At 41.7% G+C, this 288,358-nt stretch overlaps 2 protein-coding genes and 1 pseudogene across 2 annotated transcripts; 1 reads left to right on the top strand and 2 right to left on the bottom strand.

Moving 5' to 3' along the window:
• The first annotated feature begins 4,481 nt into the window (after nucleotides 1–4,481).
• On the top strand, nucleotides 4,482–5,799 carry LOC101146334 (keratin, type I cytoskeletal 18-like; annotated as a pseudogene).
• Nucleotides 5,800–54,870: 49,071 nt separating this feature from the next.
• Nucleotides 54,871–200,278, bottom strand: TRIM44 (tripartite motif containing 44). Its single transcript, XM_019037274.3, has 5 exons — nucleotides 199,278–200,278; nucleotides 177,672–177,749; nucleotides 136,413–136,652; nucleotides 127,159–127,178; nucleotides 54,871–59,587 (listed from the first exon to the last, which is right to left on the bottom strand). The coding sequence occupies exons 1-5, from the start codon at nucleotides 199,944–199,946 to the stop codon at nucleotides 59,560–59,562; spliced, it is 1,035 nt and encodes a 344-aa protein (XP_018892819.1). The 5' UTR covers nucleotides 199,947–200,278; the 3' UTR covers nucleotides 54,871–59,559.
• A 41,937-nt stretch (nucleotides 200,279–242,215) lies between these two features.
• FJX1 (four-jointed box kinase 1) lies at nucleotides 242,216–244,754 on the bottom strand. Its single transcript, XM_004050948.5, has one exon. It carries the CDS (start codon nucleotides 244,445–244,447, stop codon nucleotides 243,134–243,136), a length of 1,314 nt encoding a protein of 437 aa, XP_004050996.1. The 5' UTR covers nucleotides 244,448–244,754; the 3' UTR covers nucleotides 242,216–243,133.
• Nucleotides 244,755–288,358: the final 43,604 nt, after the last annotated feature.

The following is a 288,358-nucleotide window of genomic DNA, read 5'->3' as shown; positions in this document are numbered from 1 at the left end:
TACAGTGCACAACCTGAGCAGAAATACATGGTGACTCTGATTTAAATCCTTCCAATAATTCTAAGGAGTTCAGATCACTCAACAGATGATGAAACCATGGTTCAGAGAGAATAAGAAACTGGCTGAACTTCTCACAGCTATCACGTATTGGAGCTGAGATTCTAATCCCCAAACCACCTGATTTTAAAGTTGGTGCTGTTACCAGGACTCTACTTTCACTATGGCAGGGAGGGCAGATGGGGTAGGATGGAGGGGCTAGGGGCTACATAATGACACCAGCTGTGTTCAGCAGGTGCTGGTTCTACCCTGAAAGCTGCCCTCTGGTCTAGACCTCAGCATGCCTTGCCACATAGGAAAGTCCTCCAGAAAGCCATTGCCATTTTAAACTCTGGCTCAGTGTTGGGGCTTCTCTCAGTGACACCTGGGGCCAGGACTGGTATTTGTTTATCCCGTGTCCTCACTCTCCTTTGCAGTCAGACCACTAGAGGTTTCTGGGTCTTGAAGGGAGGTGTCCTTTCAAGAAGGGACTTAGAAGGTGCAGTCTGGGCTAGCAAGAGGGTTGTGGAAGAGGAACAGAGAGCCATGCTTAGAGCAGGTTCAGTGTCTAGCAAGGAACTTCAGTGCAAATGGCTGTAAGGGCATAAATCCTACAAGCCGGGAATAGTGAAGTAGCTGCCCTACCAGAGAGCCTCACCCCTTGGGTTAGGGGTTGGGGTGGAGGAACATGTGTGCACGTGTGTGTGCATGTGTATTCATGCATGTGCATGCTTGTGGAAGTGTGTGGTGTTCACAACACTTGTGTACGTGCAGAAATACAAATATGAAACTTGGAAAAACTGCCATGGGAATGAAAACCCATGAAAGTCTGACTTCTATATGAATGGGAGGTACCTGCGCATGTGCACGTGCAAACACACACACACACAGATGTTTACATATCAAGTTCTTCTTGTGCACAAGATTCATTTGCCCCGTTCCCAATCCAGGCAGATTTGGATGCTTTTTTTTTTTAATACTTTAAGTTTTAGGGTACATGTGCACAATGTGCAGGTTAGTTACATATGTATACATGTGCCATGTTGGTGTGCTGCACCCACCAACTCATCATCTACATTAGGTATATCTCCCAATGCCATTCCTCCCCCCTCCCCCCACCGCACGACAGGCCCCGGTGTGTGATGTTCCTCATCCTGTGTCCAAGGGTTCTCATTGTTCAATTCCCACCTCTGAGTGAGAACATGCGGTGTTTGGTTTTCTGTCCTTGTGATAGTTTGCTGAGAATGATGGTTTCCAGCTTCATCCATGTCCCTACAAAGGACATGAACTCATCCTTTTTTATGGCTGCATAGTATTCCATGGTGTATATGTGCCACATTTTCTTAATCCAGTCTATCATTGATGGACATTTGGGTTGGTTCCAAGTCTCTGCTATTGTGAATAGTGCCACAATAAACATACATGTGCATGTATCTTTATAGCAGCATGATTTATAATCCTTTGGGATGCTTTTTATTTTTCTTTGTGTTTCTGTTGAAATGTTTTCAGGCACCTCAGAAGTAGCAACCACTTACTCTTCTTGCAATAGTAATATAACTTGTCAGTAACTTATTTCCTAGCCAGACAATGTGTTCAACCCTTTATATGCAGTACGTTGTTGACATTTTCCAAGACCTTATGAAATAGATGTCATATCCAACTTTCAGATAAGAGAACTGAGACCCTGAGAGGTGAAGTCATGTACCCAGGTCTCACTGTTCATAATTGGCTGTGGACACATCCTAACCCATATCTAACCCCAAATATGGGCTCATTCTGACACATTCACTAATGCAACCAATGTTTATTGAGCATCTATTATAGGTCGGGCACTGTTCTAATCTCTGGAGATGAGGCAGTGAATGAAATAGATGAAAATCCCTGACCTCATACATGTGGCCAACAAGCATATGAAAAAAAACTCAGCATCAATGATCATTAGAGAAATGCAAATCATAACCACAACGATATACTACCTCACACCAGTAAGAATAGCTATTATTAAAAAGTCAAAAAATAACATGCTGGCGAGGTCGTGGGGAAAAGGAACGCTTATACACGTTGGTGGGAGTGTAAATTAGTTCAGCTACTGTGGAAGACAGTGTGGCGATTCCTCAAAGACCTAAAAGCAGAACTACCATTCAACCCAGCAATCCCATTGGTGGGTATATACCCAAAGGAATATAAATTATTCTATTATAGAGATGCATGCATATGTTCATTGCAGCATAATTTACAATATTGAAGACGTGGAATCAACCTAAATACCCATCAGTGATAGACTGAATAAAGAAAAATAAAGAAAATGTGGGTACATATGCACACCATGGAATACTATGCAGCCATAAAAAAGAATGAGATCATGTCCTTTGCAAAGACATGGATGGAGCTGGAAGCCATTATCCTCAGCAAACTAACACAGGAACAGAAAACCAAATACCTCATGTTCTCACTTATAAGTAGGAGCTAAATGATAGGAACACATGGACACACGGGGATAACAACACACACTGGGGCGTTTTAGAGGGTGGAGGGTTGGAGGAGGGAGAGGATCAAGAAAAACAACTAATGGGTACTAGGCATAATACCTGGGTGATGAAATAATCTGTACAACAAACCCCCATGACACAGGTTTACCTATGTAACAAGCCTGCACTTGTACCCCTCAACTTAAAAAGGAAAAAAAAAATCCCTGACTTCATGAAGCTTACATTATGCAAGGGGAAACAGATCAAACAAGTTAAACGATAAAACATATCAAACGTAAATAATAAGGCTAAGTAGGGAAAAGCAGCGCAAGGAAGAAAAGCAGCAATTTGAAGTGGCTGAGGCTTTGGATGGAGTGACCAGAGAGAGCTTCACGGAAAAGGTGACATTAAGGGAGCATGCCACAGAGTTATCTAGGAGAAAAGTATTCCAAGCAGAGGAAACAGCCAGTTCAGCGGTCCTGAGTGGGAGTGGTGTCAGCTGTGTTCAAAGAATATTGAGGAAACCAGCATAGCTAGATCAGAGGCTATATGGGGGAAAGTAGTGAATATCATATACTTCCTTTAGTGATGAAATTAAAACGTGTATAACCAATGCCATACATACACTGATGTCTTACCTCTGACAAAGCGTGTTCACCATACTTTACATTCCTGGCATCTTTCACTAAAGTCTATAGAGATTGGAGGCTGGGTTTTGTCCCTAGGGAAGGAGGGAGAGAACCTTTAGATTTCTGCTGATATCCACCTGCACTGAAGGAACGTGCATGGTTAATAGGGGGAGGGATGGACCAGCGGAAGATGAGAAAACCTTAACCCTATCATTGCAATGATGTTGCCCTCAAGCAACTTAGCAGCCAGCCCATGAGCAGCCCTGAAGGCCCCTGCAAAATTATACCCCTGCGGCCCTGCCTTTCCCCTCTTTGTTGGAGCTAAAAGGGAAACTGTTTAATTCTTAGGACCACGTATTTAGCTAACCTGCTCTGGCCTAAGTGATATTTTATGAGGAATTAAGCTCATGGCTGATCATCTTTCACACTGAGGCGGTGGTTAATGTATCCTGGGGAGACCTCACTGTTGAGCCAGCCTCTCTGTTATTGGCAGGGCTTGGGCCTGGGCCTGGGCCTGGGCTTGGGCTGGAGAAATGGCCCCTGTCTTGCCTTTGTTCCAGATGCAAGCCGAGTGTGGGGTTTTGGAGATCTTAAGGAAAGCAGGGCCAACCCAAAGGAAATCAGACACAGAGAACAAAACAAATTGAATTTTTTGAGGAAATTGCTTTTTGCCTCCCATGTCTCATTCCCTTTTATTTAATTTTTGGGATTCTGTGTGAGTTAGTTACAAACAGTCGACTCAGTATTTTCTACCTATTAATAAATATTAAATATTAAAGAATCAAATTCTGGGTGGCTGGTAGACCTGGGTGGGCACAGTGCCAGTTGCTGCTGTGCCTCAGCCTCCTTTCTGGGGTTTCTTCTCCTACATTGACCGATGGTGCCTTTTTACTTCCATCTCCCTAGTCATAGGGAATTGGTCTGTCACCTAAGGACAGCCAATCCATACATTGATCACCAACACATGAGGTGGTGTTGGGCACAAGTTAGGTCTAACTGGGACAAGGGTGACTATCTGAGCCCTTCAGGTTCCCTCACAGACCCCAAAATCTGGAGACTTATGTGCTTGGTGGTATGAGTTAAAGCTAAAGGCACAAAGAGAGGCAGAGACAGAGAGCAGCTGAAGGCTGATGAGAGGTAAACAGGTAACTGGTCACAAGAATGTGCTAGAGATGGGTTTGGCAACCCACACCTGCAATCTCAGCACTTTGGGAAGCTGAGGCAGGAGGATCGCTCAAGCCCAGAAGTTCAAGATCAGCCTGGGCAACGTAGGGAGAACCTATCGCTACAAAAAATAAAATAAGGGCAAAGTCTGAGTCCTGTCCTCTCACTCTCCTCCCTGGACGGCATGAGCTTCACCACTCGCTCCACCTTCTCCACCAGCTGCCGGTCCCTGGGTTCTGTCCAGGTGCCCAGCTACGGTGCCCGGCTGGTCAGCAGCGCGGCCAGCGTCTATGCAGGCGCTCTATGCAGGCGCTCTATGCAGGCGCTGGGGGCTCTGGTTCCCGGATCTCTGTGTCCCACTCCACCAGCTTCCAGGGTGGCATGGGGCCTGGGGGCCTGGCTGCGGGGATGGCTGGGGGTCTGGCAGGAATGGGAGGCATCCAGAACGAGAAGGAGACCATGCAAAGCCTGAACGACCACCTGGCCTCCTACCTGGACAGAGTGAGGAGGCTGGAGACTGAGAACTGGAAACTGGAGAGCAAAATCTGGAAGCACTTGGAGAAGAAGGGACCCCAGGTCAGAGACTGGAGCCATTACTTCAAGACCATCGAGGACCTAAGGGCTGAGATCTTCACAAATACTGTGGACAATGCCCACATCATTCTGCAGATCGACAATGCCCGTCTTGCTGCTGATGACTTTAGAGTCAAGTATGAGACAGAGCTGGCCATGCACCAGTCTGTGGAGAGTGACATCCATAAACTCCGCAGGGTCATTGATGACACCAATGTCACTTGGCTGCAGCTGGAGACAGAGATTGAGGCTCTCAAGGAGGAGCTTCTTTTCATGAAGAAGAACCATGAAGAGGAAGTAAAAGGTCTGTAAGCCCAGACTGCCAGCTCTGGGTTGGCTGTGGAGCCAGAAGCCCCCAAATCTCAGGACCTTGCCAAGATCATGGCAGACATTCTGGCCCAATATGACAAGTTGGCTCAGAAGAACCTAGAGGAGCTAGACAAGTACTGGTCTCAGCAGATTGAGGAGAGCACCACAGTGGTCACCACACAGTCCACCGAGGTTGGAGCTGCTGAGATGACACTCATGGAGCTGAGATGTACGGTCCAGTCCTTGGAGATCGACCTGGACTCAATGAGAAATCTGAAGGCCAGCTTGGAGAACAGCCTGAGGGAGGTGGAGGCCCACTATGCCCTGCAGATGGAGAAGCTCAACAGGATCCTGCTGTACCTGGAGTCAGAGCTGGCACAGACCCGGGCAGAGGGACAGCGCCAGGCCCAGGAGTACGAGGCCCTGTTGAATATCAAGGTCAAGCTGGAGGTTGAGATCGCCACTACCACCACCTGCTGGAAGATGGCAAGGACTTCAATCTTGGTGATGCCCTGGACATCAGCAACTCCATGCAAACCATCCAAAAGACCACCACCTGCCAGATAGTGGATGGCAAAGTGGTGTCTGAGACCAGTGACACCAAAGTTCTGAGACATTAAGCCAGGAGAAGCAGGGTACTCTCTGGGGAGCAGGAGGCCAATAAAAAGTTCAGAGGTCAGGCTGGGCGTGATGGCTCACACCTGTAATCCCAGCACTTTGCGAGGCTGAGGCGGGCAGATCACCTGAGGTCAGCAGCCTGGCCAACATGGTGAAACCCCGTCTCTACGAAAATGCAAAAATTAACTGGGCATGATGGCAGTTGCCTGTAATCCCAGCTACTTGGGAGACTGGGGCGGAAGAATCGCTTGAACCCGGGAGGCAGAGGTTGCAGTGAGCCGAGATCATGCCATTGCACTCCAGCCTGGGTGACAGAACGAGACTGTCTCAAAAAGAAAAAAAAAATTCAGAGGTCAAAATAAATAAATAAGTAAGATAAAATAGCCAGGCACAGAGGCACAAACCTTTAGTCCCAGCTACTCAGGAGGCTGAGGTAGAAGGATTGCTTGAGCCTTGGAGGTTGAGGCTGCAGTGAGCTGAGACTGCCCCACGGCACTTCGGCCTGGGTGACAGAGACCCTATCTCAAAAAAATTAAAAAATGTGCTGGATCCTGGTGGGCCTCTCTCTTCCCTCCACTGTTCTTTCTCTCCTTTTCTCCCCAATTCTTTTTTGCCATCTTTTTCTCTTCCTACCTCCAAGTCTGCTTCTCTCAATGTATGACTTCATACATTCCAGAGGCAAAAGAGAGGAAGAGTGGGAGGGAGGCCTGGTCCCAAACTATGTAAGCTGTAGGCTTACATCACTCTAGTTGGAAACTCCAGTGGAAGAAAAGAGTTTCTCTTTCCTGGAGCCCATATGTAAAATCCCAGGGAAAACCCCTAACTGGTCTGTGTGGGTCACATGCCGCCCTTGTCTTGGCAAGTTACTATGGCCATGGAGATGGGTTATTTGATTTTCTGGCTTAGGTCACACGCCGAGACCAGTGGCCAGGCAGGCAGCCCCCATGAATCAAATGAAATGAAGGAGTAACTCATTGCAGTAGTTACCGCTACCAGAGGGAGAGATTAAGAGCAGTGATGGCCATATTAGACCTACACATCAGCCATCGACATTTAGTAATCCACCCTGTTCTAGGCACGATGGGAAAGGAAGTGCAGACACAGATCCTCCCCACGTTGGAAACAATGGTAAACTCCACAGAGAGTTGCAAACTTATTTTGTTAAGTATCAGCACTTACGAAACAGCCTTTTTCCACTGGAAAACCGAACTTCCTCATATTGTCTAATCCTTTTCTAAGCTCCAAGCCCCCTGCCCCTCTGACTCACAAGGCTTTCACTCAGGGCAGCACGGGGAACCTGTGGAAGGTAGGTTAGGCCCACTTCCCTGGCACCCTTGGGCATACTCTTAGGCTGTAGATCATACGACAATTCAAGAAACAGAGGTGGGGTGGGGTGGAGATGAACGAGTGCAGACAATCACTGTCCTCACCTGAAGACAGCCAGGAAAGGTCAGGTGACCCAGAGGACTCTAGGTCAATAACAGATTGGCTGCCAGGATAGTCTTACCTAGCTTGGGGGTAGAGTATGAGGAAATACTTCAAAGAATACAGGCTACAGGGAAAACAAAACAAAACAAAAAAACACAGGATCTTTTGCAAAGAGTAGTGAAGAGGAGGTTCTTTAACCTGGACAACCTGATTAGTGCAGATCACCAATTGTTGGCCCAACTCCTAGAAAGAAGGAATGAGCTAAGGATGGGAGGGCATGGCTTTCAGCTTCAGGAGCGGGTAAGAAGGAAGGCAGGAGGGACACGTGGCATGGAAAATAGTTTGGTAAGCTCCATCCCTGGAATCAGAGCTGAAAAGAACTTATAGATACCTTCATAGGGGCTGTCAGGAACTAAGGCCTAGAACCAAAAGACAGAGGGAGAGAAAGATTATGAGGAAGAAGATGAGCCTCTGTACTGAATAGATTAATTGTAGAATAATAGATATCCCTTTCACTCAGTGAGGGCCTCTGGACTGGGTGACACTCAGTAGAAGTCAACTGTAACTGGATATGATTATGAGGAAGGACCACGTCATCCAAGGCCAGGATGGGCTGTGGGCAGGTCCTCCACCTATCCTGCTGTGTACTGTACAATCTGGGGGGCTCCATTCCTATTTTGATCTATGTCTACAGCGCTTCCTTCAGTGGTGTGGTGCACAACCTGACCACAGCAGTAAAGCACTTCCTTGATATTTCAATGGGTAGATGGGTACATCTTATCTAATGACTCATGCAACAACAAATGTGCCTGAAAACCAACCAGGAACGGTACTGAGCCCCGGGGATCAGGTAAGGTGCTGTGGTTCCTGGGAGAGACAGTCACAGGGGTCTGTGTTCATATAATTGTCCAAGTTGTAGGGACAGAGAGAAGGGAGTATTTCATTCTGTCTGGAGAGAGTGGTCAGAGAAGACTTCAACAAGAAGGTGATACTTGAGCTAAGGCTGAAAGATGAAGGGTTAACCAGACAGATCAAAAACGGTGAGAGGGCCCATTTCTGGAAGAAGAAATAATACAAACAAAGGCAAAGAACCGCTGGTTCATGTCCTACCTAATAGGAAAGCCAGTTTAGATATTTGAGTTTGCAGTGGCATAGAATATAGAGTTGAGTAGGCATGTAGGAACTTGGATGTGGAAGGGCTTTAAGTGTTTTGCTAAGAGGTTAGATCTCCATACTGGAGGTATATGGAGGGGCAAGAACCAAGGTCTTGTGTAACCCATGGAACCTCTATGTCCATCCCGTAAGGCTTGGATTGTGACAGTGGAAGTAGTAAAAAGCAACATGGAGAATAATACACTTGCTATGTGTCTGCTTACTGAAAGGTCTGCTATGGTCTGAATATGTTCCCCCAGAATTTATATGTTGAAGCTTAATCACCAATGTGACAGTATTAAGAGATGGAGGCTTTAAGAGGTGATGAAGTCATGAAGACAGAGCCTCCATGAATAAGATTAGTGACCCTGCTAAAGAGGTTGAAGGGAGTTCCCAGGTCCCTTCTACCAGGTGAGGATGCAGCAAGAGGCATCATCTATGAAGTATCTGTCAGCCTTCACCAGACACCAGATCTGCTAGTGCCTGGTTCATGGACTTCCCAGCCTCCAGAACTGTGAGCAATACATTTCTGTTATTCACAAACTACCTAGTGTAAGGTATTTTGTTATAGCAACCTGAATGGACTAGGATGGGGCCTGTGTTTACTAGGTCCTTTATTGCATTTATGAATGCCTCCTGGGCAGGCAGACACTTTGGCAGAGTGAAGTTGACAGGTGTTAGAGCCAATGTGCATCAGCAGGGACTCTGGGGGACTGAAGCATGTGTGCCCTGTTTAAAGGGACAGTCATTACTCAGCTCTAGTTAATTGTTGCCATGAAGAAATGTGGTCTCACTTTTGCCAGCTCCCTTGATTTTTCAAGAGAAGCCAGAAATCAAAGGTTTTAGGTAAAATTTTCTCTGCTTTAAATGAAAGCAACTGATTCAAATGTTTCCAAAACATCATGCAGGCCAAACAAAATTCAAGCATAAGCAGGATTTAGCTAGCCACCTAGTTCTCCTACCTTCCCATTCATCACCTACCCACCCATCCAGCCATCCATTCACCCACCTGTATACACATCCATCCATTTGTCCATTCATCCATGCACACTCCTTCCATCCACCCATCCACACACATAAACATACATCCACCCACTAATCTATCCACTCACCTATCTATCCATTCATCCATCCATCCTATCTATCTACCCATACACACATATAGCCATACATCTATCCCACTAATCTTTCCACCCACATATCAGTTCACCCACTCACCCACCCACCCATCCACCCACCCATCCATCTATCCATCCATCCATCCTATCTACCCATACACACAGCCATACATCCACCCCACTAATCTTTCCACCCACATATCCATTCATCCACCTACCCACCCACCCACCCACCCACCCACCCACCCACCCATCCATCCATCCCTACCTCCATCCCTCCATCCATCCATTCCTCTTCCACTGTTAAAGTACACTCCCTTTCAAACCTTTACAAGATGGAAACATTCATTTTGTTCCATCTTCTCCACCTGCCCTTGGTCTTGGAAGTCCTGTTTCCCTCCAAATTCAGGCAAATTATGTTTGTAAAGTGGTGCAAATATGAGTGAGGTTGTGCCTACCTCTTTTTACAGGGAATTTTTTGCTTTCTCTTTCTGTCCTTGCTGTGCAGCCTGAAGTAGGAGTGTATTTTTTCTCCCCTTGGATTTGAGCCTTCATAAGTGTTCCAGAACAAAATTAAACCAAATAGAGAATCAGATTCCCCTCCCTTTTCTTGGAAATATCTTGCCACTGGGCCAGGCTCCCTGGGAATTAAATAACTCTTCAAAAGGAGACCAGAAATAGATTTCTCAGTGGGGTTTCTAGATGTCAGTAAATGGATTTATGGAAAATGGGTTAGGTTTGGCAAATTTTAAATTGTGATTGGATGAATGTGCAATATATCTCTGTAAATAACCCCTTTTCACTTTCTCCTTCTCTATATCCAATTGGAACTCTTCCTCCTTAATATCTGGCTTCCATTGTCCTTCCTTACTTTACCTAAATGCTTTACCTAAATATCTCCTCCAGCCTAGGGTTAGAGGATTGGAAAGGGAGAAGCTCAGATAACTAATATTTACTGTGCTAAATTCTTGATCTATGTGATAGCATTTATATTTCTGATTTCCATGGCAGATATCCCAGCATGATCTAAGTAGGAGGGCATTACTAGATATATACATGCTTTGAGCTTCAATTTTTTTCATCTGTCAGATGGAACAAAGCTTCCATATCTCCTTTCCCAACCAAATGAAAATATCTTCAAAGGGTCTACCATGGTACCTGACAATACCACTATGACTAGTCCACCCTCAAAGGAATTAAAGCTTTGCTAAAATGTATATGCTCTCTGGGAGCTCATCCCACTGTCAAATCAGCTTTTATTATTATTCAAATGTATTTGTGAGATTAGGAGGCCCAGAGAGCCTGGAACACAGGAGGGTAGGTCTTGATGGATTCTGATGGAGCAGGGGGAGGTCTGCATAGACCCTGCTGGGAAGGAACATGGGAGAGAAGCATGATCCTGTGGCACCTTAGGGACAGTTTGAGGCTGTCTGGGGAAGGAATGAAAAAGGAGAAGCAGACACCTTTTCTCTCACCTGTAGACCATTCATTTGGTCTGCTACTTTTTCAGCTGAACACCTCCCCATCTATGAGGAAATGGTGCATCAGAACAGGATGGTGTCATAAACTGAGCAATTCTTATCATCCATACCCTCAGTCTTCCTTTCTATCAAATGGACAGAATTGCTGTGAGAAATTCAGCAAGATAAGGTAATGTTTGTGCAAGGGCCTGACTTCACCTCCAAGGGGCTACTTCTTTCTGAGCTCAGTCAATCTGCAGTTGGGCCTCTCCTGATAGAGAGGCCAGAGAGAGAGGTCTTTACATCTGGGATCAGGAGTGAGGGTAGGACAGGTGACCCGCCAGTGCTTAATCTCCTGCTGACTTGCAAGGGCAGAGGTAAATAGAGTCGTCCCTCAGTATTCACAGGGGATTGGTCCCAGGACTCCCCTTAGATATCAAAATCCAAGAATTCTTAAGTCCCTTATATAAAATGGTGTAGTATTTGCATACGACCTATGCACATCCTTTTGTATACATTCAATCATCTCTAGATTATTAATGATACCTCATACAATGTAAACGCTACATAAATAGTTGTTATACTATATTGTTTTTTATTTGGACTATTTTTATTGTTGTATTGTTGTTACTTAGTGCTTTGTATATCTTCCTTCTGTGATTGGTGGATGTGGAACCCGATGAAGCGGAAGGCCTGCTGTACAACAGCAGTGGCAGCTCTTAATGCTTATTTTGTGCCAAGCATTTTACAGATGTTATTTCATGTAATACTTTCCACAACCCCCGAAGTAGGAATTCTTTCGATTCCCGTTTTATAACTGAGGAAGTCGAGGCACGGTGGGAGGGTGAAATCATTTCCCCAAAGCCCCAGCGAGTGGGATAGTCAGGATGGAGTAGTGGCAACAGAGACCATATGGTCTGCAAAGCCTAAAATATTTACCATCTGGCCCTTGACAGAAAAAGTGTCCTGACTGCTGCTACAGCAGAACGAGCTACTACCAAGGCAGGAGACAGAGGGGACAAGGGGATGAATACCCTGGCTGCACCACCCTCACACTCCGGCCTCTGTTTCTGTTACTGCCTCCCACTGGCTCACCCAGGAACCCAGGGAATCTGCTCTCCCGGCTGTGCCCTCAACCCCCTCATTTCATTGCTTCCTTGTTTAGGGCCTTTCTGATGAGACGGGAGTTTCTGGAAGACTTGGGACTTCATAGTTGTTTTGTTTGTTTGTTTGTTTGAGATGAAGTCTTGCTCTGTCGCCCAGGCTAGAGTGCAAGTGGCGTGATCTTGGCTCACTGCAACCTCTGCCTCCTGGGTTCAAGAGATTCTCCCGCCTCAGCCTCCTGAGTAGCTGGGATTATAGGTGCCCACCACCATGCCCAGATAATTTTTGTATTTTTAGGAGTGATGGGGTTTTACCATGTTGGCCAGGCTGATCTTGAACTCCTGACCTCAGATGATCCACCTACCTTGGCCTCCCAGTGTTGGGATTACAGGCGTGAGCCACAGTGCCCAGCCTTCATAGTATTTAGGAGTCAGGGCAGCCAGGCATGGTGGCTCACACCTGTAATCCCAGCACTTTGGGAGCCCGAGGTGGGCGAATCACGAGGTTAGGAGTTCCACACCAGCCTGGCCAATATGGTGAAACCCCGTTTCTACTAAAAATGCAAAAAAAAAAAAAAAAAACTAGCCAGGCGTGGTGGCACGCGCCTGTAGTCCCAGCTACTCGGGAGGCCGAGGCAGGAGAATCACTTGAACCAAGGAGGCAGAGGTTGCAGTGAGCCGAGATTGTGCCACTGCACTCCATCCTGGGCAATAGAGGGAGACTCTGTTTCAGAAGGGAAAAAAAAAAAAAAAAAAAAGTCAGGGCAGCTCAGAGATAAAGATTCAAATCCTGACTAATCTTTCTAGTCCTGAGTTTCCCTGACTTGATAATAGGACTGATGTGAGGCCTGAGGGAGAGGATCTGGTAAGGCCTAAGGAGAGCCCTTGGAGAATAGAAAGGCCTTTTCCAAACTTGCTGGCCCTTCTCCCTTGGAGGGGCCTGCTCAGGGGGCCTCCCTGACCCTCTCTCTCCCCTAACCTGGCTTTGCTTTTCTTCATATCACTCATCCCTACTTCATGCTACATATGTGTTATATGTACACATATCTGTGTATAGCAGACATGTATTTTGTAGTAGAAATGCACATAGGTGTATAGTACATGCATGTGTATGTGTATACATACATGCTGTGTGTATTAGTTTCTTGCCTTCCTCCCACACTATTGTCTTATTCATCGCCCTATCTCCAATGCCTAAAACACCCACCTGCTCAAATCAGGCACTTGATAACTGCTGGTTGAATGAATGATTAAAACAATGTCTGTCACTTTTAACAATTTCTTCTGCATCCTTCTTACAATCCAGCTGGCAGGGTACTTTCCCCTCCAGATTGTTCTGGATGAATGAAGGCATTTTTGATACTGATTTATAAGCATTTCCAGGATTGGGCCCCTAAATAAGGCAGGGGCCCACAGTCTCATCTAAATAAATGGGTTCTCCCCATCCTCGTGCCCTGTAGCTCTGCCGTCACCCTGAGTTTGCTTTCCCTTCCCATGAGCTCGCCCTCCTCATTTCCTACCCCGTGGCCTCAGGTGGCAGGTGAATGGGGCAGACATCTGCGCTGCTGGCCAGCACCAAGCCAGGGAAAATGTGTGCAATTTCCTGAGCAGCACAGGAGGAGAGCGGAGGAAGAGGAAGGAGGATTGCTGAGGCCAGCTGGCAGCCTGCTGGCTTTATTTCCTGGGGACTCCAGCAGCCAGCAGAGAAGGAGTGAAATGGGATTGAGCAAGGTTCCTAGGCCCTCTGGCCGTGAGTATTGTGGGTGAGAACTGAGGACTGGCTCCGAGGTTGGGTGGGTGGCAGAAACATCTCTTTATCTTTTGATGAAGCTTGCCTTAGCTTTTGTGGTTCTCTGGGCTTTACCCAAGAACACGTTTGCATCTAAAATCCCTGAGAGACTGTTTTCAGCCCTTGAAGCTCGGCCTCCTTTTTCTAGCTAGTGTGGGGCTGCCAGGCTAACACAGGTGTAGGCACTCAAAATTCCCCACACTTCTCTTGGGGGTGCAGAGAAAATGTCATTCCTTTATTTGTTTATAATTACTCTGATTTTCCGCACAGGACCTGGCTGCTGGATAAAACACATTTAGTCCAATCCTGTAACCTAATTTGATGCAGGTTTTTAGAAGTCATGGTTAGCCTCTTTAAGTAAAACAAAACAAAAAAATCCCAGTCCCTCATATTTTCCCTCCTGCCCCTCCATGAGATGGTGCCTGGGTGTGTGGAGAAGTGCTGAGGCCTGCGTGTGTGGTGGCAGAGGGAGGTGGTGGCCTTCAGATCCTTGCTGGCTAGCTGCAGAGTCGCTGGTCTGGGCTGCTTCTTGCCCTGGGCCTGCTGAGGTGGCGTGGTCCAAGCTGGCCCCCAGGTGGGGGCCACTGAAGCCTGTGGCTGGCGTCCCATGTGGTCTGGTCCCTCTCTTGGCTTGATCAGGTCCTAGACATGTTCCCTGCCCAAGCTCCCTCTTGATTCTCACCTATGAGCACCTGTTGTCTTCTCCATCTTAGCCCCTCCATGGTTGGGGCACTCTTCAGAGACAAGAGGGAACTCATATCAAGTTTACCTTCTAAATCGGTCCTTTCCTTTTATTATTATTATTATTATTATTATTATTATTATTATTTGAGACAGACAAAGTCTCACTCTGTTGCCCAGGTTGGAGTAGAGTGGCACAATCTTGGCTCACTGCAACCTCTGTCTCCTGGGTTCAAGTGATTCTCATGCCTCAGCCTCCTGAGTAGCTGGGATTACAGGCGTGGCCACCATGCCCAGCTAATTTTTTGTATTTTTAGTAGAGATGGGGTTTTCCCATGTTGGCCAGGCTGGTCTCGAACTCCTGGCCTCAAGTGATCTGCCCTCCTCGGCCTCCCAAAGTACTGAGATTACAGGTATGAGCCACCGCGCCTGGCCTCATTATGATTCTTTTTTTTTTTTTTTTTTTTTGAGACGGAGTCTCGCTCTGTCACCCAAGCTGGAGTGCAGTGGTGTGATCTTGGCTCACTGCAAGCTCTGCCTCCCAGGTTCACGCCATTCTCCTGCCTCAGCCTCCCAAGTAGCTGGGACTACAGGTGCCCGCCACCACGCCCGGCTAATTTTTTTTGTATCTTTTTAGTAGAGACGGGGTTTCACCGTGTTAGCCAGGATGGCTTTGATTTCCTGACCTCGTGATACGTCCACCTTGGCCTCCTAAAGTGCTGGGATTACAGGCGTGAGCCACTGCGCCCGGCCATTATGGTTCTTTTATGGGCAATTTCAAGCTTAGAATTTCGAATATAAAATATCAGACAGTGTCCAAACTAGAAAGAGAGGATACACTCAAAAAGCATTTACCCAAGGAGAACTGAATGAAGGGGCCAAAGAAGGCGTCATCAGGGTTAATGGAACCAAAAAGTGAAAGTGTCACACCCAAGGATTAGCAATAGTGGGAAGCTATTACCACCTCTGCTGCAGGGGCAGAGACCAGGGAGAAATGAACACATGGAAAAGGCACTAACCACCAGAAGCAGGGGCCGGCGAACTATGCATAGCCCAGGGGTCTGCCACCTGTTTTACAGATAAAGTTTTACTGGAAGACAGCTATGTCCATTCATTTACATATTCTCTATAGCTGCTTTGTGCTACAACGGCAGATCTGAGCCCTGGTGACAGACTGTATTGCCCACAAAGCCTAAAATATTTGCTGTCTTATGCTTTGCCAGAAAAAGTCTGCTGATCACTGCTGTTACGGGCAGTGTAACCCCAAAATCCATACATTGAAGTCCTAATGCCAGTACCTCAGAATGTGACTGTAATTGAAGATTGGGTCTTTAAAGAAGTGATAAAATTACAATGAAGCCATTAAGGTGAGCCCTAATCAAATATTACTGGTGTCCAGTTTTTTGATTTTTCTTGTTTTTGTTGTTTTGAGACAAGGTCTTGGTCTGTTGCCCAGGCTGGAGTGCAGTGGTGCGATCTCAGCTCACTGCAGCCATGACCTCCCAGGCTCAAGAAATCCTCCCACCTCAGCCTCCTGGATAGCTGGAACTACAGGTGTGTGCCTCCATGCCTGGCTAATTTTGTTTATTTGTTTATTTTTTGGTAGAGATGGGGTTTCACCATGTTGCCCATGGATGTCTCGAACTCCTGGGCTCAAGCAATCCACCTGCCTCAGCCTCTCAAAGTGCTGGGATTATAGGCATGAGCCACTAGTGTCCTAATAAGAGATTAGGGCACAGACATGCACAAAGGGAGGACCATGTGAAGATGCAGGGAGAAGATGGCACGTGCAAATCAATGAGAGAGGCCTTAGAAGATACCAACCCTGCTCACGCCTGTATCTTGGATTTCTAGTCTCCAGAATTGTGAGAAATAAATTTATGTTGTTTAAGCCACACTGTGCTACTTTGTTATGGCAGCCCCAGCAAACTAATATAACTGCTATAGTGGAGCAAAGCTACTGTCAGACCACAGGAAGGCAGAGAGGGTACATGGAGGATAAATTCCCTGACTGTTCCTTCTCCCACTCCTGATCTACTTCTGGTGACAACTATTAGCTCAACTCACCAGAAACCAGCCAACAAAGTTGTCTGGGTGTTTCTATCAATAAAGGTGGCTTCCCAGACCTCAGAGCAAGACACAGAAGGGCAGAGAATGGACCTAGGAGCAAAAGTAGAAGAACCAGGGCATACACAAGAAAGTAGGGAGAAGGGTACCCATCACCCAACTCCAACAATTACCAATATTTTTCCATTCTTGTTTCATCTCTCTCTGATTTTTTTTCTGGAGTATTTTAAGGCAAATCCTAGAAACCATATTGTTTCACCCAAAAATAGCTTAGTATGCATCTATAATAAATAAGAACTGTTAAAAAATGACAATAATGCCAATACCCAATAAAATTAACAGAAATTCCCTAAAAACGTCTCATATTAGTCTATTCTCAAATGTGCCCATTGCTTCAAAAATATCTTTTAACAGTTGGGCTGTTATAATCAGGAGCTAAACAAAGTTCATGCATCACATTCATGTGTTGACAAAACGGAGTCATTTGTCCCCCTAAAAAACTTCTCACATTCTGGATTTGGCTGTTGGCATCACTGAGTTGTTGTTGAACTTGATCCTCTGTCTCCCGAATTTCCTGCAAACTGATAGTTAGATTTTGGCTTGATTAGATTCACGGGTGGTGTCTTCTCTTGCATCACTTTGCAGAAACAGACTATCTGCTTCTCCCACTTTCTGTAATGTTGAGAATGATCTGTGGGTTCAGAGATGTTAGCTTCCTCTTGCCATTATCAAGTTCTCCATTAAACTTTTATCTAATGGTGCTAGTTTTTATTGATCATTGCCTGGTCCATTATCTCATTCAGGTTTGCAAAATGCTGATTTTCCAAATCTATCATTCCTTCTGCATTTATTAGGTAGAATTTTTCTACAGAGAAGAATTTTCCCTTACCAACTATTTGTAACCCCGAAATAATTATTACAGAGAAGACATAATACATATACCTGTCTTTTTCTTTATCATCTTTCAGAATACTAAGTCAGTGAACTAGCTGCCAATGATTTTTTTCTTAGTATTATTAAGAACTCATAATTTAAACATATATTTAAGGTGTTTAAATCCATTGCAGTCAGTATGTCTTTTGATGCCAAATTGTATCATCTTTGGCCAGTGGGAGCCCCTTCAGATTGGCTCTTGTGTCCTTTTGACTTGACACCATTAATATTTCATCATTTCCTTGCTATCAGGCACAATAAGATGGCCCAAGCTCATTTTGTGCAGTTCTTTCTCCAGAGCAGTCATCAGCCCTGTGTCTTGGTCCCGGCTCACTAGAAAACAGGCTGAGGCAAAAGTGTAAGTGCTAACAGTTTACTGGCAAGAGTGAAATCCCAGGGAAGCAGGGAGGTTTAAAAGAAATGGGAAGTGAGGCGGAGGAAAGGATGAAGTACAAAGGGAGATGTTCCCAGCTGGTCACAGCTTCCCAATAAGCAGCCAATTGCTCAGATGCTCACAGCCTCTTGACACAGGAGGCATGGAAAGACTGCATCTCAGCACAGTCTGCCATGTGGCATCCCACATGCTGTTATCTCCTCTGCATCCCTGAGTTGTAGTCCTTTGCTGCTATCATGGCTACAGGGGAAGCCAGGATCTCCACGTGGCCTGTGCAGCCAGCGTATTGTCAAGGTGGCTCTCTTGGCACTCACTGTTGTATGTGGGTACTCCTCAGTGTGTGCTGGTGGCAGTGGCTCTGGGCACAGCTTTATAACCAAGACAACAGTGTGAGTGACAGTTAGGGCTGCACTGACCAGGAAGCAAGGCACATGGCCAAGGCCCATTGGTACAGGGTGACCAAGTGGACCTGGAGGAGTACATGAATGGGTACATCCACCCCTACTGCCTCTTAGGCTTTTAGACATGCTCAGATCCTTTTGCAGTATTCAGATCTCATGTGGGAAAAATCACCCATACTTCTTTCTTTAGAGGGGAGGTACAAGTCTAGTTCTTCCAAATGATGGCCAGTTGCAATCTCCTCAAGAGATCTAAAAATGTTTAGCAAACAAAGCCACAGTCCCCACTGCTGCTGCTGGTCAAACGGCCAAAATCTGTATTTATCATCTCACTCCTACACTGCTCATTTTGTTCTGCAACTTCCAATTTAGTGGAATCCTTACTAGGTACGCAGGTAAAAGTGTTCCCACCTAAGTATGAAGACATCTAATCCAACAGAATCTAGGGTGGCGGGAATAAGAAGCTAAAATTCTGCATGTCTTCACTGGGAGTGTTAGTGAGGAGGACAATTGTACTTTCAGCACTTGTTTTCTGAAACCATGCATATCAGCAGCATATATTGGTTCCGGTTCAGCGTGGGTGTCACATCCAGTGTGGTGATCCTGCATTTGTCCCAAGCTGGCCCTTTGGCTGAGACTGTATCAGCCCATCACACCTTTTTCTATAAAGCCGGCTGTCTCTGGGTGATGAGGTACACAGCAGACTATTATATCCTGTGGTTTTGATCCCATTGTGTCACTCCTGGCTGGTAGTAAAATGTGCTTTTTGGTCTGTGACTATGTAACATAGGTTATCATGTCAACAGTTGGGGCATTCTGTCCACCCTCAGACTGTTGTGCTGGCAGAAGCACTGTAGGAAAAAACAGGTATGACACATTGGGCTCAAAGCCACAAGATAAAGTTGTTAAAGTCGTCTTCCATGTACCTCATCACCCAGAGGCAACTTGCGAGAGAAGAAAATGGCAGAATGACTTCGGGAAGTCTCAGCTAAAAGGCCAGCTCAGGGACACCTTGCAGGGTTGGGACACTGGAGGTGGTACATAGACTATTGTCTTTTTCCTTCCAGACCCCTGACCAACAAGCAGAGCCATTCCCTACTCCAAGGAGTCCACACTTCCACACAGTAAGCAGCGTACTGCTAGCAGCTCTGCCCACAGGGTGGATTTCCCTCCACCACTATTTCTAGGGCTGCTTCTATGTGGGGCTGTAATATGGCACAGTCCATTTCCGGCTAGGGTCAACTTTGTATTAATGCTAGATCATGAATATAACCAAGTCCTACTGAGTGGCTCAGAGGGATATCAGTTTCAAGTGGGACAGTGGGGCTCAGAGGGTAAAAAGGACTCTCCAGAATGTCCAAGCAGCAGTACAAGTTTCCCTCCCACTTAGGAGGTATGACCCAGCAGATCCAATAGTACTAGAGGTATCCATGCAGATGATAATGCTGCAGGAGTTTTAATAAACTTCAACAGGAGAGATGTAGCAGAGACCTCTAGGGTTCTTCAGCAAGGCCATGCATTGAGTCTGGTGTGCTCTCAAGCCCTGCCAGAGACTAAATGCCTGACCACGGGACACCAAATGACTACATGGCACCACAGATGTTCATTGTGATCTGAGTATTATGAATCCAATGAGTCATAAGGTTGGGTGGATAGAGCAGTAATCCACTGTACAATAAAAATGATACAGTCAGGGCTGGGCGCGGTGGCTCATGCCTGTAATCCCAGCATTTTGGGAGGCCAAGGCAGGTGGATCACAAGGTCAGGAGATGGAGACCATCCTGGCCAACATGGTGAAACCCCATCTCTACTAAGAAAAAAAGTACAAAAATTAGCTGGACGTGGTGGCATGCACCTGTAGTCCCAGCTATTCGGGATGCTTAGGCAGGAGAATTGCTTGAACCTGGGAGGTGGAGGTTGCAGTAAGTGGAGAGTGCTCCACTGCACTCCAGCCTGGTGACAAGAGTGAGACTCTGTCTCAAAAAAAAAAAAAAAAGATACAGTCAGGATGTTGCCTGATCAAATACAGAAGGCACAAGCAAATGACATGAACAGGTGGCCCAGACTCCCAGGGCATCTACCTCTTTTGCACCAATGCTTCTCTCAACAGGAGGACAATGGAGAAGGTCTATTGCTTTCCTCGCTATATAAAGGAGAGCTGCTTTTGACCTCCCTGTTATTAGGGAATAAGGAAAAGCAATAATTCACCGTATCAATAGCTGTATATCAAGTGTCAGAAGTACCACCAGTGGCAGAGCAGCTGTGCTGTAACTGGGGCTACCTCCTGGTGAAGTTGACAGTAATCTACCACCATCCTTCATGATGTGTCTGGTTTTTGCAAAGGCTAAAAAAGTGAATTGAATACAAGTGTGATGGGAACCACTATCCTTCCTCAAAAGTAGCAGTAATCTCTGTAATTCCTCTTAAAATGAAGCATTGCTTCTGAGTTACTATCTTGGCCAGGATAAAGGGTAGTTTCCATACGGCTCCTCCTATCAAAATGACTTTTAACTTGTAAGCCAGGGAGACAATGTGAGGGATCTGTTATCTGTTAATTGTATTCATCCCAATTATACATTCTAGCCAGAGTTATAATTGAGAACCAAAGAAATAAATAAGGGGTGGATTCATGGACTTTCCCCCTGTTCAAAGTTACCCTGGCAAAAGGCAAATAGTTCTCTCTGGGGAAAGATAAATTATGAGTTCATATCGATATTTCCAATTAAAACCTTAGATTACAGAGTCTTAATTCGTTTGAGTTTTTACTTGTCTCTTGTCATATGTGATAAAAAATCTTGGTTCATAATTACGTCAATAAAAGCACATATTTGCTGATCCTGCAATATGTATAGGATAGTTTCATAATGACAATACCAATAGTTTCCTCTCTGTATGAGACTGTATCATTGCTCACTCATGTTTGGTGCCAATCTCTGTAGGGGATTATACATCTCTGTCCTGTTGGACTCAGGCTGTGTGTCTTTCTTTGGCCAATAAAATGAGAGTGGAATAAGAGCAACATTGGTCATTTACAGGAAGAAGGTGTAAGAGCCTGAGTACTTTTTTCTCTGTCTCAATGACTATCACAATATTCCAGACAGGTGCTCTTCTCCCAGCCTGAGTCACGGAGGGAAGACAACATGAACCAGGGCTGTAGCCAACATACAATAAACGTGTGTAGCATGGGAGAAAAGAACCTTTGTTGTTGAAGGCACATTGATTTGGCTTTATTTGTTACTATAAAATAACATGATCTAGTCTATCTTGATTTATAGAGCACTGAATGCAGTTTAATATTTCTTCATGGTTCTTTTTAGTCCTTAGGATATATATCCCATTAAGGATATACTGTCAAAATACTATTGTTTTTAGAGTCATTTGCAGTAATTCTCCTTTATGTGGCTAAATCACCAACCTAATACATAATCATTATCACTTGTTTCCATTTTTCCAATGTTTATTAATTTGTTTTTTGTCTTTTATTTATTTTTTTATTTTTTGAGACAGGGTCTTGCTTTGTTGCCCACGCTGAGTGCAATGGTGTAATCATGGCTTACTGCAGGCTTGACCTCCTGGGCTCAAGTGATCCTCCCACCTCAGCCTCATGAGTAGTTGGGACTACAGGCATGTGTTACCATGCGTAGCTTTTTTTATTTTTTTATTTCTGTGGAGATGGGGGTCTCCCTATGTTGCCCAGGCTGGTCTCAAACTCCTGGCCGCAAGTGATCCTCCCACCTCGACCTCCCGAAGTGCTGGGATTACAGACGTGAGCTATGACACCCTCCCTCCTTTTCATCTTTATTTATGTTTGTGTTTTTATTTGAAACATTGATACCGTTCCAAAGTTAAAATATACAACAAACTACATTACGATTAAGTCTAGGGTCCATCTCTGTCTCTCTACCCTGTTCCTTTCCTTTCCTTATAGGTCTCCATCTTAACTGTTTTTGGTTTATCCTTCTATTATTATCTTTTGGTAATATAAACAAATATATATGTTTATTAATTACCCCCCTTTCTTCAACAAAAGAGAGCATACCAGAAACACTTTCCTGTCCCTTGCCTTTCTTAGTTAACAATATATCTGGAAATATAAGTTTATATAGAAATCCGTCCTATTCATTTTTATAGCTGTATAATACTCCATTGTATGGATGCTCCATAATGGATCCAACCAGTCCCCTACTGATAGATATTTGGACTGTTTCTGTTCTTTTACTATTATAATTATTGGCAGTGGATATCCTTGTATATATGTCATTTCATATTCTTTCCAGTTTATTTTTGAGATAGATTCCTAGAAGTGGTATTGCTGTGTCAAAGGTTAGATGAGTTTGTAATTTTGCTAGACAGTCCCAATTTCCCTCCATAATGGTTTTTCTTTTGTATTTCTGCCAGCAACTTATGAGAGAATCTCTTTTCCAACAGCCTTATCAAGAGTCGGTAGTCAGACTTTGGATTTTTGCCAGTCTGATAGGGGAGAAGTGATATTTCTGTGTACTATTAACTTGCCTTTTTCCTATCCTGAGGAAGCTGAGTTTCTTCCCATATATTTAATGATCATTTGCATTTCCCTCCTGCAAACAGTTTATAAATTCTGTTCATTTTTCTGTAGGGTTGTTGCTGATTTTATCCTCAATTTTTAGAAGCTCTTTATCCATTGGGAATATTGATCCTTAGTTTATAAGCTGTATTTCAGATAATGCAAAATGGCACAATCCCATGCTATGTGCAGGGGAATTTGGGTATATCTAGCAAAATTACTAATGCATCTTCCCTTTGACGCAGCAACCCCATGGAGACCCCGGACCTGACATTGCTGAGCTGCTGAACCAGCAGTAGCCTCCTCTAGACTTCTTGTTATGCAAGAAAAATGAACCCTTAGACTGGAGGGTGGTCAGTTTTTTTGTTTGTTTTTGTTACTTGAAGATGCTTCCCTACATGATCTACATCTGTTTTTATACATATGAAGCTATTATAAATATTTATTTAGATGTTTTTCTCTTCCACTAGGCAGGTCAAGAATATCTATTCTTTCTCTCTAATCTCTACCTGTCACCTCTCTCCTTCTCATTTATCTCTTATATTTTCTTCCATTTTTTTCCCACCATGATGTTATCCTTAACCAGTGATTCAACTATCTTTTGGCCAGGTGTGGTGGCTCACGCCTGTAATCCCAGCACTTTGGGAGGCTGCGGTGGGCAGATCACCTGAGGTCAGGAGTTCGAGACCAGCTTGGTAAACATGGTGATACACCCATCTCTGCTAAAAATACAAAAATTAGCCAGATGTGGTGGTGCACGCCTATAATCCCAGCTACTTGGGAGGCTAAGGCAGGAGAATCACTTGAACCCAGGAGGCGGAGGTTGCAGTGAGCTGAGATTGTGCCACTGCACCCCATCCTGGGCAACAGAGCCAGACTCCGTCTCAAAAAAAAATTAAATTAAATTAAATTAAAAAATAAAAGTAGGTTCTGAGGCACAGTCTAATGCCTCCCTTCCCACCCCCACACACACCCTGTGCACAAGAGTTCCTAGGGGAAGCAGAAAGGTAATAAGAGTGATTTTATACATTGTTTCTCCATTCTTCCTTTGGAATGAGCACATGGAGACTAGAAGGTGGATGCTATGGTACTGGGGCAGCATGTTTGCTGTAGGTCTGTCTGCTCCAGAGATGTCCAAGGGAATCGTGGAATTGACTGGGCTATGTACAGAGGCTGGGCCCTGTCTGGCCTCCTGTGCCAGCTCAGGACTCCTTAGCTGTGTGTCTTCTTTGGCTACCACTCCTTTGGCCATATAAATGGTATATCTTCTCTCTCTGATCTAGGTGGAGCCCACATATTTCAAGGAAGTCTTACGCTTTGGCTCAGCTTATGGCTGTGTTTCTCATTTCGTATGGAAGTTTCCGAAGTCAGCACTAAAGTCTATAGACACTACCTTATCAAAATAAAAGCTCTAGGACCTGAGAATTTATATTCTGTGATATTTATTGCAACATCATTTGTAGTGGCAAAAAAAGGAAGTAACATAAATGCTTATCAATAGGTGCAATAAACGATGGTATATTCATACAATAGGGCATTCTTTATTGCTCCTTAAAAACGAGCTAGAGTTGGATCTGTTGCCCTGGAGAGATGGCAAGATATACTGTACTTCAAAAGCTACCACTGTGAACTGTGTGCTGTGTTCCTCTTTTTCTCTCTCTCTCTCTATTTTTAGAAACAGGATCTCACTATGTTGCCCAGGCTGGAGTGCGGTGGCTATTCACAGGTGTGATTATAGTGCACTGCAACCTTGAACTCCTGGGCTCAAGAGAGCCTTCTGCCTCAGTGTCCCGAGTAGCAGAGACTATAGGCGTGTACCACCATGCCTGGCTTTCTCTATATTTCTTAAATGACCAAAAAACCTTCCTTTTTTTTTTCTACAGATTTGTTTACATTTTTGAATATTCTGTGTATGTTGGGCCCCAGTTTCTTCATGTGTAAATGGCAGATAACAATAGTACTTCTCTCATAAGGTTGTTTGGAAGATTAAGTGAGCTACAGTAGGTAATATGTGAAAACAGGTCTGTATTATAAAAAGCATTAAGACCTTTTGTTTACTGTTATTATTGTTTTCAGTGAACATAGATAAATATGTAGAGAGATGTTCTCAGGCTGTTAATACTGGTTATAGTGTGGCAGGGGAGAAACACTGGAAAGAGAGATAAACTGCGATTTTTGCCAAATGGAAATATTATTTATGGTAAAAATTAGAGTGGAAATGTGGAAATTAACATTCTAAGTTATATCTATGATATAATGAATATGAAAAATCTATGTATATGTGTGTAAAAATTAAAATATTGATTTAATTAGGTGACTGGAGTGTGGGCAATTTTTATCTCAGATTCTGTGGCTATTTCAATGTTGTTTTTCCTATCAACTATTTTAAAAGTCAGCCTAGCATATAGCTCCTGGCACATAGATACTCAACAAATGGTAGCTATGTCTATAATAATTCTGAGAATGGCTTTCCTAGCAGCTTCCTGTCCTTGGGAGCCCTCCAAACACCATGGCTGCTTGCAGCAGCAGCCCTTAAGGAGCTCCTCTCCCGTCCACTGGATTGCTGCTTAATTTTCCTGTTTGCAGAGTTAGTTTGGTTCTGTGACACTAAGCAGTGAGCAACCATGATGATTTTGACGTGAGAGTGGGGAGGTGGTTGTAATTACAAGTAATGTAATCACAAGTCCCTGTGAGAGGGAAACAGAAGGTCAAAGCTAGAAGATGATGTGATGATGGAGGCAGAGATTGGAGTGGTGCACCCGTGAGCCAAGGAATGTGGGCAGCTTCTAGAAGCTGGAAGAGGAAAGGAATAGTCTCTCCTGGGGTCTCCTGAAGGAAATCTTAAAAATACCTTGAGCCCCATAAGGCTCATTTTAGACTTCTGACCTCCAGAACCATAAGAGGATAAATTTGTGTTGTTTTAAGCCACTGTGTTTATGGTAATTCATTTCAGTGGCAATAAGAAACTAGTATAGGAACCTCAGCTAAAACAACTCTTAATGCCTTGGTTTCCTGTATAATCCTATTTTGCATGACTACAGCTGAATATCATGTTGTTCTTTCTCTTTGAATTCTTTCTGTGAACAAATCCTAATCTCTTCTCAGACAGATGAATGCCTTGGGCAGAAAGATTTATGCTCAGAAAGGCAACTGTTTACATATATATTTACATTTACACAAATAACAAAACCAAGAAGACTGGAAGGAAATACACCAAAATATTAACAATGGTGGAAATAGCAACTCATTCCCTGCCTTGAACTTTTATGGATTTTCCCTATTATCTCTAACAGGCATTTCTTTTGTAACAAAAAGCATAATTTTACATGATTAGGTATGAGACAGTCTCAGTATTTACATCATTCTCTGGTACTGTAGAAGTTAGTATAAGGGCTAGACCACTATGAGCTGGAGACGCCAGGGAAGTTTTCATGAAGTAGGGAGGAATCTGAGCAAGGCCTGAAAGGATATTGATATGGTTTGGCTCTGTGTCCCCACCCATGTCTCATCTTGAATTGTAATCCCTGTGTGTTGAGGAAGGGACCTGGTGGGAGGTGATTGAATCATGGGGCGGTTTCCCCCATGCTGTTCTCATTACAGTGAGTTCTCACATGATCTGATGGTTTAAAAGCGTTTGGCAATTCCCCTCCTCTACTTCTTCTGCCACCATGTAAGACATGCCTTGCTTCCCCTTCGCTTTCCACCATGATTTTAAGTTTCCTAGGCCTCCTCATGCATGTGGAGCTGTGAGTCAATTAAACCTTTCTCTTTTTTTTTTTTTTTTTTGAGATGGAGTCTTACTCTGTCACCCAGGCTGGAATGCAATGGCATGATCTCAGCTCACCGCAATCTCTGCCTCCTGGGTTCAAGTGATTCTCCTGCCTCAGCCTCCTGAGTAGCTGGAATTACAGGCATGTGCCGCCACGCCTGGCTAATTTTTTTATTTTCAGTAGAGACGGGGTTTCACCATAATGGCCAGGCTGGTCTCAAACTCCTGACCTCAGGTGATCCGCCTGCCTCGGCCTCCCAAAGTGCTGGGATTACAAGCGTGAGCCACTGCACCCGGCCTAAACCTCTTTCTTTATAAATTACCCAGTCTCAGGTAGCATCTTTATAACAATGTGAAAATGGACTAATACAGATGGGCATTTGAGAGGCACAGTAGCAGGCAGAAGGTGTGGCTGGCAGTGGCCATGAAGTGAGCCAAGCACAAGAGTGCATTTTCCTGAGTTAATAAATAAACCCATTTGACTTAACGGGAACATCTGCAGAGAATATAATACTACAAAGAAAAAATAATTTATCCAGCATTTATTTTATGCTAGATACTATACTGAGGGCTTTCCTGCATTATCTCATTTAATCCTCTGAACGATCTCGTGAGGAAGGTTCTGTAATTATGCTAAATATATAGATGAAGTAATGGAAAAACACAGATGCCACATAACTTGCCAGCAAGTGGTAGAGGCCAGATGTGAACCCCAAAATCACTCCAGAGCTTATGTTTGAGAGTGGGATTGGAGAAGTAGGCTGAATAAGAATTCTTAAGGCTTTGAAATATCAGGTGTATTCATTTTCTATTGCCACAAATTTAGAAACTTAAAATGACACACATGTATTATGCCATAGTTCTGTAAGTCAGAAGTCCAGGCAGGAGCATTTGGATGTCTCTTTAGGGTCTCACAGGCCAAAATCAAGGTGTTTCCCGACTGGGCTCTTATCTGGAGGCTCTGGCGGAGAAAATCGGCTTTCACGCTCATCCCGGTTGCTGGCCCAATTCAGCTTCTTGTGGTTTTCAGATTCTTGTTTCCTGGCTGGCTGTTGTTGAATGTTTCTCATGCTTCTAATTTCTGAATTCCTCTTCTGCCACCAGCTGAAGAACACTCTATACTTTTAAAGGGCTTGTTTGATTAAATTAGGCCCACCTAGATAATCTCCCCTTTGCTGTATAACATAATTACGGACGTGACAGCTCAACCTATTAATAGGTTCCACCCACACTCAAAAGGAAGCATATTATATATACATGGATGAGTGTCATGGGGCCATGCTTATAATTCTGCCCGTCCCCAGCCAGCCGGGAGTTCTGCTTTTTGTCTTGGTAAAGGATTGTTACTGGAGGTTTTATAGAGGGATGTGCCTTGCTGAGTAGTGGGTTTTACAGAGATGACTGGGCCTGAGTATGGAGCTGGGACTGAGACAAGGAAAGAGGGAAGACAGGGAGGCCCCAAGAGTAGGGGAGGGGTGTGAAGGCCATGAAGAGGGAGATTTGGGGGAGTGGAGAGGAGAAGACAGATGGGAAAGAAATTAAGGAGAAAGGCTTTCTGGGGCTTGGTGATTGATTTTGCAGGGCTCTCAACCTTTGGAACATGTTTGTAGTCATAATTTCCGCTGACCCTCCTTACACACCTGTGAGGCAGAAGGCATTATTCTTTCCACTTGACAAACGAGGGAAGTGGCAAGTCCCCACACATCTCTGTGCCTCAAAGATCACACGATGGATCTGTGGCCCAGGTCACTGGATTTAGCCTGGCCCTTCCTGGAGCTCAGGAAAAAGAAATTGTGCTGGACAGATTTGTGGCCATCCTTACTCCTGCCATCCTCCTCGCTTGGGCCCATGGGCAGTTCCTTTCTAAGGGAAACAGCTGGGGGAAGCTGATTGACAGGCATACTGCTGAGGACAGGAGAAATTGCTTTTAGATTCCTGGACCCTCTGCATTCTTAGGCTGCGAAGAGGGTGAAAGTAGGAGGGCGGAGAGGGCAGAGAGGATTTTCCTCATCTTTGTAAAGTGGGGAGAGAGAATTAAAAAAAAAACACTCTGAAAAGAGAATGCGAGGGGCTAGGAAGGGTGGAGGGAGTGTGGAGAGTGAAAGCAGGGTGGAGCAGCCCAATGGCACCTGTTGATTATAGGTGATACAGATCTATAGAGAAAAATGAGGCATTGCAGAGATACAACAAGAAAAAAAAACCCACTCATAATCCTGCAAGGCAGAAATAACCCCTTCTAAGATTTTAGAGCCAAAGTTCCCAGGTTTTGTATGTGAATGTGTGCATTCTGTAACGAGTATCTGCTGTTCTAGAATCTGCTTTGTGGTTGATCAATATTGACGACAGCTGTCAGGGATGGGCCCCTGGGGCCATCAGAGTATCTGCATCTCCCAGAAGATTTTGGCAGAGGCTATTCCCTATCCCCCTCACCCTGCCTCCATGACCAGTGGACAGGCAAGCCCAGTGTTGGGCGGGGGTTTGGGGGGTTGGGGGTCCAGGAAAGCAGTCCACTTAGTCTGCTGCCCTAGGCTGTCTATTCTTCAGAAACAAATCACTCAAAAAAAAAAAAAAAAAGAAAAAAAAAAACCTCTTTGTATTAAGAAACCTAACTCAGTAACCTCAGCCTTCAAATGCTTGCTTTTTCTCCAGTCTGCCTGAATAGGAGAAAAGCAGAATGAAGCATTGAAAATGGCACGTATTGATTGGCTTGGCTCACCAAAAGAGGGCACTTTTACTAGCCTTTCAAATTACAATTTATTCAATAGTGAAAAAGTAACTCAATTTGAGAGAGGCACTCCTTAGGAGTTGCATTTTTGCCACATAAATTATGTCATTATCATTGTTCACTTGTCATTCTCTGGAAGCCACTGGGCAAAGCACAGTTCCTGGCATGCAGGAGGCAATCAATGAAGGCTGTTGAATTAATGAGACTATAACTGGCAGGAAAGTTCAAATTTCAGAGACTTTGGAAGTTCGATGTGGTATGCAATGAGTTGAATTTGCAAAGTTTATCCCCTTTGGTCAGTACGAGGAAGATCACAGGGTTTAGAATCAGCCTGACCTACGTTCCAATTCTTTCCCTTTTTAGCTCTAGGAATACTTCACATTCTGGTTTCCTTGTTAATAACGGGATAGACATCTCTCTAGCATGTCTGTTGTGAGGATTCAAATAGACGCTCCCCGCCAAATGTTCTACAAACCAGAACAAAGCAGGTATCAGCAATACCCCTGGACAATGGTACTGCTAGATCCTATTTTGCTAGAGACTGGGGTTTGACTTCCCAAAGGGGAGGCAGCCATGTCTTGAGTCTAGTGAAATAACTGCTTGGTTTTGTTTTGTTTTGTTTTGTTTTTGGACAGAGTCTTGCTTTGTCGCCCAGGCTGGAGTGCAGTGGCATGATCTCGGCTCACTGCAACCTCTGCCTCCCGGGTTCAACTGATTCTCCTGCCTCAGCCTCCTGAGTAGCTGGGATTACGGGTGCCCGCCACCATGCCTGGCTAATTTTTGTATTTTTAGTAGAGACAAGGTTTTACCATGGCCAGGCTGGTCTCGAACTCCTGACCTCAGGTGATCCGTCCACCTCGGCTTCCCAAAGTGCTGGGATTACAGGCATGAGCCACTGCACCTGGCCAAAATAATTGTTGAATAAACAAAATGTTTCCCTTTACCTTCCACTGCCTCTTCCTTGCCTGCAATTCCAGAAACTGCCACTAGGGCCAAAAAGGTGGGTCAACTCAGGATAGCAATGGGCCATTTTTCCGTACTCAAATGATCTGAATTTCTTTGGATCTATTTGCATACTAGCTTATTGCTTATTTCATTGTTAAAGTCCTGAGATGCATCCTTGCTTGGAACTGTCAGTTGAAGATAAGACAGAGGATACATGTGCAGGAACCCTTGCAAGTTTCTGGGTTCTTGCACTTGGGATCAGTTGATGACAACTTGGGAGAGGCTGCCTGAGCTCAGGAGTTGAGACCAGCCTGGCCAACATGGTGAAACCCTGTCCCTACTAAAAATACAAAATTAGCCAGGCATGGTGGTGGAAGCCTGTGGTCCCAGCTACTCAGGAGGCTGAGGCATGAGAATCGCTTGAACCCAGGAGGCAGAGGCTGTAGTGAGCAGAGATGGCGCCACTGTACTCCAGCCTGGGTGACAGAGCAAGACTCTGTCTCCAAAAAAAAAAAGGAAACGAAACAGTAAGAAAATATGACATAATGGTAGGTAGTAGTAGGTGTTCCAAATACAAATAAAGCATGGTAAGGAGATAGAGTACTATGGAGGTAATATTTGGGTTGACAGTGTAAGAGTAAGACTTTGTAGATACTTGAGGGGAGAGGAACATTCTAGGTAGAGGAAATAATGCAAAGGCAGGAGCATGCTTTGGATATGAGGAGCCATGAGACCAGCATGACCAGACAGCAGTGAGCAGGGGGAAGGTGGAGGGAGATAAAGTTGTAGAAATGGCCAGGGCCCAGATCATGAAACCTTAGAGGATGTGGTAGTGATTTGAGATTCTAAGTGTTCTGGGAAATCATTAAAGGGTTAAAATTAAAATTAAATTCAGATTATGGCAATCTACAATTGCACAGTAGATTGCCATAATCTAACTTTAATTTTCAAATGATCACTATAACTGATCTAAGAAGAAGATTTTAGTGGGGAAGAATAGAGTCAGGGAGACCAGTTAGAAGCCTGTTTCAATCAACCGGGTCAAAGGGGATGGTGGGTTCGACTAGACTGGTAGTGACACAGATGATGAGAAGTGACAAGAGTTCAGATGGATTTTGAAGGTAGAGCCAACAGGATTTGCTGATGGATTACATGTAGGAAAGACAGAAATTAGAGCTGATATGACAGTCAGCCTTATTCAGAATGTGCACTCAGGCATGGGCCAAAATCACTCATGCCCTGACCCCAAACAGACTGTAGGTCAGCAGTCCCCAACCTTTTTGGCACCAGGGACCGGTTTCATGGAAGACAATTTTTCCACAGATGGGGTGGTGTGGGGGGATGGTTTCAGGATGAAACTGTTCCACCTTAGATCATTAGGCATTATCTAGATTCTCATAAGGAGCACACAATCTAGATCCCTTGCATGCACAATTCACAATAGGGTTCACACTCCTATAAGAATCTAACGCCACCACTGATCTAACAGGAGGTGAGCTCAGGAGACAATGCTTGCTCGCCACTCACCTCCTGCCACAGACTGGTACTGGTCCATGGCCTGGGGGTTGGGGACCCCTGTTGCAGGTACTATGACAGGAATCTAAAAAGAAAAAGTCCTAAAATTTTGGAGCCAAGCAGCTCTGTGGAAAAAAAAAAAAAAAAAAAAAGGCTACCAGAAGAAAGATTCTAATATGGTTGTAGAGTCAGAATGCTTGGCTTCAAATCTAGATCCACTTGTTACTGTGTGACTGAGGGCAAGTTATTTAATTTTTTTAAATCTCAGTTTCTTCCTTTAGAGAATGAAGATGATAATTTCTACTTTGTGGAGCGGTTGTATGAATTTAATGAAGCACTCTGTGAAAAGCTCTTGGCACAGAGCTTGGCCTATAGTAAATGGTCAAAAAATGACTATTTAACAGCCAACGCCCCCCATCCCCCAACTCATTGGCTTAAGAATCATGTATTGTTATTGCTCATGAGTCTACATGTCAGCTTGGAAGCTCTGCTGATCTGGCCAGGCTTGGCTGATTTTGTGTCAGCGGTCAGTGGGCAGGTTGGCTGGGAGCTTGCTAGTCTAGGATGGCCTAGCTCACATATTTGGAGATTGGTAGGCTGTCAGCTGGAACAAGGGGGTAAATGGGTCACGTGTTGCTCCTCATACAACAGGCTAACCTGGGTTTACTCACATGTTGGTGGCAGGGTCCCAATGGAGAGTGTGGCCTCTTGAGGCCTAAGCTTAGAACTGGCCCCATGTCACCTCTGATGCGTTCAAATGGCCAAAGCAAGTCACAAGTTAATTCAGATTCAAAGTATGGGGAAACAGTCAAGTATTGGAAGAGAAGAACTGCAAAGACACATTGGAATGGTGTGGATGAGGGAGGGAAGGTGAATCGGGGCCATTGTTGTAATCAATTTACACATTAGGTACCATCATCATTGTAGTAGCGGTAGTGATGATGGTGTTAATAGTTTGGTACCCTGGAGAAAGCCATGCCACTGGGCTCTTGGGTCCCATCATCCCAAGAGCAGGGCTCTAGAACAGCCAGAAGAGCAAGAAGGTTCTCTGTATCAGCATCTCTCGAGCTGAGCATTTCCAGCTCCAGAATCAGCTAACTCCTGCTCAAAACCATGAGCGTGCAGAATGGTGGGTTCCAGCTTCTCCTCAGCAGCCCTCATCAGACTGCAGTGCAGGAGATGGACCTAGGGAAAAAGCTGACAGGTGGGCATTGTTAGCTGCTGAGAATTCTGAATTTATCCTACAGCAATGACTGCAGGCTTCCCAATGAATATGCAGAATGTCCTGGGGGAAAGTAAACAGGTTGCAGCATGTGGTACTCTTGGCATGCAGGAGGTCCCTGTCTTAGTCCATTTGGGCTACTATAACAAAGTACCCTAGACTAGGTTGCTTAAGAACAACAGAAATTTAGTTCTCAAAGTTCTGGAGGCTGGAAAGTCCTAGATTAAGGCGCTGGCAGATTCCATGTCTGGCAAAAGCCTGCCTCCTGGTCCATTGATAGTTGCCAGAAGAGGTAAGGGAGCTCTCCAGGGCCTCCTTTTTTGTTTGTTTGTTTTTTTGAGGTGGAGCCTTGATTTTTTCACCCAGGCTGGAGTGCAGTGGCGCGACCTTGGCTCACTGCAGCCTCCGCCTCCCAGGTTGAAGCGATTCTCCTGCCTCAGCCTCCAGGGTAGCTGGGATTACAGGCATGTGCCACCACACCTGGCTAATTTTCGTATTTTTAGTAGAGACGGGGTTTCACCATGTTGGTCAGGCTGGTCTTGAAGTCCTGACCTCTGATCTGCCCGTCTCAGCCTCCCAAAGTGCTGGGATTACAGGGGTGAGCCATCTTGCCCAGCCTCCAGGGCCTTTTTTATAAGGGCACTAATCCCATTCATGAGGGCTCCACCCTCATGAGCTAATCACATACCCAAAGCCCCACTTGCTAATACCATGATACTGGGGGTTAGAATTTCAACATATAATTTTAGAGAGACATAAACATTCAGTCCATTGCGGCTTCTGATAAAGCTGATGAGCCTATTTTTGGGGATTCTAGAGTCTCTTTTTCTATGGCTTTTCCTCCTCTTTCAGCATTCTCAGGAAGAGAGAAATTACTTCCTAAAGCAGTGACTCACTAACAGCAAAATCACCAGCATGTGTCGTGCGTGTGTGTGTGTGTATGTATGTGTGTGCATATGCATGGTGGTAGATGAAGGTGGGGAAGGAGAGAGGGGACTACTTGGGGTAAGGGACAGAACCAGATCTCTGTCTCCAATCAGGAGTACTTTTGGAGTGGCACTGCCAAAGGTAGCTTTAGAGATAGGGTTAAATACAATCCACAAAAATTCCATGCCAAGAGACAGAGAAGAGGCAGAGAACCTCTATTTTTCTCAATTTGTTCTCACAAATGCCTTTGGGTGGCACGAAGTGCTTCTTCACAGCTCTGAAAATCACCCAGCGCAGGGTTAGCCAGACTAGACCTACTAGAGGCTCAGCAGGGTTATGCTTGAGCATCAGCTAGGTGTTTTTTTTTTTTTTAAAGGGGACCACTCAGGACTGAGTGAAATTAGCTGTGTTTCCAAAGGACCTGTTAACTAGGCAAATAGCTGAAACACACAGAGCTTAATCCTTGCATGAGTTGTAGGAGCTTGTAAGTGAGGACTAGGGCTGGCTGGGAGATGGAAGCTCTAGTTGGGCTGTGTGATTTGGAGCAAGTTCCTTCCTTCTCTGTGCCTTAGTTTCGTCATATACATGGCAATAAGTTGGAACAGACAATTCGAAGGTTCCCTCCAGATACAAATTCTCTTGAATGTATGTAACAGACTACTTACCTACCTGTGGCTTAAACAGAAAGGGGTTTATTTATTTTATACAAATTCAGAATTAAGCAGTCCAGGACTGCAGCTCAATGATTCTGTATGACCCAAGCTATTTATTTTTCCTACTTTGCCACACTTAAGAGTATTGGCTTGCTGTCTCACGGTCACTGCACCTCCAAGCATCACATCTTTGTTCTAAGCGGATAAAGGGGAAGGGCAAAAAGAGAATGAAGGTTGACACCAGCAGAGTCTGTCCTAATTTATAAGGGAAGCAAGGGCTTTGCTAGAAGCCCCAACCTAAAGATTTATGCTTGTCTCCTTAGCCAGAAGTGTGTTTCATGGCCACAGAACTGGTGGCTAGGAGCTCTGGATGGGTGTCGGGTTAGCCAATCTACAGGGTTCGCTGCGAACAATAAGTACAAATTCATATAGTCTTGAGGGAGCATCCTTGGGTCCTCATGGCCATGGGAACTCTGGCCAGGCAGCTGGCCTCCAAATGGCCTGCAAAGAGATTGTCTCTCTGGGAACAATTTCTACATCATCCCATAGGATTATAAGTTCCACTAAGACACAAACATTGTTTGCTTGATCTCAGTTGGATCTTCAGGATCTAGTGCAGGACCTGGTATCTTACAGGTACATGACAAACATTTGTGAATGAATGTGCGTCCCATCAACATGTTTGGACCTTAATGCACCGGGCCACTCAGGAGATGAGGGTTCCGGGTAACTGGATTCTCTGACAGCCTGAGGATGAAGCAGAAAGGCTTATGATCTCAAATTCCAACAACAATGCTTGAGTGGCTTCCAGGTCTAAGATTCCAAGGTTAAAAAAAATATATATGCTATATGTGTCATAGTCAGGGTCCTGCAGTAAACAGATGGCACAATCAGGGTAATGGGGGAGAGTTTAGTAAGAGACTGATTACAAAGGTGTGGCGGGGTTAACGGAAAACAATAAAGGGTGGTGAAGTCCTAGGGCTAGACAGACTGGGGAGCTGTTACCACCCCTGGGCTGAAAGGGTAAGGGGAGGAAGTGGATCCCCAAAGAAAAAGATAGTGATAGCTGCATCTGGATCTGTGACTACAGCTGAATGGTGATCTGGAACTGCAGCTGTAGGAATGGTCTGCTTGATAGGAGATTGAGAGGAGCATAGCTTCTGGCCACTGCCACAAGCTGGGGGAATAAATTCTGCCATCTCCCTTTCTTTCCATCCACTGGTCACCTGTTGATGCATCTCAGTGCTGAACCCTACTGGAAACCAGAGGGGAGGGTCCCATTGATGCAGCCCATTAAGATCAAACTCCAGGGCACAAAGCTAGGGGGAGAAGAGTGGTGTGATATCGTGACTTGTAATAAGAAATATATATATTTGGTCTTTGTCCTTATTCTCAAGCACAGAGCTCCTAAAACTCTTGGAATCTCCTAAGTGATAGTAGTAGTAAAGGTGAATGGAGTGTCTTGTGTTATTCATAATAAGCCCCTTTCAACCACACCTGAGTTTACGTAAACGAGGTGACTTTTGGAATTTCAAGCCTTTCCCAAATCCCACCCCAATCTCCTCTGGGAGGACAGAAGGACTGAAGACTGACTTGATCACCAATGGCCAATAATTTAATCAATCATGTCTCTGTAATGAAGCCTCCATAAAAACCCAAAAGGATGAAGTTTGGAGAGCTCCCAGGAAGGCATAAACATGGAGGTTCTGGAAGGGCGGCGCCTGGAAGATAGCATGGAAGCTCCTCCCACTCCCCATACATTGCTCTATGTCTGTCTCCCATTTGTTCCTGAGTTTTATCCTTTTATAATAAGTTAGTAATGGAATAAGTGAACTATTTTCCTAAGTTCTGTGAGCTGTTCTAGCCTAAACGGTTGAACCTGAGGAGGTCATGTGAACCTCTGATTTATAGTCAATCAGTCAGAAGCATGGGTGACAACCTAAACTTGCAATAGGTGTTTGAAATGGGGCAATCTCATGGGACCAAGCCCTTAACTTGTAGGATTTAGATGTTATCTCCAGGTAGATAGTGTCATAATTGAGTTAAATTATAGGACACCCAGCTGGTGTCCATCAAGAAGTGGAGAATTATTAATACTTGGTGCGGGACAACCCTCTCTCTCCCATATCTGGTCAAAGAAGTGTTCTGTGTTCAGTGTGGGCATGGAGAAAAACAGTTGCTTTTTCCTATACAAGTCAGGAGAGTGGCAGGTGTGGGGAGGTAGACGGAGGAAATCCGGCACAATGTATAATTTGACTTTCTCATGATTACTCTTTTAGGTGGATATTACTGTGCTTACTTTTAATAGCAAACAGAGGCCCAGAGTTGTTCAGTTACTTGTCCAAGCTCACACGGCTCGTTAGTGGCAAAGCCTGGACTAGGGCTCAGATTGTCTGACTCCCACTGCTTGTTCCATGCCACCTGCCATACCAGCCTCCTAGGGTGACAGCCTGCTCATTTCTTTGGCTTCTGGATTCTTCTTGGGAACGATAAGACCAGGGTGGGAAAGACCTGCCTTTCTGTAGCAGAATGAATTCTGCAAAGTGCAGGATTGGAAGTTGAGTGACAGGTATGTGGATTGTCTGTTTAAGCCTCTTCGTAATGGAAAGAGAACTGGGTCAGCAGTCAGCAGGGCTGAGTTGTGGGTGGGCCCCACTAACAATAGGTATTATTTATTGAACCTCCGCTATGTGCCAGAAACTGTGTTAAATGCTTCATGTACATCATTACTAACACTCCAAAAGCCTATTCTTTCCATTTTATTGGCCTGAAAACTGAAACACAGAGAGGTTAAAATACTTGTTAAAGGTAGAAATAGGATTTAAAATCAAGACCGCCTAGCTACAAAGGCAAAGCTCTTTCCTTTACTCTAATGATTGTCCTTTGGAAGCCTGCAAGCTGATTTTGACCCACTTGGACCTCAGGAATTTTGTTGAAAAAAGTAAAATCAGTGGCCAACACCATAAAAATTGTACAATTTCACCAAAAGATACAGATATCTGACTTTTACTGAAAAAACTGGAAGGTCAGAGACCCTGGACCTACTTTCTTATATGGCAATAATTGGCTGAAACTGAATAACAGCAGCTCCCCTTAGGTGGGGTATTTGTTCTCATTTCTGCTACAGTCCCTGCTACTCTTTATTGTCTCCAGTTCTGAGGCTGAGAATCAGTTGCCACTTCTTAACCTGCCTGGACCGTTGGTTCTTTTACGCTCAGCCCAGTTCACTTACATATGTTGCCTGCTTGGCTCCAGTAGGCATCTGGGCTTGTGTCTCCAAAGTGCCCACTTCATCCAAGATGTCTGTTAGGGCAGAAGAAGCAAGAATTGGACCTTCTGTTTATATGTATGGTCTCATTCCTTATTAATGTTCATTTGCATGTTTCATAATATACTTAATATATTAATACAATAGTCAATACAATAGTTATGGCTATAATTTATAAATAAATTATGCATATACATTGGAGGTATTTGCTCAGAATCATTTTTCTGACAGGACTCCAAGATGGAAGATTACTGTCAATCACTACCTTTATTTATTATTATTATTATTATTATTATTAGAGACAGAGTCTCACTCTGTTGCCCAGGCTGGAGTGCAGTGGTATGATCTTGGCTCACTGCAGCCTCTGCCTCTGGGGTTCAAGCGATTCTCCTGCCTCAGCCTCCTGAGTAGCTGGGATTACAGGCATGCGCCACCATGCCCAGCTAATTTTTGTATTTTTAGTAGAGACTGGGTTTTGCCATGTTGACCAGGCTGGTCTCGAACTCCTGACCTCAAGTGATCCACCCGCCTCAGCCTCCCAAAGTGCTGGGATTTCAGGCATGAGCCACTGCGCTCGGCCTCAATCACTACCTTTACACGAGCTGAGAGACATTTCTTCCATTAGTCAAAGGAAGAAAAATCCCTTTGACTTCCTGGGCCTATATATATGTATATTTTTTCATTTGGAAAGTGGAAACATTGATACTGTCTACCTTGAAGGATTGTTTCAAAATTCCAAACACCCAGCAAACTGTAAAGTGCTCAGCAATAATAGCAGAAAGCCACCCTGGGAGAAGCCAGTGGGTACTGCACATGGTGGCTGCCCCTCTCATGTCAATGTCACTCTGGACGGGTGGTTGGAAGGCTCCCTGTAGGGTGTGGAGTCATAACGCCAGAGCTGCCAGCTGACCTGGCTCAACCCCCTGCTCAGCAGCAACAAGGATTGATTTTCAGGTTCACCAGTGCTGTTGATGTGCTCCTGGGGAAGACAACAGGCCCTGCTCTCATTAAAGAGAAGCAGCTGCCCCATTTCTGTCCACCTTCCCCTCATCTCCAGCCTACACTTGGTCCCTCAGGGAGAACATTTCCCATTTCCTTCAACCCCACTGGCTTCCTTTGTCCTGGGTTCATTCTGGCTTGGGGAGAGTCAAGATTTAATGGCGACTCAAACACAGGTGAGGCTGCCAGCTGAGTGCTTGCCTTAGTTGTGGTCATGACAAGGTTCCCTCCCACCCAAAGGGAAAAGATGACCCTGAGACTAGGCAGCTGATAGCTTCTCAAGGGCAGGCCAGGCTAAGAGTGGGGGGTCCTGGGGACAGGCCCTTTAGTGCACACATTGGGTTAGGGTAGAATCTGAACGTTGGCTGAGTCTCTGGGACAGGATGCCCCAAGTGCTCGCTTCTTCCATTCCAATGACCAAGGATGATTTTAGAGTTGCTCAAATCACCAAGGTATTAAGAGGTCAAATTAGCCAGGGTTTACAGCCTATGACGGCATGGAGCGAGAAGGCCCAAATGTCCTGCTCTGCCCAGGACCAAGGGCTTTTGGTGCTAAAACTAGGAAGTTCAGGGCAAGCTGGGGTAAATGGACATCCTAGGTGGAGCTGGAATTCAAAATCCTGCTATCTGTCTCCAAAGTCTACGTGCTAAGAAGATCCTCTAGAGTGCCCTGAGTGAGGACCATGAGAGCCACTGAGAGTGTGTGCAATGCGACAGGCAGTGGGCCCCTGGAGGGGGAAAGAGAAAGAGTCAAAGGTAGGGATAAATTCTCTGTGTTGTTTCTCTCTCTGCCTTAGGGTGGGGCAGGCAAGAGTAGAGAGGGTGGTCACCGGTCCTGTTTGCAAAATGATATTCCAGTAGGAAGAGGGCCAGAGTCTGTGTAGATACTAAGACTTACTGTTTATGGAGTAATCTTTACAACTTTGGTCCAAACTCTTGTGAGGTAGGTTTTTACAGATGAGGAAATCAGTGCTTTGAGAGGCTCAGGAACCTCCTCAAGTGCCCCCAGTTGAAAGTCGCAGAATCTGCACTTGACCTCAGATCTGCTTGCTTCCAGTGCTTGTGCTTTTAACCATGAGGCAACAGTCTTCCCAGGTGAATTTTCTTAAAATATGGATCATTTTGAATTATTATTATTAGTATCATTATAACTCAGGAGCTGAGAGGGGTGGAGGTGGGTGGGTGGGAGCTTTGTTCCATCTTTCTGTGTCTTTTGAGAGTATAAGTGTATAGTACTTGACTTTGCACTATTGGCTGTCTGGGGTTAAGGCAATGAGAGGGGGCCTAATTTCAGTGTCTTATATTTCTGACTTATTAACCTGATCAGAAGAGAAGGTCAAAGCTGTCAAGTGCAAAGCAGGTGTCTGTGGATTTCAATTATCTACCAGAACCCTCCACCTGCAACCTAGTCTGTGGCTATAATTAGGCCAGAAGATACAGGATGGGGGAGGCTGCCTGAGCCTTGTCTGAGACTTTGTGTGTGTGCAGTGGGGGTGAATGGAGCTGCCACACATTTATCAGTGTTACTGATTATAAATTGCTCGGCTTTGCAACACTGCCTATGGACGTGAACCAAAATTAAAGTCTTATTTAAAATATATGAGAGACTGATAGTCATTTAAATAGTTTAAAATAGTGTGAGATCCCACCAACTGTAAAATACTACCTCGTTGGGAGATCCAGTTCCATGAAAGAGTTACATCCTTGGTCCTGAGAGTCTACTAGCTGCAGTCTTCTCATATTAGGGGAAAACTCATTCATTCACTCATTCATTTGTCATTCCACAAACATCTACGGAACGTCTCCTATGGGCCAGGCACTGTGTTAGGTGCTGTGAGGATATCAGGATGAGATTGACTAAGGTCTTTCCCTCATGAAGTCCCCAGGTCATTAAAGGAGATAAGACACACACAAAAATGAACATAATTCTGGGTGGACATGAAGAATGGGTGAACATTCCAGACAGAAAAAATGGCCTGAGAAAAGATCTAGTTTGTAAAACCAATATACTTGGGACTGGGAAGAGCCTAGTTTGCCTTACAGAGAATAGGGGGAACAAAGGAATACAGAATGTAGCTCCTGGCAGGGAAAAAGTAGCTCCTGGTGTCAGACCTGATTCCTTAAGATATGCAGATGTACAAGCCAGAAATAGGTCCCAAGAAGACCTAATGGTCAATAACAGTAGTTAAATGTGGATAAATTAAAACCCCCAGGAATGACACGAACTTGGGAATTGCCAAACCTAGGGCACAACATGATGAGGTCGGAAGTTCAGCTGAAAGCCTGGTATAGGCTGCAGATCGAGTGCATTTTGTGGACAGAAGTGGAATGCAACTCAGAGGTGGGCTGTGGAGGCCGGAAAGGATGTCAGGGGTTGGAGGGGACAGTGAAGGGCATTGTGAGCAGAGAGAATTGCCTTAAGAAAGGTGAGGTGGAGGGAAGCAGAAGGTATGCCTGGGGTGGAGGAGTCCACTGGTTTCACCAGATCAAAGAGGTCCTGCTCTAACTTTCCCCACTCTGGACAAGTGGACAGATCAGTGAGCTGAAAGGGAGCCCAGGTTTTGGAGGCAGATATCCCTGGGTTTGATTGAACTTCAGTTTGGTTATTTACTCTGTACCTCCCTCGGCCTCAGTTTCTTCATCTGCAAAAGGGCCTTAACAAGGCTTCCCTTGTCGGGGTGCTGTGAGGACCGCAGGGTCTTAGAGCTTTGGGCACAAGTCATAGTGAGTCTCTCTCAAGCTGCCTTACCTTCTGCTCCGAAGCCCCAGGTTAGCTTCCTCCTCAAATCACAGGAACAAATGTAGGCACCATCTGGGTAAAGGAGAGAGGTGGTACCTTCTGGCAGGCTTTTGTGGGCATGAGGAAACTTCCCAGAAGCCCCCGCAAGTCACACGCTCATTTCTGAACCACTCATGACCAAGAGGGCGGGACTTCCCTTACACCAATCAGGTCGGCCCCTGGAGCTGGGAGACTGAGCCTGTTTCTGGAGGCCCCTGGGAGCGGGAACCCCTGCACCCAATCCTGCAAGAAGAGGGAGTAGACACCCACTCGTTAGGCAGCCTGAAGTGCCTGTTCTAGAGGCAGTTTGCAAAATGCCGGCACATAGTAGGTTATCAGTTCGTGGGAACTCACCCTGTGGGGATTGGGCAGATTGCCACGCCAGGTCTGTAGTGCTGGTGGCTACGGACAGGCAAGCTCAAAGTGCCTTTCCTTAATATTATCTAAGGTCATTAAACCTCTAAATAAAAGGGAGGGCAGAAAATGGAGATTCTGAGACAATCCAAGCAGCTCAGAGTGATTGGTATCAAAATCATAATGTCTATAAAGTCATTTTAAATCCATATTGCATTTGACTTTTTAAAAAACCTGTAACGCTTCTCCCTACTCTCCAAGGTATAACAACAGAGCCCTTTTTATTTAGTTCTTACAACCACGTTAGACTCTTTTGGGGGAAATTATAGAGTCTGTCCTGTTACCTCTTCTGTGCTATCTGGAGGGTCTTTGCACCTGGTGCCACAGTGATTGTGACCCTGGTAGGGGTCAGTCTAGCTGGGTAGAAATCAGCCCCCGCACTTTACAGTTGTTGCACTTGGGCAAGCTGGCCTCTCTGTGCCTCTTCTTTCATCTAGAAAAATAATAGTACCTAGCACTTCAGGTTGTTATATGATTAAAACAGTTTCATTTTCTCTGACAGAGTGGCCTGTTTAAGATAAGGAGAATTTTTGAATCTGGGTAGATTGGATTCTTGCCACTTCCTGCTATCTCATCAAAGAGCCAAACATAGAACAGGGAGGGCTATGTGAAGGAATGTGCACTTCATCAAAAGCATGCATTCCGTTAATTTAAAGAAATTATAGTATGATTATTCTATCATAGCAACAAGATATAAATAGATATTAATAAGTAAAATCAGGTTAGTTGCTGAAAAAATACCATTCATAATAAGGTTGCATTATATAAATGTTTGCATATGTAAATGTCCTGTAATGCCCATGGACTTTAATTGCTGCATTTGGCATGGAAAATTGCCAGCTCTGCTACTACTAGTGGTGTGATCTCAGGCAACATTCTTTACCTCTCTGAGCCTCAATTTCATTGGCCATAAAATGAGGCTAATTTTTTTCTTGTATTAAAGGACCACGAGATAATGTGTGTAAAAAGACTGAAAACTGGAAAGTACAATAGTTTTTTAGGTATTTAATCATTGTTGTAATTAATAGCCACAGTGAAAATATATTCAAGGACAATGTAAAGATTTGAGCTTACAGTTTCAAATACCAACCTTAAGAATGATCCAGAAATACTAAACTCATGTGTTTTTTTGTTTTTTAAACTATGGCTTCTATAAGTTGGAGACATTTGCTTTTTGAGACATTGTCTTTTTTATTATATAATCTTTAGTCCTCATGGCATCCTCTTTAGAGACCAAACAGCAATTAGTGAACTGTTTCAGACAGAAATCTGGATGGTCCAAGATCCTGGATTAAGATAGCTCTCTTTATGAATGCATTTTCAGAGTAAACAGGAAAAGTGTATTAAACCAAGCACTTCATTGTGGATAAGGAAAATCGATATCCTGTGGGTTGGACTGTTTTTAGTCTTACTACAAAAATGGATGCACTATTTATACCTGTTTTCTCCAGTCATGGCTATTAGCTCTTCACTTCAAGTTCACTCACTCAGCCACTACGGTGGAGAGCCAGTCATTGTAGGTTAAAAGCAACTAATGTTAGACCCCTGCTGGCCTGGTCTGGCACTGCACGGGGAAACACAATCTCCAATTCTTATTAGTGGGGAAATTGGTTTACAAAAGCAGAGCTGAGACGCCAAGGATTTGGTTTTGCCTCCCTTGATATCTAGGTGCCAATATGGGAGCAAGAAGAAAAGTGGGATTTGCCTTACAATGGAGAAGTTCTTGAGGAGGAACTGGGGATTATAATCTCCCTTCAAGGCGGTTGGGACTTGGATCAGCCTGCCCCACAAGCTCCCTATTCATTGCTAACAGCTTGGAGGCTGGCACTGAGCTTTTCCATGTGTTCACACTCGTTGGTTGCACTCTCCAACCTCTAGGGGGCGCAGAGGCGTTCGCCTCAGCTTTTTTTTTTTTTTTTTTTTTTGAGACAGAGTCTCACTCTGTCCCCAAGGCTGGAGGGGGCAGTGGCGCGATCTCAGCTCACTGCAAACTCCGCCTCCCGGGTTCACGCGATTCTCATGCCTCCACCTACCGAGTAGCTGGGATTACAGGCATAAACCACCATGCCCAGCTAATTTTTGTATTTTTAGTACAGACGGGGTTTCACCATGTTGGCCAGGCTGGTCTCCAACCCCTGGCCTCAAGTGATTCACCCACCTCAGCCTCCCAAAGTGTTGGAATTAGAGGCGTGAGCCACCACGCCTGGCCTTCAGCTTTTTCATTTTGTTGCTCCAAGACAAGGAGCCGGGACTAGGAAGGGTCAAGGGCACGATGGAGCGCTCAATGATACACGTGATGCGGCTGCTACAATAGGAGTCGTCGTCTGTGGGTAAAAAAGCAACCAGAATTACAGTGCTTTTCCTTCTTGTGGTCTGTACTTTCTCCTCTTCTCTCGTGAAACTGGAATGAAATGGGGCCCAGAGAAAACGAAGCACAGAACAAGAGAAGGATAGCAAGAAGGGCCCAAACAAAACAAGAGCCTCAAAGGGGCAAAGCTTTTGTTTTGGGGAAAGGGATCTCGGTTAATGCTCCTGTTTGGTAGAAATCAGACATAACAGGAATGAGGTTAGGGAGTGGTAAAGTGGTAAGGGGCTTGGCTCCACTTCCAACTCAGTGTTTTTGGTTAACATGAATAGGTAAACCCTAAGGGATTGGGATTGGGGAATCATGAGAGATGGGAAAAATCCCACTTTTCTTTGCTTGAACATGGCCTAGCAGATGACCTTTTCTTCTCACAGTAGAGAGCTCTAAGGAAGGTTATCAAAGTCCAAAAGTTAGGGTTTTAACTCATTTGACCTACCCTACTGGCCCTATGACTTGAAGGTCACAGTCGTGAGATGGGATTATACTGAGAACCAGGGTATCGTTCAACAATGTTCCTTGATCTCTTCCTCATTAGGGCTTGTGCCTCTTCAGAGTTTGGCTGGAGTGACACAAATCCACTCTTCCCAGTTAAAGAAAAGTCATCCTGATTAGCTTCCCGGAGAATGTTCTGTGATTGCAGGAAGGAAAGTGGTGATTGCCAATCTGAACTTGGAGGCCTCAGTGATTTTCGGAAGCACTGTTTGCTGGGCTGAGTCAGCAGAGACAAACCTACCCTTGATTTTCTGGAGAGTGTTCTTCTACAAGGACAGATCCTCAGACACTTAGCCCGTCCCCTGTTAATGAATATTGACGTCATTACCACATTTTTGCCCTTAAAAGCAATGCTACATGATCATTCTTATCCAAAAAGCTTTGTACCTATGTCATATTTCTTTCAGGGAGATTTCTAAAAATGGGGTTGGATACCACCAAATTTCCTATCCAATAACCTGTTTTATTACTACACCAATCAAGTTACGATAATGATGCTAATATTGATAACTATTTCATTTCTTGATAACTTACTATTTGCCAGGTACTGTTTTAAGCACTTTTCACCCATTATCTTATTTGATCCTCTTATCAACCCAGTGTGGCAAGTTCTATTTTGGAGATGAGGAAATGGAGGCAAAGGGCATATAAGTTACTGGTTTAAAGTGACTTAGTAAATGCCAGACCCAGGCATTCTGATCTAGAATGCCTCCCATTATTCACTCAAAGACAACTTACCTCTATTTCAAGAATAGAGAGCTTGGGCAAAAGGCAGCCACTGGGCTTAGTGAAGTTGGCCACTTCACCTGTGAAAGGAAGATAACTGGAAACATTTAATTGGAAAAGTTTTTATTGGAAATCTTGAGCCTTCATTAATAAATCTTTGATGTTGATATAAAAATCCAAGTTCAAGGTCACAAAAGGATTTCACTTCAGCTGTACCTATGCAACCTCCTTTTAAAATGCATAATTCAATCAACACAGTTCTACTTAACCTCTGCCAAACAACTGGTTGAACTGATTTTTTTTCCAGTTAAATTAACTGGTTGTCTTGGTGGTTTTGTCATGTTAGGCTGAGTATTGTGAAGTGAGATGGTGGGTTGATCCAATTCAAGGCCATACTTTGGTTGTGCATTTCTAAAAACAAAGTCACTTGATAGGTGTGAAACATCACAATGAGAACTGGGAGCCAATCAGGCAATAGCTTTTTCCAGGCATGTTTGTTGTCCATGAGCTCTTCTAGATGAAGCTCCTTTATTCCTGGGAGAGGAGTAGGAGGAAGCTGAAGAAAGGGATGAGGAAGAGACAGGAAAGAGAGCTGTCCCAGTAAGTGGGGATATTTATTCTTTATCATTGCTAAATGCTCTTGTTACCTTCTGGTGGGTCTAATAATCTCCTAAGAAAATACCACTCTTGTGTCTCTTCTTACTTGGAAGTTCATGAACTCTGTACGAGACAGCCGGTGACCACATGGGGAGTGTTGTGATCTGGGTGTCACGCATACTTTCTAGATGAGGAGTGGGCTCCTCACTAAATCACCAGCCTGATCACCACACACACAACATATGACCAGTTTGTTGGGGGAGGGGGTTGCAGTGCTGCAAAAACCTCACTAATGAGATGGACAAAACTGCACTTCCAAGAACTCCTTTCAGGGAGATAATTGTATGGGATTAGAAGAAATAATTTGAAAGCCATTTGGAAGTGGGTAGGGTGAGACTCCAAAAAGGTTAGGCTGGAATAACAACAGATGGCCCCTAAATGATCTTCTAAAAAGAGGGCTCGGGCTTTTATTTCTGTGAGTGTGGTAAGCAGGTGGGGACACAGACTCCAGCTCCCTACCCCACATCTGCCTCCATCTTCTCTAAATAAATGTTGACCTAATATCTAAACAATAGCAGTTTGGAGGGGTGCCAAGTCATTATTCTTCCTGATATGCCTATATTTCCCTCTGGTGTTGCACACACACACCTACTCTTACTACACCTCCCACCCCCATGTTGCTGCCTGTCACACACTGATAGCCCCACAAGGCACCTGATGGTTCCTCTGATGCCTCAGGCTAACATATCAGGGAAGGCATTTGAGAATGTTTCATGGTGAACACTGTTAAGAGGCCAGATACAAACTGCCACCTTTAGTGGCCTTCCACCTCAGTTTCCCAGTCACCATTCGTTTGAGTCAAGAGGCTTCCCATGCACAAGGCTTACTGGGCACCTGAATACCCTGGTGATCAGTATATCGATGCGGTGGAGATCTTAACCAAGCAGGTCAGTGCTGTTTTATTCTTTACTATCACTCAAGAGTATGACAATAGTGAGCCTGGAATGTAACCTGGAAAAGAGAACCAGGAGGGAGGGAAGAAAGAAGAAAGAGAGAGAGAGAGGAAGAGAGAGAGAACCATAGCTTGTCAGAGCTGCACCCCATGTTACCGACGGCACCACACTGACAAAGAAGCTTGCACTATGCTGAACGTTAATGTCTGTGCAAGTCCTGAGACAGAGAATTGCAGCCTATCAAACTCTTCCCTTTAGAATCAAGGGAGAAACCTTGGGGTGTCTCCTAGAATGTTCTAATGTGGGCTCTTGAGTCACTAAACAGATATTCTCTTCTGGGATGCAGTGGTCAAATATGGAGAAGAACTCAGGTTTCCCAATAGCCAGGTGACCTTAAGCAAATCCTTGAATCTCTTTGGGCCTTTGTTCTCTCAACAGTTAACTCAGGAAGAGTTAGATTCATCTCTAAATCAGTGTTTCCTAAAATTGTTACACAGAACTGCCAGAAAACTAAAAAATTGTTACATGAAAGCTCTACAATGCACGTGAACATATTAAAAGCTCCCAGAAATTCTACAGGGAAGAAACCTATTTAACTTTGTTTGGCCCACTGTTTTGCTTCCCAGTTTATTTGACTGTGGTACATTTTTTTTTTCCGTGGTGTATTAGTCCGTTCTTTCACTGCTATAAATAAACACCTGAGACTGCATAATTCATAAAGAGGTTTAATTGGCTCACAGTTCTGCAGGCTGCACAGCAAGCATGATGCTGGCATCTGCTCAGCTTCTAGGAAGGCTTCAGGAAACTTACAATCATGGTGGAAGGCAAAGGGGGAGTGAGCACTTTACATGGCCAGAGCAGAAGGAAGGTGGGGGGAGGTGTCACATATTTTTAAACAACCAGATCTCACAAGAACTCACTATCATGACAACAAAGGGCAGATGTTGTTAAATCATGAGAAACCTCCCCCATGATCCAATCTTCCCACCAGGCCCCACCTCCAGCATTGGGGATTACATTTCAACAGGAGATTTGGGTGGGGACACAGAGGCAAACCATATCGCATGGCTTGTGCACACTTGGAGCAGTACTAGTCTCCATGAAGTCTACATACGGATACAGCTTTCCTTGTATAGCTTCCACACACATGCATACACACCCACAGACACACACAAATGCTAACACACACGGAGAGAAAAAAGATGACTTGGGACTCTTACAGGAACAATTTTTCTGTTATCACTGTCCTTTTTACTTTGCTAAGATCTTACAGTGCTAGAGGTGGAAGAGAAAAGAGAGATCCTCCAATGTCTCTGACCCTACCCGTCATTTTAGGCACATGTAGAGAGAGAACATGATGTGCCAAATGCCGCACAACTTGTCAGTGGCAGAGCAGGGATGGGAGTGAGGCTTCTCAACTCTCTTCCCTCTTTTCATGGGAAAAGAAGGTGCCTTTTGGTGGTGCCACCTGCTTTGGACACTCATTCTGGGGTAGATGTAGCTAAAGGTATCTTTCAGTTTTCTGCATGAAGATATAATATCTGGAGTACCTCTGGATATGGGCATTATCAAGATGTCAGTCAGTTTAAGTCCATAAATTTGAACATCTACTCTGTCAGGCGACTTTGTCATCATTAGTAATATAGCAGCAAATAACTAATACAACCTTCAAAGAGTTACAGACATCAACCTTATGAACAAGTAAATACATACGGTAATTTGAGGTACTTACCGTTGATATGAAAAAGTACATGGGGATGTGGTACAGAGGGCTATGAAACAGCCATGGGGAGCATCTAGAGGTGAGCAGAGCAGCTCAGTGAGGGGCAACATGAAGGTGGCTCCATCTACTGAATCTCTAACAGGACTCCAGCACAACAGTCACAAGCTACCATTTCTAAGTGCTTACTATGTGTCAGGCACTGTACTAAGCCCTGTAGACCATCTGCTCATTTAATTGTTCAGAGTTAGTAAAGGACAAAGCCAGTACTAAAACCAAGTCTGTATGCTTCTAAAACCTAGTATCAAGAGCAAGCTTGTCCCATTTTCCAAAGACAGAAGACGGCACATTGCTCTTTTTTGTGAAGATGCAACACTAGGGTCAAGTGGTTCACAATGTTAACAGTTTCCTCCCAACAATTTAGTCTAAATTTTACTTTTCACTCCATTCCATTACTCTTAGGTCTACCCTCTAGAGACCCTTCTGTTCCCCAATTACACACATAAAATCAATTACATTGTATTATCTGATGCCAGTTGTGTTTATACTGTAGAAGGCAGAAAAGTGTTTTTATGAGTGGAGATTGTTTTTCCATTCTGATCCTTCCCAGGGGGGATCTAAATACTCTTTTTGAAGTTAGACATTGTGTGTGGTTTTGGAGCTGAGTTGGGAAGAGGATGGATACGCACCACACCTTATTTATTTTCTCTTCTGTGAAAGGGTCTCAGCTGTTTTTTTTTCTCACAAATTCAATTTCTTACTCTTGAATAATGACCCAAGCTGAGAAATTTCCCAAACATCTGAAATCTGAGAATTTGTGCCTGGAATCCATGAGGCTCATGGTTTCCAGATGGAAAGGCCGGAAGAATAGGAGGCGGAGGAGTAGAGGCAGGGTGGAGGGATAAAAGGGAGGGGGAGCCTGAACTTTGGATCACTTCTGACTGCCTTGTGAACTAGGCCAGGTCTCTTATTTGCTCTGCAAGTCTGCCATTTGACAATGGGCCAGGCCTGAAGATAGACAGCAGTTTTGCATGTCCTCATGAGGCTGTTTCAGTGATTATTAGAAGTAAGTCATTGTAAAATTGTCTTTTTCTGAAGGCAGTGACTGAAAGCAAACAAGCCCAGACTTGGCTATTCAGAGGGGCATAAACACTCCAGATGGATTTTCTCATTGTCCCAGAAATGGCAAAAGACAGACCATTCTAGGAATCCTGGCTTCTTTATACCACTTAAACACATGCAATGGCAGATGCCCCGGTGACCTAATTCGTCCACGTCTTGTCCTCATAATAGAGGTAAGAGAAAGAGATTAACAGGCAAGCTTGTTTTGAGTACATAACAGTCAAGTATAATTTGGCCACAAGTGGGCTAGGTATACTCTCAGAGGAATGCCTTTATTTGATCAGACAGGTCAGAATCTTCCAGGCAAAATATTAATTTGGGGAAAATAGATCAGAACCTACTTGTTATCAAATGGGAAATTGGCTTGAGTATTGAGAAATACCCATTTTTATTGTTATCAGTGGTTTGTCATCCTCCCCACCTGAAACTACCCTACTGACACTCCCTATTGCCCTACTATCACCAAGTCAAAGAGCAATCTTGTTCCTCTATCATAGTTCTTCCTACTTAGAAGTTGAATTTCATACTAGGATATAGCCATCCAACTGGGTCTAAAAGGTCTCATAATGTGTGGAGAGAAACCAAATACAGAAAAGTTACTTCCAATTAACACCTCTAATCTCCAGATGTCCTAATAAAAACAGTGAGGCAACAAATGGCCACCCTCAAGCCGGAGAACCATACTTGGACTCAAATGTTTTTAAGAGCCAGGGAAAGTAGCTAACCTCCTCTTAATTTGATCTCCTGGCCTGGGACATATAAATGTTTAACTACACTCTGGCTTAGGGAGGAAAGCAAGCAGAGGTGAATGTATCCTGTAGTGGCATGGCTTCAACAGAGCATTTGTCTCACCCTGAAATATGAAGGAGCAATGCCTGCCTCCTCAAGCTGAGCAGTGCCCAGAATTTATGAACTTCAAGTATGATGTGAGTCTGGGGTCCGAGCCAGGCATTATCATTGGGAAGTGGTGGACAATTTCCCTCTCCCTCCCTCCTCGTTTTCCTACTGCTGATTGTACTGTTCAGAAGTGAATCATGATTTAATCCCCTCTGCTGTTAAGAGTATTAGAAAATGCTGGTTACAACAAAGTCACAAAAGTATTTACATAAAAGAAAAAAAGACGGACAGACAGAGAATGTTATAGCAAGTGACAAAACTCATCATTACCACCAGCCAAAAGATAGGTATGGAAAAATCCTTGCCTCGGTACCAAATGGGATGCAGCTGATTTAGACCATCTCTATATATAATCAGCGTGGCACATGTTTTTACAGTCATGCAGTGTTGAAAGCAGTGCATCATGGGAGAAAAGATAGTTCTAGTCACATGCGTCTGGGTTTTTAAATCTTAGCGTCATCAGATCAGGGCCAGGTTACCCCAGAGTGCCTAATAATCCATGAGAAATGAATCCTATCTTCGTTCCAGGGCTTAGTATAGGCATTACACCATTATTAGATGCAAGCAATTCTTTGATTGATGGCTCCAACATGGATTAAGGTCAAAAGTGGCCCTGGAGACCAAATTCCCTAGTGAGGAACTGCCACATAACTTCATGTGTCTTTTGCTTCTGAATTATTTCTTCTAGAAACCACCAACCACAAGCTTTCACGCTGGTATTATATCTACATAACGTTTATTCTTCTTACAGCAAAGAGCTGGAGAAATACAAGTGAGAATCTGTTATTACAGGTTAAATTGTGTTACACTCAACTTGCACTGAGGTCCAGTTTCTTTTTATTATGCTCCAATTTTGTTGAATGACTATTGCCTAAAATAAATGGGCAATCAACAGGGGCTTAGAAATAACAGGGATGCTTAAGTGACTTTTATGGTAGCAGTATTTGTTGTAACAGAATTTGATCTGTATTCTAGTTATTAGTTTTATTCATCACATTGGAAAGTTGGCACCTCCATTGTTCATGCCATTATATGCAAAGCACTGTAGCATGAAAGTCACTTACAAAGCTGTGAAAAAAACTCTCTGAACACCAGAGGCTCATGAAACAATAAAAGTCAGCTGGGGGATATACACTGTTTGATTTAGCTAAATATTCTGATGGTCAAAGGTTTATTCCTTTTAATTCCTAAAAGTTTTTTTTTTTAACCACTGGGATGTAAATATTTCTAAAATGTTTGATATACACATTTTTGTCTTCTAAGCATAGTTTTTTTATGTATGGTGCACAGGGTCATCATTTTAAATAGAATATTGTCCCATGATACAGTGAGGCTCTTAAAGATTGAGATGTATATAGACTGTTTTTGACACTAAATAACCCATATATCAGGGCTTTGGAGCTTTGCAGTCTACTCAAAATTTCCATTTTCTCTATTGCTGTCCTCCTTTTTCCTTCTTGTTTCCTCTCAAAGTCTGTTTCTCTCCTTTACAGTTAGAAATATGTCTGAAGGAAGAGCAAATAGGTTCTGAGGAGGTGCCTGATGGCTAGATGTATGGCCTTTGTCTTATGTGTTTGCTTCATGGTATTTATTTCAATTGGTTGGAAGCCTTGTTTGCTTCTTAATTCTCAGTCACTTTTGATGGGTTCAGCAGAGGTTCTAGATTTTTCTAGTTCTGTCTCAGTTACTCATTGTCAAACCACTAGTTTAGATTTTGTGTTCAGGAAATAGGGATAGGTAAAGCTATCAGGTGGCTAAGCCCTAGGTAAATGAGTTGCCATGAATCCTAAAATATTGTGAAGGTTGTGGGCCATTTTTATAAGGCAAATGGTATGCTATGGCCGTGACAGCTGAACTCAGTAAGTGAACTTTAAAACAGATAAGCTCCTTTTGCTGTTGTCCCTTTCCAAGAATATGAAGCTGGCCTGATGTCAAGCTGTTGGAGAGCCTTCAACATGTTTAATTAAATCACAGACTCAGTGTCAGAGCTGGCTGACTTTCAGGATTCTAAGGCTATAGCAAAAGAAGACATGGTTTTGCCTCTCGTTGATTTCCTTATTTATGGCCTTGGAATAAAGAAGATAAAGCAAGTCTAACAGTCCTCCCTTCCAAAAGTACAGTTTCAGGCCAGAAGATTTGACTGCTACCCTTAGACTTTCTTTCCCTCACTGTACATTGCATTTTACAGGCTATACAAAGCAAGACCTTCTTTGCAAAAGGCAAACTCCTTTGCCCCAAGGCCATACTGTACATGTGTGGGGGTAGTTGTAGGGGGATCAGTGTTGTTATTCACCAATACAAGATGGAATCAGTGCAGCTAGGAGAGAAGAGATTAAGGAAAGAGGCTGTGAAGTCTGCTAGACCTGGGTTTAAATTCTGGCTTCCCGCTTATTAGGGTGTAACCGTGGTCACAGTACTTAATTCTCTAAATTTGATTCCCGAGCAACAAAGTGGCGAATGATAGTATTGGTGCTGTTACTATTATGATAATGTGAAAAACAACAGGAGAGTGCCTGGCCCAGAGAAAGAGCTAAGCGACAGCTCTTATTATTAACAAAAATGAATGATTTAAACCTGGAGATTACAACAGTTAACAAGCACAGACACTTAGTGCAGTCTGTTACTGACTTCAAGCAGTCTTTTGCTTTTGTTTCTATTTCTGTGACATCTTCTCTTATTACGACTTTCTGTTGGGTGTCTCTAACTCTGGTGCCTTGTGAAGGCCAGGAGATATTCCAGACAAGCTGAAATTCTACCTTTTTATGAGTATAAAGGAAATGGGGCCATGTTGGACCAAACAAAGAGTAATAAAATAAAATATAGAGTTGTAGCTTTCAGAGGGAAAGATAAAACAAGAAAGGGCTGGGGCAATGGATGTGGTGTTGAGATACTGGCACCAGGAAGCAGGGAAGAAAACCTCCAAACACATTGTGGTTTGTTAAAACACTGAAGACTCCTAAGTGCTACAGTGGCAGGCAGTGCCACCCCACCAGGCAGCAGTGTCCTCCGCAACTGGGGAAGAGGAAGTAGGGCCTAATGATTGCTCTTGGAGACAGAGAGTCTGCTGTCCTGGGCTTTACCAGCCTGGCTTGTTGGGTGACCTTGAGTGACTTATCTCCCTCTCTTGGACAATTTTCTCAAGGTTCTCACACAGTCCCTAGCTAACTAAAAGGGTCTGATGAAGATAAATGTGTTAAAAGAAAATTTAGAGGAGAGTCCACAACTGTCCCTCCAGATACACCTGCTGGTGGGTTTTAGGATTTTTAAACATTAAATTTTAATGCATTTAGGCAGGGCTTGGTATTTTCTAATTCACACAGTATCTACCATCTTGAGTCTTCACATTTGGCTCCTGAAGGCCTCTGAGTATATGACTTCTGATTTCAATGCAACCTCTGGTCCTTCAAACCAGCTTGGAATTGCTTCATTTACAACTCATTCTATGTTTTCATCAATTACATGCAAATATGTATTTCTAAAGTTTCACAAAACAAAGATTTTGTTGGCCTAACTGTAATTTGCTCTAAAAGACATTTTTCTAGAAAATATGGCAAAAATTACAATTTGACCTTCCTTCTAGTTCATCCAAATTCTAAAACTTTAATGTTATTTGAAAACATAATTTGGCACCAAGTGTTCTTTAGGTTATAATCTAAGTTGCTTATAAAATGTAATCTAGGCCTGGATCATTTTACTTTGAGGAGAAAACATATCACTAAATAATAATGATCTTAAGTCTGTTCTTTTGCCACTTCCCAGAGCTCTCTCCTAAGGCACTGTGGAAAAGTCAGGAGTAAATTAGACTCCCACATCTAGTAACCAAAACACCATCATCTCCAGCATTACCACAGTCAAGTATGCAGCTTGTCATAAATATTTACACCTTGCAGGGTCCTTTGTGCACAACTCTGAGAGACAAATGGCATTTCCAGTAATAGTTTATTGATTTCCAAATGCACAGGGGCACCAAGTCCGAACATCCTGGGATAGCAGTAAATCTCTCTTACAAAATAATTTACAGTATGAAAATGATATACTGAAACATTAACCCAAACGTGTAATTCCCTTGAAAGATTCAGTGTTCCCTTGTTTAATGTAAAGGGTGGAAGGGGAAGATTCCTAAGGAGGGAATGTGACTGTGCACAGGAAAATAGGCAGAGGACAATGGATTCATTGGTTCTCCCCATTCATGCAGTGTGGCCTGTCACCGTAGAAAGACTGGTCAGGTTTAACCCTCATTAAGTATTAATCTGCTGTCCCCTCAAAGTCATATCAAGCCCAGTATGGGCTCTGTGGCTTTTTTTGCACCAATGTATCCATAAGTGTCTCCACTTATTTTCATTTTTCTGCTCTGGCCCTCGTTCTGCTGTTTCTGGTATGTTCTCAGTTCCAAATGATACTATCTTATCTTACCAGGCAGCCCTCCAGAATCAAGAACTGCCTGAGTCTTATGGTTTCTGGAATGGACAGGGTAGAGGGCTTCATAAGCACTGCTGGATAAAGGCAATAATAATGAGACTGAAGTCTCCCATATGGGCCTTCTTTTTCTCTTAGAGCTGGGCTGGACTCAATCCATAATGAGATTTTTTTAAACATAAAAATCTGATGTGATCAGCACACAGTAAACATGCAGTTAATTTTCTTATTGAGAAGCATGTATTGCACAGCCATTATATGAATGTGGAATTTCAGGAATGGCAAGAGAATATTTTCTACTTGGGGAGAGAGGACTTCCTGGACCCTGCCACAACTACAAGGTCACGAATTCTGCATTTGTGCCCTTAGGTCTAACTGGAGTAGTTAGACTCTCAGGTCACCAAAATGGCTGGGCATCCAAGTTTCCCATCTTATTAGACATCCTGGAGGAGGGCTGGAGTGCAATTTCCTTCAGGGCTGTCACTTTGACTCAGTGCCTTAGGAGCTAATGACCTTTGCTAGGGAATTGCTCTTCTTGTAAGCAAGTACCTATGCCCCAACTATATGGTGACACTTGTAATTAGGGCTGACAGAAATCTTTGAAGTAGTACGCAAGATAATGAAGGGGCTGCTTTGAGTTTTCCTTAGTTCTCAAATATTGTGTGTGCGTGTGTGTGGACATGTATGTATGTATATACATATACACACATATCACACTTGTCCTTTATATATAGGTACACACTCCCCCGACACACACACAAAAACCAGGAATCAGTAAGAGAGTCCAGATTCACTGGACTTTGAATTGCCACATCCTCACAGAGCACACTGGTGGCTAAGTTTACTAAAATATGAAGATTTCCTTTTCTACAGCAGTGAAGCTGCAGACATTTTCAAATAAAGTTGAGTAGAGAGCAGAACACCCTTCACTTTTACTACTGCTGCAAAGGTCTATACCTTTGAAGGCCAAGAAACACCTTATTTATGGAAGATGGCATGAAAAAGGAAATGTTCTCCCAACTCCTGGGGGTGGGCTCAAGTCAGCAATGTGTACTTAAAGCATCTGCTAAAGGGGAGAAATAAGGCTACCTCAATGCCATTTCTGAGCCCTAACTATAACTGTGAAATGTCATTTTGAAAAAGATTCATAAATTGGGATGGTCAGCACACAGTGGGAAAACCTGAAGTCTTTTTATCCTTCTGTTTTTAGGTGGACCATGGTGTGTGGTACAAAGTGCCTGTCCACAGAATTAGGGGGAGCTGGGTTCAAGATTTGGCTTGAGTATTTCCTAGCTGTATAACTTGAAGCAAATGACTCTTCCACTCCCCATCTGTTTTATTATCTAAGAGACAGCTCAGGGCCTGGCTCATAGTTGTTCCTTAATACAAGTTATTTCCCTTCTTGGGCTGTCAGAGCCGAGACTCCAAGCACTTCTTGGGACTGTCCTGGATTTAATGATATCAAATCAAAGTCCCTCTCAGCATCCAGAAATTCAACATTTGAAAGATAGCCAGAAATTGCTATGAGTATCCAACTGATTCTGGAAACATTCATTACCTGCCTCCCTTGGTGACTTCTCTTTAGGGGTTTCAGCAAACCCTGCAACCTGCACCCAGGCAAGACACAATTCTGAGCTCTCTAACTTTTACTGAACTGGCAGGAGGGAAGCCTCATCATGCTGGGGCTTAAGGCCAAGCAGCATGCTCCAGCTCTAGGGGAAGGTAGTGCCACTGCAGGAAGCATCCTAGTTCTTACATTGATAAATGCTGCTGGCAGGAACTTAGAAGCCTGGGCAAAAGCTGCTGCACTGTGTTTAATGCTTCCCTGGTTAAAGTTTTATCAGGTGCTGAAGACAGCAGGAGTCTATAAAGCAAATCTGAAACGCTTTCTAAGTAAAAGCAAAAGTGCTTTCCTTGAGGATCACAGAGATATGATAAGTTACTGAGACAGGTTGGCACATATTTTTATATTTCCATTTATATCCACTGCATAAATGCTTGAATTTCCCAAATACTGATTCAAAGTAGTAACATATGATCAGATATGGAGAACCAATGATCTGTCCATTGCTAATATAAGGCTACTATTTGGAGATCAAACAATGATTATTGGGGAAAGACAATACAAGCTTCCAAATCCTAAAATCTTTTTAATCTTCTGATACTTAAATTTTTTCGAGAGTGGCCACTGGTCCTTCTTTTAGGGTACTTTTGTTGGATATGATTGGTGGTTGTAATTAATGGTATGCCAAATTCTCCAGTCTTTGCAGAGATAGGTAAAGCACCAAAATTGTCCTAGCCATTTCTTGGCCATCAGTTTGAGAGAAAAATGCTTTTTTTTTTTAACACCTCAAACTCCCCTCAGCCCCAATATCCTGGCATCTTTAGTGAGTCAGGACAATCCTAACCTAGAAGCATATATGCCTGGGAGCTTCCCGGCCTCAAAGGAATAAATCATTTCACAGCATTCACAGGACTGAAAAATAATATAAATAGGATTCCTACAGTAAACAAGTATTGTTTCTGTTTCAAAACCGTCCTGCAAGCATAACAATCAGCTGGCCCTAAAGCCTGTAATACGTACACAGGTCACAGGCAGACAGGCAGGCAGGAAAAGGGATTTCCCCCAGTGCAGGCTCCTTTGGTTCTGCCTCAGAGGCACTAGAAGTCTAGGCCCTGGGTTAACAGCAACCCAGAGTCTGCTTGGATATGGTTCTAGTTGTATGCTTCGTAAGTGAACACCAAAATACCATAAAGGTAGAGGAGAGTGAACACATAACCCACTTGCAAATAAGAATTACCTTGCAAGATTCCTATTTTTTTATCTTTTGCAAGATTCCTATTTTTTTATCTTAACAGTCTATGTGTATGAACATTTTATTCTATAATATAACTTTTATATAAAAATAGGTCATCTTATGACTCTAAACCATTTGGTAAGTAAAACTGATGCTTCAAGAAGATGCAGGTTTTTAAGTTTGCAGTTTTGCATTCCCCTAGTACATCCCTGCTTACTCGGGAGCACAAAGCTTGGTTGTAAGAAATTGTGATTTGGGAGTAGAGAAAAGCAAGGAAGTCCAACCTCAGGTGTGTCTCTGTTACTAAGATGAGAGTGAGATCCAGGGTGTGGGAGATGATCTGAAGGTCTATGGGTGGGGAGTGCCACAGGAAGAAGGGTTCTGGTCGGAGTTAAAGGAGGATGTATCTATATGCTGGGAGATGAGCTGAATTCAGAACACATGGAATGGGAACAATTTTCCCCATACTGCGTTTAAGCCAAATTAGGCTAAAATGGGGGTGGGACTAGCAAAAACCTACAATGGAAATTCCCATTTGGTAATATACATTCCAGCCCTTCACATTGTGACAAGCCCACAAAACCTGCAGAATTCACCCAAATAATTCTGGTTCTATTAGATCCTTTACTGACTATTTTGGAAATTCAAGCAATTTGAATTCAGAAATACTGATTTCAACTTTTAATCAGACTTCTGTGGTCCTTTTTTTTCCCCCTAAGGTCATTTCCATTCCACCTCTTCAATCATTTTTTTCATTTCCACAGCACTGAATTATGAATATCAAGTCCTGGATAACTTCATATACTAAAAGTATCTCTTCCTCATCTTTAACTCTTTCTCCAACACCTTTTTCCAGTCATCCATCTTAATTCATGGCACCACAATTTTCACAAATGTAGAACTGGACTTTTAGGGACTGTCCACATGAGTCAATTTGGCCCTACCCTTGCTCTCATTTATTTCATGCTTCAATATGAACAAAATTGGGTTTTTGTTAATAGGCAGGGAGAAAACTCTGACTTCCCTTCAAGATTATTCCAGATCCTTCCTAACAAAGCGATACTGTTTGGTAATACAATATTATGGGGGCTGGCTTTCCTGAGTAAGTTCAAAGCAGCCATTGAGGGATTACCTGAAGGACCCTTCTTAATTGCTCCTGGTGGATCAAAGGGGCTCTTTTCCTTGACCTACCACAACCAGAGGATGAGAAGCACACGGTAAGCATAAAACTGGTCATCCCTTGGAGAGATATGTGCCTGCTGTGGATCTGGGGACACATCTGGCGGAAGTACGTTTGTTGCTGAGCAGCTTTCACAGAAATCAGAAGCCGTTACATACACGCTGTCACATACACACAAGGGGAGGGGATGATTTTCCACTGGGGGTAGCAAGCCTTCATGTGTCCTCTTCTTCACTGGCACCACTACAAAGGAAAAGGAGAACCAGGTGAGTTAAGATATCACAAGAAGGGAGGCAGCCTAGTCTACTGGTTGATAGCACAGACTTTATGTCAGACATACCTGGAATTAAGTCTTAACTACCATACCATGATTGAGCAATATGGCCAAAGGCAAGTTACTTCGTTTCTCTAAATTCTGATTTCTTTATCTGGCCATAGGGGGAATGATGATAAAACTTACTTTCTTGAGTTACTAGAGGATTAAATAAGAGAATACATATAAAATGCACAGTACCTGGTATACAGTACGTGAGCAGCTATTTAAAGGAGCAGGTGAGAGTCATAATTCTTTTAAACTTAACTGACAAAATAAATTGCTGGTAAAAATCAGGTGTATGATTTCCTCTAAGCCTTAAGCCATCTATTGTTAGGAGAGAAAAAACAAGGAGAAGCTACTATCATCTGCACTCTCAATGGCACTCTGCACTTGGAAAAAATCCAAGATTTCAACTCATGCCATAGGGACATATGCCACCTCGTCAGAGAACGTACTCTACTAAGTAGGACTCCCTCGTGATTCTCTATCTTATGTCTGTCATACGCCTTATCACATTACATAATTTATTTGTTTACGATTTACTCTTCTGTCTACCCATGACTACAGCATATAAGAATAGCAACACTTTATTAACTATGTATATCTAGCACTAGCACTGGGCTGGGCACATAGAGGTGCTCAATAAATAATTGTTTTTTAAAAGGAAGTGAAATACAAACAACAGGAAGAAAGGGAGGGAGGGATGGACACAGTTGAAGGGACTGGTCAGTCATTACTGCCCTGGCCAGGTTATTCCAGATGTTAGTGATGTTTCAGTGGTCAAATATTTGTCAAGTCCCTCAGGCATGGCTAGTACCTCAGCTGCTCAGTTACAGCCCCTCTGGCTTGGACCTGGGAGAGAACACTGTTGGTACAGGGACTGGGGCAAGGAGAAGGCAGAGCCTGAAAATGCAGGAATGAGCACACTCAGAAAGGCAAAAGTAGCAAACTTGCCTAGTTTCTCCCCATCCACTTCTATAGGTCACTGCCCTTAAAATAGTAACAAGAGCCAACTTGATCAAGTGCTTACTGTGGACCGGGGCACTGAATTACGTGTTACTCACCCATTCTTCCTATTATGTAGGGGCTATTATTATCCCCCGTTTTCCAGATGAAAAAAGTGAAGCTCTGAGAGATGTAAAATCCTAGGGTCACATAGTAAGGTCTGTGTCCTTAAAACTCAAGGTTTAGTTTCAGTTGGATAAAGTCTGAAGTGGTCAAGCTGGTAGAAAAGGAAAAGGCCTGTAGAACATCAGCTCCCAGCTATTACCTAGAAAATTTTCATCTCACAAGGGATTATCTATGTCTATATAAAACCTGTGCTCTTTTGCATCCATTTGGGAAAGACTTTAAGGGAAAATATCCTAGGCAGCAAATTTCTAGAACTTCCACTAAAGGCAGAAACATTTCAAGAAACAGGTCCTGCAAGTTAAGTGTATGCTAGGAGCCAAAAGAACCAACTCAATAATCTTCACCATTCCAAACTCTGCCCTGTTTCCACTCCCCTTTCCTGCTGGTTATACAATCATGGGATGAAGGGTGCATGCTGGAAAAGCTGGACAGTGGGCTGTCATTAAGAAGCAGTATTTAATGGCATCTGTCCCAAAGGGAACAAAGGGTCTTTTATGAAAGCTTCTCACCAGAATCAAGGCAGAGCTGGAACTGGCGTCATATTCTCCCCCTTGGTATTATATCCAAAGCAAGCTCTCATTGTTCTCTTGTCAGTTTTACTTCAAATATGAAGGCAGCATGGTGACTCTGCCCTAAGCTGCAGTTCACTTTTTAGCATTCTTAACGTGAGACACATAGTTTAAACGTTCATGGACCTAATGAAATTGTATACAGAATTTTATCTGTGTGTTCCTTTGTCTGAGAGAAGACATACTTTTCATCATATTTTCAAAGAAGTCAACAACTCTTGCCAAATTGGGAATAACCAAATTATAAATAAACTCTTTTTGGTTGCCAGGTTCTTTACTATAATACTTGGAGAGTGGCTTGGGGAAAAGGTCTGAAGTCTGAACTGATAAAATCTTTTCTCGTTAACCTAAGAGAGACCTGTTCTTGGGCCTGAAATTTATCTCACAGTTTAAAACATGAGATCTTAGGATACTGGCATATCATTTATTGATTACTTCATTTGCTAAATATTTGTTGACTGTCAACCATGTGTAAGTCATGATGCTAGGCACAAAAATGAATAAGATGAACACAGGAGTTGCCCTCTAGGACTTTAAAGCCTAGTAGGTGAGATACAGGCTCAGGGGAGGGAGGAAGAACTTTTTTTCTTTTTTCTTCCCAGAACAGCACCTTCAAAGAAAGCATCTTATTTTTATAATAACCCACTTCTCACAATAATGAAAAAGAAAAGGGATCATTACTGAATCTATAACACAGAGCTTTGCTCAGCTTGTATGTCGTCTCTCCTGGAGGGTTCAACAATATAATTAGTGTGAGGCATCATCTCCTCTCCTGAATGTTCTTGCTTCACTTTGTATATAAACTTTGTATATAAGCTCATCTATGTTCATGAGGTTATCTCATTTTATTTATTTATATTTGAGATGGAGTCTTGCTCTATCACCCAGGCTGGAGTGCATCAGTGCCATCTTCGCTCACTGTAATCTCCACCTCCTGGGTTCAAGCGATTCTCCTGCCTCAGCCTCCTGAGTAGCTGGGATTACAGGTGCATGCCACCATGCCCAGCTAATTTTTGTATTTTTAGTAGAGATGGAGTTTCACCACGTTGCCCTTGAACTCCTGACCTTGTGATTCCGCCTGCCCCAGTCTCCAAAAGTGCTGGGATTACAGGCATGAGCCACCATGCCTGACTGTTCATGAGATTTTTATCTTAGTCTATAAAAGTCTTCACTTTCTGCAAGGGAAGTAATACAGCCTTCTACCTCAGCCACTTATCACGCTCCTCTGAAACACCTGCCAGTCACACTTAGACTTACAACTGGAGTGGGACTCACAGGTTAATGGCTGTTTCATTTTTTTTTTTTAAATAAACTAAGGGTGTTAGGCAGACAGCACATTCTATAGCAGGTACTTACCAATGAGAGAGGCAGCATTACATAATTACTTTTGTGTCACCAGACTGAACTAGGTTCAAATCCCTGTTATGAACTAATAAACTGTGGGATCTTACGTAAGTCACTAACATCTCTGAATCTCAGTTTCCTCATCGAAATGCTATCTTCCAGGGTTACTGTGAAAGCTTTATGTATTTTATGCAATACAAATGATAAAAAATGTTACCCTTCTTCCTCAACCCACCTTCCTTCTTATCCTGAATAAAAACCTGCCTCCTCCTGCCTTTCCCTCAAATGTTCCTAGCTCTGGCAGCTGAAACATTACATTCCAGAATAAGTGTGTTCCTATCCCCAAATACCCTTCAAATATCTGGAGAGCAACAGTATCCTGCTTTGCTCACTTGGAGAGTTTTTTAGATGACAACCCAGACCTAATGAAATACAGGTACTAACTAGAAAGGCTGAGTATCACTCTGACCCTTCTAGGTGGCAGGTCTCGAGAAAAGTCATGCCTGCCAAACACTGGGGAGGACAAATACGGACTGAAGTTTAGTTAACCGGCCTTAGCTCAGTCACTGATCTAGTTTGAGGGTACTGCTGTATCTAAAAGTGGTGGCCTTAAAACTGGGGTATGGATACCCTTGTGGTATGTAATTTCTTTCCAGGAAGTATTTGGGCCTGGGTAGTTTTAAGAAAATTAATGTCCAAATCCTTAACTTCCATATATACTGCTTCCTAAAACTTACCTTCTCAGAAACATGCCTGTGCTCTGTAAGGTTCTTGTTTCAGCCACTCCCACTTTACAGATCACCATACTCCCACACTTCTGCAGAAATGCTACTCTCACTCACCCTTCTGAATCTTAGCATGTAACAATTTTAGAATGTCTCCCTTAGAGGAGTCCTATGAGAGAACCGCAAGCAATAGTAAAGGAGACAATCTTTTTTCATTCAGGCAGGAAACTCTTGGCAAGGCTGTGCGTTTTATCTATCTATCCATCGATCTAACACTTCAAATTCAAAAGTGAGGTGGTTATCATGAGGTGTGTGCTAATGTTTATTTGTATTGAAAAAAATGAAATCAGACTTAATCTGACAGAAAGCAAGTCTGATTTGGCTGGATGGTTTGACCACCAGAATTGGCTTTGCCAATTAGATTATATAGTGCACCTTGCTTGTTTCATTTTCAATCCTGCCTGTCCTGCAGTGAGAGGCACCAAGGTCTCACTCATTTAGTTAGGTTACATAGAAATATCTTTCAAGGTTTGAGCTGATTTTCACTAGACCCTACCAAAGGATGAAATCTGAATTAAGTGCCATCAGGGAACCAGTGATGCAGGTGGTCTGACACATCACTGCTCTACCCTTGCAGCCTCCAGAGGTTCAGGGCTTCAGTGCACCTCAGCACCGTTATGTTGTAAAAGTCAGTCTTTGTCACTTGAGCTCTTTGGAGGCTGCATTTGTTTCTCATTCACTATTTTACCCCTAGTTTAGCAACATGCCTGGCACTGAAGACATTTGGCAGCTGGCATATGGCAGCTCTCGTAACTTGCTTTGGCCCAGAAGGAGGGATTTCACTGGTGAGATAAGAGGCGGGGAAGGTAAACCCTTCAAGGTAAAAACTACATCCAGCAGGAAAGCATACCTTTCTCTACGAGCACTAAGATCTGTCTACTTGAAGAATTCCTACAGGAGGTAGTATAATATGTTAGGATCATCCACTTTGGAATGAGACCAGGATTACTTACCATCCAAGCCCTTCAGCTCTGAGCTGTGTAACTTTGGCAAAGCTATTTAACATCTTCTAGGCCTCAGTTTCCTCATCTGTGAAATGCGGAGTCATTCCTTCATTTGTGCTTTCAGTGAACAAGTATTTATTGAGTACCCACAGTATATAAGGCACTCAAATAGGTAAAATAGCAGTGAAAAAGACTGACAAAGTCCTTGTTTTCATGGAGCTTAATTTCCAGTAAGTTGACAACAAACACGTAAATAATTTCAGATAGTGGATATGAAGAAAATAAACCAGGATGCTGGAATAGAGAATGATGTGTGTGTGTGTGTGTGTGTGTGTGTGTGTAGGGGCAACTCCTCAGGAAGGGACGGTATTAAGATCTACCTCTTAAGAGTTGATATAAATATTAAATGAGATAATGGATATAATGTGTTCAGCCTACTGCCTAATGAGTACTCAACTAAATTCAACTGTTTTTGTATCACTCCCCTCCTGAAGTCAGTGGCTATTCTTTCACCTCGCAGTGACTGAGCCCCAAATACATGCCAGTGATGGAACACAGTGGTGTATCAGATATCTCTACCATTCAGGAGCTCACAGTATAGCAAAGAATGTAGCTATGAGCCATAAGAGAAGAAGTGCTAAATTCCACCTACAGAGTCAGAGAAGACTTTATCACTGAGTGTTGACAGATGGATTGGTGTTTTCTAGGAAGACAACGGGGCAAGGAGCGGGGGGTATGCCAGGTGGAGGGAACAGCTTGAACAAACTCTTGAAGATGTGAAACAGCTAGGCATGTTCAAGGAGCTGTGAAAAGTTCAGAATGGCTGAGATAAAATGTGCGATGGTCCAGTGAGAGAACGTGTCTCATCAGCAGCTCCTAATGCTTATCTTTATGGGTTATGCTTGAAGTGTCTCCTAAGAAAATGGGGGGGGGGGGTGTGGATGGGAAAGAACAGGAGGTGAGAAGGGTGTCAGGGCTCCATATGGCGTCTACCACATTGCCAGCACTTCAAAATGTGAACAAGGGCTATGCTTAAAATATACAGGCTGTGTTCTGTGTGACACTCCCTGAGGCAGCACAAGCAGATGTTTCAGGAAAAAAAGAAAAACAAACACCCAGTGGTAACTCAATATAAAGCCTACATGGGGGCCAGCAGGCATTAGGCTGCTCAAATGTGATTACATCATCAGCACAGATCTACGACTCAGCTTGGAAGAGTATTACAGGTGCCAATGTCATGATGCTGGGGGTCTGGAGCAAATGGACACTTGCTCCCAAGCAGAGGCTAGGGCTCCCTCTTTGTCAAAGCCAGACTCACTTGTCCAGGAGTCTAAAGTCTGGGCCAGGGACAGTGAGAGGGCTCTGAAATGAAAAAACAAGAAACTATGAGGAGGTGTCTTATGCCTAGTTAATAACTCAAGCATCTCTGCCAGCATGTCTTCTCAGATGAGTATAACTGAGAAGTGGACGTTTATGAAAGGGAACAGAGGGTCCCTGTTCTACTGCCTTGTTCCTTCCCTGTTTACTACTACCCAGTTCTACCCCTGCCCTTTTAGTAAGTGTTCTTGTTATGAGTTTCCCTAGGAAACGGAAAAGAAGGTAAGAAAGCTATCCCCACCTGCATTCCAACCTCAATATTCCAAAAGCTCATGATACAGTCAACAGGTCTGAACTATATGAAATCTGCCCCTCCTGGGAGGAGGGTTGCTTGATGTAGACAGCAAAGAGATGAACACCACATCAATTTACTTTCAGCCAATCTTACCAGAGGCTCTCCTTGTACTGCAGTTCAGTGCTGTCAGATGAGAGACAGCACTAGTCTGGTCACCATTAGATGACCCAAAACACATAAAAACATCAAATAGAGCTGAAGCAGAGACAAGAGAGGAACTGAAGACTGCAGCTTTCCATCCTTTATATGTCACTGCCCAATCTCAAGATTGAACAAAGCCCAGTGCTTTGAACTCAAAGGACTGCTCTATGTACTGGAGGAGGTAACAGATGCCAAACATGAGAGCATGTGAAAAACAGCAAGGCCTTTGCCACTTTCAAAAGATCTCCCATAAGCCATTAAGCCTAAAGTCCCTATTAAAATTGTTCCTGTAGTCTAAGGTGTTGCACTTAGAAGGTTCCTTACAGTTCAGCCCCTAGTTAAAAATCAGTATGTATTACAAGACAAGAGTATGCCATGGGACCACACCATAAACCACTTGAGTGCAGAAGAGTTTCTGGATGAGCCAGCTGTCATCTTACGATGAGGTTAAGTTTTGCTGGGGGGAAGAGAAATGATAATCTTTAAAGGGTCAGGACTAGGGCATAAGTACCGGGTGCTGAAAGAAGCAGATAAGGACTATTAAAGACACATTTTGCCCTCCTCCCAGTTTTTCCAGAAGCCGGCTCTTCTGTGGCACCCAAATGACATAATTCTACAACTTCAAACCTGTTTCATCTATATGAAGAAGAACCTGTTTATGGCTTAGAAATCAAGTGTCATAAGATGTATTTACGATTGATTTCAATAGAAATCTATCGTATTTACGATTGATTTCAATAGAAATCAAGTGTCATAAGATGTATTTACGATACCTGGAAAGCACTTGCTCACCATTGGCCCAATTGCAGGGCCCAGGCAGAAGGAACAGTGTAAATACCCTAAGGAGCACCAGGGGAATATGCCTCTTAGAACTGAGTAAGGCCCAGTCGCCCTCTAAGACTGCTTAACTGAGGGGCAACTGTCAGTAATTTGGATGACAAGGTTTCCTGCTGTCAGAACTCTCAACCTTGCCTTTTAGGCTAAGAGGAGCAGGAGTGCACAGTCAGAGAAATCAAGGCTGAATCCAGTCCTTCTACTTATTAACTGAGTACCCTCTGGGCAAAACTTATTCCACTGGGTCCCAGTTTCATCACTTGTGAAAGAGGATCAATGATTCCCAGGTTCTTAATGAATGTAAAAACATATAGCACATGGTAAACTATTAAGTGATCACTTTTCTCATTAAACGCTGTATGAAGCACTACCCTACACATACTAAACTTTCATGACATATTGCTGTGTCCCCTTCTTCCTCCTTGGATTAGATGATTTCTAAGGCTCTCACATTCTCAGTCCCAATCAGACTCAAATTTAATATAGAACAATAAATATATCAGATGGCTCTTCTACCCTAACATGAGAAGTTAGCTTGAGGTGCACAGGTCTTTTACTTTCCCTAGCCACTCACCCACTCACTACCTAAAACATTCCACTGCAATCTTCACTCAGCCCAGCAGAGACAGGTAGGAGGGGGGGAATGACAATAAAATAAATATTTTTCAGTCAACCACTTTGGGGAAAAGATGAGAGAATTCTTTTGAGAGTTGTTTTCAAATTAAAAAATATTTGCTGTGAGACAATAAAGATACTCCTCTATAAAAAAACTATTTTTAGGGCCTCAGGCTGAAATATACACAAGAAAGAAAAAAGGAGTTAAAAAGAATAGTGATAATTCTGTCTGTAAAAGTTTAAGCAAAGCCTGTGGAACAACTTAGTTTATGTTCAGCTGTAAAGAGGAAAGCTTATGTCCTTCCCAAACTGCTTCTCCAGCCACCTATCCTTAGTTTGATTTCTGATACAGCTCAGAGCCCTGGTGGGACTAAGGCCTCTGGTGGCTAATCACATACCTCTTTTTGCCCACTGAAGAGGATGGAAAGACCAGGCTTTGGAAATAGAGCCATTAACTGTAGGGGTCCAGCAACCAACGCTGAGAACCACTGGTTTGTGTGAAAGGCAAGACGATCACTTAGTTCTTATTCATTTTAATTGGCATGAATGGTCACAACATGGCTGCAAGGGGCATTCTTGTTAGAGGCCAAAACCAGACTCTCAAATGAGGCCCAACACAGGAATATAAAAATTGTCTGGAGGAAGAGAATAGAAGGACTCCATGAATCTGATATAACGCCATACTAGAGGCTTTATTTTCTTTCTTTTGTTCCAACAACCCCTTATGTCCCCTCCCCCTCCCTTTGGTAAAGAACAGTACAACACCAAAATCCACAGATAATCCTTGAATCTCTATGGCAGCTCCAGTTCTAAACTCCTCCTTCACAATCATGGTTTAAATGGCTGTTAACAAGTCATAACAAAGATCTCTCTTGCTCCAGGGTAGAATAGCCATATCCTTTCTCTTTCCCCACCCAAATCATAACCAGCCTAAGTCTACATCTTCCATGAAGTCTGTGCTGACCACTCCATCCTACAGAGACTACTCATCATCCACCCTCCGGCTCAGATAATTTGGAGTCCTGCTTGTAGGACCAAGGGGAACTTGGTGGCTCTACTGTTCATGGGGGAGCAGTAGAAATGCAGGATCCCAAGGGCTGGTAAGACCAGGTGAGTTAGAAGTAGCCTAATCAAGGGAATAAGCATGAACAACTGCCATAGGCTGGCATCAAAGCTGGTGACGAAGGGGGGAGTGGCAGCCTGGAAAGTGAGCCATGTCCATAAACAGGGTAATTCATTACAAAGGCTAGGAAGTGAGGCTGTGAACAGTGGTAGACACTGAATGCCTCATTATGAAGTCCTAGCTCACAGTGTGGTTTGGTGATATGCCCATAAGGTTCAGGCGGGTCACAAAAGATTGGGCACAAGGCATTTAACATGAAATCCATTTCCCTGACATTGACACTCACTACCACAGGTGTCCCTTGTGGTGATACTAACTGGGTACAGACACTTGGCTTTTCCTCCTCTAGACAGGGAACTGCTGCTTGAAGGCAAGTATCCAGATTAATCACTTACAGCCCTGATTAGCAGCCATGTGTCTAAGAAGATTTGTAAAAGGAAGATACAAAGAATTTGCATTTTTCTTCCATTTGCAATACCTCAATCACCTCCTTGGTGAAGACAGTCAGAATTATAGGATTAAAAAAAAAGTGGGGGACATTCTAGGTCCCCAGGTCACAGGCTGTGGAATAAGGGATGATTAGTTCCAGCTGTATGCATGCTGCTCCTCAGGGCATTCCATTCGCCTTGTGGTAATAACAGAGACACTGTGGAAATGTATTGTAGCTGCTCTATCATCTTGTTTTTCTTTTGTGCTTTGCTGGTGTTTAAGAATATGGTTGTTTAACCATACCATAACCCACTACTGATTATACTTCCAGACACGCTGGCCGACCCAAGGTGGCAAGGAGGCGTGACAGCAATCTTCAGATCCACCCCTTCAGTTGCCAGCCAGCTGCTCAGGGATGCACCATCTGGCTTTGCTGGAGCAGAGCCTTGCTCCCTCCTCTCGTCCCCATGCCCGCCCACACCGCTTTCCCAGAGGTCAGCCACAAGTTCACATCAAGCAACAAGCAGTGATTACAAACTGAGTGCCTGCTGGGAATATCTTTCTAGTGTCAAGCAACCATTAAAAGCACTTAACGAAATCACAAAAGGGAGGCGAAAGAATACTTACGGAGAGCTATAGGATGGGGAGGGCAGAAGGGAAAGCGTCAGCCCACCTCCCTACCTTGGAGGGAAAAACATGACATAAAAAGCAAAGTTGGTTCTAAAGGATGAACCTGAAAAATGGAAACTGAAGAACACTGTATCTGCCAACCACTCTCCTGCTGCAGCCAAAACAGTTCATGGTGCCTGGGAAACCTTTCGCTAACACCGAGAAAATTACATTTTAAGCAACTGTGTATTTTAAAAAATTTATTCAATGAGTATGCATTATAATAGGTATCATTATAATCTCTTGTCCAATTAGGGCTGCATCTCTGTGAAGAAGGCATTATTATTCTCTGTTTTACAGATGTGGAAAATGAGGTTCAGAGGGGTCAGTGACTTGACCACATTTGGATCTCAGGAGTGACTGGCTGCAAAACTCATGTTCTTCCCACTAAAAAGAAGGCTGGGTGGGACTGTGAATCTTGCCAGGCCTCAGTAGCTGTTACTCCTGGGTTAATTAGGTAGTAGTGTAAGTGGTGTGCATTGTGTGGTGGCTTTTCCTGTCCACTTGGTTAAAAGAAGAGTCAACCTATTTATCTTAAGTGAACCAATGGAGTCTTTGATGGAATCTTTCTTCAGTCTTCTAGTTGTCAATAACCATCTAAAAGGAAAGGACTGGGAACTGAGATAAGCAGATGATGTAACTTTGGGAAAGTCATTTTCCTGAGTTTTAGTTTTCTCATTTGTAAAATGCATCCAGTAAGACCTATGTAATAGAGTAGATGTGAATGCTACTAAAGACTAAAGAGAAACCCTTTTTAAAGTTCTTAATATTACAATGGGCACCAGGGTAATATTTTATAAATAATAGTTGTAACTTGTTTTATTTCAAATTAAAAGTTTTGGAAAATACCTAAGTTTGGTATTAACTTATTCTCATTCAGTAGGAGCTATTTATGGTTGAAAACATTTTTTAAAAATCTTAAGTTCGTTTCATGGCTAAAAACAACCACAACAAAAGAATGGCAGTGAAAGCACAGATGACTCAGGTTAAGGAAATAAAGTGCCACATTCTCTTTGGGGCTGGTTCTCTCTCATGTGTTTCAATCATCTTAGAGCAGACTTATAAGCACAGCAATTGAGAGACTAGAAACTTTTACTATCCAGTATATGCATATGGCAGGGAACCTTGAACGTTTTAGGAGGCAAAAGACATGTGTAGGATGAATTGATGCAAATGACTTTGCTTCAGTTATATAGGCCCCTGAAGGCACATTTGCTAGAGGAACTCTCTTAAGATGGGCAGCTCCTAGGGAGGGATTCAGGCTGGTTCCCAGGCTTGCCTGCCAGCTTAACTGAGCTGAAAGTAGCAAACTGAAGGAGAATCAGGCTGATACTGTGTTGCCACTCCTGCTGTCCACCATAAAGACTGAACTCTTACCCGAATAGAGGTGCAGAGACCCATAGGTTCTTCTCAGGTTTTAGCCTCCTACAATTCTGACTCAAAGCTGCTCTGATGGTAAACTGCATCTGTCTTTTGTGCTCTGTCCACAGAAACCTGAAGGCAACGCTGCAGAAGGCACCTTCTATCCATTTTTCTTTCTGCACCCCTTTCAAAAAGGCTTCTAGGTTGAAGCAAGACTATTCTTGCCCCAGGGCAAATATAAAATGTGCTTTGAATCACCACCCCTGAGGAAATGGTCAACAGTGGGGCCATCTCCTCAGACAACAGAGCTCTGAAGGTTTTTGCCACTTGCTGTTTTCTTTTAGGTGATACAGCAAACATTACTGCTATTTGAATCTGCAAAAATGGAGAATATGGAAGTCAGATTCAATTCAGAGCTAAATTCATTTGTGTTTTAACTAATCCCCTCAAGCAGTATACTTGGTTCTATAGAATTTCCTGTAAAATAGTAAACATTTCAGTCAGTACAGGAAAAGTATTTGTAGCTTTTTGGGGTGAAAGAAGCAAAGAACAATACCTTCTTTAAGGTTATTGCACTGGTCTTATCTAGGCTCTATTTCTAGATAGATTTGAGATAACTAGTTCTTTCAAATCTGTCTTTCAGGTATTGACATAAGAGTCAGGTGATGCATCATGTAAAAATTAAGGCTTGAGAGACTGCAAGAGGGGAAAGTACTCATTATGAAACAGAAAAAGATACTGAAATTCTACAACCTAGTTTTTTGTTCCTAGATTTTCAGCAATAAAAACCTGGCAAAATTTAAGATCACTTAAAGATATAGAGAGAAATTTTGCTTCTCCCCAAGCCAAATTTTAAAATGGTTCTTGCCCTTTTGTGTTAGAGGCAAAATAAACATTTCCAAACCCCTTAATCTATATATATGCATGTTGTATATGTGTGTATACACACATACATATACATATATACATACATAAATACACACCCATTCTAAATTCAGTTTGCAATCACTATTCCTTCTTTGATTTGCCTTGAAATTATGGAGTCAGTAATCCTAAACGAAGTAGACAATTTTTATTAAGAGGCAACTCCTGAATATTTGTAAGATTTAAATAGGTATGGTATAAAAATGTAGTATTTTAAAGAAACTTAGAATACTCTTATATTCTGTAAAACCACCACTTCTCCTTCTTTTAATACACAGAACCCTTGAATAAAAATTTGTAATAATGGATCTTACAAGTTATCTTCTAGGTACCCTTTAGCTGCTCAGATCTCAAGCCCCAGAAATAGTATTTTTGGCACAGATGTATCTGAAAGTATATCACTTCGAGAATCCCCTACAGACAGGCTGAATGGCTGGAGCATTCTGGCCTACATATTGTTTCAAACATAAGAGAGGTCATTTCCTGGACAGCTGCGTACTCCTGCCCTTATCCATAGTTTCAGAGTCTTTGACTATTATCTTCTACGTCATGAACCAACTCTTGCCATAAAGGTGAGTTCACATAATTAACCACAAGCCTAGCACATTCTGCTCCCCAGTAGGCCTCTGTCTCACTGTTCACCCTCAACATTGAAGGCCACGTCAGTGTGAGGCTGATAGATGGGGTGACTGCTGCTACCAAGCACATCTGCAACCTTTGCTGGCTGTATATAAGAAGGCCAGAAGACCTTGGGGCACCCCAAAATGTGTATCCCTCAATCAGTAGGGCTTTCCCTCTTTCACTTCTAACAAAATCTGACTATAATTTGTGCCCAAAACACCCACTTACAAAGAAACCTGCTTGCACAGGTTCACTGATAGGCATAGTGAATTACCTCCAAAGTGCCCTTCCAGGAAAGGGCTAGGCTCTCATTTCACGCACACAATTCATTCTGACCAAAACATTCTATCTGCTACATGAACATAAAAACATATGCACACACACAAGGCGTCCCTAATTTCCTCTGGAGTAATGGGAGCCTGGGCAATACTTTAAGTATTCATTTTCCAGCATAAATTAGAATGAAGCACTGAAAACACCAGTGACATCTGCATGGATACAAAATGTATTCATTATGGTTGGTGCTATTACAATGAAAGAAAATGTATTCATAATGGCAGCACATTTGAAATAATGTGTTGCTGGATTCTATGTCCATAAAAGCAATAATGAAGAAACAGGAGTGGGTCACATAAATTAAAAGAAGTAACAGGGGCATAGAGTGGCTTCAAGGGCTCTGGGCAACATCAGTGAGGTGGTACATTCGCTGGATCTACAGGGAGAACATTTTGATCATTTAAATCAAAGGGAGATGAGGCAAGAAGAGCATCAGGCTGACATTCTGGAGAAATGAAGTTTGAATCCTGAGGGCTCTGCTATATACTAGCTTTGTGATCCTGGGGAACTTATGTCAACATCTCCTTATACCTCAGATGTGTTACTCAGATACCTCTATAAAATGAGGACAGCCTACCTTACAGGACTGCATGGGAAGGAAATGAGAGAACACATGTAAAGTGCTTAGCATAGAGTCTGGTGTGTAACAAGCATACCTACAACCAATATTAGCTTTTGTTTTTGTTATCAGTGAATAAATGTTCAGCTTTGTGATTTTAGGTATCACCTGGCTCTCCAAATGTTCCTTCTTCTGTAAAGTGGAGCTAATAACACCCACTCTTTCTACCTCACAAACTTATTATAAGGAGGCAAATGAAATTATATATTTGGCAGATACTACTGATTGGCTGACTTAGTCATTCCCAACTCACTCTCCTTGCTAACTTCTACTCCGGAGAAGAGTTAAGTATTTGTGTATCTAGCCTACACTGCAGTTAGGAGTGGCATGTAGCTTTGCTTGAGCATATGACACAGAAGGATAAGTCTTCTGGTTTGGTGGTGGTGGTGGGGTGCTCCTTGGGAAAGTGTTTACTTTCCTGATTAATAGAGACATGGTGCTTCTTCTGACCTCTCCCTCATGATTGAACATGGGTATAATACCCAAAGCTGCAGCTCTTTTTCAATCATAAGGCAACAAGCATGAAGGAAATGTCCAGGGAATCTCAGAGACACATGGCAGTCCTGACATCATTAGCCACTAAACCAAAGCCAGATGTCACTCATCTCCAAATTTATTCTGTGAAACAAACATACCTTTATTTACTTATTCTACTGATACCAGAGTTTTCTGTTCCTCAAAACAGAACACAATTCTAACTAATACAATAAGTACTCTGGAGAATTAAAAGCCCTATACATAAGTATAGGATCTTTCCTCTGCCAAGAATTTCATTCCCTTGGATCCAACTGGCTAATTTATATATGTCCTTTAAGACTGAGATTTAGCAATGTCTCCTCTAGGAAGTTTTCCAAGATCCTACCCCAGCTGGATTAGGATTCCCCCCACCCATTGGACTTCACAAAGTACTCCATAAACCCCTCTATCAGTACATGTAATATTGTTTTAAAATTATCCATTTACTTGTCTCTTTGCCACATTAGATGGTTAAAATGTATCAACAGCAAGGATCCTTACTTGAGCCATTTATACAATTTCTTAGCACTTGGCATGGCACCTGGTACACAGTAGATAACTCATTAACGATTTGTTGAAATACTGAAAGATGAAAGAATGATCTGAAAGGGCATGAAGTAAAGGATAGCCTATGTGGCCTTATCATTCACTTTTATCTTTAAAACACTACAAACAGCTTTCTAGTTCCCATTACTGCTTTCAGAGGTTCTAGGTTGGAAAAACATAGGTCTAGGCAGTGATTTTTATCATTTTAAAAGTTATTCCACTTGATCCATGTTCGAGGTCATAACATTCTCCTACTCCTGGCTCTCTCAATTATTCTATGCCACATATTTAGTCTATTCTTATCTACACAAAAATAACTTTATTTCCTTCCTTGTTTTAGAATTTACTCTTCATGATAACCAAAGACATCTTGGGAAAAGTCCCATTTGGCACTAAAACAAATGTTCACATAGTCCAGCAGCTTGCTTCCGAGGTGCCTAAGTTCCATCTGTGTGACTAGGGATCTGGAGGCTTCCCACTGACTCTGGCATATCTGGATCCTGACCATCCCTGAATGCAGTGAGTCGCTCCTCAGGCTGAGCCTGAAGTATGTGGTTCTCTCAGCAAACAAATGTAAACTCGCATGTTCTCTCTCCTCCTACAAAGCCAGCTTGTCTCTGGGACTTGTGCAGATCACAGCCTTCTTGAAGTAAGATTACTAGCCCCACTGCCAAAATACCTAGAAAAATAATAATGCCGAATAATACCATATCATTCAGATTATAAATCAGAAACATGCTTCACTGTTATGCACATTACATTAAAAAAAAAGGCTAAAACGTGAAGTGGTCTGATGGGGTCTGAACTCCCTGCTCCTTTGCCTATAACATTCCCCATGTTCATTGTTGCTTGGATGGCTCCTTTGTTCTGTCAGGTTTCAGCTCAAAAGTGACCTCCTTAGCCCTTCTTTGAACACTTTCCACATTGTAGCTATAGTAGCTTCTTCTCCCCAGTCCCTTTCTACCAAATCACTGTTTCACTTGCTTTCTCACATGACTATTGAAAATTATTTTGTTCATTTAGTGGTTTATTAGTTTTTTTGTCTAGCTCTTCCCACTAGAGTTAAATTCCACCAGAGAAGGGATCTCATCTGATTTGTTCACCCTGTATCCTCAGCACCAAGAGCTGTGCCTGGCATAATGTAGGTGCTTAATAAATAGAGTTGAAAATGAATAAAAAGAAAGAAGGCAGCATGTGTTCACTGAGTCGATCCATTTTGATTGCCTTAAGTTTCCTTTTCAGACTGAGGGTGGGGGTGGGGCTGATGGGTACTATGTATTTAATATGTGTAGGGGTGATGGGGATGGCTTTGAGATGCTATGTGGAATTGTAGAAAGAGTCCTGATCTTGCCACTTACAACATGTATGAATATTGGCACATATTCCTTTATCTCTCTGAGATTTGGTTTGTCATCTGTTTAGTGAATTTTCTCAGAGGATCAGTGTTACAATTAAATGAGACCGTGATAGCATACAATATCTGTTAGTTCCCCTCTGCCTGTCCTTAAGGCTCTAAAAAGCAATGCAGGATCCCTAAGAAAGTGGCCAATGCTTCTAGCAGTCACCTTAGCAACTGTTAAAATTCTTCAGGGAGATAATCTCAAGCTGCTGTATAAGGGAGTCTAGCCTACAGCCAATTCTGAAGTCCTGAGTACATTCTCAAAACACTGAGCATGAGTCTACCTTGCAAGGACATTAGAGATTTATTCTTCTCTTCTCAACCTTACATCAACTTATATTAAACTGGGGCTGATGTTATCCCACAGAGGTAAGCTTATAAATCTATTTTAAATAACTCTGGGTACTGATTCTGCCACACGTACTTTCTCTGGTCTCATCTTGCAAGGTATTCAAAGCCATCAAAAATAATCTGTGGTCCTCAGAATTAAAAAAAAAAACTATTCTAAAATTAGTATATAACCAAAAAGGAGCCCAGATAGCTAAAGCAATCCTAAGCAAAAAGAACAAAGCTGGAGGCATCATATTACCTGACTTCAAACTATACTATAAGGCTATAGTAAACAAAACAGTATGGTAATGATACTGAAACAGACATACTGACCAATGGAACAGAATAGAGAACCCAGAAATAAAGCTGCACACCTATAGCCATCTGATCTTTGACAAAGTAAAAAAAAAAAAAAATAGGCAAAGGGAAAAGATCTCCCTATTCAATAAATGCTGTTGGGATAGCTCGCTAGCCATATGCAGAAGAATGAAATTGGAAACCTACCTTTTACCATATATAAAAAAATAACTCAGATTAAAGATTTAAACATAAGACCCCAAACTCTAAGACTCCTAGAAAAATGCCTAGGAAACACCATCCTGGACATTGGTCTTGGCAAAGAATTAATGACTAAGCCCTCAAAAGCAACTGCAACAAGAATGAGAAGTGGGATCTATTAATAATTAAACTAAAAAGCTTTTGGACAGATAAGATGGGAGAGGAGGGGATGGCTGAACAGGAACAGCTCCAGTCTACAGCTCCCAGCGTGAGCAATAGAAGACGGGTGATTTCTGCATTTCCAACTGAGGTACCAGGTTCATCTCACTGGGGCTTGTCGGACAGTGGGTGCAGCTCACGGAGTGTGAGCTGAAGCAGGGTGGGGCATTGCCTCACCCAGGGAGCACAAGGGGTCAGGGAATTCCCTTTCCTAGCCAAGGGAAGACATGACAGATGGTACGTGGAAAATCGGGACACTTGCACCCTAATACTGCGCTTTTCCAACGGTCTTAGCAAACGGCACACCAGGAGATAATATCCCGTGCCTGGCTCAGAGGGTCCCATGCCCACGGAGCCTCGCTCACTGCTAGCAAGCACAGCAGTCAGAGATCGAACTGCAAGGTGGCAGCAAGGCTGGGGGAGGGCATCCACCATTGCTGAGGCTTGAGTGGCAAACAAAGCGGCTGGGAAGCTCGAACTGGGTAGAGCCCACCGCAGCTGAAGGAGGCCTGCCTGCCTCTGTAGACTCCACAGAGTCTACAGAGGGGCAGGGCATAGCTGAACAAAAAGGCAGCAGAAACAAGCAGACTTAAGCGTCCCTGTCTGACAGCTTTGAAGAGAGTAGTGGTTCTCCCACAACGGAGTTTGAGATCTGAGAACGGACAGACTGCCTCCTCAAGTGGGTCCCTGACCCCTGAGCAGCCTAACTGGTAGAGAACTCCCAATAGGGGGCTGACCGACACCTCATACAGCCAGGTGCCCCTCTGAGATGAAGCTTCCAGAGGAAGGATCAGGCAGCAACATTTGCCGTTCTGCAGCCTCCACTGGTGATACCCAGGCAAACAGGGACTGGAGTGGACCTCCAGCAAACTCCAACAGACCTGCAGCTGAGGGTCCTGACTGTTAGAAGGAAAACTAACAAACAGAAAGGACATCCACAACAAAACCCCATCTGTATGTCACCATCATCAAAGACCACAGGTAGATAAAACCACAAAGATGGGGAGAAACCAGAGCAGAAAATTGAAAAATTCTAAAAATTAGAGTACCTCTTCTCCTCTAAAGGAATGCAGCTACTTGCCAGCAACAGAACAAAGCTGGATGGAGAATGACTTTGACGACTTGAGAGAAGAAGGCTTCAGATGATTGGTAATAACAAACTTCTCCGAGCTAAAGGAGGATGTTTGAACCCATCGCAAAGAAGCTAAAAACCTTGAAAAAAGGTTAGACGAATGACTAACTGAATAAACAGTGTAGAGAACACCTTAAATGACCTGATGGAGCTGAAAACCACGGCACGAAAACTATGTGACAAATGCACCAGCTTCAGTAGCTGATTTGATCAAGTGGAAGAAAGGGTATCAGTGATTGAAGATGAAATGAATGAAATGAAGAGAAGTTTAGAGAAAAAAGAGTAAAAAGAAACGAACAAAGCCTCCAAGAAATATGGGACTATGTGAAAAGACCAAATCTACGTCTGATTGGTGTACCTCAAATTGATGGGGAGAGTGGAACCAAGTTGGAAAACACTCTTCACGATTTTTTCCAGGAGAACTTCCCCAGCCTAGCAAGGCAGGCCAACATTCAAACTCAGGAAATACAGAGAATGCCACAAAGATACTCTTTGAGAAGAGCAACTCCAAGACACATAATTGTCAGATTCACCAAAGCTGAAATGAAGGAAAAAATGTTAAGGGCAGCCAGAGAGAAAGGCTGGGTTACCCACAAAGGGAAGCCCATCAGACTAACAGTGGATCTCTGGGCAGAAACCCTACAAGCCAGAAGAGAGTGGGGGCCAATATTCAACATTCTAAAAGAAAAGAATTTTCAACCCAGAATTTCATATCCAGTCAAACTAAGCTTCATAAGTGAAGGAGAAATAAAATCCTTTACAGACAAGCAAACGCTGAGAGATTTTGTCACCACCAAGCCTGCCTTACAAGAGCTCCTGAAGGAAGCATTAAACATGGAAAGGAACAACCTATGGTACAGCCACTGCAGAAACATGCCAAATTGTAAAGACCATCGATGCTAGGAAGAAATGCAGCAACTAACGAGCAAAATAACCAGCTAACATCATAATGACAGGATCAAATTCACACATAACAATATTAACCTTAAATGTGAATGGGCTAAATGTTCCAATTAAAAGACACAGACTGGCAAACTGGATAGAGTCAAGACCCATCAGTGTGCTGTATTCAGGAAACCCATCTCACATGCAGAGACACACATAGGCTCAAAATAAAGGGATGGAGGAAGATCTACTAAGCAAACGGAAAACATAAAAAAGCAGGGGTTGCAATCCTAGTCTCTGATAAAACAGACTTTAAACCAACAAAGATCAAAAGAGACAAAGAAGGCCACTACATAATGGTAAAGGGATCAATGCAACAAGAAGAGCTAACTATCCCAAATATATATGCACCCAATACAGGAGCACCCGGATTCATAAAGCAAGTCCTTAGAGACCTACAAAGAGAATTAGACTCCCACACAATAATAATGGGAGACTTTAACACACCACTGTCAACATTAGACAGATCAACGAGACAGAAAGTTAACAAGGATATCCGGGACTTGAACTCAGCTCTGCACCAAGCAGACCTAATAGACATGTACAGAACTCTCCACCCCAAATCAACAGAATATACATTCTTTTCAGCACCACATCGCACTTATTCCAAAATTGACCACATAGTTGGAAGTAAAGCATTCCTCAGCAAATGTAAAAGAACAGAAATCATAACAAACTGTCTCTCAGACCACAGTGCAATCAAACTAGAACTCAGGATTAAGAAACTCACTCAAAACCACTCAACTATATGGAAACTGAACAACCTGCTCCTGAATGACTACCAGGTACATAACGAAATGAAGGCAGAAAGAGGTTCTTTGAAACCATCGAGAACAAAGACACAACATACCAGAATCTCTGGGACACATTTAAAGCAGTGTGTAGAGGGAAAAGTTATAGCACTAAATGCCCACAAGAGAAAGCAGGAAAGATCTAAAATTGACACCCTAACATCACAATTAAAAGAAGTAAAGAAGCAAGAGCAAGCACATTCAAAAGCTAGCAGAAGGCAAGAAATAACTAAGATCAGAACAGAACTGAAGGAGATAGAGACACAAAAAACTCTTCAAAAAATCAATGAATCCAGGAGCTGGTTTTTTGAAAACATCAACAAAATTGATAGACCACTAGAAAGACTAATACAGAAGAAAAGAGAAGAATCAAATAGATACAATAAAAAATGATGAAGAGGATATCACCACTGATCCCACAGAAATACAAACTACCATCAGAGAATACTATAAACAACTCCACGCAAATAACTAGAAAATCTAGAAGAAATGCATAAATTCCTGGACACATACACCCTCCCAAGACTAAACCAAGAAGAAGTTGAATCCCTGAATAGACCAATAACAGGCTCTGAAATTGAGGCAATAATTAAGAGCCTACCAACCAAAAAAAGTCCAGGACCAGATGGATTAACAACCAAAATCTACCAGAGGTACCAAGGGGAGCTGGTACCAGTCCTTCTGAAACTATTCCAATCAATAAAAAAAGAGGGAATCCTCTATAACTCATTTTATGAGGCCAGCATCATCCTGATACCAAAGCCTGGCAGAGACATAACAAAAAAACAGAATTTTAGACCAATGTCCTTGATGAACATCAATGCAAAAATCAATAAAATACTGGCAAACCGAATCCAGCAGCACATCAAAAAGCTTATCCACCATGATCAAGTGGGCTTCATCCCTGGGATGTGAGGCTGGTTCAACATACGCAAATCAATAAACGTAATCCAGCATATAAACAGCACCAAAGACAAAAACCAAATGATTATCTCAATAGATGCAGAAAAGGCCTTCGACAAAATTCAACAGCACTTTATGCTAAAAACTCTCCATAAACTAGGTACTGATGGGATGTATCTCAAAACGGTAAGAGCTATTTATCACAAACCCACAGCCAATATCATACTGAATGGGCAAAAACTGGAAGCACTCCCTTTGAAAACTGGCACAAGACAGGGATGCCCTCTCTCACCACTCCTATTCAACATAGTGCTGGAAGTTCTGGCCAGGGCAATCAGGCAGGAGAAAGAAATAAAGGGTATTCAATTAGCAAAAGAGGAAGTCAAATTGTCCCTGTTTGCAGATAATATGATTGTATATTTAGAAAATCCCATCGTTTCAGCCCAAAATCTCCTTAAGCTGATAAGCAACTTCAGCAAAGTCTCAGGATACAAAATCAATGTGCAAAAATCACAAGCATCCCTATACACCAATAACAGACAAACAGATAACCAAATCATGAGTGAACTCCCATTCACAACTGCTTCAAAGAGAATACAATACCTAGGAATCCAACTTATAAGGGATGTGAAGGACCTCTTCAAGGAGAACTACAAACCACTGCTCAATGAAATAAAAGAGGACACAAACAAATGGAAGAACATTCCATGCTCATGCATAGGAAGAATGAATATCATGAAAATGGCCATACTGCCCAAGGTAATTTATAGATTCAATGCCATCCCCAATCAAGCTACCAATGACTTTCTTCACAGAATTGGAAAAAACTACTTTAAAGTTCATATGGAACCAAAAAAGAGCCCGCATTGCCAAGTCAATCCTAAGCCAAAAGAACGAAGATGGAAGCATCACGCTACCTGACTTCAAACTATACTACAAAGCTCCAGTAAGCAAAACAGCATGGTACTGGTACCAAAACAGAGATATAGACCAATGGAACAGAACAGAACCCTAAGAAATAATACCACACATCTACAACCATCTGATCTTTGACAACCCTGACAAAAACAAGCAATGGGGAAAGAATTCCCTATTTAATAAATGGTGCTGGGAAAACTAGCTAGCCATATGTAGGAAGCTGAAGCTGGATCCCTTCCTTACACCTTATACAAAAATTAATTCAAGATGGATTAAAGACTTACATGTTAGACCTAAAACCAAAAAACCCTAGAAGAAAACCTAGGTAATACCATTCAGGACACAGGCATGGGCAAGGAGTTCATGATTAAAACTCCAAAAGCAATGGCAACAAAAGCCAAAAGTGACAAATGGGATCTAACTAAACTAAAGAGCTTCTGCACAGGAAAAGAAACTACCATCAGAGTGAACAGGCAACCTACAGAATGGGAGAAAATTTTTAGAATCTACCCATCTGACAAGGTGCTAATATCTAGAATCTACAAAGAAGTTAAACAAATTTACAAGAAAAAAATCAACCCCATCAAAAAGTGGGCGAAGGATATGACAGACACTTTTCAGAAGAAGACATTTATGCAGCCAACAGACACATGAAAAAATGCTCATCATCACTGGCTATCAGAGAAATGCAAATCAAATCTACAGTGAGATACCATCTCATACCAGTTAGAATGGCAATTATTAAAAAGTCAGGAAACAACAAGTGCTGGAGAGGATGTGGAGAAATAGGAACACTTTTACACTGTTGGTGGGACTGTAAACTAGTTCAACCATTGTGGAAGACAGTGTGGCGATTCCTCAAGGATTTAGAACTAGAAATACCATTTGACCCAGCCATCCCATTACTGGGTATATACCCAAAGGATTATAAATCATGCTGCCATAAAGACACATGCACGCATATGTTTATTGTGGCACTATTCACAATAGCAAAGACTTGGAACCAACCCAAATGTCCATCAATGATAGACTGAATAAAGAAAATGTGGCACATATACACCACGGAATACTATGCAGCCATAAAAAAGGATGAGTTCATGTCCTTTGTAGGGACATGGATGAAGCTGGAAACCATCATTCTGAGCAAACTACCGCAAGGACAGAAAACCAAACACAGCATGTTCTCACTCACAGGTAGGAACTGAACAATGAGAATGCTTGGACACAGGGTGGGGAACACCACACACAGGGTGGGGGGAGGGGGGAGTGATAGCACTGGGAGATATATCTAATGTAAATGACGAGTTAATGGGTGCAGCACACCAACATGGCACATGTATATATATGTAACAAACCTGCATGTTATGCACATGTACCCTAGAACTTAAAGTATAATAATTAAAAAAGAGCTTCTGTACAGCAAAATAAACTATCCACCGAGTAAACAGCTTGCAAAGTGGGAGAAAATATTTGCAAACTATGCATCTGACAAAGGTCTAACATCTGGAATCGATAACAAACTTGAACAATTCAACAAGCAAAGAACAAGTAACTCCATGAAAAAGTGGGCCAAAGACATGAATAGATACTTCTTAAAAAAAAGGACACCTGTATTAGTCCGTTTTGACACTGCTGACAAAGACATAACCGAGACTGGCAAGAAAAAGAGGTTTAATTGGACTTAACAGTTCCACATGGCTGGGGAGGCCTCAGAATCATGGCGGGAGGCAATGGCACCTCTTACATGGTGGTAGCAAGAAAAAATGAGGAAGATACAAAAGCGGAAACCCCTGATAAAACCATCAGATCTCATGAGCCTTATTCACGACCATGAGAATAGCATGGGGGAAACCACCTCCATGATTCAAATTATCTCCCACCAGGTCCCTCCCACAACACATGGGATTATGCGAGTAAAATTCAAGATGAGATTTGCATGGGGACACAGAGCCAAACCATCTTTCTGCCCTTGTCCCCTTTAAATCTCAAGTCCTCACATTTCAAAACCAATCATGCCTTCCCAACAGTCCCCCAAAGTCTTAACTTATTTCAGCATTAACGCAGAAGTCCACAGTCCAAAGTCTTATCTGAGACAAGACAAGTCCCTTCCACCTATGAGCCTGTAAAATCAAAAGCAATTTAGTTACTTCCTAGATACAATGGGGGTATAGGCACACTGAGTTCTACCTGTGTGACATGGGTAAATACAGCCATTCCAAATGGGGGAAATTGGCCAAAACAAAGGGGCTACCAGCCCCATGAAAGTCTGAAATCCAGCAGGGCAGTCAAATCTTAAAGCTCCAAAATGATGTCCTTTGATGCCATGTCTCAAATCTGGGTCATGCTGATGCAAGAGGTGGGTTCCCATGGTCTTAGGCAGCTCTGCCCTTGTGGCTTTGCAGGGTATAGCCTCCCTACCAGCTGCCTTCATGGGCTGGCATTGAGTGTCTGCGACTTTTCCAAGTGCATGGTGCAAGCTGTCAGTGATCTACCATTCTGGGGTCTGGAGGATGGGGGCCCTCTTCTCACAGCTCCACTAGGCAGTGCCCCAGTAGGGACTCTGTGTAGGGGCTCCAACCCCACATTTCTCTTCTGCACTGCCTAGCAGAGGTTCTCCATGAGTACCCCACCCCTGCAGCAAACTTATGCCTGGGCATCCAGGCATTTCAATACATCTTCTGAAATCTAGGTGGAGGTTCCCAAACTTTAGTTCTTGACTTCTGTGCACTCACAGGCTCAACACCATGTGGCAGCTGTCAAGACTTGCAGCTTACACCCTCTGAAGCCAAGGCCCAAGCTCTACGTTGGCCCCTTTCAGCCGTGGCTGGAGTGGCTGGGGCACAGGGCACCAAGTTCCTAGGCTGCACACAGCACGGGGACACTGGGCTGACCAAGGAAACCATGTTCTCCTAGACCTCTGGGCCTGTGATGGGAGGCGCTGCTGTGAAGACCTCTGACAAGCCTTGGAGATATTTTCCCCATTGTCCTGGCGATTAACATTCGGCTCCTCCTTATGCAAATTTATGCAGATGGCTTGAATTTCTCCTCAGAAAAATGGGTTTTTCTTTTCTATCACATTGTCAGGCTGCAAATTTTCCAAACTTTCATGTTCTGTTTCCCTTTTAAAACTAAATGCTTTTTTTTTTTTCTTTTTTGAGACAGAGTCTTGCTCTCTCACCCTGGCTGGAGAGCAGTGGCATGATCTTGGCTCACTGCAACCTCTGTCTCCCACCTTCAAGCGATTCTCTTGTTTCAGCCTCCCAAGTAGCTGAGATTACAGGCATCTGACAACAAGCCCAGCTAATTTTTGTATTTTTAGTAGAGACGGGGGTTTCACTATGTTGGCCAGGCTAGTCTCGAACTCCTGACCTCATAATCTGCCCACCTTGGCCTCCCAAAGTGCCGGGATTACAGGCATGAGCCTCCGTGCCCATCCAAAACTAAATGCTTTTAATGGCACCCAAGTCACCTCTTGAACACTTTGATGCTTAGAAATTTTTTTCCACTAGATACCCTAAATCATCTCTCTCAAGTTCAAAGTTCCAAAAATTTCTAGGGCAGGGGCAAAATGCCACCAGTCTTTTTGCGAAAACATAACAAGAGTCACCTTTGCTCCAGTTTCCAACAAGTTCCTCATCTCCATATGAGACCACCTCAGCCTGGACCTTATTGTTCATATCACTATCAGCATTTTTATCAAAGCCATTCAACAACTCTCTAGGAAGTTCCAAACTTTCCCACATTTCCCTGTCTTCTTGTGAGCCCTCCAAACTGTCCAACCTCTGCTTGTTACCCAGTTCCAAAGTCGCTTCCACATTTTCAGTTATCTTTTCAGCAACGCCCCACTCTACTGGTACCAATTTACTCTATTAGTCCATTTTCACGCTGCTGATAAAGACATAACTGAGACTGGGAAGAAAAAAGAGAGTTAACTGGGCTTAGCGTTCCACATGGCTGGGGAGGCCTCAGATTCACGGCAGGAGGCAAAAGGTTCCTCTTACACGGTGGTGGCAAGAGAAAATGAGATGAAAGATCTCGTGAGACTTATTCGCTACCACAAGAACAGTATGGGGGAAACTGCCCCCATAATTCAAATTATCTCCCACTGGGTCCCTCCTACAACACATGGGAATTAGGGGAATAGAATTCAAGATGAGATTTGGGTGGGGACACAGAGCTAAACCATATCAACATCCAAGCGGCCAACAAACGTATGGAAAAATGTTCAACATTACTAATCCTCAGAGAAATGCAAGTCAAAACCACAATGAGATACCATCTCACACCAGTCAGAATCGCTATTATTAAAAGGTCAAAAAACAACAGATGCTGGTGAGGCTATGGAGAAAAGGAAATGTTTATATACAGTTGATGGGAATGTAAATTAGTTTAGCCACTGTGGAAAGCAGTTAAAGAGCTTAAAACAGAATTATTATTCAACCCAGCAATCCCATTACTGTGTATATATCCAATAGAAAATAAATCATTCTACCAAAAAGTTACATGCACTCTTAGTTCATCACAGCACTATTCCCAATAGCAAAGACATGGAATCAACCTTGTGTGCCCATCAGCAGTGCATTGGATAAAGCAAATGTGATACAAAGACACCATGGAATACTATGCAGTCATAAAAAGAACAAAACCATGTCCTTTGCAGCAGTATGGATACAGCTGAAGGTCATTATCCTAAGTGAATTAACACAGGAACAAAAACCAAATACTGCATATTCTCATTTGTAAGTGGGAGCTAAATACTGGGTACACACAGACATAAAGATGGCAATAATAGACACTAGAGACTACTAGACGGGGAAGGGAGTGGGGCAAGGGTTGAAAAACTATTAGGTACTACACTCACTACCTGGGTGATAGGATCAATTGTACCCCATACCTCAGCATCATGCAATATATTCATGTAACAAACCTGCAAGTATACCTCTTGAACCTAAAATAAAAGTTGAAATTATAAAAAAAATAAATTCATAGTCCTTAGGCCTGCTGGAGACACTTTTGGTGACATCATCCATTGCAGTTATTTGTCTGAATACATCTAATTCCTTACACTCAATTTGTTCAATGTATTTGTTAATTCAACAAGCATCAATTGAGAGCCAACTGTATGTCCAGCCCTAGTAATAAGAGTTACCACGTATTTGGCAGTTATTAAATGTTATGGATTGGAACTAAGCCCCTTATAATCACTGGGTGATTCAAACCTCACTGTATCCCATAAGTACTATAATTATCCCCCTTTTAAAGACAAGAAAACAGAAGCTGAAGAGTTTACATAAACTACATCAGTACTCTAACCTAGGTCTTTCTGATACCAAATCCCATGCTGTTAATCTCCACATTCTAATAAGTCCTGAACATGCACATCAGAATGCTGGATACTTTGTAAATTAAAAAGAAACAAGGCTAGACTGTGACCTCCCTCAGGGTGCGAGCACCATAAGACTCCTCTGCATTTCCAGCCCCCAAAACAATGCCAACTGTGAACTGATGAGAATGTGGCTCTTGTCAAATAGACCTATTTACATGAAAGACATAAAATAACAACATAAGAAAAAAATCCCAAGACACAAAGCTGTACAGAGTACAAAAGATGTGAATGATCACAGCCGGAAAATGGGTTTTACTCCATAGCCAAACAAGATGATGAGGAGTCTGAGCTAGCCCAGGAATCACAGACTCACATGCTTACTGGGCCTGACAGGTAATATACATCAATGAACTGGGTCAGGTGGAGGCTGTGGGAAACTGGAAAAAGCACGTGGTTCATCTAAGTAACAACCCGGTTCCAGCTGGTTATTGTCATGGACAAATGTGGATCCACTAATGCCAGAACTTTTGAATTTTGAAAAGAAGCTTAAACATCTGCTTTTTGATGTGACATTTTCTAATTTTTAAATGTTTGCCAGGAATTTATAAATTAAAAAACAACACCATTTTATTAGCCAAACAAAATGCATCTTTAGGCCAGAATTGGCTGATGACCCATCAATCATCTGACTATATTTCATATATTTTTTACCATCAAGAACAAGCATTTACCCTCCCCATGAGCTTCAGAATCTGAAAGACTTTGTCTAACCAAAAGCATTTTTGAGTATTTAATTAGTTTTATTATATATATCAATAACTGACAAACTAGGTCACTATGGGAGAAAAAGTTAACATTAACTGTAAGCAAAGAAACATGCCATTTTTGTTACCAAGTATAAACTTGTTGCAACTAAATATAAGATTTTCCATTAAAGTTTCTGAAATAATGAAAATGGCACATAGAATTCATTTCTATCTTCAGGGATCCCCTTGAATCCTTCAGGGATCCAAGGGCCATGATTAGAAATTACTGCACTAAGCAAGTGGGCTATAAGATCTGGTAGCCGTGAGGCATATTGGGAAAAATGTGGAATTTGGAAACAGACAGAACTGGGTTGAGTGCGAACCCTCAACTTCTAGCTGTGTGACCTTCAACTAGCTGTGTGACCTTCAACAAATTATTTAGCTTCTTTTACTTATTTTCAAAGTGAGAATAATCCCACCTACCTTGTACAGCTACCATGAACACTAAATTAAATTAAGTATGCAAGCTACTTTGCATGGTACCTGCCACATAGCAGGGGATTAAATAATAAAACTTTCTTAAACTCAATTCTACAGTCTACACTCAAAGTTTGAATCCAAGTTAAACATTCTCTTTGGGCTACCCACAATCAAATCATTGAGTTTTAAATCCCCATTCCCCGTCTAAGTTTCCTTTAGGCCTTTAGTCCGCTATGCCTTGGGCAGTGCTCTCTTTCCCCAAAGGTCCCTCTATGTGATTCAGTGAATGTTATAACTGCAGCAGAGGGCTGTGAGCAGCCTTACGAACTAACCGTGGTTTTAGAAAGAAGTCCCCCTAACCTTCTGATTAAAATTTCCACTGCAGCTGCCACTTGGGGCCAAGCACCATCAGGGGCCTACATAGTTACCACTATAGGCACCATTTAGTGAGCATCTATGTGCTAGGCCCTGTCCTAGGGGATCACATATCTGCACTATTATCTGCATTGCATGGATGAAACATCTGAAAAGTTCACAGAGGTTAAGTAATTTCCCAAGGTCATATCCATTAAAAAATAGTTAATGTGGGATTTGATTTTTGAATTCATGTCTGTATAACTTCAAAGCCCATGGTCCTTCCATTACATCAAGTTGCCTCTCTTCAAATAATACATCTGAGGTGGTAAACATATATATGTGTATATATATATATATATATATATATATATATATATATATATATATATATACATCTTTTTTTTCCCACAGAGAAAGAACATTATTCTCATAATATTTCCTCATTATCCCACCACAGCACAGAGACATAATACAACCACAGAAAAGACAAAGAAAAAGAGCTGGCAGCACCTCCAACCTCTCCTCTCCTTAATTCTCCATCCTGGAACAGAGCAGTAGTACTGAGGATTATCTATTGCATACCTAACCTGTGACTGACAGAGGAGGGCCAGGGAAGGTGATCTTGTATGTTCACAAGTTTGGTCTTTTCTTTGTTCTTATCCACACCAAGTAAAGATGATCCTCAGTTAAATCACATTTGTGATCCATGTTTTTCTCTCACCATCACCATCTAACTAAAAGAAGCACCCAGATAACAGCCCATTTAATACCACTATAAGATTAAAATAATTTCAGCTAAAAAATGAAAGGTCCTCTATCATGCCCGGAGGCCATACTGACACACACACATTGATGTAGGAGCATGCACCCATTTGTTTCCATTACGTCTTTCATTCAAGGAACTTCACATGCTTGATGACAGTCTGAGAACCAGAGCACCAGAAACGTGTTGTTTACGAATCTTGCCTAAAACCATGCCTTGACTTGGATGAGCAGATATCAGAGAATCTATTCCTTAGTACTTCATGCTAAATGTCAGACAAGCCAAAAATCAACCTTTGTTTCCATCTCTAACATAATTTGTTAATAACTGAACTCATTTGCACAGTGCTTTACTATTCACAAAGTCATTCAACACACATTTATCATGTGCCCCTTGTAAGTATCCAGGGAGGCTGGTGAGGCACAAGTCAACCTCATTTTTTAAATCAGGGAAGAGAGGCTCTAAGATGTTGGAGCTTATTCATGGTCACTGAATTAGTAAGAGATGGAACTAATAAATCCAGTGACTCCAAATTCTTGGTTTTTCTCATATATCCCGGCCTGCCGAGGCCAAAGCAAGTGAGAAACAGGGGTAAGAACTATGTGCTGGATGAATAATCACTACTCAGTTTATCTGCAAAATGCTACACATGCAAGAAGCAGAATTTGTTTTGGAATGGACACTGAATGTGGGCATGTAGGAGCACTCTGTTGTCCAACTATGAAAAACTTCCGTTAAGAAAATCTCAACTGTCATCTTAGATTGTACGCTGGTTTGTCTCTCTAGGGAAATAAAGCAGAGTATCATTCAATTCTGCCTGCCTTTGCCAATTTACCCTTCTGCTCTACCCTGGCCTTGGGGAGGAGAAGCCCTATATAACCAGATAAATTCCCAACCCCAACACACGCATACTTTTTTACTGTAGCTGACTGGACTAGGTATGCCCACCTAACTCAAGCAGCTAATTAACAGACAGATGAATTGGCTGGGTTTTCTTTTGAGACAGTGTTAAGGTAAGGGTAAATGTGCATCAGAGAACTGCAGGGCATGGGCCAAAGTGATGCCAGTGCAAGCTGAAATTACATAGGAAGAAGAGAGACACAAGTAAAAAGAGGAGGCTGTTCTGGAAGGTAGAGAGTGATGCAAAAAGGAGAAAGAGACAAAGAAAGAAGACTGTGAGAGTAATCTCTGGTTGTAAGCAATTCCTACTCCTGTTTCCACCAGGCACAGAAATACTTGCTTTTATTGGGTCTTATGAAATGTACCATATCCTTTCCTTACCACTCTGTGTTGATTGAACTACTTTGGATGGATTTTGGTTTCTTACAATTAGTCTCCGACAAACACAGTAAGAAACAGGAGACATAGTTATACCAAAGAAGAACTGAAAGAATACGGGATGGTTAAAAAGAAACTAAATTTTGTTCTATCAGATTGCACAGAAAGAGCAGGAGAGAATGAATAAACGAATGAATGAGTGAAACATCAAGACTGAAAGGCTTCAAATAATGGCTGCCTCAGAATACGCCAAGTTTACTTCTTTTATACCCAAGCTTTGCCTAGAACCAGAAGGATAAATGCTGGCAAAACCCTCTCCTTACAAAATAAAGCATGATGCTGACAAAGGACTTAAATAGTGAGGCAATGCACACTTTCCCCTTAACCATAGTTCTAAAATCTCCTTGTAACTAACAGAACTTACCATTAGGATGTCCATTCTCTACCTGTCACCATTCAACTTACTGTTGTACAGCTCTTTTCAAGTCACTGGTCAGAATGAGTCAACATCTGTGAAATCTTCCTTGATTCCTAGGAAGAACTAGTCATATTTTACTCTGTTTCCCATAACACTTAACACATTTCTCTATGTGGGTTCTCATACTGGTAGATTATAATTCTTTGTTCAGGAATTTCATTTCTCAACTGGGCTATGATGCCTTGAAAGCAAGGCCCCTGGCTTATTCTTTTTCTCTGTTGTGCCTAATACAGTATCTGGTATACATGTGTGTGGAATAAATCAAGGCCCATGAGCTCTGTCTCATGACAGAGGTCCTGAAAATAATTATTAAGATTTAAATTTTTTCTGTAACGAATCAACTGGGATTGCAACTATGCACACAAATGGCTTAGCCATTTCAACTGAGTTGGCCTCTCATTTTAGAAACAAACAAACAACAAAAAAAAAGTCTTTCGATATCATGTCAGAATTTATTAAGTACTTTCCAGTTGAAAAGTTTTATTACAAAACACTATAATGGGATATGGAATAGGGATGGGTATGAGAAGGAGGTTTTTTTTTTTTAAATTAAGTATAACATTCATCTTCAGAGAGCTCATACTGCATAATAAATTTAATACTGAGAAGTCAAAGTAATCATTTAACTGAAAAGACCATCTGAAATGGTTAAAATGCCAGGATATAAAGCTGGATTGTTTCCTGGAAGCACAGTTTATGGGTCAAGCATATACTGGTTGATGGCCACTCAGCTTTGTAAACTACTTCCTATGATGCAAGGTGCAAACCGTCTTCCTCTTTGATAATTGTACTCCTACTGGCAAAGCTGGGAAAGAGGGATAGGAAACCATTAACAACTGTGATGTGATGCTGAATGGGTTCTGCCAAAGGTCATGGTGTCACTTATTTACTAGATTCTCCAATTTCAAACAGGAAGAGCAGAAACTAAGCAGCTAAACTGTGATCAAGGTACTACTTTTGCTAATGGAGACCCAACTAATAAAGTACAGTGCTGACTTACATGGACTGGTGTCAGAGGCTATAGCAGGTGTTTTCTGCCGCCTCTCCGACTAAATTAAAGCTATCTAAATCCCAGGGGAAAAGTGACCTGAAAGAGAAGTTGAAAGAAAGACCTGTCTGGGTTTATCAGAGGCAATTCCATCCTAATCTGCTTACTGTAATGGCGAGCAGAAGGAAGTCCCACCCTGCCTGAACTAGGTGATCAAAGAAAGCAAAAGAAAAGGATAAGACCATGTTGTCTTTTTGGAGCAGGAGTTGTTAACATATTAACTCTGTACAACAAAGAGGGACCAAATGATTGCCAGACTCTAACCAATGAGACAAGTTGCTCCTCTTCCCACGAGAAGGAGCAAGCAAGAGATAAAAGAGAGGAAGAAGCATGCCCTTGAGAAGAAGAAAGAGTTGGCCAAAGTTTCTGATTCTGTGGATATGTGGGAATAGGGGAACATAAAGTTTCTCTCCAAACAGACCTCCTGGCTAACATCTGTGAAGATGTTATCATACTGCAAAATATGCTAATGGAAGCATATAAAGATGCCAAGATACCAAAGACACTGGAAAGGCGTTGTGCACAAGGCTGCATTAGTTCCATGACCTCCAGGCCCTGTGTCTTCCCAAGGATCCCACCTTGGAGATGAAGAATAAATTCTATCTCCTTTCTGGATTCACAATCAAGCCAAGGAGAAAGTGAAGGCTACGAGCAAAGGCAAAAAGGAAAGGCACATAACCCAACAGAAGCAGACAAATGCAAAACTAGGTTTTTGTAACATCTTCCTCTCGAAATTAATTTAGCCTCCCAATAGCACCACTCCCAGTAGTGTGTGGTCTTCCAGAACAAAGACCTTGGAGTTTTAGAGCCAGAGGAATAGAGCTGGAAGGAACCTTAGGGGCCACATCAAACTCAGGACTCTCATTTTATAAATGTTCAAAATTCAAGGCCAGAGAGGTTCAATGACTTGAGTTTACACAACTAAGTAAACTTAGTAGCACAGCTAATTTTGGAAGCTAGTGCTCTTAGTTTAGCTCCATCCTTCTCCCTTATTCCTCAAATACAGCCACTCACTAAGTCCTCTCCATTTCCCTGTATCCTTGTTCCCTCCACCTGTTCTCTTCTCTCCTTTGCTACTGTGCTTATCCAAGCCTAGAATGTCAAGATCTTTCATCTGAATCACTGCAACAATGTTCTAATCTAGTGGGCCTTCAGGACTCTCTTTCTCCCCATCTGAAATCACTTCTCACTCTGCCCCAACAGTGATTTTCTGCTCTACTAGGGTGGATTGCATGGTTTTCTATTGCCCTTTTCCCTTTGCCAGCATTTCCCACATAGGGGCTCACCTTTAGCTTTGGTCTTAGAATAAAGGAGAAGGGAGCAGAGCTAAAGCTGATCCAGAGTGGACAGGTAGTATGTGAGAAAAACAAACATTTGTCGTTATTGCCACTGAGATTCCAAGGTCATCTGTGTATTCCACATACTTAAAATAGTGCCTTGCACAAAGAAGGCACTGAAATTTTTTTTAACTGAATGAATGGATCATCTTATTTAAGCCTAACAGCAAACTTACTTTAGATACTATTATCATCTCCATTTTGCAGATGAGAAAACTAAGGCCTAAGGAGTTTAAATAGTTAAACTCCTTAGTTTAAATAGTTAAATAGTAGGTCTAAAGTTATATAGCTAGTAGGTGGTAAAGCTGGAATTCAAACCCAGAACCTCTAACCCCAAAGCCAAAATTCTTTAACCATTGCATCACACTGATTCTGAGAATGCTTACAACTGCTTGAGTTTGATATATGTATTTGGTTCTTAATTCTGTATTATCTTACTGTTGTCTGGTTATTTCACATATTATGATCTTGACTCTCCTACACCATTTCCCCATGGTTGTAGCAACTTGGGGGCAAGGATTTCACCCTATCACAAGCCCAAGCACCTAGTCAAGGCTCAATAAAGACTTATTCCCTGACCGACTGTACCTGGCTCAAGGCAAGAGTTCACTCTTACTTCTAGTCCTCAAGGAGTCAGAACTCTGGAGTGACCATTCTTCACCTTGACTCAGAGCTCCAGAGGCAAAGACTTAATTTTAAACAACTTTAAGTCTGACAGGGATATAACCTTTGAAGTAAAAGATCATTTCCTTCCTAGATGTGAGCCCTATCACTCAAAGACAGGAAGGAAAAAAAATGCCATCTAGAAAGATTCTTTTAAAAAAAGAAAGAGAAAATACCCCTCAATCGGAAAAGCAGGAGTTAGCACAAAAAGTCTATTTATATTGGGGAATGTCCCAGGACAATAAATTTGCATTCACACCCTGCTTTTCCAGAGAGCAGTCTGCACGGTCACTGGCTCAGACAGTCCACTGTTCTCCAGTCTCATCATGTACAAGGTACACAAGCCTGAAGCTGAAAGGGCAGCCACTGCCATGAAAGCACCCTCTTAGCCTGTCACCTCCCAAGGAAAGGGAAAAGGGCACTGCTCAAATCTCTCCAGGTGCTCTTCTGCCATTGTATTCCTGAGAATACAGTTTACTCTCTCCAAGGCTCTCTCTGCTGCATCCTTGCCTTTCTCAGAAGGCTCAAAGAGCAAACAGGGAAGGTAAGTCGCTTTAAACAAAAATAAATAACAGCCTTGAGGAGTTGGATTTAAAGCCATCTTTAAGAGGAGACATGCATAGGAGAAGTTTTATTAATTTCAGTGCAAGTCTACAATAGTGATATGACTCTGCAGCCAGAAAGCTTTGGTTCAAATACTAGTCTACCATTTACTAGCTATGTGACCTTGGACAAATTATTTTATCTTTGAATGTTTAATTTTCCTCATTTGGAAAATAGAGATGATAATAGTATCTACTCTACCCCTATGGGGTTTTTATAAGGATTAAATGGAATTATGACAGGTAACACCCTTAACAGTGTCTGTCACATAGTAGGCTCTCAATCAGTATTAGCTGTTATGGCTGTGATCATTATTATCTAAGGAATGGCCATGGGTTCATGAGTCCCAGTCAATCATTTTCCAAGTCTAGAACATGGCAAAGTATCACATATATACATATAGAGAGAGAGAGAGAGAGCAAACAATACAACAGACCTGCTACAACAGACTTGTTATAGAGATAAAACTTGGGTACAGACACTGCCATTCGGGAGCTTGAAGGCTGTTGGTATAATATAGCAGACAGATAATTATCAAATAGAGAAGTGGTAAGTCCAAAGATAAATTATACTTGCAACAGCCAAGATGTGGAATCAACTTAAGCAACCATCAATGGATGAATGAATAAATAAAATGTAGTATATATACACAATGGAATACTAGTTGGCCATAAAAAAAGGGAAATCCTGCCATTTGCAACAACACGGATGAACCTGAAGGACATTATATTAAGTGAAACAAGCCAGGCATGGACAGACAAATAGTGTACAACCTTACTAATATGTGGAATCTAAAAAAGTTGATCTTACAGAAGTAGAGAGAAGAATGATAGTTACCAGAGGCTGGGGCAGTTGAGGGAGGGGTTAGGGAGATGTTGGTCAAAGGATATAAAATTACAGCTAGGTAGAAGGAATAAGTTTAATAGATCAATTGCACGGTGACTACACCATGGTGACTATAGATGAAATACTGTATTTTTGAAAAATGCTAAGAGAGGACATTAAGTGCTCTCACTATAAAAAATGATAATGTGAGATAATGCATGTTAACTAGCCAGATTTAACCATTCAGCAATGTATATGTACTTCAAAACACCATGTTGTACTATATAAATACACAATTTTATCTGTCAATCTAAAAAATAAATTAATTTAAAAAACATAGGAAGTGGAGCCAAGATGGCCGAATAGGAACAGTTCCAGTCTACAGCTCCCAGCATGAGTGACGCAGAAGACGAGTGATTTCTGCATTTCCAACTGAGGTACCGGGTTCATCTCACTGGGGAGTGTCAGAAAGTGGGTGCAGGACAGTGGGTTCAGTGCACCAAGCGTGAGCTTAAGCAGGGAGAGGCATCGCCTCGCTTGGGAAGCACAAGGGGTCAGGGAATTCCCTTTCCTAGTCAAAGAAAGGGGTGACAGACGGCACCTGTAACATCAGGTCACTCCCACCCTAATACTGCACTTTTCCAACGGTCTTAGCAAATGGCACACCAGGAGATTTTATATCCCATGCCTGGCTCGGAGGGTCCTACGCCCACGGAGCCTCGCTCATTGCTAGCACAGCAGTCTGAGATCAAACTGCAAGGTGGCAGTGAGGCTGGGGGAGGGGTGCCCGCCATTACCGAGGCTTGAGTAGGTAAACAAAGCGTCCAGGAAGCTCGAACTGGGTGGAGCCCACCACAGCTCAAGGAGGCCTGCCTGCCTCTGTAGGCTCCACCTCTGGGGGCAGGGCATAGCCAAACAAAAGGCAGCAGAAACCTCTGCAGACTTATATGTCCCTGTTTGACAGCTTTGAAGAGAGTAGTGGTTCTCCCAGCATGCAGCTGGAGATCTGAGAACAGACAGACTGTCTCCTCAAGTGGGTCCCTGAACCCCGAGTAGCCTAACTGGGAGACACCCCACCGTAAGGGCAGACTGACACCTCACACGGCTGGGTACTCCTCTGAGACAAAACTTCCAGAGGAATGATCAGGCAGCAACATTTGCTGTTCACCAATATATGCTGTTCTGCAGGCTCCACTGCTGATACCCAGGCAAACAGGGTCTGGAGTGGACCTCCAGCAAACTCCAACAGACCTGCAGCTGAGGGTCCTGACTGTTAGAAGGAAAACTAACAGAAAGGACATCCACACCAAAACCCCATCTGTACGTCACCATCATCAAAGACCAAAGGTAGATAAAACCACGAAGATAGGGAAAAAACAAAGCAGAAAAACAGGAAACTTTAAAAATCAGAGCGCCTCTCATCCTCCAAAGGAATGCAGCTACTTACCAGCAATGGAACAAAGCTGAACAGAGAATGACTTTGACGAGTTGAGAGAAGAAGGCTTCACATGATCAAACTACTCTGAGCTAAAGGAAGAAGTTCGAACCCAAGGCAAAGAAGTTAAAAACCTTGAAAAAAAAAATTAGACGAATGGCTAACTAAAATAACCAATGCAGAGAAGTCCTTAAAGGACCTGATGGAGCTGAAAACCATGGCATGAGAACTACGTGACGAAGGCACAAGCCTCAGTAGCCGATTTGATCAACTGGTAGAAAGGGTATCAGTGATGGAAGATCAAATCAATGAAATGAAGTGAGAAGAGAAGTTTAGAGAAAAAAGAATAAAAAGAAACCAACAAAGCCTCCAAGAAATATGGGACTATGTGAAAAGACCAAATCTGTGTCTCACTGGTGTACCTGAAAGTGACGGGGAGAATGGAACCAAGTTGGAAAACACTCTGCAGGATATCATCCAGGAGAACTTCCCCAATCTAGCAAGGCAGGCCAACATTCAAATTCAGGAAATACAGAGAACGCCACAAAGATACTCCCTGAGAAGAGCAACTCCAAGACACATAATTGTCAGATTCACCAAAGTTGAAATGAAGGAAAAAACGTTAAGGGCAGCCAGAGAGAAAGGTTGGGTTACCCACAAAGGGAAGCCCATCAGACTAACGGCTGATGTCTTGGCAGAAACTCTACAAGCCAGAAGAGAGTGGGGGCCAATATTCAACACTCTTAAAGAAAAGAATTTTCAACCCAGAATTTCATATCCAGTCAAACTAAGCCTCATAAGTGAAGGAGAAATAAAATACTTTACAGACAAGCAAATGCTGAGAGATTTTGTCACCACCAAGCCTGCCCTAAAAGAGCTCCTGAAGGAAGCACTAAACATGGAAAGGAAAAACCGGTACCAGCCACTGCAAAAACATGCCAAATCGTAAAGGCCATCGAGGCTGGGAAGAAACTGCATCAACTAACGAGCAAAATAACCAGCTAACATCATAATGACAGGATCAAATTCACACACAACAATATTAATCTTAAATGTAAATGGGCTAAATGCTCCAATTAAAAGACACAGACTGGCAAACTGGATAAAGAGTCAAGACCCATCAGTGTACTGTGTTCAGGAAACCCATCTCACATGCAGAGACACACATAGGCTGAAAATAAAGCGATGGAGGAAGATCTACTAAGCAAATGGAAAACAAAAAAAGGCAGGGGTTGCAATCCTAGTCTCTGATAAAACAGACTTGAAACCAACAAAGATCAAAAGAGACAAAGAAGGCCATTACATAATGGCAAAGGGATCAATTCAACAATAAGAGCTAACTATCCTAAATATACATGCACCCAATACAGGAGCACCCAGATTCACAAAGCAAGTCCTTAGAGACCTACAAAGAGACTTAGACTCCCACACAATAATAATGGGAGACTTTAACACACCACTGTCAACATTAGACAGATCAACGAGACAGAAAGTTAACAAGGATACCCAGGAATTGAACTCAGCTCTGCACCAAGCGGACCTAATAGACATCTACAGAACTCTCCACCCCAAATCAACAGAATATACATTCTTTTCAGCACCACATCGCACCTATTCCAAAACTGACCACATAGTTGGAAGTACTCCTCAGCAAATGTAAAAGAACAGAAATTATAACAAACTGTCTCTGAGACCACAGTGCAATCAAACTAGAACTCAAGATTAAGAAACTCACTAAAAACTGCTCAACTACATGGAAACTGAAAAACCTGCTCCTGAATGACTACTGGGTACATAACAAAATGAAGGCAGAAAGAAAGATGTTCTTTGAAACCAACGAGAACAAAGACACAACATACCAGAATCTCTGGGACACATTCAAAGCAGTGTGTAGAGGGAAATTTATAGCACTAAATGCCCACAAGAGAAAGCAGGAAAGATCTAAAATTGACACCCTAACATCACAATTAAAAGAACTAGAGAAGCAAGAGCAAACACATTCAAAAGCTAGCAGAAGGCAAGAAATAACTAAGATCAGAACAGAACTGAAGGAAATACAGACATAAAAAACCCTTCAAAAATCAATGAATCCAGGAGCTGGTTTTTTGAAAAGATCAACAAAATTGATAGACCGCTAGCAAGACTAATGAAGAAAAGAGAGAAGAATCAAATAGATGCAATAAAAAATGATAAAGGGGATATCACCACAGATCCCACAGAAACACAAACTACCATCAGAGAATACTATAAACACCTCTACACAAATAAATTAGAAAATCTAGAAGAAATGGATAAATTCCTCAACACATACGCCCTCCCAAGACTAAACCAGGAAGAAGCTGAATCTCTGAATAGACCAATAACAAGCTCTAAAATTGAGGCAATAATTAATAGCTTACCAACTGAAAAAGTCCAGGACCAGATGGATTCAAAGCTGAATTCTACCAGAGGTACAAGGAGCTGGTACCATTCCTTCTGAAACTATTCCAGGCAACAGAAAAAGAGGGAATCCTCCCTAACTCATTTTATGAGGCCAGCATCATCCTGATACCAAAGCCTGGCAGAGACACAACAAAAAAAGATAATTTCAGACCAATATCCCTGATGAACATCGACGCCAAAATCCTCAATAAAATACTGGCAAACTGAATCCAGCAGCACATCAAAAAGCTTATCCACCATGATCAAGTGGGCTTCATCCCTGGGATGCAAGGCTGGTTCAACATACGCAAATCAATATACGTAATCCAGCATATAATCAGAACCAATGACAAAAACCACATGATTATCTCAATAGATGCAGAAAAGGCCTTTGACAAAACTCAACAACCCTTCATGCTAAAAACTCTCAATAAATTAGGTATTGATGGGATGTATCTTGAAATAATAAGAGCTATCTATGACAGACCCACAGCCAATATCATACTGAATGGGCAAAAACTGGAAGCATTCCCTTTGAAAACTGGCACAAGACAGGGATGCCCTCTCTCACCACTCCTATTCAACATAGTGTTGGAAGTTCTGGCCAGGGCAATCAGGCAGGAGAAGGAAATAAAGGGTATTCAATTAGGAAAAGAGGAAGTCAAATTGTCCCTGTTTGCAGATGACATGATTATATATCTAGAAAACCCCATTGTCTCAGCCCAAAATCTCCTTAAGCTGATAAGCAACTTCAGCAAAGTCTCAGGATACAAAATCAATGTGCAAAAATCACAAGCATTCTTATACACCAATAACAGACAAACAGAGAGCCAAATCATGAGTGAACTCCCATTCATAATTGCTTCAAAGAGAATACAATACCTAGGAATCCAACTTACAAGGGACTTGAAGGACCTCTTCAAGGAGGACTACAAACCACTGCTCAATGAAATAAAACAGGATACAAACAAATGGAAGAACATTCCATGCTCATGCATAGGAAGAATCAATATTGTGAAAATGGCCATACTGCCCAAGGTAATTTATAGATTCAGTGCCATCCCCATGAAGCTACCAATGACTTTCTTCACAGAATTGGAAAAAACTACTTTAAAGTTCATAGGGAACCAAAAAAGAGCCCACATTGCGAAGTCAATCCTAAGCCAAAAGAACAAAGCTGGAGGCATCATGCTACCTGACTTCAAACTATACTACAAGGCTACAGTAAGCAAAACAACATGGTACTGGTACCAAAACAGAGATATAGACCAATGGAACAGGACAGAACCCTCAGAAATAATGCCACATATCTACAACTATCTGATCTTTGACAAACCTGAGAAAAACAAGCAATGGGGAAAGGATTCACTATTTAATAAATGGTGCTGGGAAAACTGGCTAGCCATATGGAGAAAGCTGAAACTGGATCCCTTCCTTACACCTTATACAAAAATTAATTCAAGATGGATTAAAGACTTACATGTTAGACCTAAAACCATAAAAACCCTAGAAGAAAACCTAGGCAATACCATTCAGGATACAGGCATGGGCAAGGACTTCATGTCTAAAACACCAAAAGCAATGGCAACAAAAGCCAAAATTGACAAATGGGATCTAATTAAACCAAAGAGCTTCTGCACAGCAAAAGAAACTACCATCAGAGTGAACAGGCAACCTACAACATGGGAGAAGATTTTTGCAATCTACTCATCTGACAAAGGGCTAATATCCAGAATCTACAATGAACTCAAACAAATTTACAAGAAAAAAACAAACAACCCCATCAACAAGTGGGCAAAAGATATGAACAGACACTTCTCAAAAGAAGACATTTATGCAGCCAACAGACACATGAAAAAATGCTCATCATTACTGGCCATCGGAGAAATGCAAATCAAAACCACAATGAGATACCATCTCACACCAGTAAGACTGGTGATCATTAAAAAGTCAGGAAACAACAAGTGCTGGAGAGGATGTGGAGAAATAGGAACACTTTTACACTGTTGGTGGGACTGTAAACTAGTTCAACCATTGTGGAAGTCAGTGTGGTGATTCCTCAGGGATCTAGAACTAGAAATACCATTTGACCCAGCCATCCCATTACTGGGTATATACCCAAAGGATTATAAAACATGCTGCTATAAAGACACATGCACATGTATGTTTATTGCAGCAGTATTCACAATAGCAAAGACTTGGAACCAACCCAAATGTCCAACAATGACAGACTGGATTAAGAAAATGTGGCACATATACACCACGGAATACTATGCAGCCATAAAAAATGATGAGTTCATGTCCTTTGTAGGGACATGGATGAAGCTGGAAACCATCATTCTCAGCAAACTATTGCAAGAACAAAAAACCAAACACCGCATGTTCTCACTCATAGGTGGGAACTGAATAATGTGAACTCATGGACACAGGAAGGGGACCACCACACACCAGGGCCTGCTGTGGGGTGGGGGGAGGGGGAGGGATAGCATTAGGAGATATACTTAATGTTAAATGATGAGTTACTGGGTGCTGCACACCAACAAGGCACATGTATACATATGTAACTAATCTGCATGTTGTGCACATGTACCCTAAAACTTAAAGTATAATAAAAAAAATAAAAATAAACTATAAAGATTGAAGGATCAAAGACGGATTCATGGAAGAAAAGGCAACTAAATGGGACCTTGAAAGAAAGGTAAGAGGTGTACAGATAAAGGGGAGACAGGCAGTGAGTCTCCATAATAGTCGGGCACTAGAGTGAGCAGCAGGCAGCATGGACACTGGCTATCCATTTTGAACTACAACCAGAATGTTTCCCTGCATCCTCCAAGAAATCCGAGATGATTCCCTGTTTACTCATGTGAGGATTTTGCCAATAATTTCCCGTTAACTACAGTGATATTAGCATGCCTCTCTTTTATACAACCTCTAAAAGATTAGTAAAGATTACTAAAGAAAGAAAGATTATCTCTAACACGAAGTCTGAAGGCCCACACTAATACTCACATGTAAAATGCTTAGCACTTACTAGTCACTCAGTAAGTATTCAATAAATTTCTTTTTTTCTTTTTTTTTTTTTTTTTAATTTGAGACAGTCTCACTTGGTCACCCACGCTGGAGTGCAGTGGTGCAATCTCAGCTCACTGCAGCCTTGGCCTCCTGGGTTCAAGGTCAGGAGGTTGAGACCAGCCTGAACAACATGGTGAAACTCTGTCTCTATTAAAAATACAAAAATTAGCCAGGCATGGTGGCACATGCCTGTAGTCCCAGTTACTTGGGAGGCTGAGGCAGGGGAATCGCTTGAACCCAGGAGGCGGAGATTGCACTGAGCCAAGATTACGCCACTGCGCTGCAACCTGCTGAGTGACAGAGCGAGACTCCGTCTCAAGAAAAAAAAAAAAAAATCAATTTGGCAACTATATTCTCATCCCAAACAGCATTAGGATAGATCTGGTTTCAGTAATAACAGTGTTACTCGTTTACTTAAGCATAATCTGCATGTTCTGAAAACAAAACAATATTGAAAAGAAGCAAGTGAATACTTGCCTATCATTAAGGTAGTCCTGCCTAAGAGAACTGCTCCTAGATGGTTTAATATTGGTTCCTAGCAAAAATTATGATTCATAAGCATTATTTCCCATAGCCATTTGGAAACCATATGGCTTGGACAAGTTATTCTTTAGGCCAGGGTCTGAGAATGAATGAAGATCCTAGGCTTGGGATTCTAACACTGGCAGAGTAGAATCTCTGTCAAGCTGTAAGAGCTGCAGAGAAACACTGAAGAAATGGGTCTGTATAAATTCCCTACAATGGCTGTCTTACAGGGGGATTAGGCTCTGAGGCCCAAATACAGGCTTTCTCTTCCATGTCTATAACACCTTACTGTTTTCAAAAGACTCATATACATTTGCTCATTTAACTCCCCCCCCAATTGTATCACCTTATTATCCCCATTTTGTAAATAACAAAAGCAGACTCACAAATAACTGCTAAAGGCAAATGACCTACACAAAGTGACAGACTGAGAATGTAATCCAGTGAATCTAAGACTTTCCTATTCCAAACCAGGGTTTTCTGCACTTAGAAAACAGGGTTTGCAAAGTGATTTGTATATTCAAAAATAAATGCCTGTTATGTTTTAGAGAATACAGTTGTGAAATGGACAAAATTTTTACCCTTATTACATTTATGTTCTAGCGGAAAAGAAAGAAAATAAGTTAAATATATAATACACTTTCATGCAGTGGCAAGTTTATGCAGAAAACCAAAACACAGCCAAGAATATTATTCTAAAAAAGTAGTATTTCAGCAGACACCTGGATGAAGCGAGAGAGCGAGTCACGTGAAACTCTGGGGACGAGCATTCCTGCAGAGGGGAACATGAGCACAAAGGCCCTGACATAGGAAGGAACTTCACCTCTGAAGAAGAGGAAGAAAGCAATGTGGCTAAGGTGAGCAACGGGGCATGGGGATGGAGAGAGGTAGGTGGGAGCCTCATTTCGTGAGGCTTTATAGGCTCTCTTTCCCCCAGGTTATTCTGACACAAATTCCAGACACAACGTAATTCATACTGCAGTGTTCTGACTGGGAGAATTACATGATCTTCTTTGTATCCTAGAAGTTCATGCTAGCTTCTATGTGAAGAATGAAATGGCAGTGGGGGTCGGGGGAGGTCTAGCAGGAGGAAGAATGAGTAAGAGTGGCCAACAGGAAGAAGGCAGTAGGATTCTTAAAGGGAAGTATGTGGCATACACCAGGACGGTGAGGTAGAGGTGGTGTGAAGCCTCTATATTTGATAAATACTTAGGATAAATCTGACAGGATTTGCTGATTAACTGGATGTGGAATGCAAAGAAAAAAGAAAGATATTGAGAATAATTCCTCGGCTACTGGCCTGAGACAGAATAATGCCACCTACTAAGAAGGCAAAGGGTAGAAGAATTTGGAGGACAGAGGAGAAAACAAGAGTTATGTTTTGAACAAAAGTAGCTAGGACAGCAAAGCCATGGGATGTAGGACAGGAAGGTCTTACTCTAACTCTTGCCACTTCTAATTTTAGCTGGGTAAACTCGGGCAAGTCACTTATACTCATTCAATTTCCTCATCTATGTAATATGGAAATAGCAAAACCACCTCTCAGGATTGACAGAACATGGAAATGAGATGTCTGTGCACATCCTGTAAATTGTAAAGGTGCTGAATCAAGGTCAATTTTCTTGTTTCCTTTGTTATTTCTGGTAAATGTTTAAATGACTCATGACTCATTTAAGCCTCAGGTTGTAAATACAATTATGTCTTAACAGATACCATTATAAAAGACTTACCTTTATTTCATTCACTCTTATTTCACTTGTTTAGCACTTTACGCTTTTAAAGGGTATAAGACAAAATTTACTCTTCTTACTTGTATTTCTTATATACTATCATTACTTGATTCTTAATACATAGTAGGTACTACTGCTCCTATATGACTGATGAGAAAATTGAGACAGCCAGGTTCTAATGAAAGCCTGATATTGTGGTCTCACTGCCCTTCTCTCTTGGCCTTTAGTCAGAATACTGTGATCCTAGTGTATAATCCATTGGCATCAAGGCCTGGCCATATTAGAGAAATTTCTCACACACTGAAAGTTAAAGCAATTCCATGATCATTGGTGAAAAAAAATTACTATTCGTTAGATGCAGTACTTAAGGGTTTGTAAAATGTTTTCTTGGTTCTTCCCAACATATGATAAACATGTATTAGCTTTTAGATGTAAGAGGCACTATCAAGACATAGAAGGATTGGCCCACTTTATGCAATGACTTAAAACTGGAAAAATGTAATTGTTCTGCATTGCTTTATATTTAGTAATGTTCCTTGTCACTGCCTGATTCATTCATTCATTTAACCAAGATTTGAGTGTCTACTCTGTGCTAGGCAATGTGCTGGGTTGCTTGTTTTACAGTGGTACCACTGCGTTGTTATTATTAAAAACAGGAAAAAAATCACATTATTAAGACGAAAAGAACATAAAACTTATTTATGGTGATATTTTTTAAATGGAATTATGTACATCCAAGTTTTTTTTTTAATGGCAATTTTTAAAAATATCTGAGCTGCCCTCTCTGGGCCTCCTTTTCCCAAGAATATGTATTACCTTCATTTTCTATACCCCTGATAGCTACACTTTTAATTGTGGTACAAATAAATTACATGAATAATAGCAGAGAAATGTCCTAGAAGTCCCAAAGTATGGTGAAGAGATGATTTCAACTAAGATAATGACTCTACATTTTCTTTATACCCTCTTTCTGCATGTCAGTCATTAGCAACAAGTCCCAACATCTAGTGGAGAAAAAGCAGCATGCATCATAGTATATCTTGAGGAACACCGCTTCTAAAGACTTACCTTTATGTGATGGGGTTAACAGTCTTACGGTCAATAAGTTTGGGAATGTCAGGTTAAACAAACTAAACATATTTCATTATCACAAGGCTGCTCAAAGTCTTTATCACATCATGAAACTTGTGGAACTCCAAGAGGGTGGCCTTTGCAAACTTACTGGACCATGGAACCCTAGTTTAGAAGAGCAAACTGAGAGCTAAAATAGTGTTTAGTCTAATATATCTAGAAAGCTCTGCATTGGGAGATTTCCATTTACAGCTACAAGTGACATGAATGTTTAGTAGGCTGCCGATCCTTTAATGTGAGTTGAGCAGACACAGAATAAATATATGCCCCTCAAATGTGGAGGAGAGACCATTCACCATGTGGTAAGCGCCATGAAAACAAGGACTGCATTTGGTTTTGGTTTTTACTATAGCTCCAACATCTAGCACTACCTAGCACATAGTAGACACTTGATCAAAATTGTTTCATAAATGTATAAAGGAATGAATTTTATAGAAATGACAGAAGGCTCATGGAGATTTTGGAATGAGTGGCCACACTGTTTTTCTGTCTTTAATGATTTTAATTTCCATATCTAGACTTTAAGACGGTACTTAATTTATTTTCTTAGAACAAAGGAGTGAGAATTATTCCAACAGCCTTTTGCATCACGACCCTGCATTAATCTAATAAAAGAAAGGTTACACTCCTATTTGTTGATGAAAAGCACATTAATGAGATCTTCTTGAAATAATCCCATCTGTATTATGGAGGCAAAATTACATTTTCCAGCATAATTACTGTGTCAGTCAAGCTCCCAAATTTTGATATTAATTTTTTCCCTTGCAAAGGCAATATTAACTTATTAGTTTGTCACACTCTGGAAAATCAAGGGTAACCTCATAGTTTTAAATAGTGATTATCAAGCTCTACTGCTCTGTTTGTTTGTTTTAGGATGGAGTCTTGCTTCATTGGCCAGGCTGGAGTGCAGTGGCACGATCTCGGCTCACTGCAACCCCGCCTCGCGGTTCAAGCAATTATGGTGCCTCAGCCTCCTGAGTAGCTGGGATTACAGGTGTGTGCAACCATGCCTGGCTAATTTTTGTATTTTTAGTAGAGACGGGGTTTTGCCATGTTGGCCAGGCTGGTCTGGAACTCCTGGCCTCAATCAATTCACCTGCCTAGGCCTCTCAAAGTGCTGGGATTACAGGAGTGAGCTGTAGCACCCGGCCTCTACTGCTCTCTTATTCTTATTCTATCTTTTGTATATCTTCCAACCAGCCAGAAGGACTGGGTAAGTTTTATTTTCTATAATAGATTTTGAAAGAAGGATTAATGAGTCTCCTTAAAATGTGCTTTTAAATTACACATCACTTACCTTCCTTTACCTTTTCTTAAGATTCTATAGCATAAGTTCTTTGAAGGCTGGGACTTTGAATGTTTTCTCTACAGTTATATCCCTAGCACCAAAGACAATGCTAGAATGAAGCAGGTGCTCTAAAAAATCTGCTGAATGAATGCAATGTTTCTCCTCCAACTGAGACTCACTGTTTCAAAGTAAAATATCTGTTTCTGTCTCTCTCTCTCTCTCTCTAACATACACATACACACACCAAGGAATACAGGGAAGTCTTGCTGTATATTATGGCATTTTTTCCCATGAAAAATACATACATCATGGAAGTTTGGTTCTAACAGATCATTTAGATGAGTTTTGGACAGCCTCTGCATTGCTTAATGTCAACAAATCTCCTCTTCTTCTGAGCTTTACCCCACCTGAGCCATAGAACCAAGTTAGGAAAGAATCATGACTCACATTATTCACCTGATCAGGGCTTGGGACATAGGGCTAATCTTGAGCTATGAGCCTGACAGATCTCAAAAGAAAAGGATATTCTCCAACATTGCTCATTCAGGATATTTTATTTTGCAGCTAACCTTGTTTTACTAGAAAAAATATTTTCCTTTTTATTATAAATTGTTTATATCTGCTTAAGTCTGATTTTGTTGTAGATTGGGACCACGATTTCTCTATAGAATAGTATAGGTTCTATTTTAAAAATACAACCCAATAGGATAAGATTCAGTACATTAACTTACTAGCTCTATGACCTTGGTCAAGGTACTGAACATCTCTGAGTCTGTTATGAGAATATTAATAGCATGTTCTTCCTAAATTGTTTTGAGGATTAAATGAGATAGATAATCATCCATGTGAGTGCTAGCTACTTTCATTAACACAGTCTCTGAAGGGTTGATGGACTAATAGCTATGATGATTAAGTACCTAAACAAGTTCATCACTTCCTCGAGTCCTCCTTTTATTTTCTAACAAGCCACTTTCCCCTATTCAACCCAAAGAAGTAGACACCCACAACAAGTATGCTTTATGTGTCCTATTTTATTACCAAGTATGAATCCCTCCTGCAGAGTTTAGATAGGATTTCTGGGACACTTCTGGGTGAGTGGTATAATTTCGGGTAGTCATTCATCTGGCCCCCTGTATTTCTTTTCACAGCCTACGTGACAATCTTCTTTCCTCAGGCGATTCCTTAAAAAGACTTGGTTGGCTAGGGATTCAACCCTTCACTTTAGTGTATCAAAAATTCCTAACCTGAGGGAACGAGTGCCAAAAGCTAGTAGCATGCTGGGCTGGAGCATCTGTGCCTGGCCTTTTCATCTATGCAACTTGCCGGCAATTGCTAAGTTTTCCCTCCTGCAACAATTATCCCCCCATTTTTCTCCCCGCCCCGCACCGTACGCACCAGTTAATTATCAGTTCTGGAATTAAACTGCTTGCCTCTCCTGCTGTTGCCATGGTAACAGTTGGCCTGCACCTGCCACTTGGTGAACAGCGGCTCTTTCAGAAGAGGCAATGGCAGTTGATGGCTCCACAGCCAGTGAGTAAACTAATGTTTACCTGTCTGGGGAGAGAAGTTCCTGTTCATTCCACCTTAGGCACTTTCCTGGCAAGCCCCACCTCAACTTTCTTCTCAGACAAACTGCTTGTTGACATTCAACAAAGAAAATGAAAAAATTTTCTCATAAAAGTACCAAATCCCTGTTGGCTTGTCATAATTCCATCCATCAGCTTTACTTTTTCCTGGCCATGAGGTTAGAAGATATGAATCTTCCATCTTCTGACAAACAGCAGTACAGTATAATAGTTGGAAGCATAGAATTTTAATCCTGATAGATCTGGGTTCTAATCCAGGTTGAGTCACTTTCTAACTGTGTGATCACGGCTTAGTCACTTAATTTCTTATAACATCACTATCTTCATATACACAAACAAAAATGGGATTAGAATAACTGTCCTCACAGAGTTGTTTTAAAACTTTGAAATTATATATGTAGATCTAGCTCCTAGTTAATGTTCAATACACAGGCAGGTATTACTGCTGGATAACTATTAACCCTGGACAATCCTGAAAGGTAGGGAAAAGTTGGCAGCTTAGTGAGTTTTAACTAGTCTTTGTATGAGAGACAATAATACCTGTACAGGTGGGAGAAAATGGCAGCTGTCCCAAAGTATCTAGACCAAGATGCATCTAGCAGCTGAGAAATGCCTCTCTCCCTGCTTTTGCTGCAACTCTGTCAGGTCCTCCCTCTTTGCACTGTTTTTCTCATGCTCAATCTCACTTCCCTCTAAATAGAAATGATGAAACCAGAGGGTAAGACATGTACTCACCAAGAAAACAAAATGCTTTTCCATTTTATAACCACATTGCGAACCTACAGGGAACAACTGGTAGTGGTGCTAAGAAGGAATGAGGCATTTATATAAGAAAATGTTTTTCTTCGCTGAACTCCCTGCTTATAGACAAGAAAGTATTTATTTTATGAACCTGCAACCATTCATGTTTAGGTCCTGGGTCCAAACAAGTATAGGCACATGAATTTGCCTCACGGTAAAACCTTACCATTTAGGGTACTCCAGTTGTAACTCATCCTTTGGCTACATTTCTTAAAGTTCTGAAGCCACCTCCCTACAGTTCTAATTTTGAGAAAATCTGCACTCATCGACTCTAAACTTCACATCTAGGAAAGAAAACAGGAAGGAGCCAAGATGGCCGAATAGGAACAGCTCCGGTCTACAGCTCCCAGCGTGAGCGACGCAGAAGACGGGTGATTTCTGCATTTCCATCTGAGGTACCGGGTTCATCTCACTAGGGAGTGCCAGACAGTGGGCGCAGGCCAGTGGGTGCGCGCACCGTGCACGAGCCGAAGCAGGGCGAGGCATTGCCTCACCTGGGAAGCGCAAGGGGTCAGGGAGTTCCCTTTCCGAGTCAAAGAAAGGGGTGACGGACGCACCTGGAAAATCGGGTCACTCCCACCCGAATATTGCGCTTTTCAGACCGGCTTAAAAAACGGCGCACCACGAGTCTATATCCCACACCTGACTCGGAGGGTCCTACGCCCACGGAATCTCGCTGATTGCTAGCACAGCAGTCTGAGATCAAACTGCAAGGCGGCAGCGAGGCTGGGGGAGGGGCGCCCGCCATTGCCCAGGCTTGCTTAGGTAAACAAAGCAGCCAGGAAGCTCGAACTGGGTGGAGCCCACCACAGCTCAAGGAGGCCTGCCTGCCTCTGTAGGCTCCACCTCTGGGGGCAGGGCACAGACAAACAAAAAGACAGCAGTAACCTCTGCAGACTTAAATGTCCCAGTCTGACAGCTTTGAAGAGAGCAGTGGTTCTCCCAGCACGCAGCTGGAGATCTGAGAACGGGCAGACTGCCTCCTCAAGTGGGTCCCTGACCCCTGACCCCCGAGCAGCCTAACTGGGAGGCACCCCCCAGCAGGGGCACACTGACACCTCACACGGCAGGGTATTCCAACAGACCTGCAGCTGAGGGTCCTGTCTGTTAGAAGGAAAACTAACAAACAGAAAGGACATCCACACCGAAAACCCATCTGTACATCACCATCATCAAAGACCAAAAGTAGATAAAACCACAAAGATGGGGAAAAAACAGAACAGAAAAACTGGAAACTCTAAAACGCAGAGCACCTCTCCCCCTCCAAAGGAACGCAGTTACTCACCAGCAACGGAACAAAGCTGGATGGAGAATGACTTTGACGAGCTGAGAGAAGAAGGCTTCAGACGATCAAATTACTCTGAGCTACGGGAGGACATTCAAACCAAAGGCAAAGAAGTTGAAAACTTTGAAAAAAATTTAGAAGAATGTATAACTAGAATAACCAATACAGAGAAGTGCTTAAAGGAGCTGATAGAGCTGAAAACCAAGGCTCGAGAACTACGTGAAGAATGCAGAAGCCTCAGGAGCCGATGCGATCAACTGGAAGAAAGGGTATCAGCCATGGAAGATGAAATGAATGAAATGAAGCGAGAAGGGAAGTCTAGAGAAAAAAGAATAAAAAGAAATGAGCAAAGCCTCCAAGAAATATGGGACTATGTGAAAAGACCAAATCTACGTCTGATTGGTGTACCTGAAAGTGATGCGGAGAATGGAACCAAGTTGGAAAACACTCTGCAGGATATTATCCAGGAGAACTTCCGCAGTCTAGCAAGGCAGGCCAACATTCAGATTCAGGAAATACAGAGAACGCCACAAAGATACTCCTCGAGAAGAGCAACTCCAAGACACATAATTGTCAGATTCACCAAAGTTGAAATGAAGGACAAAATGTTAAGGGCAGCCAGAGAGAAAGGTCGGGTTACCCTCAAAGGGAAGCCCATCAGACTAACAGCGGATTTCTCGGCAGAAACCCTACAAGCCAGAAGAGAGTGGGGGCCAATATTCAACATTCTTAAAGAAAAGAATTTTCAACCCAGAATTTCATATCCAGCCAAACTAAGCTTCATAAGTGAAGGAGGAATAAAATACTTTACAGACAAGCAAATGCTGAGATTTTGTCACCACCAGGCCTGCCCTAAAAGAGCTCCTGAAGGAAGCGCTAAACATGGAAAGGAACAACCGGTACCAGCCACTGCAAAATCATGCCAAAATGTAAAGACCATCGAGACTAGGAAGAAACTGCATCAACTAATGAGCAAAATCACCAGCTAACATCATAATGACAGGATCAAATTCACACATAACAATATTAACTATAAATGTAAATGGACTAAATTCTCCAATTAAAAGACACAGACTGCCAAGTTGGATAAAGAGTCAAGACCCATCAGTGTGCTGTATTCAGGAAACCCATCTCACGGGCAGAGACACACATAGGCTCAAAATAAAAGGATGGAGGAAGATCTACCAAGCAAATGGAAAACAAAAAAAGGCAGGGGTTGCAATCCTAGTCTCTGATAAAACAGACTTTAAACCAACAAAGATCAGAAGAGACAAAGAAGGCCATTACATAATGGTAAAGGGATCAATTCAACAAGAGGAGCTAACTATCCTAAATATATATGCACCCAATACAGGAGCACCCAGATTCATAAAGCAAGTCCTGAGTGACCTACAAAGAGACTTAGACTCCCACACATTAATAATGGGAGACTTTAACACCCCACTGTCAACATTAGACAGATCAACGAGACAGAAAGTCAACAAGGATACCCAGGAATTGAACTCAGCTCTGCACCAAGCGGACCTAATAGACATCTACAGAACTCTCCACCCCAAATCAACAGAATATACATTTTTTTCAGCACCACACCACACCTATTCCAAAATTGACCACATAGTTGGAAGTAAAGCTCTCCTCAGCAAATGTAAAAGAACAGAAATTATAACAAACTATCTCTCAGACCACAGTGCAATCAAACTAGGACTCAGGATTAAAAATCTCACTCAAAGCCGCTCAACTACATGGAAACTGAACAACCTGCTCCTGAATGACTACTGGGTACATAACAAAATGAAGGCAGAAATAAACATGTTCTTTGAAACCAACGAGAACAAAGACACAACATACCAGAATCTCTGGGATGCATTCAAAGCAGTGTGTACAGGGAAATTTATAGCACTAAATGCCCACAAGAGAAAGCAGGAAAGATCCAAAATTGACACCCTAACATCACAATTAAAAGAACTAGAGAAGCAAGAGCAAACACATTCAAAAGCTAGCAGAAGGCAAGAAATAACTAAAATCAGAGCAGAACTGAAGGAAATAGAGACACAAAAAACCCTTCAAAAAATCAATGAATCCAGGAGCTGGTTTTTTGAAAGGATCAACAAAATTGATAGACCGCTAGCAAGACTAATAAAGAAAAAAAGAGAGAAGAATCAAATAGACACAATAAAAAATGATAAAGGGGATATCACCACCGATCCCACAGAAATACAAACTACCATCAGAGAATACTACAAACACCTCTACGCAAATAAACTAGAAAATCTAGAAGAAATGGATACATTCCTCGACACATACACTCTCCCAAGACTAAACCAGGAAGAAGCTGAATCTCTGAATAGACCAATAACAGGAGCTGAAATTGTGGCAATAATCAATAGTTTACCAACCAAAAAGAGTCCAGGACCAGATGGATTCACAGCCGAATTCTACCAGAGGTACAAGGAGGAACTGGTACCATTCCTTCTGAAACTATTCCAATCAATAGAAAAAGAGGGAATCCTCCCTAACTCATTTTATGAGGCCAGCATCATTCTGATACCAAAGCCGGGCAGAGACACAACCAAAAAAGAGAATTTTAGACCAATATCCTTGATGAACATTGATGCAAAAATCCTCAATAAAATACTGGCAAACCGAATCCAGCAGCACATCAAAAAGCTTATCCACCATGATCAAGTGGGCTTCATCCCTGGGATGCAAGGCTGGTTCAATATACGCAAATCAATAAATGTAATCCAGCATATAAACAGAGCCAAAGACAAAAACCACATGATTATCTCAATAGATGCAGAAAAAGCCTTTGACAAAATTCAACAACCCTTCATGCTAAAAACTCTCAATAAATTAGGTATTGATGGGACGTATTTCATAATAATAAGAGCTATCTATGACAAACCCACAGCCAATATCATACTGAATGGGCAAAAACTGGAAGCATTCCCTTTGAAAACTGGCACAAGACAGGGATGCCCTCTCTCACCACTCCTATTCAACACAGTGTTGGAAGTTCTGGCCAGGGCAATCAGGCAGGAGAAGGAAATAAAGGGTATTCAATTAGGAAAAGAGGAAGTCAAATTGTCCCTGTTTGCAGACGACATGATTGTTTATCTAGAAAACCCCATTGTCTCAGCCCAAAATCCCCTTAAGCTGATAAGCAACTTCAGCAAAGTCTCAGGATACAAAATCAATGTGCAAAAATCACAAGCATTCTTATACACCAACAACAGACAAACAGAGAGCCAAATCATGAGTGAACTCCCATTCACAATTGCTTCAAAGAGAATAAAATACCTAGGAATCCAACTTACAAGGGATGTGAAGGACCTCTTCAAGGAGAACTACAAACCACTGCTCAAGGAAATAAAAGAGGATACAAACAAATGGAAGAACATTCCATGCTCATGGGTAGGAAGAATCAATATTGTGAAAATGGCCATACTGCCCAAGGTCATTTACAGATTCAATGCCATCCCCATGAAGCTACCAATGACTTTCTTCACAGAATTGGAAAAAACTACTTTAAAGTTCATATGGAACCAAAAAAGAGCCCACATCGCCAAGTCAATCCTAAGCCAAAAGAACAAAGCTGGAGGCATCACACTACCTGACTTCCAACTATACTACAAGGCTACAGTAACCAAAACAGCATGGTACTGGTACCAAAACAGAGATATAGACCAATGGAACAGAACAGAGCCCTCAGAAATAACGCCGCATATCTACAACTATCTGATCTTTGACAAACCTGAGAAAAACAAGCAATGGGGAAAGGATTCCCTATTTAATAAATGGTGCTGGGAAAACTGGCTAGCCATATGTAGAAAGCTGAAACTGGATCCCTTCCTTACACCTTATACAAAAATCAATTCAAGATGGATTAAAGATTTAAACGTTAGACCTAAAACCATAAAAACCCTAGAAGAAAACCTAGGCATTACCATTCAGGACATAGGCATGGGCAAGGACTTCATGTCTAAAACACCAAAAGCAATGGCAACAAAAGACAAAATTGACAAATGGGATCTAATTAAACTAAAGAGCTTCTGCACAGCAAAAGAAACTACCATCAGAGTGAACAGGCAACCTACAACATGGGAGAAAATTTTCGCAACCTACTCATCTGACAAAGGGCTAATATCCAGAATCTACAATGAACTCAAACAAATTTACAAGAAAAAAACAAACAACCCCATCAAAAAGTGGGCGAAGGACATGAACAGACACTTCTCAAAAGAAGACATTTATGCAGCCAAAAAACACATGAAAAAATGCTCATCATCACTGGCCATCAGAGAAATGCAAATCAAAACCACTATGAGATATCATCTCACACCAGTTAGAATGGCAATCATTAAAAAGTCAGGAATCAACAGGTGCTGGAGAGGATGTGGAGAAATAGGAACACTTTTACACTGTTGGTGGGACTGTAAACTAGTTCAACCATTGTGGAAGTCAGTGTGGCGATTCCTCAGGGATCTAGAACTAGAAATACCATTTGACCCAGCCATCCCATTACTGGGTATATACCCAAAGGACTATAAATCATGCTGCTATAAAGACACATGCACACGTATGTTTATTGCGGCATTATTCACAATAGCAAAGACTTGGAACCAACCCAAATGTCCATCAATGATAGACTGGATTAAGAAAATGTGGCACATATACACCATGGAATACTATGCAGCCATAAAAAATGATGAGTTCATGTCCTGTGTAGGGACATGGATGAAATTGGAAACCATCATTCTCAGTAAACTACCGCAAGAACAAAAAACCAAACACCGCATATTATCACTCATAGGTGGGAATTGAACAATGAGATCACATGGACACAGGAAGGGGAATATCACACTCTGGGGACTGTTGTGGGGTGGGGGGCGGGGGGAGGGTTAGCATTGGGAGATATACCTAATGCTAGATGACGAGTTAGTGGGTGCAGCGCACCAGAATGGCACATGTATACATATGTAACTAACCTGCACAATGTGCACATGTACCCTAAAACTTAAAGTATAATTAAAAAAAAAAAAAAAAAAGAAAACAAACAAACAAACAAAAACCTCCACCAGCATGTGCTGCCAGCATGAGTTACAGATGCCTGCTGTTTCAGCTTCTGGATAAAGAGGTAACTGCAGTTCAGTGACATAGAGCTACAAAAAATAAAAAATAAAAAAAAAAAAAGTAAGGACCCTTGGAAGCTGTTGGGAAAATAGAATTACTGACCTCTTGCCTGCCTCTCACTGGGAAAAAATGTGACAAGATGCTTAAGACCAGCAGGTTTCTCCTAAAATGAAAAGGACACCACCACCACCAATTTTGCTGTGGCTGTCCACAGGTGAGGGAGGCGTAACCAAGGACATCAAATTTAGTTATTCTTAAAACATAGACTGAAGTTGTGTGACTTCCTAAAATCCACTCTGCTTAGTGCTAGTCCAAAATAGCTATGAAGACAAATAAGGAAGAAGAGAATTAGGCTGCAACTAGACTCCTCAGCATTGGATCTAACTCAGGGACCAATGTGGCATTCCTTCACATCAACTTAATTGTTTGATTACCTTTTAAGGAAAACCTCTAAATCCTTAAATCTATTTGGAAGATGGTGCTTCAATGTTGCTTTTCTCCATTAATTTAGAAGGAACTAAACTACAGCAGGTCTTTGAATAGAGTCTTTTCATTCAACATTTTTTTTTATAATGTTGATGAGGAAAAATAAAGGCGGGGGGATTCCCAGCCCAGGCCACTGTGTGTGGAGTTTGTACTTTCTCCCCATGTCTGCGTGGGTTTTCTCCAGGTACTCTGGTTTCCTCCCACATCTCAAAGATGTGCACCTTAGGTGAACTGGTGTGTCTAAATTGTCATAGTCTCAGTGAGTGTGGGTGTGAGTGTAGCCTGCAATGAAATGGCATCCTGGCCAGGGCAGGTTCCCACTTTGTGCCCTGAGCTGCTCCAGCCACTCATGACTGTGAACTGGAATAATGGGGTAAATAATTATCTTGCTTGTTTTATTAATCTTTCTTAAATCTTTCTTAACTCTTGTTTATATCAACAGGTCTATGGTAAAATTGGTTTCGTTATACATCATTTCACTTAAAGCTGCTGTTTCTAAGAACCTATGAATGATGTTAAGTGAGGACTTACTGTGCTTTCCAAACTTGACTTTAAATTAGAGGAAGACAGGAGAAAATTTTTCCAATCTATCCATCTGACAAAGGCCTAATATCTAGAGTCTACATGGAACTTAAACAAATTTACAAGAAAAAAACAACCCCATTAAAAAGTGGGCATGAATACACACTTCTCCAAAGAAGACATACAAGTACCCAACAAACATAAAAAAGCTCAACATCACTGATCATTAGAGAAATGCAAATCAAAATTACAATGAGATACCATCTCACACCAGTCAGAATAACAGATTCTGGCAAGGTGCAGAGAAAAACCTGTTGGTGGGAGTGTAAATTACTTCAACCATTGTGGAAGACAGTGTGGTGATTCCTCAAAGACCTAGAACCAGAAATACCATTTGACCCAGCAATCCCATTATTGGGTATATACCCAAAGGAATATAAATCATTCTATTATAAAGATACAGGCATGCATATATTAATTGCAGCAATATTCACAATAGCAAAGACATGGAATCAACCCAAATGTCCATCACTGATAGACTGGATAAAGAAAATGTGATACATATACACCATGGAATACTATGCAGCCACAGAAAGGAATGAGATCACGTCCTTTTCAGGGGCATGGATGGAGTTGGAAGCCATTATCCTCAGGAAACTAACATAGGAACAGAAAACCAAGCACTGCACATTCTCACTTTAAGTGGGAGCTGAATGATGAGAACACATGGACTCATGGGGGGAACACCACAAATTGGGGCCTGTCAGAGGGTTGGGGGTGGGAGGAAGAAGAGCATCAGGAAGAATAGCCAAGGGATGCTGGGCTTAATACCTAAGCGATGGGACGATCTGTGCAGCAAACCAGCATGGCACACATTTACCTATGTAACAAACCTGCACATCCTGCACATGTACCCCTGAACTTAAACACTGAAGAAGAAATAAAAAAAAAAAAAACAGGGTGCCCAGTTAAATTTAAATTTCAGATAACAGTGAATGTTTTTAAATATTTCTTAATTTTTAAATGTTATTGACAAATAAGAATTGTGTATATTTATAGGATACAATGTGATGCTTGATATGTGTAAATATTGTGGAACAATTACGTTAAGCTAGTTAATATATCCATGACTTCACATACTTATTTTTTGTGTTAAGAACATTTAAGATATAATCTTTTAGCAATTCTGAAATACATAATGAATTTTTTAGCATGAGTATCTTCCAAATATTGTGTAGCACATACTCATACTAATTTTTTTTGTTGTTTATATAAATTCCAGTTAAAAAGGGTGTTCTGTATTTTATCTGGCTACTCTAATAGGGAAATGAGCAGAAAGGCCCTAAGAAGGCAAAACAGCTGTCAAAAATCCCTGGTATACAGGTACTCTGAGATAATTTACCCATTGAACAAACACCTCCAACCTATTTTGTCATGTGGTTTAGTGTCCACCAGGGCAAATATGTTCAGTTGTGCACAGGGTGCTTACAACATAATTATTTACTGGGCACACCATTCATAATGTTGACATCAAGTTTTACTTATTTTTAACTATTCTCTGGTATATGACAGTATCTTACTCTAACAAAGTCAGCACATTATGACAATTTTTTGGCAGATGGAATTAGGCATCTTGAGGAAAGGGCACCTTTTTCTAGTTCACGCCAAGGTATCATGGACATGGTAACCCTGTATCCATGGCAGATTAGCATAAAATTTGCTGCAGTGTTTTTCAAACCATGGATTGTAACCCACTGATGAGCTGGGAAATCATTTTAGTGGGTCACAAACATTAGTGATGATAATGATGGAATAGAATATCAGTGTCTTTTATGTAATAAACGTGGTGGAAAAAAGAAAAGAAAGAATAAATTAGAGGAAGGCAGCAGCTATCAAAACAGACACAAATCAAATAGACAATTCCCTTCTACAACTACTTTACCCTCAGTTGCTTAGTTTTCCATCTAAAAGAGCAACCCCCAAAAGGGGAATACTTTAAATGCTTCAAAACATATTTGTCCTTTAAGTATAGTAAGATGTGAGATTTTGATGGGGAAACAAAAACGTAAAGAAAGCAATTTACCCATAACAAATCATGAGATGTGACTGGAGGAAGAAACCTGTAAGATTCAGAAGTCTGTCCATTTCTTCTATAAGGGGGCAATGCTGTAAGTCAAGAGGTAAAGTGTAACAGAAAACAGTAACAACTTTTGGTGCCTCAACATGGTACACTTCACCCTTTACAAGCTGGACTCAACCCACCTTCTAGTCTTGTCTCCTGCCCCAGGCCAGTCATGCAGTTATTCACCATTCCCCGAACAGCATATGTGTTTTCACTCCTTGAGCCTTCCTACTTACCTCTTTGCTTAGACAGCTTTCCTGTTTTTCCAATCTGAAGAAGCCTAGACCTATCCATTTGTCAAGGTCCAGAAGAAACGCTATATTTTCTGATTCTTTATCCTGAGTTAGTTGGAACCTACTCTACATCCAACATTTTTTTCAGAGAATCATTATACTGCAATAGTTAAGAGCTTGCAGTCTGGAGTCAGACTACTTGAGTTTGAATGCTGGCTCTACCACTTTTTAGCTGTGTGACCTCATGAGTGTATAACCTCTCTGCGACTCAGTTTTTTCATTCAAATTAGAAATAAAAATAATATATTAATGATATTAATATATTATAATTAATATTATAGTTATATTTAATATATTAATATAATTGTATATTTATATAATATATAATTAATATATAATATATAATATTAATATAATTATATTTAATATAATCATACTTAACATAATTAAATTTAATATGATTAAATTTAATATAATTAATTTAATATAATTATATTTAATATAATATTAATATATTAACATTAATTATTTATTAGGACTGTTGTCCTATATATAGACCATATATATATATCCACATATAGATAATATATGTAAATGTTTAAAATACTTCCTCACATATAGTTGGCACTCAATGCTTCTTTATAATTTATCATAATAATTATTACACTGCACTTAAATATAAAATTTAAATTGCTGGCTAGATGTGGTGGCTCATGCCTGTATTCTCAGCACTCTGGGAGGCTGAAGCAGGAGGATCACTTGACCCCAGTAGTTCAAGACCAGCTTGGGGAACAAAGTGAGACTTCATCTCTACAAAAAATAAAAAAATTAGCCAGGCACGGTGGCATGAATCTATTGTCCCAGCTACTCGCTGATGGGGGTGGGAGGCTGAGTTGGGAGGATCACTTAAGCCAGGGAGGTTGAGGCTGCGGTGAGCTGTGATTGTACTATTACACTCTAGCCTAGGTGACAAAGCAAGTCCCTGTCTCATAAATAAATAAATAAATAAATAAATAAATAAATAAATAAATAGATAAAATTAAAATGGTTTATTTAGCTCTCTTTCAAACTAGATTTTGAGATCTTTAAATGCAGGAACAAAGTCTTAGTCATCTCCATATCCCTAAGGCCTAGCAGAGGGCCTGGCATTAGGCCCTCTAAGATGTTTGTTGAGAGAAAGAATTCCTCTGCAATCTTGTTGTTGTCTGAGAGGTTAAGGAATAGAGCTCCTAGTGGGAAATGTTATCCTGCTAAGTTCTGAGGCCAAATATATAAAGAAGGTTAGCCTGCCAAGCATCATAACTACTATACTGGATGGCAAACAAATTGATTAGAGTTAAACCATAGCATGCAAAGTGACATCCATGCCCCTTCCTCTTGGGCCCTTTTTTCTTAGCATTATAAAGTAGGTAGATGTATGTTAAAAATATAGGCTGCTTCTAGTCAACATTTCCAGGTGGAGGCAGATGCAATAAGCTAGAGGCACTTCAGCTGAATTTTCCAGCTGTGAATGGAATCTCTGGTTAATATACTAACACGCACAAAATAAAGTTGTGGCTCTTACCGGCAAATTTCTGAATCAATTATTTTAGCAAGGAGGTATGCTTTGGGTGTAGACAGGCAGCACAATGCATAGTGTGGCTTCAACTTTCACCTGACTTAAGTGAGGGATAAACAATCCTTATCAGCATGGAAAAATAAGGTCAACTCAGGTTCCATAACAGGGAAATGTGACAATTAAGAGACTCTGTATGCTGAAGGCCAACTTAGATGTTGGCACCCCACTCTGCATAATAAGCAGTCCTGATAGTTCCATTCCATATCACAAGTATCACAGCCATTTTCTTCAGCTTCCAGATAGACTTCCTGCAATGAAGACAACGCAACAACCAAACCACAAATTTGCAATCAGAAGACAAAAGAAACCTAAGCGTATCACTAACTTAGTCCTCTTTCATCTCTACAACCTAAATAGAAAGAGAAATGCCATATCTAAGAACATATGGTTATTCATTTAGAGGGGGAAAAAAAGTACCTAGAATACAGACCCAAGATAATTTTTAAAGAAACAAAATGGAGGAAAAAAAATCCACCAAATTATAGAATCTGTAAGCAGGTTGTTTCCACTCCATATGTGATAAAAGACTTGTATTCCTTCTCACAAGGATATCCCCAAAACTAGGTGGAGGAAAGAGTGGAGAGGGGTGAGGATAACATTTACAGGGAACTAAAAATAAGAGTACAAGGATGTTAAATGACTTGCCCAAGGTCACACAGTCAGTCACAGACAGAATCAAAAATAGAAGCTAGGTCTGCTGACTCTCCTTCAGCTCCTACTCCTTCAGAACACGCTTCCTGTTTGATCGCAGAATCAGTATGGGTCAGATTCACAGTGATCTCAGCAGGAGCTTTTTGCCCGAATAACAGCCAGCTTTGAAGATGAAAAATTCTACAGAAGTTCCAAGTGTGGTGTTACTATTAAAAAGCCATTTTCCTCTTAGGTTAAAAAAAATTACAGAAAACCTCAATAGCAAATCAAAATCTAATCCTGATCTTCCTCCTTCTCCTCTAAGCACAAGAGTTTAAGGGTCTTTTCCCTCTCTGACTTCCTCCCACTACACAATAGCTTTTACGCCAACAGATCCTATTGCCACCCCCTCTCCTAGGATATATATTACTTCTCAGCAGGCTCCAGCAGGAGTAGAGAAGGAGTCAATCTGTGAGGCAGTGAACACAAGATCTCTCATAATAGCACAGAGAAGGCAGAAAATTGATGCCAAAAGTGTAAATTGCTTTTCTGCTTAGGAAAAAAAAAAAATCACTCTGGGCTTCAAAGGTACCTTTTTTTTTTTTTTTTTTTTTCAGACGGAGTCTTGCTCTGTCACCAGGCTGGATTGCAGTGGCACAATCTCGGCTCACTGCAACCTCTGACTCCCTGGCTCAAGTGAGTCTCCTGCCTCAGCCTCCCAAGTAACTGGGATTGCAGGCACATGCCACCATGCCCAGCTAATTTTTGTATTTTTCATAGAGACGGGGTTTCACCATGTTGGCCAGGATGGTCTCGATCTCCTGACCTCATGATCTGCCCACTTCAGTCTCCCAAAGTCAAAGATACTCTCTTAAACGATGACTCCACAGCAGTTAATACACATGTTTTACATATTAGGACTTTTGTTTCTCCATGCCCTCCAAGAATTCTTGCCAGCTATATGACTGTGTATCATGGATCTGAGGAGTAAGATACCAGTTTGAGAGGCATCAGACAGCTATTCTGTGGAGTCAAAGGCAGGCTTAGTTGGCTGCTCCCCAGGGAGCACCTCAGAGGATACTGTGTGAGAATGAGACAAAGACATTCCCTTTATAATGACAGAGGCTAAGAGGGGAAGCAACCTGCAAAAAACAGGGGCCACAGCAATTCAATGTCAAAGCAATTGAAGAACTCCCAGGTTAGAGGAACAAGACCAAAGTCATATTCTGAGGACTGTGTGTGAATCCTCTTGGCTTTTGTATAGGGTCACAGAGAGAAGCATGCTGCCATTTTGAAGACAGTCCAAATGGTGGCTGAGAGCACTTGGTGGTTAAACTCTGAAGCCAGACTAGATTCAAGTCATAGCTCTGCCACTTACTAGCCATGTGATCTAAGGCAAATTAATCTCTCAAGGCATTAATTTCTTCATTTGACAAGTGGGCTAATAACTACATCATGAGGTTTGCATGCAGATTAAATTAGAATATATATAAAGCACTTTGGACATAATGAACTGTCAATAAATGGTAGCTATGATTATGATTGTGGTAAATTAGCAGAATAACTGCACAATGAAATTTAGGGCAAGGAACAGACATGACTAAAAGCACAACATTTGGTCCCCTAATATCAAACAGCTTGGGAAATCAAAACAGAAAAGAGGAAAAAAGGCAAGACACTCCAGCTAGTAGAAAGGGAGGAAGATCCATTATAGACAAATACGTTTCCATAGGACAGGAGTTTTTCTTTTTTCCTTCCACCATGGAGACTGGTTGGAATCTAATTCTCTTTGAACTTCTATGTAGACAGTGGAGAAGTGGCTGTGTGAAAAGAATGCTAGCAAAGGAGACACAGGCATAATGATCCAAGCAGAACTGGAACTCAGTGTCTCCAGCTTCATTTCTCATCCATCCCTTGTATAGGGACTCCCACACTTCCTTTCTGCCTTCCTTATACATCAAACTCTCATTTAGTACTGTCAGCAATACAGAAGCCTTTGGAACAAAACTCTATTTGGCTTGTTGAAAGGGTAAAGTATATATCATAAATGAGAAAAATTTCAGATCAAAGGCAATTTGCCTTGAAGGGTTAATCAGAATAAATTGAGCCAAATGGTAGTTCAATACAAATAAAGTGAATTGAACCAACAAGTAGGAATTTAAAGGTTAAAAGAGAAAATTTGACTCCTCCTCCTTCTTTCTGACAAATCAGAACATGCACTTATTTTTGGTACTTATTGTACCAAAAAGGGATCCGTCAACTCCTAGTCCAATGGACTCCTTACTGACCTCCATAGCAGCCTGGCTCAAGGGAGACGGCCTGACATCTTGGTTACAAGTAAAGAAACTCTATGCCTTTCCATTATCTTGTCAAAATGATACAAAGGTATCTGCGATTAAACTCTAAAGCCAGAATCTCACACTGAACAGTATCTTTAAACGGAGTTAATCTCTTCATATGGTCCTCGTATTCTTCTAATCAATGTGACTCTGGCATGTGGCTATAAAGATGAGTGTGTTCACCCTAATTCGGCTCTCCTAAGACAGAAATGTCACTGCTATCCTGTGGAGTCTGCACACTACCTCTGCCAAGGTATTTTCTTTATCATGGTCTTGTTTGAACTCTTTTTCTGGGAAAGTAAGTCTAGGGCTCTGACTGGACTGGATTTTAAGAGCTAGAGCTAATCCTGAGAGAAAAGGCAGAGGAGGGCCAAGGAGATAGTTTAAAGTGCATCTAAACCAAAGGTCTGTGCAAAATGATAAAAACCTAACCAGTAACTAGAAGATATTGATTTAGGCTCCCATCATCGATAACCTAGTCTAACTAGTCTCCCAGGCTCTTTTCTTATTTTTCAATTTTTTGTTTTTATGAGATGGAGTCTTGCTCTTGTTGCCCAGGCTGGAATGCAATGGCACAATCTCGGCTCACTGCAACCTCTGCCTCCCAGGTTCAGGCAATTCTCTTGCCTTAGCCTCCCAAGTAGCTGGGATTAGAGGTGTGCACCACCACCCTTGGCTAATTTTTGTATTTTTGGTAGAGAGAGGGTTTCACCATGTTGGTCAGGCTGGTCTCTAATTCCTGACCTCAGGTGATCCACCTGCCTCGGCCTCCCAAAGTCCTGGGATTACAGGCGTGAGCCACTGTGCCCGACCTCAATTTTTAAAATTTATTTTTTATTTACTTATTTTTAGAGACAGAGTCTCATAATGTTGCCTAGGCTGCTCTTGAACTCCTGGGTTCAAGCAATCTTCTCACCTCAGCCTTCTGAGTAGCTGGAATTATAGGTGCGCATCACTGTGCCTGGAAGTCTCCCAGGCTCTTGATCCACCTCCAATTCATTTTCCATTCCATAGGTAGGAGACACTTCTAAAATGCAAATCTGTTCAGGTTAATTCCTGTTTAAAATTCTTTAATAGCTTCCCATTGCCTTCAGTATAGTGCTTAAATGCCTTAAGAAGGTCTATAAGGCCCTAAATGATCTGGGCTCTGCTGTCTTTCTTCCACTCCTCTCTTGTCTGGAACTGGCACACAATTTGTTTACTCTACCTAGAACAACCAACCCCTGCTCCAACCTTTCAGATCTCTGTTTATATATAACCTTTTCTGGTAAGCCTCCCTTTATCCTCCAAGACTAACTTAGGAGCCCTTCCTAAAGTAGCCTAAACTTATCAGAACACATTCCCTACCACGTAATTGCCCAGTTACATGTTTGCCTCTCCCACTACACTTAGAATCTACAAGAGTAGGAACTATGCCTGCTTAAGTCACCATGATATACCCAGGATGTAGCACAGTGCCAGACACACAGTAGGTCACGAATATATGTTAAATGAACAAAAGGAAGGGAGTGAAGAGTGAGGAAGGAAGGAAAAGAACCACAACATAGAAGGAGCCTGTTCCTGAGAATGGTTGAAAGATGGAGTCTGAAGTGGTTCCCTGAAACCCTGTAGGTTTAAAGCAACATGCCTATGCCTTTTAAAGTTGGGTGCCTGTGGCTTTAGCCATAGTAGACAAGGAGCTAGACAAGATCTTGTTGTTCCAGAGCAGATGTTAAAAACTATAGTTTCCAAGGGAAGAACACACCAAGAGATGCAGATGTGGGACAACATTTGGCGCTAAGAAAGAGGCTCAGGATATGGGGAGGGAAAATGAAAAAAGAGAGGAAACTGTTTTTGTTGGTTTGTAAAAAGCAAACACACAAACAAACAAAATAACAAAGAAGGGTCAAATCCTGATTCCAGTAAGGTAACCTTTGACAATTCATTTAGCTTCTTTTAATAAGGGACTTGATAGTGATTTTCAAACTGAGTTCTGAGGAACCCTAGGTCACTGGAGAAGCTCCTCAGGGTCTATTTTGAAGAATAGAGAAAGTTCAATGAATGCTGCCCCAACTTTAACCAGAGAAAAATTGTTTTTTACACATTGAGGTTCTGCTTAAAGTCCATTTCAAAAAAAGGGTGCTTCTGCTAAAAATAAAGTTTGAATAGCAGTGGCCTGGATGACCATTCTGATACTTCCCAGCCTTAACAACCCTTGATTCTATGTGACAGATGGGACCCATCTGGACATTGCCTTTTACTTTGTACAAATATTCCTCAATTGTGTTGATGACACAGCTGTAGCTTTTCCCGGAGTCTGTTTTCACTGCTTGAGAAGAATGACAGGAAGGGTAAGTAAACCACAGTCCAGGTTCACTGCAAGGCTGAGACAATAATAAAATGCACTTCTAAACTGTATTCAACTGTGGCAATACAGAAGCACAAAGAACATTTTTTTTTTCCTAAACAAAGTTTTGTATACCTGTACCCTAGGATTCATCATATAGGTGTCTTGTGTCTGACACAAAGATATTATAGGTCAGAAATAAAGAACACTAGATCTAGAGCCCATTAAAAAAATCAATCCAATTCCAATCAAGAAAGAATACAAAAATTTATCTAGTCAGTCCACCTGATACCATTACCATTACCATAATGATACTACATTACCATTTAAATGTAGTGCCTATTCTTCTTAACAAGGTATTCTGAATGTACAAAAGAATACAGCAAAGTTACTTATCTGAAGGTTACAGGCAGGAAATGACATAGATGAGAGGGAGACGGGAGTCTTACAAAATAAGATCTTCAAATCCCAGGCTTAAGATAGAGATCGCTTTTCTGTGCTGTTCCTTGGCTGTCCATATTTCATGGAGCACTAAAAGGCCACAAATGTCACTCTACTTCAATTATGAGAAAAGACAAGCAACAATGTGATCTTACCTGGGTCCTTCCTCATCGCCCTGAAAGACAAACAGAAAGAAACAGTATTAGAAATCCCTGTTGGTACAGACAGAGTCAGATTTCTTTCTTTTCCCTCCCCTCTCCCAACCTGAATGCATGGACTATACATTTATTGTAACAGAGACAAACCAACAGACATCTAAAGGCTAAGACAAGAGCTAATATAATCCTATGTTCAAACTGCCCAGTAGAGATGACCTGATAATTTGCCCTGACAAGCAGAGCAGAGAAGTGAATGCACAGACCTAGGAGGCCTAAATAATTGCCTTGCCTTTTTATTTGTATGGCTGGCAGTATTTAGTTCTTAGCAAAGTGAGAAACCCAAAATAGAGGCAGGTCTTAGGCAAAAGCTAGCCAGTTCCAAAAACATCAAGCTGTTTCCTTCAAAGACTCACTTCTGCCTTGTTCTAGCATTTTTCATCAAACATGAACACTGCAATTCTAATATAAAGAACACTGTGGTATAAAGGGCACTGAACTGGGACTCAAGAAATTGGGATTCTAGTCCAAGCTCTTTTACTTATTAGTTATGTGTCCTTGGGCAAACATTAATTAATCTGGACTTTGGTCTTCTCCTCCGTAAGTGGTTAGTTCTGGCATTTGATGATCCACATCATTCTTCCACCAAACAATGGCTCTTCTCTTTTTCTTGCCCACTTTTCAAAAACAATGTGTTAACATTATTTTTCCAGGTATGGCATTCTCTCAACCTAACTTTATCAGAAGTGATCACAGCAGATTCCTTTGAGCTTCCTTCTGTGATCAAATTAGATTTTTCAAATAACTCTCAAGCCTTTCCCAAGGGACCTCATTCATCCTTTTGGTGTCAGCGTATCTTTTATATCCTTCTTTTTAGCCATTGAATGGTAGTCTTAATAGAGAATGTACATTCTGGTTGTACTCCTAGGAGAATGAATGAATGTGAATGAATGAATGGTTCCTACTGGTATAAGGCAGAATGAGCTCTCAAGTCCGATGTTCTGGGTTCAAGTCTTAACCCTATCACTCTACTGCTGTATTAGCTTACTCATGTTATTTTGCCTTTCTTAACTTCAATTTCCTAATTTGTAAAATGGGGTAATAATTGTCTCTGTATCATAGGATGAGTATGAGGATTAAATGAAATAATGCTTATAATCATCAAACACAATGCCTGTGACACAGGATGTATTCAATAAAGGCTATTTATCAATATCAGTAACAATTCAGTAGGATTCATTAAGAAGCTACTATATATATATATATGCTAACTAAGGAAAAACAATCACCCATAATGATCTAACCTTCTAGGATTTTCAAATCAGGAGCATGAGAAACAGGCAGAAAGAAAATGAACTATTACTAAATGTGTTATGAACAATACCAAAGACATAAACAGAATAATATGAGAATCAACAGGGAAGTTATGAACACTGCCTCTCCTGGAGAAGGTGGGAAAAGCTTCACACACAGAAGGTAACATTGATATTGCCACTTTGAGGGATAAATAGTATTTTCCCAGGCTGACAACAGAGAAAAGTGGGAAGAACACTGAACTAGCAAGAGCAAAGGCAAATTTCTAAAAATGTGTTGTTCAAGGGACCTTGAGTTCTGTGAAACTAGAGAATGGGGATGTGCACGTGTGTGTTTTGGGCAGGGCGCTGGGGGTGGTATAAGGTTGGAACTGAGTGCAAAGTGGGGTTGAGCATGACTGAGGTAAAGGGAGACTGCCAGGGTGCAGGCCTGTAAAGTACAGCTGCAACCAGAAAGGTGATTTAAATCAAACTAGCCATTTGAGGTCGAATAAGAAGGGCATTTTTGGCAGACTGTTAAAGATCTGCAATAGTGGGAAGGGCGTTAATCATCCACACTCCAACTAGAGGGAAGTAGGGCGAGTGGTAGAGGGAGGGTATAGGGATGGTGGAAAATTTCTTCGCATTTTTATCATCTGGTATGTCTCATGGGAACTATAATATACCAATAAAAAAGTTATATAATTCAAATTTAATATGAGTTACATAACTATGAATGACATAATTAAATCTCAACACAAATTTTTCAATTATTTTTGGATGTTTAAGCCTAATTGTCTAAGAGAACTTTATGGAAGAAATATCTAAACTTTCTCCCATAATTTAGAGCAAGTCCTCCTCACAATCACATACCTTGGTGTAATGATTAAGAGACAGGGTTTCTCAGTTATAATATAAAAACATGGTCTCAAATTCTGGTTCATTAATCCCAACAGTGAAGCTTTTGGCAATTTTCTTCTCCAAGGTTCAGTTTCTCCATCTGCACGTAAAGATCCTAGTTCTTACCTCAAAGGTTCACCATATGGATTAAAATAAATGAGAAAATCTGTGTAAAACACTAAGCAAGTGTCTAGTACCTTGTAATCGTTAAATAGTAGCCATTATTTTACTTTCCTTGAATTGTTAATTAATAACATTTCTAGGGGAGAGCGGGGAAGGACAGAAAAGATGGGACACAAAGTTTTGCTATATGTTCATCCAATTCTACTGCTTATAGATGTATGCTTCTTTTCAGAAACAATGGTCACTGTTACAAAGCAAGAATATACACACACAAATGAATTATAAAGCCGTTTTGAATAGGTTGGCACAGAGAGGACTGCTAACCTTGCTAGTAAAATATATGCATGTGATGTTCCTGCTACCTGAAATGCACATCCCTATTCTAAAAACCTAGCTAATTCCTATCTATCCTTTAAGATCAAGCCTTACTTGAAACTTCTTCACTAACATCTTGAATAAGTTAATCCTCCTCCTTTCCCCCACATTTGTAGGGTTTGCCACTCTACACTAGTACTTAGAGAAGAAAACTGACAATGACAACATCAAACAGTGCCTCCCTCTTTGGATTTCAACTCCTTGAGAATAGAAACTTGTGTTTTGCTCATTTCTGTATTCACCGCACCTAACACAGCACAAGGCTCATAGTAAATAATTATTCAAGATATAGGTAAGGTTTAAGATTTATTTCTACTCCTATTATAAGCGAATTCTGATTTCAGAGAATATCAGAAGTGAGAGTCTATTAAATACCAACTTCCATTTAAATGACTTGTTAGATTAAGCACTGCTCCCAAATCCCTAATTAAGATATCACAAATGCTCTTTGTGATATCTGATGGCAGACTGCACTCTTGTGCAACCTCCCATTTCTACCTCCACCAGTGGAAATGTTGTTCACCAAGAATCAAACAAGGCTGTTTATATGAACTTGTAATGATGACACATTTAATTAAATAACAAAAAGTGAATGCAAGAGAGATAACTTGCTCACATAAGAACTAAGTTGAATGCATCCACAGAATTTAATAAAGATGAATTACTTAAAAATTGTTGTCAATTTTGGTGTAGGTGAAACACAAGCAAAATACTAGAAACAGTAAGTTATAAGAACTAAGATTCTGCATTCAGCTTGCTTTGAATGGTATCACCCTCACTATACAGAGTCTGAAATTGGACCTTATAAATGGCGCAAAATGGGTATGGTTTAGCCAGAAACATGACATTTAACTCTAATTAGCAAACCCATATTTTCAAAGGCCTTGCCTCAGAATAAAAAAAAGTACAAATATGTTTCAAGTTTAAAATAAATGGTTATCATATGCATGTATCATTTTTAATGGTTTACCCATCTGAACATGCTTTTTCCAATATTAGCTCATTGCAACTCAGTATTCTCCTTACCAAACTGGACAAAAGACAAAAATGCTCATAACATATAAATAAAGACACACCATTTTTTAATACTTAGCTTTATAAAGAGTTTTATAAAATGATGTAAGTAAATTCCACAAAAAACAGTGAGAAAAAAAATAAAGAAGGGAATACTTCTCAGTTTGTTTTATGAGACCAACATAATCCTAATACCCAAACCTGACAATGGCATTATAAAAATATACAAACCAATATCCCTTATGAACAAAGACACAAAACTCCTGAACAAAATATAAGCAAACTGAACCCAGATTATACATCATGGCCAAATGGGACTTTATCTCAGAAATGCAAGGTTAGTTTAATATTGTAAAATTAACCAACATGATTAACCATTACAACAGAATAATGAAAAAAATGCATATGATCATTTCAAGAGATACAGAAGATATATCTCACAAAAGTCAACATCAGTTTGTAGAAAAGCCCTCAGCACATTAGGAATAGAAAGGCACTTCCTGAATCTGATAAAAGGCATCTACAAAAAACATCATACTTAATAGTAATATACTGAATCCCTTCCTTCTAAGATTATGAACAAGGCAATGATGTCCACTTTTACCATTTATGTTAGACATTGCACTGGAGGTTGTAGCCACTGCAGTAAGACAAGACAAAGAAATAAAAAGCATAAAGATTAGAAACAAAGAAAGTAAAACTGTCTCTATTTGTAGATGGCATAATTGCTGATACAGAAAATCCTAAAGAATCTATAAAGCCACTATTATAACTAATAGGTGAATCTGACAAGGTTACAAGATATAAGGCTAATATCTGCAGTGAGCCGAGATCACGCCACTGCACTCCAGCCTGGGCGACAGCGAAACTCCGTCTCAAAAAAAAAAAAAGATATAAGGCTAATATATAAAAACCAATTATATTTTTATATACTAACATAAGCTGAAAAATAAAATTTAAAAACAATTCTATTTTCAATAGTATTGAAAATATTAAATAACTAGGAATAAATTTAATAAAAGCCATTAATACCTTTAAATGAAAACCATGAACCATTTCTGAGAGCATGTAAAAACAGACTTATAAATGGAGACATATGTTCATTCATACTGCTGTTCTGCAGAGCTAATGTGTCATTTCTCTTTAGCTACTCTGCTTTCAAGATTTTTTTTCTTTGCCATTAGTTTTCAGAAGTTTGACTCTGATGTGTCTGGGTATGGATTTCTTAATTTATCTTGCTTGGGTTCACTCTGCTTCTTAAATCTGTAGGTTTATGTCTTTCAGCCAAATTTTAGATATTTTAAGACACTATTACTTCAAACTATTTTTTCAGCTCCACTTTCCTTTTTCCCCCCTTGACATTGGTGACATGTATCTTTCATTATTGTCCTATAAGTCCCTGAAGCTCAGTTCAGTTATTTTTCCATGTTTTTTTGTTGCTGTTTAGATTGGATCAGTATCAATCTATCTTCAAATTCATCAAATCTTTCCTTCGGTTTGCCATTAAGCCCATCCAGTGAATTTTTGGTGTCAGTTACTGTATTTTTCAGTTCTAAAATTTTCATTTGGTACTTTTTAATATCTTTATTTCTTTATTGAGGTTTTCATTTATTTCCAGAGTGCTTGTAATTGCTCACTGAAACATTCTTATAATAGCAGGTTTAAAATCTTTGTCTTTTAATTCCTACATCTATGCCATCTTAGAGTTAGCATATATCAATTCTCTTTTCTCCTTAGAATTGAGATTTTCATTTTATTTTATTTTTTGAGACAGGGTCTTGCACTGTCACCCATACTGGAGTATAGTGGTGTGAACACAGATCACTGCAGCCTCAACCTCCTGGGTTCAAACGATCCTCTTGCCTCGGGCTTACAGAATTGAGATTTTTATTGGTTCTTTGGTCTGTATCCTGGACATGATGAGTTATATTATAAAAACCTAGTTCCTATTTAAATCTTCTATTTTAGCAGTCAACCTGTTTAGATTCAGAATGCATGTCCTGGATCCTTTTTGTGAACTATGGTTCACATGTCACCTTAAGTTTATAAAGCCTCTACAGTGCTATTCTTGTCTGCCCCACTCAGATGACAGGACTCCATTCTACATTCTCCGCAGAGCTAGTTGGGGAGGAGGAGGGAAACCAAATCATTACTACAGGGCAGGAGTGAAAGATAAAATTCCAATAACTGACTCAGCTGGGGAAGTGCATAGCCTAGTTAATGCAGGGGTGAGAGGGAGGAGTTAGAGCTCTATCTACAGTCTCCAAAGCGAAGAGGTACTACTTCCTCCGTACTATTACTGCAGGGCAGGGCAGAAGTCAGAGTTCCACCTACGGATGCATAGGAGATGGGTACCACTCATTACTGAGAGGAGCAGGGCCAAAGGTAGAAGTAAGAGTTTCACCCACAGGCTCCATAGAGAAAGATACCTCATTAACATAGGGCATATATAATGAGTGAGTTTCACTCACTGGCTCCACTGCTGCATGCCAATTGGGGTTGAGGAGCAGTGCCACTTTTTTCATCATGTTTGCCTCCAGAAGCAGGCTTTTCTTGGGCATTTTTTTTTTTGTCTGTGTATATTAGTGTTTCCAGTTTGTAGAACACCCAGGCTAGCATACATAGGAAGTAAAGAAAACCCCAGGGAATTCACTGCCTTGTATCCTCTCAAATCCCAAGGTCCCTGATCAGTATGCCATCTTTTTTCCACCTGCAAGAGTCTTTTGGTAGATGATTTCAGCATTTTTGCCCAGAGATTTCTACTGTAATAAGTGAAAGGAGTAAAATAGAATATGTTTACTCCATCTTGCTCAGAACCAGAAGCTGCAATTTGCTTTAAATATGCCAAAAATAAAATAGATCGGTGAGTGGAAGGTTGAAAAGATGGCTAGATATGTAATGAAGCAAGTATGGCAAAATGTTAATAGGAGAATCTAGGTGGTAGGTACATAGGCATAATCTGTAAAATCCTTTCAACTGTGGTGTATGTTTAAAAAATTTTATAATAAAATGTTGGAGGGAGGGTCTTATGGCTGAATTCAAAATGCAGGTGATTTTTGATAAATTCTATACCACAAAAAGAACATAATTCCTCTGATAAGTGAAAGACAGGTACTAGATATTTGCTCTCACCAATAAGTTACCAGATTAACTAGAACAAGAGGCTCTTAAATAATAACAGCTCTTTGTAAACACTCTAGTGGCTGAACGCTATCTCTGTTTTTAATAGCTCATTTTGTCTGTAGCCTGGTCCTTAAGCCTTGTCAGCTCTTGCATCCCTTTAAGAGTAATTCCACCAGAGTTAACAAGCATAGTACAGCTGAGGTGCTTAAAGGACAGCTAATGTCAGAGAAGGACTAAATTCATAGATTAAAATAAAAGAGAAGAATAAACCCCAAAATTAAACCTTTTTTTTTTTTGAGATGGAGTTTCACAATCTTGGCTCACTGCAACATCCGCCTCCTGGGTTCAAGCGATTCTTCTGCCTCAGCCTCCCAAGTAGCTGGGACTGCAGGTGCTCGCCACCACACCCAGCTAATTTTTCTATTTTTAGTACAGACAGGGTTTTGCCATGTTGGCCAGGGCAGGCTTAAACTCCTGACCTCAGGTGATCCTCCCACCTCGGCCTCCCAAAGTGCTGGGATTACAGGCGTGAGCCACCACGCCTAGCCAAAATTAAATTTTTATTTTTCAAAGAACAACCTAATCAACATAGGGAATAAATGAAGGAGTCGAACTTGATGGGAACTGTGGACAGAATTATGCTGTCGATCCCTTGAATTAACTCTGGTTGAACCTTTTGTTTATTAAGACACAAACTGACCATCTTGACATCGTAAAGGTATGCAAAGCTGTCTAGAACATGGATTCTTCTCATTTTTCCCACAGATACAGACGGGATGCTTAGCATATGTCTTATAGTAAGGGGAAAGCACAGGCACTGAAATAGCACAGACTTAAATCTAAACCCTGGCTCTATTTTCTACTGACTAAATGACATTGGGTTAGTATCTCTGCAGTTCTCTGCATCTCAAATATCCCATTTGTAAAATGGAGTTAATGCTGACGTAAGGATTAAATGAAATGATGAATATGAAGTGCTCTCTTGCCTATCTAGAAACTTATTTAGGCACATAATTTCTCAATTGTGGGGAGAATAAAATGAAAAGAAGAAGAGTTATTCTTTTCACACATTGAAGAAAATTAATCAAAAGCCCTGGATGGGTATAGCAGATACCTTTCCACGGTTTCTTACATTTCCTGTCAGGATAGCTTGGAAATACCCGCCTCCTGGATTACTTTGGCTCTTCTACTGGCCAGTTTATTCTGTGGCCAGGCTCTCTCAAGCCAAGGCAGGACTTCCAGTTAAGGATGGACTTGCTCAGTCAGCAACAGTCCTAGAAAGTCCACAGGACTCTCCTACGTTTTTTTCTAGAAGGACCTACCCTAAACCTATCTGGCATTACCTTCACTAGAATTGTCAAATTATGAAATCTGATTAATAGTAGCCTCTCTCTAGTGGCTGAAGTATAAGTTTTTTGGTTTTTTTTTTTTTTTGAGACAGGATCTCACCTGTCACACGGGGTGGAGTGCAGTGGCACAATCACAGCTCACTGCAGCCTCAACCTCCGGGGCTCAAGTAATCTTCCTACCTCTCCTGAGTAGCTGGGACTACAGGCAGGTGAGACCATGTCTGCTAATTTTTTATTTTTTTTTTGTAGACACAGGGTCTCACTATGTTGCCCAGGCTGGTCTCAAACTCCTGGACTCAAGCAATCCTTCCACCCTAGCCTCCCAAAGTGCTGGGATTACAGGCGTGAGCCACTGAGCCCAGCTTGTACTTTTTTTTTTTAATGGCTACCTTAAATAATTTTTTCAAAGTAGATTCAAAATGCCTAAATATGTTGTTTGGTAAAATGCCTAAGACCCTTTTATTCCCGTTAAAAATAACAATGAATATGACAACTAACATTTGTATAGTGATTCAACATTTACCTTGTGTCTTTCATTCATAGTTTTTTTTTTTTTTTAATCTTACAATGCCCTAGTGCACATGCCATTCTTAATCCAGCAGTTATGCCTCCAATTTATGCAGCTGGCTCCATATAACAACCAGCTTGAGATACCTTTTCACTATGTACAAAGTAAGTCCAAAATCTTTCATTCTGGCCTGCTTTATGCTCAACTTCATGATTTGTTCTCATTCAGCCCAGGTCTATGATGACTTTAAAGGCTCATTTCACAACTTGGGGTCTGTCGCTTGCCCTCTTCTCTGGCTGTAATTTTTGGCTTCCTTTCTTAATTGTGATTAGTATCTGCCCCCACTGACTATACTCTTTAAAATAATGATGGATAAATAATTTGGTAGGCCCAGCCACTGAGTAAACTAGTGGCCAATACTTCCATACTGGTTTATACACCATGTGAAACACTTATACTCTACCTAGACTTCAATTCATTCACGTTCAGGGACCACATGGGGTCTAACAAATATGGCATCAGTTTCCTCCTATTTCTCTTGCTACTAATAATTATGGGCTTTTCCTTTACCTCTGCCTTTGGCTCAGCTGATTCATTAGAGGTATCAAGTTGTTCCTTGGCTTGGGCCATCTGAGTCATCAACCTATCCATGTGGGATTGGATGTCTGCCAGTATCTCAGTCACATGAGCTGTGGCCATTGCCTCTTGGATGTCCACTAGATGAAGGGCCTTCTGCTCCTCATCAGCAATCACTTTCTGAACTTTCTTAAATTCCTGCTGTATAAACATCTTCATTTGGTCCCGAGTTACCTTTAGAACAGAGACAAATAAGAAGAATAAGCTGAACATACAAAGAAACAAAAGGGCAGAGTTATTACTATACAGCCCTGGCCAAAATACACACCATGGATCCTATCCGATCCTAAAGTTTTGGGAATATCCTAAAAACAATGTTCCCCTAATATCTTTGATGAATTTCCTGCTAATCTTTTTGCCTTTTTCATTCTTCAGGGAGTAATTTCTTATCCTTTTTTCCTTTCGGTTTTGTTCATTTTTATACCAGTAATATATACGATGAATATATACAGTAAAAAATGAGGCCGGGCGCGGTGGCTCATGAATGTAATCCTAGCACTTCGGGAGGCCAAGGCGGCTGGATCACTTGAGGTCAGGAGTTCGAAACCAGCCTGGCCAACATGAGGAAACCCCGTCTCTACTAAAAATACAAAAAAAATTTGCTGGGCATGGTGGTGGGTGCCTGTAATCCCAGCTACTTGGGAGGCTGAGGCAGGAGAATTGCTTGAACCAAGAAGGTGGAGGTTGCAGTGAGCCCAGATCGCACCACTGCACTCCACCCTGGGCAACAGAGCAAGTCTCCATCTCAAAACAAAACAAAAGACGAAATTCTTCCTCTCTGCCCCAATTACTGTTAACAGTTTGGTATGTATCCTCCCAGCCATTTTTCTATATAGTTATGTACATATATGTATATAGATAATTAAGTAGTTTTTATATAAATGAATCATAGTGAAAATATGGTTGTCTTACTTTTCTACTTAAGATATATTTGTGCATACAGATCAACTTCATTCTACTATTTTTACTATCTGTATGATATGGAGATGGAGGGTGTGTGTGTGTGTGTGTGTGTGTGTGTGTGTGTGTGTGTCTCCTAGTTAACCATTCCTCTCTTAATGGAAGTACAGGATATTTCCAATTTTTTGCTATTATAAACAACACAGCAATAAACATACTTGGCTATATCTCTTAATATACGCATATGAGTTTTTTAAAGACGTTTAGAGCCACTTAGTAAATTGGCATATACTCTAAAAATATTGGTTCATACTGCCAAGGTGCCTTCTGAGAAAGATGTATTGATTACATTCCTACAACAACGTATGAAAGTAAGCATTTTCCTACACCCTTGTCAATACTGGATTATATCAAGCTTTTAAACTTTTACTATGATGGGTGCAAATATATTATTGTTTTATTTTATAACAACTGCAAACCAAAGAAAATACAAATGCTAGCTATATTTATGCTTAGGGCATAAGAAAGGCTAACAAAGTGAGAAATTATCAAAATGAGAACTTCTAAACTCCAAATTTTACCAGCAACTGTATTTATTGATGTTTCCTCACAACCATGTTTATTTTATGATTATTTTTAAACAACTATGCATATTATGAGTGTAGCTGAGATAGGGAGCAGGGAAGAAGTAAACTGTAGACAAAAGGAGAAAGGCAGAAGAAAAGCCAATAGAGGATTTTAGAACTGGAAGAGAAAACAGTTGTCATCTAAATGAACCCCTTCCTTTTACAGATAAGGAAATGGACACAGTTGCAAACCTGTAGAAGAGGGAAAGACTCCAATCTTCTTGTTCTCAGTCTGGTGCTCTGTTCACTATAAAAGTCTGTCAGAAGGGAAGTCAAACTGGGAAAACCTAAGAAAGGAAAGTGTGAAAGACAAAGCCTAAAGGAGGGGGTAGCAGATTAATTTTTAATTAGCCCCTTAGAAACCGAAAGAAGCTTGATACCTTACGCAGCTTTTCTAACACTGCTAAGGACATCAGTGCAAAATAAGGCCTGTATGACATGTATCTGCTCACACATCAAGTGACTAAGTGTCATAAGCCCTCATATACTCTCTGCAGGTGCTCTCCCTGGTGCTGGAGAAAATGGGAAAGTGTATTAAATGTTATTAATGTCCCTGTAAATTCTGTATCAGATTGAGAACTGTGATTTGTGTTTATATAATTCCTTTTTATTTTTAGTGTATGTATTTTAGGGCTATTATGCTTTACAGTGATCACTGATCAATGGATCTCTACTCCTGAAATAAACTGAGTCTTAAATGACTAGGACCTTCTCTCAGAGACCAAACCTTTTCACTAAGGGATGGACTTTTCTGAATGCCTGAGAAACTCTCTTAATGGCTACAAGTAACTCAAAATGGATATCATAATAAAAACTGACTCACAACCTATTTTACTAGACTTCACATACACATGTGGTTCAGTTAGGAAGCTGACATCTCACTTAGTAAAGGTGTGGGCCAGACTGCAGCAGGTGAATAAGTCATGGATTTTAAAATTCTCTATTTCCCATGGCTTTAATTACATAGGGTTTTCAGCATGACACTGTATTTTATACAGATCAGGTCACAAATGAAAACTGAAGGAAAAAATAGTCGGCTTTATAAAACCTTTATGCCTTTTTCCCACTCTCATTCTCTAATTAACAAATAAGCATTTTCCAACCTAAGACATCAAAACCTTTGGCACGTTAGTTACAATCAAGCTGATATATCTTTGTTATAGTTGCATTAGGGTGAAGTGGAATACGATTAAACATAGCATTGTATTGAAATTATAACATAGCACTGCAATTTGAAAATTTTGACCACTGTATGGTCAGAACTACCTATTGAACATCTGAATCTAACCTTCTAATTTTATAGGTGAAGGGGAAAAAAAGTCACAGAGAAGTACAGTAATAAAGTTAGGTTTAGAAACTTTCCTCTGGTCCAGTCTAATGTACTTTTACAACTCATCATTTCCAATGAGTTATAAATGAGACTCTGTCGAAACAAGAAAAAGAAAGAGAAGGAGAGATAGAGAAAGAGAGAGAGAGACGGGGGAGGGAGAGAGTTGGAAGGGGGAGAGGGAGGGAGGGAGGTAGAGAGAGACAGAAGGAGGGAGGTAGAGAGAGAGAGATTGAAAAACAATGTTTCAGAAAAGTATTGCTGAGATGAACTGAGAATAATGGTCAGGGTTAGGAGCAGGAAGCTACTCAAAAGAGAAGCATCCAAATCTACACTGAATATTTCAGAAACATTTGTTTTGTCACAGGCGTCTGAACCAAAGCCACTCCATTTTGAATACGGGCTGGGTAAAGTAAGACTGAGACCTACTGGGCTGCATTCCCAGAAGGTTAGGCATTCTAAGTCTTAGGATGAGATAAAAGGTCGGCACAAGATACAGGTCATAAAGACCTTGCTGATAAAGCACGTTTGCAGTAAAGAAGCTGGCCAAATCCCACTAAAATAGGATGGCGATGAGAGTGACCTCTGGTGGTCCTCACCATTACAGTCCCAACAGCACCACGACAGTCTACAAATACCATGGGAATGTCAGGAAGTTACCCTATATGGTCTAAAAAGGGGAGGCATGAATAATCCACCCCTTGCTTAGCATATGATCAAGAGATAACCATAAAAATAGGCAACAAGCAGCCCTTGGGGCTGCTCTGCCTATGGAGTAGCCATTTTTTCATTCCTCTACTTTCTTAATAAACTTGCTTTCATTTCACTATATGGACTCGCCCTGAATTCTTTCGTGAGCAAGATCCAAGAACCCTCTCTGGGGTCTGGATCAGGACCCCTTTTTGGTAACAGTCCTACAAGCCAAATTTCCTGCAAGGTGTTAAGGAGACTACTCCAAAAATAACTTTAAAAATTGTAGACTGCATGAAATAGAGTTTGAAGACTCTAAATATCTCCCCAAAAAGTCCATTTTCACTTCCCTCTTCCTCATTTGAAAGGCCATTGTTCTAAAACAGAAAAACAAAAAAGCAGGAAATGGAACTTTTTCAGATGCTACAAGCTGTCCACACTCCCACAGCACAGTGTCCTCCCCACTTGCCAGTGTCTATGGAAACTTCAAGTTGGGAATTTCAAAGTTAAGGCATCTGTTTAGCCTTCAGCATTTATTCCTACATTGTACTCCAAGAGAGCTCCTTCCAAACTTCGGCCAGACTCCAGTGAGGGCAGGCAAGGGAAAAACTTCATCAACAAGGAGGTCAAGGCTTTTTCAATGGATGGCAAGATCTCCTATTTCTTGTGTCTTTTGTGTATTGGTGGAATAGCCACTATTTGTGAATAAAACAACTGCCCACCCACCAGGCTTAGAAAATTATTCAGCAGCCTAGAAACACGGTAGACATAAACTCTGAACAGCATTCCACTACCAAAATTCTCAGTGATGTCATCCTCAGCGACCTAGTTAGAAGCCTGACATGAGCAGGTTTTACAATGGGGTATTGAGAATGGAAGGACAAAAGTTTACTGAAGTGAACATTTAAACTCTTCATTAAGCTATCTTTCTCATCTTCTTCAGAAGCCTCCAGGCAAAAGCAGTCATTTGTATCTTCACTTCTTTCATCACCTCCACTTTGTTAATAAGGTACTACCATTGGAACTCTATCTCAGTTAACCGCTTAGTTACTTCAGGTATCCACTCAATGAAATAATATAATGGTATTTACTATTGCTGTTGTTACTGTTATTATTTTCATTATAAAAGACCAAAATAAATACCAAAATGTTGGAGAGTGGTTATCTGTGAATGGTGGAATTACAAGTACTTTTCTCTTTTTCACTTCTCAGTCCAAATTTTCTAAAATAACATGTAACACTTTTTAAAAACTATTTTTTAAAAGAAATGTGGCTTAAAGAAAATCTCAACAAAATACTAGCAAGTCAAATTAATCCATATATAAAAAGAATTATAGGCCAGGTGTGGTGGCTCATGCCTGTAATACCGGCACTTTGGGAGGAGGTTGATGTGGGTGGATCACCTGAGGTCAAGAGTTTGAGACCAGCCTGGCCAACATGGTGAAAACCCACTTTTACTAAAAATACAAAAATTAGCTGGGTGTGTTGGTGCACACCTATAATCCCAGCTACTCAGGAGGCTGAGGCACGAGAATCGCTTGAACCTGGGAGGCGGAGGTTGCAGTGAGGGGAGATGGTGCCACTGAACTCCAGCCTAGGTGACAGAGCAAGACTGTTTCAAAAAAAAAAAAAAAAAAAAAAGAAAGAATTATATACCATGACATAAATGAGGGATATATACCAAGTATGCAAGACTGGTTCAACATTTGAAAAATCAACTAATATAATTTATCTACATCAACAGGTTAAAGAGGAAAAATCACAATAGATACAGAAAAATCACCTGACAAAACTCAACACTCATTTATTATAAAAACTCTCAGTACACTAGGAATGGGGTGGGGGGAGCTTCCTCCACTTAATAAAGAACATCTACAATTACCTACAGCCAACAACACACTTAATGGTCAGAAACTCAAGGCTTTCCCGCTAAGATGAGGAACAAGGCAAGGATGTCCCCTCTCACCTTTTCTTTTCAACACTGTACTGAAAATCCTAGCTTATGCAGCAAGTCAAGAAAAGGAAATAAAAGGTATACAGATTGGGAAAGAAGAAATAAAACTATCTTTGCAGATGATAAGATTGTCCATGTAGAAAATCTGAAAGAATTCACCAAAAAAAGGAAAAAAAAAAAAAAAGAAAAAAACCTCCTGGAACCAATAGCAAGACTATAGGATAGAAGACTGATATACAGAAGTCAATCACCTTCCTATATACCAGCAGTGAACAAGCGCGATTTTAAGTTAAAAAGATAATACCATTTACATTAGCACCTCCAAAAATGAAATACTTAGGTATAATTCTAACAAAATATGTACAAGATCTATAAGAGGAAAACTATAAAACTCTAATATAAGAATTCAAAGAAGAAATAAATAGACATTCCATGTTGAGAAAAAGGCTCAATACTGTCAAGATGTCAGGTCTTCCAAAGTTGATCTATAGATTAACAAAATCCCAATCAAAATCCTAGCAAGTTATTTTGTGGATATCAACAAACTGATTCTAAAGTTTATTTGGAGTGGCAAAAGACCTAGAACAGTCAACCCAATATTGAAGAAGAACAAAGCCGAAGAACTGCCACTACTCAATTCAAGTCTTACTATAAAGCTGTAATAATCAAGACAGTGTGATACTAGCAAAAGAGTAGACAGATCAGTGAAACATGATGAAGAGCCTAGAAACGACCCAGGTACATATGTCAACTGATCTTTGACAAAGGAGCAAAGCTAATACAATAGAGAAAAGATAGTCGTGAACAAATGGTGCTGGAACAACTAGACATCCACATGAAAAAATAATAATAATCTAGACACAGACCTTACACTTTTCACCAAAATTTATTCAAGATGGATTATGGACCTCAATGTAAAATGCAAAACTATAAAACTCTTAGAAGATAACATTTTTAAAAAGCTAGATGACCTTGGGTATAGTGATAACTTTTTAGATGTAACACCAAGGTTAGTACCCATGAACAAAACAATTGATAAGCTGGACTTCATTAAAATGAAAAACTCTGTGAAAGAGAAGAGAAACCACAGACTGGGAAAAATACTAATAAAAGACATATCTAATAATGGACTGTTATCTAAAATATACTAAGAACCACAAACACTCAAAAATAAGAAAATGAACAACCTGATTAAAAAACAGACACCTCACTAAGAAGATATGCAGATGGCAAATAAGCACACGAAAAGATGCTCAACATCATATATCATTAGGAAATTACAAATTAAAACAACAATGAGATTCCATATACACCTATTAGAATGGTTCAAGTCAAAACATTAACAAGATCAAATGCTGGCGAAGATGTGGAAGAACAGAAAATCTCATTCATTGCGGTGGGAATGCAAAATGGTAAGGCCACTTGGAAGACAGTTTGGCAGTTCTTACAAAACTAAATATACTCTTACCATAGAACCTAGCAATCACGCTCCTTGGTATTTACCCAAATGAGTTGAAAACTTACATCCACATAAAAACCTGCAGACAGATGTTTATAGCAACTTTTATTCATAACTGCAGAAACTTGGAAGCAGCCAAGATGTCCTTTGGTAGGTAAAATAATAAATCAACTGTGGTACATCCAGACAACAGAATATTAATCAACCCACCCCCCCCACCAAAAAAAGAAGAAAAACAAGAAAAAAAAAGCTATCAGGTCATGAACATACATGAGAGAATCATAAGTGTATATTACTATGTGAAAGAAGCCAATCTAAAAGGCTTGGAATCAACTACATGTCATTATAGGAAAGGCAAAACTATGGAGACAGTAAAAAGATCAGTTGCCAGAGGTTTGGAGGAAGGGAAAATAAAAAGGCAGAGCACAGAGGATTTTTAGGGCAGTGAAACTATTCTGTATGATATTTTAATGGTATATACATTTATCAAAACCCATACAATATACAACACCAACAGTGAACCCTAATGCAAACTATAAACTTTGGGTGATAATGATATGTCAGTACAGCTTCACCAATGAAAACAAATGTACTATTCTAGTACAGGATGATAACAGTTGGGGAGGCTACGCATGTGGGGAAGGAGTATATGGAAACTCTCTATATTTTCCATTCAATTTTTCTGTTAACCTAAAACCATTCTTAAAAAAATCTATTTTTAAAATGTTAATATTATGTTGGTGCCATTTCACTGGCAAAAACTGCAATTACTTTTACACCAACCTAATACAATTAAAACAGAAAACTAAGTAGCCACTGAGAAGCCTAGAGAAGATCTGGGGGTGGGGTGACCATCAAATGGACCAGGAAAGATAATTCTGCTTAAACCTTATACCCAGATTTGTCAACATTTTCATTCTCTGCCTTCCCATTTAATACCTTTAAGACCCTTCCTTCCCAATATGACTCCCCCTTTCTAGAATAATCAAAGTTTTTAAAAGCCCATTTCGATTTAAGCCCATGAAAATAATGACATCCAAAACAGCTAAGGAGCATTGTCAAAAGACAAGATTATTCTATTATCTTCTTCACTTCTTATTTTGGCTATCTCATCCTAACAACTACTGAGTTAGATTCCTGGTGCCCTGAATCTCCACTCTTGTTTTGGCAACAGATGTGATTAGAGACAAATCTGGATTAGTGAATTACTCCTTCAAGAGTCTAAAATCTATGCAGTTATATTATGTTAGAGATAAAAGGAAACCGAGTTTGGCTTTTCATTTTTTATAATAAAAAAAAAATGAGGCTCTGAGAAATTCAGCTACTTGCCCAAGATCACACAGCTGGTTGGTATGACTGACTGACATTTGGGGCCTCTGCTTCTATCTTGGTGCTTTCCTCTGTTCTGAATTGCTTACCAGTGGTCTAATCCTGGTTCTCAGAGGCACAGTTTTGTAACTGCCCAGTGGGTTCACTTTGCCTACTGCCCAGATAGAACCAATTTATCAAGAAAGGGGGATTACAATAAAGAAAGAGTTTAATGCACACAGAGCTGCTGAACAGGACACCAGAGTTTTATTATTACTCAAATCAGTCTCCGTGAAAATTTGAGGACTGGGGTTTTTTAAGGATAATTTGGCAGACAGGGGACCAGGGAGTCAGGAGTCCTGATTGGTCAGGTTGGAGATGAAATCACAGGGAGCTGACTTCTACCTTTGACACCAGACTTTAAAAAAAAAGTAACATATAACACTTGCTACCCTTTTTTCCCCCACCACAAAGGCATCTACTAGTCACCAACTCTATTTAATTTCACTACTGACCTCTCTGTAGCATTCAGCATATTGACACCACTTAGTCTTTAAACACCGCCCTCTGGGGGCAAAATCACTTTCCACTGAGAAGCACTACTCTACACTCTGCCTTAACAATTTCATTCCATCTTTGGAAATTCAACTACTACCTCCATAAGGATGGCTCCTATGCCTAGATTTTCTCTACAGGAAATCAGTCTCACAGTTGCTCTTGGCTGATGTACTTCTCTACCCGGACACATTTCTATTATCCAAACCATCAGGCGTCAAACTGAATCCTTCCCCTCCTCATTCATTATCACTGCTACCTTTTTTCAATGCCCCACATATTAGACACTATTCTAAGCACTTTATGTGTATACTGCAATTAATTGTCATGATGATGCGAAGAGGTGGCTAGTATTATTATACCCATTTACAGATGAAGAAATTGAAGAAGGAGGTAAGAAACCTGCCCAAATTCAGGCATACAGTACATAGCAGATTTTAAACCCAAATAGTTTGATTATACAATCTGCCTTCTGACCCAACATTATTCTCCTACAGATCCCCTTCAAATGTCAATTTGCTTCCTCTATTCCCCTTAATGATGCCATGATTTAGGCAGTTATCAGGCTCCAAACTCTGGAGTCAAGTTTTATTTTCTCCACCAGATAATAGGTCTCTTGACTTACTACTACCTCAAGGAAAAATTATGACACTTTAACTAAGGGCCCTGCAAAAAACAGTGGGCAATACATTCTGACTGAAGGTCAGAGGCTATCCCACATCTGTCCCTTTACCAGTCTGGCTGCAGAGATGTTGCCCCATATACATGAAAATCCCCTTCTTTTATTTGTATTCCCTTCCAAATACTCCCTGCTAAACACCTAGACCCATCTTCGAGGCTCCACTTTAGCACCCCCTGCTCACCCCATTTAGACCTTTTAACCTAGTCCCACTGCCCCCTGCACCACTAACTTGCTAAAACAAAATTCAAAGTCACAAAGAACTCTTGAGTGATTTGAGGACACTGGTTAGCATCTTGCTTCTAACTCCAACTTGTTCTTGATCAGCTTTCTGTCTCTTTTCATCTCCACTTGGCCTTCAATCCTTGGCTTTCTAATCTTGATCTCAAATCCCAGCTCTGGCCCCTTCAAACTTAGTGATTGTATGTGCCCTTCACTCCCTCTGCCTTGGTGCCTGGAACACAGCTTTCTCTTATATAGTCTTTTTCTTGGCTTATAGCTTTGACTCCCAGAAACAAATGCTTTTGGATATGGTTTGGATCTGTGTCCCCACCCAAATCTCACATTCAATTGTAATCCACAATGTTGGGGGTGAAGCCTGGTGGGAGATGACTGGATCATAAGGGTGGAGTTCTCATGAGTGATTTACCACCATCCCTCTTGGTACTGTATAATGAGGGAGTTCTCACAAGATCTGGTTTAAAAATGGGTAGCACTTCCTTCCTCTCTCTCTTCCTCCTGCTCCAGCCATGTATGACATATCTGCTTCCCCTTCACCTTCCACAATGACTGTAAGTTTTCTGAGGCCTCCCCAGAAGCCACTATGCTTCCTGTACAGCCTGCAGAACCGTGAGCCAATTAAACCTCTTTTCTTTGTAAATTACCCAGTCTCAGGTAGTTCTTTATACCAATGCAAGAATGGACTAATACACCCCCTATCTCAGTCAGACTACTCCATCCTTCCTCTACTTGTGGCCAGAGTATTTCTTCATAAGACTATAAATTTTGGTACTTAAGCCCTAATTCTGTATTGTTCCTTAACAGCTTCATGAATATGACCCTATGCTTCTTCTGAATTGCCTTCCCTTCATGGTTCTCCCTCCTCCATATAGTCATAAATATACATGTCCTTGTGTACACTCACACCCACACACACACACACACACACACACACAGAGAGAGAGAGAGAATAATACAGGCTCAGGACCATGTTTCCTAGAGGCTTTGTACTTTAAAGGGCCTAATAAACACTCGAATTGAATCTGTTAATCAACTGTGAGGTAGACAGCAACTGTGCTCCCCAGTTACCTGAGACACAGTCACAGCTGACTGACAAGCACCCCTTAATGTGAGAGATGGATGTCTAACCACTATGACTGTGGCATCGCCGCCAAGCATCCTCTCCTCCCAGGGCTGCTTGTTCACACTGTCAGCTGCTATAACTTTATTGCCATGACAACTTGATGTGTAACTCAGTGACATGACACTGAACTGGATGCAACAGAAAGCAGTTCACTGGGGATGCTGGGTTCACTATGACTCAATACTAATGCTTGCTCTTAAGTTGCTTCTCTCTTTGCCTGACCCCAGGGTGGCAATAAAGAAAGCAATCACAAACTTCTGAGCAAACAAAAAAATTCTGGGTGGCCCCTGCTATAGGAATATGAAACTAGAAGAATGTGTCCCCAGAGACACCCAGGACTTGTAACAACCAAGAATAAGGGTGAGAGCTTCTATTCCATCTTGTTTTCCTGCTTTCTTAACACCTTAGCCTATGCATAAACTAGAAAGACAACTTCTGCTTCGGGAACTATCATGTAGAAGTGGGAGGTGGGAAGTGACACTGAAAGTTTGAGGGGCAACTGTGCAGAATTTATACTATTTTTAAGTCTTGACTTAAAATAAGTTAGACTTGAATATACAAAGCAAGCCTATTTTATCTGAAGATTAAAGCAATTTTAAAATAAGACTCAATCTCCACTCCAGTTCTCTCAAGCAGTTTCCCTATAAAGCCACAGTTATTTGTATTTTATTAAAACACAACACCAAAACAACTGCACACCGCCACAAATACTCAGGAAAGGGCACTGAGATGTAGCTCTCATGTTTGCTGAGTGTTCTTTCCTACAGAGGGTCACAACGGTACAGCAAATGGACTTTGATAGAGTAGAGAACGGGGTTTGAGGACTGGTTCTGCTAACTCCATGCTTCTGAAGCTCAGAAAGGTGAAAATTTCTCCATAAAAAGTTTCTTTGTAAAATGAGGGTAATAATAACATTCTCATAGATATTTTTCTAAACTTAACACAAAATAATACATGGAAAGCACTTAGGGCTCTCCAGGCACACAGAACCATCAGCAGAACCATTCTGCTCATTAGAGATAATAGTAACTGTGAACTTTTATTGTGTGTCTCCCATATGGTATCTACTGAGCTCTCACAGAAGAAGAGTCCCCAATAAGCTTTCCTAAAGAAAAGAGGGAGCCTATGCCCTTGGGAGTTTAGATCTAATTTCCCAAAGGAACATCTAAAAGACTTTCCTACTCATCCTAGGCATTGAAAAGTAAAGATATCAATACTGAGGCTCCTTGCCTCAGTTTCAAATAAATGGCCACAAGGTGTCAAGGAGCAATGGCTGCCTTTGCTGATTTGATCAGATCTGACTGCCCAACATCTCAGGGTCAGTCTACTTCAATGATACAGAAGCAAAGTACAGAAAGCACAGGAAGGATGGGTCACATTCTGTTCCTCTGTACCTACACAAAGTCAGTCTATGGGCGTAGTTGGCTCCTCAATCTCACAACTTGCCTCTCATGGTATTTTCTCTTCTTTGTAGACTGAAACCCTACTCTACTCCCTTAAAGAGCTAACAACCTGCTTACCCAAGAACCACAGTGCTCTTTAACTACAGTTGCTAACATACATTTAAGTCCCCAAAATCATCTTCCACTGTTTCTTATCTCCTCCTCACAAGTTTTCATTTTCAGGATCTTCATTAATAAAAATATAGTATGATTAGTCCTCCTTTATAGATAAAACTGAAATATATGGATTCATGTCATCTGACTCCAATATTTGTGCTCTTTCACCAAAAAAAAAAAAAAAAGCATGTCATACTCAATGTAAACTTTTACCCCTAAGTCTGAACAAATACTACATTGGAATACCATTCTCAATACATCTTCTATAGGCAAAAGTTAATAACTTCTATATAGAAGTCATAGAAAGGCAACTTACGAGCATCTTTAGCCCCGTGACCTTGAACAAGTCACTTAACCTCTTAAATCTTTGTTTCTTCATTTGTAAAAGGGGATCATAATGTCTAAATAAATGGGCTGAGTTAGGAAGTAGGGAGACATGGTAGAATCTATTTCGCGTGCTGCAGAGGTAAACAAAAGTCATTAAACAAGGGGATGAACATCAGCTGAATCACTGGGTTGAATGAAATGTCTCTTCGTAGGTGCAAAGACCTGATAAATTCTGCCCTTTGGCTAAATGCAGTCAATCAGGAGAGAGGCACTGTTCTCAAATTTTATATTTATATATATGTATAAGCATCTACATATAGATCTGAGGTAGACTGAGAGTTGCATTCTGCAGGTTTGGTCTAAAAATATCAAAGAAAACACCTTTTTCCCTGAGCAAATCTGATTTTATTTCTTTAACTGAATGAGAGCTTGAACTAACAGGGAAAGAGGAAGGAGGGGGACGGGAGAGCAGCAGACCCTTAAATAAAAGTCTGGGTGATTTTATCACTATTATCACAACAAAGTTTTATATCTAGGTACCCCGGCTCCTAAATTAACTGTCAAATACAATCCTGCACTGGAAACCTGAAGCGTGGCTGCTATGGGGGAGTCCTGACAGCTTCACTCCCCTCTCCAGGTTCGCTGTGTAATCAGCCCTTCAAGCTTTTGGCAAAGAGTATACTATCAAGTCTCCTGTCAGTGCAGAGAGGAGCTGGAGCAGGAGGAAGAAGACATCACATAGTGTTAATTTTATTAAGCCATTTAAAGCTCAATCCCTTTGCTTTGTAACAATGCTCCAGTCCACCAGGCAGCTTGGAAACCATGCACACCTTAGTTTTTAAATGACTATAATCTATTGGTGCTGTGGTTCAATTAGGAGGTCTGGGGCTCCAGTAAGAAAGAGAAGGATAAGGTAAAGCTGCAGGGGAAGGGAGAAGAGGAGGTAGGGAGTGAAGAATCTCAGTAGCGTTTACTTTAAAGTGGGAATATATTTCCTAATGTGTTTCTTAAATAACTTTAAGTAAAGTTATTCCTAAAATAACTTCTTTATTTTTCTTATAGTTGGGCACCAAGCAGTTCTGCTAACTAGGGAGTCTGCTTCATAACAATGAACATACTTGCTTCAATGCATTGATTTCTTCTTTCTATTGGGAATATATGGACACACAACTACACACTCCGAAGGCAGATACATTTGCTTTAACTTGAACAGGCAACAGACCTATGCTGAACTACTGCCAGTTACTCTGCAGCCAGGCAAGACCCACAGAGTGAGTGAGCCAACAAACCACACCAAGGGATCCCAAAAGTGGAGACTGAACTCAATTTATTTGCAAGTCATTATCACTCAAACAGGTATCAATGGCCCCTTAAAACATGCAGTTGGTGTCATTATTCCTAGGAAGTGTTAACTGATCAAAGCATAGAATTATTTATAAACAGGTGGCTTATCTTTCTTTACAAGGCTTGGAAGGTTTCCGGAACTTTGTGGGGAGGAAGGTGCCCTCACGTACCCTTGCCCTTCTGCTGGAAGTAAGGGTTATTCTCCGAACTGGAGGCTAACAGCAGCCACAATTTATAGGAGGCTGTACTCTGCACTTTTTTGGAAACAGGATCTCACTATGTTGCCCAGGCTGGAGTGCAGTGGTACAGCCATGGCTCACTGCAGCCTTGATCTCCTGGGGTCAAGAGATCCTCCCACCTCAGTCTCCCAAGTAGCTGGGACAACTGGCATGTGCCTCTATGCCTGGCTAATTTTTTTTTAATTTTTAGTAGAGATGGGGGTCTCCTTATGTACTCAGCACTTTAAAAGGATTATCTCACTTAGTTTTCCCAACAACCTATGAAATATGTACTATTATTCCCTATTTTGGAACTGAAAAAAAAACAAAAAATCTGAGAAATGAAGAGATTAAGCATAGATTTGCCCAAGGTCAGATAGCATTGAGCTGATAGGGCAATTCCTGAACTTTTAATAACTGTAGTATACTGCCTCCTCCTGTCAGAGGCCAACATCAGGTTTTTAACCCTCATCCCTGTCAGGAAGAGAAAAGGAAAAAGAAAATTAATATTCACTGCGGACACTTCAAGTGAATGGTTGAAAAAACTGATTCAGGCAGTAATCTTGTTCTCTTTCAACAGTTTTATTGAGATATAATTCACATATTTTACAATTTACCCATTTAAAGTATACAATTTTGTGGTTTGTAGTATATTCCCAGAGTTGTGCAACTATCATCACCATTGGTTTTAAAATTTTCATCACCCCCAAAAGAAACCCCATTGCTATTAGCAGTCACCCCACATTCCTCCACCTCCCTCAGTCCCATACAGTATTGAGTCTCTTTCTATCTCTATATATTTGCCTATTCTGAACATTTCATATAGATAGAATCATATATTTGGTCTTTTGTGAATAACTTCTTTCAGTAACTACTGATGGGGTTCAAGATATGCTATCCCAAAATATGACTGTAGGAGGCCAGAATATTCCACCCCAAAATATGCCTCTTTGGCAGAAGAACTGTTTTGAGCTGATTATTTGGAGAAACTGCAAATACAGGAGAAGTACTGAAAACAAGGGAAGATACCCTTTTGTAAGAGAAATGTACATCTGTAAAGGAAATCTCCATTTGCAGGGGTGTCTCCCTCTCTATACCAGGAAGAGAAAGATGACTCCCAATCACTAGAAACTCTTTTATGTTATAAATGGAGAAGGTACCAACTTAAATCTGCATAACAAACTTTACCTTTGTTTACTATGCTTTTCCTGGGCATCTCCCCATAACTAGCCTTCCCTTCCATGGTATTCATGCCTGAACTCAAAGCCACCTCTTTGGGATTTACTTATCTTCCCTTAGGTATCACATGCACACATGAGGTATATATGTTAATAAACTTGTTTTACTCTTGATAATCTGTCTTTGTTAAAAGGGTTTGTCTCAACTAAGAATGCTGAAGGGTAGACAGGAAAATTATTGTTCAGGATCCCAGTTTTCTAAATTGAGGTTCAACAATGGAACAGGATTCAAATGATAAAACTGTATCCATTTATAAGAGATAACCTTAGGTGAAAAAAGTAGGATACAAAGCTCTCTCTCTCTATATATATAAAGCAAACTAAATATGGCCTGAAAAGGACTCTGTAATTCTACATTTGAGTCCTTGTGGATGAACTGTAACCTAACTTAGTAGACAAGATTGAAAACCTAATTTAGGAGTATGCGCCTGTAACAATCACTGAGTCTTCGCCAATCCCAGCAGCCATATTTCATCCAGTCACACACTGCTGAGGGTTCAAACTGTGTGCAAATAAGGCAACTGCTGAACTGTAACGAATCCAGCTGTTTCTGTACCTCACTTCCAATTTCTGTATGTCATTTTACTTTTTTTTTGGTCTATAAATTTGTTCTGACCACAAGGCATCCCTGGAGTCTCTCTGAATCTGCTGTGATTCTGGGGGCTGCCCGATTCACAAATTGTTCATTTTTCAATTAGACTCCTTTAAATTTAATTCAGCTGACGTTTTTGTTTAAACAAATGGTGTCAGAAGTGGGGTCTGAAGTACAGCTTCTAATGACCCCCAGGAGTGCTGAGTGAACAAGTAAGGTGCCTACAGGATCCATTTGTGTCCTCTGATCTCTCAGAGTGGCTGGGGAGCGTTAAGTTCTCTCTTGGATTTTGGAGCCCCATGGATTTGCATTTTGAGCTCTCCGAGTTTCTTTGAGCAAATTTCTGATCCAAACTGGGTTTGGAAGTCATGATGGAAACTGGGCTGGGTCCAGGAATGGATTTGGTCTGGTAATTAATTGGCTTGGATCCAGTTAGAGGCCTCTTACATCTGACTGGGTCAGAAAGAAACTGACAGCAAATGGTAATATTTTAGGGGTATAAAATTTAGCTCTTAAAGATTTGCAAGGATTTTTTTGTTTGATCCCTTTGTTTCATTTTTCTTGCCCACTTAGGTAGGAAAAATCATTGGCTAGGTTAATCAAGGGAATCTGAGAGCAAAGCCAATATTTTATGTAAAAATGGGATACATAACTTCCGAAAACCTGAGTTCCTTCTGGCTTATGCATTAGGCACAGGAGGCAGCAAAGTCTTACAGAAAATGACAAAATCTTACTAAAGGTAACTTACAGTAGAATGTTCTGAATAAACAACAATGCACTGAAGTGCATTTACAAATGCACAAAAATTAAATCCGCTAATCTTTCAGCTTAGTTACTATCCCCATCCAAAGGAAATAAACTGCAGCACCAATTGGCTGACTTTGGATAAGTAATGGGGTACGTTTTACCTGAGTAAAGGAAGGGATTGGGGTAGAGGTCCTCCTCTCAGTAAAGTCCTTTTTTTTTTTTTCGGGGGGGGTGCATGGCAACATCAGTGCATGTTTATTTATTTCTTTATGTTAATGTGTTTTTATTTTTTATTTTTTTATTATTATTATATTTTAAGTTTTAGGGTACATGTGCACAACGTGCAGGTTAGTTACATGTGTATACATGTGCCATGCTGGTGTGCTGCACCCATTAACTCGTCATTTAGCATTAGGTATATCCCCTAAAGCTATCCCTCCCCGCTCCCCACACCCCATAACAGTCCCCAGAGTGTGATGTTCCCCTTCCTGTGTCCATGTGGTCTCTTTGTTCAATTCCCACCTATGAGTGAGAATATGAGGTGTTTGGTTTTTTGTTCTTGCGATAGTTTACTGAGAATGATGATTTCTAATTTCATCCATGTCCCTACACAGGACATGAACTCTTCATTTTTATGGCTGTATAGTATTCCATGGTGTATATGTGCCACATTTTCTTAATCCAGTCTATCGTTGTTGGACATTTGGATTGGTTCCAAGTCTTTGGTATTGTGAATAGTGCCGCAATAAACATACGTGTGCGTGTGTCTTTATAGCAGCATGATTTATAATCCTTTGGGTATATACCCAGTAATGGGATGGCTGGGTCAAATGGTATTTCTAGTTCTAGATCCCTGAGGAATCACCACACTGACTTCCACAATGGTTGAACTAGTTTACAGTCCCACCAACAGTGTAAAAGTGTGCCCATTTCTCCACATCCTCTCCAGCACCTGTTGTTTCCTGATTTTTTAATGATCGCCATTCTAACTGGATATGCCACATTTTCTTAATCCAGTCTATCATTGTTGGACATTTGGGTTGGTTCCAAGTCTTTGCTATTGTGAATAGTGCCTCAGTAAACATACATGTGCATGTGTCTTTATAGCAGCATGATTTATAATCCTTTGGGTACATACCCAGTAATGGGATGGCTGGGTCAAATAGTATTTCTAGTTCTAGATCCCTGAGGAATCGCCACACTCACTGACTTCCATAATGGTTGAACTAGTTTACAGTCCCACCAACACTGTAAAAGAGTTCCTATTTCTCCACATCCTCTCCAGCACCTGTTGTTTCCTGACTTTTTAAATGATCACCACTCTAACTGGTGTGAGATGGTATCTCATTGTGGTTTTGATTTGCATTTCTCTGATGGCCAGTGATGACGAGCATTTTTTCATGTGTCTTTCAGCTGCATGAATGTCTTCTTTTCAGAAGTGTCTGCTCATATCCTTTGCCCACTTGTTGATGGGGTTGTATTTTTCTTGTAAATTTGTTTGAGTTCATTGTAGATTCTGGATATTAGCCCTTTGTCAGATGAGTAGGTTGCGAAAATTTTCTCCCATTTTGTAGGTTGCCTGTTCACTCTGATGGTAGTTTCTTTTGCTGTGCAGAAGCTCTTTAGTTTAATTAGATCCCATTTGTCAATTTTGTCTTTTGTTGCCATTGCTTTTGGTGTTTTAGACATGAAGTCCTTGCCCATGCCTATGTCCTGAATGGTAATGCCTAGGTTTTCTTCTAGGGTTTTTATGGTTTTAGGTCTAACGGTTAAGTCTTTAATCCATCTTGAATTAATTTTTGTGTAAGGTGTAAGGAAGGGATCCAGTTTCAGCTTTCTACACATGGCTAGCCAGTTTTCCCAGCACCATTTATTAAATAGGGAATCCTTTCCCCATCTCTTGTTTTTCTCAGGTTTGTCAAAGAACAGATAGTTGTAGATATGCGGCGTTATTTCTGAGGGCTCTGTTCTGTTCCACTGATCTATATCTCTGTTTTGGTACCAGTACCATGCTGTTTTGGTTACTGTAGGCTAGTAGTATAGTTTGAAGTCAGGTAGTATGACGCCTCTAGCTTTTTCTTTTGGCTTACGATAGACTTGGTGATGTGGGCTCTTTTTTGGTTCCATATGAACTTTAAAGTAGTTTTTTCCAATTCTGTGAAGAAAGTCATTGGTAGCTTCATGGGGATGGCACTGAATCTATAAATTACCTTGGGCAGTATGGCCATTTTCACGATATTGATTCTTCCTACCCATGAGCATGGAATGTTCTTCCATTTGTTTGTATCCTGTTTTATTTCATTGAGCAGTGGTTTGTAGTCCTCCTTGAAGAGGTCCTTCACGTCCCTTGTAAGTTCGATTCCTAGGTATTTTATTCTCTTTGAAGCAATTGTGAATGGGACTTCACTCATGATTTGGCTCTCTGTTTGTCTGTTGTTGGTGTATAAGAATGCTTGTGATTTTTGTACATTGATTTTGTATCCTGAGACTTTGCTGAAGTTGCTTATCAGCTTAAGGGGATTTTGGGCTGAGACAATGGGGTTTTCTAGATAAACAATCATGTCGTCTGCAAACAGGGACAATTTGACTTCCTCTTTTCCTAATTGAATACCCTTTATTTCCTTCTCCTGCCTGATTGCCCTGGCCAGAACTTCCAACACTATGTTGAATAGGAGCGGTGAGAGAGGGCATCCCTGTCTTGTGCCAGTTTTCAAAGGGAATGCTTCCAGTTTTTGCCCATTCAGTATGATATTGGCTGTGGGTTTGTCATAGATAGCTCTTATTATTTTGAAATACGTCCCATCAATACCTAATTTATTGAGAGTTTTTAGCATGAAGGGTTGTTGAATTTTGTCAAAGGCTTTTTCTGCATCTATTGAGATAATCATGTGGTTTTTGTCTTTGGCTCTGTTTATATGCTGGATTACATTTATTGATTTGCGTATATTGAACCAGCCTTGCATCCCAGGGATGAAGCCCACTTGATCATGGTGGATAAGCTTTTTGATGTGCTGCTGGATTCGGTTTGCCAGTATTTTATTGAGGATTTTTGCATCAATGTTCATCAAGGATATTGGTCTAAAATTCTCTTTTTTGGTTGTGTCTCTGCCCGGCTTTGGTATCAGAATGATGCTGGCCTCATAAAATGAGTTAGGGAGGATTCCCTCTTTTTCTATTGATTGGAATAGTTTCAGAAGGAATGGTACCAGTTCCTCCTTGTACCTCTGGTAGAATTCGGCTGTGAATCCATCTGGTCCTGGACTCTTTTTGGTTGGTAAACTATTGATTATTGCCACAATTTCAGCTCCTGTTATTGGTCTATTCAGAGATTCAGCTTCTTCCTGGTTTAGTCTTGGGAGAGTGTATGTGTCGAGGAATGTATCCATTTCTTCTAGATTTTCTAGTTTATTTGCGTAGAGGTGTTTGTAGTATTCTCTGATGGTAGTTTGTATTTCTGTGGGATCGGTGGTGATATCCCCTTTATCATTTTTTATTGTGTCTATTTGATTCTTCTCTCTTTTTTTCTTTATTAGTCTTGCTAGCGGTCTATCAATTTTGTTGATCCTTTCAAAAAACCCAGCTCCTGGATTCATTGATTTTTTGAAGGGTTTTTTGTGTCTCTATTTCCTTCAGTTCTGCTCTGATTTTAGTTATTTCTTGCCTTCTGCTAGCTTTTGAATGTGTTTGCTCTTGCTTCTCTAGTTCTTTTAATTGTGATGTTAGGGTGTCAATTTTGGATCTTTCCTGCTTTCTCTTGTGGGCATTTAGTGCTATAAATTTCCCTGTACACACTGCTTTGAATGCATCCCAGAGATTCTGGTATGTTGTGTCTTTGTTCTCGTTGGTTTCAAAGAACATGTTTATTTCTGCCTTCATTTCATTATGTACCCAGTAGTCATTCAGGAGCAGGTTGTTCAGTTTCCATGTAGTTGAGCGGCTTTGAGTGAGATTCTTAATCCTGAGTTCTAGTTTGATTGCACTGTGGTCTGAGAGATAGTTTGTTATAATTTCTGTTCTTTTACATTTGCTGAGGAGAGCTTTACTTCCAACTATGTGGTCAATTTTGGAATAGGTGTGGTGTGGTGCTGAAAAAAATGTATATTCTGTTGATTTGGGGTGGAGAGTTCTGTAGATGTCTATTAGGTCCGCTTGGTGCAGAGCTGAGTTCAATTCCTGGGTATCCTTGTTGACTTTCTGTCTCGTTGATCTGTCTAATGTTGACAGTGGGGTGTTAAAGTCTCCCATTATTAATGTGTGGGAGTCTAAGTCTCTTTGTAGGTCACTCAGGACTTGCTTTATGAATCTGGGTGCTCCTGTATTGGGTGCATATATATTTAGGATAGTTAGCTCCTCTTGTTGAATTGATCCCTTTACCATTATGTAATGGCCTTCTTTGTCTCTTCTGATCTTTGTTGGTTTAAAGTCTGTTTTATCAGAGACTAGGATTGCAAACCCTGCCTTTTTTTGTTTTCCATTTGCTTGGTAGATCTTCCTCCATCCTTTTATTTTGAGCCTATGTGTGTCTCTGCATGTGAGATGGGTTTCCTGAATACAGCACACTGATGGGTCTTGACTCTTTATCCAATTTGCCAGTCTGTGTCTTTTAATTGGAGCATCTAGTTCATTTACATTTAAAGTTAATATTGTTATGTGTGAATTTGATCCTGTCATTATGATGTTAGCTGGTTATTTTGCTCATTAGTTGATGCAGTTTCTTCCTAGTATCGATGGTCTTTACATTTTGGCATGATTTTGCAGTGGCTGGTACCGGTTGTTCCTTTCCATGTTTAGCGCTTCCTTCAGGAGCTCTTTTAGGGCAGGCCTGGTGGTGACAAAATCTCTCAGCATTTGCTTGTCTGTAAAGTATTTTATTTCTCCTTCACTTATGAAGCTTAGTTTGGCTGGATATGCAATTCTGGGTTGAAAATTCTTTTCTTTAAGAATGTTGAATATTGGCCCCCACTCTCTTCTGGCTTGTAGAGTTTCTGCCGAGAGATCCGCTGTTAGTCTGATGGGCTTCCCTTTGTGGGTAACCCGACCTTTCTCTCTGGCTGCCCTTAACATTTTGTCCTTCATTTCAACTTTGGTGAATCTGACAATTATGTGTCTTGGAGTTGCTCTTCTCAAAGAGTATCTTTGTGGCGTTCTCTGTATTTCCTGAATCTGAATGTTGGCCTGCCTTGCTAGATTGGGGAAGTTCTCCTGGATAATATCCTGCAGAGTGTTTTCTAACTTGGTTCCATTCTCCCCGTCACTTTCAGGTACACCAAACAGATGTAGATTTGGTCTTTTCACATAGTCCCATATTTCATGGAGGCTTCGTTCGTTTCTTTTTATTCTTTTTTCTCTAAACTTCCCTTCTCGCTTCATTTCCTTCATTTCATCTTCCATCACTGATACCCTTTCTTCCAGTTGATCGCATCGGCTCCTGAGGCTTCTGCATTCTTCACGTAGTTCTCGAGCCTTGGCTTTCAGCTCCATCAGCTCCTTTAAGCACTTATCTGTATTGGTTATTCTAGTTACACATTCTTCTAAATTTTTTTCAAAGTTTTCAACTTCTTTGCCTTTGGTTTGAATTTCCTCCTGTAGCTCGGAGTAGTTTGATCGTCTGAAGCCTTCTTCTCTCAGCTCGTCAAAGTCATTCTCCATCCAGCTTTGTTCCGTTGCTGGTGAGGAGCTGTGTTCCTTTGGAGGAGGAGAGGCGCTCTGCTTTTTAGAGTTTCCAGTTTTTCTGTTCTGTTTTTTCCCCATCTTTGTGGTTTCATCTACTTTTGGTCTTTGATGATGGTGATGTACAGATGGGTTTTTGGTGTGGATGTCCTTTCCGTTTGTTAGTTTTCCTTCTATCAGACAGGACCCTCAGCTGCAGGTCTGTTGGAGTTTGCTAGAGGTGCACTCCAGACCCTGTTTGCCTGGGTACCAGCAGTGGTGGCTGCAGAACAGCGGATTTTCATGAACCGCGAATGCTGCTGTCTGATCCTTCCTCTGGAAGTTTTGTCTCAGAGGAGTACCCGGCCGTGTGAGGTGTCAGTCTGCCCCTACTGGGGGGTGCCTCCCAGTTAGGCTGCTTGGGGGTCACGGGTCAGGGACCCACTTGAGGAGGCAGTCTGCCCGTTCTCAGACCTCCAGCTGCATGCTGGGAGAACCACTGCTCTCTTCAAAGCTGTCAGACAGGGATATTTAAGTCTGCAGAGGTTACTGCTGTCTTTTTGTTTGTCTGTGCCCTGCCCCCAGAGGTGGAGCCTACAGAGGCAGGCACGCCTCCTTGAGCTGTGGTGGGCTCCACCCAGTTCGAGCTTCCTGGCTGCTTTGTTTACCTAAGCAAGCCTGGGCAATGGCGGGCACCTCTCCCCCAGCCTCGCTGCCGCCTTGCAGTTTGATCTCAGACTGCTGTGCTAGCAATCAGCAAGACTCTGAGGGCGTAGGACCCTCTGAGCCAGGTGCGGGATATAATCTCCTGATGCGCCGTTTTTTAAGCCCATCAGAAAAGCGCGGTATTAGGGTGGGAGTGACCTGATTTTCCAGGTGCCGTGTGTCACCCCTTTCTTTGACTAGGAAAGGGAACTCCCTGACCCCTTGCGCTTCCCGAGTGAGGCAATGCCTCGTCCTGCTTCGGCTCGTGCACAGTGTGCTGCACCCACTGTCCTGCGCCCACTGTCTTGGCACTCCCTAGTGAGATGAACCCGGTACCTCCGATGGAAATGCAGAAATCACCCGTCTTCCGCGTCGCTCATGCTGGGAGCTATAGACCGGAGCTGTTCCTATTCGGCCATCTTTCAGTGTATGTTTTATAAGAACTATTGTATCGTCTATTAATGATACTTGATTGTTAATAAAATTTTTTTAGCCTAGGCTTCAAGAAACTGTGAATGAAATACACACACGCACAAACTATATGCAAAATTTCACACACATGCCATCTACAATATGCATGGCAACACCAGAAAGTTCCAGGCTTAGGGAGGGTCTTACTTCCTAGAATCTGCTGTAACATCACTTCACAGGATTTGCTGTGAGTGCTTGAGTCACAGTTGGCGTTCAATAAAGATGCGTTCTCCTTTTAAACACAAAAATGTCCACTGATACGGCAGATTCCATTCATAGGCATCCTTAATCGCAGAAACAGGAAGGCAGCCCTTTTCCTCAAGGCACTCTCAGTCCAGGGATGTGCCCACTCCGCAGCCACACAAGCTGGCGTGGGATAGGGTCAAAGAGCAGTGGATGCGCACGGGCCGCCCACACCCTCGCTGTCCTCCCGGAGCGTGGGCGAGTGATTCCGATTGTGCAGCAGAAACCCAGGGTCTCATGGGAAGTAAAGTCCTTCTTGGTTAAAAATGGAATAAAGGTGACAGGGTCCAACCAAGGGCAAGTTTGAGTCCTGCCAGTTCAATATTGAGTGCTAAGCAGAGTGGCTAATTTCTAGGTTTAGTCACATGTATATTCCTCTGGCCAGAATGAAAAATGTTGACTGGGTTACCCCACATAACCCCTTGGGTGGCAACTTGCAAAATCAAGAGGCTTTTGCTATGGATCCATGAAACAAAAAAGATGATTTTCCTTTATGATACAGCTTGGCCCCCAGGGTTATAGTGTAGCAAGCAGGGTCACTAGGGCCTCTCTGGGAAAAGGAACCCAGAAGTCTGGCCTGCCAGCAAAATGGTAAGAACTACTTACAAGTCAGACTCTGGCCTCTCTCTCTCTGTGCAAACTGGTTAAATGAATTGTAAAAGTCACTTTTTATCTCCTCTATAAAGTTTGGGTTAATACAGAAAAAGAATTCTGAGGCTGGTCTTAAGCTGTAGTGAATCTAGTATGCTTTGCATCTTTCTGTATTGTTTTGTCATAAAGAGGGGTACCTTAGGATAAAATGCGTGCGTGCCTAGGACCCCATAAGCCTGCTGTTCAAGACGGCCCAGAAAACTGGTCAGTTATGTCCTTGGGAGCTCGACCTTGTAACCACGTGACTGTGGTTTCTCTTTCCACAATGGCAGCCCGGGTTCAGGGTTCAATTCCCGGCTTAGGGAATGAGTACTTTCTGGTTTGATATCTGCATGACCTTTATCATTTGTTGATTCTTTTTCCCTCCATGAACTATCTTAAATTTTCCTTTTTCTGAGCACAGAACTTGGTCATTTGGCCTAGCCAAAGTTGGGTAATATTCAAAAGGACTTTTTTTTTTTTTTCAAAAGAGCGCTATAGTTAAACGTCAGCTTAATTACAAGCAGATATTCAAGCTCTAACAGCCTGGGACTCCTTGGGAAAAACAGGCTGCGCAAAAGACCCCACTTCGGGGGAAAAAAAAACAAACCTGTTTTCCTCATGGAACCCCAGGAATTGGAAATGGATAGATCTACCCAAAATCTAAGGCTCTGTTCCTTTTGGGATCCAGGATCTGGTATAAAAATGGGACCCTTAATTTTGGGGGACTTGTTTTGCCTTCCAGCTGTGCCTGCTTATTATATTAGGCCTTAGAAACTGCATGCTTTCCTGGCCCTGTTCTTCCAAGGACTCCATCCTAAACCCAGTAATCCAATTAAAAAAAAATTCAAAACTGGCAAATGAAAAATCTTACAACTACTGGATCTTCTGTGTAGTTATACATGTATCGTGTGTGTAATGTTTATATAAAACAGCTCTAATTAATTGGCTTTAAGAATACGCCCTTAAATATTTTGTCAGAAAAATAAAAACTGTAATGTTGTAGTTCACATAACTTTAGTAATCTCTAGGAAATTAAAACTGCTTTTAAAAATTCTTCAATTTACCTTCTTTGGAGCATTATATTGTAGATAAGTCCCAGGGACATGTGGAATTAGCCATGCCCCCTAGCTATGCAAAGAAGGTTATAAAGAAAAGAGATTTTATATAAGAAAGGATTTTTTATGGGTGATTCTTGTCCTAAAGTAAAATAACTGGTTGTCTAAAGAGAGGGATGTTTAGGATAAGTTGGAGAATCCACACATGACATAGATGGTCTTTGTTAAGTTGTGAAAGGATTCATGAAAGGAAATGTATGCACCAAAAGTAAAAGTTGCTAAGAGTCACCATTATAACATATGATTGAGACTACTGAAAAAATAGTTTTACATGCAAGGTGTGTGAGGAGAATGAAATGTACATTTGGTAAAAGATTACAAGGCATGGGAATGTAAATTTTTGCCTAGTTTGGAGGGTTAAAGGATTGTTTTAAATTAGATAAGAATAAGCTAAAGGTTTGAACAAGTTGTGGAAGGCTTGTAAAAATTAATCTTGTAAAAAGAAATTCTGTGTGTGAACACCTTGACTAAATTTAAAGTAGTATTTGCTGGTTTATCAGTAAATTGAACATAGAAATAAAAGCACAAACAGGGTCTTCTTAAGCACTTAAAGCACTGATCTGCTCTTAAACAAAAATTTGTAAAGGGCTATAAAAGGTTTATGAAACTTGGCAATGCAGGCTCTTTTTTGGTTCCGTATGAACTTTAAGGTAGTTTTTTCCAGTTCTGTGAAGAAAGTCATTGGTAGCTTCATGGGGATGGCACTGAATCTATCAATTACCTAGGGCAGTATGGCCATTTTCACGATATTGATTCTTCCTACCCATAAGCATGGAATGTTCTTCCATTTGTTTGTATCCTCTTTTATTTCATTGAGCAGTGGTTTGTAGTTCTCCTTGAAGAGGTCCTTCACGTCCCTTGTAAATTGGATTCCTAGGTATTTTAGTCCCTTTGAAGCAATTGTGAATGGGAGTTCACTCATGATTTGGCTCTCTGTTTGTCTGTTATTGGTGTATAAGAATGCTTGTGATTTTTGCACATTGATTTTGTATCCTGAGACTTTGCTGAAGTTGCCTATCAGCTTAAGGAGATTTTGGGCTGAGATGACGTGGTTTTCTAGATATACAATCATGTCATCTGCAAACAGGGACAATTTGACTTCCTCTTTTCCTAATTGAATACCTTTTATTTCCTTCTCCTGCCTGATTGCCCTGGCCAGAACTTCCAACACTATGTTGAATAGGAGTGGTGAGAGAGGGCATCCCTGTCTTGTGCCAGTTTTCAAAGGGAATGCTTCTAGTTTTTGCCCATTCAGTATGATATTGGCTGTGGGTCTGTCATAGATGGCTCTTATTATTTTGAGATACATCCCATCAATACCTAATTTATTGAGAGTTTTCAGCACGAAGGGTTGTTGAATTTTGTCAAAGGTCTTTTCTGCATCTATTGAGATAATCATGTGATTTTTATCATTGGTTCTGTTTATATGCTGGATTACGTTTATTGATTTGCGTATGTTGAACCAGACTTGCATCCCAGGGATGAAGCCCATTGCCAAGTCAATCCTAAGCCAAAACAACAAAGCTGGAGGCATCACGCTACCTGACTTCAAACTATACTACAAGGCTACAGTAACCAAAACAGCATGGTACTGGTACCAAAACAGATATACAGACCAATGGAACAGAACAGAACCCTCAGAAATAATGCCTCTAATCTACAACTATCTGATCTTTGACAAACCTGACAAAAACAAGAAATGGGGAAAGGATTCCCTAATTTAATAAATGGTGCTGGGAAAACTGGCTAGCCATATGTAGAAAGCTGAAACTGGATCCCTTCCTTACACCTTACACAAAAATTAATTCAAGATGGATTAAAGACTTACATGTTAGACCTAAAACCATAAAAATCCTAGAAAACCCAGGCAATACCATTCAGGACATAGGCATGGGCAAGGACTTCATGTCAAACACCAAAAGCAATGGCAACAAAAGACAAAATTGACAAATGGGATCTAATTAAACTAAAGAGCTTCTGCACAGCAAAAGAAACTACCATCAGAGTGAACAGGCAACCTACAAAATGGGAGAAAATTTTTGCAATCTACTCATCTGACAAAGGGCTAATATCCAGAATCTACAATGAACTCAAACAAATTTACAAGAAAAATACAACCCCATCAACAAGTGGGCAAAGGATATGAACAGACACTTCTCAAAAGAAGACATTCATGCAGCCAAAAGACACATGAAAAAATGCTCGTCATCACTGGCCATCAGAGAAATGCAAATCAAAACCACAATGAGATACCATCTCACACCAGTTAGAATGGCAATCATTTAAAAAGTCAGGAAACAACAGGTGCTGGAGAGGATGTGGAGAAATAGGAACTCTTTTACAGTGTTGGTGGGACTGTAAACTAGTTCAACCATTATGGAAGTCAGTGAGTGTGGCGATTCCTCAGGGATCTAGAACTAGAAATACTATTTGACCCAGCCATCCCATTACTGGGTATGTACCCAAAGGATTATAAATCATGCTGCTATAAAGACACATGCACATGTACGTTTATTGCGGCACTATTCACAATAGCAAAGACTTGGAACCAACCCAAATGTCCAACAATGATAGACTGGATTAAGAAAATGTGGCATATCCAGTTAGAATGGCGGTCATTAAAAAGTCAGGAAACAACAGGTGCTGGAGAGGATGTGGAGAAATGGGCACACTTTTACACTGTTGGTGGGACTGTAAACTAGTTCAACCATTGTGGAAGTCAGTGTGGTGATTCCTCAGGGATCTAGAACTAGAAATACCATTTGACCCAGCCATCCCATTACTGGGTATATACCCAAAGGATTATAAATCATGCTGCTATAAAGACACACGCACACGTATGTTTATTGCGGCACTATTCACAATACCAAAGACTTGGAACCAATCCAAATGTCCAACAACGATAGACTGGATTAAGAAAATGTGGCACATATACACCATGGAATACTATACAGCCATAAAAAATGAAGAGTTCATGTCCTTTGTAGGGACATGGATGAAACTGGAAACCATCACTCTCAACAAACTATCACAAGGACAAAAAACCAAACACCGCATGTTCTCTCACTCATAGGTGGGAATTGAACAAAGAGAACACATGGACACAGGAAGGGGAACATCACACTCTGGGGACTGTTGTGGGGTGTGGGGAGCGGGGAGGGATAGCATTAGGAGATATACCTAATGCTAAATGACCAGTTAATGGGTGCAGCACACAAACGTGGCACATGTATACATATGTAACAAACCTGCACATTGTGCACATGTACCCTAAAACTTAAAGTTATAATAAAATTAAAAAAAAAAAAGAAAACATGGCACATATACACCATGGAACACTATGCAGCCATAAAAAAAGATGAGTTTATGTCCTCTGTAGGGACATAGATGAAGCTGGAAACCATCATTCTCAGCAAACTATCACAAGGACAGAAAACCAAACACTGCATGTTCTCACTCATAGGTGGGAACTGAACAATTAGAACACATGGACACAGGAAGGGGAACATCACACACCGGGGCCTGTTGTGGGGTAGGGGGAGGTGGGAGGGATAGCATTAGGAGATATACCTAACGCTAAGTGACGAGTTAATGGGTGCAGCACACCAACATGGCACATGTATACATATGTAACAAACCTGCACGTTGTGCACATGTACCCTGAAATTTAAAGTATAATAATAAAAAAAAAGGTTTATGAAAATCTCACCTTATGGTCAAACTAAGATTGGAAAGATTTGCCTTTAAGGTTTTATTAAAAATTGCGGTTGACATTAATAGCACAGTAGTACAACAGTGAAATTTGGCTTTCTCTCTTGAACAAGATTTTCATGTAATATTAAAAGATAATGAAACATTTTTGTTTGCCTTTTATTTAATTAATTAATTAATTAATTTTTGTTTTTTTTTTTTAGACAGAGTTTCACTCTTGTTGCTCAGGCTGGAGTACAATGGCATGATCTCGGCTCACCGCAACCTCCGCCTCCTGGGTTCAAGCAATTCTCCTACCTCAGCCTCCCAAGCAGCTGAGATTACAGGCATGCACCACGATGCCCAGCTAATTTTTGTATTTTTAGTAGAGATGGGGTTTCACCACGTTGGCCAGGATGATCTTGATCTCTTGACCTCGTGATCCACCCGCCTCGGCCTCCCAAAGTGCTGGGATTAGAGGCATGAACCACTGTGCTTGGCCTTTGTTTGCCTTTAAATAAACTACCAAAAAGGGGGCAGGGGGAAAGACAAGAGACAGATGATTCGGAAAGTTAAGTCTTCACTCTATCAGTGAGTAAAGGTTTTAGCTTTTAAAAAATTTTTGACGGCTGCTTGCGGTGGCTCACGCCTGTAATCCCAGCACTTTGGGAGGCCGAGACAGGTGGATCACGAGGTCAGGAGATCAAGACCATCCTGGCTAACATGGTGAAACCCCGTTTGTACTAAAAAATACAAAAAAATTAGCTGGGCATGGTAGCGGGCACCTGTAGTCCCAGCTACTCAGGAGGCTGAGGCAGGAGAATGGCATGAACCCGGGAGGCGGAGCTTGCAGTGAGCTGAGATCACACCACTGCACTCCAGCCTGGGCGACAGAGCATCTCGAGACTCCGTCTCAAAAAAAAAAAAAAAAAAAAAAAAATTGACTCATCATTTTGGCTACATGAATGACTTATGGTAACCTGGAATTCTATTTCATAGTATCTAGTGTTTTAAACCTTTAACATACTTGATGGGGTACCAAAATCAAATTTCAGCTTCAAAATTGCCTTTTCTTTCCTCTAACACTGAAATGCTACAGAAGGCCCCGAAAGCATCCAAAAGAGAAGTAAACTGATTACAGATTTGACATGTTACATGGGAAGCATTGTCAAAAAAAAAAAAAGTTTAATCTTTTTCAGATTATATTTTAGTGAGTGATATTAACATATGTTACAAAGTTGTACGAGATCTCTATAATTCTAATATGTCTGAGTATATGCTATTAATCATAACTGTGGTTATGTTGTTATTGTAGACCACAGAAATAACCAAATTTCCTTGTCAATTGTGTTTTCATCTATAATGATTTAAAGTCATTCCCACAGTTAATTGCTCAATGCTGATGCAGTTTCTGAAAACTTCGTGAGCACACAAAATCCTAGAATATGGTGTCTTTTAGGAGGTTCAGGAAAGGATGAAAAGGATCCTAAAAAGCACTCTTAAATACAGGTTTCTAATAACTTCAGAATCATATCATTTGAACTGGGTAAGAATTCCTGGAACTTCAATGAAAAGACGGACTGGTTTATAAAACTGCTAACCCAAGCAGAACAAAAATTCATTAAATATCAAGAAAATTGCCAGATTTTAATGCAAAATCAGCTGATACTGAAATTGTTTAGATACACAATATGAATGAACTCTAAGGTCTAAGTCAAATTACCCAAGATAACCCATCAGTTATTAGTGCTATTCACATAGTTTGAAGAAACTACTGGTATTCAAGAGGACATAAGTCTAATGTTAATTAAGCATGGACTCATGGAGAATGAGGATGGGCACCTTGTCCTTCCTGAGTCCTTAAAGCATTCCATGACTCGTCATAGAGAAGATAAAATGACCCAAATTGAATATATTGGTGTGGTGACTTACAAATTGCTAAAATAGTTTATAAACAATGTTTGGTCCTATATTCCTAGGAAAACAATCAAAGCTTCAGGTACATCTGGTCACCTGATGGGCCATTTAAACATTTTATAAAAAGATTTCATTCAACTGTTATTTTCAACGCATGTTTTCTGGTTGCATAAAAGCTCTCCCCATGCAAGAGGACTAATGTTATAACACTAAGTTATTATGCTACAGTGTATTTTCACCAGGTAAATAAAGCTTTCTTATGGTTCACTGAGGACAGTCAACCCCTTCACAATCTAGAACCCAAAGACCGGATCATCTAAGAACATTAGAGAAAGACTGTCCTTGCCATGCACAATGCAGCAAAACTTTGGAACCCTGAATTTTGGATTCATAATCTCACAACTGAGAAGGGTCCCTCCTCACTCTTGAAAATGTGCACTCATTGAAACCCTTAGGGTAAAGCTAAACAGGTAAGTCTCTCCCCAGAAAATGGCACCCTTGATGTGAACAGCTTTTCCCATGATCACAGATCAAGACTTCTACTATCATAAGACTCTTATCTTTGAATATTTTTTCTTGTTTATGCTTCTATGAACAAAACAAATGAAAAGGGGGTCTGTTGTGCGCACTTATAGGGTATACTTTTATTTGTGAAGGATTTTGCAGCCAGCCTTATTCATGGATAACCTTATACTTTATAAGGTAAAAGATGAAGGCCCAATGTAGGTGAGAAACTTTAATGGTACATACGTTGCCTCATCATCAGTCAGAAACGTAACATTAATTCACTCTTCTTAACTCACATCATGAATTAAAGAGAACACTGCCAGGAAGCTTTCACTCTTCTAGAAGGGCATCATTTGTTAGGTCCTTTGTCCATGATTTGGAATAAAAAAGGCAATGATCAGAAACGTATCCCACATAATCGGCTCTATAGCGGATTCTTCTGTAAAGGCTATGGTTACACAACAGACTTTAAATACTCTTGTGAAAGTTAAGCTAAATAATAGAATTGGCTAAAAGAAAAGTATCTGTGTATGTGCAGCTGTTGGCAGTTGTGTCCTATGGAGAAAACATCTGGTATTGTAGAGATTCAGTTGTAGAGGATTAATGAAGAGACCGCTTAGTTAAGTGAGTAGACTGGTTAGCTCATTCTTTGATCTATTTGATTTTAGGTGGTTTGGTTTATGGGGACCCTGGGTAAGGAGCATACTCCAAACTCTTGGTATTATCCTCCCAATAGTCATAATAATAGTCTCCCTAGTGCACTCTATTCTTTCAAACGTTTTAAATGTTTGCATACAGCCATCTCCAGAATGTCAAATGGTCTCTCTTCAACTGGAATGACAAGAGCTGAAAGAAATATTATAGGACACCATAACCTATGAATGACATGCTGAGACTGGAAACCCAAAATGATGGTAACTGAGGGTGGCGCTGAGGCTCTAAGTTTTGGTTACACTCACCTAAGTGAGAACCTGGTCAAAAGGGGGAATTTTTTAAAACAAAACTATGGGAGGCCATTGTTTTGGACTAAGCTCATGTACTAGGCCCCAACAGACCAAACCAAACAAAAATGGAGTCGCTCATGCTAAATGTGACCCAATCAAACTAAGACTTTAAAGAAACATAGATCCTAGACAGAAAGGACCGGGTTTTGTTTTTCTCCTGCAAACAATATACTCCAGCATAAAGAGGTACCCACTACTCAGTCTCTGTGCCTATCTTTGCAAGACTCACTGTTCTACTGTTTCTCAGTGGGTTTCAAGACCAAATGAAGTACATTTATGATGGTAATACTGACATCAGTGACTAAAGTTTTAGTCAATCTCTCAAAATTGAGAAAATGACCAAAAGGGGGGAATTGTTAAAGCAAACTAAATATGGCCTGAGAAGGACTCCGTACTTCTATATTTGAGTCTTTGTGGATGAACTACAACCTAACTTAATAGGTAGACAAGACTGAAAACCTAACTTAGGAGTATGTGCCTGTTACAATCACTGAGTCTTGGCCAATCCCAGCAGCCATACTTCAACCAGTCATATACTGCTGAGTGTTCAAACTGTGTTCAAATAAGGCAAATGCCAACCTGTAACCAATCCAGCTACTTCTGTACCTCACTTCTGATTTCTTTATGTCACTTATTGTCTACCAATTTGTTCTGACCACGAGGCACCCCTGGAGTCTCTCTGAATCTGCTGTGATTCTGGGGGGCTGCCCAACTCAAGAATCGTCCATTGCTCAATTAAAGTCCCTTAAATTTAATTCGGCTAAAGTTTTTTTTTCTTTTTCTTTTTCTTTTTGAGACGGAATCTTGCTCTGTCGCCCAGGCTGGAGTGCAGTGGCATGATCTCGGCTCACTGCAAGCTCTGCCTCCTGGGTTCACACCATTCTCCTGCCTCAGCCTCCCAAGGAGCTGGGACTACAGGCGCCCACCACCATGCCTGGCTAATTTTTGTGTTTTTAGTAGAGATGAGGTTTCACTGTGTTGCCAGGATGGTCCCGATCTCCTGACTTCATGATCCGCCTGCCTTGGCCTCCCAAAGTATTGGGATTACAGGCGTGAGCCACCGCACCCGGCCCTGAAGTTTTTCTTCTAACAATATATAATACAGGTTAAACGTCCCAAATCCAAAACTCCAAAATCTGAAATCCTCCAAACTCCAAAATTCTTTGAGCACTGACAAAGGAAACGCTCACTGAAGCATTTCAGATTGCAGATTTTCAGATTAGGGAAGTGCAACTAGTATAACACAAATATTTGAAAATCCAAAATTCAAAATACTTCTGGTTCCAAACATTTCAGATAAGGGATACTCAATCTATAATACCATTTTATGCACAAAAGACAAAGAACCATAATATTACCCAGTTTTTTCCATAGGTGTCTTTCACCTCCAAGTATGGTCTCAAAAGAATGCACATGACCATGTGCATGAGAATCATCCAGGTTGCATATTTAAAAAGCATATCTCAGAACCACAAAATCAGATGCTTTGAGTGAGGCTCAAGAATCTGCATTTCTTTATAAAAAGTACCCAAAGTTTACAAACCACTGCAAGGATAAAAAAAAATGGGCTATTTTATTTCTTTCTTCTTTATACTTGGCTCTTCTACATTTTTCTACAGAAAACATATACAGATAGTCCCCATACAATGGTTTGACTTACGATTTTTCTACTTTATGATGGTGCAAACATGCTACACACTCAATAGAAACTACTTCAAGTACCTATACAACTATTCTGCTTTTTACTTTAAAAGTAAGCCTATTCAGCCAGGCATGGTGGCTCACGCCTGTAATCCCAGCACTTTGGGAGGCCAAGACAGGTGGATCACGAGGTCAGGAGATCGAGACCATTCTGGCTAACACAGTGAAACCCCGTCTCTACTAAAAATACAAAAAAATTAGCTGGGCATGGTGGCGGGCGCCTATAGTCCCAACTACTTGGGAGGCTGAGGCAGGAGAATGGCGTGAACCTGGGAGGTGGAGCTTACAGTAACTCGAGATCATGCCACTGCACTCCAGCCTGGGCAACACAGCAAGACTCTGTCTCAAAAACAGATAAATAAATAAATAAATGAAAATAAAATAAATAAGCCTATTCAATACTTTATTATGAAATAGGCTTTGGTTAGATTATTTTGCCCAACTATAGACTAATGTAAGTGTCCTGCGCACGTTTAAAGTAGGCTAAGCTATGATGTTCAGTAGGTTGGATGTACTAAATGCATTTCTGACATAATATTTTCAACTTATAATGGGTTTATTGGGATGTAATCCCATTGTAAGTCAAGGAGCAACTGTATTTCTTTTATAATTGGGTAGGGGAGGATGAGAGGGGTAAGCTGTTTTGTTTTGATAAAGCCAGGGGAATGGTGAAGGAGGGAAAGAGCTTGTTTCTCCTTTTTCTCCTGCCCAAGTGTTTAGAGAGGATAAAAAGGGGCCACATTTACTTCTTCCTAGAGCAAGACTGAGGGAGCACAGGTATTTTTCCCATTTAGTGTCCTTCACTAATCGGGTCAAACTGTGGAAGCACTTGCCTCAGTTCTTCATTTAGCAAGGGCTAAATGCTCTGAGGGTTATGGCTTTTTTGCCATCTCCCCACATTTTCTGTTGGAAAAGGCCATTCTCCAGTCCTGGTTCTCTGGAGCTGTGGGGGACTGTGCTATGGCACAGGATCCCAGTAAAGGGAGGTAAAAGAAGAGTGTGAAAAAAAAATAATCAGTTAAGAGTCACATTGCTAGGGATGCCAGGCTATATATACATCTATTTACCCATGGATTCAATAACAGTGTATGGGTGAAGAACATGAAGTAAGACAAATCTCGAGTTTTAAGCCCTGGTCCCATCACTTACTAGCAAGCTATCTAACCCCTTGAAGTCTCAGAATGCTCATCCATAAAACAAGACAAATACTTATTTTTATAGGGTTGCTGTAACACATAATACATATCAATTACTATGTGCCAGGTTCCATGCTAATAAGGGCTGAAGATACAGGGATAAAATAAATGTAACTCATGATCTCCAAAATTCCCTACTTACAACTTTTTAAATTAAAAGTCCAGAAATGGGTCAATAATTCTAATAACTCATCAACTACAGGAACACTTCTATATGTAACAACTTGATAGCTGAGGCATCTCAATTCTCTGCTTCAGCTGGTTGAATAAAAAGTGCCCCAGTGAATACTTCTTTTTTGGCACAGGGCAAGGATCAAGATGATGCCTGGCTTGATCCTTGTGAATAATAGGACACAATAGGACACAATAATAAGAATTTCAAATTAGGTTTTTCTTATATTCATCACTACCTGTACATTTAAAATTTGTATTTTTTGACAAGAATCTCATTATCACAGAAGAGTGAAGGACTGGGCTGTGTTCCATGCCAATGATATCAGCTATGACAAATGATTGCAGAGTTCTTTTGCAATTATAAAATGCTACATAAATGCTGAAATAAAAAAAGAAAACCATTCTTGGGTTTATTTAACTAATTTCATGTTGCTAGATAAGTTTTTGGTTTCACACTTCAGTAAGAATACCTCTAGAGGCTAGAGGAAACAAAAGGAAAAAAAAACTGCTGTTTCAGGAAGCCTTGGGTATGATCAGATCCCATGTTTAATCCCACTCCAGTCACACAGAATAATGTGAGCCACTTGGCTCAAGTTTTAAGATGCTTCTTTTTTGAGAATATAAGATTAGTATGAATTCAAGACACACAACTGTGTTAACTGTTTGCTTCAAGCACACCAGTTACACGAAACAATGAACAGTGCATATCAGAGGGAAAGAAAAGCAATCAATACATAATAGAGAGAAAGTGGCTGTTATTAACTACATAATAAGAGGTTAGTTTGATTGAGCTTAGCATGTTGTACTTTTGGTTCAATGCTTTCTGAGGACTGGGCAGGGGGAAGGGAGGAAAGGGAATCAACGTGTTTTCCAAGCCTAGGTTACCTCTGAGTAAACTGTGAAAGATAACTGCATAGTCACTACAAAGGAAAGCTGTGAAGATAAAGAAATAAAAAAGCTCTAAATTTCTTAAAAATCCAAGTACAGACACACATATACACACATACCCCTGACTGATTACATTTTAAAATTTCCCTAAAGCCTACTATAAATGTACTCAATCTACAGATAAGAATCCTGCTTGTGCAATAGGTGTTTCAGAAAAGTTTGGCTGGAGAAAAAAAAGTTTGCAAACTAAACCAAGTCAAACACATTAGGACAGCGTATTATGTAAAAGACCACTTCCTACTAATCTTTTTGACAAACTAAAGATTGTTTGTTATTAAAAGTAATCTTCTTCCACGATATAGAGGGTTCTAGATGCCCAGAGGTATGTACCCTTTAAAACAGGGCTCACCACAGCAACATCCATGCACAAAACTTCATTCGGTCTTGTGCCCTATTTCTTAACCATCACTGGCTCCGATTCCTCTCCTCAGGCTCACCCATAATGGCTGGTTGTTCCTGATTTTCCTCTGGTTTTAGAACTCAGCCTACACCTCAACCATGGCAGGGAGCTTTGATCATCCTCCTAAATCCCGACCAGGATCCCTTTCCCTCTTTTTGGCTTTGCTAATTCTCTGTTGGAAGTGACAGTGTAAAGCAGTCCCGTCCTTTTAGCCTAAGCTGACTTCCCAACCCACCTCTTTTTCCCCTCCCTACTCCTTTCCTACCTCTGCTCAACTTGTTTGTTGCATAAGCCTAGATTTTTATCTACCTTTTTTCCAAAGTTGAAATCACCTGGACTTATTTCTAGGGGCTCTTCTACTTGTTCAAAGAAGTGAAAAGAAATCATTAACAAACATAGAGGAAAACAGCTAAGGTACAGCACAGAGGTTCTCAAAGTGTGGTACTTGAAACAGCAACATCAGCATCACCTGATAATTTCATAGAAATGAACATTTTCTAGCCACCCCAGGCCAACTGAATAAAAAACTCTGGAGGTGGGCAAGGCGCTCTATATTTTAATACGTCTTCTGGGTGATTTTCATGTACACTGAAGTTTAAGAACCTCTGGGTCTGGAAGAAAAGAAGATGTCTGACAAATGTTTTGGATAAAATGAGGCATCTCATTAAACAGAATCAAGTCTATATTTTTGACACAGAAGAATATCTAAGATATTCCACATAAAGGAAAAAGCAATTGTAAAACCATGAGTATAATTTTGTAAAAGAATTTTGAAAATGTACTTCTACATAGAAAAATGTCTAGAAGGTTACATACTAAACTGTTAACAGTGGCTAACTTAGGAGAGATTTTACTTTTTCTTTATGAATATCTGTATTTTTAAATCTATAAGCATGTATTATTTTATAATTTAAAAAAATGACTAATTTAGACACCTTCTACTGCTCTCTAGCAAAACTCAAGAGGTAAAAATTAACTCATTCCCCAGTAGGCTTCAGTGTCTGGACTAATCAAGCTTTGTGATGCTTTAGGGAATTCTAGAGGAAGTGAGGCAGAGATAGTGCTCAGTCCTCCATGACTCAATCAGTGCTTCTATGTAAAGCCTCTGTGCCCAGGAAATGACAGGTCACAAAGCCTAAGAGATTTCTGTCCTTCTTAAATAGGCCAACTCAAAAAGGGGATGGTGCGGCTCTGTGGGAAAACAGAACAGACAAAAACTTAAGGGTTGTCTTGGAAGACGCCAATTTATTTCTAGGAAAATCTTCTTTGTGCAGAAATTATATATTTAAGTGGCCCGTTTTTTACCCCCATTCCTGACCTGGCAGTCATTCTGCAATTACGTTCACCCTTCTTCAAGCTGACTCCAAGTATATACAGCATATGGTTGTGGTAGACTAAAAAGGGGCTTGAAAATAAAATAGGTTGGTAGTAAATGATCCAGGGCAAAATAAAAAGAACGTAAAAAAGAGGTGCAGGTATACACACACACCCAAGATCAAGTCAGGTCCTTACAAATATCCTTTACCTTATGATGCATCAAGGGAAAACCCTGACACTTCCAGGGATTCCTCTCATGCAACCACTCAATCCTTTCACTTTCTGGCAAGCTTTCCATCAGAAGCACTACATGCATTCATAAAGGATCCCAAAGCACTTTACCTGTATTATAGTCATACATAGAGAACACTCAGTATGATTTGTACACATCCGCTCCCTCTTCACTGCCCTGCTAATTATAAGTTTGGCGGAATCAGAATATGGTTGTCTCCTGCAGAACAGGAGTTGCCCCAGAAACCAGAGAAACTTGGTAAGAAAAGCTTTCAGTAACTTTTAATAAGTGGTTCATCCTAGCTAAAGGAAAAACTTTTATCAGGGGTCCTCCTACTTTGAGCTAGGAAAGTTGATAAAGGTTACTCCAATTTTTTCTATCTACCAACATAACTCTCTACTTCTGGAACCCTAACTACACCAGAAGACAAGAGATCTTACCAATGTCCCCGATATTTTCATTGCCATATGAAGAGAAATTTATTCTTGTGGCTGCAGCCACCTTTTGAAGAGTCCACCAGTCTATGGCTCTGCCACATATTGTGTTTCAATTTAGAAAACTGCAGCACAATGTGATCATGTGGTAGAAAGGAGATAAAATCCAGTGCTTGGTTTGCATGACATAAGATAAAGAGTACAGGCACTGGAGTCAGAGTTTGAATTCCACATCTATATTACATTAGATTTGGGCAGATGATTCTACCTTTCTAAACCTCAGTGTTCTTATCAATAAAGTAGGAAGAAAATGCTACTTTACAGTGTTGTTAAATAATTAAAAGTATTTAAGGGGAGAGCAGGAATGAGAAGTTAGCATTTAATGGGTACTGAATTTCAGTTTGGGATAGTAAAAAAGCTCTAGAGATGGACAGTGATGATGGTTGCACAACAAAGTGTGGTCAGGTGTGGTGGCTCACGCCCATAATCCCAGCACTTTGGGAGACTGAGGAGGGCAGATCACTTGAGGTCAGGAGTTCGAAACCAGCCTGGCCAACATGGTGAAACTCTGTCTCTAGTAAAAACACAAAAATTTAGCTGGGTGTGGTGGCGTGTGCCTGTAGTCTCAGCCACTCAGGCGGCTGAGGCAGGAGAATCACTTGAACCTGGGAGGGAGAGGTTGCACTGAGCCAAGATCACGCCACTGCACTCCAACCTGGGCATCAGAGCGAGATTCTGTCTCAAAAAAACAAAAAAACAAAAACAAACAAACAAAAAACCAAAGTGAATGTACTTAATGCCATTGAACTGTACACTCAAAAATGGTTAAAATTTTGTATGTATATTTTAGCACAATCATGTAAGAGTCCTAGCAAAGTGCCTGGCTCTCAGTAGATACTCAAGAAATGCTAGTCCCATTCCTCTTAAAAAAACAAAAACAAAAACCAAAAAGAACCTACAGTAAAATAAAATCATGCGCCTTTCCCTATTTAATTGTGAGAAACTTTGATTCTAAGGCAAAGCCAGCTGGCCCCAATACCAGGTAGTGCCACAGTAAGTGTCTGGGTAGGAAGGAGAAGGAAGTCTGTTCAGTTCCGTTTACCTCCACCCCGTTATGGTGTCTCCCAGAATATCAATCCTCTAGACCCTAACATATTGAAATTAAAAAAAAAAGCCGGGACACTTAAAACCAGTTTCCAAACCAGACTTCAGGTCATGAGGAAAAAAGTATTCTGAGTGGCAGCTGGCTCCTGGAAGCAGTGGAGAGATAAGACGCTAGTGCTGAACACCAACTAGATGAGTCTGGATCCCATGCCAGTCCCTGGCATTAAGATGATCTGTATTTCTCAGCCGGTGCGGTGGCTCACACCTGTAGTCCCAGCACTTTGGGAGGCCGAGGCGGGCGGATCACGAGGTCAGGAGTTCGAGACCAGCCTGACCAACATGGTGAAACCCCGTCTCTACTAAAAATACAAAAATTAGCAGGGCATGGTGGCGCAGGCCTGTAATCCCAGCTACTCAGGAGGCTGAGGCAGGGAGAATGGCTTGGACCCGGCAGGCGGAGGCTGTAGTGAGCCAAGACTGCGCCACTGCACTCCAGCCTGGGCAACAGAGCGAGACTCTGTCTCAAAAAAAAAGATGATCTGTATTTCTCTCAGACGCCTTTGGCTGCATCTAATGGACACAGAGGACCAAAGACTCAAAGACCCCTGGTAAAGGAGGATTAAAAATGCACTTGTCTGCAGTTCAGGGAAAACAATGAATGATTATGTGTTGTAAGTCATAAAATAGAGAAGGAGAAAAATAGATGACTTATCTCTACGCATATCAGGACACTGTTTCTGATGGGCAGGCTTAATTAAATCTTAATGCAATATTCAGAGAGATGATCATCAACACCTCAAAATTTTAGCTCAAGGAGAATGAAATGCTTGGGGTACCAACACCCAATCAATTCCAAACAATACTTACTTTAGGGTCTGAGCTCTTGAACTTCAACCTTTCCACCAATTCGATCATAGCCGCCTTCAGTCCACCTGAGTCTTTGCTCTAGAAGAAAGAAAAGTGAGGGGTCACTAGACAGCATTTTGTTGCTCTCTCAAACACAAACAGCATTTTGGAAGACAATGAAATAGAAAGCAATTTTTTCTTAGCAGCCAAGAGAGCTAAACAACTAAGGAGAGGTGCATTGCCCCTCTTTCCCTTCTCTATGGACAAAGAGTGTCAGGACATTAATTGCCCAGTGACTGGCACAACTATATGGAATGAAAATTAAATACAATTTGTATAGGCTGACTCACTGCTTCATCTCAGGCTCAACTGTGCTGGTGTTCACTGAAGCTCTACAAAAGACAGTTCCATACAAGATGTCTATTTTACAGACGGGTAATTTTTATTTTGAACCTTTATGCATCAGATATAGAAGCATGCAATATTAAATATACTTATAAAAATTAAAACAAAGAAAATAGTCTGAAATTTAATTACGAATGGAACTGTAGTGTGCTGATTAAGAACACAGGTTTTTTAACTGGGTGTGGTAGCTTGCACCTGTAATTTCAGCTACTCAGGAGGCTGAGGCAGGAGCATTGCTTGAGGCCAGGAGTTCAACACCAAAAAAAGCCATAAAACTCACAGGTTTTTGAGTCAGACATATACAGTTCCAATTTTGGATTTGCCATTAACTAGTTGATTAATTTCAAGCAAATTACTAAATGTCTCAAAACCTTCTCCCCCTTCTATAAAATAGTGATAATAAACTGGGCTATTTTGGGGCCTAACTGAAAGTGTTTTAAAAGATATTAGCACAGTATGTGGCACACAGTGAGTGCTCAAAAATTGCATATGCTATTACTATTATTACAGTATAATGATTTAGAATAGCACAGTACAATAAAAGACTAATGTGAGTCCCAAATGCAAGCGTATGTATATAATTTTATAATTGCCACAATTAAAAAGTAAAATTGATTTTGGTGTATTTTACTTAACTCAGTATATTCAAAATATCATTACAACATGTAATTTCAACATGAGATTTTTTTTTCACGCTAGGTCTTTGAAATCTAGTATTTCACAATTATAGCCCAATCAATTTAAACCAGCCACATTACAAGTGCTCCAAAGCCACACGTGACTAGTGACTACTATATTGGTCAGTACAGATTTAGAGCACAGACTAGAGCCCTAGTGCCATTAGTCACACACTAGCTGTGTGACCTTAGGCAAGTTACTTAGCCTCTCTCTGTCTCAATTTCTTTATCTGTAAAATAGAGCCAATAACTATCTATTTCATACGACTGCAGTAAGATTAAATTAGTTAATGTATGTCAAGGTACTCAGAACAGAGCCTGGCACATGGTAAATAAAAAAGGAAGTATGAAACAGTTTTATTACTATCTGTCTCCCTCGTGATATTTTCAGCTCCTTAAGGGTAAGAACTGTATTTTTGTATATCCTTGTATCTCTTATGCCCAGCATCTAGATGTTGTAAAAAGTCTGAACAAATCAATGAATGAACATACAACCTTAAGACATGAATGCCATAATAATAATACATTATATTATATATAGGACAATCTAAAATCACAGGAATTCATTTATTTTCTTATCTCAACAACTCTATCAGATAGGTAGGAACATTCATTTTACCAATGAGGGAAAGTAAGCACAAAGAGGTAAACTCACTGTCATTTCTATGGGGTAGGGACAACAAAGAAGTACAAGAATAAACAGATACTGCAAATATCTCTTACTCAAAATCGGCCTCTGGATCCGTGATAACATATCTTCCAAATTTACAGAACTAATTTCAATTCCTCCAAAATAGGAAATACCTAATAAGATTCCACTATATAAATTAAAATATACTAAAGGATCAATTTTCCCCCCTCTGACCTCTCTTGCCTCTCAAGTCTACACAGTAAAAATCAGACACAACATGACTACAACCAATATCTACTTTAGATGTGTTCTCCAAACACAGCTTAAATCACATTTCCATTTTAGCAAACGTTCTAAATTTTAGTAAGTTCTATTTTCTAAAATAATGGTTTACAACTCCCCTATATCCTCCACCAATTTTAGTCTTTAATCTCTGTGGTCTCATAGCAGACAGTTGACAAAAGGAACTTAGAGGTCATATACCAGGAAGCAGGTGAAACCTGAAGTGCCTAAAAAAGGGTTAAGTTGCCAGAAACAATCCTGCTTTTACGAGATGATCAGACAATAAAGCCTGTCTGGTGATATCATTCCTCTAACCTGCTTCTCATTGGCTGAACAAGCAGGTCACTTGTCCCTGGAAAGCTCTCTTCCCCCACATCCCAGCTGCCAGCGCCCATTTTAAGCTCTTCGGCAAGAGCTCTGATATATTATGACTTTCCCCCTGGCTCTAGAGAACAGAAAGGAATGCACCAAACTGTGCCTTAAAACCTTCAGAAAAGAATGAAACGACAACGAAGGAATCCCTAAGAAGCAGACAGCCTGTTTGCAAGCAGATGTGCCTCGTGTGGATGGATAAGGGAACCCTTAGCCTTCTTTCATAAAAATTCAGTCTGTCAGCAGAATCCTTCCTCCTTTTCACAAAGCATCAGCAGCATCGCCTAACCAGGGAAGAGACAGAGGAGAGGCAACTTAAGAGAGCATCCCTTCAGGAAACTCACCTGTTCCACCTCCCCACCCCACTCTCTGTGAATTATTCACCAAGATTAACTGGGCTCTATGATGAGCCTGCTATACTCAGTCTCTAAATCAGTGGTGAAGAAAACCTTTCCCAAAGGCTTTTTTAAAAAATCTATAAAATACGCAGTTGGTCAGAAGGGAGAGGCTCCTCGGGGCAGACCTGACCCTGACAGCTGCAGAGCTGGGGCAAGAGTCCAAATGGAGGACTCTGGCCCCAATCCACTCCCACCACTTTCCCCACATTCCAGTCCCTTCCTGCACCCCAAGGGGCCTTGTGCACAGTTGTTCAAGCTAGCATGTCCAAGCTGAGAATACCCCTCTTGGTCACCCATGATACACATGTGGGACCTAGGGATACATGTATCAGAAACTGGTCCATCTTCAGGCAGATGGACTCAAGAAGAGGCTCTGCAGGCCCTGGAAGCAAGCTCAGGACATCTCACCAGGTAATTCTTGGGTAGCTAGGTACTTGAAGAGTGGTACAGAACGGGACAGGCATGGCTACAGGAGGGGTCTTCAAAAGCATGGGACATAGCCCAGCTACTCGGGAGGCTGAGGCAGGAGAATCGCTTGAACCTGGGAGGCAGAGGCTACAGTGAGCCAAGATCACTCCACTGCACTCCAGCCTGGGTGACAGAGCGAGACTGCATTTCAAGAAAAAAAAAAAAAAAAGTATGGGACATAGGTCAGGGGCATGGGGTTGTTTGGGTCTAAGGGTGGTGGTATCTGAGTCTGAGTATCCCCAAACCATAGAATAGTACCATGTTTTGGTTAATTATTTGTTTGTTGAGGACAGCCATTAGTCAAAAGATAGCCAGACAGGAGATTATATCCTCATTTGTTCCCTAGTTAGGGAACCAGTGAACAGAAAAGATAGTGGAACAGAACAGCTGCCTCTGAAACCTGAGTTCTAATTGAGAAGTGAACCAGGATAGTAAGAAAAGACAGCCTAATTCTAACCTTGTAGACATTTGGTTCCATTTTTTAGAAATGATTGTCAATCCTTCGGGCACATACCATGACTAGCAAAGTAGTAGGATTCTCCTGCTATCTGTACTTCTCCACCTCCATCCCACCCAATGCATTCCAAGAACACAGGAGTTCAATGTGAGCATATCTTGTTTATGTACCTTGTTCCTCCCCTAAGAAGGTGTAGAATAAAAAGAGACAAGTGCTACGTTGTGACAATCCACCACTCAGAATTTGATTAATCTGTAGAAGCACAGGATGCTTCACAGAAGCCACCTCCTAGGGATGAGTCATAATAAAACCAAAGGACAAAATGCTGTACATGTGAAGGTATTCTTTAGTCTCCAAAGCACTTTCATATGCTCTTTCATTGGCATTTCACTGAAAAGCAGTGTATTCTCACTTTACAGCTGAAAAAAATGGCTGGTGAAAATCAAATGAACCCAAAGCTCAGAGCGCTTATACTCTTTCACTGTCATTTCACAGTAATACAATAACTAAAAGGTAGTGTATTCTCCTTCACAATGGACAAAAATGGCATTGTGGATGTCAAACAATGTCCTCAAAATCACAGAGCTGGTCAGTGACAAAACCAAGATCAGAAAGATCTAAATGAAAAAGATTTATAACATATACATGGTATCAACAATACAGAAAAAACACATAAGGGATTTCTATACATCAGTAAGAAAAGGCCAAATAAACCCAAAAGAAATCTCCAAAAAAAAATGAACAGATAAAACGAGACCCTGTCTTAAAAAAAAATAGAAATGTGAAATGCAAACACATCAAAACATGCAAAAGATGCTCAAACTCACTCATGATTAAAATATAATTTCTTACCCATCAGCCTGAAATAAATTTTAATCTCATAACAGCAAGTGTTAGGCCCTGGGGAAACTGGGGACTTCCATATGTTGTTGATGGATATATAAAATAACTGCCACTCTGAAATCACATGCCTACCAATCCACTTCTCCTTTCCTCTTGAGGAAGACTAGCACCTGTGTCAAGGATGCATGTACAAAAGTATTTATTGCAGCACTGTTTGTAATACTAAAAATCTGTAAACACCCCAAGGATTCATAAATATTGGGTGGCTAAATAAACAGTGGAATTAACACACTGTGGAATATGACATAGCAAACAAAAAGAATGAGGTAGGTTGTATGTACCTGGATACAATGCATGACATATTGTTGAATTTTTTTAAAAAAAAAAACCTTGCAAAATGGTACATGTAACAATTTTTTAAAAAATTATTACTTTCTATGAGTGACATAGGTATGTAGAATATTAGAAAAGCAATTATTGCTAGGACTGGTACTTAGGATAGAAGGATTTTAGAGTTAAATATATTCCTATTAATTGCATAATTAAGATTTAGCATACTAAAAAACAAACAAACAAAAAAAGGCAGGCAGTAAGGCAGGGAGAGAGGCAGAAGTTGACCAAGAGGGCCAAGGTCTCTTGCTTCCAGTGTTTCTTCCCATGAGTTTGCCTAAATGTCAATACTGGGGCCTTTTCCTTTGACAATGCAAACATATGGACCAGCAGATTCAAGAGAAGGTTCTTTACTTGATATTCATGTATGGATTTCAGGGGGTCTGAAATCCTCAAAACTATACAAAATTTGGGCTGTACATGACATTAGCTTTTCTCACATCCTCAAAAACAATTAACATTCCAATGTAAAGAGCATTGCACAAAGAGAAAGGAGACCCAGGTTTTACTACTAGCACTGCCAGCAACTGCTTGTGTGAGCTTGGAAAAGTCATTTTACATCCCTGGGTTTCTGTTTTTCCATCTGTAAATGAGGAAGATGGACCAGATCAAAAGCTATATATCCACAGCCTGAGGCCTACAGAACTATTTTCTTTGGCTTTTAGAGTGTTGTCCCACACATCCACTAAGAGTTTTAAGTTAGTTGCTAGCATTTAAAAATCAGGACATATGACATAAAAATAAAGATCTCTAGCTTCTTTTGTAAATCCGAAGGGTATGACTGTAATGGGCTCCCATTCCCATATAGCAGAAATTGGCTGAAGCTGAGTAGCAACTACTCACTTTAGGCAAAGCAAGCTCTCTCAAGTTTGCCAGTTACCTTGGCTTGCTTCTCTTGTTTATATTACCTTTCTGGTAGATATCTGAAGTTGCTATCCCTGGAAGCAATTCTAAATGTTTTCTACCTCTAAGGTTCCTTGTGTTTGAACACCATGAAAATTGGGGTGCCTTTCTTCAAAGGAGTACATATTACCTGATACATTCATATCCATTCACCCCGAAACACAGAAATAACATTTCATGCTAATGGAAACATGCCTTAAAAATGGGTAAAGGGTAGAAGCAAAAGTAGAATATGGCAGGTAGCAATGGCATCAGAATAGGAAGAAGAATTCCTTGACAAGTGGTCTCTGCACTTTCATGGAAGTCAGTCTAGTCTAATGCCAATAACCAGCTAGGCACCCAAAAGAAAAGTCACGTGTCAGCAAAAATGTAAATATAAGCCACATAAATATCCTAAACTGGCTCCTGAATATTGAATTCTATTATTACAAAGAATCAATCAGAAGATGTTGAATTCAGAAAGAATACTAGCTATCTGTATTGGGGTGTTTTCCTCCCTATTCCATTGGCTTGTGTTGATATCATTCTTCTAAAAAAAAAAAAAAAAAATCAATCCAACTTAGTCATTTTACCCGAAGGTCTTGTCTGGGAGAAATCGTGGAAAAGGATTAGAAGATGGAATACAGAAGTCCTCCTTGGTCAGGCGCAGTGACTCATACCTGTAATCCCAGCACTGTGGGAGGCCAAAGCGGGTGGATCATTTGAGGCCAGGAGTTCGAGACCAGCCTGGCCAAGATGGAGAAACCCTATCTCTACTAAAAATACAAAAATAAGCCGGGCATGGTAGTGCATGCCTGTATTCCCAGCTACCTGGGTGGCTGAGACATGAGAATCACCTGAACCCAGGAGGTGGAGGTTGCAGTGGGCGGAGATCAACTGCAATCTATCCTGAGCAACAGAGTGAGACACTGTCTAAGAGAATGGCGAGGGGAGGGAGCGGGGAGAGGAGAAGGGGGGAGGAGCGGGGAGGGGGAGGGGGAGGGGAAAAGAAGTCCTCCTAAGGAATCAAATCAGAAAGCAAAGTTTTGTCAAAAGGAAATGAAATTAAATTTTAGTATCACCATCCCATATACGAAAATTTTTACCATCTCCTTTATATTACTTCATTTTCTAACTCCAAACCCACTCCTACACTAGGCCATCACTTGTAGTTGTCAGACTCAAAGTCATTCTTGGGTCTGAAAAAAAATCCATCAGCAAGTCTTTTTAGGCTGAACTCTAAAATATATGCCATATCCAGTTGGCATGTATTCTTCATTATCGTATTGTCCACTATTCCCAACCTGGTACAAGCAGCAATACCGCTCCCACTCTTGCTACCCAACAGCCCATTCTCCACATAGGAACCAAAGAGAAGTTTTAAGAATATAAATCAGAACATTTACTCCCTTACTTAAACAGTCTATGACTACTTAGAATAAAACCCAAAATCCTTACCACAGCCTACTTGGTAATCTGACCTCATCTACTAGTCAACCCCTACCCCACCCCTACTGATTATACTCCAGCCATTCATTTTATCCCCTTAGTAAACTTGTTCTGTCTCAGGGCTTTTACACTTGCTGTTCCCTTCAGTTGAACCACTATGCCCCTAGAGCTTCTCATCACTGGCTCTAACTACACCCAGGTCACTAGTTCAAAAAGTCCTCAGATCCTTAAAAAGCTTCCCTCTCATTCCCACATCCCAGTCACTCCCTATCTCCTTCCCCAGTTTGTTTATTCACAGTACTTATCATTATTTAAAATATCACTTATTATTTAACTTCCTTACTGTCTGTTTTGCTCAAAGACTATAAATTCCATGACTTAGAGTTGCTTCTTGTTGGTTCCCTACTGGCCAAAATACTCCACCTGGCAAATTTTAAGCCTTCAATAAATATATGTTGAATAAATAAATAGACCAAAAGAAAAAAAATGCCACTAACTTCGAATAATATATAAAATTATCTTAAGAAATACTATACCTCAAAGAACTGTGGTAAACATTAAATGAAAGAATATGCAGAAAGTTTAGAGAAGCAGTACAGGCTAAGTTCTCAATAAATGTTAGTTATAATTTCTGTTATTATTAATTAAATAACAATGGATTGAGTGACTACTAAGTATCAGGTATTGACCTAGAGAAGTGCTGAATAGAACAAAATAAAAAAAATCTGTTACTAATTAAAATTATATATAATATATAGAAAGAAGACCAAAGAGAAGGGGAAAATAGTTTTAGGATATTCAGAAAGTATTCATCTATTAAATGCCTTCATACAGAAAATAAACATAAGGATAATGTGTCAGTACAACTTAGATTAAATATGAGAGGGAGTAATCAAATTTGTAGAGGCAAAATGGAATGGTGGAAAGAATATGTACTTTGTCAGGCCTGGATTCAAATCCCAGTCCTTAACGCTTGCTAGCTAAGTAACTGTCAGCAAAACTTAACCTCTTTTGAGTTTCCTCATATATAAAATGGAAAACATAACAACATAGCTTATTGTGGAATTTTATTAAGGATCAAATGAAACAATATATGAAAAGGACCTGGCCACAAACCACTCAATAAATGACAGCTATTTGTTATTTTTCTCATATCTCTGGAAATTCAAACAAAATTCAACAACAGACAAAATTCAACAACAGACAAAATTCAACAACAGTCTCAAAACAACAGTCTCAAAATTCAACAACAGACAAAAACAGTCTCAAAATTCAACAACAGACAAAAGTTTCTAGACTCTATTGGTTTTATAACCTCGGCCAAAGATTAGCATTTTCATTATTTATACACATGAAGTCAGAGTCTACCAATCAACATAGGTTAGAGCCTGCCAGGGTTCACACACACTCAAAATTCACAGAGGAAAATAGTACGGGTGCCTATATAAACTTAACCTTACATCTCTCCCCATGACTGCCTACTAGAAAGAAAATGAAGGCTATTTTCCAACCAGAAAGTAAAGAGTATATTGTCCCCACCTCCCCTCTGCTTCTATAAAAACTTCCCACAGTTCAGAATGTAAAACAGAATCTAAAGAGGACAACCAGCAAGACTTGTGAACCTAAAATTAGACCTACCAGCTGTGTTTTGGTTAGCTAGTGCATAAGGCACCAGCAGGACACTGAAATATACAGAAGCCTCTTCTCCAAAGACAAGTTTTTCTCCAGCCTATCTACCCACCAGATTAGAGCAGGCAGAAGGAACAGAAGGAGAGGGGGATGAACAGTTTGCACCCAAGAAACTTGGTGTCCAGAACTTCTACTGCTGCCAGACTAACTTGTCTGGAAAGGAACTCAGAATAGAACCTTAGATGGCTTTATAACAGTAATAAGAATAAGAGCAACCCATTGCTGACGGCTTATGATATTCCAGGCACTCACTGTGCTAAACTCTTTACATCTATGATCTTGTTTGTTCCTCATCATAACTCAATAAGGAGAAACAATTACTTAGCTCATGTTACAGAAGAAGAAACCAAGACTCAGAGGCTGAGTGAATTACTCAACATTATACAGCTAGTAGGTGGAAGAGCTAAGACTCAAAAACAGACTGCAAAGCCAACTGGGTCAAAGACTGTTTGGTCCTTCAATATTCTTCTCCCATTTTTCCTTAGTAAAAGAACCTCAGCTTTTAGCTGGACACGCTGTGGCCTGGAAAAATGACTGTTTCCCAGCCTCCCTTGCAACTAGATAAGGCCAGGGTATTGAGTTCTGGCCAATGAAACATAAGCAGCAATGTGTATAACTTCTCGAGAGTTCCCTTTAAAATAGAGCAGTGTGCCCGGCCAGGTGCGGTGGCTCATGCCTGTAATCCCAGCACTTTGGGAGGCTGAGGTGGGTAGATCACGAGGTCAGGAGATCGAGACCATCCTGGCCAAAATAGTGAAACCCTGTCTCTACTAAAAATACAAAAATTAGCTTGGCGGGGTGGCAGGCGCCTGTAATCCCAGCTACTTGGGAGGCTGAGGCAGGAGAATCACTTGAACCCGGGAGGCGGAGGTTGCAGTGAGCCGACATCGTGCCACTCCGTCTCAAATGAACAAACAAACAAAAATAGAGGGGGGTGCCCTTCTTCACTTTTCTATGTCTGTCATTCTGGAACTTGGACCTCCAGCAGTCATCTTGGCCCATGACACAGTAAGGATGTCAGAATGGAGCTGAAAAGAGCCTAGATTTCTGGTAACTTCATGGTTCTGCCACGCCAACCTTAGACTGCCTACACCCAAAGTTATTTTATGTGACAGAGAAATAAACATCATGTGGGAGTGGTTATTTTGGATTTTTCCAAATTATTTCATTATTTTAGATGCAGTCAAATTAATCCCAATGTAAATACTGATCTACAACAACTATGCAATACTCTCTCAGTTCTTCATTAATGCCCTGGAACTAGACAAGATTATTACACTTCCTATCACATATTTCATGTTCATCTACCATCCAGCAGGCACTGTGCTAGGTGCTGGGAATACAAAGATGAATAACATATAGTTCTAGCCTTAAAGAATTTATAACCCACCAGGGAAAGACATGGAAAGAAATGACATAGTACACAGTATTTAGTGCTACAATAAATGTTCACAGGCTGTTATAACGGGAACACAGAGAAGGATACCTCAAAGCCTGTATCTACCTAGTAACACCCTACCCACCTTTCAAGGCCTACCTCAAAGACTCCTTCCTCTAAGAATCTATTCCTGGCTCTATGCCCTCCAGTGATATCAATTTCTCTTTTCTCTCCACTTCCATAGCATATTGTTTGTACCTTTTCTCTAATACACACAAATAAGCATGTGAAAAGACTCTCTTTCCTATCAGGCTGTAAGCTTCCTGAAGTTAGAAACTTTGCTTATTCTTCTTAGTATCCACCACACAGTTCACCATAATAAGTGCTCCAAAATTATTCAGATGAATAAAATTAGTTTAAAAAAATAAAATATCATTCTCTAAAATGAAAGCCAGCTATATGTTATAGTTCGGACATACTATAATGAATGTATTTGCTAATCTTCTTATTGATGTTAAAAACCAATTATTACCTTACCAAAAACTAACTAAACCCATCTGAAGTGGGTTTAATATACAAATGTTCAACAAAAATAATCTAGCACATTATAGTATACATCAAAGTCACTGCCCATAGAGTTATTTGCCATAAATTGTGGATTGAGCCTTTGGTATATTTGGGAAATTTTGTTTGATTGGTTGGTTTTGGTTTTTTCATTCTTGATCAGTTTTCTGACATTTAAAAAGGGCATCAATATTGATTTTTTTTGCACCTGATGCAATGTCGGCTTGATCCTATCATAGCGATATATACATACACACAAACACATGTGCGCATGCGTACACACACACACACACACACACACACACACGCAAATTCTCTCTCTCCCCCACTCACACACACAAGATTCAACTCTCCCAGAGCCAGCCTTCTGCATTTCTTACCCCATTCTCATCTCTACTCCCCATATCAAGACTAAAGCTTCTGTTTCATCCATTGTCTATAATACGTCTCCTCTTCTGAAAGGTCCATGAGCATCTGGGTTCCTTACTGCCACCTAACAAGTTTAGCCCCTGGTTCTGAATATTAAAACAATAATAAGAACAGGAAACTCGGCTGGTCCTCTCAGACTGAACTATAACTTCAAGCAGAACACATACGAGGCACTGATACAGATGAATCTCTGGCTTCTCAGACTTGGGTTAGGTGCAAGCGGAGAGAAAAGGTGGGTATGTCAATGAACAGGCAGGCAGGGCAACCTCCCTGTCAAGAGTGGTGGTCAAGACAATGGTGACAGAGGCTCAAAAGTCCTTTATTACCAGAGGAGCCTAAGAATAAGCCTACTGCATCAGCAACCTTACCCAAAAAATCAATTGCCTAACAGCATAAAATGCCTATGAACTCATCCTACTTTGATTGAAAGGCCAGGAAAGAGAAAAAGAGGGCACCAGACTTCTAGGAGAGAGGATAGAGAAAGCCTGGACCTTTTCTCTCAAAAGCGGATTGTTCAGACCACTGGCTAAGCACTCCAGTTCTTTAATGAAGCTCCGTCACCATCAATGTTAAATCCCCTGAAAAATCTAACTAATGTAAAATAATCTCATATTCCCTCCATAGAGCAGTATTTTCATCTATGCTAACAACACATTCAATTGCTAGAACAATGCCATTCTCTCATTTACAGAGCCAACTAACCCTTCTATAAGGAGTTGTTCATTTACACCAAACCAATTGTCTCTGCCATGAATAAAATCACTGGACTCTATACGGTAGCATCGAATGGTAACACAATAGGAAAATTTCCCTAGATCTTCACAGGATGTCATAATTCAGGTCTCCGCCCAATGTCATATGCTCAGAGATGCCTTCTATAACACATCTTATCAAAAAGTAACCTATCCTGCCACACCAACTCATTCTTACATTACCATGATTTATTGTTTTCATTGCATATAACACCATCCAAAATTACTCTACTATTTCTTTCCCACTGTAGAGAGTGAATTCCAAAAAGCTAGAGCCCCATCTGTCTAGTTCACTGCATACTTCCAAGACTTTTTACAGGTTAAGAAAGTACATTTTGATTGGAAATCCCAGAACTGCAGGCCTCACATAAACTTTCTACAAAACTATGCAGGGGTGGCTCCAACTAATGACAGCATGCCATCCCGTTTACCTTGGTCTTAGCTTTTGTCTTATTCTGTACAAATAAATAAGACACTGCTTGAACCACTAAGTATGCCAGTGCTACAAGCTCTAATTAGAAGGTGACCTATATCTCTTCAGCAAGAATAAAAAGTAAAAAATATAAATAGATACATTACAGCAAGCCTTCAACCTTCTGTCTCCCTGTGAGAGCTTCTTCTATGAGCTGAATGAAAAGCCAGATTCACTGACCACTATGGAATACACTACGGCATACCTCCAGCCCCTCAAGAATCACAGCTATATCCTCCCATTCACCCAGACACCAATGTTCCTCAGTCACTCCCCAAGCAGTTGTTCCTCTTATCACTTAACCAAACATTCTCCCCAAATATCCATCTTAAAAGCAAAGGGTGTGGCTTAAAACCCTTTGGATCTGTCTTTAGAAAAGCCATGTTAAGAACTCCACAAATGCTATATATTTACTGAATTCTGCCAACCACTTCTCCCTTTGCCACTTTGTAAGACTCTACCTTTTCTTCAGGTGATCTTGGGGTAAACTAGACAAGTGGTTTTCAAACCACAGGACATGACACATTCGTGTGCCATGAAATCAATTTAGTGGGAGTGTCTAGAATTTTTTTTAACAGAATAGAAGAGAAACAGAACATATCGTATGTAGTAAGGCAAATGGTGTTCCATTTGAGTTAAAAGGGTATGTGTAGTGGGTGGCTGTGTATATAAAGGAGATCACAGTATAAAATATATTTCCTCTACTGTAGGTTGTGTTCAAAATAATTTTAAAAATTACTAGACTACTGAGTATATCTAAAGCACTTTTATTGTTCAACATAAAAATTCATTAAATGTATCTCTGAATGCAAATTCCCTTGACAATGTAAGAATTTTCATATGAATAAATCCATAAGCCAGATCAAGCTCTTTTGTCAGATCCAGTGACCCATTTTCGTAGATAGAAATTATGGTCAGAGTAAGAGAATCCCACATATCTGAGATGACAAGTCATGACTCAGGTAAGAAGTCATAAATTGGGCTGCATAACTATTTTTCTATGATAAAGCTAAAGACTAGGCTCAGTTCAAACTTCGACCCACAAAATCTTCTGGAGACCAAATGCCACAGACCAAAACTGCAATACAGCAATGTCCAAGAGAAAAGAAAGAACAGTACTTCAAGTGACTAAATGCTGATCTTGCCCCTTCAAGATGTTCACTCAGTCCATTTGGCCTAGCAGGTTGTCTCTATCCCTAATCCCCTCTTGCTGTAGGATCACCCTGTTTTTCTGCTCATTCTGGCCTACTCTGAAGTTTGCTTTTTCTCTAAATATCAGCAGACTTTGGCAAGAACTTGGCCTTCTATTGCCAATACCAGCCACTGACAGCCTGGTTAAACACTGAGGTATCAAAACATAAATTGTACAAATTCCTCTCAATTCTAAACTTGTATAATTAGCCTCCTTATATTAATAATAAAAAGAAGAGCTAACATTTAGTGAGCACTAACAACGTGTTAAGCATTGTTAAAGTCTCTTAATCACCCACAAAGTCATTTCATTCTCACAAAAGTTCTATTTTATTTCTTATCATTATGCCCATTTTAGAAATGCAGAAACAAGAACAAACTATAACATAACTTGCCTAAGGTCAAAAAATGGTAGAGCGAGGATATTTCCTGTCCCTCTCTAATCCTGTATTATGTTTTACTTTTCATTTATAATACTTATTACACGTTTGCTTATTTGTTCTTTTCTACTTCCTTCCAACAGAATGTAAGCTCTGACAGAAGTACAGACTTTCATTTTGTTCACTGCTATATTCCCAATACTTAGAAAGTACCTAAACTCAGTTGATTCTCAATAAATACTTGCTGAATGAATGCAGTACAACGATCTTCTTCTTTTGCCCATCATCCCACTAAGCCACTTTTACTGTTCCAAGATATTCTCTTGCCAATAAGTAAATGTACATTGCACTCGAAACATTTAAAACCAGAGAACTGAAACTAGAGCTGCCATCAAGTTCATATCTTTATCAAATCAAAATGAGCAGCTTCTCACCCTAGCTACCTAATAGAGCAAATGTCATGCTCTTTCTGAGGAGAATAAAGAAAATATTACTCCAGTCTTTACAATTCCTTCAAACACAACATCTGGCATTAAATGAAAAACTGTGAGACATGACAAGAATCAGAAAAATGTAACATACAATCAAGGATGATTCCCAAAAAGATTCAGAGAAATAGATCTCTAAATAAATAACCAAATTGACATTCTAGAGTTGAAAAACACGGTATCTTAAATTAAGAATTTAATGACACTCAATGGAGTATTTCCAGCTGCTATACATGAAGAATGAAGCAAATCTATGGAGTGATTTCCAAGACATACTAAGTGTAAAAAACAAAGCGTAAAGAATATTATATTCTCCCAAAACCTTGTAACTCCAGTTTCACCATAAGAAAAAACACCAGACAAATCCAAATCAAGGAATATTCTACAAAATACCTGACTAGCACTACTTAATACTATCAAGATCATCCAAAACAAGGAAATGTAATGTGAAGTCCTGGATAGAATCGTGGTACAGAAGTCATCAAGAGGAAAAACTAGTGACATTCAGTAAAGTCTATAGTTCAGTTAGTAACGTTCTAACATTAGGATAAGCAGAGTACACGAAGCAGTTCTTGATCTGAGAACGTATACTGAGCCCAAGAAACTAGGCTGTGCATTTGGTTAGTAGAAAGTGAGGTGTGAGGGGAGTATGGGATAACAGAAAGCAAAGCCTATGGCATGCTCAGAGTAAAACATTTAAAGGACGGCCAGGCATGGTGGCTCACACCTGTAATCCCAGCACTTTGGGAAGCCAAGGCGGGTAGATCATTTGAGGTCAGGAGTTCGAGACCAGCCTGGCCAACATGGTGAAACCCGGTCTCTACTAAAACTACAAAAAATCAGGCGGGCGTGGTGGCACATGCCTGTAGTCCCTACTACTTGGGAGGCTGAGGCAGGAGAACTGCTTGAACCCAGGAGGCGGAGGTTGCAGTGAGCCAAGATCGCGCTACTGCACTCCATCCTGGGCAACAGAATGAGGCTCTATCTCAACAACAACAACAACAACAAACAAACAAACAGAAAAACCATTTAAAGGAGATCCTTTCTGGCCAGGTGTGGTGGCTTATGCCTATAATCCCAGCACTTTGGGAGGCCAAGGCAGGTGGATCACCTGAGGCCAGGAGTTCAAGACCAATCTGGTCAACATGGTGAAACCCCATCTCTATACTAGAAATATAAAAAATTAGCTGGGCATTGTGGTGGGCGCCTGCAGTTCCAGCTACTCAGGAGGCTGAGGTAGGAGAATCACTTGAATCTGGGAGGTGGAGGTTGCAGTGAGCCAAGATGGAGCCATTGCACTCCAGCCTGGGCGACAAGAGTGAAACTTCGTTTCTAAATAAATAAATAAATAAAGGGGATCCTTTCCATATAGATTTGGGACCCTCTCACCTTTTCACCCTGCTAAAAATCTCAGAGTAAAAGCAAACTAAACTTGTCACTATCCAAACATCCAAAGGGGAAGGTAGAGAGGTTAACAAAACAGAGAGGGGGAAAAAAATGAAAGAAAATCTCTAAGATGTGGGCAAGGTCCTCCTGAAAGTTTGGTCCAAGAAACCTCAAGAAATTAATTTAGTAGAAGGGGATTCTAAACAAGTTGTACTCTCAGGCCTTAGCAGAATCAAACTCAAATCCTCTCTCGAAGTATGCAGCTTCATGCAAGATTTGGAAAAGTCCCATAAGCAGTTTTTAAAAGGCAGTGAGAAGCTACACAGCTACACAGAACCCAGCAAAAAAAGAAATAAAAACATGAAACATGAAAAAATAAAAACAGCAGCAAAAAGAGGTCCACAAAGTCTTCACATACTAGAATTATCAGAGGCAGATTATCAATCAATATGCCTACAGTTCTTAAAGGAATAGCTAAGACAGCTACAGAATGAAAAAAAAAGAATTATGATTCACAAATTTATACTAGCACATTTGAAAATTTACATAAAATGGACAAACGTCTGAAAAATGTAACTTATCAAAACTGACCTAAGAAAAAATAGACAACCTAGACAGACCTATGACTATTAAAGAAATTGAGTCCATAGTCAAAAATACTATGTAAAACAATAATACCTAGCAATCCCATTACTGGGTATACACCCAAAGGAAAATAGATCATTTTATTACACAGATACACGCACGTGTATGTTCACTGCAGTGCTATTCACAATAGCTAAGACACTGAATCGATTTAAATGCCCATCAGTGATAGACTGGATAAAGAAAATGTGGTACATATACCATGGAATACTATGCAGCCATAAAAAGGAATCAGAATCAGATCATGTCCTTTGCAGGGACATGGATGGAGCCAGAAGCCATTATCCTCAGCAAACTAATGCAGGAACAGAAAACCAAATGCTGCATCTTCTCACTTACAAGTGGGAGCTGAATGATGAGAACATATGAACACATGGTGGGGAACAACATACACTGGAGCCTATCAGTGGATAGGGGGTGGGAGGAAGGAGAGCATCAGAAAGAATAGCTAATGGATGCTGGGCTTAATACCTAAGTGATGGGATGATCTGTGCAGCAAACCAGCATGGCACATGTTTACCTATGTAACAAACCTGCACATCCTGCACATGTACCCCAGAACTTAAAAGTTTGAAACTAAAAATAATAATAAAATGTTGGTGATCAGTTAAAAAATGTAAAACCAAAAAACAAAACAAAACAAAGCACCAACAATAAACCAACTCTCCCTTCCCCCTTCACTCTCTCCAGGAATAGATGGCTTCCATGGTCAGTTCTACCAATCACTATAGGAAGAAATATTTCAATCTTTCACAAATACTTCCAGACCATTAAAAGAGAAAGAATATATAAGAAACACTACACTCTGCCTCAGACTATGAAGCCAAACTTTGATAGCAAAATCTCATGAGAACAGTAAAAGAACAATGATAGGCCAATTTCTCCCATAAATATAAATGAAAAAAAAAAACTACATAAATTATTAATAAGCCAAATCCAAAAACACAAGGCTACTTCATTATGACCAAGTTGGATCAAGGATATCCCAGAAATGCTAGTCTTTCTGCTTTAATTATAAAATACAACAATACGAAGAGATGAAAGTAAGACCATATATATGCACACACCTATATTTGCAGAAACACACACCTGAAGGGTAACCAAAAAACTAATAAAAATGGTTACTGGCCAGGAACAGCCTGTAATCTCACAGCTGTAGAAGGTTGAGGCGGGAGGACTGCTTGAGGCTAGGAGTTCAAGACCAACTTGGGCAACATAGCAAGACACCCATCTCTACAAAATAAAAAATAAATAGTTAGCCAGGCATGGTGGCACACCTGTAGTCCTAGCAACTCAGGATGGTCAGGTGGGAGGACTGCTTAAGCCCAGGAATTTGAGATTACAGTGAGCTATGCTCCCACCACTGCACTCCAGCCTGATCAACAGAGTAAGATCCTGTTTCTAAGAAAAAAACAAGTAGTTACCAACAGCTGGTAGAAGAATCAGGTGAAAAGAGCACAGGCTTTTGAGGTATATGAACGTATCACTGATTTTAAAAATTAACTTTAATAAGTAAATCAATTAATGTAATTCATCATCATAACAGTGAAAGAGAAAATCACATGATCATCCCAAAAGATGCAAAAAAAGCATTTGATATTAAATAACCAATCAAAATTCAGAAAAACTTAGCAAACCAGGACTAGAATTTTTTAAAACTGATAAAACATATCTATTTTCAAAAACCACAGAACATATCACTTTTTGTGCAATGTTATCAATTACTGCTAGACTAGGAACAAGGCCAGAATACCCACCAATCACATCCATTCAACATAATACTCGGGGTGCTATCCAACGCAATAAGGCAAGAAAAAACAAATAACAGATATAAGGATTGAAAAGAAACAAACAAAAAGTATCTCTCTTCACACATAATACAATCAGGTATGTAGAATAAATCTACAGATAAATTATTAGGATATGTAAGATAATTCAGCAGATAGATCATAAAAAAATCAATATATAAAAGTTAATCATATTCCTATATTCAATTAGAAAACAAAACTTAAAACCATTTATTTTTATTTTAGAGATAGGGTCTTGCTCTGTTGACCAGGCTGGAGGGAAATGGCAGGATCATAACTCACTGCAGCCTCAAACTCCTAGACTCAAGCAATCCTCCCACCTCAGCCTTCCATATAGCTGACAGGTGTGAGCCACTGTGCCTGGCTCATATTTTCTACAATACTATAAAATTATGAAGTATCTAGGAATAAATTTTACAATGATGTGAAAAATCTTTCAGGAAAAAAATATAAAACTTTACCACGAAGCAATAAAAAAGACCTAAATGAATGAATCAGAAGACTTCATGTTGTAATGATATTAATTCTCCCTATATTGGCTTATAAATTTAATATCCAAAAACACTCCTGCAGGCTTTTTAATACTATGATTCTAAGAAATGTAAAGGGCCAAAACTGGCCAACACACTCTTGTAGGACAAGATGGAAGGACATGCTTTACCAGATATTAAGACATATTATAAAGGGATGATAACTGAGAAAACATGCTGTTCACACAGGGATATACTAACAGATAAACAGTAGAGAACAGAAGAACCAAGAAACACATTCACACACATTATGGGCACTTGATATATGACAGTGGGACAGCAAATCAGTGCACAAAGGAAGGGCTTTTCAATAAATACAGCAATAGCAATTGGCTATCTGTATGGAGAAAAAATGAAATTGCGCCCCTACTTCTACTACACAAAAATCAATACTAAGTAGAACAAGACACAAAAAGCACTAACCATAAGGAAAAGTATTGATAAGTTTTACCACATTAAAATGAAGAGCTTCTATTCAAGGCACAACTTCTTTAAAAAGAAAAACCACATAGAAGATATTTGCAACCCACATAGAAAGAACAACAAAAAAAATCAGAAACAAATATATAGCTGGGCACGGTGGCTAACACCTATAATCCCAACACTTTGGCAGGCAGACCACCTGAGGTCAGGAGTTCAAGACCAGCCTGGTCAACATGGCAAAAACGTCTCTACTAAAAAAAAAATACAAAAATTAGCTGGGCATGGTGGCATGTGCCTGTGATCCCAGCTACTCAGACGGCTGAGGCAGGAGAATCGTTTGAACCTGGGAGGCGCAGGTTCCAGTGAGCTGAGATCTAGCCACTGTACTCCAGCCTGGGCAACAGAGCAAGACTCTATCTCAAAAAAAAAAAAAAAACAGATATATAAAAACTCATATAATGAGAAAAGACAACTCAATAGAAAAATGGGCAAAAGAACTGACTAGGTACTTCACAGAGGAAGTATAAAAGATCCTCAAAGTCATTAGTAATCAGAGGAATGAAAATTAAAACCACAATAAAATACCATTACATAGCCACAAGATTGACAAAAATGAAAAATAGAGTAATAGCAAGTTTTGAAGATACAGAGCAACAGGAACTCTCATATACTCTTCATAGTGATTCAAACTGGTACAACCACTCTGGAAAATAGTTGGCAACATGTAGTATTACTGAAGATATGCATAGCCTCTGACACAGCAATTTCACTCCTGTGTTTATATTCCACTTAAATGTATGTTAAATGTACACCGAGACATGACCAAGAATATTTACACTGACATTGTTTGTAACAGCCCGACGCTCCCAAACCTGGGAACAAATCAAATGACCATCTATGACAGAATAGATAACTTGTGGCATATTCATAAAATGGAATTCGAAATAGTAATGAAAGTGAATAAACTACAGCCACTCGTAGGATGACTCTCACACAATGTTGAGAAAATGAAGCAAAACCCAGAAGAATGCATGATAAAAATATGACACCCATAGTGTCAAGTTCAAATAAGTTTAGGAATGCATACATATGGAGTAAAAGCATTAGGTAAGCAAGGAAATGATCACAGAAGTCAAGATTATGCTTACTTATGCAGAAGAGAGATGGTTATAATTGGAAAAGGTATGGGGGAAAGGCTTCAATATTGCTAGTAATGTTCTATTTCTTAATCTGGATGGAGACTACCTCAGTATTTGTTTTATAATTATTTGTTAGACTAAGTTTTTACACACTTTCTGAATGTGCATTTTACAATTATAAATAGGGACTAAAAAAGGGAAAACCTAATACAGAGGATCTTCACTCTCAAGGTATTTGTTATCCCAATGCCAGCTATTCCCTATTCAGGGAAGCAAAAGTCATCATAATATGACGATGTTCACTAATACAGATTACTTAATGAACTGATCACTCCACTCAAAATTTCCCCCTCCCTCCCCGATTAACACCAGCAGTTTCTCTCAATGATAGTAAACATCCACAATATGAATAAAAGGCGCATCGTCTGCAAATTCATTCATTCAACAAATATTTCCTAAGTGTCCACTGTTCTGGGGGACCAGTAAGGTCCACGACAGACAAAGATCCAGACAAAGGACATGGGAACTTCCACTCCCACCCCAATTTGGCCTCCATCTTCTTACCCTCCTTTTCTACTAAGTTTCAAACACGAAGAATCTAAAATGAACTCGGGGCACATATGAAGTTACTATTAAAACTATTTTGTTAGTCTTTTCAATGCAGACGTTATCACTTGCTTGGATTCATGTGGCAAAATCCTATTTCCCATGTTTTCAAGTAGGCAAAAAGATTGCCTTATCAAGAGCCCTAGCACAAAGCACCAGTTTCAACAATAGTGATGCTGTGGAAATTGGCCTAAGTGGGGTCAAAACTCCCAAGAAATGCTTTACCTGGGATCCACAGACCAGAAACTTGCAATTTTCTAGAAATTGTATACTAGATTTTGTGTGTGTATTTTCTCAAGTCAGAGTCCAGAACTTTCATCAGATTCTCAAAAGAGTTCAACCAAAAAGGGTGAATAAGAACTGCTCCCAAAAAGTTGGAAAGACTAGCTTCTTAGGGACAAAGTGAAAGCGAATGTGGTCACAGCCAGGCCACCTGAGTTGAAACCCAGGTGTCCTGACCCCGAGGCTTATGCTCTGAAGGCCCAATACTTACTCTTAATTCTTCAAAGGCTTCGTCTAGGGTGGAGAGTTGGTGGCCCTGGTGAGCCCCAATGACTGGACACAGGACACAGATGAGCTGCCTATCTTCCTGGCAATAGGTACTCAAATCAAGCCCATGGTCCGGACACTTCCTCTTGGCCACTCTCTCTGCTTCCATTTCTATTTCTGGGTCAAATTCACTTTCTGCCTCAGTTTCTCCCTCCGCCTCGGATTCCCCTTCTTCTTGGTTGTCTTCTTCGGCCTCGCTTTCTTGCTCATCCTCCATTTCTTCCTCGCTGTCTTCTTCACTCTCCTCATCGCTCTCATCCTCACTCTCTTCCTCTGTCTCGCTCTCTTCCTCTGACTCGCTCTCTTCCTCGGACTCACTCTCTTCCCCTGCCTCGCTTTCTATCTCCCTCTCCTGCTCCACCTTGACCTCCGCTTCCTCCTTCCCCGCCCCCTCTCCGTCAGCTGGCGGGGTCCAGGCCTGGGAGCCGTGGACGTATTCGGCCAGGTGGTGACTGAGGAACTTCTGCCTGTGCGCCTCGGCATGGCGGCGGCAGTAGCAGAAGCCGCATTCTCGGCACACTTCCTCGGCCCCCGGAGCCTCGTCGGGCTCGCACTCGTCACACGTGCCGTCGTGAGGCAGTTCCTCGAAGGCCGCGCCCACTCCAGAGGCCATGTGGGTGCTGTGACGCGGCCAAGGCCTCGGGGCCCCGGGGCTCGCCGCCTTCCTTCCGCGCGGCCTCACTTCCTCCTCCCGCCCCGGGTCCCTTCCTAGGGAGTCGCCTCCCGCCTGGACCGCGCCGCGTCTCGAAGCGGGACCTGGGGCCGCGGCAGCCCCTGCCCGGGCGCAGCAGCAAAGACCGTTTCCGCCGGCTCGGCCTGCTCCGCTCTGTCCCTGCGCTTCCTCTGCGGCGCAAGGCACTTCCGGCGCGGCCACCCGGCGCCCCCGTCGGCCCCCGCGTCGCGCCGCCCGCTCAGCCTCCCGCTACCAGGGCGAGATCGCGGCAGCCGCCGGCCCCCGCGCCGCCCCGGTTCCACTTTCCCTTTCCCCGTCAGGAGGCCTCCTTTTACTTCCTGAGTCATTTAAAGTGGCAATGACCCTTTTCTGCTTTTCCCGCGGGGCTCAGCTCCTCCGCTCCAAATCTCAGCGTGCCTTGGAGGAGGAGGAGGGAGAAGGAGGGAGAAGGAGGATGGGGGAAGTCTCTTACTCTCTCCAGAGGCAGGAATTGGGCTCCACCTCCCCCATTCCCTCCCTGGAAGTGTCAACTTGAGTTTTCACGGCCACTAGGCTGGTGTCCCTGTGCATTTCAGTCTCTCTTGTGCCAATTTGTCGCCGCCCGTCACAGTCCCCAGTGTTCTGCAAGGTGCCCGGACAGTGTTGTTTACCAGACTGAACCTGACCTCTTGGGATTTCCTGAGTGCGGAAGGGCTATGTTTGTTCTAGGCTCGGGGAATCGGAGTCAGGATGAGCAAACAAATATTTTCGATCCAAAGCAATACTGTGCTTTGTCTATTTGCATTCCTACCTCCTAGGATCTCAGAATTTCTGGGGTGGTAACCTCTGTGCGGTTTTCTGAGAGCTGCCTTGGGTTGGGCAGAGATGTCAGGTGAAGTGAGGTGGGGAGAGGCAGTATTTGTCGAGTGACAGGTCCAGGTTGCAGTCATTTTCCTTTATGTAAGGTGTCCCTCTAGATTCCCACTGGGCTCTAAGAGAAAGGAAGGGAACTGTTGTTTATAAAGCAGTACTGTAGTGCCAAGAACCCGGCTACATCTTTTTGTGGCTCTTTAAAAGCCGGTTTTGGAAGATCCTCTGCCCGATGGTCCCCAAATCCTGGTGCCACTACCTATCAGTTTTATGACCATGGACAAGTTAATTCATCATTCTGTTTTCCACTTTTTAAAAAAGATGTTAAGTGAAAAGAACGGTAAATATCTACCTCATGGGGTAGTTTTGTGGATTAAATGTAACGATGCCTGCACTGTAGAGTATTCACTAAGCTTTCATTATTATTTTTGGCACAAATTATATTTAGTGCTCACAATGCCCCTTTGAAGGAACATATTTTACACACACAGGGCATTTTCGGCTGGCTGCTGGTAACGTAGGCAAGTCTCCACCTCTATCCCATATCCATGTCTCTCCATTCACAGAAGAGTTTTTGTTTTGCACTGTATTTGGGAGAGGGAAAATTACGTTTTTATCTAGTCAAGGGAGAGGCTGAGGTGTATTAAGAAGGATGAAAGGGGATGGAATGGTGTCTTGTTTTACACTGATTCCCTTACATGATTTTGAGTTAGAATTTCCGGATGCTTTCCTCAAACATACCAGGGGATGAGGTGGGGTAAAAAAAATTTTTTAATAGTTTTTAATGTCTCCATGGATAATGTATGCCTAATCTTTGTGCAGCTTTTGTTAGATATTTATTTTTTAGAAACCTTTCTTTTTAACCTCAGAACAATTCTATAGAATGTTGAAAAAAATCAGGTTTATTTTGTTCCAATTCCATACACATTTCTGTTTTCCCCCGGCTCATTTCTCTGGAAATTATTTCTGTGTCTGCTTTTGAAACATGAATTGATGCACCATTCTGAAAAAAAAAATTCAACAAATGTCAACTCAAACATCAACATTAATATACCTAGTGAGAAGCGTGCCTTGCTTGGTTATTTCTACTCCTGTCCTCCCCCGGGCTTAAAAGGAAACAACTTAGCCTTTACAAACATAACGTTCTCACATTTAGAAAGTCTTTTATTCAATGAAAATAATTTTTAATTTTTTTTTTTTTTTTTTTTTTTTTTTTGGTGACAGGGTCTCTCTCTGTTGCCCAGGCAGGAATGCAGTGGTGCAATCACAGCTCACTGCAGCCTCAGCCTCCTGGGCTCAAGCAGTCCTCCCAAGTAGCCTCCCAAGTAGCTAGGACCACAGGCGTGAGCCACTAAGCCCCACTACTTGTTTTGGTATTTTTTGTAGAGACGGGGTCTCACTATGTTGCCCAGGCTGGTCTTGAACTCCTGGACTCAAGTGATCCTCCCACCTCAGGCTCCCAAAGTGCTGGGATTATAGGTGTGAGCCACAGGCCTGGCCTTTTTAATATCTTAAAAGGACATTGTTGTATCCAGGGTCTTTGATGAGGGGAGGGGGAGTCATGTCATCATTATTGTTATTACTGTTTCTTCTTAATGTTATCTGACAGAAAGTTAAAATATAATACTGTGCAGTTCAGTATCTGAGACTTTACAATTCTTCTTGAGCACTCTGTGGAGAGAGGGTCTTAGAGGCAGACAGATTAAACTTTTTTTTTAAGATGGAGTCTTGCTCTTTTGCCCAGGCTGGAATGCGTTGGCACAATCTTGGCTCACTGCAACCTCTGCCTCCCGGGTTCAAGCGATTCTCCTGCCTCAGCCTCCCAAGTAGCTAGGATTACAGGTGTGTGCCACCATGCCTGGCTACCTTTAGTATTTTTAGTAGAGATGGGGTTTTGCCATGTTGCCCAGGTTGCTCTCGAACTCCTAGACTCAAGTGATCCACCAGCCTCGACCTCCCAAAGTTCTGGGATTACAGGTATGAACCACCACACCTGGCCAGATTAAACTATTAAAAAGGGACTTCATAAATTTCTGGTGACAAGGTGTGGCAGACTCAATGAGGCAGATCTCTGTACCCCTCTGCAGAGAAATCTGAACCATCTGATTCCCCAGAAATTAGTATCTTTGGGAGTGTCCACAAATAGCACCCTTGTTATATTAACCTATTGCTACGTAGAAAATGACATCAAAATGTAGCAGCTTAAAACAATAAACATTTATTATCTTACATAGTTTCTGTGAGCAAGGACTCTGGGAGTGACTTAGCTGAGTGGTTCTGACTTAGGGTCTTTCAAGAGATTTTGGTAAAGATGTTGGCTGTGCTATCGTCACTTGAAGGCTTACCTACAAGCATAGAATTTGCTTCCAAGATGGTTCATTCACATGGCTGTTGGCAAAAGGCCTCACCACTTTCTATAGGGCTGCTGGAATGTCTTCAAGACAGGGCAGTTCAATTCTCACAAAGCAAGTGATCCAAGAGAGGGCAAGATGGAAGAGGCAATGTCTTTTATAACCTAAGTTCAGAAGTCGCACGCCATCATTTCGTACATAGCTTATTGGTTAGAGATTAGCTCTATTCAGTGTGGGCAGAAACTGCACAAGGGCTTGAATACCAAGAGATGGGAATCTTTGGGGCCATCTTGGAGGTTGGCTGTCACAGTCTGCCCTTTGGTCACCAATGATTCATGTATCTCCCAAATGCAAAATACACTCACTTCTTCCCAAGGTCCCCAAAAGTCTCAACCCATTATATTATCAGTTCAAAGTCTGGAGTCCTGTCATCTAAATTGGGACCAGGTGTGGATGAAGCGCTTTGGTGTAGTGTTTTAAGTGCAGATCCTCAAGTATAGTTCATTTAAATGCCTATGTCTCCCACACCCCAACATGCAATGGTGGGACAGGTTTAAGATAACTGGTACAGGCTGGGCGCAGTGGCTCATGCCTATAATCCTAGCACTTTGGGAGGCCGAGGCGGGCGGGTCATCTGAGATCAGGAGTTGGAGACCAGCCTGGCCAACATGGTGAAACCCCATCTCTACTAAAAAAATACAAAAATTAGCCAGGCATGGTGGTGCATGCCTGTAATCCCAGCTACTCAGGAGGCTGAGGCAGGAGAATCGCTTGAACCCAGGAGGCGGAGGTTGCAGTGAGCTGAGATGACACCACTGCACTCCAGCCTGGGTGACAGAGCAATACTCTGTCTAAAAAAAAAATAAAAAAGATAAGTGGTACAGACAGTCCTGCTCAAAAAGGAGGAAAGACAGGAGGCCTGAGAAGTCACTGGCTCATAGAATCCTTAAATCCAGGTAGACACATGTTGGAAGCTGTTTGATTAGGGTTCAAACCTACTCCTTGTTCAGGAATGACTCCCCATGGCTTTTTATTTCACCCGTTGAGCTCTTGATTCCACTCTCTGAGTCATCTTTCCTTTTCCATTAAAAGTAGTTCATGTTTGCAGCTGTGTAATTGTATCAATTTGCTTACTGCAAGTAGAATTTAGGAGGTCCAAAGGCTACTTTTCATTTTGTACTCTGTCTGTGTGTCCATGCTGGCAGTGCTTCTGCCAAAGAATTGTTTTAAAAACTTTGTGAATCTTCTATAAATCGAATTGGGGCTCATACCATTGGACAAAAATTATACATACAGCTCTTTTCAAGATAAACCCTTCTTTACTCTGTAGAATCCCTCAGTGAAACTGCTAAAGCACAACACTATAAACTTCCTCCAAGCTCTATGGTTTGTTTGAATGATTCTATGAATCACTGCTATACATCCTTTTGAGGTCTGAACAAAGCATTTTATAGCCGCACTCTTACCTTCATCATTTGATGATGTTTTGCTGGGAATGTCCTGGAGTTTTTCTTTGCCTGGAAGCCATTTTTTCACAGTAGCATCATTTGCCATCTGGGGAAGCTGGGAATTTTCAAAACTTGCAAGTTCCGGATTTTTTTTTTAAGTTCTTCCTTTAGATGATCTCTTTCTTTTCACATTTTGCTATAATCAGCAAGAAAACATCAGTTAGCACCTTCAACAGTCTACCATGAAATATCCTTAGCTAGAACACTCAGCTGGTTAGGCACAATTTCTACTTTGCACATTACTGCAGGTGACAATGTTACTAAACTGCTGCCACTACATAACAAGGACCCTTTTCCTCCAGTTTCCAAAAACATGTTCCTCATTTCCCTTTAAGTTCTCACCTACAAAGGCTCTAGTGTTTTTTACTCTTGTTGCCCAGGCTGGAGTGCAATGGCGTGATCTCGGCACACCGCAACCTCCACCTCCAGGGTTCAAGTGATACTCATGCCTCAGCCTGCCGAGTAGCTAGGATTACAGGCATGAGCCACCATGCCCGGCTAATTTTGTATTTCTAGTAGGGATGGGGTCTCTCCATGTTGATCAGGCTGGTCTCGAACTCCCGACCTCAGGTGATGTGCCTGCCTCTGCCTCCCAAAGTGCTGGAATTACAGGTGTGAGCCACCGCATCTGGCAAAGACTCTAGTCTTTCACTAACATTGTTCTCAAAGTCCTTCCAGCTTCTACCCTCTGCTCAGTTCTAAAACCATTCCAACATTTTAGGGTTTTGTTATGGTAAAACTATTCTTTTTAATAAAATTTGTGTTAGTTGTCTATCGCTACATAATGTAGGAAGGGAGGGGAAACTTCACCCTCAGAAGGTTTGCTGAAAAATCACCTGAACAAAGGCAGATTAATAGAAGAAAAGACGTATAAATTTATTTAATATAAGTTTTACATTACACAAGAGTCTTCAGAATGAAGACCCAAAAGTACAGGGGGAAACTGTCTATTTTTATACTTAGGGTCAATGAAGTATGAACAGCCATGTAGCAATATGATTGAAGAAAAAAGGGTATGACCTAATGCTAATGTCAGGGGTGTTTGAACCAGAGCAACTCCATCTTGAATAGGGGCTAGGTAAAATGAGGCTGAGACCTACTGCGCTGCATTCCTAGATGGTTAGGCATTTTAAGTCATAGGGTGAGATAGAGGGTGAGCACAATATACAGGTCATAAAGACCTTGCTGATAAAACCGATGACAGTAAAGAAGCTGGACAAAACCCGCCAAAACCAAGATGGCAATGAGAGTGACTTCTGGAGATCCTCACTGCTACACTCCCACCAGCACCATGACAGTTTATAAATGCCATGGCAACGTCAGGAAGTTACCCTATATGGTCTAAAAAGGGTAGGCATGAATAATCCACCCCTTGTTTAGCATATAATCAAGAAATAACCATAAAAGTGGGCAGCCGACAGCCCTCTGCTCTGTCTATGGAGTAGCCATTCTTTTATTCCTTTACTTTCTTAATAAACTTGCTTTCACATTACGGACTCACCCTGAATTCCTTCTTGGGCGAGATCCAAGAACCCTCTTTTGGGGTCTAGATTGGGGCCCCTTTCTGATAACACTAACAGACTGAGTGGGGAGACAGCAGGGTCTGCCTGTCTAGATTCCTCTTGGCCTTTCTGTGCAACATTCCTTCCTTCTAGGTACAGGGCAGGACTTTCTCTGGAATGGGGGTCTTATGACCTACAATCAAGCAAAGTAAGTCAGATCATTTCTTTATGGCCAGTTTTTACGCAGAAATGTGGGGGAAAGTTAGAGTAATACTTTTAAGTTTTATGACTGGCTTTGGGGAAAAGAGGTTCTGGTGTCTGCGACTCACCTTACAAAAGTAGCCGGGTGTGGTGGCATATGCGTGTAATCCCAGCTACTCGGGAGGCTGAGGCAGGAGAATGGCTTGAACCTGGGAGGCGGAGCTTGCGGTGAGCCGGTGATCGCGCCACAGCACTCCAGCCTGGGCAACAAGAGCGAAGCTCCCTCTCAAAAAAAAAAAAAGAGGAATTCTAGTTTCTATGGCTAGCCTCGGGGGAGAATGAGGGGCTAGAGACAGGAAAGTGGGAGAAAGTCAGAGAGAAACTTATGCTTCTAAAGCCTTCATTTTGGGGTATCATTTTCTGAGCCCAAACAATAACAAATTACCCCAAAACTTTGAGTCATCTTGGGGGCTGGTCATCACACTTGGCATTGCCGTTGTCTTCTCATCGTAGGTAGCAATGGCTCTAAGGCATCTCCAAGACGCTCAGCAGCAGGCAGATGTGGAGGACAGGGCAGTTTGCAGCTGCAGCTGTTTTCTGAGTGCATGTGAGACTTCCAGAAATAGTGTATTCCTGAATAAACAGGTGTCAGCTGTTACGAGGCTGATAGCCCTTAAGTCTTTTAACATTTGAACTCTACACAAAATGAGGAAACCTAGGTTCAGAGAGGTGAAAAACTTAAGGTTTACACAGCCAGAATCTAGCTGAGTTGGGATTCAAACCCAGATCTTTCAGATTGGATATTACCATATTCATCTGTGGTTTGAATAGTTAATATCCCCCCTAATTGCCTGATTCTAAGTAACTTTACCTGTCTTTTCCTTCCAGGTGTGAAATCTATTTCTGTCCCCTTCACCTGTGCCAAATAGAAGAGCTGAGTTTAGTAAGAGGCATAACATAGTACATTTAATTTTAGAAAAACCTTTAGACATTGAAAAGACAACAGGGTGGAATTTCAAAGTCCACTGCTTTAGGGAAGGTAATGCACCCCTTCAGCTGATCCCATTCTTATGTAATTAGACTGTCACTTCAGTGACTGATTTCATTTTCCCCAACAAGCCCCTGAGATCACCTGAATCTCATCTCATGCTGTTATCATATTAGCTAACATCTTATCCTATTAAAGTCAGTGCAGTGAAATATAGTATCTCCCAGCCCATCCCAGCCCTGCCACAATATAAAGAATGAAGCCTTTATGGCTGAGTGGCTGAGCCTGACTCTTTTCCTCAGAAGCCTATTGGAGAGGGATACACAAAATAATTCCATGGCCCAATTCCCTTCTGAATATTTTCATTTCATCCAGTGCTTTCAAGCAAATGCTTCACTTCTTGGTAACATTACAATGCTCTAAACACCCCAATCCCTTAAAAAATAAGCATGTGTAAAGCTAACTTCAGACAAGCCCTGATCAAGACATTTTCATTACACTCATGGAGTATCATACTTGCTAAATAGTTCCTGTAACTATAACAATAATAACATACCCATTTTTATATTCATCATTTTATTCACTGTAAGAATTCAAAAGATTTCATTGACTGTTGTTTCAGTTTTCTTCAGACACTTTCTATAGTCTCTGCTAGTGGAGTTTCCATTTTACCAGTGTGTAAACGAAAGGCCAAGAGAGTGATTTAAAAGAACATCCAGTCAATTGTGAGTTAATCTCTGACTTCCTGCCTGGTCCCCAAGCCAGCTCCCTAACCCCTGGGTGGTGCTCATTCTTTTTGGCAAAATGATGTTTTCAAACTCCTCTTCTTGAAAATGCTTTGTTAGGGGTGGTCTTTGCTTTTACCGGAGTGGGCTTCGGGGAATGGAGGCAGACACTTAACCGTCTGCGAGATCAGCCCTCTTTGGGAGTGAGAAAAATCCCTAAATTTGCCTTCTGTTACTCCAGTTAGAAAAGCAGTCACCTCTGGACTGGAAGTAATTAAAGTCTTTGTATTTCAGCGGTTAGTGCACTGCCCTTGTAAATCAGGGATTATGAGGGAAAATCTCCCCAAGGCTTGTTCTCTCCATTTATTTATTTATTTTGGAACTCAGGTGCAGATAGGCCAGTTAATCATACAACTCAGATCATAACCTGTCTTTAGTTTATGAAAGTTATTTTATGTAATTTTAATTTAATTTAATTTTTCTTTTATCTACAGACTCCCACTCTCATTCCCTCAACTTCTTCCCACAGAAACTCACTCTAATGTGTTTGATAAATATCCTAGAGTATATATCTATCTTTAAAAAGTGTAATTATTTTGTTTATGCATGTGTTAGTCCTTACATAAACATGGCACTAAGGAATGCTTTCTGTTTCTGTCTTTTTTTTTTTAATACAATGCTGAGATTGTTAAAATCTTGGGTATCCACTCCTTGACAACATTTGGTATTATCTGACTTTCTAATTTTTGTCAATGGGTATAAAGTGATAACTTGTATTATTTTTGCATGTCTCGGATTACTTATAAAGATGAATGGCTCTCTATTCTTGTTATATGAGCAGCGTGTTCATTGCTTTTGCTTATTTTTGATTGAGTTCTCTGACATTTCATTATTGTTTTCATAGAATTTTCTTGTTTCTTCTGGGTAATTAATCCTGGTCAGTTTTAGATATTGTAAATATCTTCTCCCAGTCTGTCACCTGTCCATTATCATTGTCTATAGTGGTGTCCTTTTTGAATAGAGACCTTATGTTTTGACGTAGTCAAATCCATTCTGTTTTAAAAGTTTATCTCTACTCCAAGATTATACATATACACTCCAATATCTTCTTCCTTTATCTTTATGATTTTCCCTTTCACATTAAGTTCCATCTAGAAGTTACCTTAGTATATGGTTTGAGATAGGGGTCTAACTTAACTTTTTTTTTCCATAGAGTGAGGCATTTTTCTCAATATCTTGACTCAGTTTATAATCTTATCTATGAATAAAGAAATTTGTATTGTGTGAGGTACCAGAATGATGTAGGTAAGAGTAGAGAGTGAGGAACAGGTAACAGGTGACTTATTTCCCCTAAGTATGCTCTCTAAAAGTGGTACATTTTCAAAAAAGTTTGAAGACAACATATAGCCATAGTAGTTGTTTAGACAATGATGACAAGATATTAGAGGAGTGGAGTTGAGGATGGAAGAGGCCTCAGTTTAAGAAACACAGATAAACCAGAGGGCCCACAGACATAGTCAAAATGAGGAAGTGCCATCCTGAAAACGCTGAGGTAGCCTCTTCTGATGGGGAGGGATGTGGAGTGAGAACAGGTAGTTTCAGAGTGGGTCATTCCTTCAGTCATTAACTTATTCATTTTGTAAGTGTTGGTAGACCAGGCACAGTGGCTCATGCCTGTAATCCCAGCACTTTGGGAGGCCGAGGCAGGTGGATCACAAGGTCAGGAGATCAAGACCATCCTGGCCAACAGGGTGAAACCCCATCTCTACAAAAATACAAAAAAATTAGCCAGGCGTGGTGGTGTGCACCTGTAGTCCCAGCTACGGGGGAGGCTGAGGCAGGGGAATCACTTGAACCTGGGAGGTGGAGGTTGCAGTGAGCTGAGATCGTGCCACCACACTCCAGCCTGGTGACAGAGCAAGACTTCATCTCAAAAATAAATAAATAAATAAATAAATAAATAAATAAATAAATAAATAAAATAAGTGTTGGTTACTTTCCATGGGCCAGTCCCTCTCCTACGCTCTGAAGATGCACCTGCAAAACAGGGCCATGAGTGCTGCCAGTGCATTTATATTTTGAGCATATTTTAACATTCTTCTATTTCTGTTCACCATCCACACTACCATCAGAATCATTCTTTCGAAATGCAAATTTAATTAAGATACACTCATCTTCTGAATATCCATTAGATTTCCATTGCCTACTGCAAACTCAGCATGGTATGCAAGGTCCTCCTTGATTTGACCACCTGTTTACCTCTCCAACTTCATCTCCTGCTGCTCCCTCAACTCTATGCCTTGGTTCGCCATAGACCAAGGGGGATGTTTCGTATGTGCGAAACATCTGGTGACCTCAAATTAGGCAATTCCCCCATTTTCTTATGAAATGATCATATAAGAAAACTTGTATTGCCAACTTGAATGTATAAATGTTTGGGGATATAACTGAAAATTTCCAGTGTCTCCTTGTAAGATTTCATGTATTAATTTAGTTAAATATATTTTAAATTAAATATTATATAAAATCTTAATTTAGAAACATTGATTCTTTTTGTGTCTCAAATTTCATGAATAGGTTTATTCCAACTCTTCATAGGCAATTCTGACAATGTCTTCATCGTCACTAGAGCTACATTTTGAGTCACAGAACACAGCTTTTCAAGACATACCATCTTCACAGCTTTCTACTTTGTTTGTAACATAGGACTTTTTGAAACGAAGTGATGCAGCCACTGGAATTTTTATCACAAGTCATACATATACCTTTATATAACAACACGATATTTTTTAAAAGTCCCTTATAGGCCGGGCGAGGTGGCTTATGCCTGTAATCCTAGCACTTTGGGAGGCCAAAGTGGGCAGATCACCTGAGGTCAGGAGCTCAAGCCCAGCCTGGCCAACATGGTGAAACCCCGTCTCTACTAAAATACAAAAATTAGCTGGGCATGATGGCAGGTGCCTGTAATCCCAGCTGCTCGGGAGGCTGAGACGGGAGAATCGCTTGAATCCAGGAGACGGTGGTTGCAGTGAGTCGAGACTGCACCACTGCACTTCAGCCTGGGCAGGGCTGAGCAAGACTCCATCTCAAAACCAACCAACCAACCAAAAAAAAAACCCAAAAAAACAAAAAACAAACAAACAAAAAAACCCATTCCTTATAGTTGAGAATATATATATTCTCCACAATATAGCCATGTGCTATGTTGTTGCTTTTTAAAAGTGGTCTTTAAAAGGCTACTTTACAATGATATGCACCACTAAGGATTTTGAGGACATACCCCAGGCAAGGAATAATATTGAGTCTTTATGCCAGTCTCTCTCTCTCTCTCTCTCTCTGTCCTTAGGGCTCTGGGCTCAGTGTGCCTGCTTTCCTCTCTTTGCCTCTCTCCCTCTTAGCAAACCCTGCTCTCAGGCTGTGCAGGGCAGAGGGGTAAAGAGCACTGGATGGAGAGAGACTGTTGTGAGTGAGCTCCCTCTTTTAGTCCCAGCTATTCTGGGAAGCATTATTGGGAGCCCAGGAATGCGTGCACATGCACATGCATGCACACACATACTCTCTCTCTCTCTTTCTCAACTAATTTCATCTACTTCCCTAAATGGTAATTTATTTTATTTAAAATAAAGTAACCCGGAGATCACCTCATAAAATGAGAGACTTTGGAAGAAATCAAGTGTAAGATAGCCCTTTTCCGAAAAATAATTTGGGGCCGGAATCTTTCATTGCATTTGGCATTAGGAGTGATTCATTTCTATGGTTCCCTAAACCATGCCATGCTTTGCCATGCCTCCATGTCTTTGCACTTGCTGTTCCCTCTCTTGCAATGGCCACCTCATCTCCTCTCCCAACCACTGCCTACCCCTGTGCCCAGCGGTGCCTCTGTTCTTGTGCTTCATAAATCGTAAAGCGGCCATGTATCTCCCCTACTGTGCAGTGAACTCCGTGGGGGAATGGGCCGTATCTGTTGACTCTGATGTCCTCAGCACTCATGATAGCATCGAGTGCCTAGTTTTCTTTCTTGAAACTTGAAGTGGTGGGCCGAGAGTGAAACACGATTGAAAGGATCACTATATGACTTATTGTCCCAACCGGAATACCTCGAGAATGAAATGGAGCACTACTGACAATCATGCCAGAACACTAGGTAGAGACCAGAACTGTCCTAGGTAAAGTGTGATGTACAGTCGTCTTACTAACCAACGTAGGCAGCCTTAGCCTTAGATTTCTAGTCTCCCAATAATCCTCTTAGACCAATAGTTTCACTTTCTTGGGTCCAGCTTCCTTCCGGCTAGTGCCTTCCTTCTTTCCTGTTCCTCCTCCCTTCTTTTTTTTTTTTCCTCTCTTCTTGCTCAGCAAGACTGTCCAATCTTGCCAAAGCACAACCTTACAATTGTCATCCTTACTTCACAGGTAGTTTCAGGATAATAGGAGTCCATAAATCTCAATGCAGAGTGTACAGTGGGTGGGGTGGGGTGGGAAGTGTCTTGATTGTAGTTCTGAGGGATTAAAAACTCAAGACCTTTAAATTTCCTTCCTTAGAAACAGTCCTAGTGACTCAGAGAAAATGCTCAGTAAAGAAAAACTATTAGAATAATCCAAACATGTTTACTGTGTCTTCATCCTGAAATCCGTATAGACCCTAAGGCACATTTGAGACCTGACAAGATTCAGAGTTGAACTGAAAGGAATCACTGCATCATGCAAGAAGAAAAAAAACTTGATCTGCAGTGAAAAATGCCCTTGTGAGTCAGTGGAAACTGCATATCATGACAGCTGAAGAGTAAGCATTTCAGAACCTGACAAATCTGAATTTGAATCCTGGCTCCACCACCTACTTAGCTGGGTGACTCTGAGCACATTATTTAGCCTCTTTAACTTCAATTATCATACATGTAAAATGGGGAGGGGGTGGTCATATCAGACCCACTTCATAGGCTCATTGTGAGGATTAAATGAGATAATGCATTTAGCCCTGTACCAAGCAATAATAAACACTCATTCAGTGCAAGCTATTACTTTATATGCACATTAGCAGAAGTTACAAGTACACCTGTTTTGTCTGGATTCAAATAGTTATACCAGGTTTTTTTTTTTTCTTTTTCTTTTTCTTTTTTTTTTTAGACAGAGTCTTGCTCTGTTACCCAGGCTGGACTTCAATGGTGCAAGCTCACTATAACCTCAAAATTCTGGACTCAAGTGATCTCCCTGCCTCAGCCTCCCTGAGTAGCTAGGACTATAGGCATGTGCCACCACACCTGGCTAACTTTAAAATTATTATTATTATTTTGTAGAGACAGGGTCTCACTATGTTGCTGGGGCTGGTCTTGAACTCCTGGCCTCAAGCCATCCTCCCACCCTGACCTCCCAAAGCACTGGGATTATAGGTGTGAGCCACTGTGCCTGGCCATTATGCCAGGTTTAATGATCAAGCAGTGGGTTGAGAATGCAGAAATCTAAGTTCTTGCCATGCCTCTGCCACTAATGAGCTATGTGGCTCTGAGCAAGTCCTTTAACTTCACTGGCTCTTCAGTCTCTGTGAAATGAGTGAGCTGAAGTAGATGATTCCTGTTTTGGTTATCTATTGCTATGCCACACACCACTCCAAAACGTAGGTGCTGAAAACAATAATGATTCATTATTTCTCAGGATGGTATGGATTGTCTGGGCTCAGCTGGCTAGTTCTTCTGCTTTATATGGTATTGGCTGGGATCACTCATGCAGCTGCTTTCAGAGGGGTGCTCAGCTGGAGCTGCAACATCCAAGATGGTGTTGCCCACTTGTTTAGCAGCTATGTTTGTCAACCTCAATTTTACCCTAGGGAGAGGAACTCTTATCCTCTAGGGCTAGAATAATCCAAACATGTTTACGCTGTCTTCATCCTGAAATCCATATAGACCCTAAGGCACATTTGAGACCTGACAAGATTCAGAGTTGAACTGAAAGGAATCACTGCATCATGCAAGAAAGCAAAACTTGATCTGCAGTTCTTTCTCTACACAGTCTCTCCTGCTGGATAACCTGCACTTCCTTACATGGTTCCAAGAGGATGAAAATGGAAGCTTGAAAGCTTCTTAAGGCCTAGTCCAGATGTCATTCAATATTACTTTCATTGTAGAATATTTATCAAAGCAAGTCAGTGGTCAACTAAGATTCAAGAAGAGGGAGAAAGGCTCTACCTCCTGAAGACTTTCAGAGTTACATTATAAAAGGGCATGCAGGATGGGAAGGATGGTTCTGACCATTTTTCAAAGCAATTACCATAATCTGTGTGGTCCGTGTTGGTTCTGCCAGTCCATATTTAAACCTAAAGCTCTGAGACAATTCCCGTTCTTCTCAATTTGGTTTTTGAACTCTGTGAATTGCCCACTGAGTGCCTAGTATGTTCCAGGTCTTGAACTCTCTTTGCTCTCCGTTTAGCTCTAATAGACATTCATTGTTTTTTCTACCTGGTGTCCCCTCAGCCTCCTTCTCGTAACCAACTACCCAGTTTGCCTTAGGGAGCTGATGCACACATAGCTGGTTAAAACCCAGCTTCCCTACTAACAGAACTCTCATCTCTCCAGATATTTAGATATTAACATCCTCAGCCCTGGAGCATGAACCATCATAGAGCTAAGCCAATCACGAGAATCCCAACCTCTTTTGCCAGTAATAGGTTTTGAGGTGTATATGTGACCAAGCCTTGGCTAATGAGGCATTAAGGCAAGTCTCATCGGGGCACTTCTGGAAAAGATTTCCTTTTCTAAACAGAAGAAAGAGACTTGCAAGAGGAAAGCCCTGTCCCTTCCTTCCTGCTTTAGGATTTTGTGAGGAACAAGCTGTGGAAGCCATCTTATAATCATGAGAGTAAGAGACCATAGAGAAACACCTAGACCCCCGACATTATTAAGCTTTGGATTTATCCAGCTGCTATGTCACCCAGTGCTATGATTTGGATATGGTTTGTTTGGCCCTGCCACGTCTCATGTTGATATTTGAAATTTGATCCCCAGTGTTGGAGGCGGTGCTTGGTGGAAGGTGTTTGGATTATGGGGGTGGATCCTTCATGGAGGACTTGGTGCCATTCTCAAGGGAGTTAATTAATTCCCACTTTGTCTCCCCCTATCTCCTGCCCTGCCCCTCTGAGAACCGATTGTGGAAAGGAGGCTGTCACCTCCTCCTCCTTTTCCTTCTCCTTTTCCTTTTCCTCCTTCTCCTTCTCTTTCTCTTTCTCCTTCTCCTTCTTTCTTTTTCTCTCTCTCCCTCTCTCTCTCTCCCCCTCCCTCTTCCTGCTCTCGCTCTGTGACAGGCTCCCCTTCATCTTCCACCATAAGGGGAAGCAGCTTGAGGCTCTCACCAGATGCAGATGCTGGCACCACGCTTCTTGTACAGCCTGTGAACCATGAGCCAAATAAATATTTTCTCTTTATAAATGATCCAGTCTCAGTTATTTCTTTATAACAACACAGACGAATTAAGATACCAACCCAGATCGCTTACCTGTGGACTTCTTGTTATGTGAGATAATACACCCGTATAAATAAGCAAGTCTGTTATCTGCTGTCAAAAGTATCCCTCTTCTACTCCTCTGAATCTGTATGGTTCTAGAGACACTGACTCCATGAGTGATTCTAGGAAGGAACTTACAACCCAGAACTAAGCAATTAGCATCTGTATTCACCTGACCACAGTGGTTATTTCAAAGATAGGCCAGGACTCTGGCAGAGCCAGAGAGGCAATGTGATTTTTCTTGGGACTTCTGAGAAAGAGGATTTTTTTTCCTTTTTTTTTTTTTTTTCCTGCTGGACCTAGAAGGAAAGAGGAATAGTGGCTGGAGCTGCTGGATTTCCCTACATCTTGCTGACTTGAAGAATCCACTCCAAGGAAGGTAGACACAAGATAAAAAAAGAAAACCAATTCCTTTTTTCTAAAACAAAGTTTTCAAAAAAATTATAGATTCAAAAAACTGACTCTTGATAAGATCACTGAGTCTTAAATCCAATTATGCCTGAAGCCCTAATTCTGCATTTTTCAGTTTACTTGACCCACCTTTTTTTTTTAATAGACTATCCTGATAAGACTTTCTGTCACTTATAAAGAAAGAAATTCCAGCTAAGGAAGTGTGGATATTCATTGTGAAACCATCCACCAAGCTGCCACTTTAATTTTACGGTGCTCTCTTGGACTTTTATTTGGAACCTCTGTTCTTCGTTCAAGTTCATCCATTCCTGTGGATATACTTGCCACCTGCAATTATATGGTCTAGCTCTTAAGACTAAGGCCTTGCGACTAGGCCTGCTCCTGGGTTCAAATCCTGGCTTCGCACTGATTAGATCTCTGTCCTTGCACAGGTCTTTTAAACCTCTGGGTTCTTTAGCTACGGCATGTTTAAAACTAGGGCTATAACTGTTTCTGCCTCATAGGGTTATTGTGAAGATAAAATGACAGAATGTATACAAAGTGCTTAGCCAGCATAGTACCTGGCACATACTAGGCTCTCACAAATGTTTGCTATTATTAATAAAAACCTAACTTAGTATGGTAGGCAGAGTAATGGACCCACAAAAATATCTATGTCACAATCTTCAGAACCTGTGAATATATCATGTTACATGGCAATGGGGATTTACGGTTGCAGAGGAAATTAAGGTTACTAATCAGCTGACCCTTTAACAGAAAGATTATCCTGGATTATCCAGTGGGTCCAATGTAATCGCAAGAGTTCTTAAAAATGGGAGAGGGAGACAAAGGAGGTAAGCAGAGTTATACAATTTAAGAAGAACTCAATCTGCTATTTCTGGCTTTGAAAATGGGGGAAAGGGGACACAGGCCAAGGAATGTAGGCAGCCTGTAGAAGATAGAAAAGGCAAGGAAGCAAATTCTCTCCTAGAGTCTCCAAAAAGGAATACAAGCTCTAAACCTTGACTTTAGCCCGGTGAGACCTGCTACTGAGCACCTTCCCATTTCACTCTGTGATTGCTACCATTGACTCTTCAGTGAATGAGTCAGGTGTGACCCTACCCTCATGTAGCTTATGAGGTATGTGTTCTGCAGCAACTAGGACTTTATGAAAACCTATTTGGTAATGAGGATAGATTTTACCAAGAAGAATTTGGACATGTAAATCATGACATCTACACAGAAGAGATGTAAGACAGAAACGCAGGAAGAGGGAAAGTATCAGTAGAATATGGGTTGCTAATTGGAACAAGAGCTGAGACAGTAGATGCTTACAATTCCTCCTGCTGTGGACTGAATGTTTGTATCTCCCCAAAATTCATACGTTAAAATCTTAACTCTCAATGTGATGATATTAGGAGGTGGAAATTTTGGGAGATAATTAGGTCATGAAGGTGGAGTCTTCATGAAGAGGATTAGTGCCCTTATAAAAAGAGAGGCACAAGAGCTTGCTTCCTCTGTCTACTCTGTGCCATGTGAAGACACAGTGAGAAGACTGCCATCTGCAAACCACAACAGTACCCTCAGCAGACATCATCAGTCTGTTGGTGACTTGATTTTGGACTTCCCAGCCTCCAAAGCGGTGAGAGATTAATTTCTGTTGTTTAAGCCACCCAGTCTATGGTAACTGTGCATAGCAGCCTGAACAGACTAAACCACCATCTACAATGAGAATCCTGAAGTTGGGCTAACTTTCATAGCAGGCTGAATAGACTAAACATCATCCTTGATTGAAATCTTAAAATAAGACTGGTCTGGCTCCTCCATACTGGGGGGCACTCAGGGAGGATAGAGACATCTGTTTTGGTAGTATGAAAGCCAGGCCTCCTGTGTGCCAAGCTAAGGGCCAATAGGGCTTTTCCTTTTTACGTAGTGATGCCTTCAATCCTCACCACAACCTTTCAAGAGATGTTATTAGGCCCCTTTCATAGAGGAGGAAATGAACATATGTAGAAATTAAGTAACTTAAACATGTTTACACAATAAGTAAATGGTGAAATGGAATTTTTTTAATTAAAGAATTAAATTTCTTTTTTAATTTTTTTGCCCACAAAGAACCAAGTCATCCCTGTCTCCATGCAGTGTTGACTTAGTTGCTTCAATGTTCTTTTTACATTGTCTGCCTCACATTATAAATTCTTTAAGAGCCAAAATTGTTTGGGCTGATTTACTCAAAACAGTACGCCAGTAAGCTTAATGCTTAATGCCATATTTCATCAAAACTTAGATCCCATTCATTGGAATATGTACCATCAATCCATATAGCACTAAGAAGGAAAAAGAAAGTTAGGGATTGTAAGATTTCATGATTGGAAAATGTGGAAAAAAATGCATCTTACAGTCCATAAAATAAAGTTAAAAAATTTTTTTGATGATGGTGTTGATGAAGTGTCAAATCCCAGTTTGCTGGTCTGTTTCCAGGCTTACCAGTGATTTAGATTTTTTATACTTCAGCCCAGACTTTTTTTTTTTTTCTTTTTAAGACAGGGTCTCATGCTGTCACCCAGGCTGGAGTGCAGTGGCCCAATAACGTCTCACTGCAGCCTTCAACTTATGGGCTTGAGTAATCTTCTCGCCTTAGAGATGGGTCACTATGTTGCCCAGGCTCACTATGAACTCCTGGCTTCAAGCAATCCTCCTGCTTTGGCTTCCCAAAGTGCTGGAATTTGAGGCATAAACCACCATGCCGGGCTCAGCCCAGACCATTTAAAAATGTCTTAATGCTGGGCACGGTGGCTCACACCTGTAATCCCAGCACTTTGGGAAGCCAAGGCAGATGGATCACCTGAGGTCAGGAGTTCAAGAACAGCCTGGCCAACATGGCGAAACCCCGTCTCTACTAAAAATACAAAAATTTAGCCGGACGTGGTGGCGTGCGCCTGTAGTCCTAGCTACTTGGGAGGCTGAGGCAAGAGAATCGCTTGAACCCTGGAAGGTGGAGGTTGCAGTGAGCCGAGATTGTACCACTGCACTCCAGCCTGGGCAACATGAGACTCCGTCTTGTGGGGGAAAAATGTTTTAATTAAGTTTTCTTTGAACAATTCCTTTGGAAGTTTTACGTTGTTTGAAATGTGATACTATTCAGAAGTATCACCACAAAACATCAACAATGTCGATATTTTGAAATTGATTATGTGTTGGACACTGTGCTAACTGCATTAAATATTCCTCTTGATTTCTCCTGACCATCTCATGAATAATTAGGTTTTTCTTATTGCCACTTACAGACAATACAATTGAGGCTCAGAAGTTTAGTTACTTCCAAGGCTACCCAGCCAGCAAATGGTAGAGATAAATAAGACTTGAGTCTCTGCCTGGGACCTCGGAGCTTGTGGCCTTTGCTGTTTCAAGCAAAAGCAGGGGGAGAAAAGGCTTCTGTTTTCCTTTAAAACAATTTTCCTGACTCAGAGCAACTCTACCCTTCGAATATTGTAGTTAACATCTGTTTTTCTCAGTCTTTCTGAGCTGCTTACCCATTTAACCTACAGTAAGTGTGTTTACCTCGCAGTACTTATTTGTTGTTATTCCCTTACAAATCAGTTTCCAGAATTTTAATCATCCTTGGCTCACCTCTCTGATAACCTAACCAGAGACATGTGCTGGAATTGCATTCAGAAAAGTGCCCTGAAAACTTAAAATTAAAAAAAGAAACTTTTATAGTCCATCTGATCTACACAGGAAATTAGAAAACACCACATACTTAACTGGAAAAACAGTTGAAATAAAACGAAAAGTGAGATTTACTGTTATTTAGATTTTGATTAAAAAATGTTTATCCCTTATCTAAGGCTTGGGGACACTGGAAATGAAGGAGGTGAATGCTTGCTTTATAGAACTTTAATGATCTTCTCTTATTATGTTATATTACCGTTTTCTAAGCCTGTGGTCAAATACAATAGCTTTATTAAAGCTGTGATTCGGTTAGAAAGGGGAATGAATTTTTCTGCCACAGGAGCACTGGTGAGAGATGAGAGAAGAGGATAGTGCTGTTGAAGGGAGAAAACTCCTCAACAAAGAAAGGCTGGACACCAGTGGCTCACCTTACTAGGGTATATTCTTCATCGCCCTTGGAGCTAAGCTTTCTTGAATTCATTCCCAAACAGCCAAGGGATATTTAGCTTCAAGTCTATTTGGAGAAAGAAAACAAAACAAGGCAAAAATCAGGGCTGTGGTTGCAGTTTGGATGTAGGACAAAACTTACTTACGTTCTGTCTCAAGTTCTTACACAGCATCGATAATGACAAACGTTCACATTTGTCAAGCACTTACAATGGGCCAGGTACTGCCGTAAGCATGGTCCATTTCTTATGTCATTGAATCCCCTGAACAATCTCATGCAAGAGATATTATTATCATTTGCATTTTACAGATGAGGAAACTGAGGCAGAGAGTGTAACGTACAATAAATGGTGAAGCCAGGATTTGAATGGATAATTTGACTCCAAAGCCCATGCACTTGGGCATGACACTATACTGCTAAACACCCACCTGCTTTTGCCAGCAGGCCATGCACCCTGGCTACCAGTTAGGGGTGGAGTTGGGGGTTGGAGAGCTTCTCAGAAAACCACTAACCTCAATCCATCCTGAGAAAAGAGGGATTTGGAAGGAAATTGTTGTGGAGCCCCTTAACTGAAACAGTGTTGGCTCCCTTTGAAGGGAGAGAAATGAAGCAATTTCAAAGAGTCGGGGGAGGTTAGAGGTCAGGACTAAGCCGCCGTAGCTAAACGATGTAGAAATGTAAGCCTGTCATTGCTAAAGTGGCAAAATAGAATATCAGGACACATTCAAAACAACCTCACATAATTATGGAAATTAACTGTTGCTATTTCTGAGACATTTTTTGCCAGCCGTGTGAAGGCCATATGACATCATGAACAATTACTGATGAAACAGAGGATGAGGAATTGAGACTTGGGGCAACTATATGACCTTGGCCAAGTTTCTTGACTTCTCTAAGCCTCAGTTCCTTCATTTGTAAAATGGAGATATTAATAGTGTTCTTGCAAGGATTAAATGATGATAATGTAGGCAAAGTGCTTGACACAATGTACAGTGTAAAGAAAGTGCCCAATATATGTTAATTCTTCCTTTTGCTCAATTCCACCTGCTATAAAACTGGGTCCCATCTGTTCTGAGGGAAATACATTATTTACCCACGAAGAGGAGGCTTCGAATACAAATCATTCAACAAATATTCACTGTGCACTCTCCATGTCCCAGGAGGATGCTGGGTGCTAGAGATACAGTGGTGCGTTCTTTGGGCCTGGTTTCTGCCCATACAGTGTTTACAGACTAGTAGGAGTTGGGCATTGAAAACAATAATTAAGAAAGGAGCCACAGAGAATGCAATGGGAGTATGTGCTCTGGGGTATTGAAAATGACTTCCCGAGGAAGTGACTGATTAGTTAATGCCTTCAGGATGTGTGCTAGATGACTGAGGGGAGAAGGAGGGTGTCAAATAAAAGCAAATGCTGATGTGAAGCCTCCGAGTCAGTGTAGAACAAGGCGGGTCAAAGGACCCAAAACACAGATAGCCTGGTTTGGCTGGGGCTGAGAGAGAGAGAGAGAGAGAGAGAGAGAGAGAGAGAGAGAGAGAGAGGAATGATTGGTATTAGGTGAAGTCAGAGAAAAAGCCAGAGGTGGGATTATAGAGGTCTTACAGCTCTGGAAGCCAGCTCCTCAGATAAGGCCCAGGGCTTGGCAGCAGCCTCACAGCTCTGTTAAAAGTCTAGGCATTAGGCCCCAAAATGGTAGCTCCTCTGTGTGTGTGTGCCCTTCTATTATTCTGCTTTGTCAGGGATCAGTCAGGAATACAAAGGCCACTCAATGTGTTCCAAGATTGAAGGCTTATAACGCAGGGAATTTGAGTTTAACAAAACTGGGTTTGCCAGGCATCGTGGCTCATGTCTGTAATCCCAGCACTTTAAGAGATCAAGACGGGAGGAGTTGAGCCCAGGAGTTCGAGACCAGCCTGGGCAACATAGTAAGACCCTGTCTCTACAAAAAAATTTAAAAATTAGCTGGGTGTGGTGGCACGTACTTATAGTCCTAGCTACATGGGAGGCTGAGGTGGAAGGATCACTTGAGCCCAGCAGGTCCTGGCTGCAATAAGCTGTGTTCACACCACTGTGCTCCAGTCTGGGAGACAGAGTGAAACCCTGTCTCAAACAAACAAAACAAAACAAACAACAACAATTGGGGTTGAGGAAGGTAGCTAGAGGAGCAAAAGTCAAAGAAGCATCCCCTGACCATCTGGCCTGGCAGCCACAAAAAAGCAGATTCTCAACTTCAAGTTTAGGGCTATTAAGAATGGAGCTTTTGCAAACATGCAAAAGTTACGGACACGTTTGTGAAGATATGGACACATTTCTATTGGGTATATACCTAGGAGTGTAATTGAATGTGCATCCATTGCTAGTAGCTATTGCCTCGTCTTAAGTGTTGTGTACAAAAGAAGCTTTCTTGCTTTCTTCCCTCATAATATGACTTTTTTTTTTTTTTTTTGAGACAGAGTCTTGCTCTGTTGCCCAAGCTGGAGTGCAGTGGCGTGATCTCGGCTCACTGCAAGCTCTGCCTCCTGGGTTCAAGCAATTCTCCTGCCTCAGCCTCCTGAGTAGCTAGGATTACAGGCACGCTCCACCACGCCCGGCTAATTTTTGTATTTTTAATAGAGACGGGGTTTCACCATGTTGGTCAAGCTGGTCTCAAACTCCTGACCTCGTGATCCACCCGCCTCGGCCTCCCAAAGTGCTGAGATCACAGGCATGAGCCACTGCACCTGGCCAAGAAAATGACTTTTTTGACAGCAGATGAGGAAAGCCTGAAGCAGGCACATTTTCTGCAGACAGAAGAAAGAGTTCGTTGCTGGTGAATATTCTGCTGCTTGTTTGCAACGGAGGAACTTTCCACTGGAAGTTCTTTCGGGAGGGTCAGTTCTCCCTTTGCCTTATTCAACACCTGGTTACCTGGGCAGATCCAAAGTTACTGGCTTCAGAAAACTCTATATGCACCGTCGGATCTTGCATCCATGGCAACGCATGCCTTACATACCATTTTATTTCAAACAATGGGACATTAAACATTTGATGTGAAGCAATGTCAGATTTCAAGTTGGAGGATGGGGAAGGGGGTAAGATTGTGTCTCTAAGTGGCAACTTGTCAGAGGCAATGCTTAATGCAATGCACCTAAGGAAAGTTGTTTATAGAAAGTCTCCTCATTCTGTGGTGTGCTTAAAAATGTTTCTCACTACCCTTTCCCTTGGTCTTCCCTGCTCTTGCACGTGGATTGCATCTCAGCATGCAAACCATACACACATGTGCACACACTCTCTGTCACACACACAAACAGCAATTCTAGGGATGAAGCGGCGGGGCGAGGGGAAGCCACCTGTCTTTAGAATGTAAGACCTTCTTTTTGGCGCCTCACTGGCAGGGGTAGGGTGGTAGGCACTCACTAAATATTTAGTGAATAAATAAATGAATGAATGCAGCCGCTAACTCCTTGATGGAGGAAGGGTGACATTGGGGATCGGGTTTCATTTTGAGCACCAGTTTCCTTATTATGACTCTTAATGACTTAATTCTATGATTATCTTTATGTCCTAATGAAAAGCTTTTAACAATTAGGGGTTGTCTGTCTGAAGTTGTATTTTAAATTAATTAGGTAGTGTATTTAACAACTTCCACTGTCTGTTAATGGTACAATGACAGGTGGAGAGGTATAGAGCCTGTTTACAGTGACAACTGCTGCCAGTCTCTTCGGTTTTGTTTGCTTTTTATTTTTTTATTTTTTAACTTTTTGTCTTCTTCCCCCCATCAACATCAATAAAGAAGGAATGACAGGTTGGTAGAACTGGCAGAATGAGAAATCAAGTTCAGTGCTGAAAGGCAAACAAATGGTTTTTTCCTTGTTTTTGTCTCCTTTCATGTTGAAGTCGCTGGCATTAGTTTCAGGTGTACAGCAGTTTTACTGGCTCAACAGACAGGAAGCCATGCTCTTCTCTCCATGGCATTTTCTGAGGAGTAAATGGTCTCCTATCCATTGCAGGGAATTTTACCTTTTGGGATAAGTTTTTGTTTTTCTAATAAACACACAGGCACCCACAAATGTGTGGAATGCCTAATATTTAGAGTCAAGTCTGGCAGGTGGAAATGAGCCCTTCTGACACATCTCTATTTATTGCATTATTTCACCAACAAAGGCTCAAATGCTAACTAGCTTTGTGAATAATTTGTGGATGGAAATGTGATCATTTTTCTAAGTCAGCTGGTGGGCTCAGTTCATTGCACTCCCCACCTAAAAATAAATTCTCTGGCTGACTGTGAACATACTGATACTTGCTGCAAGTGAAGTAAACTTATGGGGACCATTAAAGTGCCAGGGCATTGGAAAATAACAGTGAAGCGAATGCTGATTTGCATTTATGTCATAAAATAACTTGTCGCCTTCAATTTATCACAGTAATTGGTACCAGAGGAGAATGTGTGATGCTTATACTTGGTTCAAAGCCAGCTTTCCTCACCTCCGAGTTCCTGCCTCTCCGTCTCCTCAAATAGTAGTGGGTGCACTTCTGAAAATAAGTGATCTTAGATCTTTTCCATATCATTAGAATTTGGGAAGTAAGATGCATCGATGTGTTCAAAGAAATTAATAATAATGGCCAATATACTTTGTATGTTTATTTTAAACCAGGCACCCTGGTGGGTAATTTTATTAGAGCAGGTACATTTCACAATAATCCAATGAAGTGTATGCTATTATTGTCCCCATATCACAGATGAAGAAACTGAGTAACTGAAAAATGAAGTAACTTGCCCAAGGTCATATAACTAGTAGGTGGTAGGGTCAGGATTTGTGTTCAGGCGGTAAGACCCTAGAGCCCATGATCTGAACTACTATGCTGAAGTAGTCCAGGCCTGGCTTAGACTATAATGTATATGCTAACATAAACATTAAGAGTGGAACAAATACCTGGGAAAAGTACACAGCACCAAGATCTTCAAACCTATGAGAAAAACATAGTGAGAATAACACATCATTACCTTTTTCAAACTAAGAGAGAGATCTGGCCAGGGATAAGTAAGTTATTCCAAGTAGGTTTAGAAAAATAACCAGTGGTGTGTAGTTATTACCAATGGGGTGTGGTTATTACCAATGCCATGGAGGCATGGCTCTCTTGATTATGAATAGAATGCTTTGAATTTTCTGATTCTATTTCTTACAAAGCCAGCCAAAGCCACACATGAGAAATGTTGGATCTTCAGTAGGGAAATTCTCCAGGTCTCTCTCTATTTAGCTATTATCAGAGCAGATATACACTATAGTTCTATAAATTACAAGTTGACTTCTTCTACTTTGGCCAATTCTAAAGTATTCTGAGGGTAAGTCTCCCATGTTTCATAGAACAGATGAATTTGTCTTCCTCTGACTCCCTGGCATGTGAACACCTTGAAAAGGGGGTACACTTTAAGGCATTTTGCAGTATGTAAATTACACTGTATTTGATGATAGGCAGATCAAAGTTTACATCTTCCCTCTATCACTGCCATGGAACCTGGGCAGCTTACTTTACTTCTCTGAACTTCAATTTCCTCTTTTGTCAAAAGAAGCTGATGATACCTCCCTGAAGAATAAGTAAGGTAAAGCAAGGGTGCACGTTTAGCTAACATTTGTAGGATACTTTATATATTATGGCAATGAATACCCCAGCTCTCTTTCATTTGCCTTGTGATTTGTAAGTACTCTGACTACATGCACTGTGCTAGGTATCTTTCTTTTTGAATTGTAGTAAAATATACATAACAAAATTTACCATGTTAACCAGTTTTAAGTGTACTGTTCAGTGGCATTAAGTACATTCACGTTATTGTACAACCTTCACCAACATCCATCTATAGAAATGTTTTATTATCCCAACTGAAACTCTGTACCCATTAAAAAATAACTCCTCATTTTTCTCTTCCCCTAGCAACCACCATCTTCCTTTGTGTCTCTATGAATTTGACTACTCTATGTACCTCATATAAGTGGAATCTCACCATTTTGTCTTTTTGTGTCTGGCTTATTTCAGTTAGCATAAGGTCTTCAAGGTTGACCCACATTGTAGCATATGTCAGAAACTCATTTGTTTTTAAGACTGAATGATTTTAAGGTTGTATGTATACAACACATTTGGTTTACCCATTCATCCATTGGTGGACAATTGGGTTATTTCCACCTTTCGGGTATTGTGAATAATGCTGCTATGGGCACTGGTATGCAAATATCTGTTTAATTCCCCTCTTTCAATTCTTTTGAGTGTATACCCAGAAATGGGATTGCTGGTCCTATGATAATTCTAGGTTTAATTTTTTGAGGCTGGATGTCCTTTGTGTATAATATTTGCAGTAGAAGGGGTGATGAGAGGTACCCTCAGAGATTCTCAGGTGTTTCTGCAGGACTGTCCCACCATCAGTGCCCTAATGAGGTCAAGGACCTGCAAGGCAGCAGGTCTGCAAGACTACACCGCTTAATCATTTAGGCTCTCTGATGCCTGCCTTTCCTCCCCAGTTATAGGTGACAGATTGCCAGAGCAGGGAAAAGTAATCCCAGAGACATCAGTATGCAAGCCAGAACAGGGAGCGTTATGGTTTAAAACTGTTTCTCCACTGTTTCGCTATGGATATGTGTCTGAATGAGACACATCCCACCCCCAGCCCACCCCCTCCTCTCTCTGCTGGAAGAGCGAAGGCAGGCACATTGGGGTGTGTTAACCCTTCCAGAACCGGCACCAATGACTTCCTTAAAGTGTTCCATGTTTCAGCAGCCCTGCCTCAAGTTATCTGAGAAGATGCCATTCATTGGATGACATCAATTGTTCTGTAACTGACAGACACTGAAAAGTCTCATTATCACCAATAACCGGAGCATCTCATTCATATCACACCTGTCAAGGCAGTCAGGTTGGGTCGTGTATGCATCCGGCAAAAGCCACTCAGATCACACACAAGAAGAATCATGCACTCTGGTGCGGTATCTCCCCCATCCAGCCCAGTCTCCATAGGGAAGTCACAGGAGAAGATCAGAAGTAACCATTATTGGATAAATAAACCCATTCTTTTGATATTGCTTTTAACCTGTTGGTGATCTTCACAGAGAGGTGAGCTTTTCAGAGAGAAAAGTGTTTGACTTTGTGGGTCATGAGCAAGTGGCAGGAGGTCCCGAGACAGCCCTCTGAGCTGTGGAATTGCAGTTGGCTCTTCAATGGTCACTTGGCAGAGTCATTTTCCTGAGTGTCCCAGACAGGGCTTTCTAGGAAAATCAATTCTGGCTGCATCATAAGGGGGTGTGCTCAAAGGGAGAAGTCACTGGATATGGTGTGAATATCATGGGCAAATAGACTGGGGTTTGGATCAGCACTAATTAACTACGTCACATGGGGCAAGTTGCTTTACCACTCTGCGCCTGTTTCCCCATCAATGAAATAAAGAGGATTTTTAAAAATCTGTCTTCCTTTGGTCACTTATTAGCTATGTAGGCTGAGGTAGATCAACTTTAAGTGAGCTTTAGTTTCCTTATCTGCAAAATGGGCAGGAACAATTCCTCTCTCTAAAGGTTGTTGTGAAGATGAGATAAAATGTAAATAGTAGATGGTAGGTACTCAATAATTGTTAGATATTACTATTTCGAGGCTGGTGCGGTGGCTCATGCCTGTAATCCCAGCACTTTGGGAGGCCAAGGCTGGGGCAGATCACGAGGTCAGCAGTTTGAGAACAGCCTGGCCACTATAGTAAAACCCCGTCTATACTAAAAATACAAAAATTAGCTGGGCATAGTGGCATGTGCCTGTAGTCCCAGCTACTCGGGAGGGTGAGGCCGAAGAATTGCTTGAACCCAGGAGGCAGAGGTTGCAGTGACCTGAGATTGCGCCACTGCACTCCAGCCCGGGCGACAGAGCAAGACTTCATCTCAAAAAAAAAAAAAAAAAAAAGATATTACTATTTCAAGCTATCTTTTACCCTTTTGATGGTAGATGGGGTATAAATAATTAGAATGTATGTACAGAAAATAAAGTTTAGACTCAAATAGGAAACGTCTGTGTTGAATGTATCTGTGGACCTTTTCACTGTCATTTCTGCCAGGTTGTTTGAGCCTGATACCACTTCTCACCTTCCCTCATAGAAGGCAAAAGTCTTTCATGATCTGATTTGTTCTCTCAGCACAATGTTGTCATTAAGCAAGATGCCCCTGGAAACAATGACCAGGGATGAAAATCATGGCACCTCAACTTCCAAGTCTTATAATTTTGAACAATTTCTAATTTTCTTTGTACTTCAGTTTTCTTTTCTTTTCTTTTTTTTTTTTTTTTTTTTGAGACAGAGTCTCGCTTTGTCACCCAGGCTGGAGTGCAGTGGCGCGATCTCGGCTCACTGCAAGCTCCGCCTCCTGGGTTCACGCCATTCTCCTGCCTCAGCCTCCCGAGTAGCTGGGACTACAGTTGCCCGCCAGCACGCCCATCTAATTTTTTTGTGTTTTTAGTAGAGACAGGGTTTCACCATGTTAGCCAGGATGGTCTCGATCTCCTGACCTCGTGATCCACCCGCCCCGGCCTCCCAAAGTGCTGGGATTACAGGCGTGAGCCCCCACACCCGGCCTTCAGTTTTCTTATCCATAAAATGGAGACAAGAATTGCATCTATCAGAGAGATCATGATTAAATTCATGCGATAGATAATACATGTAGTAAAGTGCCCAGAATGGTATGTGGCACAAAGTAAAGTGTTAAATAAATCTTAGCCATTGTTATTACCCAGAAGCTTTCCTGTGCAACTGCCACGGTCAGAGGCAGAGAGGCAGCGGCATGCTGCAGTGGCTCATACTGGCTCAGGAGAGTTGATGTGTGCATCTCTTCCCAACTCTGCATTCAGTGACATCACATTTATAGCTTGAAACTGGCCACAATGGGAATGTTTACACCATGGAAATTGGCAAACACTACACATCAACCCCTGTCCCCATCCCCTACCCAAAGCCAATTGTTAAACATTCACCAAGATACTGCTGAGTGCAAGAGAACACACTGCACCACTGAACCTGCTTTTCCACAGCTTCAAGGTTGGGTGAAAACAGGGGTCCCAGTCAGGTCAAAGGCTACTACCCAGTTAAACAGATGGGAAGAGGCAGATACTCCTCTTCTCCTGACCATGCAGTCTTCACCCCTGTACAATGCATTAGGTGAAATATCTGTTGTCATGGGACAATCATTCCAGACATCATTTCCAACCCTCCTACTATTTTTTGAACGCTTTCTTTAATCAGGGGTCTTCAACCGTAAGCAACAGAAACATGCTCTGGCAAACATAAGCAAAATGGGAATTTAATGGCAAGAATGAAGGCACTTACAGATTTGAAAGGAAGTTTGATGTACGTAGCTTGGAATAGACAGGTCCCAGACAGCTGCAGAACTTCTGATTGCAGGCACTCCCCAACTGTCTCTCCAGCTGGAAAAAATAGTTAAGAAGCAACTTTTTTTTTTTTTTTTTAGACGGAGTCTGACTCTGTTGCCCAGGCTGGAGTGCAGTGGCATGATCTTGGCTCACTGCAACCTCTGCCTCCTGGATTCAAGCGATTCTCTTGCCTTAGCCTCCCAAGTAGCTGGGACTACAGGCACGCACCACCACGCCTGGCTAATTTTTGTATTTTTTACTAGAGACAGGGTTTCACCATATTGGCCAGGCTGTCTCTAACTTATAACCTTGTAATCCACCTGCCTCAGACTCCCAAAGTGCTGGGATTACAGGCATAAGCCAGTGTGCCTGGCCAAGAAGCAACTTCTAAAGAGAGAATCCAGGCCAGGCACGGTGGTTCACGCCTGTAATCCTAGCACTTTGGGCAGATTACTTGAGCCCAGGAGTTCAAGACTAGTCTGAACAACATAGCAAAACCCTGTTTCTACCTAAAATAAAATACAAAAAATTAGCTGGACATGGTGGCGCCCATCTATATTCCTAGCTACTCAGGAGGCTGAGGTAGGAGGATCACCTAAGCTTGGAAAGCTGAGGCTGCAGCAAACCAAGATCATGTCACTGCACTCCAGCCTGGGTGATGGGAGTGAGACCCTGGCTTAAAAAAAAAAAGCAGTTGCCATATACTGTAGGGATTTGCTACTGATTCTTTCCCGAATCAATTTCTTCACAAATTCCTCAAAAGCAAAGCCACAGAAACCTGCTGTTAAGGGAGATCATCCAGATAGTACAGAAAAAACAAAGCCATCATCTACAGAGTTGTTATAAACAACAATAAAAAGGAAGTACAAAAGAGGATAAAACCAGCATTCTGAAATTTGTCACAATGCAAGACAGAAGGAAAAGGAAATCCAAACAAGAAAAGGCACACCAAGGCCCCACAGTATTTCTGACAGGTTTACAAAAGACTTTCCTGAGTGCTCAGCTGGTACCCAAAGAAATGTACAGGGACCTGGGAGCAAATAAATCACCCTATGATGTCATCCCAAGAGTATAGATCCCTTGGGATTCTGTGGAGCTGTCTTCAAAGCCATCATCACATTAATCACCCTGGGCAGGAACGGGAGAAACTGGAGGTGAAAAGGGCAGATTAAGTTCTTAAGTCTTTCCCCAGAGAATGCCACATGAAGATCACTCTGAAGTGCATGCCCATGAACTCAGTAAACTCTGGGATTATTCAAGCTAAAGGCAGGCAGCTCTTCCTTTGAGGTCATTGTTTTTGCAGTCTGATGGGCTTTGGGTTGTTGTTGTTTGTTTGTTTTCACAGATCTATGCTGCCCTCACATTCTGTGAAACACCATGGACATGAGGGTTAGTTTCCATGATCATCTCCTTTGCAGAAATGGACCACAAAACGTTTCCCACTATGGGGACTAAGAAGGTAGAGTGAACATTTGTTGTGGTTAGGGTCACTCAGCATCTATTTCTTCAAGAACATCTGGTTTTCTTTGGAAAAGTACCCAGTTGTGGTTAATGTCGTTGAGTCCTATATCTAGTTCTCCCATACATGGTTCTCTCATACATACTCATCATGCCAAAGAGTGGGCATGTGATCTAAACTCAGGCCTTCCAAAGTGCCAGGATTACAGGTGTGAGCCACCATGCCCAGCCGGAAACTGCCTTTGATAGAATGGATCATGGGAGGAGAGTCACTACATAATCTTCTCATGAACTATATAGCACAGACCACGTTGGTGCCTTTAAGTGGGATTATTAAGCACAGAATGTTTTTACTACATGTATTAGTCCATTCTCACGCTGCTATAAAGAACTACCTGAGACTGGGCAATTTATAAAGAAAAGAGGTTTAACTGGCTCACAGTTCCACAGGCTGTACAGGAAGCATGGCTGAGAGGTCTTGGGAAACTAACAATCGTGGCAGAAGGCGAAGGGGAAGCGGCACATCTTACCATGGCAAAACAGGAGAGAGCGAAGGGTGAAGTGCTGCACACTTTTAAACAACCAGATCTTGTGAGAACTCTATCACTAGAGAGTACTAGGGGGATGGTGCTAAATCATTAGAAACCACCCCCATGACCAAATAATCTCCCACCAGGCCCCACCTCCAACACTGGGGATCACAACTCAACATGAACTTTGGGTGGGGACAAAGAGCCAAACCATATCACCACATAACAACCTTTGAACTGGGTGGAAATGAGTAGAAAAGAAGCCACTTAATCTGTTTCCACTTCTTTCTTGTGTCCTAGTGGTCAATGCCTAATAATTACTGAGTCTTTACTATGTGTTGGGCATTGTTGTAAGTACTTTGCATGTGTTATTCATAAATAGGTAGGTCTTATTATTATTATTATTCCTATATTCAGATGAGGAAACTCAGGGTCAGAGAGCATAAGTAACCTGCCTAAGGTCTCAGAGCCAGAAAATGGAGGAGCCAGGGTTTGAACCTAGAGAGTCCCCCTCTGTAATTCAGCCCTTACCACTATGAGATAGGGCCTCCCTCAGGGGTGAGGATTATGATATATCCATCTCCTGCCCTCTGTGCCTGGCACTTAATAGGTGCCTGCTTACCTCTGCAGCCTCGAACTATGCAATCCCCTTCTAGGGCCGTACTCTTCAATCACACCAGCCTTTCATTTCTGTACAGCAAGCTCCTTCTCTCAAGCTCTCAAATGCAATTCCTTCCGATTGAAATGCTCTCCACTCCTTCTTTTCTCCTCTACACTGGCTGACTTCTGCTCATTGCTCTGGTCTCTGCTTAAATGCCAGATCCTTCAACCTCCAATGTGAGGTTGTCCCCTATTAACACTCTCATAGGGCCATGTATTTTCCTGTCATCCGATTTATTACAGTAATAATTTGCTTAATGTCTGTCTCCTCTACCAGACTCTACACTACAGAAGATCAGAAACCATATCACTCCAGTTAACTGACCTGTTCCTACCACCTAACAGTGTCTGACCCAAAGTTAGCAGCCAGGAAACATGAATGCAATGAGCAGATGCTCAGTGTCTGTTTGCCAAGTAAATCGAGGCTTTAAAACAGGAGAACTAAAGATAGGGCTTAGGATGACACCTCTGTTGTTCCATGGATTTGAACCTTTACATCTTATACCCAGGAAATACTATTCAAATTACATAAGGTGCAATCAGAACTTACTGTTGGTCTTAGTGCCGGGTTACTGGTTCAAGAACTCTCTGCTACTCCGGGTGTTAACCTGTTAGTTGCAGGATCATGGGATGGTAGTGGGGATTGTTCAGAAACATGGAAGAGTCACTCTGGGGCCACAGAGTAGACATTTATCAACTGAGCTGGAGGTATTTCGATAGTCTAATAACCAACGTAACTATACTCATACATGCAGCACATACCTGGGCCATGAATAATCACTTGAAAACAGCCCAAGAGGGATTTCGCATGGAGCACCAACTTCTGAATTGCTAAGTCCAGAGTCATTACAATAATTTTTATGGCATGAGTCATGCATCCAGGATCATAGTATCAGAAAAGACAGACACTTTATGTGGAGTTGGGTCACGAATGTTATATTGCAGGGAGACTTTGGATGGGTCCCAATTATAAACAGGTGGAGGAGAAGGGAGCCACACAGCAATGTTTTCTGGGCATCTTTTATTAGCTCAATGCCTTGAGAAGTCAAAGATGCTTAACCTGTTTTTTCATTAGCATTTTTGATTTCGCTAATAGGTCACTAGAGATAGGCTCACTAAATAATGAAATTGAATGTGCTGCCTCTGGAAGTGCAAGGTTGAGATTCATGTGTGATGGCAAAGCCTTTCTTTTTTGAAAGGTTGGCAGAATGTGCTCTTCAGCGTCAAGGGGCCAAAGATCAAGTGGTGATGGCTGGACTTCGCATGGTTGGGAGCTGTAGCACAGGCAGGATGCTGACTGCAAATGAAAAGTAATTTTCCCTGGAGTAACTTGACCTTTCTTTAATCCTAAATGTAACCTGCAGAGGCACTAGCTCTTTCCCCTGCAATGTGGCATCATTTTGCTGGCTCTGATGCTGATTGAAGGTCAACGTGAGGGCTATCTGTACCAGAGGCAAAGGCTGCTTCTTTGCCACTCTACCACATGTGATTCTTTTTAACGTTCCTTCCCCTTTTCCCTTGTTCCCAATCTTTTCCTTTTGTCTTTCCTTTTAATCATTTTCCTGGCATATACCTCAAACTTGCTGGTGGCAAACAGAACAGAATTTGTTATTGACTCCCAGGTCACTTGTTTTATGGATTATTTCGGGTCAAATCCTATTAAAGTAAATGTCTCCATTGTGGGGAAATCTCTCTGAATAACCAAATAGGGCATCTAATCCTCAAGTAAGGGCCAGCTTATTGCAAGCAGGATTTGATAACAGGGTTTAGAAGGAGCTCAGGTGGACTTTGTTTCTAGCAATAAGGCAAACTACATGACCTAAAATCCTTCCCTCTGCAAAACACCTATAAATGTTTTATAAAATATAACAAACATCTTTTAAAATGCATAGCTGAGCTCATAAAAATGTAAGGAAAATCCCCAAGGGTCTAAAACAAAGAGAGAACCAAAAGCAGAGTGATAGGTGTGAACTGAAACTGGGGCTGCCCTGGTTTTGTGTATGTGTGTGTCTGGTCTTTGTAATCAGATTGGGTTTAATGTGCTCCAGTGGGAGGGAAAGTTGGATCTTTCAAAGACCCTTCATAAAGCCAGGACTGTCAAAGGAAAACTTCATCCTTCCAGCAAAGGAAGATGTGAGAGGAGATTGCTTGTCTTAGCTTGAACTCTGGTTGGGAAAAAAATGAAAGTCTCTGGGAGGATTCCTCTGGTTGTCATATGTTTGTTATTTAAATTTACACTTTAAAATGATTAATATAAAAGTGAGCCAGTCTGGCTTTAACCCTGGGGTGTCTGATACAAGGAAATGAAAACATCTTGGGAAAGATATATGTTCAACCCAAACAAAATGAGAGTCTCACAGATAAAATCCTGTTTGAACATGAGTTTACAATCTCAAATTACAAAATAGAAAGCTTCTGTGTGTCAAGTCACCAGATTTAGGAAAACAAAACAAAAAACAAAACATAACAGGACACCTAGTTAACTTTGAGTTTCAAATAAATAATAAATAATTTTTAATATAAGCATATTCCAGATATTACATGCATACTAAAATATGTACATACTAAAAAATTGTTCACTGGATATATGAAATTTAAAGTTGATCGGGTTTCGCATATTTGGCAGTCCTAAATGTGCAAAAGTCAGGAGATGCACAAAAGTCTGGGGTGTAGGATTAGAGCACCCCAGAACTTCAGGTAGATTACTCAGATTGTATACTTTTAAATGATCGAATACAATAAAGAAAGTCTTGACTATATGAGAAAAGAAGAGAAAATCTTTTTCAAATGTTTGGCAATTCTTGAAAAAGAACCAAATGGGACTTTTGAAAATATGAAAATAAAGTCATTGAATTTAAACAGACAGACAAAACAAATTCTTAGGGATGGATTAAGCAGCAATTTAGACACTATCAGAGAGAAAACTAATAGGTGAAAAGACAGCTCTGAGTACCCAGAGAGCAACACAGAAAGATGGAAAATATGTGAGAGGGGTTGGGCCTTGAAGGATAGAAAGATAACATATGCCCAATACCAGTTCTCAAAGGAGAGAATAGAAAGAATAAGAAAGAGAAAATAATTTAAGAGATGATGACTGAGAATTTTTCTAGACTGCGAAATAAAAGGGAATTCTTAGATTTAAGAAAGAGCATGTTTCTATCAGAAAAAACAACAATAACAAAATCCCAGTGAAGTCCCAGCATGGTGTCTCATGCCTGTAATCCCAGCATTTTGGGAGGCTGAGGAGGGAGGATCGCTTGAGCCCAAGAGTTTGAGACCAGCTTGGGCAACATAACAAGATGTTTTCTCCACAAAACAAACAACAAACAAATCCCCAACCATATATAAACACATGATAATGAAATTACAGGACACTAAAGACAAAGAAAAAAGCTTAAAAAAAATTATTAAAGACTAATATTGGCCAGGCACGGTGGCTCACGCCTGTAATCTCAGCACTTTGGGAGGCTGAGACAGGCAAATCACGAGGTCAGGAGTTTGAGACCATCCTGACCAACAGGGTGAAACCCCATCTCTACTAAAAACACAAAAAAAGTAGCCGGGGGTGGTGGCAGGTGCCTGTAATCCCAGCTACTCGGGAGGCTGAGGCAAGAGAATGGCGTGACCCTGGGAGGTGGAGCTTGCAGTGAGCCGAGATCACACCACTGCACTCCAGCCTGGGTGACAGAGTGAGACTCTGTCCAAAAAAAAAAAAAAAAAAGACTAACATTAAAAAGAAGAGTAAAAAAGAAACAGATGAGGAAGAAAAGTACAGCTCACTCTTTGGCACTAGACAGACCTACCTTCAAGCCACAGCCGCATGTCTTCTAGACATGTGGGCAGTTTACTTAATCCCTTTAAGCCTTAGTGTTCATATCTGTAAAAGAAATATTTGGTGTATAACTATCATTGCTTATCCTAACAATCCTGCAAAATGCCTAACACAAAGCCTAGTTTGTTTGTATGTATTCAGCAAAAAGTAGGTATTGATGTTATTGACAGAACTAATTTACCTGTGATATTAATTCCTACTGTACTCTCCCTATGCAGCCAATCTCAGGGTGATTACTGTTTAAGTGGATGTCCTATTGCAGAAAGTATATAGTATTCCCGCTGGAAAAGTTTAAACCACTACCACAGGGCTCCCTGAACCCTCCAAGACAAGCTATAGAGATCATGCCTCACCACAGTCAGCAGAACATCTTTAGGTTGTTCAGAAAAACACTACGAAAATTCCTCTTTGTACCTTCCTTTTCTTCAAACCTTTCCTAAAATTCAGAGATAAACACAGGCCAACTCGTAAGCCTTTCTTGACCTCTCTCCAGATGAGCATCTAAAGTCCTGTCATGTGGTTCCATAGCACTTTTCTCTACCATAGATTGCATTTTTTCACGTTTAGCTCCTGCTAGATAATTTTCCACCTTCCGCTGTTACACTCCAAGCTTCATGGAGGCAGCTTCTTACCTATCTTGCTTACCACTGAATCCACAGTGCCTAGTACATAGCCTGTGGCTTTTTAGGAGGAACCTAAAAAGTTTTTGAATCTGCAGATATGGAAAAGAAACTGGAAGTCAGGAATGGAATTCATTTGCGTAGTTGCTGTACATAAAAACATGGCATTTTTCTGGAGTCGAAAGGGACTGCAGAGACTATGTAGTTTTTCCATTGCTTTTCCAGTGAAGGAAATAAGGAGTTCATCAGTTTGTCTTACGGTCCAGGGCTATTAAATAGTAAAAATCAGGCTCAAATGCAGTTCCGCCAGTTCCCAAACAGTATTGCTTCACTTTTGTCATGTTGCCTCCCTGACCATGGCTGTGTACGTCAAAGAAGCCAGGCACAAAAGGACAAATAGTGTGTGATTCTACTTATGTGACATATAGAATAGGCAATGTTATAATATAGAGACAGAAAGTAGATTAGAGGTTATCGGAGGCTAGAGGAAGGGAAGAATGGGAGTTATTGCTTAATGGTTACAGAGGTTTATTGGCAGGGGGTCTGGGGATTGATGAAAAAGTTTCAGAAATAGACAATGGTGTGGTTGCACAAAACTGTGAGTATATGTAATGACACTAAACAGTGCTCTTAAAATTGATCAAAATGGAGCTGGGAACTGTGGCTTACTCCTGTAATCCCAGCACTTTGGGAGGCTGAGGCCGGCAGATCACTTGAGGCCAAGAGTTCGAGACCAGCCTGGCCAACATGGTGAAACCCAGTCTGTACAAAAAAATACAAAAATTTGCCGGGTATGGTGGTGCACGCCTGTAATCCTAGCTACTCAGGAGGCTGAGGCAGGAGAATCATTTGAACCTGGGAGGCAGAGGTTGCAGTGAGCTGAGATTGCACCACTGTACTCCAGCCTGGGTGACAGAGCGAGACTCCATCTCAAAAAAAAAAAAAAAAAAAAATTCATGTTATGTATATTTTACCACAATGAAGAAAAAAAGAGGTCATGACTAATCATTCCCCAGTCACTTTGCCTTTCCAGGCCAGTTGTGAGGTGAGGACAAAGTCTTTACTGAACATTAAAAGGAAAAAATCACTATGAGGAAGGTGTAAAGAGGCAAAGACAAATGCATGGTGTAGGGCTATCTAATTAAAAGTGATACCTCTCTATTTTTTAACCCACAATTTCTCAGCAAAGTAAAATCTGTGACTTGGTACTGGAAAAATGCCAGTTCTACATAATTTTTCTGCATATGGTGTAAAATAACTGATAAAACCATAAAAGACACCATATGGCACAGATGAAAGAGAAAAAACGGAGTTCTTTTTTGTTGTTACTCAATGAACAATTAGTTCTCTGTTATTAAAAAAAAAAAAACTAAGGTGCCATTAGGAGAAAAATTTCCAAAGTGTCAAGAAGACATATTCAAAATGCAAAGAAAGTTGGGAAGATAAATACAATGAGCATTCCTTTAGCTATATTTAGTGGTGTCCTGCAGAGAAAAAAATTCTAGTTAGGCAGCATTAAGACATAGTTTATTAATGCAGTTTCCCCCACAGCAGGACACAGAAAGAGAAACTGGTAAAACAGTCACATTAAAAAATTATGACTCCTACATCTGATCTTTATGAATACACAGAAGAGAAACTGTCCTCTTGAGTCATCCTTGGGCCATATTGAGACAGAGATGCAAAAGATTATTATTATTATTTTTGCTTCAAAGCACTATTTGCTCATGCATGGTTTGAACAGACTGAAAGTCACCTCCCATATTTAGGGAATTTTTCAAGTATTTATAGAAAGACCCTATGTAAGATTTTGAGCAGTTCTCCCAATGACATTTTGAAATAAAGCACTACAGTCTTTTGTTTTTAAAGAATGTACAAAATTGAAGTCTGTTTGTATTGCCTTTGGGGAAATATTGTAGTAGGTAGTAATCTGGTTATAAATGGAATTTCCCTAGAATCTTAGAGCTGAAAGGGAGCTTACTGATGATCTAATCCAGTGTTTTGCATAGTGCAGCCTGTGCCCCACCGATGAGTTACAAAATCAATTTAGAGGGCCACAGTTAGCGTTAGGAAATAAAGGAGGAGAAGGAATAGAATAACATTGAATGAAAGAGAAAAAGTACGTTATACATACTGTTTTGTGAAATTTTTGTTTCAGTGGTATGTGTGTCTCTCTGTCTAACTGAGGTCACAATATAAAATATATGTGTCTTACTGTGAGTTCTGGTCCAAATATTGGAAATTATCAGCCTAATCAAATATCTTCCCATTGCAGGCAAGATAACTGAAGCCAGAGGGGGAAATGATTTTCTCAAATCAGACAGTGTATCAGAAGTAGCCCAGGTCTCCTGTCTCTCAGTATCCTTTCCATTTGACTCTAATACCTAAAATATCCTTGAAGGCGGATGTCAACCCTTGTCCTTTGATTTCCGTACCGCCTTGGCAGCTGACATTCTATTCTCTTTTGGAGCATTTCCTATGCTCTGAATTCCCTTTTCTCCATCTCTAGCACTCCCATGGCCCTTCTACCACTTGGGATCAGCGATCTTGTGTGATGCGGGCTGGTGTGCGCAGGGGCAAAATATCAGCGCTTAGGCTTGCATGGTCCATGACTCATGGATAGCTCATGGTAGCTCAGAAGATTTGGAGTTCCACAGCTCACTGCTCCCTGGAGCTGATGGGCCACATGAGGAATAGAATTACAGTCTCCTTGTGAAAAAGAGGGAAGTACATATGACCACTCACTTAGAGGGCATGCTCAGAAACAAGACAGCTAGCTGACAGCTGTGGGCTCTGGGTAATTCCTGCCAGACTCAAGCACTCTAGCTGATTTTCCTGGGTCAAAACAGAAGCATGTAGATTGTGTTCTATAACTGCAGAGATAGAACAGGATTACGAAAGAGGATCATGTCTGGAACTTAAGGTGCCTCTGTTTTTGAGTTAGAGGAGAAATGTTCTACCTCACCAATAAACTCTTATATTGCATTTGCTGTGTGCCAGGCACTATTCTGACGATATTATAAATATTTACTCATTTAATCCACATAATCAACCTCAAGGTCTTAGAGGACTCTCCTAGCTGCAATTGTAGGCAGAAGGTTGAGAAACGTTGAGATGTGTTAAAATAATTTGTTTTTCTTTCTGATTCGAAGACAGGAGGGTGAGTACACTTAATAGAGTTTAGAACTGTGTCATTGACAAAGCAAATTAATCAAAAGTCAAATCCAGGGAGAAAAGGTCAACTGCCTACTGTCTCTTGGCAGAAGGAATAGGGAAGAGGGTTGTCCTTGCAGATTCATCACTTCTTGAAGCTTTCCAGAAGTGGTGATGGATTTGCAATAAGCCATCTGCTTTTTTTTTTTTTTTTAAATTTAAGCCACCCTCATATATTTGTAGTATAGCTGCCTTGGTGCCGAAGTCTGCTTGGGTCCTGAAATCACCCACTCAAACCCACGTGGACCTGTGCCCTTGGCCTTATGAACCAGTGCCTTGCATAGTGCTAGAAGAGGGTCCTTAGTAAACAATTTATTGAATCAATTTACTATCACATGTTTAAAACTGATACTGACCTTGGAAACAGCCAGATTTGACTTTGATGATGGAAATTACTGAACGTAAGAAGGGCAAAAGTTTTTTTTTTTTCTTAAAGAGGAATAAGAAGTGAGGTTTTTTGTTTTTATTTTTGGAAGCACCTGTATGTGCTTGTATGCTTTATATGTTAACATTTAAATCCCACAATATTCTGATCAAATCTCCATTTCACAGATGAGGTAACTAAGTTAAATGACTTGCTGAAGGTAGGTAAGGAACAGAATTCAGAATATTGTCTGCCTGTAGAACCCATTACTCTTTCCAAATCATGCTGTGGTCTGAAAGTTTTTTTTTGTTGTTGTTGTTGTTGTTCATTTGAGAAATGATTTGTCCATAGCAGCATTCACTGACCATGGCGAAACTTTAATTGATCTTTCCATGCCACAGCCTACCTACTATCTATGAGGAACAGCAACAGTTAAAACCCATTCTGTAATAAAGTCTTGGTTCCATTAACAACTCCACCATGTAATTAAACTTGTTTCTCGAACAAGCAGACATGGTTCACTAAAGAATCTGAGAAGAGCCATTTAAATTATGCTCAGTGTTTTGCTCTGGGTTAACCACGATCAAGTCTGGGCTTGGAACTGAAGTTTAGAAAGAATGTAGAGAATGCTGCTGGCCCAGAACTCACCAGTGCTGAATCTTCGTGGGATCCAGGATGTATTTCCTGTGCAATCTGTGAAACTTCTAAGTTATTACTGCTCATTGTTTTCCTCCATGAATATGTTGGGTAAAAATGCAGGTTGCTGAATACTTGTCCTGTTCTTGGAACAGCCTCCATTAACTAAAGCAGCAAATCTAATAGTGAAATAATCACCAGAAATGGAAAATGTTTCTTTCTGAAAGGTGTAATTATGAAAGGTATCCCATTAACAATATCTTGAAAAAAGATAAATACAGTATATTCTATGGCTGTACTGTGCAAACACTTGACTTACACCACAGATAGTTTATGGACTATTTTTTTTTAAGGCTGAGATAAGATTTTGGCTTAGCAAAAGGCACTGAAAACATAAGGATGACATTAAATAGTTAAATTACACACTATGTTGTAATGCAGAGTGAGAAGGGGAACCCCCAGAGATTTAATAGCTTCCTGAGTCTATAAAACCCTAGGTTTACAAATGCAAGTCAAATAAAAAACTATTAAAGTTGCAACCAAAAGTTGATTTTAGTTAAAGGTCATTAAATAAAAAGAAGGTAACAGGCAAGATCACTTGGGCCCAGATACCAAAGAAAATGCCAAAATAAAACACCAAGGGCTGTAAAATACAAATCAAGCTCTTCCTCTTGAGATAAAAATCCAAAAATAATTTGTTTGAAGTCCTAGAAAGGGTCCAAATGTCATACACAAAGCACTGTACGCCTTCATGGTCTCACGCTGGCTGCTCTGAGGGGACCATGCACTTAGTACCCAGAAAACAGTACAACCTCTTCAGAGAACTGGATGAGTCCAGATGTTGGAGATTATGATCTTCTGAATCCATTGGAATTTATGCCAGGAGATTTCAGAGAAGAATTAATTTATGACTTTCTCTACCTGCTCCCAATGTGGGCTCAGCTTATCATCTGTACACATTGTGATGCACTGTAATTACAATGCTGATAATAATTTGCAACATGTGATCACGGTAGTTAAGTTTAAAAAGGGGGTGTTTGTCATATTTTAGTCCCCACATCTGGTTCTATCATATTTGCCAAATGATTAATATAGGAATATATTACAGTGAAATCCTTTCACATCAAAGTTTTATTTGCCAGGAAATAGAACACTTTCCTCCCATCTCTCTCCCCATCTCCCCCCCACATTTTAGGCTAAACTCAAATTTCCAGCACCAAGGTTCATCTGAGTGAGGACAGGGAGTCTGCTCTTATCTTTGTTCAATTCTGTAAGTTCCGTAGTCACAACTGGAATGGATATGCATCCTTTGTTTTAAAAACACATCCACAAGAAAGAAAACCTAAATCTTACTCTGAAAGCAGATGGGGCATCAGAAACATCAAACAAGTTAAAACCACAGGAATTAAATTATAAATTTTAAACTCCCTTTTATTGAAATATAAGTTTGTTTAGTATATTTACACCACACTTTATGCACATATATACAGAGAAGGTAAATTCTGTAAAATAAAAAAGTTTTTCTTAATAAAAAATTAAAATCAAAACAAAATAAAGTGCATAAAACTGATTTTTTTTTTCCTTCTGGTGAACATCATCGTTGTCAAAATTTTGGTCGGTTGCGAGAGGGAGGAAGAAATTCATTATTTGACTTAGTGCATACAGCTGGCCCTGAATTTGTAGCCTTCAGGCCAAAATGACAAAAGGTCAGGAATGAGTCAGGCAAATTGTCAAGGTCTGCAGGGCTCCCCAGAGTCTGGAGGTCCTGCTCTCTTTGTCCTATCAGGAGCCGTCCCCCTGCTTGGAACAGTGATCTCACCATCGCGGCGCTGGAACAAAGGGAGAACACAGGAAGGGGGCTCCACCAGCCAATGTCACAGCCCTGCTCCGGGGCCACCAGCGCTCTGTTTGGTAGAAAATTGCAGAATTAGCTCAACGGCTCAAACGCAAGTTTTCCTTTTTCGGAAAGGGAATGAGGGGGGCCCAAGAATGGGGTGCATCTCCCACAGGGACGGCCACTCGGGGGCCAAACCCCAGTAGCCAGTTTCTTCGGATCCAATCCCCGTGCTGGCACAGTAAAGAATCCTTTTATAAGCTGGGTGGAGAGAATGTTACACTTCTCGCCTCGGTGAGTTCGTCCTCCCAGAACTTTGAAAGGAAACAGCGTGGGATTGAAAGAAAGGGGCAGGTGGGTGAAAAGCTGAAGTTTTTAGACACCTTTGCGGGTGGGCGTTGGCCGGCTGGTCCCTGACAGTGGCAGAGGCGACCGCCCTTCCCCCCATCATCCATACCCCAGCCCCAGGTCTCTCTCTTTTCCTCCCGGTGACACTAAGTCCCAGACCGGCGGCCGTACTTGGCCTTACAGTGCAAAATGTGCTTGGCGAGGAAGTCGAGGCGGCGCTGTAGCAGCTGAGCGTGGGGGTCTGCAAGGGCGGCCAGCTCGGGGAAGCGAGGCTCGTGGCGCCGGTAGAGGCGCAGCAGCCGGGCCGCGGCGTCCTGTCCGCGGTGCAGCTCCAGGACGCGCCGCGCGGTCCGCTCGCGGAACACGCACACTGACTGCAACAGCGGCTCGTTATACTTGTCCCACATGCCTGCTACCCGGTAGCCGTGCACCAAGCCCGCCTCATTGTCCAGAAAGACCAGCGCCCCGCCCGGACCGCGGTGCAGGTTGCTGGTGGCACGCTGCATGACGCGCGGGTCCCACTGCAGGCTGAAGAGGTTGCTTACGAGCCGGTCGAAGTTGGCCGTCAGGTAGTCGAAGAGAATTAAGTCGGTCCATTGTACTAGGTCCACCAGCTCCGCCTGGCTGAGGTTGGCCAGCTCACCCCCGGCATTCCGGAGGGGGCGCAGACGGCCGTCCTCCGAGCGCCAGGGCGCGGGCACCACCACGTCCGTGAGGTTGGGCAGCCAGCGTGTCAGGCTCACCACGCTGCCCTCGGTCCAGTGCGCAGCGCGCAGCTCCTCCTGCACCTGCGCCCACTGCGCGCCCCGAGCCTCCACCCGAGCCAGTGCCAGCGGCGGCACGTGGCGCTGGAGGCCCAGCAGGCGCGCCAGGTAGTAGGACAGGGCCTCGCCCTGAATCTGCTCCGGGTTGATGCCGTAGCGCACGCAGGCGCGGGTGCCGTCGGCAAAACGGGCCAGTCGGTTGGAGCTGCGCCCGCAACCCCCGCGCTCCAGGGCCACCACCCGGGCGCCGCGAGCCGCCTCCAGCCACGCCGCCGCCTGGGCCTCCGAAAAGCCCGGGGGCACCTGCTCCTCCAGGCCGCGGCTCCAGAAGACGCCCCCGTGCACCGCGGCGCTCTCCTCCGGCCGGGGCTGCCTGGCTGGCACGTGCCACCTGGGCTCGCTCCGGGATTGCCGGGGCGGGCCGTCCGCGCCGGCCGCCACGGTGAGCAGCGCCCGGAAAGTTTTCAGGGAGCCGCCGCGGGCGTCCCACGCCAGGGGCGGGGGCAGAGGGAAGCGAGGCGCGGGCGCGGGGCCGCCGCTCCGGGCCGGGCGCCGTGGGAGTCGGTCTTCGGGCGGCCGGGAGGCGGGCAGCTCGGTCCGCGGCGGCAGGAGCCCTCCCCACAGCGCCAGCAGCGAGCCCAGCGCCAGCAGCCAGAGCCCCGCGGTGGCGGCGGCGCCCCGCATCCTCCTGCCCATGCTCCCGCGGCTGTGCCGGTGCGCCGCCGCCGCTTCAAGCCGAGCCCAGGCACCCGGGTCCCGGCGGCGAGGCGGGCCCGGCAGTTTGTGGGCTCCGGGGCTTCGGGCGCTTCGGCCCCATCGCGGCCGCGGGGCGCTGCGGGGCTCTGTCCGGCGCTCCGCCCGGCTCTGGGAACTCGAGTCCCCGCCGCTTCCCAGCTGCTTTTGTATTTCGCTGTGAGACCCTCGGGTGGGCGCGATTCACAGGCGCCCGGACCACGTGGGAGCGAGGGGGATCCCCCTCCCCCTCCTCCGCCTCCGCTCCCCGCCCCCCGCTCCCCCGCCCCCTTCCTCTCCTCTTCCACTTAAAGCGGCGATGGCTCCTTCCGAGAGGGAGAGGCGGCCCCACGCTCGGTCCGGGACTTAGGGGCCTGGAGGAAGCCGGACTGGCTGCGCCCGCGCCGGGGCGTAGGGGGGGTGGCGCAGAGCCGGAGTCTGGGGCCTGGCGGGAGGGACGCGCCCTGGGCCCTCGCGGGGGTGTCGTGGTCGCCGGGTCCCTTTGCCTAGGCAGCGCGGGTCTCCTGAAAACTTCAGACAGATTTCCACCTCTTTCCGAGCTCCGCCAGGCTAGGATCAGGCAGGGTCCCTTTGCTTTCTCAGTTTCTGTCTGGGTGATTCACGCTGCTTTATGTAAATCCCTGGGAATGTCTCCGAGCCACAGAGGATGTGATTCCAGCGGAAAGAGGAACCCGCTGTAGCCAACAACTTTGAACCGACACTCCCTTTTCCGAGCTCGCACATCAGCACCAATCAGTATTGGCCACTCTGCCTTTCCCAAGGGACTCCCAGGGAATGAAGCCTCGCTGTGCACGTGCCCCTTGAACACCTAGGCCATCTCCCATTCATTCATGCATCCATTCAACACAGCGACTGCCCCTCGGTTCTGGTTCTGCTTACCAGAAGCAAAATCCACAGATCCGGGTCCCAGTGCTGCTGGAATTTACATTCCAGTGGGACTCTCAGGTTGCTAAGAGAGATTATAGCCATCCAACCTCGTGTTGGGGAGAGGGGAGTCAGGGACGACTTTTCGAAAGAAATGATACCGTTTTGTCCATGAGGAAACTGAGGCACAGAGAAGGGATGGGTGTTGCTCAGGATTGCACAATTAGCAAGTGGCGAAGCTAAAAGTCAAACTCAGGTCTCCTGGCCGCATGCACTTGATTTTCCCTCCATTAAGAAAGATCAGTATTTTTTTTTTAAATCAAGTCAGCATTCTCAAGTTTGAAATTCACTGTCATTTGACCACTTTGTTCCCCAAATGTGATTTTTCAATTAAAAGGATTTTTCAAATGAAAAGGAAAAAAACCTCAATCCCATACTGCATTTGATTTACTGCTTTTACGATTTAAGGGAAAAAGAAATGGTGATGGTGGGGGGCGGGGAGGGAGGTGGTGAAGGAGCAAACAAAACAAAATGAACAACCTCTTCACCCCAACACATCTTCCAGCCACCTCTGGGTTACATTTACTAGGAAAACTTTTGGATGCCAGTCGGCCCTCCCTTACCTCTCTGTATCAGAATGAGTCCCAGATCCACACTGAGATTCCCAGGGTAGACACAAGATCAGGGGCATGGTGGAATCCACCTCTCAAAGGCCAGAGTTTGAAATCTGTTTCCTTACATGGTTTGTATCTTTTCTCTCCTTTCGTCTTCCCATCAGGTGCACATGGGGGTTTTCAACTGGACTACCTCATCAGCTGGCACTGATTATGTTTTATTCTCCAAAGAAAAAACCTTCTAGGGTGATAGAGCGTTCTAGGGTGATAAAGCAGACACTCTTATGTTTATGGCTGAGCAGAGGCATCAAAAAACCACATTTGGAGTATTCCAGCACTGACCCAGGATACAGTCAAGTGTTTTCACTGGTGTGGTTAAGTACATATTGGATGAACTGTTGAATCTGTTCCCAACCACATGGTGGCTATATCATGCCATTTTATAACTCTTATCTGATAATGAGATTACTATGGCTCCCATATGGTTACTTTGAAATATATTAATCCATTCAAAGGTCTTATTTTTTTGCCCTATGTAAGCCCCTCCTCATCTTTCCCTAGCAGGCAGGGACTATGTCTTATTAACTTTTTATTTCTTATACCACCTAACATAGTATATTACGCTAAATAAGCACTCAATAAATTTAATTTTTTTGTCTTTTGATTTAACTTCTACTGGGATATATATGTATTTATTTGAAAGGCAGCCTCTTTCAGCGTGGGCAAACTATAAGCAAGATCGCCACCTAGTGGGCATAAGTAGAGTATCATCTAATTGGAGAAAAGTAGACATTTTTAACTGGATGATTAATTGTTGAAGTTAAATTCGGAAGACTATTAAATGTCTACTGTGTACCAAGCTATGTCTTAGGGGATATGGAGAAATCCAAAGTAGTTGGGGTCTCTGTCTTTTTGGCTGCTAACAAAAGCTGTAAGTAACTACCATTGTAAACTTCCTGGGGAGTCTGTCTTGTCCATTGTTTTATGGCTGCCTGGGCACAATGCCTGGCACTTAGTGTGTGTTCAACAACAATTTGCTGAATACATCGTTAGAATGCTAATGAGATGAAGCTCTGCAAGTAGCATGTATCAAGTTTTTTTTAATTAAATACCTTACTACTAAATAATGCAAAATAATTTTGTCCAACGGTTGTGAGTTATTGTTCAGCTGATTAAAGAATACAAAATAAGAACTTCCACTAATTTTAAAAAGAAAAAAATATTGGTGAGGGTTTTGCATAATAGATGTGAGGGGAAGCACATGATTTTAATTCTGGGAGGGCTGGCTTCAAATCCAGAGACTAGAAATCCTGGAATCTCCTAACCATATTGCTGGTACTGATGAAAAAAACCCAGACTTAAATAAATTGACTAAGATCGTACACCTCATAAGATGGACTAATTTTATCATTGAGCATCCCTTTGCCTATAGCCATAGGACTGAATGCATCATGTACCAGAACAGGATGCATTAATTTGTTAAACTTTAACAAATTAATTGAAATGCAGAAATACAGAAAACCAAAGGAACAAACACTGCCCCTTCCTCAAAGTGGAATGCAGTTTTGGAATTGTATTTGATTATTTGAGACAGGGTTTAAAAACATGCCTCTGTTTAGCTGTTAGATGAAAATACTCCCATTCTCCTTTATTTTCTGGACTGAGGACACTCCCCTGCCACCTGTGGCCAAACCACTTTGGCTCTGTGGGGTAGCATAGTTAATCACCTCAGTCACTTCTGCCCTCTGGCAGTTGCTTGGGGATGAGAAATCCATTTGCACCTTTATGACTTTCTTAATACTCCTTAGAATTTATCCCTGAGCCTGAACTTCCAATATCTTCAAACTTTTCCACAGTCCTATTTGAAGAATGATCTGGTTCATGTAATGGTGCCTCCTGGAGGAAAGAGAGGAGGTGGAGTTGAGGGTTGGAAGCAGGGGAGGAGGCTTGGAATTGGAATATTTTCCAAGTCTGGCATTAGCACTTTCTGGCTTGTTCCTTGGGCTAGTTATTTACTTTCTATGAGTTTCAGTTTCAGAACCTGAGAAATAAGTTAATAAATCCTTCCTAACTCACAGGGTTGTCATGCAGCTCAAGTGAAATATTAATAATAACCACAGCATCAGTGGCAGCAAACACTTATTGAGCTCTTATTATGGGCTCGGTGTGGAGCTAAACCCTGCGTGTGCTTTATCTCATGAAACCCTCCCAAAAGTATTATTATCCCCACTTTACAGATGGGGAAGTGGAAGCTTAGCCAATCAGTGGAATGAGTGCAGCAAGGAAGTGGCAGGGCTGCGATTCCAAAATGATGGGGACCAAACCTTTTGTAAATTATAAACTGCTAGGGAAATGTCAGGTGCAGAAATTATTACATTAAATCAAAATAGATTCAACTGAGATGAAATTTTGGTTTCATGTGTTCTCTGGGGTTTGTTCCCAAGTGAAATGGTTAAGAGTGTGAACTGTCAAGCCAGAATATCTCATTAAAACCCAGTCCTGCCACTTACCAGGCATGTGACCTCGGGTAAGTTACTTAACCCCTTTGTGCCTCAGTGTATATATCGGTAAAATGCAATAAGAACAGTATTACTAGTATTACTAACAAAAATTATAACAATATACAATATCTCATGATTACTAGTAATTAATAGGAACAAATCTTATAGATTATTGTGATGATTAAATTAGTGCTTATATTTAAAGTGTTTAAAAGAGCATCTAAGTGTTCACTATAGTATAGCTGTTGTTGTTCTTTTTGCTTTCTATTTCCTTTCTATTTCACTGTTTCAGTGCTCAGATGGGGAAGTCTTCCTTCTCTCGTTGCTGTCCTCCACCAAGCCTCACTTGGTCTTGAGAGACCTAACACAAGTGGTGTTCCAGCTCAATGCACCTGCTTTATGCCTGAAATGGTATCTTTCCTGATAATTTTGCAATATTTCTTCCCCATGGAGCTGGACCACCTGGCTTCTACCAAGGTTCCCAGTGTAACTCTTGTTAAATGCCCAGAGCCTCCAGCCAGCCTCGGGCAGGCAGCTTCTGGCTTCCTCTCACTAGTCTGCCTCCTTCAATCCTGACCTTTTCTGGATATCCTGAGTTATAAGCCCCTGGAAAAGACAGAGGCGTCCAAATGTACCCTTCCACGTGCTTCTACAAAAAGGAAGAGAGGGGACAAAAGATGTCAGAGATGAGTATAATATTCCATGAAAGTGGTATGACTCCTACATTGGCCACTACTGTTTGACCCTGGGGAGTTTTCTAACCCTCTGAGCTGTAATTTTATTAGGTATGTATCTCTGTTATGGACTGAATGTTTGTGTTCCTCCCTGCACCATAAATTCATATGTTGAGATCATAACTCCCAATATGGTGGCATTAGGAGGTAGGGCCTTTGGGAGGTGATCAAATCATGAGGGTAGAGCCCTCATAAATGAGATTAGTGTCCTTATAAAAGAGACCCCAGTAAGCTCTCCAGCTCTGTTTTCATCATGTGAGGACCCAGAAAGAATACCGCTGCCTATGAGCAAGGAAGAGTAGCCCCACTAGACACCCAGTCTTCTGGCACCTTGATCCTGGACCTCCCAACCTCTCTCTCTCTGTCTCTCTCTTATATATGTAGATAGATCTATCTATCTATCTATCTATCTATCTATCTATCTATCTATCTATCTGTGTATCTATCTATATATTTTTTTTTGAGGCAGAGTCTTGCTCTATCACCCAGGCTGGAGTGCAGTGGCACAATCTCGGCTCACTGCAACCTACACTGATTTTCTTGCCTCAGCCTCTCGAGTAGCTGGGATTACAGGTGTGTGCCACCACAATTACGTCCGGCTAATTTTTTTTATTTTTAGTTTTATTTTTGGTAGAGATAGGGTTTCTCCATGTTGGCCAGGCAGGTCTTAAACTCCTGGCCTCAAATGATCCCCCCGCCTTGGCCTCTCAGAGTGCTGGGATTACAGGTGTGAGCCCCTGCGCCCGGCCAAATGTTTGTTGTTTAAACTACCCCAGCCAATGGTGCTCTGTTATAGTAAGCCTGAACTAAGCCATTCCCTCCTTCCCATCTTTTCTACCCTAGGGTACATTATGTTTCTGCTTGAGGATCAGTTTCCTTTTCTTGGTATCTCTATTTGACTATGATCTGGGTCTTCCAAAAATTGCTTAACTGATCTCATTCTCACATCCTTGGCTGTCAAGGGTGGGTATACTGATGCCTGGTTCCAGATAAATCCTACTGGAGAGCTAGAAGGAGGTCAGGAAATAGAGTAGTCTTTGAATGCAATTAACCTATCTGCTTGAACAAGTCCCACTTTTAAGAATACATTGTGTTTCTGGAAAGAAAGTCATGGTTGACAAGAACCTTGTAAATTGTGATGAGACACATTTTTACGATTCTCTTTATTCCACCTAGCTCTCTTTTGGACCTGCTTTGCAGAGGTTCCTGCAGACACTAGTGTTAAAGACTCGAATCTAAAGGTTGGAGCACTGGTGAATCAATTTAGTAAATTTTAGAGCAGTTGCCAACACATATTTCAGTCCTGGTTACAGAGTATGATGGTAAGAATTCTGGACTGAGCATTTGGAGACATGAATTTCTCTACTATAATTTAGTTCAACAGACATTTATTGCCCACATGGTGAAGGCCAAAGGACTGAGGAATAAGTGATTGGGCATCAGATCTTCCTTCACACCTGCATCAGGGAACGTTTGTTGTCTTCTTTTCATCCTCCACCTTCCCTTCCTCTTTTTTAGCAGGTCTCCACCTTCATCCTCTGTGCCTTTAACCTTTAAGGGATGCTGAATCCTGTTTGGGCTAAACCAGTCATGGTGCTTTCAATTCCTTGCAGTGACTGGTTAAGGCTTAGGCATGTGAGACCATTCTGGCTAGTGAATGTTATGGGGGAAGCCCAGTGGAAGGTTTCTGGAAAAGTTGTCTGTACTCTTACAGAGACACAAGAAAGATATGGCACCTTTTCTGCATGGTTCAGGCTGGATGGGAGGCCTGGAACTGAGGAAGTCATGTTAATGCAAGGGGAACTACGTTCACACAATCAGGAAGGCAGAGTAGAAAGATGGAAGGAACCTGGATCCTTGCTGATGTCACCAAGCCCCCAAGTTAATCAACTCTGGAAATGCCCTTCCTCTAGATTTCCTGTGGTTTAAGCTACTCTGAGTTGGGGTTTCTGTTGTCTGCAGCCCAAAATCTCTTGAATGACATACCCTTTCACATCAGAGCTTACAAACTAAGGAAGGAGGCTGACTTATAAACAAACAGATCTCTTCCATCACAACTGGGCTACTGGGAAAGTAGTGTGGTTTAATGTTTTGGAACATGCACTCTGCAGCCAGGCTGAGTCTTGCGCCTATGAGCTGTACCATCTTGGGAAAATCACTTAGCCTCTCCGGACCACTTAACTCATCTGTAGAATGGAGATGGTAACTGTACCTGCCTCATTATTGTATGGATGAGATGTACCTTAAGCACTTAGAAAGGACTCAATAAATATCAATTGCTGTAGATATTATGGAAATAGAAAGCACACACAGGAGCATAGAATAGGGAGTGACTGATTCTGCCAGGGAAGTCCAGGAAGGCTTCACCGAGGAGGCAGGTGTTAAGATGAGTCTTGAAGGGGAAGTGGAGATTTACAGGTGGGGTGGGAGATTCAGCCAAGTAGAGGGAACAGTGTGTGAGCTCAACAGCTGTGTGCCCACAGGCAGATTACCACATCTTTCAGGAGCTCTATTTCTTTGTCCTTGAAAGCCCTTGAGTGTGTTGAATTAGCTTAATCCTCTTTTGGCAAAAGAAGTAAATCTCAGGCCCCCTCCCTAGATTGAGAGACACCTCATTAGAGACCCTCCATGGCCCCTTCATCAATAACCTATGATTGTTGGTCTCAACCCACCCTGAAAAAATTCACTCAACAAACACTCCCACTAAAAGAGGTGACTCTCGTTCTTCTTTGTTGATTTCTATTCTTCGTTACCACCCAGAGATTTATCCAGTGCACAATTAGTGATTCTGTGCCTCCTTAGCTTTCCAAGGCCCCACATATCTCATCAGTCAGATAGATGCTGAAGCTTAATTAAGCTTGTAAAGCTTTCTGATTTCCTCAGATGAAAGGTAGTTCATAAGTACCAGGTTTTATTTTGGTGGCTTCTGCCAAGGGTTATTATAAATAGGACTTAGTGCGACGTGGCTAAGCTCTTAGGGTGATAATGTGTCAAGACCAATCGAGGCTGCCGAAAGCAGAGATATTATCATAATGGTTCTATCATAGGCAGTGGGTGTTAATGGAAGTAGCTGTGAAAAAAAGAAAGTACTGCAGCCAGCAAAGCCCGGATCGAGATGGCTGCAAGTGAAATATCGGCTGCTCATGGGATCTCCATCATAATCATTAACCATATTAGCCTTGGAGCCATTCTTCTGCCATCTCTCCTAGACCAGGCTCACACTCAAATAAAAAATGGATGCTTTAACTCCAAATGAAAATATATTCCTTTGCTGCTTTTTAAAATCCATTTACATTAAAATGATGGCCAGCAGGTAAGTAATTTGTAACTGGGGGCTTACTGCAGTGCAGAAAAGTGGCTTCGGAATAGTGAGTCACCTAAGTGGGAGACCAAGAGACTTCCAGACCCAGGAAAAGCCATTGCTGCTGGACTGAAAAATGGCTGGCAAGAGTAGGAAAAGGCAAGGGATAACTTACAGACACTCACTGATGGGGAATAGTGAGCGTAGAGGTAGTTTGATATTTCCACAATCAGGTGAGTGAAAAAACAGAAGTTCTTAGGTAATGCAGCCCTGGTTAAGAATGTGTTAGCTTCCAGGGCCCTAGCTTTGGTTGCCGAAAATCAGCTTTTTGCATTCCATAGGCAGACAATATCATTTGATGATGTTGGTGGTGGCAGTGATGGTGATGATCATGATGATAATAATGATGTACCCTGTTGTCAGTTGAAGCCACCTGCTTTTCTGAGATCCAATTGGACTTAGCCTAAATTCCTATTTGTATTCCTATTGTATGGTCTCGGTGGCAGGGAGGTTCAAAGACTTTCCCCTATTCCTGAGAGTCCCTGGAGCTTTGTGCCTCAAACTTCTCTCTGTGTCCACTTCCTGCTTTCACAGTTATGACTTTGGCTCCAACACACATCAGCATGGGTGTGAAGTTCAGTGCCTTAACCACCCCTCCGCCTGCATTTGGACCAAGATATCATGAGTTCATTGACTTTCCTGAAGATCTGGTGGGGCTCGCTGAGGAGAGGTCACTGCACTGCGCAAGGTCTTCATCCATGCAGCTGTCTTCTCTTTTCTTTCTCTCTCCCGCCCGTGTGGGGAAACAGGTGAAACTTTCCTCTTACATCATGTAAAACAGGGCTACTCCCATTCAGGATCCATTGAGGATCTCAGCTTCTACTTCAGGTCAAGGTTTTTCTAGGGATCAAACTGGGGAGTCCCTGAAGGGACTTCTGGTAGACACAATTTAACATTTTCAGCACACTTTCTACACATCAGGCAGTGTGCTGAGAGTTTTCCACGCACTTAATCTTTAAGATCCTCCCACAACACCGCAAGATCTTATTTTTCCATTTCATTCATGGGAAAAAGGAGCATCATTAGAGTAAGCCTCAGACCAGAAGACTTCTGCTATTGGGTAAAAGAGGAACCCCAACTCTTGTCTGCCAAAAGACCAAGGTTATGTTAACTACAATGCCACTTGGCTTCCTGGGGCTGAGAAACACTGGTGAGTTAGCAAAGGGGACTCTTACAGGGGAATTGCCTCTCTCCTTAGTACCTGCACGTCGTCTTTCTCAAGGCTGTTTGATATAGGTACTACCTGCATCCTCATCTCTGCTGAATGATTAAGCCCAAGCCCATTTACTGGGAGGTACATTGCAGTACAGAAAGCTCCACAGGATTAATACCTTATTGAGTGGGATGTGATTGATCCAGAAAGAGGAGGGTTGGCCTGGCAATCCTGGAAACGGCACTGTCTCTGTCTGGGGAGCAGATCAGCCTGGACAAGAATGGCAATGCAAGAACACCTGCTGTCATTTCTCCTCTGGTTTTGCCCCTCCCATGAGCAAACTCTGAGATTGCCCCAGGGAAGATGCCTCTGTGGGGCTGGGTGTGTTTGTTACACACCACACATTGAGACTTGATGCTGAATGTCTCCTTCCCTTTCATTTCACCTGAAGAATAAAAGAAGAAAGAAACGTCAAAGGCCACTTCTTGCTGCTTGAGTTTAAAAAATGGCTACATTTTACAATCTTGGCCTGAGGAATAGCAGGACAAAAGCTGAGGAATAACAATGGTTATTATCTAGCTCCTTGCAGTTTGGCCGAGCAGTTCCACATGCTGATCTCATTGGGTTTTCAAAACAACCTGCTAGGGAGGGGTAGTAAGGCAGGGGTTAGTTACTGTTCCTACTGATGAAGAAGAAAGCTGAGCTTCAGAGAGTTGCGTGATGAGCCCTAGGTTCTCAGCTAGTTCCTGACACACCGAGAACGTGAATGCACTTTACCTGAGTTTCACCTCAGAGGTTTTACAGGACACTCCGTCTTTGCCCGGTGTGACTCACATCTGCAGATTCTATCTCTATCTCATGTTTTCCACATAGTTACAGGTGCATGTTACCTGTGTGTTACAATGGCTGCTAAAACTCCAATAATGAGGACAGAAAAAAGAAACCAAGGATTACTAAAAAGCTAGAATATTTAGACACTCCTTTCCTATTCCATGGTGCTTTCTCTCTCTTTTTTGAGACAGAGTCTTGCTCCATCACCCAGGCTGGAGTGCAGTGGTGTGATCTCGGCTCACTGCAACCTCCGTTTACCAGGTTTAAGTGATTGTCATGCCTCAGCTTCCCAAGTAGCTGGGACTACAAGCATGTGCCACCACACCCTGCTAATGTTTGTATTTTTTTTTTTTTTGGTAGAAACAGGGTTTCACCGTGTTGGTCAGGCTGGTCTTGAACTCCTGGCCTCAAGTGACCTGCCTGCGTTGGACTCTTCTATCTCTGTTACTAGCACTTATGAAAGAAAGGAAGTGGGGAAGGAAAATGAACAAGAAAAGTTAGGGAAAAGAGAGAGAGATTATTTTTAAATACTTTTCTCTGCTTACCTGTTTCAATAAGCAGAAGAGCTAACCAAAGAAGTCAGAGAAAGAAAGTGCAGGTAATCACTGAATATTGACTTATTTGCTGAGTGAAATTTTTTTGGGGGAAAAAGATTATACAACAACTCTGAGATAGCTAACAGGAAATGGTAACAAGCAAAAAGCTTCCTCCTGTTTTTCTGCTCCTGTGCATGATACCCCCTCTCACTCAGGGCAAAATCAAGTCAGCAGATCAAAGCATGATGTTAAACTTTGTCTTCATCTCTCCCCATTGGGAGGGCCATTTAGTTAGGGCTGACAACAGGTCTGCATGGCTTTTTAGGATAAGTGAGAGTAGCTGGACTATAGAAGTCTTCCCACCTTGGTTTTCTCATTTGTAAAAATAGGATATTAATGCTTGCCTTGCGGAAGTATTACAAGAATTCAATGAGATTATGGGATTAGATAAAATAGAGCAAGTGAAAAGTTATATAATGCAGTTTCTGGCATATAGTAGGCACTCAATAAATATTAAAAATCACACATGAAGCTGCACAGAATGTCTTGGAGGACACACACTAACCTGTTAATGGCATTACTCCCAAGAAGATGTTTGTGTGTGGGGGGCACTTTCACTTTCTTACTGCATATGTTTTTACTTTATACCTCATTGTGGGAATGATATGTAAGTATTAATGGGTGTGTGGATGCTCACGTTAAGAGTTATGATCAGATAGAGAGTACTAATGTGACATTTTTGTACATCTGTCTGTGTGATTGTAAAATCTGTTTTTTGTGGCTTTCTTTTCAGACAGGGTCTCGCTGTCACCCAGGCTGGAGTGCAGTGGAGCAATCATAGCTCACTGCAGCCTCAAACTCCTGGGCTCAAGGGATCCTCCAGCCTCAGCCTCCCAAGTAGCTGGGAGTACAGGCACATGCCACCATGCCCAGCTAAGTTTTTAATTTTTTTGTAGAGGCATGGTCTCAATTTGTTGCCCAGGCTGGTCTTGAACTCCTGGGCTCAAGTGATCTTCCCACCTTGGCCTCTCACTCCTGGGATTACAGGCATGAGCCACTGTGCCCAGGTTGATTGCAGAATTTATACTCACTACTAGTAACAGCATCAATGGAAGCATCAATGGCACCAGCAAACACCAGAATTGGCAGCCCTGGGTATGTAAACAGGAGCGCCTTTGATCAAGGGTTGTGGGTATAAGATGTCTCAGCTACAGGCACCTTCCATTCAAGCTTTAATATTCCAGGAAGGAGGAATCTGATTAGTCTATTTTAGGACCAGGTTTCCAGCATTGGCTCATCCAGCCTTTAGTATGTAAGGGAACAGTTCTGTGCTGGACTGTGATTCTGCACATGTCCATCCCAACAATTTTGTGTTGTTTGATTTTTTAAAAAGTTATAATCTTGCATTTCTTTGAAAATAATAATGTGAAACCTCTAACAATGGATAAAGCAAGTAGAGCTATACTGTAAGATCTCGACAAAATGTGTTTTGTGCATCCTTTTACAAGGAACCAGCAGGATTCATCATTCATGTGCTTGGTGATACATCGCAGAGTGACACGTCTGCCCTGGGTCTGAATAAATGTTGATTACGATGGCAAACACACCCACACAACAATAACAACACTTGTCTTCTTGACTCCAATGGTTAGCAGATCCAGAATTTCCATAAATTTGTTTTAGTGCTGCCCCTCCGGTTAGGAAGGGAATTTGAGACCTTTATTAGGGTAAAGAAAAGTAATAGAGGATCTTTTGATTTTTCTATCACTAGCTGTCATTTTACAGCTGTCATTTGGGAGGCAGAGAATATGAAGCATACAGAAGGCACACAAAGTATAATCTGTACGTGTGCATATGTGTGTGCATGTGCGTGTGTGTGTGAAAGACAGAGAGAGAGACAAACATGTCATTGCCCTGGGGCAGACTGATTTAGGGCTCTTCTAAGGCGAGCTCAAATCCAGACTGCATTTTCTATGCAGACCATCCGTGTTTCCCAGCAAAGAGGCACCCAGCCAAGGCCCAAGAGGTTGAGGATAAAGTGAGAAGCAGAGAGCTTAGCCAGTTTAGAGGGGGAGGAGGAATGTTCTGTATTCTCTGTAATGCTTCCTGGCAACATCTGCGCCACAGAGGACTTGCTCAGCTAGCTCCCCTCCGGTCAGCCCGTAAGAGTCCTTTCTAGTGGCAATAAATCCTGCCCTCTGCCGCCCACCCATTCCTTGTGATTTGTGTTTTTTTTTTCTTTGGAAGTGGAGTTGGGCAGTTGCTGGGGAAGAGATCAGAAATTACTTATTGGAAGGCAGAAGTCACATCTCTAACAAACAGGGATAGACTAATAATGGATACCAGTTACTGAGTCTTGCTACATGCCAGGCAGCTCACATAGCCTCACAAACCCTTTCAGGTGGGTTTTATAAGCCCCATTTACAGATGAGCAAACCAAGCTTCAGAGACTTGTAAATTGCTTAAGATGATACGACTCTTAAATGGTAAGGCCAGATTCAAACCTGGGCCAGTGTGTCTTCAGGTCACCCAGTCCTGACCACCCATCTGTATTGGAAAGCTAGCTTGAAAGGACCCAAGACTGGCAGCTTTGGTACCCATCCCTGGCTGCTCTGGGACAGGTCACAGAACTGTTGAGTAGTCATAGTCTTGACTACAACAGATTGGAAATTATGATATAATATTTGCTCCCAGAACCAGCATGGTATTAACATCATTTTAAGCCAAGCTGTTGAGTCAGCTCTTTTGTGTATGGTTTGGGAGAACAAGGCACCAGGAACTCTCAGGAGTTCATGCCAAGCCATGGACCCTCTGAGGAGTACTCTTTCTGAGACACCATGGAAAGCTTTTTTTTCGCATTTGCAGCTTCAGATGCTGGTGTTCTACCCTCTAAAGTTGCTGAAACAGTACCATTAGGCGGGATAGTTTTATTGGAATTTAAAATATTGTGAATTTTGTGCTAACTGCCTCTGGCTATGACTGGAGTAAAAGTGACATTGTGTCAAACAATAGCATGCACTAATTAAGTCAGTGGAGAATGTAACAACAGAAATATCACAGCAACAAAATTAGAGTTGTATTCCAATTGTGTTCAGAGTGCTCCCCCAGCAGGGCAGTTGAGTTTAAACTTCCATTATTTTAAGTGAATGTGGCCCTAAGGAATCATGTAGGGATGGTTTTTTATGTGATCTCAGGGCAGTCCCTCTCTTGTACTATAGTAACTTTTATAAAGCTATAGTGTGCTTTGTTGAAAAAGAAAAGTAAAAAATATATTTATTCCTTGAAAAAAGTCTGAGAGGATACATATCTAACTGTTGACATACCTTACCTTGGGAAAAGGAAATTTGAAGAGAAAGGACTTTCTTCTTTTTCTTTTTCAAAAAATTTCTTATATTCCTGGACATCTAAATTCATTATACTCAGCATATATTTTTGAGCAGACTGAAATGATCAAGGGAATGCTCTCAAATGAATAATTCATGCTTTATGGCATCAGATGGTCAAAAGGCAGATAGATAGGTGACTGTTAAGAAGTTGCCCCAATGGAGCTGGAATTAAGGTAGCAAGGGTGTGGGCTTGGGTGGCAGCAGTGGAGATGGAAAGGAAGGGAGGGGAGTTGAGTGCCATTAAAAACCAGGGGCCAGGGGTATCACCTGCATTTGTTTAAGGCTTGCAAAGTGGCACTGTTCGCATGAGGATGGAGCCTAGATACTGGTGCCGAGCTATGGAGGGATCTAAAGGAGCTAGAATTCTAATTATCAGTGAATGGGTGGGTCGGTGGTGGATGGATGGACAAATGAATGAGTTCCTTCATTTAAGCGTCCTTTCTTTCTTTTTTTTTTTTTTTTTGAGACGGAGTTTCACTCTGTCGCCCAGGCTGGAGTGCAGTGGCGCCATCTCGGCTCACTGCAGGCTCTGCCTCCCGAGTTCACGCGATTCCACGCGATTCTCCTACCTCAGCCTTCCCAGTAGCTGGGACTATAGGCGCCCGCGACCACGCCCGGCTATTTTTTTTTGTATGTTTTAAGTAGAGACGGGGTTTCACCGTGTTAGCCAGGACGGTCTCGATCTCCTGACCTCGTGATTCGCCCGTCTTGGCCTCCCAAAGTGCTGGGATTACAGGCGTGAGCCACCGCGCCTGGCCTTAAGCATCCTTTCTTTTAGGTTCAGGCTGAACTCCTTTAGAAGTCTAATTAGGTCCTCGGTTAGGGCAGTATTTCTCATATTATTCCCTTGACCTGGGGTGTTCTTATCCCAGCCTTAGAGAATTAAGGCCTTTCTAAGGTCTGGGCCATTTCTGGATGCCTCATTGGGTCACTTAAGTCTTGTTTTGTTTTTTTTTTTTAACTATAAGAATCTCACTTCCAGATTGGTTAAACAATATAGGAGATAGATTTAAGGTACAAGTACCTAGAAGGTCTTCTGGGTTGGGTTGATTTAAGGGCTCACCAATGTCATCCAACGCTAGTTTCTTTCAAGCTTCCTGTTATGCTTTTCATACAGCAGCAGCCTGGCTTCCTCATGGTGGCAAAATGGATGCAGCAGTTCCAGCCTTTACTTACACATTATCTAGAAGGAGATAGAGAAATATTTTTTGCCCCTAGAAGTTCCTTGAAAAAGCTCAGGTCCGTTCTCACCCATTCAAATTGCGTCTCATGCTCATACTTGACTGAGTCCCTTTGACTGGAGAATGTTGATTGGCTTAGGTTATCTGAGCAAAGCATACTTATGGGGGCAGTGGTGGTGGGATCACCATATCTCACCCATATGGCAGATACACAATGCGGGTGTGTGTGGAGGGGATATTAGGTAGCTGTCAGGCTCTAGTTTAGGATAATAAAGCAGGCATGACTGGTGTTTGTAGGTGTATGGGGGAGTGGATAAAGTTGAAGTAGGAAATTATCCAAGAGGGGTGGAAGATTTCCCAAACAGAAGCAAGACAGTGAGTGGGCTCTAGGCTGGGGGCTGTAGAGGAGAATAATCATGAGAGTGCCTGAGAAAACTGGGCATGTAAAACCAAAGTCCTGCAGTGCTAGACAAGGGGCCTCCAGGATTTTATGTGGTTTTGTGGGAGTGAATCAGTGAAGGAGACGCTTTCAAAGCCTTTCAGTCTTTCAAAGGCTGTCTTTGCATGACAAGGCAGGGAGCTGGGGAGTGGCACCCCATGGCAGCATGGAGCAGCAGCAGCAGACATGTGGAGGGCCACAGACCCAGAGGGGCTCTGGTGGCATTGAACAAGTTCATTTATTTGTAGCACTTGGAGTGCATGACACGGAGGGCATTCTCAATCGTTGTTACAAGAAGTATTTTTAATTTTAGTTGCTAGGAAGTAGTGAGAAGCAGTAACAGCAAAAGAAACAGGAGGCCAAGTGATTCCAGAGGCATCCTGGTGGGAAAGTGGCAGTTTGACAAACCTCTTTTCTGGGCTCTATAAGCCCCAGAGAAGAGAAGTCTCAAGAGTGCAGTAACTGAAATTCCTTCCAATCTTGTGTATGGGAGTTTGAGCAGCTTCCATTTTATTAGAGAAATAAAGACCTATAGCATTACTTGTGTTGCAAGAGCATGGAACAGCTCATATCTATAGAACTGTAAAATTACACACACACACATATGTGACACACATCTCACTCTAGCCTTACAACACCCTACAAGTTAGTCATTAACAGAGAAGGCAGCTCAATACCTCCAGCTTGGAGGTATTAAGTCCGTGGCAAGGTCCAAAGCTAGAATATGGTGGAGTTGGTCTTTGCGTCCAACATCCATCTCCCACCTCCCTCTTCCTTTCTCATAGACCCTAAATTTGACCAGTTATCCCACTCTCCCCCATGAAGCTATGTGCTTTAAGGAATATGTGCTCACCCTCACCTCCAAAGGAAAGGCTGCCTTTTCCCCTGATCTAATTTTGACCATTAGAAATCTGCTGATGAGATTCTGAGAAAAGTGTTCTCACTTCTGAGGGAGTGCTATGGGAGGAGTTTCCTTCATCTTCCTCTGGTTTTATTGCATCTGGATGGGACATTTGCAACTGCTGCACAGCCATTTGCCACCAAATCTGAGGGTGAGGTCAATACCCAAGATGGAAGTGCAGGGATGGAGAGAATCTGGGTCCTTTAGGATTGGACTGAGTCACTAAATAACCCATCCTAGAAGCCTACAGCAGCAGAAACTGCGACTTGCTTTTCCAGTGGGCATTCTATTCTCCTTTAGTAGCACCAAATCTATATTGATAAGTGTAGTAATGTACCCAGATATAAAACCACATTTTCTAGATTTGTCAATGGAAGTTATGTGGCCTTTTGCCCTAACTTTCTTTACTTTCCTGCTTCTTGGAAGGTGGGCATGATGGCTAGAATGATGGCAGCCATTATGTGCCCATGAAGCTAACTTGAGGATACAAGTTGTATACTGCAGATGGTAGTGCTGAGAGTGTGGGTCCTGCCATACCAGCTATTGAATGTTTTTCTCTGGGCATCTTTTATGTGAGAGAAATACAGCATTTTCTCTATGTAAGCTAGCAATTTCTAACTTACATAAGCTACTGTTACTTAATGTTTTCTTTTATATGCAGCTTGGTTTAATCCCAACTGAGAAGCCTATATATTTCTGAATTTCCTGTGGGGGAGAACTAATTTTCTTAATGTATAAACTGTTGGGAATTGGAGTTGCTTTTATATGCAATCAATAACATCCTAATTGTTTCCTCATTGAAACCCATATTGTTCGCATCTGTACTGTGTAGTTAACTACAACAAGGGCTGTATTCTTTAGTTCTAAATTATTCTTGATTGAAAGATCCTAATATTGGGATCCCTACCATTTTCTACATTTTTTTTTTGAGACAGGGTCTTGCTCTGTCATCCAGGCTGGAGTGCAGTGGCACCATCATGGCTCACTGCAGCCTCAACCTCCTGGGATCGAGCAATTATCCTGCCTCAGCCTCCCAAGTAGCTGGGACTGCAGGTGCATGCCATTACGCCTGGCTAATTTTTAATTTTTTTTGCGGAGATGGTGTTTTGCCATGTTGCCCAGGCTGGTCTCAAACCCTTGGGCTCAAGTGATCTACCTGCTTCGGCCTCTCAAAGTCCTGGGACTACAGGTGCGAGCCACTGCACCCGACCCCATCTTCAGGCATTAAGAACATTCAGAAAGCCCAAACAAAAAACAAATGTTATGGCTTTGGTACAGCGTTGGTGGAAAATCCAGGTGGTTCCTTTGGCACTTACCCCAGACGATCCTAGTAATATCCTCCCACCTGAGCAGAGTCTGAGTTTTGAATATCCTCCTGCATGCACCTTCAGTTTCCTACTGCCTGCTCCTAAGATCCACACGCCCCAACCATGTGGTCTGCCTCCCACACAAATCCTCAGGGAGGAGAGCTTTTAATATCTGGCAAAGCAACTATTGACTCAGGTTTTGTTTGTTTGCCATTAAGTTAGCATTTAATAAATGCAAGATTCTTGGCTTAATAGGCTGGTTATTATGTGTTATCGAAATGGCAAATTAATTATTCAAAAGCTGTGTTTGAGATATACCAGAGATGTAACTGAGGAGGCCTCTTTGTTCCTAATTTGCAGTAAGCATTGCATTTCTGGCCAGTCAGTATTTATTTCAAGTATAATAATTATCTTGTTAAACCCAAATCTATTAAATTGAAATGAAAGTCAGGAATTAGTGTTGGAGGGTGGGGAAGGGTTTACTCAGGCGATGTTGCCAGCATCCTAAACCACCAGCCTCATGACTCTCACCTCACAGTGAGGATGCCAAAGCCAGCCCCTAAAGCATAACTGCATTGATAATTGTTCATTATCCAGGGACAGGCCACCTACTATCCTTGGCCCAAGTAACTCTCCCTTGGATATAAACTTTTAACGTAATGATGAGAAAGACAGCCACTGTTTATCAGTGCCTCTTATGTGACAATTGCTTTACATCCATTATCTCCAGTTCTCACAACAATCTCAATTTACAGGTGAAGAAACTGAGACTTGGAGGGGTTAAATAATCTGCTGAAGGTCACATATGTATAGTCAGTCCCTTGGTGTTCACAGGGGATTGGTTCCAGGAATCCCCGTGGATACCAAAATCCACAGATGCTCAACTCTCTTATATAAAATGGTGTAGTATTTGTGTCTAACCTACACACATCCTCCTGTATTCTTTAAATAATCTCTAGGTTGCTTATGTCTATCTAGTGCAATGCAAATGCTATGAAAATAGTTGTTATACTGTATTTTAAAATTTATATTTTTAATTGCTGTCTTATTATTTTTTATCTTTCCTCCAATATTTCAGATCTGCATTTAGTTTTGAATCCATGGATACAGAACCCACAGACAGAGAGGGGTGACTGATATGTTAATTGCAGAGCTGAGAGTTTGACTCAGGTCATTTGGGTTCCAAAGCCATCCTCTCTGCAGCTGCAGAAACTCTGAGGCCTTGAACATGTATTTTTATGTACTGCACAGGGGAGACTGTTCCTTGCCTTTCGGCTCAGAACCTGATTACCAGAGCAGTCTGTTTTGTTCTCTGCCCCTCCCCAATTAAGTTCCAGACTTGTTCCACTGTAGCATGGGCATGTACACTTGCCTTCTTCCACTCTCGTGGCTCCATGCTGCAGCTAAGAAGGGGCCATCAGGCCATCATAACTTACCTTTGTGCATCCACTCCGTTTTCCATCCCCATGTGCAGGACTGCAGGGTTTATCAACAAATTTTAACGAGAAGCAAAAAAATTTCCAAGGAGAAAAAAATATTCCAATGTATCTGAATCAGTTTTCTGGATTCTTTTTTTGTGTCCAAGCCCCTTCAATGCAGGTCTTTGGCCTATAGCTGAGAACCAGCAGCCAGAGGGTGGAGTAAACAAAAGACATGAACTGGGGACTGCCTGAAGACTTTATTATAGCTCACAACTTAGGATATTGAGATGACTAGTTATACCCACAGAATGATGCTGCAGAGTACCCAGGCCACATGGTTCAAACAAGCTGACACAGGGAGATTCTGTTTGGGCTTCTACTTACGGGAGCCGGGTCATTCACTCATTCATTTCATCCATTCATTTATCCAACACATATTTGTCATTTGCCTGCTTTGTGTCAGGCACTGTTGTAAAGCATGAGGTCTCTGACTTTACATGAGATGTCCTAGAATCCCAGGGGTGGGGCAGAGGAAGAAACACTGGCCAGAGTTAGAAGAACTGGGTTTGAGTTAGCATGACCAACTTTTCTGGTTTGCCAGGGACTTTCCCAGTGTTAGCACTGAATGTCACGTATCCTGGAAAACCCCTCAGCAACTGGGGAACAGTTGGTTGCCCAGGTTTGAGTGCCAGCTCTGCTACCTACTTGTCTGTTAGTCAATCTATATTTTGTGAGTACCTATTAAGAGCCAGGCAGTGTGCCAGGCTGGGAAACAGCAGTAAGCAAAGAAGAGTCCCTGTGCCCAAGGGGTCCCCTTTCAGTAGGAGTAGACATCCCAAGCAGACACAAATAACTTAAGGTGTGTCTAAGAGCCATCAAGAAGATAAAATAGGTACTGTGATGTAGAGTGACTGCATATGGGAGGGGCTGTTTTAGCTAGGCAGGTCAGAGAAGGCGGTAGCAGGGGGTGACAATAAACAGAGCCCTCAATGAGAGAAAAAGGACAGCTATGTATGAATTTTTGGGGAAAGTTTTCCAAGCAGAAAGATCATCAAGGGCAAAAGCCCTGAGATGGGAACAAATCTGCCAGGTTTGAGGGTCAGAAGGAAGGTTAGTGTGAATAGAAAGAGAGGAGGAAAGAGATGGGGAGGGGAGGAGGAAGGGGTTGGAGAAGCAGGCGGGGCAAGATGACGGAGGGCCTTGGGCTCTGCAGTAAGTGAGTAGGTGGGGCTGCTAGCTGGAGTATCTAGGTGGTAGCTTCTACACCAAGATATCTTAGGTTTCTTTCATGGTAGTGGCAGTATATTAAGAGGGCAAGCCCCAATATACAGGCACTTATCCACCTCTGTTGATGTCTCATTTGGTGATGTTCCACTGGCAAAGCAGAGCTCATGGCCAAGCCCAGCATCAGTGGAAGGGAGCTAGCAAGGGTATGGATACAGGAAGATGGGATTCACTGTGGACAATCAATGTAACAATCTGCTACAGGAGGCTATGAATGGGTATTTATTATTATCCTCAATTATAGGTTTTGAGGCTGAGTAGTATTCCTACACACACACACACACACACACACACACACACACACATATATCTCACATTTTCTTTATCCAGTTGTTGATGGGCATTTGGGCTGGTTCCACATTTTTGCAATTGTGAATTGTGCTGCTATAAACATGCATGTGCAAGTATCTTTTTTGTATAATGACTTCTTTTCCTTTGGGTAGATACCCAGTCGTGGGATTGCTGGATCAAAGAGTAGTTCTATTTTTAGTTCTTTAAGGAATCTCCACATTGTTTTCCACAGTGGTTGTACTAGTTTACATTCCCATCAGCAGTGTTGTTGAAACCCCATCTCTACTAAAAATACAAAAATTAACCCCGTGTGGTGGTGGGTGCCTGTAGTCCCAGCTACTTGGGAGGCTGAGACAGGAGAATTGCTTAAACCCAGGAGGCGGAGGTTGCAGTGAGCCAACACTGCACCATTGCCCTGCAGCCTGGGCAACAAGAGCAAAACTCCGTTTAAAAAAAAGAAATAAAAGAAAAGAAGTGTTCCCTTTTCGCAGCATCCACGCCAACATCTATTGTTGTTTAATTTTTTGATTATGGTCATTCTTGCAGGAGTAAGGTGGTATTTCATTGTGATTTTGATTTGCATTTCCCTGATCATTAGTGATGCTGAGCATTTTTTCATATGTTTCTTGGCCATTTGCATATCTTCTTTTGAGAATTGTCCATTCATGTCCTTAGCCCACTTTTTGATGGGATTGTTTGTTTTTTTTTCTTGCTGATTTGTTTGAGTTCCTCGTAGATTCCTCGTAAAATTCCTGTAGAGTCTTTTGTCAGATGTATAGATTGTGAAGATTTTCTCCCACTCGGTGGGTTGTCTGTTTACTCTGCTGACTGTTTCTTTTACTGTGCAAAAGCTCTTTAATTAAGCCCCACCTATTTATTTTTGTTTTTGTTGCATTTGCTTTTGGGTTCCTGGTCATGAAATCTTTGCCTAAGCCAATGTCTAAAAGGGTTTTTCTGGAATTTTTACGGTTTCAGGTCTTAGATTTAAGTCCTTGATCCATCTTGAATTGATTTTTGTGTAAGGTGAGATATGAAGATCCAGTTTCATTTTCCTACATGTGGATTGCCAATTATCCCAGCACCACACTGAACAGACAAATAACAAGCAGTGAGGTTGAAATGGTGATTAAAAAAATTACCAAAAACAGAGTCCAGGACCAGATAGATTCACAGCTGAATTTTACCAAACATTCAGAGAAGACTTGGTACCAATCCTGTTGACACTATTCCACAAGATAAAGAGGTAATCCTCCCTAAATCACTCTATGAAGTCAGTATCACCCTAATACCCAAACCAGGAAAGGACATAACAAAAAAAAGAAACTATAGACCAATATTCCTGATGAACATAGATGCAAAAATACTTAGCAAAATACCTGTTAACCGAATCCAACAGCATATAAAAAAGATAATCTACGATGATCAAATGGGTTTCATACCAGGGTTGCAGGGATGGTTTGACATACGCAAGTCAATGAATGTGATACACCACATAAACAGAATTAAAAACAAAAATCACATGATCATCTCAATAGATGCAGAAAAAGCACTTGACAAAATCCAGCATTCCTTTATGATTAAAACCCTCAGCAACATCGACATACAAGGGACATACCTCAACGTAATAAAAGCCATCTGTGACAACCCCACAGCCACCATAATACTGAATGGGGAAAAGTTGAAAGCATTCCCTCTGAAAAGTGAAACAAGACAGGGTGCCCGCTCTGACCACTTCTATCCAACATAGTACTGAAAGTCCTAGCCAGAGCAATCAGACAAGGGAAAGAAATAAAGGGCATCCAAATCAGTAAAGAGGAAGTCAAACTGACACTGTTTGCTGATGATATGATTGCATACTTAGAAAACACTAAAGACTCCTCCAAAAAGCTCTTAGAACTGATAAATGAATTCAGCAAAGCTTCAGGATACATGCTTAATGTACACAAATCAGTTGCTCTGCTATACACCAACAGTGGCTAAGCTGAGAATCAAATCAAGAACTCAACCTCTTTTACAGTAGTTGCAAAAAAATAAATAAGTAAAATACTTAGGACTGTACTTAACTGAGGAGGTAAAAGACCTCTACAAGGACAACTACAAAACGCTGCTGAAAGAAATCACAGATGACACAAACAAATGAAAACATATTCCATGCTCATAGATGGGTAGAATCAATACTGTGAAAATGACCTTACTGCTAAAAGCAATCTACAAATTCAATGCAATTTCCCTCAAAATACCGCCATCATTCTTCACAGAACTGGAAAAAAAAATCCTAAAATTCACATGGAAACAAAAAAGAGCCTGCATAGCCAAAGCAAGACTAAGTAAAAAGAACAAGTCTGGAGGCATCACATTACCAGATTTCAAACTATATTATAAGGCTATATCACCAAAACAGCATGGTACTGGTATAAAAATAGGCACATAGACCAATGGAACAGAATAGAGAACTCAGAAATAAACCCAAATACTTATAGCCAACTAATCTTCAACAAAGCAAACAAAAACATAGAGTAGGGAAAGGACACTCTCACTTTTTAAAGGTATGGGGCCTAAAGTGAATGAATGCACATCACATTTGTAGGGATGACCCTTTGTGTCTTGTACCGTTTAACAGATATGCATGCACCTTTGTGGGACAAATTGTTCTTTTTTTAAGTCATCTTTTTAGCATTCAATTACAAGAAGAAAATGGCCAAGCAGGCAGAAGAGTTCTGTATTATTTAATCCATCCATCTCCTTCTCTGGCTTCTGGCAAGGGAGGCTGCTGTACTACTTCTTTCCCACCACTCAGTAGACCGATGGAAACAGGAAGTTGAGTGCTCTCCCTGCCCTTGCCTTCAGAAATCTTGTAGCATCTGACAGATTGAGACACATTGCTTCTCTCTCAATGAGGCCTGCATTGTTGACAGTGTCCAGGCAACATGATTGAGAGGGAACCTGGACAGTCTGTCAACTTGGCCTTCACAGGGCTGAGTGAAGCAAGAGATAAAATGTATTTTGTTTTCAACAAGGTTCCATGTCTGTCTTATATTATCAACTCCAAAACATACCATGAAATATGACTTCTTATTATCCCTACTTTTAGAGCACTTAGAAACTGTTAGGCGAGGTGGAAGTAAAGAACGGGGTGTAACTGGCTGCAGCAGCTTACGCTTGTAATCCCAGCACCTTGGGTGGCTGAGGCAAGAGGATTGCTTGCGTCCAGGAGTTCAAGACCAGCCTGGGCAACATGGTGAAATTCTGTCTCTACAAAAAATAAAAAACTAGCTAGGCATAGTGGCGCATGCCTGGAGTGCCAGCTATTTGGGAAGCTGAGGTGGGAGGATCCCATGAGTCCTGGAGGTTGAGGTTGCAGTGAGCTGTGATCGCACCACTGCACTCAGCCTGGGTGACAGAACGACAGACCCTGTCTAAAAAAAAAAAAAAAAAAAGAACTGAGTGTTAATTTTTCCTGAGTAGTATGATGCTACTCTTTCTGAGATCACTATTTGTGGTAGATAAGATAATGCCCTCACACCCCAAAGTTATGAATTCTGCTGCTATCGTGTATGCTAATGCCTTCCATAGGCACTAGAAAGGCACTTTAACCAATGACCATTATTTAAGGATCCATTGAAAAGTAGAGTATATGGTTCCTATTGCTGATGCCCTGACCTAATCCCTGGAACCTGTGAATATGTTATGTTATATGGCAAAGGGAAATGCAGGTTGGAGACGAAATTAAGGTTGTTAATCAGTTGACTTTAAAATAGAGAGAGCATCCTGGATTATCCAGATGGGATCAATGTAATCACAAGGGTCCTTAAATGTGGAAAAGGAAGGTAGAAAAGTCAGAGTGGCTGAGAAAGACTCAGCTGGCCATTGCTGGCTTTGGAGATGGAAGAGTGTCATAAGTCAAGGGATATGTGGAGCATCTGGCAGCTGGAAATCACAAGAGAAAGGATTTACCCCCAGAGCCTCCAGAAGGAATGCAGCCTTGCTGACACCTTGATGTTAGCCCAGTAAACCCATTTCAGACTTCTGACCTCTAGAAATATAACATAATCAATTTGTTTCATTTTAAGCCACCAAGTTTGTGGCAATCTGTTATGGCAGCAATAGGAAACATATACTCTACTTTTCAATGGATCCTTGAATAATGGTCAATGGTTAAAGTGCCTTTCTAGTGCCTATGGAAGGCATTGGCATACATGACGGAAGTAGAATTCGTAACTCTTGAGTGGGGATATTACCCCATGCCTCATGTTCTGTAGAAAACCATATTAAAGCTACATTGCTTGCCTAGCCTTATACCAGAGGGACTTATCTGATTGGTGTGGCCTGGTGATTTGGGCAGGGTTCAGCTGAGATTGTTCATCTCCATTCTGTGTGGTGTTTGTTGGGTTCACTCACATATTTGTGGTCACTTGGCATGTTGATTGGTGTTGCCTGATCCTGGATGATGTAATTTGCAGGCCTAGCAGTTGGCTGAAGTGTCAGCTGGGGCACTTTGGTTTTTATCCACATGGCCATTCCACTGGTTTAGCTAGCTTGGGCTTCTTCACTTGGTGGGTGAATTTTGAGAAAGAGAATGCAGAGGTCACTTGACTTAGACCTTGGCTCAGAAATTGCTTAACATCATTCTGCTTCTTTCCATTGGGTAAGGCAAGTGATGGGAACAGTAGCAACCCCACATTGCCGGGGGCATATATACAGGGATGGGAGGCATTTGTAGCTATATATGTATATATAATATATATTTTATATAAATATTTTTATATAAATATATAAATATTTATATATATTTTTTATATATATATATTTTTTGCTGTTGGTGTTGTTGTTGTTTTGAGATGGAGTCTTGCTCTGTCACCCAGGCGGGAGTGCAGTGGTACGATCTTGGCTCACTGCAACCTCCGTCCCCCGGGTTCAAGCGATTCTCCTGCCTCAGGCTCCTGAGTAGCTGGGATTAAAGGCATGCACCACCATGCCCGGCTAATTTTTGTATTTTTAGTAGAGATGGGGTTTCACCATGTTGGTCAGGCTGGTCTCGAACTCCTGACCTCATGATCCACCTGCCTTGGCCTCCTAAAGTGCTGGGATTACAGGCGTGAGCCACCGTGCCTGGCCAGCAATGGTTTTTTAAGAGTTATACTCTCTGTGGCTCCCTTTCTTAGGTTAGATGGCCTGAAGCTGGTATAGGTTCTGCCTTCTGTTCCTGCCTCTTTCATGTGGTGAGTCTGCCAAGGCAAGCTCTGCCCTCAAGAGGAAAGGCTTCCAGTTGTTTAGCTGCTGTGGCCATGAAAAGGTGGCTAAGTATAACTCAGTATGGAATAGAAAACTCATTCAGATCACAGGGACAGTTTCCATTCACCAGACCAGGTAGCCAGTATTACCACTATTATTAGGACCTCTGATTCCTTTGTATACTTCTCAATTGCTTCAGAACATGGAAGACAGAAAGGCACGATTAAGTAATACCTCAAGAACTTAGCAAAAACCACCTGAAGGATGCAGAGAAATAACCAGTGACAAGAAGGGAAAAGTTCTGGAAGGACAAAAGTGGGACGTTATTCTAAAAGTGAAGGTACACATTCTACCAATATAAATGATGAAATAGAATGCACAAGGAAAATGGTCTTTGCCGTCCTTATGGACTAACTGTAATATGTCCAATAATTAGGATGTTTAAAATATGTTGACAAAATTCTGGAAAGCATTGGCTGGTTTTGCATTTACATTCTGGTGAAGTCATTTTCTCCCTGTAACTGATATTTGGACAGTTCTCCTGAGACAGCAATGGGGCATAATATAAACTGTCATATAATCATTTAGACATTTCAATTCTCTCTATGTCATCTTTTTGTCAACAACCCAAAGGAATATATATTGCACATACACATAAACAGATGTGTTTTCACTATTGTTGTGGATGCAATTGATAATGGAAACAAGAAATGAAGGGTCTCTGAAGAAGAGTGAGATTTTTTCAGTTCAGCCCAGTTAGTGAAGTCCAGTTCAGTTCTGAACTTAATCCAGAAGTTGTTATTTTTCCACAAAAATGACAGTGAAAAATCAGAGAGTTACATGGGAGCTCTCATTTTGCAGCTGCAGAAGCAACAGCAGCAGCATGGAGAGAAGAAGGCATTGGTGTGTGGCCACACACAGCTTTGGGGTTAGAGCAGGCGATAAGGAAGCAGTGCATTATAATGGAAGGAGCATGGGCTTTGGTTAAAGATAGACCCATGTTTTTGACTCCTGCCTTTGCAAATTACTCACTTTCTAACCTTTCCTGCTTTCATTTCTTCTGTAAAATGGGGCTGATTGCCCTCATCTCATGACTATTGTAAGGATTAAATAAGCTATATTTTATATGTCTGCTACTGTGCCTTGCACATTGTATGCACACAAGAGTGATGACCATACAGAAATGAAATTTGCAGAATTTGTGGGGGGGAATTGTGATTCAAGCCCTTGCATGGGTCTGAGCAGTAGCTAGTAAGAACAGAAGTAGCTAGGGTGGTAGAGATAGATAGATAGATAGATAGATAGATAGATAGATAGATAGATAGATAGATGACAGATAGATAGATAGATAGATTGTAGAAAGCTCCATGTTTTTAGGGATGCATTTTTAGCAAGTACATTATAAGAGATAGTATTAGAACTAACTTTTCACTTTCAGATAATTCTCAAGAAATAATAGATCTGGTTGGAAAAGCCATGGACTAGTGTGACAGGTCTAAGGGGATAAAAGAGTAATGTAAGATGACAACAGAATAGGCAGAACCGGACCACACTTGGACACAGAGAGCTCTCCAAGCTGATTTTGAGCTGCGTCATACCTATGGCAGAGGCAGTATTGGTTCCCATGGGCTACCCTCCAATCTTTCCTTTTGTCGACTTGGCAAGCCTGGGACCTCTTCTGAAAACCTCAGCTCTAACAACTCCTAAAGTGTCTCAGTGTAACAGGTAAGGAAACTGACAAAAGCAGGGACAAGGGCACACTCTCCCTGTTGAGCCCCTCAGTTGGTTTAGCAACCAGGGAGAGGCCACTCCCTGGCTTAGCTCTTTCATCCATAAGCCAGGATCCCTGGTGCCTCTCCCAGTTCTTTCTGCAACCTGCTATAGCATCAGGAGGAGGGAGGGACTCAAGCCATCTTTCTGCAACTCAATGCTCATATTTCTGGCTTGTTATCACAGTGATGTATCCTTAGGGACAGTGAGTCACATCCTAGAAGTAGCTGGCATCCTTGGAGCCATCCCTGACTTTCTGTCTCCCAGCAGGGTGGGAGAAGAGCACCTCTCCTTCCAAGGCATGGAGGCAAGAAAGTCTTCCCCTTCTCAATCCTCTGTTATGGCTAAGCTTTACACACTAGAGTTCAGGTGTGCAAAACCAGAAAGGAGCTTCTTTTATTTTAGTAATGGATTGTCTTCTGCTCTGAAGCCCCCATAGAAGTAGGGGGAAAAACACAAATAAAAATAGACATGCCAATAAAAGAGAACCCAGTCTCTTCCAGTTCAAAATAGTTCCCTTTGGGCAAATATTCTGAAGTGGTTCCTACCAAGTCTGTTTCTCTCTTTTCAAGAAGTTGCTTTCTACTCTTTTTCAAGATGGCACCTGAGGTGGAGGGAAGCAGAGCCTTAAATATCCTCACAGCAGAGAGGAGGAGTTCTGCACCTGCGTGTGGTCCTCTGGGCTGCTGTTCTCTGGGCCCCAGCTTCTGGCCTTAATAGCCTTCCTTGCCTCAATGTGAAGCCTGGTGGACCTGGTGAATGTTCTCTCAGCCCATGGAATACAACTTCAGCCATCTTCTGCTGCTGACTCCAGCCACCTGAGATTTTGCTGGTGATACTGGTCCTTTGAGACATGGTCACAAGCTCCTTGAGACCCCCAGATCTGGCCAGACCTCCCTGTGGCTTCTGCTACAGGGTTTCCCCATCTTGTGTCTCAGTGAGCACTTGTAGGCAGGCTTCTCAATTCTTAATTCTTCTTTACTTTTGCCATCCCTTTTATTGGTCCCTGAGAACTTTCCAGATCTTCTTTGTGCTCTGCTGAAGCCAAGAGAGAGCTAGGGTGGGCTAGAATGAGGCTATCTCAGGCCCTGGCTATACAGGCACCCACTTCTGCCCATGCTGCCCATTAGTACCCAGACCTGATGTACACGGCACCCTTTGGAAATGCAGACTTTTCCCACAGGCTGTGGCTCTCCCAGGCTGTAGCTGGGGAAGCAGAGCACCAGCCATGGTCTTGCTAGGTTTCTCCAAAGTTTCCTTAAGTTCCTAGCGCATGTGCACACCCAGCCCAGCCTGGGGTTTTGATTTGGTTGTGGGAGGGAATTCAGGACACTGTCACACTTGCCCATCCTCTCTTCAGCCCTCTTCTCAGCTCCTCCCTCCACGGAAAGCACCTTCTATCTTCCCCTTCTCTCCAGCAAGAACTGTCCTCATATCCTCCTTCTTCGTTGTTCTTTACCCTTTGCCTTCCCTTTCCCAGGTCCAAAATGACAAAAGGATTATAGGAGCAGAAACAAGATTTCCAACCAAGGAAAAATATGGAAAAGAAAGGGACAGGCACCTCAAGCTGTGTGTCCCAAGCCTTGGTGAAGGCCAACAGAACAGGGAGTGGCTCACCTCCCATTGAGATGTTATGAAACTAGGAGGACCCTCAGGAATACTATAGTCTAGGAGGAGGTTCAGAGAAGTTAAGTGGCTTGCTCAGGATTGGTGACTTGCCCAACTAATTACCCCTACTAATTAGTTGAATGGGGTCCAGTGTTCATTCCATTTCACCACACTCCCTCCATATTGTCAGTTAATATCAATGCTAAAACATCACAAATAAATACAAGGAGGGAATTGAGACAATAATAACCAGAGGCATGCTGTTGTGGACGAGGAGGAATGTATTAGTCAGAGTTCTCCAGCTCTTCAGAAAAACAAAACCAACAGGATGGATGTGTGCTATATATGTAAATATATGGAGACAGAGAGAGGGGGAGAGATTTTAAGGAATTGGCTCACATGATTGTGGAAACTTGGTGAGTCCAAAATTAGATGGGAGACGTGAGGAGGCCGGCAGGTTGCAGACTCAGAGAAGAGATGCAGTTTGAGTCGAAAGGCAGTCTGCTAGCAGAATTCCTTTTTGCTTGGGGAGGAGATGCCAGTCTTTGTTCTATGAAGGCCTTCCATTATTTGGATGAGGCCCACCCACATTATGGAGGGTAATCTGCTTTACTCAAAATCTATCTCATCCGAAAAACATCTTTGCAGAAACATCCAGAATAATGTACCAAATATCTGGGCACTGTGGCCCAGACAAGTAGACACGTAAAATTAGCCATCACAAGGGAGTTGTGGGTCTCATTGTGAACTGGAAAGATGTTGCCGAAAAGGATCCACTATCTCATCTCAGTGGGTGGAGTTTCCAGAGAGTTAGAGATTACATCTGGATTTTTGTTGTTGCTGTTGTTGTTTTTGAGACAGGGTCTTGCTCTGTCACCCATGCTAAAGTGCAATGGTGCAATCATGGCTCACTGCAGCCTTGACCTCCTGTGCTCAGGTGATCCTCCCACCTCAGTCTGCTGAGTAGCTGGGACTACAGTCGTGCACCACCACGCCTGACTAATTTCTGTATTTTTCATAGAGACAGGGGTTTCACCATGATCACTAGGCTGGTCTCGAATTCCTGGGCTCAAGTGATCTGTATGCTTTGGCCTCCCAAAGTGCTGGCATTACAGGTGTGAGCCAGCATGCCCAGCCTAGATTTTGGGTTTAAGTGGGTGACCTGGTCCCCGGACACCACATCAAGAAAGGAGGGAAGATAAACAATGTTGAGAAAGGGAACAGGGAAGAGATGTTTCCCCATCTGCTTTGCTTAGGTCATGTTTGTAAGTAACAAAAACCAGTTCAACATGGAGAAACCTTAAATACATATTACTAAGTGACAGAAGCCCACCTGTAAAGACTGCATACTGTGTGATTCATGTTCTGGGAAAGGGGAAACTATGAAGACAGTAAAAAGATTAGTGGCTGCCAGGGGTTGAGGGGGAGGGAGGAGTGAAAAGGCAGAGTACAGAGGATTTTTAGGGCAGTGAAACGAGTAGAGATGATACTATGTCATTGTACCTATGTCCAAACCCATAGAACATATACCACCAAATGTAAATCGTAATGTAAACTATGAACTCTGGTGATAAGGATGAGTTCATGTAGGCTTATCAATGGTAACAAATGGAAAACTCCAGTGGGGGATGTTGATAGTGGGGGAGGCTGTGCATTTGTGGAGGCAGAAGGAATTTCTATATCTTCCTGTCAATTTTGCTTTGAACCTTAAACTGCTCTAAAAAAATTAAGCCTTAATGAAAGAACAAACAAATCAGTTAAAGCTCACTTTTTCTCACAGGGGAGTTTATTATAAAGACACAGGAGTGCTTTTTTGGAAGCCAACAGCAGGAACAAAATGGGGCTTGGAGAAGCACTAAGATCAGGGATCAGGGCACACACAAGCCATACTCAGTCTGGGTCTCTTGCCTCTGATCTCTTCTTCCATTCTTCTTTTTTCCTGGAGCCTTGATTTCTCTGCTTCTCAATTTACATGGTGGCTGGAACATGTCCATTGTACAGGTCTGGTTATCCGAAGTCATATTCTCTTTTTCTTGATTCCATTTCCAGTTCCTGGGAGAACTTTGTTCAATCTAACTTGAGTGAATTGGCAACATCTGGGCCAATCAATCATGGCAGAAGATTGAGGCAATATTTTACAAAATAACTGCCAAAGGCTCACTGCTGTGATGAGGAGGGAGTTAAGAGTTTCTACTTGAACTGGGTGGGCATTGCCAAAAATGATCCACTCCTTTATCTCAGTGGGTGGGGATTCCATGGCATTAAAGTTCATATCCATGAGAACTGGCAGGGGGCCGCCTACCTCTCTGACCCTCTACCCATCCTCCCTTTGGTGGATGCCAGCCTCTGTGACATTTCTCAGTAGCTGCAAGTAGCAAAGAGAACCTGTGGGAAATGCTAGCCTTGCCTCCTCCCTTCCATTGAGGGCAGATTGGGGCTTGTAGCTGCTATCAGCTGCAAGGAACTGAGGGTCATGCCATTGCATTGCCTGAAACTGGAGATCATTCACAATTCAGTTCATGGTCCAAGAAACAAAAATAATATTTAATGAGCAAAATCTTCTTTGTCTAATTATGGTAAATGTCAAGGTTGAATCCAAGTGCTTTGCTTAAGGTCAAATGCTCAGTGCTATCAAAAAGCATTTAAACCAAAGCTGATGGGCTACTAAAGCCCAGGTTAGTTAAAATAAGGCACAGTTCTTTAGTGATTTATTTCCTCCTATTGGAAGCAGTAATGTTGAAGCTGGAACAGTCCACAGCAGCTTGTGCTTTGCTCTTCTCCACTGCTCTCTATAGACAGGTGAGGGATTCCCTGATGAAATCAATGCTCCAAGTCTCCTAAAGAGTTACTTTCAAGGACCAGGAATTTCATTTCCATTTGGTCAGTTATTTTAAGGTATTGACCTCTTTCTGATTTAATTGGTCTGAGGTGAGACCTGGGCATTGGTATTTTTTTGAAGGCTCCCAAGTGAAGTGTTTCTAATATGTACTGGGATTAAGAACAACTGAGCTAAATTCTTGATTTAGTTAATTAAAATAAAATGCTGAAAGCTGATGCCTTTGGGTCCTGAACTCTTCTCTGTATTGCTCTGCCCTTACTCATAGTTTTCATTCAAACCAAATATATATTCTTCTCTCCTGCCTCTTATTTTTGGAACCCAGAGCTGTCTCCCAGGAGGTGGCTTGCATTGTTAAGCTCCAGAAAGGGCAAAGTAACAGTTCCATACTCCCTTTGCATTTGGTAGTGAATAGGATGGAAACTATCCCCCAAATATCTGTTAGCCCCATATCAAATGGATTGGTGAAGACCAGTTTTGAAGGTTCAAGAGAGAGATGAGAATTCACACTACGGGACAGGCCACTTCAGAAAGTCTGAAAAGAATGGGACAGCAAAGCTTTCCTGAGCAATGAAGAAATCTTTCTCCCATTATTTATGCACACTGCTTCACTGTTCCTTCTTTCTTTCTTGTCATACAATAGAAATAATGATCTTGGTACCAGACCCTGTGTTGTGCGAGGACAATTAATCACCCACCTAGTCATTTATTTCCTCATACTCTTCCCCACCAGGACCATTATCCTGTAGGTAAACAGAGGTGCCAGTAAATCACGGACAGAACACAGGTCAGTGGGAGAATGGTTGATTAAGCGTCTCTATAACTTAAAGTTATGTAGCACCTCCCATCCCAAAGGATCTCCAAGCACCAGATAGACTGATGTATGCACTGCTGCAGAGCCTCTCTATTTGTCACTTTCTACACCTTTGTGTTAGGGGGCTGGAATGTTTATTGCCCTTTTCAGGCAGTTACCCTAGAAACTGCAGTCATGGGTAAGACAAGAGGAAAAGGAAGGAACTTTTCACTTTCCTGTCCTTTCAAGCAACAGAAATCAACTAGCAATCAGAGAGTAACCTACCCATCCTCTTGGGCAAAATTTCTTTGGTTCATGAAATGCTGCAAATATTACACAATTCTATGTTTCTTCTTTTTCTAAAGAGAGCAGCAACTGAGTAGGCATTGAGGTTGAGTGGTGAGTGTGGACAAGATCTAAAACAAGTATTTCCAGGGTAAAAATATTTAGGGTCTACTAGAATCATAGTCTAGGGGGAAATCACTGTTTGAAAATCTTCATGTTAACTCTGCCCCTTAAACTTTAGTAATAAATGGAGACTTTTGAAAGAAAAAAGCAATTTCCACTTTTCCTCCCAGTGTTTACTTAAATTTTTTAATTATAGTGCTACTTTCAAATTTATCCTTATGGCTCTGATATATATATATATATATATATATATATATATATATATATATATAAAACCAAAAACAAGTTAAATTATATAATTCAATACAAGTTAAATTCAAACAAAACTACAAAGCCAATTTAACAACATTAATTTAATGGGAAGGATGATGTTGTTTTGCTGAAACCAAATTACCTCTCAAATGAAAACATGATATTGACTGCTGCCTCATTAATTCTTTTAAATTTGGCATGTCTATGCTACTGGGTGCCATGTGATGACCCATTTTTCCACAATTTCTCTTTATTTGAACTACTATGGAAACTGCCTTTGTAAAGTATACTATCAACTTATTTGGCCTTAATTTGTGTTAACCCAACATGTCTTTGCAAAGCTTACATCTGTGCCACTAGAATAAACAAGGCCACTGGAATCCTGTGGTATGATTTGATCATGAGTCATTAGAATGATGCAGAAGATAGTAAAACTCAATTTTAAGACTATGATCAAAACGAAGACCTCCAATTAAAAAGATCCTCGTAAAAAATTTTAAGACTCCCCTTGGGGGAGCCTGTGGGGGCCATGGACCTCATATTAAAACACACATACCCAAAGACATTAGGTTTAGGTCAGTAGTAGGTTTGAAGTTGGAATCAAAGCAAAATTCTGTGCAAAAAAAAAGAAGCCAAATAAAATTAAATGATTACATGACAATACAATTCAATTACTCAATAGAATAATAGACTTGAGTACGGAATCTTGTTATAGGCATGTCCGAGACTGCTATATGTCCAACTGTGTCTGTTCTCTCCTTTTCTCTTTTAGTAAGAAAATTCTCCCCTACTCCATAGGTGCTTTCAGGCAACATGGCTAATCAGCTAGAGGCCACATTTCCCAGTCTCCCTTGAAGCTTGTTGTGGCCATGTGATCAGCTTCTTGTGAATGGGAGCTTGAGTGTAAGTCTTTCACATCTAGTCTCTTTTCCTCTTCTCTCTGGCTGGTACTTGGATGTGGCACTGCTGAATCAGCATCAGCCATGCAGCACCACCCTAAAAGGATCTAGGGGAAGAAAATAAAAGAAACCTGGGTCCCAGGAGATTCTGGCAGAGCAGAGCTGCCAACCTCCCCTCCTTACCACTATTCTGTTGCATTAGAGAGACATAAACCTCTTTGCTGGTTAAGACACTATATTTTGAGGTCTCTTTGTTACAGCCTCTGAATCTCTACTTTAGCTGATAGGGGCAGTGGTAGTATAAGATCCTGATCCACTCATTCAACAAAATAGATTATGTGCTTATTGTATGGCAGGTGCCAGAGAAGAAGACATTTATTTGAGATTGCCCATTTAGTTAATGGTGAGCTGGGGCAAAAATACAGGTCTTCTGACTTCCAGCCCAACACTCTTACAACTTCATGCTTCCTTCTCATCTAGCTGTGTGGCTAATGCTTCAACTATTGCAATTAATTACGGGAGGGCTGAGTGTTCCCAGAACTGAGTGTGACGTGGTAGGCTTTACTCTCACATGGCTTGTTAGACCCTTGTTTGTTTGGGGTTTTATTTCCTGAAAGGAAAAAATAATGATAGTCCAAGACAAATTAGCGGAGTTACTAATACAGAAGAAATGTTTATTCATCACTGCAGGACCAACCCTGTCCCCTGTGTATAGAGGGATGTACAGAGCAGCTTACAGTATTGGAGGGATTGGGCTTGCCAGCAATAACATTGGTAGGGAAAGGCAGAGGCTGGAGTGTGTAGTCTAAGCCAATGTTTATGCCAGGGGAGAAAACAAACTGGAGTCAGGTTAGGTCGACCCGTCTTAATGTTCCAAAATAGAGTTTGTGGGACAAGAAAAGAAAGTAGCTGAAAACATGATTGGACATACAAGTAATAGATTTTCTTCCTCCACCCTCTAAAAGTAATTCTTTATTGGATTATCCTGTTTTATTTTCCTTAGGGTATTATAATGATCAGATATTTTCTTCTTTTTTTTTTTGTTCACACTTTTATTGTCTATTTTACCTAAAACAAGATATTTCCATGGCTGTGTAACTTACCACTGATTCTCTAGTGACTAGAAGAATTAGACTCTTAAAAGTATTGTTAGGCCGGGCATGGTTGCTCACGCCTGTAATCCCAGCACTTTGGGAGGCCAAGGCGGGCAGATCATGAGGTCAGGAGTTCAAGACCAGCCTGGCCGATATGGTGAAACCCTGTCTCTACTTAAAATACAAAAAATTAGCTGGGTGCGGTGCCTGAAGTCCCAGCTACTGAAGAGGCTGAGGCAGGAGAATCGCTTGAACCCAGGAGGTGGAGGTTGCAGAGAGCCAAGATCACACCACTGTACTCTGGCTTGGGCGACAGAGTGAGACTCTGTCTAAAAAAAAAAAAAAAAAGTATTGTTGGGTGAATAAAAGAAGAAATGAACAAGCGAATGAATAGGACATGTGACAACACAGAAAATGACCTACATAAATCAGGAAACATAGCACAGTTCTGCTTCTTTGGTGACAATGTAAAGATCACATATTGTCAATATAGACAAAGAAATACTATGCTGTTACCTCTTAGAGAGGGAGCTATCACTCTACAATACTCTTTTGCCCCCTGACCCACTGCTGCCAGAATTTTCATTGTCTTATGCCTCTATGCTGGCCATAGTATGCTCCTCGCAAACCTCTACTACGGGGAGTATACTTGACCAAGAGCCCCAGGCACTGCACTCTGAAGTCCATTACTGTGTCTGTGCTGAGGCCATGCTCCCAGTCAATGACCAGTGCAGCAGGGCTACTGGGGCAGACCTTTTCTAGGCAACACAGGAATCCTCCCATGCCAGCTTTGGCTTGAAGTCTTCCTGAGGGTTTTACAGGACCCTCCTTGGACTGTGTGGCAATCTGGGATGCTTCCCTTCCTGCTCTTCCTACTCAGGGCCAGGATCCCATCTCAGTCTGATGACTCTCCCAGCCTTTTCTGACTCCCTCCCATTTTCTCTCCTAGGTATTTCTCCTATCAAATCCTTGCATATTTGATCTCATGTTGGAGTCTGACTCTCAGAGAACCCCAGCTAACATGGGGTCTAAGAACTGTCCCTGTGGGGCCTGTGCTGGTTGGAAGGCTGGCTAATCCCAAGCACCATCCCGTTTCGAATCCAGTGCCTGCTCTCACTCACACAGCCACTGTCCAGTTTGCCTTCCATACCTAGATTCAGTCCAAATTTAAAAACCCTAACAGAAAAGCAGAGGTATAAAGCAAATGCTATCTATTAGCCTTTATTCTAGATAACTGGCACTGACAGGAGGAGAAAATAGCAGAAGGTTAGGAAGTTGAATAGGAAAAACAGACATAAAGATCTCTTTTGAGTTTAGAGCCTTCTCACCATGAGAGAAGATGTCAGCTCTGACACACAGCATGCAGCATGTTTATTGAATTTTTGATAGCAGAAGAAGTGAGATTAGGGCATTTAAGGGGATGGCAGCAGCCCCTGGAATGGAGGCACTGAAACATACAGCTCTGTTGGCTTTGTGCAATCACAGAAGTGGGAGGTAATCAGACAGAGCATGTCAAAAACTAGATCTCACAGTATGCCTTGGACAAAGACAACGCATGTGAACATTTGTTCCTGAGGAATGGGTTCCCACAGTCCAAACTGCCACATTCTCTCAACCTGGCACAGATATTTTTCTCCTCTTTTATTAAAGTAAGACAATTTTATCCATTTACAACATAACAACAGAGAATGTGTTAGTTATGTATTACTTCATAACAAATGACCCCAAAATACAGTGCTTAAAACAGCAACATAGTTTTCAAATCTCCCAGTTTCTGTGGATCAGGAATCTGGGGCAGCTTTACTGGCCCTGTGGTTCAAGGTCACTGATAGACTGTAATCAGGGTGTCATCTGGGCTGCTGTCATTTCACGACTTACTTGGGGAAGGTCCACGTCCATGTGGTGGCTGGCAAGATCCATCTCCTTGAGGGCCGCTGCATTGAGGGCCTCAAGTTTCTCGATGGCTTTGGCTAGAAGCTGTCCTCAGTTGCTTGTAGGGTGAGTCTCTCCACAGGGCAGCTCTCTGTGGGTGGTGCTGGAGTTCATCAGAGCGCAAAACAGAGTGGGACAGGGGAGGATTTGAGCAAGGTAGAAGTCCATCTTTTTTGTAACCTGTCTTAGTCCGTTCAGGCTGCTATAACAAATATCATAACTGCATGGCTTATAAACAACAGACATTTTCCCCTCATGGTTCAGGAGTCTGGGAAGCCCAAGATCAAGAAACTGGAAGAGCTGATGTCCGGAGAGGTCCCATTTTCTAGATCATAGATAGCACCTCCATGCCGTGTCTTCACATGGTAGAAAAGGGACAAGGAGTCTCTCTCTGACCTCTTTTATAAAGACAGTATTCCCATTCATAAAGGTTCTTTCCTTATAACCTAATCGCCTTCCAAGGGTCACACTTCCTAATGCCATCACATATAAATTTTGGGGGTGGGGATACCAACATTCAGACCAGAGAAGTCTAATCTTGGGACTCTTACCCCATCTCCTTCTCCATACTCTATTGATTAGAAGCAAGTTACTAGGCACAGTCTGCACTCAAGGGGAGGAACTTACATGAGGGCATGAAAGACAAGAGAAAGGGATAATTGAGAGCCATTCCACAGGCTACATGTCACACAAAAATAAGCTGCACTCGAGGGCATAATGGAAGAATGAGAAGGTGAAAATGTATTTCCAAGAATATGATCCTTTAATAGGGCTGTCTTGGCTTTTGCAGAGAACACATGACTGGTTAATTCTTAAATCGTGCTAGACAAACCTCTCCACTGAAGTACTAATCAACTTAAAATATCAATGTACCCATGGAGCCAAAGCAGTTAGTTGCAAACAGAAAATTTCTTTAAGTTTTATGCTTTGTCTCAAACATTCACATGAATTGTGCATTCTAGGCCATAATATATGTGTTTGCTTAAATATAAAGGTATAAAAATTACTTCCCATGGAGAAAAATTAATTTTCCAAGGCGAGGCACCATGTGGATTTAGTTTGAACTGACTCAGATTTCATAGCACTAGTTTCCTTTTGTTGGGTCATCTCTGCTGAGTCATTCATGCCTATTTCCTCTGTGACATGGGGAAGCTAACTATTATCATCTGCTAACAGCGAAAAGAGGAAAGATCTTGCAACATCTATTTATTTTCCTTTTTAAAGGAATTTAGCCTCCCCACCTGCTAATCCTTGTGTGGTCCACACACTCGCCATGTTAAACAACCATTTGCTCTTCCCTGAGCAGAGCAGCTTTTTCTTGCCTTGGGTTATGTGAACGTGTAATTCTCTGAGCCTGGGCTGCTCTGTCCTGCCATGTCTCCCTGTGTGATTCCTCTTTATCCTTTTGCCTGCAGCTTGGGGAGTCAGAGGAGGTCTCAGGGAAATAGCGATGCTTCAAGAGAGTTAAAGGCTATACCAGCCTCTTCCCAGAGCCACCTTTGCACACCTTCATTTGTGCACAAATAAATCTATTGTGATTATATAATGTTTCTTTTTTATTTATTTATTTATTTTTCATTATTATTATACTTTAAGTTTTAGGGTACATGTGCACAATGTGCAGGTTAGTTACATATGTATACATGTGCCATGCTGGTGTGCTGCACCCATTAACTTGTCATTTAGCATTAGGTATATCTCCTAATGCTATCCCTCCCCCTCCCCCCACCCCATAACAGTCCCCAGAGTGTGACGTTCCCCTTCCTGTGTCCATGTGTTTTCATTGTTCAGTTCCCATCTATGAGTGAGAACATGTGGTGTTTGGTTTTTTGTCCTTGCGATAGTTTACTGAGAATGATGATTTCCAATTTCATCCATGTCCCTACAAAGGACATGAACTCATCATTTTTTATGGCTGCATAGTATTCCATGGTGTATATGTGCCACATTTTCTTAATCCAGTCTATCATTGTTGGACATTTGGGTTGGTTCCAAGTCTTTGCTATTGTGAATAGTGCCACAATAAACATACGTGTGCATGTGTCTTTATAGCAGCATGATTTATAGTCCTTTGGGTATATACCCAGTAATGGGATGGCTGGGTCAAATGGCATTTCTAGTTCTAGATCCCTGAGGAATCGCCACACTGACTTCCACAATGGTTGAACTAGTTTACAGTCCCACCAACAGTGTAAAGTGTTCCTATTTCTCCACATCCTCTCCAGCACCTGTTGTTTCCTGACTTTTTAATGATTGCCATTCTAACTGGTGTGAGATGGTATCTCATTGTGGTTTTGATTTGCATTTCTCTGATGGCCAGTGATGATGAGCAGTTTTTCATGTGTCTTTTGGCTGCATAAATGTCTTCTTTTGAGAAGTGTCTGTTCATATCCTTTGCCCACTTTTTGATGGGGTTGTTTGTTTTTTTCTTGTAAATTTGTTTGAGTTCATTGTAGATTCTGGATATTAGCCCTTTGTCAGATGAGTAGGTTGTGAAAATTTTCTCCCATTTTGTAGGTTGCCTGTTCACTCTGATGGTAGTTTCTTTTGCTGTGTAGAAGCTCTTTAGTTTAATTAGATCCCATTTGTCAATTTTGGCTTTTGTTGCCATTGCTTTTGGTGTTTTAGACATGAAGTCCATGCCCATGCCTATGTCCTGAATGGTAATGCCTAGTTTCAACATCTCCTTTTCTAGATGTGAGCTCCTTAAGGAGAAAGACTGACTTTTCTTTTATATACCACAGCTGTGGTTATAAAGTTCCCACTATTTGGCATATAGTAGATGTTCAAAATGTGACTGTCGATTAAATCAGTGGTTCTCAAACTATATGGTCTTAGAACCTCTCTGTTTGTTTGTTTGTTTTGTTTTGAGACAGGGTCTTACTGTGTCACCCAGGCTGGACTGCAGTGAGGTGATCTTGGCTCACTGCAACCTCCACACCCAGGCTCAAGCGATCCTCCCACCTCACCCTCCCAAGTAGCTGGGACCACAGGTGCACACCACCATGCCCAGTTATTTTTTTTGTACTTTTGTTTAATACAGGTCTCCTGTGTTGCCCAGGCTGATCTCAAACTCCTGACCTCAAGCAATCTACTCTCTTCAGCCTCCCAAAGTGCTAGGATTATATGCATCAGACATTGCGCCTGGCCAGGACTTCTTTATACTCTTAAAATTTATGAAGACCTCCAAAAAGCTTTTGTTTATCAATGGTTATATCCATTGATATTTACCATATGATAAATTAAAACTGAATAAGAAAACATTTATTAAAATTTCAGTTGATTCATTTAAAAATAACAAATGCATTACATTAACTAAATAACGTTTTTAATAAAAAACATTTTGAAAACAGAAAACCAGTTAGTCAGAAGAATTGCATTGCTTTATATTTTTGCAAATCTCTTAAATATCTGGCTTAAAGGGAGTCAGCTGGACTCTCATATCTGCTTCTGCAATTAATCTGTTGTGATATGTTGTTTTGGTTGAATTTTATGAAGAAGATATGGCCTTGCACAGACACACAGTTGGAGAAGGAAAAAGCTTTTTAATGGGCTTTTGAGATAATTGTGAGTATTCTTATATTTTGTAATTCGAGGTAGGATCTTGCTCTGTTGCCCGGGCTGGAGTGCAGTGGTGTGATCATGGCTCAATACAGCCTTGACCTACCAGGCTCAAGCGATCCTCCCACCTCAGCTCCTCTAGTAGCTGGGACTAGAGGTGTATGCCACCACGCTAGCTAATTATTTTTTATTTGTAGAGATGGAGTCTCACTATGTTTCCCAGGCTGGACTCAAACTCCTGGACTCAAGCAATCCTCCTGTCTCAGCCTTCCAAAGTGCTGAGATTATAGGCGTGAGCCACCATGCCTGCCAAATTGCAGATATTATCCTTTGATACTACACAAAATTTGCTAAGTGGTAGTTTCTTAAAGGTTATTTTCAGTTCACTAATATGGTTCACTAAAACCATATTGGTGGACTCTTCATACCCTGTTATACTAAAATCCATTGGTCTGTCTTGAAATTTGAAGGGATCTTTTACCCATGCATGATTTTGTAACATCGTGGAAAATATTGGCTCACTGAGGTTATGTATATATTCCAGATATTCAAACATTTCACTATAAAATATCACAAAATCATACTTGTCAATATTACCACTGATTTCATTAGAAAAGCTCTTAAATATTGAGAAACTATTAAGCTCATAACAGTAAATAAAATTTTTCCGAATTCTAATTTTCAGTTGAAGGCCTAAATTTTATCATTGGCGACACACACTGTCAGTTGCTTTTCTTGAAATGATGAGTCTTACTTATGTATTTATTTTGAGATGATGTCTTGCTCTGTCACCCAGGCTGGAGTAGAATGGCATGATCTTGGCTCACTGTGACCTCCGCCTTCCAGGTTCAAATGATTCTCCTGCCTCAGCCTCCCAAGTAGCTGGGATTACAGGTGCATGCCACCACACCCAGCTAATTTTTTATATTTTTGGTAGAGATGGGGTTTCACCATGTTGAGCAGGCTGGTCTCGAACTCCTGACCTCAAGTGATCTGCCTGCCTTGGCCTCCCAAAATGCTGGGATTACAGGTGTGAGCCACCACACCCAGCCTCATTTTATTTATTTTTGATAAAAAGTCTGCCAAATTCTCAAATTTAAATAACTGACATTTATTTGCTATCATTATGGGCTGAATTGTGTCCTCCCCTCAAATTCATATGTTGAAGCCCTAACCCCCAGCACATCAGAACATGACTGTATTTGGAAACAGGGCCTTTAAAGAGGTGATTGAATTAAAATGAGGCTGTTAGGGTGGGCTCTAATCCAATCTGATTGGTATTTTTGTAAGAAAATGTGGACACACAGAGAGACACCAGGGGCGCACATACACAGAGGGGCTACCATGTGAAGACACAGCGAGAAGATGGCCATCTGCATTCCAAGGAGAAACCAAATCTGCCAATGCCTTGATCTTGAACTTCAGGGAAATTGAGAGGCTGCTGGCTGCATTGGTGAGCGAGAGTGAGAAGGCAGGTAGTGCAGTGGTCTGAGGCTCCTGGCGGCAGCTGTCATTGTGAGAAGAGAAGGGAGCTGGATGGGCTTCTTCAGCAACCATGTCCAACACACCCAATAGGGCTGAGATTGAGAAATTTGACAGGTCGAAATTGAAGACAGAAATGCAAGAGAAAAATCCACTACTGACAGCAGTGGCTACCAACCTGGACTGATTAAAAAGGATCAAAGGACTGATGTTTTTGTAGATATCACTGTGAACAGATGACATGGGGACCAGGTAAGCACTCATAAACTTAGCATGTTATAACCCCCTCAGAATGTGGTCACAACCACAGAGAAAGGGCAGAAGACTGGATTCCATATGAAGGTAAAGATCTGCCATTCAGCTACAAGTGGAGCTCAAGACAGAAATTAAGCTGTTACGAAAAATACAATTGTATTTCTCACTCACATGAATTTCTGAGCTGAGATTTGCCCCTGCTACAGCCATTTTACAGATGAAAAGACTGAGCCTTAGGGACAGCAAAGCACGTGCCCAAGGTTCAACAGTTTAGTGGCTTGGCTGGAATTCAAACAGAGCCCAATTTCTAAACTCTCCAGAAGAGTCAACTTGGGGCTGGGGATATTTGGTGTCTAAGGTGACATGACCATTCAGGGTAAACTCAGAGATGGAACTACATCTGTTGACTTCTCAGCCTGTGCTCTTTCTAAGCCAATGGGATTCTGTATTTCAAAGGAATATGGTGAATTTCTACAGTGAATTGTGTTGTAAGTGAATTACTACTGGCTTCCCAAAAGACCATGAGAAAAACCTTTTGATCAAGCATGGGTTATTTAAATCTTGGCTTTGCAAATTAATAACCTAGAAATATAGAGACAGTTATTTAATCTGCCTTTACCTCCCTTTTTTCTAAAAAATGGAGCTCCTAAAATTTGTCTTCCCATTCCTTAAATGTGTGCTGTGCATGTTGACTTCCTTCCAAGGACTACAGTATGAAAAGGGGGAAACAAAGAGTAACTTCACAGTGGAGAAACCTGGCAAATACTACCTCAGCCAGATGACCAAGGTCAACATCATCCATGAAAAGCTGATAAAGCAATGCTTGCCATGTTGTGCTGAGAATGGCCCTTGACATCTGTGATCTTTTTTCCCCAAAACACATAACCCCAATGTCTTTCCCCTGAAAACATATAATCCCCAAGACATA

Source organism: Gorilla gorilla, chromosome 9 (genome assembly GCF_029281585.2).
Source record: "Gorilla gorilla gorilla isolate KB3781 chromosome 9, NHGRI_mGorGor1-v2.1_pri, whole genome shotgun sequence".
NCBI classification, from domain to species: domain Eukaryota; kingdom Metazoa; phylum Chordata; class Mammalia; order Primates; family Hominidae; genus Gorilla; species Gorilla gorilla.
The sequence above is the reverse complement of the archived record's forward strand: the minus strand, read 5'-3'. Positions and strand labels throughout refer to the sequence as shown.

Excerpts from the sequence above, each read along its gene's own strand:
- TRIM44 (XM_019037274.3), bottom strand. The coding sequence starts at position 199,946 with ATGGCCTCTGGAGTGGGCGCGGCCTTCGAGGAACTGCCTCACGACGGC. Across the intron at positions 177,750-199,277 it reads AAGCCTTTGAAGAATTAAGA|AGCAAAGACTCAGGTGGACT; the intron begins GTAAGTATTGGG and ends TCTTTCTTCTAG. Across the intron at positions 127,179-136,412 it reads CAGCTGAGCCAAAGGCAGAG|GGCGATGAGGAAGGACCCAG; the intron begins GTAAAGGAAAAG and ends TTTGTCTTTCAG.
- FJX1 (XM_004050948.5), bottom strand. The coding sequence starts at position 244,447 with ATGGGCAGGAGGATGCGGGGCGCCGCCGCCACCGCGGGGCTCTGGCTG.